This window comes from Notechis scutatus, chromosome 1, assembly GCF_049901735.1.
Source record: "Notechis scutatus isolate UNSWTSFEM ecotype Mainland chromosome 1, rNotScu1.2, whole genome shotgun sequence".
Taxonomy (NCBI): domain Eukaryota; kingdom Metazoa; phylum Chordata; class Lepidosauria; order Squamata; family Elapidae; genus Notechis; species Notechis scutatus.
Genome location: NC_142009.1, coordinates 1,181,672 through 1,455,291, shown reverse-complemented (window position 1 = coordinate 1,455,291; position 273,620 = coordinate 1,181,672). Strand labels below are relative to the sequence as shown.

The following is a 273,620-nucleotide window of genomic DNA, read 5'->3' as shown; positions in this document are numbered from 1 at the left end:
GGGAGCGGGAAGGATGGGGCCCAGCGACGAGGGAGGGCGCGGAGGGGGCAGAGCACAGCAGCCCAGGCAGTCCTCCACTTACGGCCGTCTGGAGATGCAGCGGCACTGAGGAAGGGGGCCCAGGATCGTTTTTCACACGACTCTGGCCGCCTCCCCACAGCCACAGGCCGCAAGTCAAGGACTGGCTGTAAACAAGAGAAAAGACGAGAAGGTAAAGAAGAAACAGAATGTAGGTTCACGATAGAGAAAGAAGTAAATACGCCGTAGCATCCAAGTCTTAGCAGATCCATAGCAGTGGGTGGGATTCAGAAACTTCTACTACTGGTTCCGTGGGCGTGGCTTGGTGGGCGTGGCCATGTGACGGTGGGCGTTTCTTTTTTCTTTTTTGCAGCCCCCACCCATTTTGGGGAGCTTCTTAGCCCCAGAGGAGCCTCGGGGGGGGCGTTTTTGCTCCCCCATGGCTCCTCCCTCCATTTCTGGCCTTCCTGGGCCTCTGCAAGGGGAATCTGGCACAGCTGATCTTATCTACAGCTGATTGTCCGGGGGGGAAAGAAAGACACACCTTAGGCCAGGGCTGTCCAACCTTGGCCCCTTGAAGCCTGGCGGACTTCAACTCCCAGAATTCCCCAGCCAGCTTTGCTGGCTGGGGAATTCTGGGAGTTGAAGTCCGCCAGGCTTCAAGGGGCCAAGGTTGGACAGCCCTGCCTTAGGCGAATGTCAGGCAGGCGGGGTGAGCGAGCATCGGGCAGGAGGGTGGCCGGGGGGGGCGTGCCAGCCAGAACTTACTACCGGTTCAGCGACCCACGCCCAATTCTTGCTACCGGTTTGCCCGATCCGTTGCAAACCAGCTGAATAGCACGACCGATCCATCGGCGGCTGCTCTCTCTGGAGCTCTCCTCCAGGGCCCCAGGCAGGAGAACCGTCCGGCCAGCCCAGCTCCAAGGCAAGGAGGGCCAGTTTTCTCCCTCCGGCATCTGGAACAGAGCTGAGCGCCTTGGCCATCCCCCTCCCTCCCTCTCTCTCTCTCTCCCCCCAAGGAAGAAACATTATGGGAAATTTTACGGCATCCAGGAGTCAAATTTGAGTCAGAGGCAGAAAAGGCTGCCCACAGTCACAATAGGCAAGAAGGACAGTTACGTAAATGGATAAAGCAGAATTAATTACTAAAGTATGGCACGGACTTACACGTGGACTTACAATGTGTATTAACCTTTCATCTACATTGAAAAGGCAATTGGATAGGAATGTTAGAGCGATCTATAGTCAAGTAACCATGTCTAGGCCATCTAACCATTGAAGCATGAAAAAAGTCACTGGTCTGGTGGATGCCCTCGGCTCACAGCCAGTCAAGGTGTGATCTAGTTTGACGTGGGATCCCACAGTGCCACTGGGGTGTGAGTGTGTGTGTGCGTGCTATGCCCCATTTATTAGGAATCCCAGTAGACGCCATGTGAGGTGCGAATCCTATTCAGGATGGGTAGGTAGGAAGAGGATAGGCAGGCAGGCAGGCAGGCAGGCAGGCATGGACTGACCGTTGCAGTGGGCAGCACTGCCACCCGGGTGAGATTGGGGCGTGGGGTGGAGTGGGGGCTGAGCTGGCGCATTCAGCCGTGGGAAACAGCCTCTCCCTCCTCTCCACAGGAAGCGCAGAATTCCCACGTCTACTGGGTGAGTCTCCCTGTTCTTACGGCTGCCTTGGGGGGTCGGGGTTGGGGGCGAGGGGCTGGAGAAGCTTTGCTCTGCCCCTCAGAAGGCCGAGGGACCCCCTGGCCTCTCTGACGTGGGCCCCACTCTCTCTGCCTCCCGCCCAGTGGCGCTACTGCATCCGCCTGGAAAACCTCAACAATGAAGTGGTGCAGCTCCGAGAACGGCACTGGAGGATATTCAGCCTGTCTGGCACCCTGGAGACCGTCCGTGGCCGGGGAGTGGTGGGTCGGGTGAGTAAGGGGGGAGGAGAGGTTAAAAGTTGCCCTTTGTGGAGACACCCCATCCCCCACCCCCCTTCTAAAGGCTGGGAGCAGAGAAATCTCCGTGGCCGATGTCAGCTCAGCCTCCTTGGGGTCCAGGAAGAAGCCCCCATGCGCTCTCGGCCACAGCCAGACGACCCCCTCCCTCCTTTTTTTAAATATGTTTTTATTTTATTTAAAATACATACATTCATCTTTCATTCAACAACGTGTGTCATCTGGTTACAAATGTCTTGTGCCATAACAATTAAATTTTACAACTATATTCATTATTTTAATATTAATTCTCTATTCTTATATTAGTATACAGATTATTTCTATTATTATAACATTTCTCTTTATGTATTCAGTTCTATTAACATATTTTCTGTATTCCAGTGGTCTAATAATTATTTCTAACTTTCATATTTTTCTTTAGCCATTGATAAAATAATTCCCATATCTGATAATATTCAGTTTGTTCCTTCTCTTTAATTGCAAGTGTTAATCTGTTCGTTTTTGCACAGTCTGGTGTTTTCCTTATTACGCCCTCTTCTGTCGGAATCTTTTCATTTCTCCAATTTTGTACAAATACAATTCTAGCTGCAGTTACTACATGGATAATTACAGGTGAAACTCCAATAATTAGAATATCGTGCAAAAGTTCATTTATTTCAGTAATGCAACTTAAAAGGTGACACTAATATATGAGATAACTCATTACATGCAAAGCAAGATAGTTCAAGCCATGATGTGTCATAATTGAGATGATTATGGCTTACAGCTCATGAAAACCCCAAATCCACAATCTCAGAAAATTAGAATATTGTGAAAAGGTTGGATATTCTAGGCTCAAAGTGTCCCACTCTAATCAGCTAATTAAGCCACAACACCTGCAAAGGGTTCCTTGGCCTTTAAATGGTCTCTCAGTCTGGTTCAGTAGGAATCACAATCATGGGAAAGACTACTGACCTGGCAGTTGTGCAGAAAACCATCATTGACACCCTCCATAAGGAGGGAAAGCCTCAAAAGGTAATTGCGAAAGAAGTTGGATGTTCCCAAAGTGCTGTCTCAAAGCACATTAATAGAAAGTTATGTGGAAGGGAAAAGTGTGGAAGAAAAGGGTGCACAATTCTCAGGGATGACCGCAGCCTGGAGAGGATTGTCAGGAAAAGGCCATTCAAAAGTGTTGGGGACTTTCACAAGGAGTGGACTGAGGCTGGAGTCAGTGCATCAAGAGCCACCACACACAGACGGATCCTGGACATGGGCTTCAAATGTCGTATTCCACTTGTCAAGCCGCTCCTGGACAACAAACGTCAGAAGCGTCTTACCTGGGCTAAAGAAAAACAGAACTGGCCTGTTGCTCAGTGGTCCAAAGTCCTCTTTTCTGATGAGAGCAACTTTTGCATCTCATTTGGAAACCAAGGACCCAGAGTCTGGAGGAGGAATGGAGAGGCACACACTGCAAGATGCTTGAAGTCCAGTGTGAAGTTTCCACAGTCTGTGTTGATTTGGGGAGCCATGTCATCTGCTGGTGTTGGTCCACTGTGCTTCATTAAGTCCAGGGTCAACGCAGCCGTCTACCAGGAGATTTTGGAGCACTTCATGCTTCCTTCTGCAGATGAGCTTTATGGGGATGCTGACTTCATTTTCCAGCAGGACTTGGCACCTGCCCACACTGCCAAAAGCACCAAAACCTGGTTCAGTGACCGTGGGTTTACGTGCCTGACCTGAACCCCATGGAGAATCTATGGGGCATTGCCAAGAGAAAGATGAGAGACATGAGACCGAACAATGCAGAAGAGCTGAAGGCCGCTATTGAAGCATCCTGGTCTTCCATAACACCTCAGCAGTGCTACAGGCTGACAGCTTCCATGCCATGCTGCATTCAGGCAGTAATTGCTGCAAAAGGGGCCCAAACCAAGTACTGAGTACATATGCATGCTTATACTTTTCAGAGGTCCGATATTGTTCTCTGTACAATCCTTGTTTTATTGATTGCATGTAATATTCTAATTTCCTGAGATTGTGGATTTGGGGTTTTCATGAGCTGTAAGCCATAATCATCCCAATTATGACAAATCACGGCTTGAACTATCTTGCTTTGCATGTAATGAGTCTATCTCATATATTAGTTTTACCTTTTAAGTTGCATTACTGAAATAAATGAACTTTTGTACGATATTCTAATTTTTCGAGTTTCACTTGTAACTCTTATCTTTACTTTAAGCTGCTGGTATGATCCCCGACAAAAATATTTCAGGTCTTAAATCTATGTGTTGTTGTATCATCTTTTCCAACCACGTATGTACTTTTGTCCAATATCTTTTTGCTTCTACACACAACCACCACATATGATAATATGTTCCTGATGCCTGGTGACATTTCCAGCATTTTGCTCATTTATCTTTAAACATCCTTGCTGGTGCAAAATGCCATCTATAAAACACCTGATACATGTTTTCTTTGTATGCAGTTGACATTGTTAATGTATAATTCCTCTCTCACAACTTTTGCCATTTATGTCATTCTGTAGTGTAACCAAACAATTTTTGCCCATGCAATCACTGTCTCTTTCATTTGTTCTCCTTCCATTTTAATACCCAGTAAGTAACTATAAAACTTTTTGTCTCCATTTTTGGCCACAGCCAGGCCCTGACGGGTTTTTCTCTCCGCAGGAGCCAGTCCTGTCCAAAGAGCAGCCGGCCTTCCAGTACAGCAGCCACGTCTCCTTGCAGGCATCCAGCGGGCACATGTGGTGAGCCTGGGGGAGCAGCTAGGGAGGAGGCCTCCTGGGCAGGGGGGGACCTGGTGCTCGGCTGCCTCCTGCCTCGGGGAGAGGGAAAGGCGGAGGGGAGGGAGTCTCGGGAAGCAGCTGGTGGGGGGGGCAGGCTGGGGTTCTCTTGCACCGCTCCGCTGGTTGGGAAGAGGGAGCATTAGGCCATGGGAGGGGGGACCCTTCCAGGAACGCGGCCCCCGAGGAGGACTGACCGTCGAGGCGACTGCCACTTGTTCCCGGTATGAAGCGTTGCGTCCTTCTCTCTGTGGCCGAGAACAGGGGGGCCTCGACGTACAACCATTCGTTTAGTGACCAAAGTTACAGCAGCACTGAAAAAAGTGACCTGTGACCGTTTTTCACACTTACGGCGGTTGCAGCACCCTCATGGTCATCACGTGACCAGAATTCGGTTGCATGGCAACTGACTGATGACGGTTGCCGTGTCCCTGGGGGGGGCCCCGTGGTCCTCTCTTGTGACCTTCTGGCAAGTGATGGAGGAGCCAGGATCACCTTGTGCCCATGGCAAGAACGGTCGTTAAATGGGGCAAAACTCACTCGACCGCTGTCTCCCTTAGCAGCCGAGGCGTTGGGCCCAGTTGGGGTCGTATGTGCGTCCCTCTGGCAGAGGCCTCACCTGGGCTCCTTCCCTCCCTCCCTCCCTCCCTCCCAGGGGCACCTTCCGCTTTGAGAGACCCGACGGCTCCCACTTCGATGTCCGGATCCCTCCCTTCTCCCTGGAGAGCAATAAGGATGAGAAGACGCCCCCGTCTGGCCTCCACTGGTAGAGCGGCCTTAGGAAGCCAGCCCGCCCCCCCTCCCCTCTTGGGCCCCTCTGGACAGTTTTCTCCTCCCAGGACCCCTCAAGGGCTGAGCCTTGTCCCAGGCTCCAAAAAGGGCCCCTCCCGCCCCCGTCTCCAGCCTGGACAGTGGCCGAAAGGGGCCCCTTTGGACCTCGAGGGGAGGCTGGGCTTTGGCTGCCTCTGCCTTCCCAACTTGGGGGCCCCTGGAGCCAAGCTGCCCCGGACAGAAGCCGCCAAGCTCTCCGAAGGCCTGTGGACTCTTCCAGACGTGAGGTGGGGGGCGTGTTTCTCCGTTAAATAAACCAGCCTCCCTGTTACGGCTCCATCTTCCTTGTCCCCTGTCTGTCCACCGGTGCCCCCTCCCGGGGAGACGCTTACGCCCAGGTCCTTCTGGCGCTTGAGTGGCATCGTGCCCCACTCGACCCTCTGCCTCTTGGCCAGGCCAGTTGGCACCCGGCTCCTTAGCCCCCGGCCTCCTTGCTTTCAGTCTCGCCCCCTCCTCTTAAGGTGTTGTGAATGGGGGCCAGGGGACTCTGGGGGGCGGCGGCTGCCACCCCGGGCGAAATAAAGCGCCGCTGACCCCACAAGCAGGAAGCTGACCTTTCTGAAGCAGCTGGGAGGCCAGAGGTTCCCTCCAGCCACACAGGGCGCACAGCTGGGAAGCCCGTTCCTCGGCCACCCCAGCTTCTGGGAGTCCTCACCCAGCGCGCCATGGAGAGGACCTCGGCGCTTGTAATAAAACGCGGACTTCTGAATCCCTTGGCTTCCTTTGTCTTTTGGAAAGAGGCGGTGTGTGTTGGGTATCACAGAGAGCATGACGTGCGCAGGTTGAAGTGATGCCCGAGGCGTTGGGCCCTGGCTGCTCTCTGAGCTTGGCGGTTCCCTCACAAACGTTTTGTGACTGACATCATCAGGGCCAGGTTTGTGGAGAGGAGGAGGAGGATGGTGGGGTCCTTGGTGGTTTCTTGAGCTGGATGGTTTTCTTGCAGACATTTCATTGCCTAACTAGGTAACATCATCAGCGTTCAGAGAGAATGAATTTGTGGCTTTAATTTAACAGGAAAAACAATCGTAAGGAACCGCCCAGCCAACACTGGCAGGTACCACACTGGGAACCCTTAATGGTTTGCAAGAAAGCCACCAAGCTCGGAGGGCACCAAGGACGGTTAAACTTTGAGCTTCCTTCCCTTCTATCGATACCTGGAGTAGGCAAACTCTTGGTATCCCCAGAGGCTTAGTGAGGCTTTTGGTGCCGTGGCTAGAATGCAGTACTGCAGCTACTGGGGAGTGCCTGCAATCTGGCAGTTCGAGGCTCACCAGGCTCCAGGTCGACTCAGCCTTCCATCCTTTGGAGGTGGGGAGAGTGTTGGAGGAGCAAGAGGCTGATGGCTCTGCCAACCGCTTAGAGAGGCGGGCAGCTGTGAAGCGGTATATAAATGTTAAGTGCCACTGCTCTTTTCCCCACCAGCAGCCCCTCCTCTAAGTTGTAGCCATTCTCGGCCCTTGCCCCAGCCTGGGTGCCACCTTCCCTCAGAGGAGCGCAAGACAGCAAGCGGGGCGCTTCCATTTCCTGATTGTGTTTATTTAATTTATACACCGCCCATCTTCTCGCCATCCGGAACCACTCCGTGGCTTCACCCCAATAACCGTCCCGTGGGGAAGTGGGGCTTGAGAGGGGCAGACTTGCAGGGAGCCCTCGACGTACAACAGGACACGAAGCGACTGAAAATAGTGACTTATGACCGTTTCCCCCACTTATGACCATGGCCACATGATCAAACTTCCGATGCTTGGCAAGTGACTCATATTTAGGATGGTTGCAGTGCCTGTGTATCACGTGATCCCCTTTTGCGACCTCCTGACCAGAAAAGTCCATGGGGGAAGCCAGATTTCCCTTCGCAACCATGCAGTGATTCACTTAACGACTGCAGCAAGAAAAGTCACAAAATGAGGCAAGAAACATTTTGCTTAGCAACAGAAATGTTTGGTCGTAAATCGAGTACTCCCTGTATATAGAAGCAAGGGTTAAGGGAAACCAAGAGGTCATGCAGTCCACCCCCTGCAGGCTGCAGGAGCTGCTACAATGTCAGGGCTCCAACCTGAGCGGGTTTACAACTTGTGGACTTCAACTCCCAGAATTCCTCAGCTGAGTTGAGCTGGCTGAGGAATTCTGGGAGTTGAAGTCCACAAGTAGTAAAGTCGGCCAGGTTGGAGAGCCCCGCATAACAGAATCACACATCACATCAGAGATCAAGGCTCGGCCCGGAGCTGCTGCTGCCCTCGCTTGCTCGGCCGCCCCGCTTCCCACGGCAACGATCCGCGGGTGGGGCGGCCTCGCGCCAAGCCCCGCCCCTCTGGCTGACGCATGCGCGCTGAGGCACTCGGGGCCGGTTTGTCCGCGCTCGGCTACCGTCCACCGTTTGTTTCCTTGGCGTCGGCGAGCCAAGATGGCGTCGGCGGGTCTGGAGAGGGTCCGCGTTTCGGCGGCGGAGCTCCGGCGGGGGATCTTGGCCACGGCGGAAGCGGAGGCGGCGGCGACGCACGGGAGGGGCGGCCCAGGTGAGGGCGCGGCGGGCGGGCGGATGGGTTGGTTAGTTGGTTGGCGGCTCAGAGCAGTGTGTAACGGGGGTGGGGGGCGTGGCGCGCTGGTGCCCCCTCCCTCCTCCTTGAACACCTGCGCGCGCTCCGCGCCTGCGCGCTCCTTCCCTCCTCTCGGTCTGGGCCGGACAACAGTTCCCACAATGCCTTGCCGGTCCGTTAAGGGGACCCGGGGACTTCCGCCATGGGGGGCCTCCCGGAAGTCCTCCTTTTGCCCCCACCCCTTGCGAAGAAGTCAGATGGAGGGGCGGCGACTGCCCCCCCACGCCCCCTCTGGGTCTCCTTTCTATCTGTCTAAACCTGGTTTCCCTCTCAGGTCCTGGGCTGGGGGGGGGTCCACCGTTGGCCGCTTTAAGACCCGGGGACTTCAACTCCCAGAATTCCCCATTGAAGTGGCCAAGGGTGGAAAGAAACCCCCTTCCCTGCTCTAGCTGGTCTCTTGGTACATTTGCTGTTTCTTTCTCCTTGTAATTTGTGGAGCTGGACAGCCTTGAAGTTGAAATAATAAATAGTAATATGAGCATCGAAGTATTTGGGGTGGAGGGAGGGGCTGGCCCTCTGACGAAGGGGAGCCCCCCCCCCTTCCACCTCCAGTCCCTCCTGGTTGGTGCTGATCTCCGGAATCTTTCCTGGCCTTTTGCTGAAGCTGCTTCCTGGAACTATTATTTTGAGCTGCATCTTTAGGAGACAGAGAGAGAGAGAGAGTAGAGAAAGTGTGACAATCCTCAAATAGTTGAAAAGTTGTGTGTTGTCACACATGTCCACGTACAAAATCTCCTTTTGGTACCTTCAGCATCTCATATCCTAATAATCAGTGTTGCCTTTCTGGGTACCTGTGCTCATTTAGAATAGAATGGAATAAAAGATTTGGAAGGGACCTTGGAGGTCTTCTAGTCCAGGGGTGGGCAACTATGGCCCTTTTATGAATTATGGACTTCAACTCCCAGAATTCCTGAGCAAGCCATCCCTGTTCTAGTCCAACCCTCTGCTTAAGCAGGAAACCCTACACCACTTAAGACAAATGGTGATCCAATCTCTTCTTTAAAACTTCCAGTGTTGGAGCATTCGCAACTTCTGGAGGCAAGTGGTTCCACTGGTTAATTGTTCTGTCAGGAAATTCCTCCTTAGTTCTAAGTTGCTTCTTTCCTTGATTAGTTTCCACCCGTTGCTTCTTGTCCTGCCCTCAGGTGCTTTGGAGAATAGATTGGCCCCCTCTTCTTTGTGGCAGCCCCTGAGATATTGGAAGACTGCTATCATGTCCCCCCTAGTCCTTCTTTTCATCAGAGTAGACATACCCAGTTCCAGCAACTGTTCTTTATATGTTTTTGCCTCCAGTCCCCTAATCATCTTGGTTGCTCTTCTCTGCACTCTTTCCAGAGTCTCCATATCTCAATTTCTTTGAGTTTCTTGTTGTATGCCAAGAATCAAGCCCTGTGTTGAGGTGGGATCTGAACCAAGGATACATCGAATGGAACACCTGGTTCTTTTGGTCCCAAAGGTGCTTTTGCAAGACTTTCTGGTTTATTAAAATTGCCTCTTGAAAAAGCACATTTGGGACAACCATGGCCTGGATGACTCTCCATAGACAGTTGGTTCTTATAGTTTGACTACCACACTTTGATGTACCTGGGATTGTGTCTTTATTGTACCTGAAATTCTGTTTTAAGGTAACTGGAATTGTGTATTTGATGTACCTGGGATTGACATTTTGATGTACCTGGAATTGACTCTTGATATACTTAGAATTCTATTTGCCCTTTGAGAAGCTCTTGACTCACATTCAGTTTATCAACTACAGTTTCGGCATCATTTTCACATCTAATACGTCACCACCAGGTCACATCTTATCTCTGCATTCAGAACTCTAAATCTGAATGTTACATCTTATTTTGTTAGTTTTTTGCCCAGTTATCTTGATTTTTCTAATCCTCTTGAATATTATTATTTAACCCAGTTTTGCATAATTGCTAACTGTGATCAGCAAACCTCTTACCTTTTCGTCTCGGTCACTCGTTAATGTATAAGACCCAAAGCTGAATCTTGAGGCCACCCGCTTGCTCCTCCGTCCCATTTTGGTCCAGAACCACAGGAAGACCTCTTGGAACAGGCATGGGTTTGGGGAAGGGGTTTGCAAAACTACCCCACTCACAATTTGTGGCTGTGGAAATACACCGGATGGAAGTTAAAAACTAAGCGAGTCCAAAGAGCCCCTGTAACCAAAGAGGAGGATCACCCCAGCGAGCAAACCTGCTCAGAACCACCATGGGCTCATCCGCGGTCTTGGCCCATGGCCCAGGAGGGGGGAAGAGCTAGGTGGTGACAACTAGTCCTCCACTTAATGACCACAGTTGAGCCCCAACATTTCTGTTGCTAACAAGACAGTTGTTAAGGAAGTTTTGACCCATTTTAGGACCTCTCTTGGCACGGTCATTAAGTTACTCTGTCAGCCCAGCCCAGGGCTCTTGTGGCCGAAGGAGGAAGCTGCCTTGGATATCAATGGGGTTGAAAAGGGGGGTCCTTGGTGCTCCTCTGAGCTTGGAGGTTTCCTTCCAGACGTCTCATGTGTCAAATATGTTCGCCGCCTTCAATTATTTTTAAATCTAATGTAGGATACCAATAAAATATAAATTAAATTTATACATCACCTGAATCACTGGGAGTTGGGCTGCATGTGCGCTTAAATTATTGTTAGGTTGAAGTTTTGATGCTGTGGCTCCTGACTTGGTTCCTTTGGAAAGAAAACCCCCCTCTACTCCGTTGGCTCCCTTGGACTCAGTTCAGGCAGTAAGAAGAACCTACTCAAAGCTGGAGCTGAACGTCCAGCTTGACAGCTTGCATTCCCCACCCCCCACCCCTTTCCCAGGCCTTTCCCCCTTGGACCACCAGCCCATCGGGGCACAACAGCATTCGGGTTGGGGCTTTTGGCAGCAGCTTTGAGGTTTCGGTATCTCTTTGGTGGGGTTTCGCCCCATCCGTTCTCACGCTCCTTCGTCCTTGATCGGCAGGTTTATTCCAGATTGACACCTCTGGTTCCTGTCACACACACACACACACACACACACACTGCCCTTTTCCTTCCCATGCCCACTGCCCCCTTCCCCAATCTCCCCCCCCTCCCCTGCACTTTTGGGCAGGATGCCAGGGAAGCAAGCAGACTGAAGATGGCAGGCATGGACTCCGGCTGGGTTTCGATCCGGAGCTTCTGCTCTTGTGGAAGGCTAGAGTCTTTCTGTCTTCCTGGATGCTGAGCTGGCCTCCTCCTCCTCCTCCTTGTTGACCTTCTTTTAACCCTTGGAATCTATTTTGGTTAAGCTCAGTCTTTGTGGTCTCTTTGCCCTCTCGGCTTTTCCTGTGGGGCCCTTCTGGTAATCCCCCCCCAGCCACCTCTATGCAAAACGGGTGATTTCGCTCTCTGTTTCCTGTTGGTTCCGCTCCATTTTACATCTTGTGCACCAGGCCTCCGTCTCATCCCTTCATGTGACGCTCCCTCCCGGCTGTCTAGACACAGCTCCTCTCTCTAGAAATCTCTAGAAATGGTTCCTGGTCAGGGGCCCAGAGTGCTGCGGGTGTGGTCAGCGCTTTGATCTGCCAAAGGGGTGATCGGGAGGGATCTAACCTGCCCGTGTTTTCTGGTTCATTGACAGCAGGGCTGCCCCACTTTGGCCACTGTAAGACTTGTGGACTTCAACTCCCTGGGAGTTGGACTCCCCAAGTCTTAGTTGACTATTGATTTCTGGGAGTTGAAGTCCACGAGTCTCAGCCGGATCCCAGCTCAGAGGGCTCCCTGGGTCCCTAACAACAATCTATTCGAAATATATTCCCTCGACACCGAAGGTCCTTCAAATAGAATTCTTTATTGGCCAAGTGTGGTTGGACACACAAGGAATTTGTCTTTGGTGCGTATGTACATTAAAAAAAATAAATTCCTCAAGAATCATAAGCTACAACACTTTGTGATGGTCACAGGGGACTAAATAAGCAATCAAATCATACTGGGAAGCGGGGATATTCCTAGATACGTCCTCATTATCTAGGATATTTCCTAGAGAGCTAAGCCAGGGGCCTCTCCTCTTCGGCCCATGGTTTAAAATTAATAATAGCCATAATTAGCATTGCGGGGGGATCACTCTTCCTGATTAATAGACCCTGTTGACCGAAGGGGAGGGTGGCTGGGTGGTCTTCCCAAGGCAGTGGAGACCCTGAAGCTGCCGGACAGAAGGGCTGAGTGGAGAATGAGGAGCTGCTCTCAATGAAGAAAAACAACCTTCCCCTCCTGTCGATAGCAGACACTCTAGCAGCAGCCCAGGGGTGGAGCCATCGCAGGCCATTGGGGGCTAGAAAGAGGCGGGCAGGGGGAGCCTCGTGGGCCAAGGCAGAGAGGCTGGGCAGGGGAGCCCTCATGCTGGCCGACGTTCCTGGCAAAGGCCGGGCTAGGAGCCAGAAGGGCCGAAGGAGAAGAGAGCTGACTGGAGGCCTCCTTTTCAGAGGAAGCCGAGATGGGACCCCCCCATGCAGAACTGTCCGGAGCGGAGGAACTGCCAGCCAGGGCGGGGGAGGGGCACGGGGCCGCTGGAAGGGTGGAAGTCCCAGCAAGTCCCAGAGCTGCCCCGGGGCTCCAGTCTCATCACGACGGGGGTGTGTGTGTGTGTGTGTGTGTGTGGAGTTTGGTCTTTTGTGGGAGGGTGGAGCCATGTCCGCCACAGGCCTGGACCGTGGTGGGTGTGGCTGGCAGGCATCGCTTGGGCCATCAGCTGACCCCGGGAAGGCAGCAGGGTCCCCTGGGCAGGCATTGAAGAAAGGAGGGCAAAAAAACCCCAAAGCTTCTGCCCTCTTGAGTGTCCCCTCACCCATTCCTAAGTCAGAGGGTCACTCCAGAAGGCAGGAACACGGGCACCATGATATGCCCATCTCTCTCTCTCTCTCACACACACACACACACACAAACCCCACTGTCCAAGCTGCACCGGCTCCCAGGAAGCCAGGCTGTTCCGTGGCCCTTCTGGCCCGGCCCGGTCGTCACGGGAGCCTCTGCCAGTGTTCCGATGCCAGCCCACCAGGGGCAGCTCTCCAGGGGCAGGCTGGGTCTTCTGGGCTGCAACCCACAGACTGGCCATGGCCCATGGAGCTGAGCGGTGGGAGGCCTCAGCCACGGACAGGATGCGCTCCCCAGGAGGAGGAGCAGGAGGAGGTCTGTCCTGGCTCTTGGAAGGAGCCACCGTGGGGCTCCGGGGGCTGGAGGGAGGGAGGGGGTATGCATGGCCCAAATCCAGGGGACCGGGGCTACAGAAGCCTTCCCAGATGGTCCCCATCCTTCTGAAGGGCTCAAGAGTGGGGGCTCTTCCCTTTGGGGGGCAAGCCATGCCAAAGCAGGGAAGGCCCCACAGAAAAAGCCCTCCTGCCGGGCCCCCAAATGGGGACTTTCGTGTTGAACGTTAGTGTTGATGATGTATCTGTCATTTCTTATTTAGTGTAAGCGTGGAGGGCTTTTTTAATGACAGTTTGATGTTGTTTGCTTGTTTTTTCTTTTCTTTTTTCCTTTCCAAATTTTAACAGGAGATATAAAAAAAAAAATCTGTGTAAAAAAGAGGGGCTCTCAGCAGGCCCTCCCTGGCTATACAGAATGATAGAATCTGCAATGTTGGTTACATGCGGACACACACACACACACACACACACACAGACAAAAGGTGTTTAGTGAAATGCAAAAGTGTCTTTTTATTTCTTCATAACTTTATATCTGGTTTATCTTTGATTTTCTGGCTGTTGTTTCAATTAATACGTTTACTTCTTTTTTAAAGAGCAGTTTTTTATGGTGGCATCTTTCCTGTCTTTTTGCATTCCTAAAGTCACGTCACGCCTTCAGTCCATCAGACGCTATTGGAGGTAGACCTCAATCTCTGACTGCCTCATTCAGCAACTGTTCGAAGTTACGACCGTGCTGGAGTTTTAAAAAAAAAAGATGCTTTATGAGCAGGGCTCACCTTTATGACCTTTGCAACGTTGCTCGGTCATGTGACTGCCCCTACAGCCAGCCCGCCTTGTCCTGTGCCTGTCCTGGGGGGTTTATCAGAGTGCAGGGATTGCAGGGGAAGGGGAGGGTCAGCAGTGGGGGACGGACGCCCAACGGCCCACCCAGCCCTCCTCCGTCTCCCTGCTGACTGTCGTGTGATCCCTCCCTCTCTCTCCTGGCTAGTTATCCCAGTGCCTAAGGAAAGTCCAGCCACATGGCCTCCCGTTTAGTGACAGCTTTGCTTAACGACAGAGATGCCTCTCCCAGCTTGGTTCCTCCCTCACCCCGCCTGGGGAGCCCCACTCTTCTCCCCCCACACCCACCCACCCAGGCTCCAGGGTGACCCTGCTCTCCTCCGCATCTCCTTCTGCAGAGACCATGAAGGAGCCCCGGCATCGTAAGGACAACCGGCGTCCGGACCTCGAGATCTACAAGCCGGGCCTCTCCCGCCTGAGGAGCAAGCCTGGCCCCGCGAAGCAGGAGCTTCCGAGGAAGGAGGGCCCCAAGGAGGAGGACCCGGGCCCCAGGGGAGGATGCCCTGCCCTCCCAGTCCCCTCCCGAAGACGGGGGAGGACAGCCCCCCAACGGCTTCCTGGAAGGCGGCTCCTCCTCGCAGGGCCGTGGGGGCCCCCCCTCCGAAGACTGGTGCCCTCGCATCATCCGGCGGGCCAAGAAGCCCGACCAGCAGATCTACCAGCCCGGCAAACGCCTGCAGGCCTCGCCCCGAGAGGCGGGGGCTGCCCCCCTGTTAGAGGAGGAGCTGCCCCCGAAGGAGGAGAGGGGGGCGGAGTCCGAGAAGGAGGCCGGGGGGGCCGGCAGCGGCCCCAGGAAGCCAGGTGACCAGGACGGAGGGCAGCTGAGCCAGGAAGGGGCCAAGCCAGGAAGGGGGGAGAAGGGCCGGCGGGCCGAGCGGCCCCGGAGGGCCCGTGATGAGCTGGGCCAGGGCAAGGGCAGCCCCCCCAAGCGCTACTCCCGGTCGGACAAGCGTCGGAGCCGCTACCGCACCTGCAGCACCAGCTCGGCAGGTAGCAACAATAGCACAGAGGGGCTCCATGGGGAGGCGGAGGTGAGGAGGAAGGGCCCGGACAGGCCCCGCCCACAGAAGCAGCTCTCCGCCTCCTCCACCGACTCCCTGGAAGAGGACAGGGCCGAGGAGGCCCCGGAGGCCAGGAGGGGCCCTGAGCACGGCCGGCTTGGCCGGGGCCTGGACCCCAGAGCAGCCCAGGGGGGCTTCAGGGGCTCCGCGGCCTCCCAGCCCGACTGGCGAAAGGGCGGCAGGCCCTCCGGGGCCACCGGGGAAGGGAAGCCCCAGAGCCGGGGCCGAGGCATCCTGGTGCTGCCGGCCAACACGGACCTGACCCCCAGTGGCATAGGGTCCCCCGAAGCCCCCCATGGAGGAGGGGCCCGGCTCCTCTTTGGCAGCGGCAAAGGCCCTCGTGGCTGGAGCCGGGGGGGCACGTCCCGTCGGCTCTGGGACCCCAACAACCCGGACCAGAAGCCGGCGCTGAAGAGCCACGGGGCCCAGCTGCATTTCCTGGACACGGACGATGAGGGGCCCCCCGTGCCTCGAGGGGAGCCCCGCCAGGCCCAGGCCCCCTACTACCGCTTCCAGAACTCAGACAACCCCTATTACTACGGAGGGGCCCCCTACCCTTACGCGGGGTACCCCCTGCCCTACCCGGTGGGCACCGGCAACGAGGTCTACCCTGCGGCCTATTATCCCGCCGGCTACCCCAAGCCGGCCGAGCCTTGTGGGGGCGGGGGGCCCGGCAGCCTCCCCCCTGAGCGCCTGAGCCCCGAGACGGAGCAGCAGAAGGGCCCCCAGCAGCAGCAAGAGCTGGGCAAGGCCCTGCGGGAGGCCGGGCACCTGGAGCAGCAGCTGAGCAACCTCCTGTCGCGGGACAGGCTGAGTCCGGAGGGCCTGGAGAAGATGGCCGCCCTCAGGTGGGCTGGGGGAAGCGGGCGGCTCTGCTGGGGGCACCTGTGCCGGGGCTCTCTTGCCCAAGGGAGCCGAGGGGTACTGAGGGGGGAGACCTGGCCTGGGGAGAAGAGGAAAGGGGGAGGGCTGGGCCGGGGTCCGGAGGGGATGGGGACACGGTTTCTCCGGGGGTCCCTGAGCGCCAGTGAACCTCCGTAGCCTTGGGGACGTTACATGGCCCCTCCGGGGTTTACAGGCCGGGGCGGGGGGCGGGGTGTCTGGTGTGTTGTTAGCGTTTGCAGCAGAGATTCAGAAAGCCCCCCCCCCCCCAATGACTGACTCAGCGGGATCCCTTCACTTCTCTCCATGCATCTACCGCCTCAGTCAGCGCCCGGTGCCCAGGCCGGCTCTTCCCACCTGGCCGAAAGTTGCAGGCAGAACCCCAAGCAGCCCCTCCGGCGCCTGGCCCACTTCCCGCGTCTCCTTCCGCTCCCCTTGGCTGCCGTGTCCCTGCCGGTTCATGAATATTCTGAGACGTGGGTGTCTCAGCCCCCCCCCCCCCAATCTAAATGCAGGTAGTCCTCAGCTTAAGGCCGGAATTGAACCCTGGTTCCCTGTTGCTAAGAGAGACAGTCAAGTGAGTTTTGCCCGTTTTACTGACCTGCCTAGCCACGGTTGTCCAGTGAAGCACCGCAGTTGTTGTGAGATGGTGATAAAGTGAACCCGGCTTCCCTGTTGACTCTGCTTGGCGGAAGATCAGAGGAGGGGGGGGTCCCGTGAGCCCCCAGGTCACCTGAACCCCCAGATCGGCAGCAGATTCAGAGAAACAAGCAGGGACCTGCCAAGCCAGCCAGAGTTGGATCCCGGGGAACCTCGGGGCCCTTCGAGGGTCCTGAGTTGCCGTAATTTGAAGTCGCTAACTGGAAGGTCGTAAGCTGAGGACGGCCAGCAGTCAAGAAGGGAGCTGTGGGGAGCCAGGCTTGGACTGCAGCAGCCGAGGGAAGCTGGGCCCAGTTCTGAGCCCAATGTCGTCCCCCCCCCGGCCGTGGCCTGTTTGGACCTGGGCCGGAGCGAGGGCATGGCGCTGGGTGCAGCTCCCGTTGGGCAGGCCGGCGGGCATTCGGCCAAAGGCTGCGGGTGGCCCGTTCCCCTTGGGCCCCTCCCCCTAGCCAGGCCCCCAAGCCACAAAGATGCCATAGCTTTTCAGAACCCACGGTGTACAAGAGTCCTCCACTTACGACGGTTCGTTCTGCCAAAAAGCCCTGTACCTTTGAACGGTCACTAAACGAACCATCGTGAGTGGAGGCCTATCGTCTACCCTGGATTCTTAAAACCCACCGCCCGCCCTCCCCTCCCTGTGCTCGTGGGAGGGGCGAAGGGGCTCACGGCTGCCTCTGAGGGGGCTGGCCCTGCTCCGCTTGCAGGGCGGAGATGCTGCAGCTGTACGAGCGCTGCCTGCTGACGGACATCGAGGCGGCCGACGCGCAGAGCGTGGACCAGCTGCTCTGGAAGAACGCCTTCTACCAGGTCATCGAGAAGTTCCGGCAGCTGCTGAAGGAGCCGCCGCCCTCGGGGGAGATGCGGCCCAGGCTGCTCCAGGTCCTGGACGAGGTGAGGGGCGGGGGGGGGGGCAGGGCGGAGGCTCCGTGGCCGGAAGGGGAGAGGTCAAGGGGCCCAGCCTTTTCAGTCCTGTGGACTTCGGGGCATCAAAGTCCACACGTTTTAAAGTTCTCCTGTCTCTCCTGCTCGAGTGGGGGTGGGTGGGGCTGGACTAGAAGCCCTCCCGAGGCCCTTTCCGGCCCTGTTAACCCTGGGGTTCTGCCCCGTGGCCCTGCGGCGGCTCTTCTTCCCCTCCAGGGCACCGTCTTCTTCGATGGCCTCCTGCACAAGCTGCAGGTCACCTACCAGTTCAAGCTGGAGGACTACATGGACGGCCTGGCTGTGCGCAGCAAGCCCCTGCGGAAGACGGTGAGAGGGAGGGGGTCGAGAGGGAGGGGGCGGGGGGCAGGGGGCGGTCCCGGGGAGGGGGGCACCCATGGGGGCTGCGGGGGCGGACTTTGCGGGCACCGGAAACGTTTCCCCAGGGGCTGCCCCTCCTTCCGGGTTGGGGGGTGACAGGCCCGGCCTTCCGTGAGGAAGGGTCTTCCAGCCCCCCCCAAGCTGGCTCCCTGCTCGTCCCTCCCCAGGTGAAATACGCCCTCATTAGTGCTCAGAGGAGCCTGATCTGCCAGGGCGACATCTGCAGGTACCGCGAACAAGGCAGCGACACGGCCAACTACGGCAAGGCCCGCAGGTAGGGCAGGGCTCTGGGCGGGTGGGGGGGGGGGGTCCCCAAGGGGCACAGCTAGGCTGGCCAAGGAGGGGCCGTTAAGCCGCTTCGTTCAGAACAGCGGTTAAGGGATTCGTCGTCGTAGGTCGAGGCTCCCCTGCATGTACCTGCCCAGCGTTTAAGGTCCTTGCCTGAGCTGCTGCAAGGTGGGCAAGGAGCCCCCGGCCTGCCCTCCCCTTCAGGAGAGGGAGGGACCCTCCCCCAGGAGGAAGGCTGGAAGACCCTTTGCACTTCGCTGCCCTCCCCCCCCCCCAGGGACATAACAGTTCCACAGTCCTGGAATCCGAGAGGGAGGGGGGCACAAACGCCCCCCCTGGCTTTTCCAGGCTAGCTCACCCCACCCAGGAGAGGGCAGGGAGGGGGGCAGGGGAGGGGAAGGGGCCTGGCCGGGGGCAGCCGCTCTAGGCAAGCGAGAGGCGGAGGGTCAGCCACCAGGAGCCCCCGTCCCCCTTGGCTTGACCTGTGCCAGGGGATCGGCTGGGGCGGCTGGGCAGCGTGGGGAAGGGCGGAGCTGGGGCTGGAGCCGGCCAGCCTTCTGCAAAGGAGCAGCCCTCCCGAGGCAGTGCCCGGTCCCAGCCAGGGCAAGAACCGGAGGGTGGGGCAAAGGCCTAAGGGGGTGTGTGCTGCTTGGTTCCCCTCCTGAAGGAGGGCCGTCCTGGCCAGCTGGAGGCCAAGGCTGCGGGGCAAGAAGGGGGGAGGGGGCTCAGCTTTGCCCAGGCAGCAGCCGAGGACCTCAGGGAGGGATGGGTGGCCTCAGGGTGGCTCCTGCCAGCTGCTCCCCCCCGTCTCTCTCTCCCCCAGCTGGTACCTGAAGGCCCAGCACATCGCCCCCAAGAACGGCCGGCCCTACAACCAGCTGGCTCTCCTGGCCGTCTACACGGTAAGCGGGGGGGTGGTGGAGCCAGGGCGGATGGGCCAGGGGGTGCGCGGCTCGGGTGGCTGCAGGTGGCTCAGGGGCCTCGGCCCCAGGTGCCCTTGGGACCCGGGCTGGGGGGGCTCAGGCCCCACCCTCAGGGAACGGGGAATCCTTGACTTACGACCACAGTTCAGCCCAGGATTTATTTTTGCAATAAAGTGAGCCAAGTGCTAGGCGACTTTTGCCCTCTTTCGGTGCCTTTTCGCGGCAGCGAAGCCAATCCTGCAGCTTGTTAGGTTAGTGACACGGCCACTAAGTGAATCCAGCTGCTCCGTTGACTTTGCTGGGCAGAAGGTCTCGAAAGGGGATCGTGTGATTCCCAGGGACCGTCTCAAGTGCGAGTCAGTGGCTGAGCGCCTAGATTTGGGTCGTGTGACCATGGTCGTAAGTGTGAGAAATGGTCATAAGTCCCTTTTTTTCAGGGCCATTGTAACTTGGAAGGGCCACTGATTGAAGCGGGTATAAGTCGAGGACTGCCGGTGCATCTGGGGGGGTCTGGCTGCCCCCCCTCTGACGCCCCCCCTCTCTGTCCCCCCAGAGGAGGAAACTGGACGCTGTGTATTACTACATGCGCAGCCTGGCGGCCAGCAACCCCATCCTGACGGCCAAGGAGAGCCTGACCAGCCTCTTTGAGGAGACCAAGCGCAAGGTGGGTACGGGGGCTGCTGGCCAGGCCTGCTTAGGCTCCCCCCAGGTCCTCACAGCCCCCACAGGCAGAGCAGCTGGAGCAGAAGAGCCCCGCCGAGTGCAGCCAACGAAGCAAGAAGGCGGCTTTCCGGCCCTCCGGGATGACGCCACCCGCCTGGAGCTCTGGATCCACCCCTCCCACCCGCGCTCCGGCCAGGACCACGAGGCCAGCCGGGACCCCCAGCAGGACGGCGGCCTGAGCAGCCTCAGCCCCAGCGAGGTGAGGGGGTGCGGTGCTTCACAAGGCCACCAGGGGCGCTGCTCCACTTGCTATGGGGGAAAGCCCTGGCTTTCGGCTCTGGGTTGGGGGCAGCGGGCAGGGGGCCCCGGGGGCCAGTCGGGCAGGCCTTGCCTTCTCCTACGTGGACGGCCGGATGCGGGGGGCTCCCTGGTGCCCTGGAGCCCTGAAGGCCTCGGGAAGGGAGTAAATGGCACAAGCCGCCTTTCCTGGAAGCGCCTTTAAGTTCCGGGGGGCAGTTTTGTCATCTCTGGCCGGGGGGGGGATGTCCAAGCTTGGCCTCTCGAAGGCCAGGGTACTCCCACCCCAAAATCCCCAGTCGGCCGAGGGGAAGCCCCCTGGTCTCCAAGCAGCCTGGACACCCACCCAGCCCCCCACTGTCAAAGTTTTGATTTCTGAAAAAGAAGCCAAGGCACCGAGGCCTCCCACTTCCGGAAAAGCCCCCAGGAAGTCGGGTGAGCCCTGCCCTTTGGTGGTTCAGTCTACAAACCATGGTTAATGGGGGCCCTGCGCCTCTCCCAGGGTTGTTGGGGGGGGGGGTTTGCTGCGAAGAAAGCAGAGGCACCAGCGTGGTTTTGGGGGTGGGACAACGGTGGAAGCTTCTGGGCCCCACTGGAGTCCCCTTGGTGTGGCCCCCTCCCGAGACCCGAGCGGTTGGGGCTTCTCTGTAGAGGAGCCAGGGGAGCAGCCCCCGTGGGTGTCCCTGGAAACCCTCCTGGGGCCAGAGCCAGCTGCCCCCTCCCCCCGCCCGACCCCCGGGGGCCTTCAGGACTGGGTCACCCACACCCCGGGGGAGCTGCTTTCTCTGGAGGTGAGCTGCTTCGTTTCCGGCTGCGAGGGTTGCTGGAGGAAGCGGCGGGTGCCAGGCTGCTCAAGGGGCTGGTTAGAGGCAGAAACCACAGGCCCCATTCCCACCCCGGCTGGGGGACGTGACACGGGGCACGCACTGGCCTGCCGGAGCCCCTGCTGGGAACGGAAGGGCTGTCGGGAAGCTCCCCCCCCCACCGCAAAACTCCAGCCTCTCAGGAGCCCCCTCCCCCTCCCACCCCCGGGTGACCTTTCGCTGCCCCCGCAAGGCGGGTGACGTTCCCAGGAGGGTTTCCAGGCAAGGGGGGGGGGGGGCCACGACGTGAAGGTGCCACGGTGGGAAAGGGGCCGGTTCGTTTCCCAAGGCGGCCTGGGCAAGAGGGCTCTCCCTTCCCCCGCTTTCATGAGGACTAGAAGCTTTCCCTGGCCGCCTCCTGACCCCTGGCAGCCCTCCTCGGTGGCTTTGACTGGCCTCTCCCGGCTGCGAGACTGGGGACAGGCGGGGCTCTCGTGCGGAGGGGCACCCAGGGCCCACAGGCCCCCTTCCCCTCCCCTCCCCTTGCAGAGGGCACCTCTTGCGGCCCCCTGGCAGCCAGCACTGCTTCCAGCTCCCTGAGGGGAGGGGCTTCTTGCCCTGCCCCCCTCCGGACTAGGCGCCGGGGGGCTCCTTCCCCTCCAGGGGCTCCAGCGCCCAAGCCCCCCCCTCCCCGGCCTCTGGGGCCAGCAGACCCGCCTTTCCTGCCCTGGGGCCGCCTCTGGCCAGGTGGGCGTCCAGGCCCAGAATCCCCCACTGGCTGGGGAATGGTGGGAGCTGCCCCCGTGCCCAGGGTGGGGAAGGGCTACAAGACGAGGCTCCCGGCCTCTCCCTGCCAGCCTGCTCCTGCTCCCCTGCTTGCTGCCCCTGGGGACCCCCTCGGCTTCGGCATGGGGAGGGTCTCCCAGGGGCGTCATCTGGGCGGCCCTGCTTGGCTTCGGCTGCCAGCTGCTCGCCAGCTTCCTTGAGGGGGAGCCCAGTTTTTGGGGGCTCTGGCGGAGCTCTGCCTTGCCCGTCCCCCAGAGCAGGCCTGGGCCGCAGAGAGCTTCCGCCCGGGGTCACGGCGAGGGCAGGGCTGGGGGGAGCTGGGCTGCTTTGCAGAAGTGCCCGTGGGCTGGTGCCGCTTCCTCTTGTGGGCAGCCAGGCCCGGAGGTTCCCAGCGCCGGCCCGGCAGGTGAGTCACGCAAGGGCTGAGTCATCTGCAGGGCGCTCGCCGGGGGGCGGGGGGGAGCTCTGCAGCCGGCCCCGGGGCCAGGGGGAGAGGGCAGCTATGCCCCGAGGGTTTTTTCCCCTCTTGGGGTGTTTTGTGTCCCCCCACACAGACACACGGCCCTGCTGGCTTTGAACTGCTGTCTTTGCTGGCCCAGTCTCCAGGGGGAGCGGGGGGCCTGGTGGGGGATTGGGGCCCCCAAAACGATGCTTGGGAAATGCGGCTTCAGGGGTGTGTTCCCCAAATGGCAGCTGGACCCTCTCGGGGTTTCCTGTGGGAAGGTCCCGCTCCCCATCCAAGAAGCGAAAGGGTTTCAGAGGGAATCCAGGCAGCCCAGCTGCCTTTGGGGGAAAAGCCCCTTTGGGGGCATCTGCACAGGGACGGAGCCAGGCTCAGGAAGCGAAGCCGGTTTCGGGGGTGGGGGTCACGGTGGGGGGGGGGGTTCAGCAGCAGAACTGGGACCACCAAGATCCTGCTTCTGTTCCAGCCCCCACCCTCCCTCCCGGAAGCAGGGCCCAGGTGTTTGGGGGCAGGACGGGACAGGTTGGGGGCAGTTGAGCTCCAGCGCACGTGGGGAGGTTGGGGGCTCATGGGGGGGGTTGCTTGGGGTGTTCCTGCCTGAGCAGCGGCTGCGCTTGGACTCTCAGACCGCTCAGTGTGGCCAGGAAATGGTGGGACAGAAGCGTTGAAGGAATGAAACGTCCCTGGCAAACGTTAGAATAAAGTTTAACATTATCTCAAAGGCTCCAGTTGCCTGGTGGGGGTCTTCCTTCCGGGGGAGCTCCCCCATTCCGTTGGGCCGCCAACTCTGTGGATCCGGGGCAGCCAGGGCTCCCGCCTCCTAAAAGTGGCAGCTGGGGGAGGGGGAGCACCCAGGCAAGGCAGAAGGTGCCCCCTCCCCGCTTGCCTTCCAGGGTCTGAGGGTGGGGGGGCCTCACGCACACACACGCACCCGCGATGCCCCGGCCTCTGGCCCCGCATGGCTGCAAAGGCCCCGGCCGCCAGCAGAGGGGGCCCTGGCACCACCCCCCCTCCTCCTCCTCCGGCTCCCTCCGCAGCTGTCTGGCAGGGCCCCCCAGGCCCCGGGAGGGAGGCTGGAGGCCAGGGCCCGGCCGCTCGGTTCCCATCTGCTGTACCACCCCTCGTCCCTGGCCAGGTCCTCCGGTCACCCGGGACTCTCTCTCGGCTTTTGCGCGTTTGCTCGCAGGAAGAGGGAGCAGCGGCCCTGGGTTGTTTTCCCATCTTCTTCTTCTCCGTGTTCCCCCCCCCCCCGCTCTTTTCCCATGCAGCTGAACAAAAGGTTCGTCCTCCGTTTTCTCCAGGCTCATGGGAAGCTGTTTACCAGGATTGGGTAAGGCTGCAGGATGTTTGTTTTGTTTCGCCTCCATTACGAGCCCTTCTGGAATCCAGTCCCGGGAGCAGCTGGGCTGGTGTTTGGAACGGAGGGCACAGGGTGGGATGCGAATGACCGGCCGCCTCCTCCTCCTCCTCCTCTGCGGGGTCTGGGGGGGAGCAGGGGGGTGCGGGCTCTGCCTCTCGAGCTGGCTCAGCGCTCTGCCTAGCAGCAGCAGCAGCTCCTCTGCCGGCTCAGAGCAGAACCAACCCCTTGGGTAACAGCGTAAGAGAGCCGGTGGGGACCCTGGGAGGCCTTCCAGTCCAGCCCTCGGCTCAAGCAGGAGGAGAGCCTGCGTCAGGGGAGTCCAGCCTTGGAACTGTTGTGTCCCCAAGGGGCTTTTTCCCCAAGAGGCGACGGGCCTTTCTGGGTTTCCTTTGAAGACATTTCACTTCTCATCCCAGGAGCTTCCTCAGTTCTTTAGAACCTCAGAAGTGACGAAGTCCAGTCGCCTCCTGGGGAAAAAGCCCCTTTGGGACAGCCGTGACCCAGTGATGGAGGGCCTCCGTAGACAGGAAAGGCCTGTGGACTTCCATTCCCAGAATCCCCCAGCCAGCACGGCCGGCTCATGAGTCCTGGGAGTCCACCGGTCAAAGGGGCCGTCACTCCCCAACCCCTGAAATGCACCCGGCTCCAGACTTGGTTTCCCCAGAGATAAACACAAGTACACAGTTTTCGCCCCCCTCCCTCGTGACTGAAGGCCGTTCGGGGAGAGGCCCGTGGTTGTTTTCCCAAACCAGTGCAATTCACGAAGAAGTTGGCCTTTCCCCCCCACTGATCCGCCACGGTCCCCAGGCCCCCAACGCTGCCTGTCCACGGGTGGCTGGACGTGGGGTTTCTCAGCCTGGCTTAGTGTGGAAATCCCTGCCCCTGGAGCTGCCCCAGGCGGTTCCTTTCGGATCCCGTCCCTCCAAGAGGCTGGGATCCCGAGTGAGGCTGGCTGTGTCCCCCCTCCCCCGGTCAGCCTCTGCTTCGGACGCTGGGTCTCCGGGCGAGGGCCTTCTGCTCTGGGCAGCTGCCCGGGCGGCCCCCTCCCTCACTTCGGCCCTCACCGGCAGGGTCCGAATGTCCAAGGCAGGGTGGCCGGCCAGAGAAGCGGGGCGTCCCTTGGTGGAAGCCCCCATTCCCAGCACGACTCCTCCGTCTCCACCTTGGACGGTGGTTCACTAGCCTCCCTCTCAAAGGCTCCTCGGAGGTTAAAGCTGGATGAAGCTGACATGAGCCAGGCTGCCCTCCCTCCCTCCCTCCCCCGCCTGCCTGCCTGCCTCCCCGCCTTCCCCCTCCCACCCCCCCAGGAAAGCTGAAGTCAGCCTGGTATTTTCCAGTCCTCTGGAGCAGATGTCTTGGCCTTCAAAAGAGATTTATTTTTGTCCCAGGATCAGCCGTTCTCCAAACTTCAGGTGAATCCCATCTGGCCCCAGAGGCCTCGTTTCGCTCCCTCGTGCCAGGCCAGGTCCCACCCCGCCCCTTCCCCTCGGCCGGCTCCCTTCCACCGCGGCCCGGGCCCTGCTCTGGGCTGGTTCTGCCGTGGGCAGCTCCAGGCCACTGGGTGGGCGACCGTTCCGTTAAAACAGCAGCAAGAAAAAGGGGGAACTTATGGCCGTTCTTCTCGCTTACGACCGTTGCAGCCTCCCTCATGGTCCCCTGATCCAAAGGGGCTTGGCAGCTGGCATGTGCCCACAGCGGTTGAGCCGTCCCGGGGTCAGGCGATCCCCTGAAAGCCAGCCGGGAGGCCAGATCCACTTAACAACCACGTGGCTCCCTTAACAACTGCAGAGATCCACTTAACGGCTGTGGTGACAAAGCCATAAAACAGGGCAAAATTCACTCTCTGACTGTCATAGAAATGTTTGGGCTCCGTAAGTCGAGGACTCCACGCCCTAGAGACAGTTTTTGTTTTTTAAAGGAACAAGCAAAAGCAGAATCTGGTCGGGGTCTCTGCGTGCCCACCCCGCTCTTGGGGCCAGTTGGGGCATGGGGGCACAGAGGACCCTTGTGTGGAGGGCAGCTGGGGTGGCAAAGCCCTAACCGCGGGGTCCCTGGTTGCCCTGCACCCCCCTGCCCTGCAGCTGCCCCCGCTGCCACCCCTTCTCCTCCTCCCGTGGCCCCTGGAAGGAAGACGCTCCGTGGCCAGGCCTCTGGCCTTCCGTCAGGCTGGCCGGTCCCCTCAGTCAGCGCTGCCTGTGGGGGCTGCAGGCTTCTCTCCCCCCAGACGGGCCCAAGCTTGCAGGGGGGGCGCCTGGCGAGAAAGGGAAGGGGCTCAAGCAGCCCAGCCCCCTCCTCACCTTGACCAGAATCGTTCTCTCTGTAATGGGCTGGGAACCTCGCCCCCCACCCCAAGCTTTCTTTGGAGGAGGCCAGGCTAGCTGGGCTCTGGAGGGCCCTGCCTGCCTCTCGCTCACTCGCCTGCCCTCCCGCCCTTCAGGATGGAGACCTTCCCGGCGGTGGCGGCCGAAGTCCTGGCCGCCTTCCAGGCCCTGCTGGAGCACAGCCCCCCACCCGTCGGAAGCAGCCGCCTCCTGCAGCTCATGGCCATCAACATGTTTGCCGTCCACAACTCGCAGCCCAAAGGTAGGCCTGGCTGGAGGGCGGGGAGGGGCTGCTTGGGCTTCCACCCTCATTGAGCATGGGCAGAGTTCCAGAAGAGCCCCTCCCCCCTCGGTACCTCCTTCAAGGGGGGGGTGAGACACCCCCCCCAGCGGAAACGGTTCCGGGAGTTGGGACTCCAGTCTGGAGGAAAGAAGGACCAGGGTGGGGGGGCATGGTGGCATCTTCCGATACTGGAGGGGCTGCCCCAAAGGAGGAGGGGGGGTCAAGGAGGGCAGGACAAGGAGCAACGGAGGGAAACCGACTTAGGGAGGAAGCAGCCGGGAAGTTGTGGGGGCTCCAACCCCCTTGTGGGGGTTTTAAGAACAGACCAGGCAGCCATTGGCCCGGAATGGGACAGGACGGGGGGTTGGACTAGAAGACCTCCAGGGCCCCTTCCTGCTCTCAGTCTGGAAGCGGCCCCTGCTGGCAGCAGACCCTCCATCCTGAGGAGGCAGCTCCCCGGCCAGGCCAGGGCCCCACCCGTTCCCAGAGGGCTGCCAGAGTTTGGGGGCGTCCTTGCGGCGGCGCCATCGCTCAGCGCCCACCTCTGGCTCCTCCGCAGTAGCCTTGTGTCCTGGGGGCATGTGCCAGCCCGGCCTCCCCGCCCCTTCGGAAGGAAGCGAGAGCCGCCTGGTGAAATCTGGGCAGCGGGAGCGTTGGCCTGCCGAGGGGGGGGGGAGGGGTCCCTGCCTTCCGACCACAGATGCGTGGAGAATGTTCCTTTGGGGGCTTAATTTTGGGGAAGTGGGGCGTCTCGTTCTGGTGTGCAAGCTCCAATTGAAGCCGTGCCGTTTGCGGCAGGGCATCTCGGGAGGGGGCAGGAGCCCCTCCCCACCCATCTGCACCCAATTTGTTCCAATCTGGACTCGGGGGCTTCTTTCCCCTCTCCTCCCCCCAGTGCTTTAATAACTTGCTTTATAATTGCACGAATCAAACCCATCCCGGGCAGGCTGTTCCGTTTTAGGGCCTGATTGGATTATGGTTTGTGTGAATCACGGGAAGATGATCAGTTTATGGGCCAACACCGCGGGCCTGCGTCCCCCGGATCATCCCCACTTCTTGAGTTCTCCTGCCCCCCCCAGTGAGAGCCGCGGGTCCCTTTGGGGTCCCCTGAGGCTTCCCAGGCTGAGCAAAGGGGCTGCAGGTCTTGGGGGCTCCTTAGGCACAGCCCCTCCCCCTTACCAGGTCTTGCCCAGGCGTGTCGAGACCGCAGGGGGCTTGGCCAGTCAAGGGGGCAGGGGTGCAACGCACTGCCAATGCTAAAGGCCCCCCAGGCCAGGACCTCTGGGTGGCCCCCCTCCCAAGGGCCCTTGGAGGGGCTACGTGGCCCCTCCCGATTGCAAGGCTCCCGCTGCAGCCTTCAAGGTCCCAGGACTTCCTGGACAGGACTCTTCCCCCCCCCCCTTGGAGAGGGTGCTTCGGGGGAGCCCCAGCAGGCTTGGAGGGGCCTCTGGGCGCCTGAGCCTCCAGCCTGGCACCTGTGGGGGGAGGCTCCTTTGGTGGGCTGGAGGGGGGCAGCAGGTGGCATAAAAATGGCCCCAGGCTTGACTTGGAGGTGGGGGGGGGCATCTAGGGCCACTTGACCACCTGAGGGACTTCAGCGCCCAGAATTCCTGGGCCAGCAGAGCTGAGGGATTCTGGGAGTCGGAGTCTGCAGGTGGTCAAGTGGCCGTAGATTCCCCCGAGGATTGAGGGCGTTTTAGAAGCAGTTTCACAGCGACTCTGGCGGCCTCCTCCCTTGCGAGGGAGAGGCTCCTGGCCCATGTTCCCCAGCCCGGAGGGGAGGGCAGGAGAGATCTCCCCCAGGCTGCCTGAGGAGGCCCCCCCTCGATCCTCTCCTGTGACTTGTGACCGTTTTTCACACTTACGACGGCTGCAGCCTCCCCAGGGGTCACGTGATGAAAGCTCAGGCGCTTGGCAGCTGATCCACGTATGTGACGGTCGCAGCGTCCTGGGGAGGCCACGCGATCCCCTTTGGCGACCTTCTGACCAGAAAAATCAGTGCGGGAAGCCGGCTTAACCACTGCAGCGATTCACTTAACAACGGCGGCAAGGGAGGTTGTAAAATGGGGCTGGAAGTTGAGATTCCTCAGCGCTGCGCCTGGAGGAGCCGGCCTTTGTGCCAGGCAGGCGGGGGCAGGAGGAGGAGGAAGTGAGGGGGCCTGAAGAAGGGGGCTTGGGAGCCCAGCTGGAGCCGGCCGGCCGGGCGTGGCGGTTGCCTCAACCGAAGGGGAGTCAAGGGGGGCTCCTGCTTGTTCCCTGGGCTGCTCCACCTCTGGCTGGGGGGGGGGGGCAGGAAGCAGCCTCCGAGGGTTATTCCTGCGAACCCTGCCTCTGCTCCTTCTGGGTCCTGCCCTTGAAGGCGGGGGGGGCGCTGGAAGGGACGGAGGGGCCACGCAGGCAGGGGATTTGCTCGGCTGGCCCTGGGACACCTGCGAGCATCCCCAGGGTCAGGGCATCACCACTCGGGCCTCTGGCAACTCTCTCGTGTTTGTGACGGGCGCAGCTTCCCCGGGTGGGGGGGGTCACGGGGTCCCCTGTTGTCACCTTCTGGTGACCAGCAAAGTCAGTGGGGCAAGCCAGACCGCCTAGTTCACTTAACGACTGCAGGGGTTCCCTGGCCAAGTGTGGCCAAATTCACTGAGCAACAGGAATTTTTTTTGGGGGTTTTCAATGGGGTCGTGCGTTGAGGACCACCTACCAGTTGGTCGGCTGATGACCTAAATAAACAGACGGGGGCTGTTGAGGCAGGAGGGGGCCAACCGATCTTCCCTGCAGAGGCAGCAAATTCCCGCCTTCCACTCCGGCGGGGGGGGGCTCCCACCAACCCCAAGAGTTGGGGGCTTGTGGCGCTGCCTGTGGGAGGGGCTGTCTTGGAGGCTGCTTCAGGAGGCAGCTCTGTGGCACTTCGGTTCTGGGGCTCCTCCTTGGTGGCACCAGACGGGCCGCTTCTCGGGATCCAGGGGGGCTTGTGAGGGGCCAGTCTCTCTTGTGGCAGTTACCGTGACGACAGCCGCCCCCTCCTTTTGCATCTCTTCCCCCGGAGCTTCGGCTGCTGCGGCTGCCTTGGCCAAAGGCCCCACACACACACACTTAATTTTGAGGAGCTGCCAGGACGTTGCCCTCCAGAAGCCTCACAATACCACGGAGAAAGAAAAACAAGAAATCCAAGAAGAAACCAGCATGGCTGCACAAAGATAGATCTCTCTGGGAAATTGAAAGAAAAAAAGGACAAGTACAAAAAATGGAAAGAAGGACGTACAACTAAGGCAGAATATCAGCAGAGAGCCAGAATCTGCAAAGATAAAGTCAGGATAGCAAAGGCTCAGAATGAACAAAGACTTGCAACAAAAGTCAAAGATAATAAAAAAAGTTTCTTCCAACATATAAATCACAAGAAAAAAAATCAAGGAAACAGTCGGTCCACTAAAGAGAGAAGATGGCAGGGAAGCAACAGGCAACAGAGAGAAAGCAGAACTGCTTAACTCATTCTTTGCATCCGTCTTCACGGAAAAAGAAACTATAGCTCAACCCACCAAAAACATAACTGTAAAAGACAGACCAGAAATAAAAGTTAAAATAAGCAAAAAAAAATAGTAAGAGAACACCTGTCTGATCTTGATGAAAACAAATCACCGGGGCCTGATGGATCACATCCCAGAGTTTTAAAGGGGCTGGCAGAGGTCATCTCAGAACCGCTGCACCACATCTTTCAAAAATCTTGGAGCACCGGGGAACTACCAGAGGACTGGAAAAGAGCTGATGTGGTTCCCATCTTCAAAAAAGGGGAAAAAAACAGACCCAGGAAACTATAGACCAATCAGCCTAACATCAACACCCGGGAAGATACTGGAAAAGATAATAAAAAAACAGATCTGGCAACATCTAGAAACAAGTAAAGTAATAACTAGCAGTCAGCACGGGGTTGTTAAAAACAGATCATGACAAACCAGTCTTATTTCATTCTTCAACACAGTGACCAGCAAAATACTGTGGACATAATATATTTAGATTTCAGCAAGGCATTCGATAAAGTAGACCACAACCTACTTCTTAGTAAGCTAGAAAAAAGTGGAATAGAAAGCACCACCACGAGATGGACTCAAAACTGACTGGCAAACCGTACTCAACGAGTAGTCCTTAATGGGTCTAAGTCTACCTGGAGGGAAGTAAGCAGTGGGGTGCCACAATGTTCCGTCTTAGGCCCAGGACTCTTCAATATCTTCATTAACGACTTAGATGAGGGAATAGAAGTGGAACTTACCAAATTTGCAGATGATACTAAGCTGGCAGGAATAGCTAACACCCAAGAAAATAGACTCAAGATCCAGATGGATCTTGACAGACTAGAACACTGGGCCACATCTAATAAAATGAAATTCACTGTAGAGAAAAGGAAAGTCCTCCACTTAGGCAAGAAAAACCAAAAGGACACATATAGACTGGGTGCAACTGGGCTCAATAGCAGGAACTGGGAGAGGGATCTGGGAGCCTTAGTGGACAACCAGCTAAATATGAGCAAGCTGTGTGCAGCAGCCGCCCAAAAAGCTAATGCAACCCTAAGTTGCATCAACAGAGGGATACAATCAAGATCAAGAGAGGTACTAATCCCACTCTGTAAAGGCCACACCTAGAGTCCTGCATCCAGTTTTGTTCACCACATTATAAAAAAGATGTTGAGACTCTGGAAAAAGTGCAGGGAAGAGCAACCAGGATGATGAGGGGACTGGAGGCTAAAACATACGATGAACGGTTGCAGGAACCTGGCCTGGCTAGTCTAGGGAAGAGAAGGACCAGGGGAGACATGATAATAGTCTTCCAGTATTTGAGGGGCTGCCCCAGAGAGGAGGAAGGGGTCAAGCTATTTTCTAAAGCACTTGAAGGCCAGGCAAGGAACAATGGATGGAAACTGAACAAGGAGAGATTCAACCTGGAAATAAGGGGAAACTTTCTGACAGTGAGAACAATCAACAGATGGAACAGAAGTTGCCCTCAGAGGTTGTGGGAGCTTCATCATTGGAAGCTTCCAAGAAGAGACTGGACGGCCATTGGTCAGAAATGGTGTAGAAGGGTCTCCCGCTTGGGCGGGGGGTTGGACTAGATGACCTATAAGGTCTTTTCCAACTCTGATTATCTGTTAAAGCCAAATCGCCTTCGGAGCTGAGCCGCTTTGTGGTTCCGGGGCTCCCCAGGCAGCGTTGAGTTCCAGCTGGTGGGGATGGCCTCGGGGGGGGGCTACCGAGGATGCCCCTGGGGGTCTCCGGGGTCTCAGCTGCCATCCATATCACCAGCCTCTGGCTTTGGAGGAAAGGGAGCCAGCTGGACTCTGCCAGGGGACAGGAGTTCAGCAGCCGGGCATCTTAAGAGCTGAGCAGGAGAGTCAACCCTCCCGTCGACGTCATAAAGATGAGAGGAAAGGCCCCACAAATCCCTCTGCCACGCACACAGCCCCAGGGAGGCCACCCCCCCACACACACACACCAAGGGGGCCCCTGGCTGCCCAGAGCAGACCCTGCTGAGCCTTGGGGGCCCAAACCCAGCGTCCCCTGCCAGTGTGGGGCTGGGGAAGGCCTCCTGCCGTGGCTGGCAGCCTGGCTCGGCCCACCAGGGGCGGAGGGGGACTTGGGGGTCCCAAGCCCAGACCCCAAGGGGGGAGGGGGCGGCCATGCCCCCCCCGAGCCATCACAGCCCTGAATCTCCGGGATGCTAATTCCCCTCTTCCTCCTGTCCGGAGCTGCAACGGTGCCTCCGGACAGGGGAGTGTCCTGGGGGCCCTCGAGCGTGCAGGCCAGGCTCCCCCCCGCCTCCCCCCGTGCAGAGAGCGGAAGCCTCCGCCGCGCACTCGGGCCCATCTGCATTGGCTGAGCAAGACGTATCGCAGCTGCTGCCGGCTCTGCTGTGAGTCGCTGGCAGTGCGCAGAGCTGCTGTCTGCTGGGGTTTACTGCTGTCTACATTGAAACATGGCTGGGGGTGGAAGAGTTAGTGGCACCATGCCAGCCCCAACCTTCCCCGAGACCCCCTCCGGTCCCCCCTCTTTAAAGTCACATTTCCAGGCCAGACAAAGAATTAATCTCTGGGCACTTCAGATTGCTGGCAGCCCAAAGCAGGATGTGGGATATTTTCTCTCTCTCTCTCTCCCTGTGTCTTGGCTGACTTTTTTACCTCTCGAAGAATTTGGAAGGGCCGTGAGATCCCCCCTCCCGCCCCCTCCCCGCTCGCCTTGGTGCCGCGCAGCTTTTCTGCACAACCGATCGCCCTGCTGTGGCTTCGCCCCTAATAGATTTCATATGCTGGTCCCGTTGACATCAGTATGAAAGTATTCTACATGTGATCTGGTGTGTTTCCTGCAGGAAATCTGCAAGATATTTATTAAGAACTAATAAAATAAACCTCTCCTGAGCTTTTAGGTAGTGTTCAATTGTTCGTGTCTCCCCCGTTTCCTTTTATCAGCCAGGAGTTTTGTTGTGTTGCTTCTCCCTCGTTCTCTCCCACCGGCCCCCCTCCCCATCTGCCTGCCCCCCCCCTCCCAGGGTGGACGGGGTGTGAGAGAAAAGAGCTGGGCCTGCCAGCCAGCCTGCAAGCCTGGAGGGCCTGGCTGGGCAGGAGCGAAACAGTGTGTGTGTGTGTGTGTGTGTGTGTGTGTTGGTGTGGTTGCCGGCCTTCCTACCAGCTCTGGGCCTCACTTTCTTCTGCAGCTCCCCTTCGCTTTCTTCCTTCTGGTGGCAGCTGGAGACGGTTAACACGCAAATGGAAGTTATCCTGGTCATGAACCAGAGGTGCTCTTGGCCCCCCTTTTCCCAGCATCATCCGCCAGGCACCCCTAAGCTGAGGGGGGGGGGTTCTCTTTGCCCGTGGACCTGAACTCTGGCTGGGAGAGGGGGGCAGGGGGCAGGGGTCCCGAGAGCTGAGGAGGGCGCAGGTGGGGGCCTCTCTCCCCCAGACCCCCAGGATGGCTTCCCACCCTGGGCTTTAAGCCTTGGCTGCCTTTGGGGGACCAGGCAGGGGCCCACTTGGGGTTTTCTTGGCTCCCTTTTGGGGGCAGCTGGAACGGGGCTCCCCAGCTTCAGAAGGGGGTCCACGTGTTTCCCTCCCCCTGTTTTTCTTTTCTTTTTTTAAACGAAACCCCAGCTTCTCCCCAAAGGCAGCAGGGGAAACACACAGGCATCCTGGGGCAGTTGGGGACCCCCGTTCTGGGGGCTGCCGAAAGCCAAGAGGCTGCCTGGGAGGGAGGGGGCGCCCGCCCACCCCTCTGCCCATCCTTCGGGGCGCTGGGGGCCGGCCGGGGCAGAAAGGAAGGAAGCGCTGCCTTCCAAGCCCTCTGCGCTTTCTCAGCGTGATAAGCCTCTAAACGGAGGGCTGCTCGATTGGAGTTGGCAGGGCAGCCTCATTCTTTTGTCTGCCTGTTTATTTTTCCCCCTCATCCTTCCACATGTGTGTTGCAGCCCACAGCCAAGCCCTCCGCGAGGCATGGAGCAGCACCGCAAACTCCCATCCATGGGCCCTCCCCCCCCCCCCCGTCCCACGGCCCAGGGGGAGGGGCCCCTGTTTTCCCAGGCAGCGGCCCCGCAGGAGGGCCAGGGCAGGGCCTGGGGGGGCCCCGAGCTCCCCAAGATTTCTTAGGCTCAGCCAACTAGAGTCCTGCTGGCCACGGGGTGCCACGCGGCGGAAGAGCCACGGCCCGTGTCCCCCCTCTTCCTCCCTTCGGCATGGCCGCTTTTCTGCAGCTTCTTCTGCTGGGCCCTGCTCACCACGGAAATGCCCTCTGAGCAGGAGGCGTTCTGGGGGGGGGGGGGGAGGAAACCTCGGAAGGGGCCAGCAGCCGCTCCAGGTGGCCAAAAGGAAAAGGGGTTGGGAAAGGATCCGCGCCAGGACGCCCTTTTCCTAAGAGGCCGAGCGCTCCCGGGTGGCCCTTGAGGGCCACCAGCGGTCAGTGCCAGGACCCCTCTGGGGCTCTTGGGAGAATATTCGGGCAGGTGGCCAATGCAGCATTTTATTTCCCGCAAAGGGGCCGGATGGAGGCCTCTGGCGTGGCTCCTGCCGGCCCTTGACCCCCAGGGGCGGTTTGGGGGGAGGCCTGGCCTGCTGAGCTGCCAGCAGTTGAGCCGAGACCTGGGGGATCGAGGCTGGGCCGCTTGTGCCCACCCGCTGCCCTTGGCCCCACAGGCATGCCGGCGGCCGAGGGGGAGGGAGGGGCATCCGCTGCTGCTCCGCTCCTCCTTTTCGGCCCCACCTTGGGCTTCTCTTTCTTCTCCTCGTCCATCTTTTCCGTCCCTCTCTTTCTTCGGAGCAGTTTTTAATCATGTTTTAGTTAGTTCCAGCCTTTTTCCCTCCGTGGATCCCATTGGAAAAAGCCTTTGAAAGGAAACAGTTCTACACTTCCCTTCCTTTGAAACTCTGCTGGCACCTTTTCCAGCGCAGTAAACCGTACAACATGGGCTTTGAGAGTTTCCAAACACAGACAGGCTGGCGTTCGATGGAGGGGAAAATATTTGACTCGGCCGGCCGGGCCTGGCTGCTCGGGGCGGGGGAGGAGAAGGCTCAGCGGTGCTGGTCAGGGCGAAACCGAAACCCAGCTCGGAACGGCCTCCCGGAGGTCACCGGCAGCCGCGGCCCTTCCCAGATCGCCCGGCTCCTGCCCATGTGCAGAGCGGAATGCTCCCCTGGCTCCTCAGAGGATGGGGCCCCCCTCGATGGCCGCCTTGGGACCCCTGAGCTGCACCTGGTGGCCCCAAGAACGCCTCCTTTGGCTCCGCTGGTGGCCATCCCAAATTCTGGACTGACATCCTTGGCCACTTTCAGCCTGCAGGACTTCAACTCAGCCAAGCTGGCTGGGGGATTCTGGGAGTTGTAGTCCGCCAGGCTGAAAGTGGCCAAGGCTGGAGACCCCTGCTCTGAAGGCTGGGACTTTCTCTCCCAAAGACCCCTGCTCAGAGCGCTGGTTGCCTTGCCTCACTTGAGTTCGGCCGGCCAGGAACGGTGTGGTGCCAGGCCTTGCTCCCCTCCTCTCCTGCCCCCGGGACCCTCACCCTGTCCCCCTGGGACTCACCCCCTCCCGTAGTCAGGAGAGAGCAGCGGCTGGCACAGGTGCCCCTCGTCTGTGGGAGGCAGAGCACGCCCGTCTCCTGCTGCCTTTTCCCGAGCAGCCCCCCCCCCATGCTGCACGTGGGCATAAAAGACCCCCAAAGACAACTCGGAGGCCCTGGCACCTTCCTGTCTGCGGCCGGTGCCCAAGAGCCCTCACTGCTGCGTGGATCGGATTAGCTGTCAAGGGCCTCCCGTCTCCCTTTTGGTGAACCCGGGGAGCCTGCGGAGATTGAAACCAAAAGTGAAATGCCTTCTAAGACCGATATTCAAAACAGCCCCTCGGAATGACTCTCCGCCAGCGTGCGAAGGCCACATCGGCTGCCAGAGGGCGGTGCTTTTGTGGTTCCTCTGAAGTGTCGAGAGGCCCCGACCCCCCCGGCTCAGTGCTGGGCGGGGGAGGGGTGCACAAAGCGGGGGGGGCAGGCCCCGGCTCTGCCCTCAGGTGGACTCGCCAGGTGAAAACCGCCAAATACGAAACTCGCAAGACAGGGCGAGCAGGGGGTCGTAGAAAGGAGGGGTCCTCGGTGCCCCCTGATCACCACTGGGATAACGTTCCCTAGTTGGGTCACGAAACGCCTGCAGGAAAGCCCCCATCACTCTGGTGGGAGAGTTGGAAAGGCAGGAAAGGGGCAGCTCAAGGATGTCCCACCCGGCCTCCCCCAGGTCCGAAAGGCCTCCGGGGTTGTGGCCCAGTTGGGCCTTGGCATTTTAAGAAAGGGGCTTCCTTGCCTGGGGGGGGGGCTTCCCAGCTGCACCCCAAAGCCCAGAACCAGCTGACTTGGGGCTCATTTGCAGACGGGGTCTCTGAGAGCTTCGGGGGGGCTGCAAATGGCCCCCACAGGTTGCACCCCCTCCCTCCCTGCAGCCCCCCCTCCGGTGCTCCTTTGAGGGCTTTGGTCTCTTGGCTGCTTTCCTGGGTGTTTGTGGTTTTCTCTCCAGGACTGGAGTGGCCCTGTGTTATTGACCCCTACGGTTAGTCCTGGACCTACGACCACAATTGAGCCCAAAACTTCTGTTGCTAAGCGAGACGTTCGTTAAATGAGGTTTTCCCTCATTCTGCATCCTTTCTTGTGATGGTTGTTGGGTGCGAATTCCTGCCGTTGTTAAGTTAGACTCATGGTCATTAAGTGAATCCGGCTCCCCCGCTGACTTTGCTTGTCGGATGGTTGCAAAAAGGTGACCCACGTGATCCCAGGACACGGCGACCGTCACAAAGGCGAGCCAGGTTGCCGAGGGTCTGAATGTTGACCAGGTGACCATCAGGCGACCACGGGAGCCGTATGTGTGAAAAATGGCCATAAGTCCCCCTTTTTCAGGGCCCTTCTAACTTTGGCCACTAAGTAAAGTGATGTAAGTCAAGGACCGCTGGGTAAGCCCCCCCGAAAACAAAGCAAAGGGACCCCACGACCTGGCTCTGGCCCTCCAAGGCGGCTGTGATTCGGTCAGCCGGCTGCTGCCCTTGGAAAGCCCCCCACAGGTGGCCCAGGGCGGCCTTGGCATCATCCGGGGTCCTCGCTGCTCTCCCCATCTCCCCCCTCCCCCGGTCGCGGCCTTCTGCCCGCAGCAGGGGGAAATGGCTCCTCCTCCGCATGCCTCCTGCAGCCTTTTCAGGAAATTTCTGGGAATAACATGTTCTAAAAATGGGAGCCTCCTTCCCCAGATACTTCCGGGAAAAGCCTGCGCCGCGTCCGTTGCCCAGGCAGAGCGTGCCCTCCACACCCGGGGCCAGCGTGTACGTGTGCGCGGGCAGGTCGGAGGGATGCTGGCGCCTGGCAGCCTGCGGAAGAGGAAGCCCGGGGGAGGGGTTGGGCAGCAGAGGAGGGCCCGGAGGCCAGCCAGGCCCTCCAAGGGCGCAGCAGCTCCGCCTGGGCACTCTCTCCTGCGCAGGACCTCTGCCTTTCCCGTGAGGTCAGGGGGGGCTCCTGAAACTCTGCAGCTGCTTCCTGGTGACGCCAGAGCAGAATCCAGGCCCTGCGCTGGGGGTTGTGCTCTGGGGGGGAGGGCTGGGAGAAACAGATGAAGTGTTGAGTGCCTGATGGCTTCCATGGGGAGCCCCTGCTCCCCTTGCCCCTTCCCCGGTTTTGGCAGCCTCTGCCGCCCACCCCCCACACACGCTCCCTGATCGGACCCGGGAGGGGGGAGGCCCTGCCAGAATGAGAACTGGCTGGGGAGGGGGTGGGGAGGTTAGGGGGCTTCTTGGGGCCACGCTCAGGCCAGCCCCTGGCATTGGGCCCCTGCCAGCATCCGGGCAATGCCCCCGTTTGCGGGGAGCCCAGCTGAAGGCGGGTTGCCTTAGGCACCGAGGGCGGCCATGGGCCTGGGGGGCAAAGGGGTCACACCCGGCCCAAGTCCTTGCTCTTCCCACGGCCACCCACCTCCCCTCTGTTGCTGGAAAAGGTGCAGAGAAGAGCAACTAAGATGGCTGAACGTTGGAAGGAGAACGGCTGCAGGATCCGGGTGTGGCCAGTCTAGAGAAAGCGGGGGCATGGCAGCAGCCTCCCAGTATTTGAGGGCTGGGGGTCCAAAACACCAGGAAGCAGCGCCCCAACACTGGAGGCTTCTAAGGAGAAAACGGTCTGACATGGTACGGGTCTCCTGCTTGGGGCAGGGGGTAGGGCCAGAAGACCTCTGGGGGTCCCTTCCAGCTCCCTTCTGAGGGCTTGGGCCTCAGGTCCTGCCTGGGCTCCTCTGGGCTGACGACCGGAGGCCGAGCAGCATCCACTGGGGCTGAGCCTGCAGAAGATGCTGCCGGCTGGCTGGGACTCCTCCTCCCCCTCCTCCGGCGTTGGTTCATCGGCCCCCTCCTCCACTCTGCTCGCCTGCCCACTCCCTGCAGAAGGCAAACGCCAGCCGAGAGGGGCCTGGGGCACCTGAGAGGCGAGCATTAGGGGAGCCTGATCGGTCAGCCACACTCCCCTCCAGCCTCACCTGGCAGGTCCAGGGGTGCGGGGCCAGCGGACTCCCCAGGGACCCTGAGGGCTCAGGCCGTGCCAAACGGCTCCATGGCGGGCGTCGTCTTTGCTCCCGGCTGCCTGAAGGCTGGCACCCAGGGCGCCCCCTGCTGGGCGGGGCCAACAGCGCCCCTCCCTGCCTGCCTCTTCCCGGAGCTGCTGGGCTCCGGGGCTCCTTGACAGTTACAATAACAAGGCCGGCCGGGCTCCCTTTCCCAGCAAGCGGTCGCTTGCGGCTGCTCCGCTGAAAGATGTATAGCGCTAATTAGAAACGCATAACATCCGGCCACATGGCGGCCTCCTTCTCCCAGCCGATCCGTTTCCTGAGACCCGACAACTTTGACGACAGTTGGTTTATGTTTTCCACGACTATTTTGTTCTCTGGGAAACCAGAAGCCTCTCGGAGGCTCAGGGCGGCCCAGGTAGCTTGGCAGAGCTGAGGCTGGCACCCAGCCTGGACGCTGGGCCTGGCCGGAAGTCCCAGGCCCTGGCTTGGAAAGGGCTGCCCCTGGTGCTGGGGGCCGGAAGGAAGCCCCCCCCCCCTCAGCTGCTCTGGCCCCGCAACCCTTGCCCGGCCGGGGCAGCTTTGGGAACCTGGCAGGGGCCGGCCGCTGGTCCCAGGCCCCCCTTCCCCTTCCGGGTCATCCTCTGGCCACCCTGCTGACCCTGGAAGCAGCTCCTGGTCTTCCTGAGGCAGGAGGTGCCCCCAGAGGGCAGGGGTTCAGCGGAGGAAGAGTTGGGGAGGAGAGCGGGGTCTCTTGCCAACCCAGCCACCTGGCCAATCGTAGGCCCCTGCCGTGTCCCCCAAGGTCCCTGGGAGAAGTTGGGGTGGATTGCAGCCGAGCCCCTGGGAGCGTGGCCCCTCCCCTCAAGACCAAAGGCTGCCAAACAGGCCGGGGGGGCTCCAGGCAGGAAGCCTTCCTGGTCATTAAATTCCAATGGGGATAATGCCCTTAAGGGCTGAGAAGGAGCCCCCCCCCCATAGCCCCTGGGGTGGCCGAGGCTGGGCTGGCAGGGCGGGTCAAATGGTTCCCCTTTCCATTTCCAACCCTGAGGGCTTAATTAATATGTGCTTGATAAACCTCCTACCTTGTCAACGTTTCCTTCGTTTCATGTCCAGCGGGGAAGCCCTCGGCTTGGAGCTGGGCCCCGGGGTCCGGTGTGGCTCCTGGAGGGAGGAGAAAGGGTCAGAATCTGGGCCGGGGGAGGCGGTCCAGCTTCTTGAGGGAGGGGCTTCCTCTTCCTACAGGGACAGGTCCACGTAACAGAATGAGAGTTGGCAGGGACCTTGGAGGTCCTCTAGTCCAACCCCCAAGGGCTGCCCGGTCTCTTCTTCAAAGCCTCCAGCAATGGAGCCCCCACAACCTTTCGCCGTCCTGCCTGTCGGCAAATTCCTCCTCCATTCCAGGTTGCTTCTCTCTCCTCGATGAGCCTCCATCCGTTGCTCCTGGTCCTGCCTTTGGGGGAGAGGTGGACCCCCCCCCCTCTTTTTTCTCTGGGGCAGCCCCTCAGATGTGGGAAGGCTGCTCTCGCGTCCCCCCCGGCCCCCGTTCTTCCCTCGCTTTGGCCTCCAGCCCCCGGTCCCCTTCGGAGTGACGCCCTGGGGTGGCCCCTGAACCCCCAGCTGTTCCTGCCCCTTTGCCCGTGCCTAGAGGACCTCTTGCCTTGACTGCCACAGCCTGCCCCACACGGGGCTCCCCTGGGAGTTGCACCTGGTGTGAAACGGGAGGGAGGCTGCCAGGCCGGGGGGGAGGGATGGTGTGTTCCTGGCAGTGGAACATCTGTCCCAGTTGCAGCTGCCAGCCCCCTCAGCGCCCCAGGAGGGATCAGGGTGGCAGGGCCTTGCGGGGAGGGGGCGCTCCCTGGGCAGCTGAGGGCTGGCAGCCCCCCCTCCCCGCTCCTCTGCACAGCTTCTCGCTTGTGTCTCCTGCCTAGAGTGCCTGTCGGAGGACTGCCGCTCGGTCATCCAGGAGCAGGCCTGCGCCCTGGGCCTCGCCATGTTCGCCACTCTGGTCAAGCGCTGCACTCGCCTCCTGCAGGACGTCTCCCTAGGTAAGGCGGGGGAGACTTGGGGCTCCTTCGACCCTCAGGCTGCGGACCTGGCCCTTTTTTCCGGGGGGGGATGCCCGCCCAGCCCTGGTCCCAAGCAGGGGGTGCGCGGGGCAGCCGTGGGGAGGAGCCCACCCCAGCAGGCGGGCCCGGGCCGGCCTCTAGCAGGCTCCTTCCGGCTCCCCTCCCCAGGAGCCTCTTCAGGGCCCCAGGACAGAGCCCCCCCTTGAGTGGGGCCGGGGTTGAGGGCCGGCCTGGCGCTTGGGCACCATAGGGCAGCCCCTCAGCCCCAGGCAGACTTTGCCGCCTTCCTCTGACTTGCCCTGCTCGAGGTCCACCTGAACGGGGCGGCCTGGGGTGACCGGCATGGCAGGCCCGGCTTCCCGGGTCCATTTTGCCCTTTTGCCCAGCCTGAGCCTCGTCCCCTCCCCCGCCCTGTTCGAGGGCTCCTGTTTGTCCAAAAACCAGCCCCGTCTCCAACGTTACCACAGCACCTCCAGGCCACGGTTGGTGGGCTGCGGCTCGCTTGGGTCCGCGATAGGAACAGCCCTGGGATGGGCTGCCGGCTCGATTCAGTGCAGGCCGAAAGCGTTTGCATTGCGCCTCCGGCGGGCCTAGGAGGAGCCTGCGAGGAAGCGGCCCCCCACCCATGTTCCCCAGCCCGGACGGGTGGCTCCCCCAGAGTGCCTGCGGACAGACAGCCCCAGCGTGCCCAGGGACCCCTGGGCAGAGAGGCCTCACCCCCCCCCCCTCCTCTTTCTGGGCCTGGCGCCTGCAAGGCCGGTGGGGGGGTGGAGAGTTTGCGGGGAGGGCTTGGTTGGTGCTTCTCTCCAGCCCTGCACCCCTGGGTGGGGGGAGCCCAGGACCCTCAGCACCCTCCGCACCGCACCCCACACGGGGCTCACTGCTCAGTCAGGGGCCTGGCCTGCTCAGGGCTCTGGATTGCAGCGTTCACAGACACACACACACACCCCAATGTGAAGGGAGTCCAGTTGGCTTGCTTGCTGATATGCGCGTTGTATGTCTTGGGCTGCCCCAATCTGCATGAATCTGGGCAGAACAGAACATAAAACCTGTAAAAAACAAAGGACCCAGGTAGTCCCCGGCTTACAACGGTTCCTTTAGCGGCCATTCGAAGTGACCTCTACCCTGGAAAGGGCCGTTTCCCACCCCTCCCGAGGCTGCGGGGTCCCTGCGTTGAGCCTCCTCTAAACCCGGAGGGCGCCTGGCAGCTGGCAGGTCGTAAAAAGGGGGCACAGCTCCCTCCACCACCACGGTCTCGCTCAGCCACAGAAATCTGGGTCCGAGGCTGGTCATAAGTCCGGGACTGCCTGCATGGCACCCCAAAAGAAGCCCTACCTGCCCCCCCCATCTCTTCTCACCCAGGCAGGTTGAGGGGCCCATTTCCCAGGTGGGGGAGAGGAGGGGAAACAGGAACCTCAGGTGGGCTTGTTGGGGGGGCGGAGCTTCCTGGGGGGGCCCCGGTGACCCCTTGTGCTGCGCGAGGCCCCCACTCTGACCTGCCCCCCTCCTTCCCGGCAGCGGCTCAAGGCCAGGGGGACCCCGAGGACGATGACATCAAGGTCTCCGCCTTCCCGCCGGACCTGAAGGAGCTGCTGCCCAGCATCAAGGTCTGGTCGGATTGGATGCTGGGGCACCCGGAGACCTGGAACCCCCCGCCCAGCGCCCTGGAGCTGCCCCCGCCGTACGTCGGGTGCCTCACACACAGACCAACCCCCCGTGCGTGTCCAGTGGGTGGAGGGGGGGCGCGAGGCCGGAGGGTCCAGTGTGGGGGGTTCAGCTGGACCAGCGAGGGGATTCTAGGCACGGCACCCCCAGCCCTTCCCCGGGCGGAGGAGGAGGAGGGGGGGCGGGCTGGGTTGCCTCGCGAGGCTCTGGGGCAGAAGCCCCCCCCCCATTCCTCCTGGCCCCCGGGGGCTCCCCTGGGGGAAGGCGGGGGGGGGGCTCCAGCGTGGAAGGGAGGTCTGTCCGGCCCCCTCCCCCCTTTCCCTCTTTCTGCCTTTGGCTCTTTTTTCTTCCCTGGAGCTCTCACACAGGAAGTGCCCCCCCTTTGGGGGAGGGGGGCAGACGGGGGTCTGTTTTCTGTTGGCTGGCTGGCTGGCTGGGAAGGAGGCAGGGAGGGGAGGGGCAGAGGACGGGGGGGCAGGTGTGGCAGTGCCCACAGGCCTTCCTGGTCCTCTTCGCAGGGGGCCAGCACAGCCGCCTCCCTCCCAGGTCAGGGGGCCTCCTCACAACGCCCCCTCCCCCCAGCCTCCCTTGCAGTGCCCTCTCTGATGGGTGGGTGGGTTCCTCTCCCCCCCAGCTTTAGAGTGGCAGGACCCCCCCTCCTCCCCGGCTCTTCTTCCTGGGCTGACCATCCCCACTGCTGCCCCCTGTCGGAGAAGGCCCACGGGGGAGGGAGGGCTGGGGGCTCTCGGGCGAGGGGCAGGAACTACCCCCCCCCACGGCCGGCCCAGCACAGCCCCTGGTGCAGGGCGCTTGCCCCATCTCCCCATCACCCCCCCCGGCTGGCAGTGGGTTCCCAGGGAGCCAGCAGGGCTCGGAGGCGGCCCAGCAGCTGCAGCAGTTGGTTTATTGCTTTCAGCTGGTACTTGAACCCGGGTCTCGCGCGCTGGAGCCCAGCCCAGCCTTAATCCCCGGAGCTCTCTCTGCAGCTGTATGACACTCGGCTGACCCTGCATGAGGATAGGAAAGGGGAGGCCGTGCCAAGCCAGCGTCTCTTTTTCATTGGGAGCCTGGCGGGCTGCCCGTGACCAGGGTTACATAATGGGAAACATAGCCGCTGCGGCAGAGCCCTCCCCGCCCTGGAAGCCTCTCCCTCATTGGCCCCCGCCCGGAGATGGCGGCCTTCCGCTCCCCCCTGCACCGCCGGGAGGAAGGCAGGCAGGCGGTGGCACTGCTGGACGCCAGGTGTGGGGCTCGAGGGAAGCAGGCCCCTCCCAGGGCAGCCCCCAAAGGCAGCCCCTCCCCTTGCCCCCCTGCACCCTCCGGGCTTCTCCTGGCGCTGGAGACCAGCTGCGTGTGCTGGCACAGAGCAGGGAAGACGAGCTGCCCGACGGCCCTGTCCTGCCCGGTCCATCCACCCCCAGCCAAGAACCGGGGCTTCTCCGCTCCAGGGCCAGGGGGCACCGAGGCCTTGCCAGCCGGTGCCCACGGCTTGCCCAGGAAGGTCAAGGGGAGGGTGGGGGGCTCCTTTGCCAGGCCTGGTCTGTCCACGGCAGGGGTGGCCCTGCCACCCTCGGGGCACCAGCAGGCTGGGCATGCCTGCCAGGAGCCCGCCCCTCCCCACCCCCACCCCTCTCAGGAGGGGCAGCCTCAGGGCAGGAGGCATTTTATGCCCCCCCGCGCTGCTGCTTCCTGGCTGAGGAAGAGCGAGAGGAAAAGTGGTTGGAAAGCGGGAGGGGGGGTCCATAGACCATCACCCGAGGAGGGTCTTTCGGCAGGAGCCTGGCCTGTGCTTGGCAAGGCCAGGTGGGTCCCGGGAGGAGGCAGCCTGCGGGCTCTTGTGCCCGGCTGGTCCCATCAGCCCCCCAGACAGAAGGGGGTGGGAAGTTCACTCTCAGTTTAACCCTGGCGGTTTTCAGCCACGTGTCCCTCCTCCTCCTCCTCCTCCTCTTCCTCTGCCTTCCTCCCCACAGTCGCCCCCCACTTGGCCTGGCCGGCCAGCAGTTTGGGCAGGGGTCCCAGCGCTGCCCCCCTTTGGGTGTGCAGATGGAGTGTTAGGCTTTGATTTATGGCCACCGACCCGGGCCCCCTCCCCAGGCCCTGGTGAAGCATGCAAGATGTTTCGTTTCAGCCCGATGCTCCCCCCAACACACACACACACACACACACACACACACACACACACACACACAGAGGTTTACTCCATCCAAGGAACGAGTGCAGATTCTCCTCCTGGAGCAGCTTTTGGGGAGGGGGCGGCTGGCTGGAAGCCTGTCCCAGAGAAGGCTAGCCCAAAGTCAGCCTCCTTTTCCTGCCCCCGCTTCAGCCCCTCCCCACTTTCACGGGGCTGCTGGAGGATTCGGGCCCCGAGTGTCGTCCCCTCCCCCGGCCTTTGTCAGCCACACACCCCAGCGCCCCCCCGTCCTGGCACTGGGGCAGCCCCACGCTTCTGCAACCTTGGGCAAGGGACCCCCTCCCCCACCCTAGAAATGTCCACAGGGTCTTTCTCCACCCAGCCCCTCTGAGGTTGCCTCAGCCTCCCCCAGTCCCCCCGTCAGAAAAGCGGGAGGAGCCGCCCCTCTTGTGCCCAGGGCTTTGACCGAGGGTCCCGCAAAGGCTCCATTGCAGTGCTGGAGGGGGCAGAGAAGGGGGCACGTGCCCTGGCATCCCCCCCACATGCTGGTGTTTGGGCCGCATTCCTTGTGCACCAGAGGGTCCTCCCTCCCTCCCCTCCCTCCCTCGGGGCCACCCCTTCCTTTGCAGTGCTGCCCCCCCTTGTCCAGCTGCTGTCCGGCCGTCCTGAGTCAGAGGCCTTTGCTGGGCTGGAAGCCTCTCCTCCAAGTCGGAGCGGTTCAGCCCGGCCATCCGCCTGCCGGACGGTCGGTCAGTCGGTCGGCCTCCCAGGCCCTCTTTTCCTCCTTTGCCCCTAATTCGGCCTCGGAGCAGGCCCCCAAAAGGACGGAAGAACGCTGGTTCTCTCTCCCTCTCTCTCTCTGGGGTGGGTGATGAGGACTAGAGAGTTACCCTGTCAGGGGTTTGTCTGGGCCGAGCGGGGGGCAGCCCTGAGAGCGGGGTGGGGGGGGGGGGTCTTGCTCCCCCGGCCGCGGCTGAGCCCCCTCTTCCCCCCCCCCCCAGGGCCCGGGTGGACGTGTGGGCGGCCCTGGCCGACTTCTGCAACATCCTGACCACGGTGAACCAGTCGGAGGTGCCGCTCTACAAGGACCCTGACGAGGAGGACCTGGCCCAGCTGGGCCTGGAGGAGGACCGGCTGCTCTCGGGCTTCGTCCCCCTGCTGGTCGCCCCCCAGGAGCCCTGCTACGTGGAGAAGGCCTCGGACAAGGTCAGGCCGGGGGCAGCGGGCCCCTCCTCCTCCCCCTTCTTGGGAAGCATTTTTGTGTGTGTGCGCGGAAGACGATGAAGTCACGGCGAGGAGGCTGTTCAGGGAAAACGTCGACCTTTTAGCCGCTGACATCCACCTCTGTGTCATGGAACCCCCCCCCCCGCTTCCTTCTGCCGCTGCTGCCGCTGCGCGTGTGGGGGGGGCAGGGGGGGCCGCTGGCATGCCGCGCCTCCGGTCATTTCCTCCCTTGTTTAGAGAGCCCAGCCTGCCTTGGCAGCCCCCTCGCTCCAAATGGCCGGCCTCCGTCCCCCCCCCCCACCTCCCGGAGGGGGCCAGCGTGGAGATCCTCTGGGCTGCCCCCCCACCTGCCCCCCCACCCCCCTTGGCCTGCCCCACCCAGGTGGCTCTGTGTGCAGCGGCTGGCGGGTCCCTTCCGTGCAGCCGGGGGTCCTGGAATTTGAAAGGGGGGCAAGGGATGGAGAGAGAGCACCCTCTTCCGAACTCGGCCCCTGGGCTGGGCAAGGCAGGGGCTCCCTGTGCAATTCCCGCTGGGTCAGCACCAAGGGGGCTCCGAAGGGAGGGGCTGGAGCAGAGAGCAGGCGCAGTGAAGCAATCAATCTCAGGTGATTTCCCCGTAAGTCTGGTCCGGGGCTGTTGGAGGGTCGGGGGCTCTGTGAAAAGAGCAAAGCCCCCGTGCCTCCCCTGTAATTGATGTCCGTTGGGGCTGGGCGCTGCCAGCTTGTCTTGGCTGGGCTCCAGCGTGCTGTAATTTGGGAGCCAGGTGTGAAGCGACGTCTGTTCCGTCTTGTTGCGAGGAGCCGGCGGGGGGTTGGGGGAGAAGCCGCCACTGGGGAGGGGGGGCGGAGGGGGCCCTGAAGCCTCCAGGAAGGAAGCAGCTGCGCAGGTAGACGGGGAAGGAAGCCGGGTCTCTCCTGCACAGGTGGGATGACGGCACGGGGAGCCTTCCTGCCAGGGGGCACCACAGCCAGCCGGGCCAGCACCTGCACCAGAACGGGGGGCTCGCCAGAGAAGGCGGGGCTCCAGGGAGGGCCAGGGGCCTGACTCCCAGGTCCGAGGGTCCTCGCCCTCCTTTGGAGGGAGGCTTCGAGGGGAGGAGCCCCAGGACCAAGACCCCCCCACTTCTCCCTGCTGGCTCGAGGGCCTGTCCTGGGGGGAGGGGGCTCGGATGCTCCTTTCGGTCGGCCCAAAGAGGCCTTTGTGGAACAGGCAGGCAGGCAGGCAGGGGGTCTTGGCGTGGGGGAAGGCAGCCCAGCTCCAGCTCCTGCAGAGACCCCCGGGGTGGGCACCGTGCAGGACGCCCATCCCCTGCGGCCCCCTTAATCCGGCCCTGGGGGCCTCCCTCGTCCCCTGGAGGCCAGCGGGGAAACCCTCCTCTAAGGAGACCAAGGTCCCCCTCAGGCCCCCCAGGATGGACGACCTCAGGCAGAAAGACCCCCACCCCACTCCGGACAGGGTCCCTCCGCCTGTTTTCTCTCTGGCCCCTTTGAATATCAGGGTCCTCCCGTCCCCCAACCCTCGTGAGACCCACACACTCTCTCTCTCTCTCTCTCTCTCTCTCTCTCTCTCTCTCTTTGGGCAGTTTGTGCAGTGCCCGGTCTCAGCCAAACGTCAGAAGTGGAGGTGTGGCAGGGGCGCCATGCCGCTTCAGTGCATCCAGCCACCCAGTGGAAAATGTGGCCGCCCCCCAAAACCAGGCGATGAAGGAGCCTGGGCCCCTGGTGACAGGCAGCCCAAGGGCTCCGTCCTGGGAGGGGCCTCTCCTGGCCGCCCTGTGGGGGCAGCGGTGGTGCCCCCTGGCAGGAAGGTGGTGGCTTTTCTGGCAGATGTTTTATTACCCAGCTAGGTAACGTCATCAGGGCTAGAAGGGAGGGGATGAGGTTTGAGGGAGGCAAAAGATTGCGGGGCCCTCGGCCCTCTCTGAGCCTCGTGGTTTTCTTGGGGACATCTCATGACCCAGCTAGGTAACGTCATCAGGGCTAACGTCACCCTGGAACTCATGGACTGAGCTAGCTTGGGTCAGGAGGCGCCTGCAAGAAAGCCACCAGGCTCAGAGGCCCTCACGGACTCCGTGCTCCTCCTCCTCCTCCTCTTTGCCAAGCCCCCTCCCTTCGGGCCCTGATGAGGCCACCTAGCTGGGGAATGAAACGCCTGCAAGGAAGCGGCTCAGCCCAGAGAGCACCCAGGACCCCCTGCCCCCCCGAATCCTCTTTTCCGTTCCCGGGCTGCGTTTTGATTCCTCGGCCCGGCCAAGAGTGCCAAGACCCGGGGGGGGGGCTCGTCTTTCTGTGTAGCAGGCATGGGAAGGGGAGGGCGTCCCTCCCCTCCTTGGGCCCCTGGCTGGGGTTTGGCCTGCTGTGAAGTGACCGGAGGGGGAGCTGGTGCGGCCTCAGCTCACCTGCCCCTTTGCTGCCCGGCCCTCCTTGCCTCCCTCCCTTGCGGTCAAGGTTGGCCCAACCTGAGCAAGGAGCGCAGGAGGAGGAGGAGGAGGAGGAAGGTGGGGGGAGGAGCGCCTGACGGAAGCTGCAGAGGGGGGGGGCCCTCCCCCTCCCTCTCTGAGTGGAGTCCCTGGGGGTCCCAGGCCGCTTCTTGGCCACCCTGGGCTGAGGGGGCAGCCGCAGGTCGCCCTGGGAAGCCCCGGCCACTGATGCCCGTCCATCCTTGGGGCCCTGAGGAGCTCCTGCCTCCCCCCCATCTCCCCCCCGGCCCACTTCCCTTGCATCCCCCTCCTCTCTCCGCAGCGTCTGGGGAGGCTCTGGAGGGCGTCCAGGTGTCACGGCTGGCGGGGGTGCCCTGCCAGGGAGGGAGGGGGGGGGGGAGCTGCTGGAGGGGCTGGCCACGTTTCAAGTAAACCAGGCGTGACCCAGAGCCCCCCCGTTCAAGTGGGGGGGCCCAAGCGCTCCATCCTCCGCTTGACAGCCTCGCTGGGCGGAATGAAATTTATCTCCCCTTAATTGCCTCCCATCCCAAGAGGCGGCGGCTGCTGCTCCTGCTGCCGGCCGTGAGATAATTACCCCAAATTAAAAGAATATGTGGCTCCGTGTTGCACCTCCGGGGGGCAGGGCCAGAGGTTCCCCCCCAAAAAAAAGTCAGCCCTCGCAAGCCCCCCGGCCCCTAAGCTGCCTGTCCGTCTCTGGGGCTGAGAGTTGGGCACAGACCCACCACGGAAGGAGCAGGGTGGGGGGGGAGGGGCCCCACAGGAAGACCCTGGCATTGGAAGGGGCCCGGGAGGTCCTCTAGTCCAGCCCCCTGCTCAAGCTCTGGCCTGCTTGGGGAGCTGCAGGGGGAGGAGGGCCCGGAGGGGGCCAAGAGCCCTGATGGCTGGCAGTGCAGGGAGTCCTCCACTTACGGCCACAACTGAGCCCAGCACTGACGTTGCTCCGTGAGAAACTCGCTAGGTGAGTTTTGCCCCATTTTACGACTCTCCTTGCCACGTTCGTTAAGTGAATCAGCGCAGTCACTAAATTGGTAGAACGGTTGTTAAGTGAATCCGGCTTCCCGGGGACCCCCCTGGGCTGCCCCCCATCCCCTTCGCCCCCTCCGAGCTTCTTTGCTGCCCTGGTGTTGATTCCGGCGGTTATCAGGGCAGTCCGGGCAGTCCTCCACTTACGACCGGTCGTTCGGTGGTCATTCCAAGTCGCAACGGCACGGAGGACAGGACCGCTTTTCACACTTAACGACCGTCGCAGCATCCCCACGGGATCAACCTCCGGACGCCTGGCAACCGCTTCATGTTTATGACGGTTTCAGTGTCCCGAGGTCACGTGGTCCCTGTTAGCGACCTTCTGCTCTCTCAACCGCTGTGCGACTAATACCACTGCAGCGATTCACTTAACAACACTGGCAAGGCAGGTCGTAAAATGGGGCAAAGCTCACTCAGCAACCGTCTCACTTAGCAGCATAAATTTTGGGCTCAGTTGCAAGTCGAGGACTGGGGTCATTGGTGTCCGTGAGGCCCCAGGGGCTGCCCTCCTCTGCAAGCCGCCCCCCCCCCGACCAACCCCCAACCCCTCGGTGGCCCTTTGCCCAGGGCAGGTTGGGAGGGCCACCCCCATCTGTCCATCCACCAGTGCGAATGGAGCTGGAAGGGGCCCTGGAGGTCCTCTAGTCCAGCCCCCTGCTCAGGCAGCAGGCCCCACCCCATTCCAGACCGACCTCCAGCGATGGGGCCCCCGCAGCCTCTGGGGGCAACTTCTGTTCCACTGGAAATTCATTCCAGGTTGTCCCCTCCCTCCTGGGTGAGTCCTCGGGGGCTTTGGGGAACAGTGGACCCCTCCCCCCTTCTCTGGGGCAGCCCTCCGAGGCGGGACGACTGCGATCCTTTGGGGGCTGCCTGGGCAGCCTTGAGGCCTTCCCGGCCGGTTGGGGGCCTCGTTGATGTGTTGTCCTGGGGTCTCGTGGGGGCCCCAAGACATGGAGAAGAAGGAGGGGAAACCGAGCCTGCCCGAGGGGGCCTTCCCTGTGTGGTGGAAGAGGGGCCAGGCCGAGCCAGGGGCATCTGGGCCTGGTGGGGCTCCGGGGGCTTCCCTTTGGCCCGGCCCAAGGCCCCTGGGCACCAGTCGATGGCCGGGAGGGAGAGCCTTTAAGGAGGGACTGTGGGCAGCCCCGGACTGGGAGGGAACAGGGTCTCCTGCTTGAGCCGGGGCGGGGGGGCAGACTAGAGGACCTCCAGGCTCCCTTCCCTTTCGGACTGCAGCTCAGCCCTTTGCCCCAACCGCTGCCCTGAGCTCCTGGCCGCCACGGCAGGCATTTGCATTCACGGAGAGGGGAGGGGAGGGAGGGGGGCCAGGAGCAGAGTTGGCGCAAAGCAGGGAAACTCTGCCTCTCCCGGGAAAGGGGGCGGCTGGAGAAAGCCCCCCGCTGGCACTGAAGCCGCCGCAGCCGGCAGGAGGAGAAGCCTCGTCTGGAAGGGCTCCTGCCTGCTGGCCACGGGCAGCGGAATAAAATCCCCCCACCCTCCCCTACATCTGGCCAGCTGCAGCCCCTCCCCTGCCCCGCCCCCCCTCCTGCTCCTCCGCTCGCTCGGAAAGGCTGAGCTAATCCTGATCAAGACCATAGATTGGGGGCTGGGACACCCCGGGTGGAGGGTGGGGGGCTCTCTCCAACTGGGGCTGCCCGGGCAGGGTGGAGCCTGAAAGGTGGGAGGGGCCTCGGGAGCAGAGGGAGCCCTCAGCCCCCTCCTGAACTCCCCAGCTGGGCCGCTCCCCGTTCCTCCCCCAGCCCCTGGGCCTGCACAGAGTGCGCCTCCTCCTCCGGTCCCAGCAGCAGCCCCGGGGCCTGCGCCAAGAGCCAGTCAGGCCCCGTGCCTTGGGCAGGGCGGGCTCTGGGCCTGCTGGACAGCAAGGGGGGCTGCCAGGGCTGGCTCCCACGGAGCTGCACTCCTCCTCCTCCTCTCTCTTCCTCTCTCTCTCCCTTTTCTCCTCCTCTTTGTCTTCTTCTTCTTCTTCTTCCTGGAAGAGACCAGCTGGAGGAGGCAGACACTAACTGGGCTGGGGGGTTGGAAGGAGGTGCCGCCATGGCCAGATTAGGAAATGCCCGCCAGGCTTTTGCGCCGGAGCCTCCTGGCAGGAAGCGGAAGAGGCTGCCCCTCCGGCCCTCCGGTTCTGCTCCTCTCTGGCCCCGGGAGCCTTCGGCCCCCTTGCTCTGCCCAGGGCAGAAGCCCCATGCGGGGGGGCCCTGCAAGCCTTTGATGTGCCCCCCCGGCATTCCTGGGTCAGGGCTCGGCCTGGCATCCTCCGGGCACCCCCAGCGTCCCTCCCTCAGAAGGGCCGGCGGCTGCAGTGGCCCAGGGACGTCCCCTCCCGCCGACAGGGGCTCCCCCCGTGCAGGGTTGGGGTGTCAAGGGGACCGCTGCCCCTCACCGAGGCGGGAGGCCGGGCCCTCGGGGGACAGAGGCCCTCCCGGCCCGTCTCAGGAGGGGGCAGCCGGGAAAGGGAGGCTGGGCCGGTGGGGAAGAGGCAGAGAGCCAGGGCTGGGGCGGCAAACCCCGTGCGGATGGACGGAGGGGGCGTCCAAGCGCCTCCCTGGGGGTCTCTGTCCTGCCCTCCCACCCACCCCCACAAACGCCCCTCCCCCAATGGACTCTTTGGACTCTTGCAGGTCTCTGATTTCATCTCACACACACACACACAAACACACAAACACCAGCGGCAACAGGAAACGTGTCGCGTAAAAATAGCTCCCCTGCGCCCAGCCTTGCGAGGCAGGCCAGCCCCTGCGGGGGGGAGGGGTGTTTGTGTGCACAACTCACAGGCACAATGGCTGCCTCTTGGGGAGGGGGAGCCTCCTCGCTTCCTGCAGGGGCCGCCCAGGTCAGGGTCTCCCACCTGGGCCCCTTAAAGACGGGGGGCGGACTTCAACTCCCAGAATTCCTCAGCCAGCAAAGCCAGCAGTCTTCAAGGGGCCCAGGTGGGGTCAGCCCCTCCTCCTTGACACCCCCCAGCTGGCAGGGTCAGAGCTCCGCCCAGGCCTTCCCTGCCCACCCCAGAACGGAGCCCCTGGCCCCTGGGATGGAGGGGCAGCCCCCAGGCAGGCAGGGGGGGCTCTGGGCCTCCCCCTTGGTTCCGGCTGACCGGCAGGCTCTGCTGCTGCCCCTTGGCCTGGAGGGGCCCAGCCTCGCCTACGGGGGTGGGGGGTGGAAGGGGTCAGGGCCTGGGCCATCTGGGGGCCGCCTGGTGGGCCTTGCGAGTGGGGGCTTCCAGGATGGAGGCTGGCATCCCGGAGCCCAGTGTCCCCTTGGGCCCTTCCTAGATGGACGTTTCAGAACAGGCGGGGGGCTAGTACATGACTTACGACAATTTGTTTAGTGACCATTCACTATCTCAGCAGCGGTGGGGAGGGGCGACCTAGGCCTGTCGGCTGATGACCGTGGCTGCCTCCCCCTGGCCACAGGACCCTCGGCCTCTGGGCAACTGGCTCGTCTTTATGACGGCCGCGTGGCCCCTTTCACGACTCTCTCTGACAAGCGGGGGTGATCCACACTCGCTTAACGACCAAGGGACTGACTGAAGAGCTGCAATGGCACGGAAGGCCTGAGGGGGCTTCAGGGTGCTGCAGGGAATGGGGTGGGGCTCCCCTCTGCTCTGCTTTCGGGGCTTCCTTCCGTGCTCCTTGGTGCCCCCAGGACCAGAAGGTCCTGGAGAGGAAAGGACGGGGGAGTGAGGGTCTCGCTGTCCCATGCAGGCTCCTCCTCCTGGGGGAGAATAGGTGGGACCCCTACTGCTTGCCGCCCCCCATAGACAGCCCCTCCGCGCAGGGCGAGGATTATTGGGGTCCCTTGGGGGTCTCTGCGTTGTCATCCAAGCTTTGCAGGGTCTTTCCCAGTCCCAGGGCTCCACTCTTGAGGGGGGCTCCCTGCCCTGGGGGCTTCCCGGGCCTCTGGGCTGGCCAGGGAGGAGTGTAGTGGTCCCCGGGGGAAGCTCAGGGGTCTGTTGGGGGTGTCTACAGCAGTTTTGAGGTGCTCTAACTGGGGTGGGTGGGATTTCTGTCCCTCGTCTCCCTTCCTTTCTCCTTTCCCTCTCTTCTGTGTCCTGCCTTCTCCTCTCCTCTCTCTCCTTCCTTCCTTCCTTTTCCTTCCTTCCTTCTCCTTCCTCCTCCCCTCTTCCTTGCCCCGCTGCCCCCTCCCTCCCCCTCCTCCGCAGGTCATTGCGGCCGACTGCAAGCGTGTGACGGTGCTGAAGTATTTCCTGGAAGCCCTCTGTGGCCAGGAGGAGCCCTTGCTGGCATTCAAGGGTGGAAAATACGTGTCCGTGGCCCCCGGCCCAGACGCCATGGGAAAGGAAGCGGCCGCCAGCCAGCAGGGAAAACAACTGGAGGATCAGGTAGTGGGCAGGAAGGGGGAGGTTGGCCCGGCCTGCGTGCCCCCCCACCCCACTCTTTGTAACGGGGGAGGGGGCTCTGCGTGGCGTCCCCCCGAGTGAGGGCCGGTGCCCTTTCCTGCCAGTCCCACCCAAACGCTCCTCTTGGGAGCTGCGATGAGTTCCAGATGCGCTCTGCAAATAGAGGAGCTGGGGGGGGCTGGGGGAAAGAGTTTTAATAATGTGCAGCTCAGGCCCAGCGGGGGGCAGGCGGGGGTTCGGGTTCAGGCTCAGGATCAGTTTGGGGGGAGCCTTGGAGCAGGGCTGCCCGGCCACCTCCAGCACAGGAAGAGGGAGGGGGCGGTTGGGGGGCTCGCCTCCCCCCACTCGCCCCCTCGCCTCCCTCACATCCTGATGTGATTAAGGAATCTCAAATAAGCCTCTTGTTTTTCTGCCCGGCTTGTTCCTGTAGCCTGGGGTTTTCGGGTTGGCAGGCCCCGCGTGAGAGGGGGGGGGAGGGGAGGAGGAGGAGGAGGAAGGCTCTGCCACCCCCCTCTCCCCCGGCCCCCTGCCAGCCAGCTGCACGCTGCAAGGCCCGGCTGGCCTTTGGGAGGGGGGGGTCGTGCAGGGGCCTGGGGTCCGGTCTGGAGGCCTGAGGTCCCTGCCCCGTGCGACCACACCCCCACAAGCCCCCACGCAGCCTCAGCTGGTGCCCCTCCCTTGGTTGGGGAGGCTGGGCGGGGGATCCGTTCCCTGGTGTTGTGCTTGGTTGCCATGGCGCCCTCCCTTCCTTTTCTCCCCCCCCACCCGCCTGCTGGAAGGAGGACGATGTCCAGGTGGAGGCCTTGCCGGACGACTCGGAGGAGGCTGAGGGCAGCGGGGACGAGCTGGACATCCGGGAGCTGCGGGCCAAGAAGCAGGTGCTGGCCAGGAAGGTGGCCGAGCAGCAGCGCCGGCAGGACAAGATCCAGGTCGGTGCAGCCCTGGCGGCTCAGGGCACAGCCCCCCACCTTAGAAAGAGGGGGCAGTCCTGCCCCCCCAGCCCAGTGATGCTGGGACCGGGCTTGAGCCCCCTGCCCACGCGTGGCCCTCGGGTGGCGCCCAGGGGGCTCCTGGCAAAGGCCGGCCAGCCGGCAGAGGGAGGTGTCCTCCGGAGCATCTCTGGGTGGGCTCCCGGCCGGCCCCCCCCTGCCCTCCCCCTCCGCTGTGCCCAGGGCCCTCCGGCCTCCTGCCATGACTCTTCCTTCCCCAGCCTTGAACCCCAGCCCAACACATCTGTCTAGCCATATGCGCGCAAACTCTGCCGTCTGTGCCGAAGCGCTTGTGAAGGGGGGCCGCCAAAGGCCCGGCTGGGAGAGCCTGCACATGTGTCCCCGCCGGCTGTTGGCTGTGGGCCCAGAAGCCCCCACCCCCACCCTCGGCTCCCCAGGCCCACCCTTGCAGGACTCGGGGGCAAGTGGCAGGGGAGAGAGCCTGGGCGAGCGGGAGTGGGGCCCGTGGCCCCGATGCCGCGAGGGCCCGGGCGGCGGCTGGGCCTGGGGGCCAGTGGCGCAAACAGTCCCCCTCCCCCTGCCCTTTGCCCCCTCAGCTCCTCTGGCCCTGGGCTGACCAGGGGAGGACAGTCAGTGGGACGCAGGGCCCAGGGGGAGGGGAGGACCCCGCAGCCCCCAGGCACCGCCCTGGTCCCAGCGGCTGCCTGCCTGGAGGTGGGGAGGGGGCCTTTCTGGAGCCCAGGCCCCCGCCCCCTCCCAGCCCTGCTCTTCTTTCCTGGGCAGCCAGCGGGCGGCCCCTCCCCAGGGAGCTCCAGCAGCAGCAGCAGCGGGGCGGGGGCGGGGGCGGGGGAGGCTGCCTGCTGGGGGCTAAATTAGCCGTCCGTCCATCTGTTGGTCCGGGCCCTCCTTCCGCGAGGGAAACAATGAGCCAGCGCCCGCACACCTGCCAGCAGCGGAAGGGCACCCCCGCCCAGCAGCTCCGCCACACTGAGTCCTCCTGGGCAGCGGACATGGCGGCTGCCCCCAGGGAAGAGGAAGGCGTCAGCCGCCGCCCCCCGCTTGCCCTGCAGCTCCTGGCCCTGGGGGTCCGGGGAGGGGGCTCCTCCTGCCCTTGCCCACACACACACGCGCACACACACGCACACACACACACAGCCTTCCCAGCCTCTGCCGGCTTCCTTGCGGTGGGTGGGGGGTCAGTCTTGGCCGCGGCCCACGGCTGCTCCTCCTCCTCCTCCTCCTCCTCCTCCTCCTCCTCGCATCCTGTCGTCCTGTCTTTGGCCAGCCCAGGGGAGCCGATCGGACGTGACAGCCGGCACAGAGCGGCTTCTGCGCCTGGAGCCTGGCAGTCGGGCCAAGAGCCTCCGAAGGGCACGGCGGTCACAACCCCCCTGTGTGGCGGAAGGGAGCCCTGAGGTCCTCCAGCCCACCCCCTTGGCCAGGGCAGAAATAGCCCAGAGGAATGGCTGGTCTCTGGCTTAGTCGTGGTTTAATATGCCATCTGGTTTAATGGTTCTGTAGGCTGCCTGATCATGGTTTGAGCAGGGGGGTCAGACTAGAAGACCTCCAAGGTCTCTTCCAACTCTCTCACTTTGTTACATGCATTCCGCGATATGGCATCATAGGCCATTTAATTAAACCTCTGGTTTAATCATGGTTTAATGAGCCAGGTGGGAGCAGCCTGGACCTTTCCTTGCAACCCCCGGCCCACAGGGACAGCCGGGGGGGGGGGTTTCAGGCAGCCCCTCCTCCGCTGCCGGTGGGGGTCTCTAAGCAGTGACAGAGCCGGCCGGGGGATGAAGGAGCCGGCCGTCTGGTCTGCCTTCCACGCCATGACGGGGGGGGGGTGGAGGAATCCTCATCTCCCAGCCCAACTCAGAGTGAGCGTAGCCCCCTCAAAGCACAGTCATTGAATCCTAAGGCTGGAAGGGACTTTAGAGGTCCTCTAGTCCAACCCCAGAGGCCTTATATCAGGCGTGTCCGAGCTTTTAATACTCTATGCTGCCTGGGGAATTCTGGGAGCTGAAGTCCAAGATGGGGCAGCCCTGCTTTATATCGCCCCCCCCCCCTCCCCCATCGTTCCCTGGCCCTGAAAGCCTCCAGGGGGTTGAGGAGGGAGGGGCAGGTGGGTTTTCCCCTCCCGTTCTGGAGCACCACAGCTCCCATCAGGCCCTGCCGCCGAGGGTTGCCCAGCCTCCTTGCCTGCTCCTCGGGTGGCTCACGGGCCCCTCCTCCCCCCAGGCGGTGCTGAAGGACCAGGCCCAGGTGAGGCAGATGGAGCTGGAGATCCGGCCCGTCTTCCTCGTCCCGGACACCAACGGCTTCATCGACCACCTGGGCAGCCTCGCCAAGCTGCTGGAGTGCAGGCAGTTCATCCTGGTGGTGCCCCTGATTGGTGAGTTTGGGGAGGGATGGACCCCCAAGGGGTGGATGCCAAGAGCCCCCAACCCCCACCCCACCCCGTTTCCCACAGTCCTCCAGGCCAGAATCCCTGCCGGGGGGGGGGGGCTTTCCTTTCCAAGATTCTGGGGCACCTTCGCCAACTCTTCACCCACCTGGCTGGATGGGTTGGGGCTGCCCTCCAGCTGCCCCCCCTCAGTCCTGCCCTCCCTGGACTTCTCCCCCAGCCGCCCTGGGTGCCCCCCTCAGCTCCAGCCTCCCCGGCCTCTGGCAGGGAGGAAGAAAGAAAATGGGGGGCGGGATTAGCCTGCAGAACCAGCTGCCAAGTGGCCCTGCGGCCTCCCCACTGCCCCCCCACTGCACCCAGCGTCATTTCCCCGGGCTCCAGGAGCACAGCCGACGGAGGAGGAGGCTGAGCGCAGTGCGGGAACCGTCCAGTGGGGACGGCCGAGCCAGGCGGGCACACACACCCCCAGTCCAGCCGCCGGCTTGGCTCTCCCTCCTCTCCTTATAAAGATGCAGCACAGCAGAGCTGGCTCCTGCCAGGGGTAAACACTCGGCGGGCAGCAGATAACAGCCGCTGGGTGGTCTGTGGGGGGGACGGGACGTAGGACATTGGGCACCCTCCTCCTCCTCCTCCTCCTCCTCCAGGAGGACCTGGGCTCCGGCCATCTGCCCGGCAGCCAGGCAGCTCCGTCTGTGGGGAGGCCTGGCCTGGGGAGGGGGCTGCTGACCCAGGTTCCTTCTGTGGCAGCCCCTCCTGCCCCCCTCGCAGGGGGCAGGATCCGTGCTTGCTCCCCCAAACTGGGGGGGCTTTGCCCCGTTGGGTCGGGGCAACCAAGAGTTAAAGGCTGCTCCGGCCGCTGCCGCCCGCCCACCAGGGCCGGTTTCCCTGGCTCCTTCCCCGCTCTGCCTCCCTCCCTCCCTCCCTCCCGCTCCTCCGCGTCCCCTGAACCCGACCCCGCTGGCTGGCTGGCTGGCGGAGGAGAAGCCGGGCTGGGCAGGAGCGCAAACAAGCCGCTCCTTTGAAGGCTGTTTGGCTTGGATGCGGCCGCGGGACGGATCTCGGGTGGCGCTGCAGCTCCTCCCGCTCGTCCCTCTGGCCGGTCATCCGCAGGCCCCGTTTGATCTGCCCGGCACAAGCAGGCCCTGCAAACCCCCCACCTGCAGGGAATGCTGGAGCTGGGCGGGGGGGGGGGCACGGCCCTGTGGAAGCCCTCCCAGGAGGGCAGCATCCCTGCTCCCCCCAGGGACGCTGAGGGTCTCGCTGGATCTCACCTCTTAGCCGTCTTGGCTGGCGGCCCAGAAGGACCAGCGGGCTGCCCCCAAAGGGGGCGGGGCCACAGCCTCCCTGGTGGTGGGCTGGGCAGGCTCACTTCGCCCCTTGCTTTGTCCCACCCTCTGGGGGCCCCCAACACGCCCCCTCCCTTCCCCAAATGCCAGCCTTGTCCCGTCTCCTCCTCGCTGCAGCAGGAAGCCAAGGCCAGTAGCCCCCCACTTGCCCCCTCCAGGATGGCCAGCTTTGCTCCGCCCCCTTCCCCCGTCTTAGGCCGGGCGGGACTTGAGGCCCGAATGCAAATCCTGCCCGCTCTCTTCCCTCCTGGCAGTCATCAACGAGCTGGACGGGCTGGCCAAGGGCCCCGAGTCCGAGCACCGGGCCGGGGCTACAGCCGCCTGCTGCAGGACCGGGCCCGCAAGGCGGTGGACTTCCTGGAGTCCTGCTTCGAGAGGCGCGACAGCTACATCCGGGCCCTGACCAGCCGGGCAACGAGCTGGAGTCCGTCTCCTTCCGCAGCGAGGACATTTCCCGCCAGCAGGTACCCGGCCAGAGGGGGGCGGGGGGGGGCTGAGGACCATACCCACCCACACCCACCCACCCAAACGCCTGCCTTGAGTCGCAGGACGCCCGGAGTGAAAGGGGGCCCGAGGGGGCTTGCTCTGGGCACAGGGGCTCCGGGCTGAACCCCGGGCAGCCCTCCATTGACATGATGGCAGGGACTTATGTCCATGTCTCATACTTACGACCATTCCACTATCCCCATTATCCCCTGATCAAAATTCGGAGGCTTGGCCCCTGGCCTGTATTTACGAAGGTCGCAGTGACCTTCTGATGAGCAGAGTCCACGGGAGGGCCGTTCCGCTTAATGACCAGGTTACTCACTGAAGAACCGTGACAAGAAAGGTGGCAGAATGGAGCATGACTCACTTGAGGGCCGTGGGGGTGCAGTGGTTAGAGTGCCGTATTGCAGGCTGAATCTGCCCACTCGACTCAGCCTTCCATCCTTCCAAAGTCCGTAAAATGAGGACCCGGATTGTTGGGGGGGCCAAGAGGCCAGCTCAGGGGGGGATGCAGAGCCCTGTGAAGCGGCCTAGAAGCCTTGGGGGCTCTTGTTGTTAACAGCTGTCTTGCTCAGTGACAGAAATCCAGGGCTTGATTGTGGTCATAAGTCAAGGACTCCTGTAACGTTAAATGTTTGACACGGAAGGCAGGGGAATGATCACAGGTGCAGACAGCACCAAAGATGGAGGCTAACCGGCTCCTCGGAGATTCGGGGGCTTTTATTTTGATGGCAGCGAATGGGGGATCCTCCCCTGCAGAAAAGCCAATGGGGGCGTCTCCCTCCCGGAAGGAGCCCAAGGCATCCCCGGCTGCAGAGGCTCCTCCCCCTGAGGGGCTCAGGCCCCGTCCTGGGAATCCCCAGCAGGAATGGGAGGAGGACCCAGAGGGAGGCGTGGGGAAGGGGGGGCAGGGGGAGGCCAGCAGGGGCCCCAGAGCAGAATTCTCCCAAATGGAGCCCAAGACCAGGACTGCCCATGGGGTGCCCCCCGGGAGAGTTTTGGCCCCTCCTGGCACTTCCCGTCTCCCGCGGGTTCACCCTTGCCCTGGGAGAAGGACGGGGGCGAGGCAGGGCTGGGCAGCCTTTCCCCCTGGGGGCAGCTTCGGCCTTTGAGGCCGCCTCCCTCCAGCGGGCCGGTCCCAGGCCAGGGCTCAGCCCCTCCTCCTCCTCCTCCTCCTCCTTCCCAGGGAAACAACGATGACCTGATCCTCTCCTGCTGCCTCCACTACTGCAACGACAGGGCCAAGGACTTCATGCCAGCCAAGAAAGGTGAGGGGCCAGGAAGAGCATGCAGTCGGGCCCACTTTGAAGGGAGGCAAACATTGGGGGAGCCAGTGCGAGCGGGGGGCGGGCCTGGGTGCCCCGACACCCTCCGTTCCCCAGGAGCACGCGGGGGTCCCTCCTGCCGGCTGCTCCGGAGCCGTTTCCAGGGGGCAGCGGGGGCCGCAGCTGCTCAGCCTGGCCCCAGGCCCGTCGTCGGGCCAAATCCTGAGCAGCTTAACTTGTCAGCTTGACGGAGAAGGCGTTTTGCAGTGTTTACGCCTGGCTGGGACGGGATCGGGGATCAGGGGATTATGGCGGATGGGGCCTGACAACCTGACAGCCTCTGGTTTCTAACAACCCGCCTCCCTCCCGGCTGGCCCAGGGGACGCCGACGGCTGAGCCCCCGGGAAGGTTGGGGCGGGGGGGGCGGGGGGGATCCTGGCCCGGGCCGGGGGAGGCCCCGCTGACCCCTGTCCTCCTTTGCAGAGGACCCCATCCGCCTGCTCCGGGAGGTGGTGCTGCTGACGGACGACCGGAACCTGCGGGTGAAGGCCTTGACGCGCAACGTGCCCGTGAGGGACATCCCCACGTTCCTGCGGTGGGCCCAGGAGGGCTGAGCCTCGGGACGCCCCCCCCCCTCACGGGAAGCCGTGCGTTTCGTTGCCAACATGGAGGGTGGCCTCAGGGCGTGGCCCGTGCCAGGGCTGTTGTGCTGCCGCCCCCATCGCCCTTCCAGGAGACCCCCAGCACAATAAACGCAGCCTCTTCAACTCCACCTGGAATGGCCATGCTGTGGGGGCACGCACACACGCGAGGAGGAGGAGGAGGGGAGGAGGAGGAGCCGATGGGCAGGCGGCCCCTGTGGGGAGGCGAGGGGGGCGGTGGGGGCCCTCTAATGACCCCGGCTCAGGTGAAGCAGCCCCAGCCAGGTGGGGTCCCTGTGGGGCAGGTGAGGAAGGGCAGCCCCCGAGGGTCTGTCTCGGGTTTTCAGCCCCTCCCCATCCTTGCCCCCTTCTGGTCCCCTCCCTCTGTGCCACGGACTAAACCGGGCCGGCCCAGCACCCCTGCCGAGAGCCACCCGGAGGTTGGGGGAAGGGGGCCTGGAGCAGAGCCAAGGGGCCCGGGGCCCAGCGGGAGGGTTGGGGCCCCCTGGGGCTCCGAAAGTTCTTGCGTGGGCCGGGAGAGCCCCTCCCCACCCAGAGCCCTTCCCCATGGGAAGATTTTCCTGCCGTTGGGGGGGCAGCGGAGTGCCCCGTGGGGCCGTGGGGCGGGATTGCTGTGGGGCAGAGGAGCCCAACTGCCCCCCCTTGGGAGGGGACTGCCCGCAGTGGGCAAGGAGTGCGTGCCCCTCCCTGGGCTCGGAGAGGGGGTGTCTCTTCCTTCCGCCCCTCGCCCCCCGTGCAGCTTCTGCCTCTGCCTGAGTGGCGTGGACGGAGGGCCTGCGCCCACTTTTGTTCCGTTGTTTTCTTAATAAAGTTTTAGTAGAAATCTTACTCTTTCCTGCTGCTTCCTTTGGGGCTGGGAGGGAGGGGGGGCCACGAGAGCGGAAGGGGGGAGGGAATTCCAGGAGACCCTTTGAGGGGGACAAGAGCCCCTCTGCAGCCAGCGCCCCCCGAATGCCCTAAGTTGTCCTAGGCTGCGTTTGGACCGTTCACCCAACCCGGAGAACCAGGAAACGCAATGGAGCAGCCCCCGTTTCTGGGGGACCCCCAGCCTGCAGAGCCCCAGCCAAGCCGGCCGGCCATCGGATGAGATCAGTCAAGGAAGCCCTTGGGAGGTTGCCCTGGCCTGGGCAGCCGTGGTGCTCAGGGCCTGCGCCGCGTGCAGGGAGCAAACGAACATGCCACACGCATCAAAGGGGAGCCTGGACGGAATAGCCGCTCGGCCGTTGCAGGTGGCCGAGGCTGGGCTCTCCAGCCACCCAGGGAAGGCGGGGGGATTTCCTCTGAGCAGCCGAGCCAGCATGAGGGTCCGTGGGGAGAGCTGACCCCTTCCCATTTCCTGTGTCACCTGCGCTGCCCCCCAGCACTTTCTGGCATTGAAAGGGCAGCCCCCCGCTTTGCATCCGGCTTCACTTCTGTCAGCCCCCCATGCAAAAGGAAGGGGAGGGGGTCGCAGGGCCAGTGACCCCGCTTTCCTGAGGCCCCCATTTCTGGGCCTTGCTTCTCCATCCATTCTGCAGCAGCACCCAGAAATTCAGGCTCCCCCCCCACCCGAATGAAGCAGAGGCCTGGATGATGGCAGCAGTGTTAGAAAAAACTTTATTGCTTTGGTTTGTTCTGGGACGCTTAAATGTTATTTGGTTTTGGTCTCGAATACAAAAAAAAGGGAAGCCGCATCCCCCCAGGGCCACAGAAGGCGGGAAGGCTGCCCCTCGGGGGCTTAGCTTCCTCGGGGTGGGGTCTCCCCTCCTGGGGAGGGACTCCTGCTGGGTCCTCTCAGGGCTGGAGGGAGAGGCAGCTGGCTCAGATGAAGACACAGCCCAAGGGGGGCGCGGGGGGGCAGGCAGGGGGTGTGCAAAGACAGAGCAGTTTCACATTTTTCCGTGGGGGCGGGGCGGGGGGGGCAGGCAGAGGGGCAGCTGGGGGACTGGCCTAGAGCCCCCTACCCTCACGAGTGCAGCAGGGGAACGGGGGGCAGGTAGCTAGCACCAGAGGGCCCAGGGCTGGGGCAGGAAGCGGACAAATAGGTGGCCTTTTGTCTTTGTCAAAGGGGCTCCTGGGTGCCCCGTCCTGAAAGCAAGTCGGGGGTCTTCACGGGAGGGGCAGGAGCTGCATTGGGAGCCCAGAGGAGGGGCTGGGCGGAGGCTGGGCGGACAGGGGCCCTCCACTTTGGTCCCTTTGACCCACAATCCTGGGGGCGGAGGGGAGAGGGACGCCCTCTCCTTTTCACATTGCAATACAAGGTTGAGGAAACCCCACCCCCCACCCCCACCCCTCCCAAGCCCGGACCAGCAGTTCTTCAACCAGCTGCTCCAGGCCTTCCCTCCCAGCGGCAAGGACCATCCAAGCGGCCGACTGGGGTCTGGATCTGATGTCTGTCAGGGGTCTGCACCGTCTCCCCCACACACACACACACACACCTCCCGGGGGCCTGAGGCCGGGCAGGGCTCTTCTGCCATTGGACAGGCGTATCGATGGGCGCCGTTTGGGGCTCCCCTGCCTCTGCCTTGGCCTCTCGGGCTTTCTGGGGGCGGAGGGCAATGCCGGGGATGCGTGAGGCTCCCTCCGGCCCAGAAAGGCAGGAAAGGCCACAAAGACGCCTCCCGCCCTCGAAGCTTCGCCCCGGAATTCCCCAGGGGTGTCGTGGTTGCGAGTATTTTCTGCCTCCGGAGCGGGGAGGGGACACCTGTTCAGGAGGCGTTTTGTGAGGGTCTCGCCAAGAGCCCGGCCTGACACACCTCTCCATCCCTCCCCGAGGCAGAAGGGGGCTGTGATTCAGAACCCCCAGTGGGCTGCAAGTTCCGAACCCCACCTAGGCAACCTGACAGCCTAAGTGGGGCGGGGGGGCAGGCTTGTCCCTCGCCAGCTACCTCTGCTGCTGGGCCCTCTCCAGGCTGGGGCGAGGGCAGCCGGCTCAGTCCGGACTTCCCTGTCCCTACAAACGGTGGCTCTTGAACCCGGATCTCTGCTCCCACCGAGCCCCCTTGGGCGGCCATTTGAGGTAGGGACGAGCTGGCTAGGCTGGGCCAGGGGAGGGCCCGGGGCAGCCGCAAGAGGTGTGAAGGGCAGCGCGAAAGCTCAGCGGAAGAGCCGGGCGCTCTGGTGCCGGGGCGAGTCGCTCCCCGGCCAAAAAGGGCGCCTCCCGGGCCCGGGAGAGGCGCGTCAGGGGGCGAGAAGCGGCCAATGGTCCGAGCGTGGTGGTCGTTGTGCAGGTGGTGCGTGGCGGCCACCACGGCGCCCTGGGCCAAGACCTCGGCCGTTTTGTCGGGGCTGAGCCCGAGGTAGAGGCTCTCCAGGGCGGCCTTGGGGTCGCCGGCGGCGGCGGCGGCGGCGGCGGCGGCGGCCAAGAAGTGCGAGGTGTGCTGGAAGAGCTCCTTGTCCGCGGGCGGCTGCTGCGCCAACCGCGCCATGGCCAGCACCCCTCGGGAAGTCCAGCTTCAGCTTCCCGTCGGGGCCGGCGGCGGCGGCGGCTGCGGCGGCGGCGGCGTGCATCTTCATGTGGCTGAGCAGGTTGCGCTGCTGGGCGAATTTCCGCCGCACACCTGGCACTCGTAGGGCTTCTCGCCCGAGTGGATGCGCATGTGCTCGGTCAGGCGGTACTGGCGGGTGAAGCGCATCCCGCAGGCGTCGCAGGCGAAGGGCTTCAGGCCCAGGTGGCTGCGCATGTGGCGGGTCATGGTGCCGCGCTGCGTGAACTTCTTCCCGCAGATGGAGCAGGGGTAGGGCCGCGTCAGCCAGTGCGTCTTCTCGTGCTGGCGCAGCGTGGCCGGGTCCTTGTAGGCCTTGTCGCAGGAGGCGCAGCGGTAGGGGCGCAGCAGGTCGCAGCCGGGCGGGCCCCCGCGGGCGGCGGGGCGGCGGGGGCGCGGGCAGAGGGGCGCCTTGTCCAGGTAGGGCGAGCCTTGGACGGCCGCCCCGCCGCCGCCGCCGCCGCCGCCTCGGCCGCCTCCTTGCGGTAGAGCTCGTCCTCCTCGTTGTGGGCCTCCACATGCGCGTTCAGCTGCTCGGAGGACGGGAAGCCCTTCCCGCAGGGGATGCACACGTAGAGGTTGTCGCCCCCGAAGCTCTCGGGCTCGTAGCCCAGGTAGCGCTCCAGGCTGCCCCCGCGGGAGAAGGGCCGCCGCTGCTGCAGCCCGTTTCCTCGCTGGTGCTCTTGTCCGGCTCCAGGTCCTCCGCCTCCCCGTCGGGCTCCGCGCTCTCCAAGTAGTGGCGCGGGGCCGGCTGCGGCGGCCCGGGCGGCGACGAGGCCTGCGGCTCCAGTTCTCGCTCGCCGCCGCCGCCGCCCAGCTCCCGTCGGGGGCCGCCATCGTCGTCCTCCTCCTCCTCTTCCTCCTCATCCAGGACGTAACCGGCCACCAGCGGCTCGTGCTTCATCCAGCGGTACAGGAATTCGGGCGCCATTTCGACGCGAGCGCTCGGCTCAGTCCCGGGGCTGCTGTCGCCACTGCCGCGGTGATGCAGGTGGGGGAAGGCGGCCTGGAGAGGGGCCGTGGAGCCCGGGTCCCCGAAGGGCTCGTGGGGAGGCAGCAAGGCCGGGTTCTCGGGCCGGGGCGGCAGGACGCCCTCGCGGCTCTCCACCGCTGCTCGAAGGCGGCTCTCGGACTGGGGCTGCGGGGGCAGCTGTGGGGAGGGTCCGTTCGGGCTCTTCTTGGAGAGGTCCAGGCCGCAGAGAGAGGGGCACAGCACGTGTGGGTGGGCGGCGGCGGCGTACAGCTCCCCGCAGTGGGTGCTGAGCGGATTGCTCGGCTCCACCGGCCGCGGCGGAGCCCCGAAGCAACTCTGGATAACCGGCGTGGCTGCGCGGAGGCCCCTGGCCAGCTTTCCGAAGGGCGCGGAGGCCGAATAGCTGCCGCCGCCGCCGCCGCCGCCGCCGCCACGCAGCTGGTAGTATTTGCCGGAACGCTTCAGCTTCCTCTTGCACAGAGCCACCAGGTCCGGGATCTGCAGGTAGCTGGCGGCGGCCAGGATGGCCCCCAAGGCGGGCTCGGCGTTTGCGCCGCCAGCCGGCTCAGCCTCGCCCTCGGCGCCGGGGCCCAGGCGGCCGGTGTAGATGAAGTCGAGGACGGCGCGGAAGACGGCCGGGCTGACCATCTCCTGGTCCAGGTTGATGAGGTTGTCGTGCACCACCAGGGCCTTGAGGTAGGCGCTGCTGGCCGCCAGCACGTTCTTGTGCGCGCGGAAGAGCGCGTTCTGCACCACCAGGATCACGTCGCAGAGGAAGCCCTTGGTGCGCTGCGCGTTGAGCTGGAGCAGCAGCTGCCGGGAGTGGCCCGTCGCCTCCGAGGCATCCAACATCGCTGCGCCTGCGGGGGTGGAGGAGAGAGAGCACAGCGGGCCTTAGCTGGACTGGCCGCGCTTGCCCGCCACGCGGAGGCCCGGGAAGCGGGCGCCTCTCCTGCTTTCCTCCGCCTGGTCTTGCCCGCCGGCTCCCCTTATAGAGGGGCTTTCCTTCTTAGGCGGAGGAGGGAGGAGGCGGAGGAGGGGGCTCAGTCCCGGTGGGTCCCGGATCACAGCCTCGCACGCCCTCCTCCGGGTGGGGCTTCACACCTGACGGGGCAGCCTCGGTACAATTTCCTCGCATCGCCTCCCCCGCCCCCCTCCGCCAGAGGGACAGATCTACGGGCGTGGACCCCCTGCGCTTCCGAGCCGCTTCTCTGCCCGTCGCCCTCCGGAGGCCAGGAAAGCCAGGCCGCCGTTAGCCTCCCGGGCCTTGATCTTACCGCGAGTGGCCGGATTTGGGGAGGGGGGAGGCGGTTTCAGGGCTGCAGGCCTGAACGGAGAAGAACGGGCCAGCCGTGGCTCGGCCTGCTTAGGGAACCGCCCTGCGGCCCGAGCCGGCGGTTGGGCGACACATTTCGTTCACCCCTTTGGCCGTTCTTCTCCAGAGCCCCCGCCCCGGTCCCTGGTCCGGCACGCCTAACCGACTCGTCTCCGACTTGCTCCTGCTTGCCGGCATCCCTGTCCAGCGGAGGGATCCCCGGGTAAGGGCGGCTGGGCTGGCGGGAGAAGGCCGCCCAAACCCCCAAAGCCGCCCTGAAATCTGGCAGGAGCAGCCCCGCCGCCACCGCCTGTCAAAAGCTTCGCGGGGCGGGCAGTGGGGGCTGAAGGACTCGGGTGTCGGCGCTGCTGCCGCCTCGGCCGGGCGAGGACGCCAAAGGCAGGGCGGGCGGATGAAGGAGCCACGGCCGCAGCAGGCCCTTCCCCGAGCAAAAGGGCGCCGGGCTCCACCGGGGCTCGGGCCAAGGGGGGAAGCCGGAGAGGGTCCCGCCGCGACAGCCACTTCCCCAAAAGGAGCCGCCGCTCGGGGACTGGCCGAAGCCTCGGGCTGCGCGGCTCCTTTCCTTCTGCTGACTTCGGAACCGCCCCGAGGAGCCCGGCCGGCCGGCTGCTTCCTGCCCGCCCGAGCCAGCTTGGGGAGCGGGCGAGAAGCGCGATGTCCGCAGGCTCCGGGCTCTGCCCGCCCGCCCCGGTCCCGGCTTACCTGGAAGCCCCGTCGGATCGGCCAGGCAGGCGAGGTCCGCGTGGACACGCATGGCTCTCCCCGGCTGCCACGGCGGCGGCGGCGGCGGCGGCTCCTCTGTGCCCCTCGCAGCGCCTCAGGCCGCTTGCTGGAGGCTGCGCCGGCTGGTCCCCATGTGCCGGGAGCGCCGCGGCGGCGGAAAAGGTAAAGGCCGGGCCGCGAACTCCGCCTGACCCCGGGCTGAACTCGGGCGTGTTAAAGGAGCCGCCGCGGCTTCCTCCGCCTCCGAGCCAGCCAGCCAGCGAGCGCCGAGCTAGCAGTCGAGCGGGCGGGCGGGCAGCGGGGCTGGAAGTGAGCGGCTGGAGGAGGAGCCACCGGCGGGGTCCCGGAGGAGCAGCCCCGGGGAGGAGACCGCGCCGCGACCCCTCCCGGCGAAGGGGGCAGGCAGGGGAAGGCTGGGCCCCCGAGCGCAGGGCGGGGCCAGCGCGGCGCGCCCATCGGAGCAGGACTGCCCGCGCTCTGCCGGGAGCCCAGACCGCCCCGTCCAGGGCACCGGTAGAGCGCGGGAGAGTCGGCTGGGACGGCGCCGGAGGGAGCCGGGGCGCTCGGCGACCAGGTGGGTCTCCGGGACAGGTCGGAGAGGGCGAAGCTGGCGCTGGGCGGTCTGCTTTTCCCTCCGGCCGAGCTTCCTCTGCCAGGGCTTTCCTTCGGGCCCCGGTGGTCTTGACTCGTCCCGCGGCCTCCGTCCAAGAAATTCGCTCCCCGCCCACCCCCAGGGACCCCCAATTCCTGCCCGTGCGGCGACCCCTGGCGGCCGCGACGTGGCTCGGCGGCTCGGGCGGAAAATCTTGCTCCGGGACGCTTCGGAGGCCCCGCTGCAGCGCTCAGGCTCCGGGGCGGGAGGGGGAATAAAAGAGGGGGGAGGCATAATCCCCCCACCCAAATATGATGGTCTTGATTCGGGACTGTTTCCCCGTGGTCGGGCCGGGCGATTCCGACGTTCCCGGCCTTATCCGTGTCGGCGGAGAGAGCGCAGCGCAGGCTCGGAGCAGAAAAGGGCCCAGGTGGCTCCCGAGTCGCGCCCCAGACCCACCTGGGCAAACTACCGAAGCCCTCCGCCGCCCCCACACCCTGGCCGAGGCAGGGCGGCTTCGTCTGACAGGCTGAAGGGGCTTCAGGCACGGCCAGGGGGACACAGTCCGCCCAAAGTGCCCCGCCGGCCCATCCTGTCCGCCCCCCCCCGGACGGTTTCAAAGACGAAGGGGGGGACGGACGGAAAGGTGAAAACGGCTCTCGCCCGGCTTTTGTCCCACTTTAAGGGCCCCTTTCCAGACAGTTTACCTCTCTGTCCGCGCAGGCGAGGAACGCAAATTTGTTCGGGCCGAAAAATGTAAATGGGGGGGGGCAGGGGCTGCGGGGGCTCCTTCCAGTCCAAAGGCCTCACCCATGTCTGTAGGGAAACCCCCCCCCGCGCCCTTCTCTGGGCCAAAGTCCCGGGGAAGGAGAAAGGGCCCCTCTTGTTTTGAGGCCCCAAATATCCCAGCAGGGCCAGGAACGCGGGCGAAGCGCCCCTCGCTTTCACGCCTTTGCGGGAACATCAAAAAGGAAAGAAAGAAAAAGAGACACTTTGGGGCGAGATCATGAAGAAGCCGATTAACGAAAGGGAGGCGATTTCTCGGGAGGCAAAAGGCTGACTTCCCAGGGGGTGGGGGGGCTTGCAGCCTGGATCTCGGGGTCGCGGAGGGAGGGCGGAAAGGGAAGGTTGCTTTCGCTTTCGCTTTCTCCGCGCGGGCAGGGCCGCCGCCTCCCCCTCCCTCTTCCGGATCGTGCTCGCTAGTGGGGCCTTTAACCGGTAGAGCCGCTTCGGGTTCCCCCCGCGCCCCCCCCCCCCCGCCCGAGAAGGCCGTCGGTGAGACTGAAAACGCGAATCTCCCCGCTGCGTTTTTCTTCGTTGAAGCTTCCGAGTTAGAGGCAGGAACATTTTTTAAAAAATAAACAAACATAACTCCTGATTTTCTGGTACGGAGAATTTTTTTCTTCATCACTTCAACCTGGAAAAACCTTTTTAAAAGATACCCACTAGCTGCGCTCACTAACAACCGAGAGAGAAAAATTAAAATCCGAAAAGTGGGATAATCTGATTCAACCGAGAACGAATCTCGTTCCGGACTTCATTGCTGGGTAACGGAGAAAAACCGTTTCGTGGCCTGTGTCGTTGATTCCCTTCCTTCGGGCCTTCCAAATATTTTCGAATATAGTTATCTTTTTAAAAGGTATGAAGTTGAGGGACTTTTGTGTCTCGCCTTTAGATCCGATACAAACAAGCTTATTTGGAGGAGCCTTTAAGGGGCCGCCATAACAATTCAAGTCCAACCAGACAGTAAACAAGTTTCTAGAACGAAATGAAGAATCGCAGATGCTCTTCCAAAATGTCTTCGGGTTCGAGGAGGGGGCGGCGGTTCTAAAATAAATTTTCGGGGCTGGTTCGACTCCTGCAAACCTCTGGCTGCCCCGCCGTTCACATTCCTTGACAACTGAAAGGTTTACTACGACTCCAAAGGCGGCTCCGATCGCTTGTAACGCGAATCGAACCCTTGTGGCGGTCCAGCCCTTCCCAGCCAGCCACCCTTCAGACCCGCTGGACCAGACTTTCCCCCGCCCCATCCACACACACGCGCAAACACGCCTCAGTTCCACTCTCCCACAAGTAAATACTTCGCTAAATAATTAAGGAGGCAGGATCAGTTGTGGGGTCCCTCTTGGCCCGCTTCGCCCCGACGTCCGTTGTCGTTTAGGCGGGACTAAGAGAGCTCCGGTTCCGTTCGGCGGGAATGTCCCCAGCGGAAGGGACCTGGCTGGGCAACGGCCGTTTCTCGAAGAAGCTCCGGAGAGGCGCTTCGGTTCTCCCACGCCGGGCCGAGGACTGCGAGCAGCGGGCCGGGGCTGAGGTTTTGGCTAGAGCCTTCCTCCAAGGGGGACTCGGTTATAAGGCCCCGACGCCCAGAATGTGGCCGGGGTTCGGGGAGCTTCCCCCGCTTCTAACCTGCTCGGGACCCGCCCCACCGCTCCGGGTCGCTCCCTCGGATGGGCTCGGCGGACAGCGCCCCCGAACTTCATGGGGCGCAGAAGCTCCCACTCGGGGCCAGTGGAGGCCTCTGCGCCTCTCTTCGCTCAGCCCCCCAGGAACCGCCAAGGATGGGGGTTACTGGTGTCCCTCACCCCGAAACTTCCCGTCCTCCCCCCAGAACCGGTTTTTCCGGGCCCCGCGGGCCTCCCCGTCCCGGTGAGAAAGTAGGCGCTGTGCGTGGGGAGGTCGGGAGGCTGAGGACGGGCAGAGGAAGCTGCGGTGCGTGGCGGGGGCCGGGGCGGAGCAGGGGGGGCTTAGCCCCGCGGTTCTCGTTTCCCTTTTCCCACAGCTTCTTGCATGGAGGCAGCAGCGCTTGGGGACCGAAGGCCGCCGCTGAGCGCACATGCCAGGCAGCAAAGGGCACCGACCCCGCCTTTCCCGGGAATGCGGCAGAGGGGCCACCTGGGAGGGCCTCCTGCTCGTCTGAACTCTTCCAGCACCTTGATGTCGCCCCCCCCCCAAGCAAAACCCAGGAAAGGAGGTGGGAGGGGGGTTAAGGCCCAAAGCTGGAAACGGGGAGAGGTGAGTTCTAGTCCCGCCTGAGGCCCTGAATCCAGCTGGGGATGATGGGCCAATCCTTCTGTCCCAGCCCAGCAAGGCACAGCATCCCCCCCCCCCAAACTCTGCCTAGCAAATTGCAAGGAGGTGTCTAGGCGCCTCCCCCCAACACACACACACACACACACACACATCCCAAAACAAGGCAAGAGTTAAGGCCGAGCCACGGGGCTCTCTCAGCCGGGGGACCCCTCGAGGCAGCCATGGAGTCCAGCTCAGGCCTGCTGTAGAGCCCTGGGCCACCCCAAGTGGGGGCTGGAGGGGGGAGGGCTGCAAGAGAAAGCTCCTTGGGGCGCCTCTGCTCTTCTGGTGCCCTGGGGGGGGGAGAGTCCCTCCCAGCGGCTGGGACACCTGCCGGCCTTTCCAGGTGATCTGCAACTGTCACGTGCCCCCAAGGGTCTCTCTGCATTGCTCCACCCGCCTTTCTTGAGCCCCACCCCCCACTTCACCAGATGGGAGACCAGCCCCCCACCCCCAGGCTGTGGGGCTTCAGCTGCCTCCATGTGGACTGGGCTACGCGGCCCTGGAGACCCCTGGCTTCTTGCAAGCTGCCCACCCAGAGGTGCCAGCAGCCCTTAGCTGTTCTGCCTTCCCGGGGTCTCCTGAGGATGGGGGGTGTCTGGTTGGCCAAGAACTTGGGGCCGTCTGTGTCTCAGGTGGGGTACTGAGCACAGGAGGCTCCAGGGGAGGAGTACAACTTTGGGGGAGAGCCCCCCACTTCCTCCCCCCAGGGTCGCCAGGGGTGCAGCTCAGAAACCTTTAAAAGAGAGAGAGGGGAAACCTGCTGGCTCCTCCCTTCATCCTGGCAGAGTCCCCCACATGAAACCACAACTGAGCCCGGCATTTCTGTTGCCAAGTGAGACAGTTGTTCAGTTTATTTTGCCTCACTTTATGACCTTTCTTGCCACTGTTCTTAAGTGAATCACTGCAGTTGTTAAGTGAATCTGGCTCCCCCCAGGACTTTGCTCGCCAGAGAAGGCAGCCCAAAGGGCCAGGGGGGCCCAGGCAACCACCATGAAGGATGAACCAGTTGCCAGGGGTCCAAATTTTGACCTCTGACCTCTGAGATGCCGCAACAGTTGTGTGCAAACTGACCATCAGTCGCTTTTTAGTGCCCCTGTAACTCTGAATGGCCACTAAACCCAAGGACGGCCTGTAGCTCTTCTTCAGCCGGACAGCACTGGGGACCCAGAGGGGACCCCAATCTCGCCCTGTTCCCTCCTCAGTGGGCGAATGTGTGTGTGTGAGAGAGAGAGTTTGTGTTTGAACACCTATTCACAAGGCTTGGAAAGAAAGGCTGGGATTTGTGATTTATTTTTTATTATTTTTTTGCTTTTTAACTTTCCATCCGATTGACGCTTATTTTTCCCATCCTGCAAAAAAAAAAAAAGGAAAAAAGGAAAAAGAGGGAGGAGGGGTTGTGGGTGCCTGGTTTGTTTTGGGCAACGCAAGTTGTGGATTGTCAATATAATGTTGTCATCACTGAAGACATTATTGGAAACGGAGGGACTTTGGGGTCTCTGGATTCAGGGGACAAAAGGGGTGGGGGGTGTTTTTCTTCCCTTTCCAGAGAGACCCAGGCTGCCCCCCCTCCCACACTCAGGATTCTTCCCAAAACCTTGGCCCCTTTAAGACCTGTGGACTTCAACCCCCAGAATTCCCCAGCCAGCTCTGGGCCCTGAAGTCCTCAGGCCTTAAAAAGGGGCCCAGATTGATCTAAATGAAAGGAAACATTGCAAAAGAGTCCCCATTATTGGGGGGGGGGTGTACAGAGGAAAACCTTTCACCCCAAGAGACCAAAGAAGGCCTTCCTGATCAGCTACAGCCCCTTTGGTTGGGCATCCAGCTTCCTTATTGGAAGCTTCAACCAAGCTTCTTCCTTAGGAGCAGTCTACCTTGGAATACCAGCGCCTGCCTCTCAGCCTTGTCCACCCCGGTGGTGGGGAAACAGAGGCGGGTCTTACTGAATATTGTGCAGGTTTCATTTCTCCCATTTAGAGGAAAGCCTCCAGGAGTCTGCCCCCTCCCCCGCTGGAGTGCCTCAGTTTCCCCTGGACCCAATGGCAGCTGGGGAGCATGGGGCCAGGGGTCCTTGGCCTGGGAGAAACATGGAAGGGCTTCCTTGTAGGTCCGGGAGAGGGAATGGGGTGGGGGGAAGAAGCAGGACACAGGTGGTCCTCTTGACCGGAGCAACGGGTGGCAATTCCTCCAGGAGAGGAGCAACCTGGAAGGAAGGAGAAACTTCCTGACAGGGAGGCCAATTAACCAGGGGAACTGCTGGCCACCAGAGGTTGTGGGGCCTTTCAAGAAGAGACAGCCATTGGTCTGAAAGGGTCTAGGGCAGAGGCCTCCACTCTTGGCCACTTTTGGTGGACTTCAACTCCCAGAATTCTCCAGCCAGCCGAGGAAGTCCATCGGTCTTCAAGAGGCCAAGAGCGAGCAGGGGTTGGACTAGAAGACCTCCAAGTCCCTCCCAAGTGTGATTCAGATCAGGCAGAGGCCCAGAGAGAGAGAGAGAGACAAAGATGGTTGCACAGCCAAGGCACCTGGGCATCAGGTACCCCGAAATTCAGCCTCTCCAGAGCGGCCCCCCTCCGGTCCAGTTGACAGAAAGAGGCAGCAGGCAAGTCGTGCCCCCCCCCGCCCCAGGCGGCCGTTTTAAAGGCAGCCGAGACACGAAGTGCTGGGGAGGGGGCGAGCAGGGCTCAGCCCCACCCCACCCTCCTTTGGAAATGGATTCTGCCCTCCCTCCGCCTTGTCTTCGGCTAATTGTTGGAAACAATCCTTGGAAGGTCTGGCAGCGGCTGTTGTAAGGAATGGCTCCCCGAGGGCCCCCGTGCAGGTAATTTATTGGCCTGGTATGTATAAATCACCCCCCCAACCCCTGCAACGTGGAGACAGCTGCCTCCCCGAGGCTCTGTGGAGCCCCCGACTGACATCTCAGGTTGCCCTGCTCGGGAGGGGAGGGGAGGGAGAGGCGCCCCCAGCAGGTTTCCTGCCCGCTGCCAGATGCCTTCCTGGGGGGCAGGCGGGGCACGGAGAAACCCCAAGGCCGCAGGGTCGAGGGTCACTGGAGAAGAGCCCCATCCAGGGGGAAGGTGGGCTGGGCAGAGGCTGGTGGGGTGGAGCCCAGACCGGGGATGCCAAGGGCAGGTCACACTCCAGCCCTCCGGGCTCCCCGTTCGCCTCCTCCAAGGCCAGGCCTGGGGCACACGGCGCCCCCCCTAAAGCTCCTCCCCCACCAGCATTCCCTTCCCCGGGCAAAGGGCGACTTCTGTGCAGCCCTTCAAGGGGACCCCAGATTGCTGCAGAGTGTGGACCCTTCCGCCCCCCCCCCCCGTTTCCCAGCCGGCTCTGGGACATCCGCATCAGCACATGCCAAGGGGGGGGGGGGCGGACGGAGCCTTTATGAGAGCGCGGAGCCAACGGCGTGCTAATAAATAAGGGGGCGGGGGTCTCGAGCGAAGCTTCGCCCCGGGAGTGAGGCTCGCTGTGGGAAGGGCACGGGGAGGGCACGGTTTCCGTGATGAGTTCAGCACATTGGAGCGCTCCGTGGTGGGGCTCCTGCGCCCGTCCCCTCCCTCCCATTAATCACAGATGCTGGGAGCCTCTGCCGCTCCGCCAGCTGTGGCTTGGGCGCATGCTCCGACGCCGGCCCGGACAGCCTCCTTGGACAGGATACAAGCCCCGATTTCCGAACTTTCCCCCAAAGCCCCCCGCACCTGGCTTCCATTAAGAGGGCCTTGGCCGCCCGCACCGACCCGCTCTCCGCGCGCAGCCAGGCTGGAGCCCCCCCTCCCCCCCCGCCCGCCCGGGCAAGGCGCTGCGCCGCTTCCTGCCGGCTGCCCTGCTGCCTCGCCTCTGTGTGTGTGTGTGTGTGTGTGTGTGTCCCTTCGGGGGAGGGGGCAGCTTTTGCCTGGGAGACGCCAAGGGCTGCTGCCCGGAGGGAGGGGGGCGGCCGGCGGTGGCTAGGAGAACTCTGCAGACCCCCGAGCCCTTCATTCCGGGAGGGCGGGGTGGAGGAGGAGGAGGAGGCCTGGCTTCCTGGTGTGTGAACGTCTCCCCCCCCCTCCTCTCTCTATCACACCTCCAGATGCCTCCCTCCTCCCCGCCCCCGCCTCACATCATCCTTGCACAGCTGGCCCTGGATCAGAAGGTGGCCGAGGAGGGTCTTTTGCAGGCCCCCAGAAAGTAACCCCCCCCCCCCAAGCCTTTCGCCTTATTTCTCTATCTGTCTATCTAGCCTGCTTGGGAGGCTCTGCCTGTGGGGAGGGGCGCATTCCCTGCCGCGGCGTCACAGGCTGATGTTCTCCAGGGAGAGGCCCATCTCCGGCGCTTGGCTCGCACCCACCGCCCTGACAGGCCTTGGCAAGGGGGATCGGAACAGGCGCGCAGGAGGGGCCGGGCGCAGCCAGGCAGATGCATCCGGAGGTCAGAGGGACCTTGCAGGACAGGAGGGCCAGCCAGGGAATCCAGGGCCACTGGCCGGGAGGGGCTCCCAGGGGAAGCCTCGGGGACTGGGGCAGCGTCCAGGCACATTCCAAGGCCACTGGCCTCCACGGCCCTGGGAGCTGGCAGAGGAGGCAGGAAGGCAGGCAGGGAGGGAGGGAGGGAGGGAGGGAGGGAGGGCTTCCCAGCAGGTTTTCAGCCTTTTGTGCTCCGCCTCCCTTAAACCATCATTCATGTTCCTCTGTTGGCTTCCGGACTCAGCCAAGAGAGTCCGGGGGTCTCCTCTGCCCACAAAGAGCTTAGTGGACGGGCCAGTAGGGAGGAGGGATTGACCTTAGCAGCAGGCCAGCCGGTCCCAGGGGAATCCCCCTTTTGGGCCAGATGACTTGCCCAAGCAGAATCGGCCAATGTGGGGCTTGACCCACAGAGTTTCCCCTTACTCGTTTCCTTTTGTTGGCTGGTCAGATGTGACCCTTGGGCCTCCTGGCAGCAGAGGGTCTGGGGGAGCCTTCTCTGCTTGGGCCCTCAAAGCAAGGGACACGGTTTCTCTCCTTAGACTTAGAATAACTTTATGGTCACTTCGAATGTCCACTAATCGGCATACAGTAGAATGAAACTTGGTTGCATGCAGCTCTCAAAGGGTCACCACCTCCAGTATACACTACACGAACATGACAAAATAAATAAATACAAAATGATGCATATACCCACATATATGACACGGAGAAACACCAGAGTCTAGTTTGGATGTGCATATGTGCATGAGGGAGGAAACGAATCTTGTGAGTTGACCAGACGGATGGTCCAGGGAGCAAAGCGGCTACAGAATGGAAGTCCTGCTAGAAACACTTCGAAACTCCCCCCCCCCCGAGGGGAGCAACAGAAACATGAAGTGGGTGTGTAGGGTCTCTAACAGTGCTTTGAGCTCTGAGCACATAACGCTTATAAGCGGTATCCTGAATGACAGGATGCGAGCTTCCTATCATCTTCTCCACTGTCCTCACCACTCTCTGTAGGGACTTTCTATCTGAGGCACTGCAGCCACCAAACCAAACAGGGATGCAGTTTGTTAAAATGGTCTGAATTGTGCCTCTGTCAAAAGTGGCCAGGACAGGAGGAGAAAGAGGTGCTGTCCTCATGCGACGCAGGAAATGCAGGTGCTGGTTTGCACGCTTCCCTACGGACAACGTGTGGAGAGACCAGATTGTCCGTTATCTGCACCCCCAGATCCCTCCTATCACCAGCCGCCTCTACAGCTGCATTCTTGATACTGAGTGGAGGTTACTTGCTCTTTTTAACACCTACGAGGATTTCCTTTGTATTATTAACGTTTAGAATCAGGTTGCTTTTATTGCACTAGTCCACTAGAGCAGGGGTCCCCAACCACCGGTCCCCGGACCGGGACCGGTCTGTGGATCATTTTTTACCAGGCCGCAAAGCTTGGGCGCCGCCATCTTGTTTAGACGGCGCTTCCGGGTTTTTGGTTGCTTCCGGGTTTTCAGTTGGAAAGCGGCGTTTGGGTGCTCGCGCCTTAGTTTCGTCGAAGTGGGGGGGGCGCGGCTTCAAACGAAGAGCCGTCCCGATGGCGGTGGAGTCTCGCGTTACTCAGGTACCGTTCCGTGGAAGAATAAATAATCGTGAAACCGGTCCCTGGTTCAAAAAAGGTTGGGGGCCACTGCACGAGAGCCTCCCCTTCTTCTTCCCTATAAGCACCTTCATCCTGGTGATAGTTGAGCACCAGGACACCTGTGGAAGAGAAGATTGGGAGAAGCTCAGGTTGGACTGGGGGGTCCTTGGTGCCCTCTGAGCCTGGTGGTTTTCCTGCAGGTGTTTCATGACCCAACTAGGGAACATCATCAGTGCTAGAAGGGAGGGGGCTGCAGAGAGGAGGAGGACTGTGAGGTCCTTGGTGTTCTCTGAGCTTCCTTATTTTCTTGTAGATGTTTCACTACCCAACTAGGAACGTCAACAATGCTAGGGTTATAATACAATACTTAGCACTGATGATGTTACTTAGCTGGGTCATAAAATGTTCTGAAAGAAAACAACCAGAGACCATCAAGGACCCCACAATTGCCGCTCTCCTCCTCCTCCTCCTCCTCCTCCTCCTCCTCCTCCTCCTCCTCCTCCTCCTCCTCCTCCTCCTCCTCCTCCCTGCAAACATCATTTCCTTGTAGCCCTGATGATGTTTCCTAGTTGGGTCATGAAACATCTGCAAGAAAATCACCCAGCTCAGAGAGCACCAAGCCCCCTCCCCCCCCTGAGGATACAAGTCAGCGCAAGACATTTTTGGGTGGCAGCCTTACTGGGTGCATGGGGACAGAGAGAAGGAAGAAGAAGTGGGCCAAATGTAGGCCCAGCCTTTCATGAGAAATGGGAAAATACTATTTGTATGCTCAGGGGCAGTCTGCTATTCCTTTTCTTCTAGATTTCAAGCCAGGCTATCTAGTAGTTAACTAAAAACTGATGGAAAACACAATGAAACTCTTTCTTTTTTTTTTAAACCAGACTGCCCCCCCCCCCAGCTGGTCCAGTGCTGGTGCATCTTTTCAAGGCATCTACAGGGGGACCAGAAGTGAGGCTACAAAAGGGGGCCTGGCAGGGGCTTGAAAGTGAGCCCTGAGCCAGCCGTGTGCGGCAGCAGCCCAAAAGGCCAATGCAATCCTAGGCTGCATCAGTAAAGGGATGCACCGAGAGCAGGTGAAGTTTTAATACTGCTTTATGACTGCACTTAGCGTGATAGAAAAAAAGGCGCTGGGACTTTAGTAAGAGTGCAGGCAAGAGCCCTCTGACATGGGGGAGGCCCCCTTCAGGGGGGTGGCCTTGAAGACCTCCAAGGTCCCTTCGGACAGTTGGACTTTCGTTGTTTTTCTTTGAAGGCGTTTCGCTTCCCATCCAAGACGCTTCTTCAGCTCTGACTGGGTGGTGGAGAAGGGGAGGATTTTGACTCCTGGATAAATCCTGTATTTAGACTTCCCTTCCCTGCCATCCAGTCGGAGCTGAAGAAGCTTCTTGGATGAGAAGCGAAACGCCTTCAAAGAAAAACAAAGTGCAGTTGTCTCTTGAAAAAGCACCTTTGGGACAACCAGGATGGAGGACGGAGAAGCTCCGTGGAAGAGGCGAGAAGTCCAGCTTCCAGGCTGCGGGTACGAAAGTCCGGACAGCCACCAGATGGGAGCAGAATGAACCAGAAAGCTCCCACTTTGCTGCCTTCGGGGGACGGTGCCGATTTTGGCCCCCACTTTTCCGTCTGGGAAAGGCCAAGGAAGAAAAGAGGGACGAGCGAGGGCTCGCCGCTCCGCCCGCAATGCCCGTTGCTGCCACCAGGGGGCAGCACAGGCCGCCGATGCAGCCCTGCGCCCGCGGGCCCCCTTCCTGCCTCGGGCGACCAGGACCAGGCGCGGCGTTTCGGGTCCAGCGCCCGGAGGGCTTCGGGCAGCCTCGCGTGTCCGGGAAGGAGCGCGGTGGCGGCGGCGGCGGCTGTGCCGGAGAGAGGGGAGGGGAGGCGAGGCGGCGCTGCCCCGTCCCATTTGCAAAAGCGGCGGGGAGGGTAGGCCAGGTGCGGGGGTTTATTCCGAGTTTGGCTGCCAGCTGCGCCCCCGCGCCCGGACCTCCTTCCCGGCGAGTTACGGCCCTCCAAGGCTCCTGAGCGTCCAGGCCCAGCTGTTGCCCACCACCCCAGCCAGGGGGGCTCGGGGGAGTCCTGGGCAGGAGAACTGGAGCTCCGCTCTTTGCGGAGGAGGCGGCTTCCTGAAGGCCAATTCCGGGCAAAGAGGTCCTGCGGAATCCAAACCCTGAGACTTATTTTACCTCCCGGGGTGGGTGGGGGCTCGGTGGAAATGAAAAGCAGCTAAAATGAGCATGGCCATCTGGGGAATTCTGGGAGTTGAAGTCCCCAGGTGTTCAAATCGCCGAGGTTGAACACTCCTGGTTTAACAAGAGCATTTGAAGGTATATTCTGCCTCCGTGCGTTTTTGCAGTCCTCTCTCTAAGCACTTTACCAAGTCAGCCTCTTGGCCCCCAACAATCTGGACTGTCCTGGGAAGGATAGAAGGCTGAGTCAACCTTGAGCCGGTCAGGATCGAACCCCTGGCTGTGGGCAGAATTAGCTTGCAACACTGCATTTTAATCACGGCGCCATCATGGTTTAAAACATCATCACCTAATATTTAAGGTGCATGTAAGCATAATAGTGCCACCCATTGCCTTGATGGTGCCAGAGCCCAGGCCCAAAGGCCCCCTGAAATAGCCAGGTCTCTCTGGGATCATCCCTCCTCGCCTCAGAAGGTGCGATTCTGCAGAAGGGCAGTGTGGCCCCCCCTGGCCCTCCTCCCCTCAAACCTCCAGGCTGGCCGGTGCCGTTTCTGCTCTGTTCAAAGAGAGGCCCAGTTGAGAAGCAAGGAGGCATTTCAATCCGGGGAAGAGCTCTGCCTCCAGAGGCTGTGGAAGTGTTCAAGACAGGGCTGCCCTTTGACTCCATGGAATGAGGTCTCCTGCCTTGGGGGGAGGCGATGGACTAGAAGACTTCAAAGGTCTCTTCCCACCCTGTTACTCTCTATGGTGTTTTCTGGCAGGGCAGGAATCCAGGGCACAAGCTCACCTGGGAGCCCATTGCACACTTAAGTGTGTGAGCCATTAGGTGGAGACAGAGCAGGCTGAATGGTGAAGGAGGCCCTAGGATGGTGGTTGAGCGGAGACAAGGGATGAGGACTGAACTGCAAGACCAACATCGGAAAGCAGTGAATGGGCGGAGGAGAAGAGGAAGGCAGAGGAACTGCGGTCGGTCGGGTGGCGGCTGATCAGAGCCCCAGACACGCGCACAGAGAGAGATGGCAGTTTAAGGGGACAAGAGCAGATGTGCTGTCCAGACAGTTTAGAGCTAATGGGATTTGGGACAGTTAGTTGGGAATTGTGAGCTGTCCCCTTAAGGGAATGCATCATGGTAACTGTAGTTAAGGTATCCTGGGAAATGTAGTCCATGTCATGTGGTCACATCTGTAACCCTGATTGGTCACCGAATTGACCCTTGTTGAGTTGGGGGAGGCTCCCTCACTCTGGCCTGAATCCTTTACCATGCAGCCGCTTGGGGATGAGAGTTTATTATCTTTCTACACCACAATTCAGATATGCAAAGGATTGGACACTAAGAAGGACCTCGTCATAAATGTGAGTTGATAAGGATGCCTGATGAACCAATAAAAAAGACTTTGTGTGGATGCTTTGTGGAGTTACTCTGTCTGCTTTATGCCATCCAGACGTTAATAAGCAGAACAGCAAAGGTGAATATGGGTGGAAGCGAAGAGAGCGCCATTCCCTGAGGAATAACGGAGCCGGCCAGGAGCCTCCAACCTTGGCCACTTTAAGACTTGGGGACTTCAATTCCCAAAGCTGGGGCCGAGGCTGAAGACCCCCCCGGTTTGCTGGCTGAGGAATTCTGGGAGTTGAAGTCCACAAGTCTGAAAGGGGCCAAGGTGGGACTGTTGAACTGAGGCGATGCACAAACTTCAAAAACAAAAACTCCCCACGTTTCATCACACAGCGTCTCAAGCACACACACCCCCAAGACTCCAACTTAACAGTCTCTCTATTCCCCCCCCCACACCCCGCATGGGCAGACTCTCGTCTTTTCCCCCCGCAGACCTTCCTTCCTTCTACCTTCCCTGCATGCTTTGACATCCTCCGCCCATTCCCCTCCGAGGGGGGCCTGCCATTGTATGGCGCTCTTCCTGAAGACCTTGAGACCTCCATGGCCCAGACCCCAATTCCGTGTCCTTGGCAGAGCCAACCTCTCTGTGGCATCACTCAACTGTGGCTCCAACGTTCTCTGCAAACCAGTCGGATTCTCCGCCCGTGACGTGGCCTCACCTTCCCCTCCCACCACCAAGTGAATGTCCTTGATATTTGTGGGTAAGCGCCTGCCTTCCATTGAAGGTCGGTGCACTGCAAAGCACCTCCGGGACACAAACTCTTTCAACGCCTCCCCCAGGATGGGGCTACAGGGCATTGCCTGGCGAAACGACTAGACCAGAAGACACTTTCTCTCTCTCCTGAACAGCTCAGTCTCACGGCGCTGCCTAATGTCTGTAGCCGTCTTCCCTATCCTTCTTATTATCTTCTTTACTCCCTCCTCTTATTGGTATTATTGTTGTTGTTGTTGTTATTCTGTTCCTTTGCATATACACCGAGTGTTTGTGTTCCGGAGACAAATTCCTGGTGAGTATAATCGCACTTGGCGCAAATAAACGCTTCTGTTCTGTCTTATATTCTCTTCTATTTCTATTTCTTCTCTTCTGCTCTCCTCTCTTCTTTCTCTTCTATATTCTGTCCTATCCTGTTCAACATACGTTACGCAACCATGGAGACCACCAGGCTCTTGTCTAGCTCAGCATTGAACCATTTCATATTCTCACCCAACGATTTATCATTGACAACAATATCAACAGGCAGCTTTCAATGCCATCTTCACACAAAACACTCCTTCGTCTAAGCCTAGTCATGGGATGGAATTCATTCTCCAACTCAAGGCATGCACAGTAAACCTCAACATTCGCCCATTTCCCTCTCACCTGCTAAGGGTCCCCCCTTCCCTCAAAGGGGGAAGGGAAACAAGCTGACCAGTGGTGGGATTCAAATATTGTTGCCACCAGTTTGGTGGGCGGGGCTTGGTGGGCACGCTTTGCGTACACATGCGTGCCGAACGCGCACTTTGCACAGGCACAGAGGCATTCTAACTCGCCTCCTGCAAGCCTGCATGATTCCGATTGCTTCAGCAGCTGCCGCCTGGCCTCCTTCTCTGCCGCGCAAAGCAGCTGCGCTTCGAGTTCAGCGCATAAAGGTGAGTACGGGAGCCCGGGTGGCCCCAACAGCGGAACGGTGGAGGGAACCGGTTCAGTCGCCGCTGCTCATCACTCCTACCAGCTCGTCAGAACCGGGCCGATCCCGTCGAATACCACCCCTGAAGCTGACCCGGTTGCTCCCCTTCCGGTCTTCCTGTGGGGGAGAAGAGCCGGGTTCCCTGTTCTCAGCCCAAAGGCCAGTGGGGCTCCTCAGTGCTCTCTCGGCTGGGCGGCTTCCCGGCAGGCGTTTCATTACCCAATTAAGTAACATTATCAGGGCAAGGGAGGGTGGGGTTTGCTCCCTGTTTATGCAGGGCAAACTACTATATATAAACAAGGGAGCATATCCCACTCTCTTTCAGCACTGACGATGTTCCCTAGCTGGATCATGAAATGTTTGCAAGAAAACAACCAACCTCAGAGAACACCCCACAGGTCTCCTCCTGTGCTGTCCTGACAGTTTAATGGGATTTGGGATAGTTAGGAATTGAGAGCTGTCCCCTTAAGGGAATACATGGTAAATGTAGTTAAGGTATCCTGGGAAATGTAGTCCATGTCATGTGGCCACATCTGTAACCCTGATTGGTCACTGAATTGACCCTTGTTGGGTTGGGGGAGGCTCCCTCACTCTGGCCTGAACACACAGCCTCGTGGTAGCAGCTCTACCCCCTGATTCTACTACTATGGGATGAAAGAGAGAACCATCTTTCTACACCACAATTCAGATATGCAAAGGATTGGACATTAAGAAGAACCTCGTCCTAAATGTGAGTTGATAAGGATGCCTGATGAACCAATAAAAAAGACTTTGTATGGATGCTTTGTGGAGTTACTCTGTCTGCTTTATGCCATCCAGACATTAATAAGCAGAACACCTCCTCTTCCTCCTCTGTTTCAACTCCTTCCCTCAAAACGACGCTATAGAGCACCGCACATTAGAACAACTAGACACAAGCACAGTTTTCCCCCCAACACCATCCCTCTGCTAAGCAAATAATTCCCTCAACGCTGTCCAAGTATTTACAAAGTCTGCACTACTATCACTATTAACTTTCTCATCCCTCCTTATGGCCCATCCCCTCCCACTTGGGACTGCATGACTGTAACTTTGTCGCTTGTATCCTTATGATTTATATGGACTGTATCTTGGTATGATTTGATGGCTTATTGTACCCTGTGACTATTAATTAAGTGTTGTACTTGGTGATTCTTAACTTTTGACGAATGTATCTTTTCTCTTATGTACACTTGAGAGTTTATGTACTAAAGACAAATCGCTTGTGTGTCCAATCACACACTTGGCCAATAAAGAATTCTATCTATTCTGTTCTTGTTCTTTCCAGTTCTAAGGGGCAGTGCTCACCTCCGTTGCAAAGTCGAAGAGCCAGCGCTGTCCGAAGATGTCTTCATGGTCATGTGGCCAGCATGACTAAATGCAGAAGGCACACAGAACACGGTTACCTTCCCACCAAAGGGGTCCCTATTTTTCACATGCTTTCGAACTGCTAGGTTGACAGAAGCTGGGACAAGGAACGGGAGCTCACTCCGTGATGCGGCGCTGGGGATTCAAACTGCCAAACTGATTGACAAGCTCAGCATCTCAGCCACCGAGCCACCCCGTCCTTTGCATTGAACTAGCCATAGCCAGTTCCTGCAACCTTTCTTCCTCCTCCTCTTTGTGGCTCTTCTCTGCTCCCTTGATGGCAAGGCTGCATTAACAGAGTCTTGTGAGTCTGAGAGGACAAAGGCCCAGCCTCCACTTTTCACCCGTGACCCATCAGGGTCCCTAGGTCTCTTCCTCTGATCGTGGAGCGCCTGGGGCGCCTGCCCCTCTTCCCGGGGGTTTTCCTAGGCAGCCGCGTCTCCCCTTCCCTTCCCTCGGGGCCAGGCGTGCATTGCCTGGGAGGCTGTCGGGGGACACGGAGAGGAGACCGGCTGCCTCTCCGTGCCATCGTTCCTCTGAAGTTTGGCGACTCCTCTCATGTCTCCCCTCGGCCGCCTCGTCTGCAAGTCGTTTGTCACAGAAGGCAACAAAAACGGGGCTTTATTGACACAACTGCCGTGTTCAGCGCACGAAGCTAGGAGGACGGAGGAGAGGAGAGAGGCAGGAGCTTCCATAGGAGTCTGACCGGAGAGCAGGAAATTCTACTGCTCTGATTTGCTCGCAGATTCTACAGGAAAAACTGGCTAAGGATAGCTGGGTTATTGTTAAGGAAAACCACATTTTCCAGCAGCACTGAGGGGGGGGGGGGGGGGGGGGGGGGGGGGGGGGGGGGGGGGGGGGGGGGGGGGGGGGGGGGGGGGGGGGGGGGGGGGGGGGGGGGGGGGGGGGGGGGGGGGGGGGGGGGGGGGGGGGGGGGGGGGGTTTCTGGGGGGGGGGGGGGGGGGGGGGGGGGGTTTTTTTTTTAAAATAATAGCCTGGTCTCAAGTTAAGAAAAAACAACGGAGTAACAGAGCTGGAAGGGACCCTGTAGGTCCTCTGGTCCAGCCCCCTGCTCAAGCAGGAGACCCTAGACCATTCCAGACCAGTGGCTCTCCAGCCTCCAGTGAGGGAGCCCCCCACAACTTCTGGTGGCAAAACTGTTCCACTGGTTCATGGTTCTCCCCATCAGGAGAGGGTTGGAGGAACCCTGATCTGAAAATGGGGCTTCCACCCAACAACCAGAACTGGCTTGTCCCAAAGGGGGTCAGCCCACCCCACTTACCCTGGCAGAAGGGCCAAGCTCTGGGTCCTATCAGCCAGGCTGGCGAGGTCCAGGCAAAGGGCCTGTCTTGCCCTGGCTCTCACCCTTGGGAATATCGTGCCCCTCAGGGTGAAAGCTAGCCTCGGCTCTCAGTCTTCTAAAGGAGCCTCAAAACCTGGCTTGGCCAAGGTAGGTGGCTAGTAGACTGATACAAGGTCTCACCTCCACCTCGTCTATGCATCGTCCCTCATTCTCTCTTCTCAAGGGAGCTGCGTCTTTGAATTTGGAGTCCAAAGTACGACTAGAGTCTGGCCATTCCAGAGGGACTTTTTTCTATCTGATTCTTAGGCATCTTAGAGAATTGTTTACAGAATTACAGAACAGAACTGAGATGGAGGGGACCTTGGAGGTCTTCTAGTCCATCCCCCTGCTCAAGCAGGAGACCCCAGACCATCCCAGACTGTGCTGTCAAGACAGTTTAGAGTTAATGGGATTTGGGATAGTTAGTTAGGAATTGTGAGCTGTCCCCTTAAGGGAATGCATCATGGTAAATGTAGTTAAAGGTATCCCGGGAAATGTAGTCCATGTCACGTGGTCACATCTGTAATCCCGATTGATCACTAGTTTGACCCTTGATGGGTTGGGGGAGTTTTCCTCATTCTTGCCTGAACTCACTAACTCATGGCAGCTTCTTTCTATCGCTACGAGGTGGGTTAGGAGATAACCATCTTTTACTACAAGGCAGATATACAAAGGATTGATCATTAAAGAAGAACTTTGTCACAAACGTGAGTTATGAGGATACCTGATGAACCAATAAATGTAATTTGTTATGGACGTCTTGTTGAGTTATCTATCTGCATCTGTGCAGCTTCAAATCCACCTCTGTGCAGAAGGCAGAAAAGTAAAAGATGTAGTCCTGAAACCCATCTGTATAAAGATTGTTAATTTGGATTTGTGATAAAGCAAAGTAATATTGAAGCCAGGAGTGAATATGCAATGTTAATCTAAACCTGCATGTATCATCGTCTCTCTCTCTCTCTCTGTGAGCATTGGAATTTTTTACATGCTGGTTGGATGGTGGGAGGGGTTGGAATTCGCCCACATGCTACAAACAAAGAGAACCAGTAACCCACCCACCCCCCTCTTCTTTGCTCAATTTGTCTTCCTGCTATCTCAAAGACTCCATTTGCATAACAAGGAAAGATATTTCCCAGCTCTCAAAGGAAAACCAAACCTCTGTCTTTAAACCTTGTACAAATGCAGCAAGAGACTTTCAAACATCCTATTCTCTGTCTTAATCTGCGTCTTCCCATTGTTGGCCAAAGTAACCTTACATCCTGTTTGGAATTGAAGGAAGGGGCCAGCTATTCCCCATCTATGTCTTTCTCCAGTTACAAACCCTTTCCAAACGCAATGGAAAGCTTGAGAAATCTTGCATGTATTGCTAAAAGGAAAGGCTTTGCGTTTCTTATGCTCTCGGCTGCTTTGAAGAGGCAATAAAGGAGGCCTCTCCAGCTATTTTCCAACCACTCTGGCCAGTTTATTGGGGGGCATAAATCATTACTGAAGGACCGTCTTCAAAGCAACAGAGAACATTCCTCCCCCCAAGTCACAAGGCTGATTCAAGCAAGCTAGTTGAACAAAATAATTCAAGGAGCAATTTCTTTTGTTTAAAAGCCTAACATTTCTTCATCTCCTCCTCTCTTTACTAAAAGATTAAAAGCATAACACAGCCACAGTGCATGCAACTTACTGAAGTATTTTTCCTAATTAATTTTTCCCTTCCAGTGAAATTGGCTGACACTCAACTATTAGCTTACAGCACCATCTGAAGTAGGTAATAAATTCCTTTGGGCAATCAGCAAACTTCATAGCCAGGAGGCTCACCCCACTAAAGAGAGAAATCAGACTCAAGTAAAGCAGCCTACACCTCCATCTGGTGGTCAAGAAGAATTTTACACTGAAGTTAAAGAATTCTTACAATTTTTTTTCCTTTTTTCAAGAGTGGGCAAGGAAGTGCCCCCCTTTTTTTCTCTTCAGCTCACTGCTACATCTCGGGCTCAAAGAAAAATCTCCCTGAAACTATTGCAGACAATTCAATCAACTTAATTCAAAGGTCCCAAGAGTAACTGTAACCTAACATAGGCGTAGCAACAGCGTCTTCCTGACCCTCTGCTGCCACCTTGTGAAGCAAGCGACAATTATAGGCATATGTCTGCGTTCAACCCTCTAGTCTTCAGGCTTCGCGACTCAGCCTCTAGTGCCCCCTTCTGTTGCAAGCTCACAACGCACCCTAGAAGCAGCCATACTGTGTGCTGTGCTAGCATCGACCAGACTCTGCAGTTTCACCTACGTGCTCAAGTATTAAATCCAGCAGCAATTCTACTTTCTGCTACCTGCTTGCAGCGCACCCTAGTACAAAAAAGGGAATTGCACGGAAAACCACTAAATTTTTCCAACGTCACCTTTTGCCAATTTGAAACACGGCAACTGCCTCAGCCATGACAGATGTCTCTGATGTACCAGCAGACCCAAATCCTCCACCCACCCTTGTCATAAACGTGGAACCTGGTTCCCCACAACCGCCTTTAGATGTCCAACCCTCTGGAGAAGCCGCGATACCTCAGAAGGCCTACGACCTCAGACGGCATAGGAAGCTTACCTCACTCGCTTCAGAGAGGATTGGGAAAGGCAGTATCTCCGTCATGCATGGACAGAACTGTTCAAGATCTGTGACAGCCCCAAAAGCAAGTTGCCCCTCAAGAGCCTCTTCCAGATGCAGAAGGAGTTAGAGGAGCACCTCACACGGTGGAGAGACAGTGAAAATAAGCTTAAATACATACAGTCGAACCTGGAAGGCCCAGAGTTCCAGGAACACATTTATTGCTTCGAGGAGGAGAATAAAGAATGCGAAGACAGCGTTCGGGAAGGCAGAAACTCCCTCCAGACCGTGATCTTCAGTGCGCTTCAAAAGGAACAAGGGGTGAGGGAGAAGTCCACATCCGACAGAGGTCTTCAATCACAAGCAGCTTCTTCCCACCACTCAAAGAAAGCCTCCTCCCTCCATCCCAAATTGGCTAGATCGCAGGCAGTTTCCAGTGTCTCACGCCCATTCTCTGCTGCCGGCTCTCACCATCCTTCCAGAGCATCCTCCCATCATAGTGGCGCATCTAAGGCCTCCAAAGCAGCAAGTTACGCCAAACAGGCTGCAGAAACTGAAGTAGAAGCCGCAGTAGCAGATGCAGAGCTACGCGCCACAGAGGAGGTAACACGGCAGAAGGTGGCAATAGTGGCTGTTAGGGATACACCCTAGCAGAATTTGCACGGCAGTCAGGCAGGCAGGCAAATATGTGAGATAAACGTTTTTGTAGCTTACACTCAGTAAAACAGACACACTGTGCTAGTTAAATAGTTTATTCCAGTAAGAGTTTTATCATAGTCAAACAGTCCATATATCATTCACTAGTTCAGTCCGTTCGGGGATTATTCAGTTGCAAAGTCCAGTGTCGAAAAAGGGGTTAGTAAACTTACAAATATCAGTCCAGTAATATATCTCCTCGCAGTAGAGATATAAAGAAGTCAAACCTCCTTTCTTCCTTCGACGTTCAGGAGCAGGGAATACGCAGTTAGCAAACCATCAATCCAGCAATCCAGCAGGTTCTCTTGCTCCCTCTTATGGGGTTTTACAACCGCACCCAAAATTACATGCTTTGCAGTTTAAAGTGACACACACTTAAACTTACTATCATAGTTTATATATATTCTTCTTCTTCTTCTTCTTTTCTTCAGCGTTTGTCTCGCGCTCTGGCGAGGTCCGCTAATGTCCTTGAGTATTGCTTCCACGCCTCTCTGTCTGCCACGTATGTCGGGTCTGCCTTGCGATCTCTAGGTCGGCCTTGATCGTATCCATCCAGCGTTGCTTAGGTCTACCACGCGGTCTCGCTCCTCCGACAGTCACCTTCATCGCAGATTTGATGATGGATTCTTCCTTGGCACGACTCACATGGCCGAACCATCGACCGGACTGCCTCATGACCGTGGGGATGGGCACGACGTTGAACCGTCACGCACTTCTTCGTTCCTGACGCGATCGAGTAGGGTGAGCCTACCGACCATCGGAGCATTCGCATCTCCATTGTCTGGAGTCTGCTTTCGACTTCTTTGGTCGTCGGCCAGCACTCTGCGCCGTATATGGCCACGGGCGCACCACAGAGTTATAGATTTCGCCTTCAGGCGCATCGCATCTTCTTGTCACAGAGGACACCCGTGATGGACTTCCATTTGCCCCATGCTGCGTTGATCCTGGCTGCCACCTCAGTTTGTAGTAAGCCTTCTTCCCAAGAGTAGTTCCCAGGTACTTGAAGGTGGAGGCGCGCGGTAGCTCCTGCCCGCTCACGTGGATGGAGCCTGTCGTTTCGTTGTCAGTGGTCAGGTATTCGGACTTCTTTAGGTTCAACCGAGCCCGAACTGCTCGAGGCGGTCGTGCCACTGTTGGACTAGGTGCTCGAGTTCAGCCTTGCACAGGTTGGCCAGGAACACATCATCGGGTGAGCAGCGTCCATGGGGCGGGCGTGTACAGGTCATGTGTAATTGTGTCCATCACCAGAATGAACAGCAGTGGTGAGAGAGCAGAGCCCTGGTGTACGCCGACGGTGATATTGAACTCCTCTGATATCCCAGCTGCCGCTTTTACATGGCTTTTGTGACATCTGTATAGGATTGGGCCCATTACGAGCAGCTCGGGCACGCCGTGATCTCGCAGTGCGTACCAGATGAGATCGTGCGGGACTCGATCGAAGGCCTTTTCCAAGTCCAAGAAGGCGGTGTGGAGCGGATTTTCTTCTCTCTGTGAGCCTCCATCAGCATCCGCACACCGAAAATGGCGTCGGTGGTGCCGCAGTTCTTGATGAATCCGGCCTGGTTGACGCTGATGTCGACGATGTCCTGAATGCGCTTATCGAGGACGCGTCAAGATCTTCATAGTGTGTGACAGTAACCTGACCGGTCTGTAGTTGGAGCAGTCCGCTGGGCTGCCCTTTCCCTTCCAGATCGAACAGTGGTGCTGCGGTACCAGTTGTGTGGCACTTTTCCCGTGGAGACGATGTTGTTGAACAGCTCGCACAGCCACAATGCCGAGCCCGGTAGTGCCTTTTTCCAGAAGTCGGCAGGGATGTCGTCTGGTCCTGTTGCCTTACCGTTTTCATGGCCTTGATGGCATCGGTGACCTCGCTGGCGTGAATGCCTAGTTTATAGTTTATATATATTATTTTACCCAAACTACGTTAGGTAACCTTGTTATTCCTAACAGCGGCTCAACAGGCTGAAATAGCCAAAGCCCAGGCCAGACAACAGGTGGAAATGGCCAAAGCGCAGGCCAAATTGGAGTTGGCCGAATGGCAAAGAGACTCAGCAACAAAGACGGCACAGGCCGCAACATGGCGAAAGATGGCCGACAACACCTACCTCCAATTCAACCTCGAAGAGTTGGGAGAAAAGAGCCCAGATACACGGGTCAAAGCCTACGTGAATGAGCAGCACTTGCTTCGAAACGAGCAGCTGGAACCGCCTCAGTTGCCTACCAGTCTCTCACAACCAGGGAAGCACAGGGATGAATCTCAACCACAGACTCTACATGTCAGTTACGCTACTGATGCACGACCTAAAATACGAGATTCACTTCCCACCAACAGCAAACCTTTCCCAAATGATGTTGTACGTACTAAGGTCTGAGATTTTCTTCCCAGCACCAGCAACCCTACCGCAATGTCTCACGCCCTGCTGGCTGAGCAATGTAGCCCACCAGTGCCTACAATGACTTCTACATGAGTCGACACGCCATCATCGACAACTGCCACACTCAATCCACAGGCAGCAGCGTTCCGGCCACAACCTCAATACCAATCCGGCTCCCAGGCACCACAAGGTAACCATGCCCAGCCTACAAATCAGTGTGACGCTCGACCATCATCCCCAGTATGGGAGAATGACATCCTCCGTATGTACTGTGAGGAAGACTACAACCCGTCGTTGACTTACAACCCAAACCCACCCTACGAGAATCCAGGGGGAGAACCCTCTACGTCAATACCTCCCCCCAACTCAGCAAATGCTGAAAATTACTGGAGAAACTTGGCTGTACAGAGTGGAAAGCTAAATTTGCACACCAACAGAGTTCGCAGATTCTCTGACAAGCCAGGCGGCGAGTATCTAGTATGGAAGAAACTTTTCCTGAGCTCTGTTCAGGCGGCACGCATGAACCTTGATGAAATAATCGGACACTTGATAGCATGGTTAGGGCCACAGTCTGCCGACATACCTAGGGTACTTTTGGCATCCCACTTAGATGACCCGGCCGCTGCCCTATGGTTATCGTGGAAAAGGCTCGACGAACTGTATGGCACTTCCGAGGACGTAGAAACAACACTCCTGGATAGCCTCAACAGTTTTCCTAAAATTCCTGTTGACCAGCCTCGCCGAATCACAGACCTTGCTAACATACTTGTCCAGGCACAACAGGATCCCAACTTACCGGGACTCGCCTGTCTTGATCACGTTGACATGCAGAACAAAGTTGTCTGAAAACTTCTGCAGGTGCTACTTGAAAAGTGGCTCCAGTTGACTGACACCTTCATGGCCAAGGGTCGCCACCGCTTTATACCCTTCACACTTCTTGAATAATTCATGGCCCACCAGGAGACAGTGTGCAACAGACACTGGGCTCGTGGACTCAGAGCTGTTAGTCCTCCTAATGACAGAAGATACAACAGCAGCCACATATTGCCCTCAGGCCCTAGGCACACTACCAGGGAAAGACCTTTCATGGTTGTCCATAACACTGAGATCGACTCCTCATCCACACACAGTTGGGGAGAGAACTCATCAGATACAACCCAATTTAGATCTCCGAACACAAGGAGAACACAGTTTTGTCCTATGCACAACACTCATCACTCTCTGAATAGCTGCACTGGGTTTGCAGTGAAATCACTGACCCGACGAAAAGAGTTGCTAAGGGAGTACCAATACTGCTACAAGTGTTGCAAATCCAAACACCCGTCCACGTACTGCACAGCCAAGGTGCAATGCAACTTATGCCATAGTGACCAGCACCCGACCGTGCTGCATCCAGACTCCAAGCCGCCACTGCAGATATCTCCTAACCCTCCTTCGGACAAGGAGCCTCAACGTAACACAGAAGCATGCAGGGCTCCTCGGCAGACTGCCAAACCGCAACCACAATCAAGGCTGAGCGTCAACTGCACAGCACTGTGTGCCGACTCACCATGCCCCCGTTCGTGACTTCCCAACTGTTTAGCCAAAGTGTACCCTGAAGGACGCCCTGAAGATGCGGTGAAAATGTACGTGCGGATAGACACTCAAAGCACCTGCACCCTGGCCAGACCCGCATTCTTCGACCTCTTTTGAGGTGCAACAGGACAAATTTCCCTTTACTGTATCAACGTGCCATGGACCAAGAAGCACGGCGGGGAGGAGAGCTACTGGACTCTGCATAGAGTCATTGGATGGAAGTTCCCAGTTCCCACTACCTTATTTGAATGCAATGGGATACCGAATGACCGCAGTCAGATTGCAACACCTGAGGTCATAAGTAGCATGCCTCACCTACAGCACCTGGCTCATCACTTTCCCGCTCTAGATCCAGAGGTTGAGATCCTACTCTTGCTGGGAAATAATGCCCCACGCGCCTTTCTCTTCTCCGAGTCAGTCGGCGGCCCTCTAGACGGTCCAGTGGCCATCAATTCTCCACTAGGATGGGGGATCGTAGGAAATGTCAGTGACGCTGAGATGCAGGCAGGCTCCAACCCAGGCAAACGCCTTAGCACCATCCATTCCAACTGCCTTTCGACGCCCTTTAACACCATCGAAAACAAGAATGACGTTCCAGCCTAAAAGGCCGCCGGCGATCAGTGCACTTTCGCTAGGACACCCTAAACGGCTGCCAACAACCACCAGACGTCCACTAAGACGCTCTACACGGGCATATGCCTCCACAACACTCTTTCCAGCAGCTTCCTGACACCCTTTGACACTGTGGAAGCAAGAGTACCGTTCCAACCCTAAAAGGCTGCCAGGTGACCAGCAGACATGCACCTGGAGGCCGAACTTGAAGATTGAACCTCAAGCTTTGCATGCTTTGCTTTGTTGATGCTTTATTAATGTTTCCTGTTTTTCTTAGTTACATAGTTATCTGCTATGCATAGTATTACTGTCTACTGCTTATCTTAGTTTATAGTTAATTTTTTTTCTCTTCCTTTAATAGTGGAATTTCCAATTCCAGGCAGGGAATTGGAATTCCAGTCTATGGGAATTGGATAGTTACTTAGGAATTATGAGCTGTCCCCTTAAGGGAATGCATCATGGTAAATGTAGTTAAGGTATCCTGGGAAATGTAGTCCATGTCATGTGGCCACATCTGTAATCCTGATTGGTCACTGAACTGACCCTTTGTTGGGATGGTGGGAGGTCCCTTCGCTCTCTTGCCTGAACTCAGCTTCCTTCTAGCATATCTACTATGATGGGGTGAAATATGGGATAGAAAGATCACTATCATTTTACCCTACGATTTCAACGATGCAAAGAATTGGACATTAGATGCATCTCGACATAACTGTGAGTTACCTTGAGGATACCTAATATAATCCAATAAAAGAAACTTTGTATGGAAGAGTTTGTAGAGTTATCTATCTGTCTTTATATTCAGCAAGTGAATCAGAAGACAGAATACAGACCAATGGCTGTCCAGTCTCTTCTTAAAAGCCTCCAGTGTTAAAGCATCCACAACTTCTGTAGTCTAATTGTTCCACTGGTCCTCACAGTTAGGAAATTTGTCCTTAGTTCCACGTTGCTTCTCTCCTTGATTAGTTTCTGTTAAGCCTGGATTCCCAACGGGTGTTAAGGAAAACAAACTAAACAGAACGTGCAGCGAAGTCAGATAGGAAGACAGGTAAATGCGTGAGATAAGTTTTCTAGTTAACACGCAGTAAAAATACGCTTGTGCTATCAAAAATATATTTTATTCCATTTAAGAATTATAGCATAGTCAAATGTAACGGTCCATTAGTCATATATCAATTTCAGTCAAGTCTTGTAGAGGATACTCTATTTGCAAAGTCCGTGTTGAATAGCCAATGTCAGTACACTTACAATAAATCAGTCCAATCTTTATCTTCTCTCCGTTGAGAAAAATCAACACTCCTTTTTCTCTCCACGTTCCAGCAAGAGCGCAGTCATCAATCCATCCAGTAATTAGGGATCTTCAAGCCAGAGAGAGCGAGCTGCAATTGCCTCGCTTCTTATATAGTGCTTTTACAACCACTCCCTTAATTACATTCTTGCAGTTAAAGTTACACACACTTTAACTAACAAACCATGATACCATATTTATTATTTTTACCCAAACCAGTTAGGGTAAATAATGTTATCCCTAACAGTTTCCATCCGTTGCTTCTTGTCCTGCCGCCTTCAGGGGCTTTGGAGAAGAGCTTGACCCCACCCCCCCTTCTTTGGGACCGCCTGACAAATATTGGAAGACCCATATCATGTCTCCCCTGGTCCTTCTCTTCACTAGACAAGACTGCAACCGTTCTCTGCATCTTTTAGCCCCCAGTCCCCTAATCATCTCTGTTGCTGTTTGCAAAAGAACCAGTACTGAAGCATCCTGACCCTGAACAACCCTTCACCATTCAAGCAGACACCAGTGACGTGGGAGCTGTGGGAGCCGTGTTACTCCAAAAAAAGGACCAGGGAAGCCTACAGCCCTGCGCCTACACCTCCCGCAAGCTCACGAACACAGAGAGACAATGGGCTGCATGGGAAAAAGAGGCTTTCACAGTGAGATGGGCACTGCTACCTGGCGCCATCTGCTGGAAGGGGGGCAGAGGCCATTCGAAGTCTGGACCGACCATAAAAACCTGAAAGCCCTGAGGACCCCGCACAAACTATCACCCAAACAAGTTTGATGAGCTCAACACTTCAACCGATTCGACTTCGTGCTAAAACACATCGGGTGGTGGGGGGGAGAGGAACTTTCTGGCTGACGCCCTCTCCCGCATGCCCCAGTACAAATACGACTTCAGTAACAACAGAGGGTTCAATGTCTGGAATCCTCTACCTGACTCTGTGGTTTCTTCCCCAAACCCCAAAAACTTTAACCTTAGACTGTCTACGATTGACCTCACCCCTTTCCTAAGAGGCCTGTAGGGGGCGTGCATAAGCGCACCAACTGTGCCTACCCTCCCTGTCCTATTGTTTCTTTTATTTTTCTTATATGTATCCATGTATTCATAACTATGTTTTTACTTATACCTATTATCTTGTAAGCAATTGACAAACCAAATAAAATAATAATAATAATAAATAAATAAATGCAAAAGGGAGGTGGTTGTAAATGCCATCATCCCACCCCCCACCCAAATAGCTGCCCAAGTAACCACCAGACGACAACGCCGTGATCAGCAAGACCGACCTGCAGACGACCTAACTACGAAACTCAAAACCAAACTGCTAGCAGATCCCTGGTTCCAGGACAATCAACACATCTTGACAAAAAGAGACAACCTGGCATGGAAGAGGACAAAACTCTACGTCCTGAAATCCCTATGCACCCTCGTTCTTCAGAGGAGCCACAACACCAAAACGGCCACTTTGGGTTCTTAAAAACTTTACACTTGGCTCAGAGGCAATTCTGGTGGCCTGGCATAAAGAAAGATGTAGACCGTTGTGTGAAGAGTTGCACTATCTGCGCCGTGATGACAAAATGACCAGGAAAATCCCCTGGACTGCTACAAATGGTAGCAGAGCCGACGAGGCCATGGGAGGAGATTGCAATGGACTTCATAGTGGAGCTGTCAAATGGTGATATGGACTCTAATAGACTGATTTTCCAAACAGGTGCATATTTCATACCTTGCTGCGGACGACCCTCCGCCCACCAGTTAGCCAAACTGTTCCTGAAGCACATCTACCGCCTGCATGGGGCACCATGGGGCACCATCGGAGACAGAGGGGTCCAATTCACAGCCAAATTTTGGAGGGAGTTCCTGCGGTCTATTGGGTCATCCCAGGTCTTCGCTCGGCCTTTCATCCAATGGGGGAGGGCAGAGAGATGGAATGCCACGGTAGAGCAGGATCGGAGGTGCTACGTGAATTATCTGCAGTCCAATTGGGCGGACCTCCTGCCTTTCATGGAGGTCGCGGACAATAATGCTGTTCACAGGAGCACGGGACTAACCCCCTTCAAGGTAGTGGACAGCGTGGACTTCGTCCCAATGCCTGAGTTTCCAAGGGAACCTCCCCGCCCCCTCAGTCAGCCTGACCGTTTGGATGTCAGTGCTGAAAGCAACTTGGTAGAATGGCAAAAAGGCACTGGCAAAAGCGGCACAGACCGGTAAGAGACAGGCAGACAAACACCGAGCCCCGCAATGACCATTCCAGTTGGGGGGGAAGGTCTGTCTCTCCACCAAATATCTGAGGTTAAGACTCCCTAGGGAGAAATCGGGGCCAAAGTTCATGGGACCAATCCCCACAGTAAAGATCACCAACCCAGTCACAATGCAATTGAAGTTGCCCCAATTGTTAGGAAAAATACACCCAGTATTCCATAGTAGCCTCTTAAAACCCGTGGTCGGATCAACGCCGAGGCCCCTATCTCATGAGCACCCAGATCCCGTGGTCATCGGAGGCCAAATCCACTATGAGGTGCAACAAATCCTCAATTCGAGGTGGCACAGGAGACAACTCCAACATTTAATCAAATGGAAGGGCTGCCCCTTATCAGAGGCGTTATGGGTAAAGAGTAGGGATGTCCAAGCCGATCCCCTTATAGCAAAGGTTCCATGCAGAAAATCCAACCAAACCTGGGGGGGGGGTGTTTCGTGAGCATAAGCTTCCATATCTGCAGTCAATTTGATTTTGTGTGTGTTGTACAGGTCACCTTCAAGAAGTGAGGGGAGCCGAATGTCAACTCATAAAACATTTTGTATACGTGTTATAGTTGACAACAGAAAGAAGGGGGGGGGGGGAGTTTCAAAGAGCAGGCAGCAGTGTGGAATCGAAAGTACATTCCATTCATATTTTCTTCAGAGACCGATTAGAGGATTGAAGCTTCGGCCACACAAAAATGTAATTGGAGAGCATGATTGATGACTCTTGGCTGTGGATGTTTTTTGTTGGATGATATACCCAGAGGCGTGGGGGGAAGCAGGATCAAGGGTGACAGTGAATAAGGTATCTCAGAGTTGGCTATGCCCAGGTTATAATGCCGGAGGTAGAATGTTAACTCCAAATAAATCCTCTTTAGTTTTGAGAGTGTGACTCAAGGCTCATGATTTAATTGGAGTAACTGCCGGAACCCTGACAACCGCTATCATGCCTCCCCTCCTCTTCACTAGACTAGACTGCTTCCGTTCTCCCTATCTTCTAGCCTCCAGTCCCCTAATCATCTCTGTCGTTCTTCTCTGCACTCTTCCCAGAGTCTCTACTGATATTGTGGCGACCGTATTAGGGCAGACTGATACGTGCGGAGCTGGTTCACCCTGTAGGACCATCCTTCTTCTTTGTGGTCCCCCTGGTTCTGGCTTGCAGCCAAGGGCTCAATTGCAGGCCCTTCCAGTGCGCCGTTGCTGCTACCTTGTCATGTCATGTTGCTTGTAGCCAGTTATCTAGGCAGGGCCCCCCACTCCGCCTCCAGCTCCTTTGCAGAGCCAGCATTGCCTGCCTGCTGCTGCCTTCTCAGGTCATTGCCTTGCATGCGTTTCCTTCAGAAGGGCCAGTCAGGGATGGTCCTGTGCAGCCAGAATGAGTCCGTCTGCCTCTTTCTCCCACTTTCCTGCCCTTCACCATTGGCAGGTTTTGCCGCTTTGCTTGCTAGCCTTTCCACCCCCACCCCCACCCCCCAAATATACTGGCCATGTAAATACTTTGCCTGTCTAGGGTTGGACTAGATGACCTACAAGGTCACTTCCAACTCTGTTCATCTGTTAATCTGAGAAGCCTTGTCTCTTCCGGTCTTGTGTTGATTTGGTCTTTCTTATAGGCCACTTCAGCCTCTCTGGGCTTCAGCCGGCAGAGCAGCTCCTCTTCTTCGGTGTCCTTCAGGTATTCTTCCACTGCCCCCACACACACACACCTCTTTTTTTTTGCCTTTTTTCAGCTGCTGGTGTAATGGTTACATTCCACACCCACCTGTTTTCCTAGGTAGATACGGGCTGCCAACGTCGTTGTGAGGATGAAGGGCATGACTCATTGTCATTATTTTTCTGCTGTTTTAGTTCTGCTTCAGTCCAGTCCACTGTTCCATCTGTACAGCTAATAACTGGAATTGCCCAGCGTTAATTGCCATGATGGCATTTCAGAGTAACAGAATAACAGAGTTGGAAGGGACCTTGGAGGTCTTCTAGTCCAATCCCCTCCTCAGACAGGATACCCTACACCACTTGAAACAAATGGCTGTCCAATCTCTCCTTGAAAACTTCCAGTGTTGGAGCATTGACAACTTCTGGAGGGAAGTCGTTCCACGGATGAATTGTTCTGTCTAGAAACTTCTCCTTAGTTCTAGGTTGAATCTCTCCTTGATTAGTTTCCATCCATTGTTCCTTGTCCGGCCTTCTGGTGCTTTGGAGAAGAGCTTGACTGCCTCTTCTCTGGGGCAGCCCCTCGAATACTGGAAGGCTGCTCTCCTGCCTCCCCTGGTCCTTCTTTTCCTCAGACTAGACATTCCCAATTCCAGCAACTGTTCTTCGTATGTTTTTAGCCTCCAGTCCCCTCATCCTCATGGTTGTTCTTCTCTGCCCTCTTTCCAGTGTCTCAACCTCTTTGTTTACCTCCTGGTGACCCAAACTGGATGCAACAAGAGGCAAGGATGGTTCTGGAGAAGGTGAGTGAACCCCACAGGGTCTAGAGGCGGAGTTTCCTCCACTGAGTTTGGATTTTCAGATCTTCTCCACTCTTATCGTGCCTTCCCTTCTAACCTTCCTCTTGGCTTCAGGGTGCTGGAGGGATGCCCAAGGCCTTGTAGTGGCCCTCATCGGCCAGGCCCTTGATAGCATTTCCAGGAGGCATCTGGATTCCTTCCGTTTTCACTGGATGGTCCAGTCTGAATTCCCTTGCAACGTGTTGGCTGTATGTACAGTAGTAAGTGGACAGGGCTTAGCAGCTGTTCTGTTTCAGGGTCTGTTTTTCCATATACGGGTAGTCCTCAACTTACAGCAGTTCAGTGTGTCAGCTTTGAAATTCAGCTGACAAATTTTATTGGAAGGGGGTTGGAGGAGTTGAAAAGTTCAAGGTTATTCCGTATGTCCTATTAAGAAATTCCAGTTGCAGTTAATTGGTTCTCATGATTTATGAAGGGTAGAATTGGGAGGAGAGAAGGGAGGAGAGAAAGTGGGCGAAAATAATTTCACTTTGGGAAATTGCCTTAGACATACCAGATCTGTTTCTAAATAAATCAATTGGAGAGAAAATGTCTCGGAGTGATTGATATCATGGATACTTTCTGGATGCCTTACACAGTGACCATTCAAGGTTACGACATCACTGACTTATGACCATTTTTCACACTTATGACTATTGGAACCTCCCCATTGTCACGTGATTAACATTTGGATCCTGGCAACTGGTTCATATTTATGACGGTCGCCGAATCCCAGGGTCGCCCAATCCCTTTTTATGACCTTCCGACCAGCAGAGTCAATGGGGAAGCCAGATCCACTTAACAACATGTAACCCTCTCAGATTCGGGTTTTCCCAGAGGTACCAGGATGACTCCCTTTGTACATGCTCACCTGGATGCCTTCTTACCTTGTTCCTGAGGGTTGAATGAAATGGGGAGTTGCATTGGGACGGTGACACCTGTTACATATTTAACAACTGCAGTCACTTAACAAGGTCATAAAATGGGGCAAAATTCACTGAACAGCTGTTTCACTTAGCAACAGAAATGCTGGGCTCAGTTGTGCTCCTAAGTTGGCAATTACCTGTCCGTCCCAATGGCCCCCGTAAAGGAAGCGGGGTAGCCTGGCAGGGGTTTCAGACATTTGGTAGCCATGGCCTGACTCATCCGGGAGCAGAATTGGTGGGATAAGGAGCAGTGGGGGAGGGGTTCCCTCAGGCAACCCCCCTCCCAAGCCACGGAGGGCTTTAAAGGTGGCAGCAGCACCTGGGATGGCACCTGGACACTCCCTAGCAGCCAGTGCAGCTCACGAGGGAGCGGTGCTACGTGGACTGAATAGCCGACACCATTTACTCTCCGTGCAGCCACCAAATGCTCTTCAAGGGCAATCCCATGCAGAGACATGGCAGTAGTCCAGACAGGAGGTCAGAAGGTCACAGGGCCTCCCAGTCCAGGAACGGGCGCACCCACCTGAAGGGGTGCCAAGGCCCTTCCAGCCACAGCTGCCACCTGGAGCCAGGAGTCCAGGAGGAGCCCCCCCAGATGGCCCCCTGGGTCTATGGGAGCCCCCCCTCCAAGAGCAAGGATGGGAGGTCCCTGCACTCAAAGCCCGTGGAGGAGTTGGACATCCCCTGGGAAGCCCTGCGGGCTGGAGGCTGAAACATAGGAAGAAGAATGGTTGCAGGAATGGGGGGCGCCTAGAAGGACGGGGGGATGGACGGACATGGAAGCAGCCACCCAACGCCTCGGGGGTTGCCACAAAGAAGAAGAGGGGGGGGTCAAGCCCCTGAAGGCAGGACAAGAAGCCAAGGATGGAAACTGGTCAAGGAAAGAAACAACGTAGAACGGAGGAGAAATTTTCCAACCGAGACAACAATGAGCCAGTGGAACAACTCGCCTCCAGAAGCTGTGGGGGCTTCATCCCTGGAGGTTTTCCAGAAGAGCCAGGACAAGTATTTGTCTGGAATGCTCTCTAGGGGCTCCTGATTGAGCAGGGGGCTGGACTAGAAGACCTCCCAGGTCCCTCCCAGCTCTGCCTGGGCTGGAGATGAAAAGATGGGCCTCACCTGCCTCCTGGGGACCCCTCCCCCTCCCCAGTGTCCTCATGGAGAGGCTACGCAGGGGAAGAGAGCCCCAAGGAGGGGTCTGGACTGGGCCCCTCCCCTCCTCTGAACCTCCCCCGGAAAGAGCCCCAGGGGAAGGAGAAGAACAGCACAGCTTGGGCTGCCCAGCCCCCACGCCCAGGCTGGCCAGAAGGGTGGCCTGCGTCCTCATTTACTACCCAAGTCCCTCGGGGTGTGTTTCTTCACCTCTCAGCATAACAGAATTGGAAGGGACCTTGGAGGTCTTCTAGTCCAACCCTCTGCTCCAGCAGGAGATCCCAACCTTGGAACTTTAAGACTTGTGGACTTCAACTTGCAGAGTTCTCCAGCCAGCTATGCTCTGCGGACTGGGGGGATTCTGGGAGTGGAAGTCCACAAAAAGTTCCCACGGTTGGACCCCTTAACCTCCTCTCCTTCCAGTCGAAGGGCTGTCCGATCTCTTCTTAAGGCGCCCCAGGGAAGGAGCCCCCTCCACGTCTTGGTGCCTTCTAGGACGCAGAGAGAGCGATAATACCTGCTGCCTCTTTGCCTTTTGCTCGGCCATTTTTTTCGCCTCAAGAGTGAACCCACCGTTTCTGTCTCCTTTTTGGCTGTTTTCATATGTGAAGAAGCTTTCCTTGCCAAATTTTCCCTCTTATTATTCTAGCCCTGATTCATTTTCGGTCTTTGCCTTCCTCCTTTTACTAATGGCAGCAGATGGCAAAAAGCAGACTTGCAGCAAGGAGAAAGCAGAACTGCTTAATTCCTTGCCCCAAAGGTGCTTTTTTCAAGAGGCAACTGGATGTTCTGTTTTTTTTCTTTATTTTTTATAACTCCTTCTGCTTTTACGCAAAAGGAAGAAACAGCCCAACCTATGAAAAGCAGCATTGAGGGGGATAGAACAGGTCTAAGAGTCAAAATATGGAGGAATGAGTAGGAAAATATCTATCCCCTTTGGAGGAGGACGATTCACCTACTCCAGATGGTTTGCATCTCAAGGTTGTGAAGGAGCCGGCAGACGTAATCTCAGAGCCACTGAATTAATCTTCAGAGCTGCTGTAACACGGGGAAATGACCAGACGACTGGAAAAGAGCTGATGTGGTAACAATCTAGAAGCGGGGGTGGGGTGGGGGTGGGAATGGATCCGAGAAATTATAGGACAATCAGGTTGACATCAATACCTGGGAAAATCCTGGAAAAGATGATCAAATGGAGGATTTGTGAGCACTTCGAAATAAACAAGGTGGTTACTAGAAGCCAGCATAGGTTGTTAAAAACAGATCACGTCAGACAAACGTTATTTCATTCATTGATAAAGTGACTAAATTAGAGGACCGGTGAAATGCTGTGGACAAGATTTTCCGTAAGGCCTTCGACAAAGTAGACCACAACCTACTTATTGCTAAGGTAGAAAACTGTAGGGTCCGCAATTGGCTGGCCAACCACACGGATCACGTCGTCTTCAATGGAGGTGCATCCATATGGAGAGAAGCCCACAGCGGGGTGTCCCAAGGTTCTGCCTTGGACCCAACACTAGTTGAAACAATTTGGATGAGAGGATAGAAGAAGAACCCATCAAATGTGCAGATAAGCTGGTGGGGGGATTGCTAACATTTTGGAAGATAGGCTCAACATCCAGAAGCTTTGCCCCCAGGAATTCTGGGAGTTGAAGTCCACCAGTCTCAAAGTGGCCCAGGTGGGAGACCCCTGCACCAGATCCTCCTCCTGGGGCAAGAGCTGGAGTCCCAAGCAGGAGCTGTTTCTTCTGGGTTCCCCCAGGGAGACTTTGCACTCGGTTTCTCCAGCCGTTGATGGCCCAACTGCCGCCTCCACGGAGCCCCTGTTCCCCCTTGCCCTGCCGGTGGCTGGGGGGGGGGAGGAAGGGGGAGCAGCTTTCCCTCTCCCACCCACCCTGGTCCCCCTACCAGGTAGAGAAAACGTACCCCAAAACATCCCCAGAGCCGTGAATGACACCCCCCCATCCTCATTCAATGCAGAACAGTAGCCAGACAAATGGGGGGGGGGTGTTGCTATATTGCCTGGAAGGGAGGGATCCTGCCACTCGATCTTTTCAAGGCAGTTGATATTTATATTAACTCTCTTTTAATGTTGAAATGTTCCTGCCCAGAGTCTCCTCAAGGCTGGCATGAATTCAACCAGGTTGGTTTTTAAAATCATTTATTTATTTGATTTCTATAGCCACCCATCTCAGCAAACAGCTCTGGGCAGCTCACAATATTATAATTAAAACCTTAAGAACATTTTAATTCAATAGCACAGAACTTCACAGCCCCCTCTAAGCGGTTTACAGATTCAGCCTCTTGCCCCCCCACCCCCAACAGAAGGAGGGAAGGCTGAGTCAACCTGGAGCTGGTCGGGATGGAACTGCTGGCAGTGGGCAGAGTCAGCCTGTGACACTGTATTGGAACAACTGCACCACCACAGCTTCTTTCCTCCCTCCCTCCCCCCCTCCCTCCTTCCTTCCCTCCCTCCCTCCCTCCTTCCTTCCCTCCCTCCCTCCTTCCTTCCTTCCTTCCTTCCTTCCCAAGCAATAGCACTTAGACTTATATACCTCTTCACAGCCCTCTCTAAGCAGTTGACAGAGTCAGCCTCTTGCTCCCAACCATCTGGGTCCTCCTTTTACCCACCTCGGAAGAAGGGAAGGCTGAGTCAACCTGGAGCCTGGTGGAACTGTTGGCAGTGGGCAGAGTCAGCCTGCAATCCTGCATTCTGACCACTGCATCAATATGGCTCTTATAAATAAACCAGTAAAAACCATTACAACAATAAAAATATTAAAATGTCTAATATCCTTGTTTATTGTGTATGCTAAATAAATAATAATAAAATTAACAAAAGAATGGAGACCGTGTGCCCAGAGGTGGTTGTGGCTGCCATGGTGTGATAACAACACTGCCTGCTATTTATCTTGACTTGTTTTTGCCATAAAACCTATGGATCGCCTGCATTTGCCTCAACAGTAGAACGGGCAGCATAACAGTTTAACATTTTCCCCCTTACTTTCTGTAAGAAAATGACATTATTTAATCGGCCAATCAATCAATCAATCAAGAAGTGAGGGGAGCCGAATGTCAACTCATAAAACATTTTCTATACACATTTTATAGTTGGCAACAGAAAGAAGGGGGGGAGTTTCAAAGAGCAGGCAGCAGTGTGGAATCGAAAGTACATCCCATTCATATTTTCTTCAGAGACCGATTAGAGCAGTGGTGGCTCAGGGTGTTGGGTGGAAAGATTCCCAAAAGCTGTTTTGTGTAGCGGGGGGGGGGGCTTAAGGGGGCCAGACGCGCGGCCAGCTTGGCCCGGAAAGGTTGGGATTGGATGAGGACTGAAGCTTCTACCGCACAAAAATCTAATTGGAGAGCATGATTGACTCTTGGCTACGGACATGTTTCGTTGGAGAATATGAATTATGATACTCCCAGAGGGGTGGTGGGGGAAGCAGGGTCAAGGGTGATAGTGAATTACATGTCTCAGAGTTGGCTACGCCCAGATCATGCCAACATGTTGACTTCCAATAAATGGAAATTTTGGGAGTGTGGCTTGAGACTCATGATTTATTTGGGGTAACTGCTGGAATCCTGACACAGTATAAAGCTGTAAGGGAGCTTGGAGGTCTTCTAGTCCATCTCCTTGTTCAAGCAGGAGACCCCTCTACCATTTCAGTCAATGGCTGTCCAGTCTCTTCTCGAAAACCTCCAGTGTTGAAGCATCCACGTCTGGTGGCCAGCAGTTCCACTGGTTAATTGTCCTCCCTGTTAGAACGTTTCTCCTCAATTCCAGGTTGCTTCTCTCCTTGGTCAGTTTCCATCCGTTGCTTCTTGTCCTGCCCTCAGGGGCTTTGGAGAATAGGTGGAGCCCCTCCTCTTCTTTGGGGCAGCCCCTCAGATACTAGACTGCTCCTATCGTGTCCCTCAGTCCTTCTTTTCGTTACAGACATGCCCAATTCCTCCACTGAAACAGGTGAGGCCCATGTCAACCATTTCCTGGGGGGCTCTGGGCCTTTGGCTCCTAGCAGAGAGACTTTCGCACTTGCCTCTGATTCCATGACACTGAACACCAGGAGGAGGGCATCGGTTTTAAGGGACTTGGGCCCCAATCCAAATGCAGCAGGGCTCCCCAAACTTGGCCACTGTAAGGCTGGTGGACTTCAACAGCAGAGCTGGCTGGAGAATTCTGGGAGCCGAAGTCCACCAGTCTTGGAAAGGCCCAGTTTGGGGACCTCTGAAATCCAGCAGTGAGAAAGAAAGAGAAGAGCTGAGCCTGAAGGCAATTTGCAGGGGAGATCTGGCAGAGGAAGACGGGGCTACGGTCCATTGTCCAAGATTAAACCCCAAGATTCCGTTTTGTGGGGTGGCTACACTGCACTTTTTGGGGGGGAGGGGGGTGGCAGATTATTCTGTCTCCTTGTGGTCTAAGAGGGGGACTTTTATTCTGTCGCCAGGCGCTGCAGGAAGAGGGCTGTGGGGAGAGCAGCAGCCCCCAGCCCTTCTGTATGGGCCGGTGGGGCCTTTAAGCCAGCCGTGCTTCAGCCGAGAAGCCACGTTGACTGAGGCATTCTGGGAGTTGAAGTCCACAAGTCTTAAAGTTGGAGCCCCCTGCTTTAAATCACCAGGGCAGATCCACCTTTCTCCTTGGGCCAAGGAAGGGGAGGGCCCTAACGAAGACCCACCCCGCTTTAGCTGCCTGGGGGCCGGTGTGGGCCTGTGTTCTCTCCCCAGCCCAAGACCAGGGTCCCTCGTGCCTCGGAGGTCTCCCCCGCTGCACCAGCGGAAGCCAAAGGAAACGGCCCATCTTGCTCGAAGCCCCGCCAGCCTTCCTCTTGGGGGGGGCAGGAATAAAACGCCGCTCAGCAACCCGAAGAGAAGCCCCTCTGACTTGGGAATGCGCCCCCTCCTTCCTCCAGTTGCAGCTGCAAAACCGCGGGAAGGGACGCACTGGGGAGGCGGGCGGATCGCCTAAACTGGGGTCCTTAGTGGTTGGGGGAGGGGAGGCCAGGAAAGCCCCCAGATGGCAGAGGTTGGCAACAACCCCGTGAGTAGGGAGGGAGGTCCGCGGCGGGGGGGCTCTGACTCTTTGCAAGAAAGGCATTCTGCCCATGCTCCGGAAACCCTGTCCCCCCCGCCCTGCGCGCTCTTAAAATCGAAGCCGCTTTCAATAATGCGGGGCGAAGGGAGCATCGGGGCCGCGCGTGGGCAGGACGGAGGGGGCCAGCAAAGCCGATTCCCCCCCACCGCCTTTTTCTCGCAGGCCCTCCTTCCCCTGCCCCCTCCCGGCAGTTCCGCCGCAGGGAAAGGCGGATTCCGGGGGCTCAGAGCGCGGGGGGCTGGCATCACCCGGGAGGGGCCGGCAGCGACACTCCGCAGACTCCTGGCGCAGCCGCCTCCATCCGCGGTCGCCATGGCGACAGTGCGGATGCTTTTCCAGGACAGCGAGTGAGGTCAGGGGGAGGGGAGGCAGCCTCCAACGCAAACAAGCTGGGGGGGGGGGGGGCGAGGCCCAGCGCGCCTTCCAGGCCCCTCTCGAAGCGGGCGCAGACGGGACGCGCTCCTGTCCTCCCAGCCTCAGGCCGCGGCTCCAGGAGTTTGGTGGGAGGTCATTTCCCCGCCTGCCCCCGAGAGAGGAAAGCGGGTCTCTTCGGCGCTTCTCAAGGGCGCCGCCGCCCCCGAGTGGAGCAGCCGAGCGGGGGCCCCGGGCCCTGCGGTCTCCTGCCCCGCCGGAGGCTCCGTCCCAGGCAGGACCAGCGCAGCCCGGAAGCCCAAAGGCCATTCCAGAACCTCCCCGTTAGGGGGCGCGGAATTCGGCCTGCAAAGCCCTCCAAGAAGAGGAGGCGGGCCTCTCCCTGGGACGGGCTCGGATCGCTCGGATCCCCCGGCCGCCTCTCCTGAGCAGAATCCGGCCCAGGTCCCGGGGGGCGCTTCTCCGGGCTGGCGAGTCCAGCGCCCTTTGGCCACCGCAGCGCCGGCTCGCCATTCATTGCGGCAGAAGCGGGGGAGGCGCAGGAGCGCGGGCAGCCGGAAGAAAAGGCCGGTCTCTGGGCCGCCGGCGGATATCCCCCTCGTCCCCTTCCCCTCCTTCTCCCCCTCCTCTCGCGGGGGGGCAGGCTGGGCTCCCGGGGCTTAGGAGGAGAGTCCCCTCTGCCCTGGACGCCTGCAGAAGTGCGACAGGTAGGACTGGCTCGCCAAAGGCCACTCGGGGCGGAAGGTGCCTCCGAGGCCATCTAGTCCGACCCGCCGAAGTCCCTAAACCCTAGAAGTCCTGCAGGAAGCCCGGACACCCTCCGCCCCCCACCCTGTTTCTGCTTGTGCTGGATGGAGGATTGCTTTGACCCCGCCGGAGGCAGAAACTCGGGGAGGCGGGGCGGAGAAGGGAGGGCTCGGCTGTCGGTTCCGGTGCATTTGCGTAACTGCTGAACGCGGTTCAGGCTTCCTCCTACTGAATATAATTAGCGATGGCCTGAAGCACGGGACCGCAGCCGCTGGGACTCCCGGGGCCATCTAGTCCGACCCGCGGCTCGGGGGTGGGGGCTCGCGTGGCTTCAGGCGCGCAGAAGATCGCTCCCCTCCTGCCTCCCGGACAAGACTGTCCAGCCGTTGAAGCAAGCTCTGCACTTGATCGCCTCCCCCTCTCCCCCCATCTGAACAAAGGCGCTCGGGCTGCCCTTTCCCTCCGCGAGTTGCTCGGAGCGCTCCCCTCGCTTGCTTGCTTTTCTCTGCGGAATAATGGACCCTCCAGCCGCCCACACTGCGCGCCTGTCGAAGCACTTCACGTCCCCGCAGGAAAAGACACCCCACCGCACTGCAGTGCAGGAGCTCGGGCGCCCTGCCCCAGAGCTCGCTCGCTCGCAGGCATGGGAGGGGGACGCTCAACTCTTGTCCGGACGGGAGGCGGCCCCCAGGCCCCCAGGCGCTTGGCCGAGAAAGCGCTCGGCCGAAGTTGGAAGGCTAGGGGCGTCCCTGGAGGCTGCAGTAGGGTCTGGGGGGGGGGGAGGCAATCCCATGCCGCCGGTGCTCGGTCTTCGGGAAGTTTCGGAAGAGAGTGGGCTGTACAGCGGTTGTCGAAAGTAGCTGGTTGGCAGCCCCAAGAAGCAAAGGGCGGGATCGCCGCATCGGCCAACAGCAGGAGCGCAAAACGGTCGGTTCCGTTTCGGCTTAACGTTGCTGTGTAAACCGGCCAATTCCGAACCGACTTAAGAAACCGAGACTCGGCCGATGGATAACCCCGGGTCACGTGATTGTACACTCTAACCTGGGGTGGTTTCCTGCAACGAGGCCTGTCGGGTGGGCTTCGACCCCGCTTGATTTCACTTGCACGTTTGCCTGCTTTCAGGCCAAGTGGCAATAAAACATCACATCATTGATAAATAAATGCACGTAACACATTTGTTGGGCTGGATTTGGTCTGTTATAAAACGCCACGTTTTAGCTAAGGTGGAATATAAGTCTGTCGGTTAACATAAACACAGGTAAATAAACCCAGTCCGGTAAATGTCACACCGCAACACCTGCTTAAATGGGGGACGAGAGGGCCGGGAGAGCGAGGAGGGGCCGACGCTGCCCACCGAGGGAGGCTGACATGGGATGGGGGGCAGAACTGCGTCGGGCAGGGCTCTGGGTTGCAGGGCTGGAGGGCGGTGGGCAACAACTACCCAGCAGAGAGGCAAGATACCACTGTGCCCGCTGCCCAGGGCCTCTTGGGCACAAGATCTGGGATGAGCGGCAGGACTTGGGGTCCTGCGATACAGCAGTGGCCTCTCTGGGCCACACAGCCTGGTTGTTGGCCTTAGCAACGTTCAGCCCCTGGGAGGCTTTAGCTGAGGCCCAAAGAGGTGAAGCCCCCTCAGGCTGCCGCCCCAAGAGATTGCTCATGCGGGGGAGAGGAGAGAGAGAGAGAGAGAGAGAGAGAGAGAGGGGAGAGAGGGGGGAGAGGAGAGGGAGAGAGAGAGAGAGAGAGAGAGAGAGAGAGAGAAATATGTCACAAGGGATTGGGACGAAGGAGCTTTAATTCCACAGAGCAGGGAATGGCCTTTTTTCTAGTGAATTGCTCACCCACGACCCTGCCCGACTGCCTCCCTCAGCTGGCTTCCAGGTGGTTCATCGGGTACCCGAAGGTCCTTAGTTCGGCCCAGACAGGAGCATCCCAGGTTACCGTCCCCTCGCTGGAAGGAGGGAGTTGATTCAGATGGAATTTTCCACAGTGCCTCAGAAGAGGGATCGGCAGCTGGTTTCCCAAATAGAGGATGCTCCCTGCACTCTCTCCCTCTCCTTCTCTCCTCTTCATTAATTTAAATTCTAGTTGCCGGTTTCCAGCAGGGGGAAACTTACTAAAATCTGGGAACTATTAGAATTCTTAGCAGGGTCAACATATTTTTTTTTGGGGGGTGTTTGCCCTTCCTTGATTTTCACTTCTTTGGGATATCAGTTCCTGGGCAAACTTCTCAGCCACGAGAGGGCTGGAGCAAAGCCCCTTCTTCACAAGAGAGGCCTGCGCCCCGAAATGTGCTCCCCGGAGCCTCTGCGCTGGAGAGGCACATTTACTGCAATTGGTAAATCAATGACAAGCTTAGTCCTGAAGGAGCCACCAGCAGGCTGGTGACACCCGATTTTTGCAAGCAAGTGCCAAACCAGACACACCGGACAATAAACAACACCCCCATCCCGCCCCCCATCTGAATGACTGAAAGAGTCGCTGGGCAGCTCTGGGGGAGCCACGAGGGGTGGAGGCAGCCAAGGTGGAGCCAGAACTGGAGCTGCCCTGGGAGATGCACCCCGCCTGGAGGGAGAGGAAGGGGGGGGGCGTCCTGGCGGAGGGTGCCCTGCAGAGCTGGGGCTGAGAGGGCGGAGGTGAGGTTGTGAAGGGGGAGCCGGAAGGAGCTGATGGGGGTCTGTCTGTCGTGGGGCAGGGTCGCCTCTTTCATGCCCCTCAGACCTGCATCCAGCAGGAAACTCAGCAGGGGGAGGCGGGGACCGAAGGGCCGAGGAGGAGGGGAGCCTGGGAGGGTCTCCACCTGCCCGCTGCCTCCTTGGAAGGTGGAAGGGAGAAGAGGGTGAGTGGGGGCGAGTGGCTGGGCCTCTCTCTTCTCCCTTCCCCCCCTCCCCCTCCCCCTGCTGCCTCCTTCTTTCTTCTTCCCTTCCCTCCTTCCCTCCTCCTCCTTCCCCACTCGGTTGCTTAATGCAGACCCTCCACCTGTGCACGTGTGACTGATGCCCTCCCAAGGGTGGGCCTGAAGGTGGAGTCAGCTGAGGACCCAGGGGAGGGGGAGGGGGCTGTTGCTGTCAGCAAGAGGGAGGCACCTGCACAGGTGGCAAGAGGCCAGCAGGTAAAGAAGAGGGAATCAGGACACATGGGGGGTGGGGAGCTGTCCACCCAAGGAAGTGCTGATGCCCTCCGGCCAGGCCGGGTCCTCCGTCTGCTCCCTCCCCTCGCGGCTGGATGTGCGACCCTCTCTGGGAACCAGCCAAGCTCCAAGGACTCACTTTGGGGGCGGGGAGGAGCTCCGTAGTAACAGCAGCAACACACCGCAAGTTGTTTTACTCTTCCTAATAGGAAAAAAAGTATTTGAAGTGTTCGTGACTGCCTAAACTTGGGCACAGGAAGCAGCAAGGTGCTTTTGCCCCGCCATCCGCCCAGCCCCGCGTCGAGAAGGGTCCGAGGCATCCCAAATGCCCTGCTCACCTTCCCTGGTTTGCAGGTGGCTTGACTGACAGTTGTCACCTGGAGAAAGTCCCAAGGAAAGCCGTGTTGAGCTAAGCAGTGGACGTTGCCTGGCCTCCCTCGAGAGACCCAGAGATGGGGGGGGAGAGGCTGGTCTCACCCTCTGTTGCTAAAAACGGCCCCTCCCCACGGCATATTTGAGAAATGAATCCAGACTTTGGAAAGGAGAATCAAGTTGAAGGTGCCCCTCCCCTCCTTTAGCAGGAGCCGTTTCTCTTTAGGGTCCCCAGGGCTGATTCCCCCCCCACGTGCAGCCAGGAAAGGAGGACTGGTAGAGGGAAACTATGTTGGCGCCACTGGGCATCACTTCCTCTCCATCCTTTGCGGGACTTGGCTGAATCCCAGCCAAGAATGTCCTCCAAAGTGGCCAGGGGGCATGGCGGAGCTCTCCCAGGCGGGACCCCCACCCCGCAGCCCCTTCCAGTGCTCCCCCACCCCCCGCTGGTTGCTTCCTTAGCCGACCGGCTGGCCGGCCACCCCCAATATTCCCTCTCGCTGCCCCTCCCGCCCGCCGGTTATAAATAGCTGCCTCTGCCCGTTCCCTAAATTTCCCGCTGACGTCGCGCCCACGTCATTGCGTAGGCTGATGCTTTTCTGTGAATGAGCCGCGAGATCCCCGTTACTACGAGCCGGGCTCTATAAAAACCTCGACGGCGCCAGAAGTAGCTCCGCAGCCCAGCCGCGGCCGAAGGACGGCGCCGCTCCTCTGCCGGGCAGGGCGCGCTGCCCGCGGGACGACGGGAGGGAGAGACGTCGGCGAGGAGCGCAGCCCGAAGACCGGCGGGGGGCGACCGCCGTCCGGGCAGGTAAGAACTGCGCTGGGGCCCCCCAACCCCCGGGCCGCCTGGACCCCGCCTCCCGGTCCCTTGGCAGCGGGGCCCGCTCTCTTGCCCCCAGCTCCGCGCCGCCTGCCTTCCGACGGAGCGCCACCTCCGAGCCCTCCGGCTCGCCGTCCCAGGCGGAGTGGGGCCCGTCGCCCCTCTCGGCCCAGCGGGAGCCAACCCGGACCCCATTGGCTGCCAGGGCGAGCACGAGGGCCCGGAGAGCAGCCCGCCAGGCGCGGGGCAGCGGCTCCGGCTCCCCTTTCCCTGAAGGGTCCCGCGCGTGGGGCTGATCTCCGAGCAGGGTGAGACCCTTTGGGAGCTCAAACGGGCAGACGGGGGCCGGAGAGGGGGAGGGCGGCGCTTTCCCCGCGGTCAAAAGCCTATTGGAGTCTGGTAGCAACAAACAGGCGGGGGCTTCCTTTAGACATGGTCACGCCTCCCTAACCCAGAGAGAGCCCAGGACGGGGGGCACTGGGAGATCCTCCTTCTTGGCGCCCCTCCTCCCTCCTGCGGATCCGCCCTTCTGCTGCTACCTGTTGCCGGGCGTCCACCGGCCGTCCCTGCCTCTTTCAGTGCCGCGCGGGTGGGGGGACTCCTCTTTCTCCGCCCTCAACCTACCTGAGAGGCGGCGGTGGCGGCATAGCAGCGTTTGCTACGGAGACACTCGAAGCACGAGAGGCGGCCGGAAGCCGGGGACTGGGGGCGCCAGCCGCCCGCCCGTCCTGCCCCCTCCCTGGGCCCGCGAGGCCAAGCTTTGGCCTCTGTCTCCGCCCAGGGTGGGCCGGCAGTGCCCTCAAATGCAGGGCTGCCAGGGCGGAGAGAGGAAAAGGCCCCATCCGTTCGGGGGCTGTGCGTGGGAGGGGGCTTTCAGTCTAGGGAAGGGGCTCGCTCTCTTGCCGCCTTCAGGAGCGCGCCCAGACCGTCCTCCCCTCCGGAAGTGACACTCGGAGTGTGGTCGTGAATCGGGGTTTGTCAAGCTCCTCCCCTCCAAGCACCCCCGGACCCTCCAGGCTGGGCGTCCAGCTGTGGAGGGCCCCGTGGACAGGCGAGCGGCCGGTGGGGTCCGGACCGCTTCGAGTCTAGGCGCGGAACAAGCCAGAAGCGAGGATTAGCCGCGACCCTGAGAAGGAGAAACGAGCGTGTTTACGTTGAACGGCGCGACAGCCGCGGAGACCGGGCGGGGCGGTTGTTGGGGTCTTTGCCCAGGAAGTAATACGGCGCCCCCGGCTCCACCTGGGCGGGAAAGGAAAGTGGGCCGGGGGTGCTCAGTCCGAAGACGCCCGAAGCGCCCCCGGCCAGCTCGTCAGGACCTTGGCTCTAGACTGCTTACTGCTACAGGTGTGAGAGGCACAGTAACAGTCTACAGTCATGGCCACTGACGGCTGGCAGCGGCAACGGGGCTTTCTCCAGCAGCCGTTTGGGGGGGGGGGACAGCGCTCCCCACCGCCGCAAGGAAGCGCCGAGGCTGGGGTCAAGTCACGTGACTCGGCCTCGGTATTCCTGGCTGAGAAATGGAACTTCGTTGCTTTCCCAAGTTCTTCAGCCCGGCACTTCATTGGATCATTAAACTCCCCACCTCTCTCCCCAGCTAACCTCGACCTTGGTAGGGCTGGTGTTGATCTGTCAGCCTCAGTGTTCCTCGCCTTTAAAATGGGAGGATAAGCGGACCGCGGCGTTTCCTTGCTCTGAGCCTGGTGCAGCTTTCTCTGCTGTTTGTATCTGGCAGCTTCAAACGCTCCCGCTGGCGAAGGCTGCTGAGCTGAGGAAGCCTGAGCAGGGGGTTGGACTAGAAGACCTCCAAGGTCCTTTCCAGCTCTCTGATTCTGTTAAGAAAGCCAAGCAGAGCCTCGCAGCTCCCTCGCGGTGCTTCTGTTTGGCCAAGAGTGAAAGGAGTCCATTTTAAAGTGAGACTGGGGAGGGGGAGGGGCAGGAGGATCGAGGTCTCTGTCTGCAGTCCTGGCAGGAAATTGCCGCCTTTGACGGGGAGGGCAGGGCACTGGGTGAGGGGGGCAGTGGGGGGACACGGGGCCCTGCAGCGTTGGAGGCCTCCTCTTTAGGGGGGCAGTCACAGGGGGCCTTATCAATCCACGAGCAAGATGGCCCCCAGGGGGCAGCCCCAGAGGCTCTGTGGTCATCCCAGAAAGGAAACGGGGGCCAAGAGGAGAACCCCCAAAGGGGCTGAGGGGTCCTGGAAGGAGGGAGATCCGGGGGAGAGGACCCCCCCGCACCCCAAACGTCCCATAGCCCTTGGGAAGGAAAGGAAGGAAAGAAAACCAGGAGGCCAGCTCTTCATTGCAGAAGGCAAAATCTAAAGGTATCAAAGGCAGAGGCACCCCCACTTTTGTTACTTGGGGGGGGACACAAGCAAGGTGTGTCTTTCAAAGGCAAGATGGGAGGCGGAGATTGGAAGAAACTGGGAGAATCTGGGAGAACCTCTAGTTATCCTGAATGAGAAGATCAGCTGAGGTCTGCCTCCTATGGAGGGAGTAAAGCAATAAACACTGGTCAGGTTTTTAAACTGTCCAGTGTTTTTTTAAACATTTCTAATACAGGGAGTCCTTAACCTTAGTGACCATTCAAAGTTACAATGGCACTGAAAAAGGCCACACGGCTGGTTTTCACACTTATGACCATTGTGCCATCCCCGTGGTCACATGATCCCAATGCGGCTCCTATTTATGATGGTCCCGTGATCCCCTTTTGCGGCCCCCTTGATAAGCGGAATTGGTGTGGAAGCCGGGTTCACTTAACGACCTTTGGGACTGACTTAACAAGGGCAGGGATTCACATAACAACTGGGGAAAGAAAGGTCCTAAAATCAGTCAAAACCCACTTAACAATTATCTTGCTTAGCAACAGAAGTTTTGGGCTCGGTTGTGAGTTCAGGGTTACCTGTATTGTCCATCCCCCTCAGTGACAATGGACACAACAGACGGGGCTGTGCATCAACCAGAGGCCTTCAGTGGTTTGCAAGAATCTAAAACAGAGGTTCCCCAAACTTGGCCACTTTAAGACTTGTGGACTTCAACTCCCAGAATTCCTCAGCCAGATATTCTATGCTGCCAGTTCTGCTGGCTGAGGAATTCTGGGAGTTGAAGTCCACAAGTCTTAAAGTGGCCAAGTTTGGGGCCCCCGGCTGTAGAAGGTCCCTGAGGCCAAAGTGTTGGAGGCTCTTGGAGTCCCAGGGAAACTGGAAAGAGGCCGCTCAGCCCACCTGGGCCCTCTCTGGGGAGGGAGGGGTGGCTGGAGGGGAGCAACAGTTGTCCTGGTTTTCCGAGAGGGAGGAAAGGATGGTCTCTGGAGGCCCTCAATCTCATGCCCCAGAGGTGCTTCTTCCAAAAGACAACTGGACTTTCTAGGAAAACATTTCACTTCTAAGACCTGGAGAAGCTTCTGGGATGAGAAACAAAATGTTTTCAAGGAAAAAAAGCCAAGAGGATCCATGTTGCCTTTTGGGGGGAGGGGAAATCACCTTTGGGACAACTATAAATTGGAGGGCTGAGTCTCCATAGACATCATTCTGGTGGATGTCAAGGAAGACTCCATAACAGTAGAAAACAATGATTAAAGAGCAATCAAGGCAGTGGTGGGATTCAAAATTTTTTTTACTACCAGTTCTGTGGGTGTGGCTTGGTGGGCGTGGCTTGGGAGTGGCAGGGGAAGGATATTGTAAAATCCCCCTCCCCACCCCACTGACCTGCTTTCCAGCTCTGTTCTCCTGTGCAGGGCAATGAAAGGAGACCCAGCCGATCAGCTGGGACTCAATGGGAGGCGGAGAAGAGACGGGGTTGGTGGGGCCAGTCACAGGTGGGATTCCAAACTACTCCAAATTTCCACTACCGGTTCTCCAGAAGTGGTCAGAACCGGCTGAATCCCACCTCTGAATCAATGTAGAAGCCCCTTTGAAGGAAAGCAGGGATTACTAGTGTGGATTTGACAAGAAGGAAGTTTGCCAGATTATCCTTCATCTCTTGTTTGTCTGCATTCTCTGGCAAGAACCAGGACTACAATCCAAGAAATACAGGAATCTAATTAATTAGAAAGATTTATTAGGAAAATATGAAGGTGGCAATGCTGGCGTTCTTAGAAACATTTTTTTTCTTTTCAAACCTCTACAGAGGGGGAAATTAAAGCATTTGGAGATTGGTTCTTTTTCTTGTACTGTTTGATGCCTGGATCTCTGGAAGATGAACCAGCCTAGACTTGTAGATAATTTGGAAATACTAACCAATTTATTAATCAGCTCTCAAAGTATTTTTGATCAGCCAGTTTCCTCAATAGGCAGTGGAGGTGCTGCCAATGTAATATGTCTTCATTTCTGCAAAGCTTAGTTTCAAATTACAATTGGCAATCTCACAGAATAATAGAATAACAGAGTTGGAAGGGACCTTGGAGGTCTTCTAGTCAAATCTCCTTCCGAGGTTGGTTTGGATGGTTGAGATTCAAGAGATTCGCACTGGGTCTGCCTTGCAAAGACCTTCAGAATTGCTCATCCATGATTCCTGCTCAAAACAGAGGGAGCTGTCTCAAGGTTCAGCCACGCTGGCGTTCTCCTGCTTCAACATCATCACCTGGATTAAAAGACGAGGGAATACTTTTCAGATTTTCAAATAACGTGGCATTGTCTGGGATAAATCATATGCTAGAAGGAAGGATTAGGATTACAAACCATCTTGATCCATTAAGCCTGAAATTTAATGCATGATTCTCTATTTAGAAAAAATAAATCAAATGAAGATACCCAGATTGCTAATAAATAGTAATAACAACGGCAGATCCAGTGTGGGTCGGTCCTTTGGACCGGAAGTTTTGCCTCCCGAGCTTTCTGAGTGGTGCTAGAGCCCCTCCTCCGGAGGGGGTTTCTGTGACAGACTCCCTCAAGATGGGGGGTGGGCTCCAGCATTGAGCCAGAAAGCTTGGGAGGGGACCGACCCACACTGGATCCTGCAACATTATCTTGGGAGACGTAGGTTCACCTTCATTCGCGAGTAGTAAAAACCATTATAAATGAAAATAGATTGGGGCTTTAGCTAACTACCAATGGATTGTAAGCCAGTAGGCCAATATGGCTATAAAAAAGGCTAAATTTAAGCTTAGCCTCCACCTGCAGAAGTACAATTTCCAAACCCCAGGTGAGGTGATCCCCTTTCTTTTGCTTTGGCTGGGCCCACCAAGCCCTGGATCTCCTGTTGGCCCCAGAGAATTTGGAACCGCTTCAGAGGAGAGGAATGAGATAATTAGAGGACGAGAAAGGAAACTCTCTGAGACAGCTGGGAATGTTTAGACTCTTAAGGCAAGTCAGCCGGGGATCGAGGCCCCCCACCCTGCAAGGGGAAGACGCAGGGAATCACGGCTCTGAGTTATGGGACAGCCGATCTGTCGAGGGGAAACAGTTCCGAGAACCGAGTTGAGCCCCCCGATAGCGGCAGGAGGGCTTCCTTCGATAGAGGGGTTCACATGGAGGTTGGAATCCCCTTTGCTGGGAAGCTTTTCATGTACTGAGAAGAGAGCTCGACTTGATGACCTCAAGGGAACCTCCCAACTCAAGGATTCCAGAGTAGAATTTCCTCCTAAAACCAGGAGAAGGAAGATTAATCTCAGGCCCCCAACAGCGAAACAATGAAGCCGGATTCCCAGGAATGCCGTTGAATGGATTTAAAGCCAGGAGACGAGATGCAGAATCTCGGGACCAAATACAGGCAGTCCTTGATTTATATCAGTTCGTTTAGTGACCATTTAAACTTACAACACAATGAAAAGAATGACTTAGGGTAATTTTTCACACTTATGGCCATTGCGGCCTCCCTGTGGTTACCTGATCAAAATTCAGGCACTTGGCAACCGGCCTCTACTTATGACGGTCGCAATGTCCCAGGGTCATGTGATCCCCTTTTGTAACCTTCTGATCAGAAAACTCAGCGGGAAAGGCAGGTTCACTTAACAGCCATGTTACTAACTTAACAACTTACCAATTGCAGTGATTCACTTAACAACGGTGGTAAGAAAAGTCATCAATGGGGCAAAACTCACTTAACAAATGTCTTGCTTAGCCACAGAAATGTGTGGTGGTGTCCAAACTCTGCCTGTAAGCGAAACTCCTTTAAGGTGCTCCTCATTAAACCCTCTGCACCTGCTCCCCACTTGCTGAACTGAAGGGCTCACAAACTAAGATTGAAATGTCCACCTGCTTTTGGCTTGCTCAGCTTTTAAATATTCCCTTTTCTCTCTCGGCCTCTGAGAATTCCTTGTGATAGTTCCACAAGGGGATGTTGTGCATCTTAGGGGGAAGAAAGCGCTCGTCATCCAGAATCCAAAAGGAAATGACAAGAAGAAGAAGAAAAAAGAGAGAGAGAGAGAGAAAGCCAGGCTCTTTGGGAAGACCCTTCTCTTATTATCCAATTCTCTTTCGAAAGGACCCTCTGGATGTTCCTCCAAGGGACTGTGGGTCCTTCAGAGACTGAGAGGCGTGGTCTGAAACAGTAGAAGGTTTCCGGCTTCAGCAGGGGGCTGGACTAGAAGACCTCCAAGGTCCCTTCCAACTCTGTCATTCTGTTAGGATCCGCATTGCCACTGGCCAGGTGCCGGGTGGCTGGGAGGACAGCGGGCCTGGCACGCTGTCCGTGGTGCTGAAGTCCAGCCTTGAACGAAGCCCAACATCTGATCTCTTGCATTGCTGGACTTCCCTTAAAATAGGAGTGTCCAACCTTGGCTAACCTATGGATTTCAACTCCCAGCCTCCCCCAGTCTGAGGAATGGAAGCTACCAAGGTTGGATACCCCTGCCTTGGAGGTCCCTTCCTAAATACACCCCTGTAGAACCAGGCGCTTCCTAGTGACGCAACAGAAACACTGAAAAGTCGGTTGCTTTCTGTTCCCAGAAGTCCACCAGGAGCCATGTTGAGAAATCGCGGTGGGTTGTGATGTTCTCGGCTCAGAGGAGTTCCTGAGTTTGCTTTCTTGGTGACAATGTGGTTGGGATTGGTAGAAGCAGCCCAGTTATAAGGCAGACAGAAGGTAGCCGGGACAGGTGTCCCTGTCTAGGCTATTAGCACTATTAGCCAAAGGGGGGGGGGACATTTGCTGCATGGGGGGAAGGCCCAGGAGGAAAGGATCCCTGTCAGGAAGGAGAAACTGGACTCGTTCACCAGATCACCTTCCAGTGATCTCTTCCTGGTTCCCACTTCAAGCCGAGGGCCCCCGGCTGACCCACAGAAGTGAGGGTCCTAAATGGGATGCCAGAGAAAGAGGGAGAAGGCCTTCATTCCTTATTAAATGTATATGCCACCCATCTCAACAAGAAGAGGGCTCTGCCCCCATTTTCTGGATCTGCCTGGATGAAATGATTCGGTGGCTCTGTCCAAAGGATGGGACATTTCCCGTTGGGGAACTGACACAATCTTTTCGGGGAGGGCTGGGAAGAGCCAGAGAAAAGATCCGGGGTCCTTGGATTCCCAGCAGGGCTGGTCTCCCTGGTCTTCGCTCGTAGCAAGCAAGGGCTGAGTTTTCAGGATGCCGCTCACCACCATGCCAGCTCATCCTGCGTCGCCAGGGCAACCGTGGCTTTAGATTGTTACTGTGTGGATGTGGGCTGGTAACAGTCTACAGCCATGGTTGCCCGGACTGGACGCCACAGCATCGGCGAAGGTGGAGAGCGGGAGAATGTGTGGGGCTGCCTGGAAAGGGGCCGAGGCGACTCCCACCTCAGTCCCCGGAGCGTTCCCCGGTGCTGGGCCTGCGAAGCGCCTCAGGTGCTGGGCCTGTTAGAAGGGAGGCGGCCCTCGTCCCCCCTCGCTTCCCTAGGGGGAGATGGAGCCAAGGGGGGCCGGGGAGCCGTTCTGCTCGCGTTGCTTCACCCTCCGAGGGGGAGGACCGCCTCCCTCAAAAGGCAGCCGAAGAGCTTGAGAGGCAGACCGGCCGGGCTGCAACCTTCCGCTCTCAAGTCTTTTGATGCTTTGTGGTCTTTAGGGTTGGGCAGCATTCAGAAAACCTTATTGGCTCATTGGGCGCCAAACAGGCCTGCGGATCCATTGAACTCTCCACCGAGGACTGGGGAAAGGGCTGCGGGTGAATTGCTGGGTACCAGGAAGCAAGAGGACGGGCACCGCGCTTCCATCCCTGGCGTGGGGTGGGGTGGGGGGGGCAAGGAGTGACTCACCATTCAGGCAAATGCCGAGCCAACCCTGTGCACGAATAAAGACCCGGGTTTGCCCCACAACTCCTCTGGTTAAAGAGGTCAGATGGAGGAAGGCCTCTCCGCGCTGAGTAGAAAAGGGCGCATCTGTGTGTGTGCGTGTGCCCCTGTCTCCCTCCCCCTCTCTCTCTCTCACACACACACACTGCTCTGCCTTCTCGGCTATTCCCCTCTACTTACAGGGCCGGAGGGGCAGCAGAGCCACAGGGACCCTCTGAATGGGGCTGCAGCGCCGCTTCTGGAATAGAGGCTGCCCCCCATCAGTGATGGTGAGCTCTCTCACAGGTTCTCGTTCCTGCCAGCAAGTCCCACGGCTCTGCAGTCACCTGGTGCAACATCCCTGCGTCCAGCAGCCTCCCGCAGACACAAAGAAGGCAGGGGAGGGAGCTTCCCCCCAGGATGGGCTCAGCGCAGTTTCAACTCCTCCGAAAAGAAACCTTCTGGGCAACCCCCCTTCCTCTGAGGCCTCCGGATCTCCTGCATTGGGCTGGAGCTCCACCTGCAGCCCCCACTTCTCGTCCTTAACCCGCCAGAACGATTTCCAAGCGGATGGTCAGAAGGGATCCCAGCTGCTCCCTCGGAGCAAAAAGGCCCTTGAAACTGAGCGCGAGAGAAAGTGGCTGAGCCCGGCACTGGCGGTGCCTTCTAACTTCTCCACGGTCCCCGCTCTTCTCCCCACCCCCAAGCCGTCCTTTGGACTTTGAGTAATACCCCCCCGTCTCTGTTGGTTGGATACGATGCACCACGAAACCTGCCACTTTTCAAGGGCAGCCAGGGTGGGTCAAGTGCCCCCGATGAAAACTGGCACTCAGACGCTGGGAGTTGCTAGAAGGATCCCGACCCCAATAAAGTGGGGGGGGGTCTGTTGAGAAGGCAGCCGCTAGGCCTGTTCCCTCCAGCTGGGTCTGCCAGGCCTCGGGGCAGCGGGGAGGCGAAGCTCTCAGCGAAGCAACAAAAGTGATCTTGTAACCCCAAAACACAAAGGCAGAAGAGACTGGCCTTGTCCCGGAGCCTTTCGCTGCTTGGGAAAGAACCATCTGTGCTGACACACTCAGGGGGCCTTCTCTCTCTGTTTCTCACACACACACACACACACACACACACAAAGAGCAGTAGAGGGGGACCAGGACTGGGCCGACTGAGAAGGGAAGGAAATAACAGCAGTGCTGTCTCCATCCAGTTTTAAGGCCTCCCTTCCTTCCAGGTGCAACAGGTAACAAAGGTAAAGGTGGGGTGAGGTATCCAAGACCACCATGGCTCCGAAAGTGTCACGCACCACACTTCTTGCTCACCAAGCCTGGGGCAAGAGGAACTGGCACTCTGGCACTGTGGAATGCCACAGGTGAGCTTCCTTCAGGGCAGGGAAGGGCTGGGATGCCAGCGGTGGGAAAAGTTTAGCTTACTTTATTGTCCTTGCACCTCATACAACGGAATCAAACACCATCTTCAGTGCACATCATGACCATGAAAATAAACACAAACACACTCTTCACACTCCACACATTGAACTGAAAACCCCCAACACTGCACCAACACTGCACAATACAGTAGAATTCAAAAGAACCCTCCGATAGAAGCTGTTTTTCAGCCTATTTGTGCTTGTTTTTATTCTCCTGTACCGTCTGCCAGATGGTAATAGTTCAAAAAAAGGGGGTGCCCAGGATGAGATGGATCTTTGAGGATGTTTTGAACTTTCTCAAGGCAGCGGGAGCTATGAAGCTCTTCCAAAGAGGGGAGAGGGCAACCCAGGATCCTCTGAGGGGCAATGACATTAACCCTCAGGAGTGACATCCTATCTGCCTCTGTGCAACTGGCAAACCCTACACAGGTGTGCAGGAAGTTAAGATACTCTCTCTGGTGCAGCGGTAGAAGGTCCCCAGCAGTTTCTCATTCAGTTGTTGGTTTCTGAGAAGCCTCAGGTAGTATAATCTCTGCTGGGCCCTTTTGACCAGGGTTGCAATGTGGGCACCCCAGGTCAGGTCCTCTTTTAGGGTAACACCCAGAAACTTAAAACTGGCCTCTTGCTCCACTCGGTCTCCATGGATAAGCAAGGGCTGGAGGTCTGATCTGTCCCTTCTACAGTCCACTATCAGCTCCTTGGTCTTGTTGGTGTTGAGGACCAAGTTATTGTCTACACACTTTGTCCATAACAAAGAACATTTATTAGTTCATCAGGTGTCCTCATATTTGTGATGAAGTTCTTCTTTAATGACCAATCCCTTTGTATATCTGCCTTGTAGTAAAAGAAGGTTATCTCCTAACCCATCTCGTAGCGATAGAAAGAAGCTGCCATGAGTAAGAGAGTTCAGACAAAGAATGAGGAAAACCTCCCCCAACCCCTCGAGGGTCAATTTAGTGACCAATCAGGATTACAGACACGAACTACATTTCCCAGGATACCTTTAACTACATTTACCATGATGCATTCCCTTAAGTGGACAGCTCATAATTCCTAAGTAACTATCCAATTCCCATAGACTGGCTGGGACAGCACAGCAGTCATGCACATAAAAGAGTATAGAGTAAGGGACTCAACACGCAACCTTGTGGTGTACCAGTGTTAAGAATAAGGGCTGAAGAGGTATGATTACCTAATTGGACCCTCTGTGAGTGGCCAGACAGGAAATCCATAATCCAAAGGCCGATTAAATAACAAAGTCCAAGGTCCAGAAGTTTAGACACTAGTCTTATGTGGAAAAATTGTGTTAAACGCAGAACTAAAATCCACAAAAAGCACAAAAGGGGTCAGGCTGGGTGAGGGCGGGGTGCTTTGGGGACCCCCCAATCACCGCCTCACAAACATGGTTGTGCACAGAAGCCTCCACGACGGATTTCGCGCTCTGAGCTCCGCAATGTGGCCCTCTGCGGGGCTGCCTGAAAGCAGGACGTCCCGTTCCCCGGGCAGGAAGAGCCTCAGCAGTCAGAAGCCGCCCAGGTGAGCCTGCAGCCTCGGAGATCCGCCCCCCCCGTCCTGGCCGCTCGCCGTGAACAACCCAGCCAAGGTGGACGGAGCTGACCCCGCCTCCGCCTCTACCTGCGCGCTCCAAGGCTCCAGGTGTGGCCGCAGCCCCGCCACTTGTACCTCAGCCGAACGTCGGGTTCGTTCGCTGTCGCATCCCCGCCGCTCTGCGGGCATCCACCCCCGCCCCGGTGTCTCCCCGGCCTTTCGGCCGCTTGAGTAGAGCAGCCCATCCCGGGATCCAGCCGCAACCGCCGCCTTAGCCGGAAATGGAGCTCCGGCAGAGCGAGTGCTGCGCTCAGAGGAGCCGAGCGCCCCGCCAGGAAGCTGCTGCTCCTCCTCCTCACCGCCCCCGAACCCCAGGAGGCCCCTTTCCACTCGCAGGTCCAGCGATAGGCGCCAAACGAGGCCCCGCTTCGCCGCTGCTCCTCTGCTCAGAAGCGCCAAGGACTCGGCCCCCTTCCGCTTGGACTGACAAGGGGGCCTGGGCTCCTTGGGGGCAACTGACCAGGGAAGGAGCCTCCAATCTACGGCAGCTGCTCCTCCAACACGGCAGGGCCCGGGGCTGACCCGTCTGTGGGGCAGGGAGTTCATTGGGTGCCCAGGGTCAGGCAAGGGCTGCAGGAGAGGCTGGAGCCCTGCCTGAGGACGACCCCGGCATTGCCTGGCAGGCTCCCAAGGCTCAGACTGGTGGGCCCCTTTGGGGTGCTTGAACGGAGCCCCTCTGGCTCTGGCAGGCCAAAGGTCTCACCACCAACCCACAGGCCGGTGTGTGTGTGTGTGTGTTGGGGAACCAAAGACCTCGGGCACTTTAAGACATGTGGGCTTCAACTCCCAGCATTCCTCGGGCAGCCATGCTGCTAAGGGAGGCAAACTGCTGCTGCTGCCATTATTGAGCAGGTCCAGGAAGGAGGTGCCATCCAGCCTACCCACCTTGTCCCTCAGGGGACATCCGAAGCCAGAGGTCTCGGCTGTGCACAGCCCCCTTCCTCCCCTGAAGCTCCCCTACCTCAGGGAGGACCAAAACCCATCCACCACTGCTTCTCTAAGCCTGGATGCCTGTCCTACAGGTGGAAAAATACAGAAATGGGGAGCAGCACTGCCCTCTTGTGGTGAAAGAAAGTTTACACACGCTCACTTCCAGAAGGATTCCATCGCCTTTTGCTTCAACATCTACAGTTCGTTTTCACAACTGCACAAGCCCAGCCAGGGGTTGAACCTGCAGAGTGACTGATCAGGAGCCGTCATCCCCACCCCAGGAATTCTCTGGATTTGCACCCTCAGGCCGGCCAACCTTTCTGCCTCCGCACAAGAGTTTTGGAGTATTTTTGCTGCTAATCCCCTCCCTCGCCTTAAATCCAGGGGACAGGAGCTGGCCTGCTAGACCTCCAAAAAGCAAGAGTTCTAAAAATGCAGCCACTCCCCAGTGTTGCCTTCTGGTGTGAGCTTGCAGTGTGTGGGACGGAAAAATTTGCCTCCTTCCCTCAGGAGTGGCATGTAGCAGGCACAAATGACAAATTACACTTTATTTAAAAGCTTTAAGGAAAAGACCAGCCCAGAATCACAGGCAGCATCTTTCAAAAGAATCTCCCCTAAATTTTACAAAAAAATGAGACTGAGAGGCAGGCTGTGCAAAGAGATACACCTTGTTTTGGTTGGAGGTACCAAGAGGGAAGGGGTTCTCGACTCTTGACAAATGTCTCTTTTCTTTTATGTACACTGACAGCATTTGCACCAAGACAAATTCCTTGTGTGTCCAATCACACTTGGCCAATGAAGAATTCTATTCTATTCCATTCAGAGGCAGAAAAAGAAGGCCTCGCCAAATGGATCAAGTGCCAGGAACATGAAATGAGTCAACAATCACAGGTACAAAATCTTCATTTAATTATCCCTATTCAACTTTACTAAAATAAAGCTCACAATCCTAATCAATCAATTAGAATACAGCTAGAAGGCACCTTGGAGGTCTTCTAGTCCAGCCCTCTGCTCAAGCAGGAGACCTCATACCATTCCAGACAGATGCTGTCCAGTCTCTTCTTAAAACCCTCCAGTGATGGATCCCCCACAATGTCTGACCGCAAAAGCTGCAACAGCAATTCCTGGAATCAAAGGCCCTTTTTCCTCACTCACTGTCACTTTGACTTGATCTAAACTTTGAGGGGACGGAAAAAAACCCCTGGGCTCCAGACCCCTCTGCCTCCCTCCTTCCTCTCTCAGGATCGGACCAGAGCAAGGAGGAAGGTCCTTCAGGGCCCTGATTCGGACGGCAGCAGAGCCGGCAATCCTCTCCTCTTGCAGCCTTTGGAGTGGGGCAGAGTGGGGCTGCCTCCTCTTCCTCCCGAGACAACAAGCGGCAGGTTCCACATCCCAGGACAGCCGCTTCCGTTTTAAGTCCTCCCTTCAGTCCGAGCCTGGACTCTCTCCCTGAGCCGAGATGGAAAGCGGATCTGCAACCTGGGTGCCTGGCAAGTCCCGACCATGTGACCAGCCACGCCTGGCAGGACCAGCCTGAAACACGGAGAGGCTTCCGGGCCTCCAAACTTCAGCGGCTCCGACGGCCTTCTACCCCCGAAAGCCCCTTAATCGTAGCACCGCAACCTCCAGGCAGGGACCGTCATGGAGCGCTTGGGGGAGAGCCCCGGTCGGTGTCTCGCGGGTCTCCGGGACGGGCCTTTCCTCCTCCTGCAGCCGCCGCCGCCTGACCCGAGGCTGGACCTTCGCCGCAGCCCCGCAGGGAAGCCGCCGAGCGCGAGTCCGAGGCGCGGGGGCAGCCGGCGGCGATCGGGGCGGCCCGAGCTCGTCCTCCGCGGAGCCCTCGAAGCGGCGCAGGAAGCCCAGGTAGGCGGCCCTCTGCGCGGCGGCGGCGGGGACGAAATGGCCGCCGGCGTGGGCCAGCAGGGCGGGCTGTGCGAAGCGCTCGGCCAGCGCCCGGCTCTCCGCCGCCGGGATGACGCGGTCGGCCTCGCCATAGACATGCAGGCTGGGCACCCGCAGCGCCGCCGCCGCCGCCTCGGCCACGGGGAAGCCGGCCACCAGCAGGGCGAAGCGGAAGGGGAAGCGCCCGTCCCCGCGCTCCCGCAGCGCGCACAGCAGCCCGGCCAGCGCCGCGCCCTGGCTGAAGCCCAGCAGGCCGTCCACGGGGCCCAGCGCCGCCAGCGCCGCCGCCACCGCCCGCAGCGCCTCCCCGGCTCCGGCCCGGCCTCCGACTCCGGCCACCACCCCCGCGGCCCGGCGCCGCCCTCGCGTTCCGGCTCCCCCTCGGCCGGCGGCAGGCGGTGCGGCGCGTCTAGGTAGAGGAGCTGGGCGCGGCCTCGCAGGGCCTTCCGCAGGGCGCCGGTCCGGGCGCGGAACCGCTCGGCGTTCTGCCCGTAGCCGTGGAGACAGAGAAGCCGCAGCTCCCGGCCGCGCGGCGGAGGCGCCGCCGCCATCTCCTTCCGGGTCGCGCGACGGAAGTCCGCAGCGACCTTCCGCCCGGCGGCTCAGCCAATTGGAGGGCGGGAGCGTCTCCCCGGCAACCGCGGAAGGAGACGCGCGCCCAATCCGAGTCTCTTCTCTGGAGGGACGTCGGCTGCGGAGGGCGCGCATGCGCGACTCGCCCCACCCGCTCAGCCGCATGTCCCTTCCGCAACCTGACGCCCCCGGTCCCGTATTGCAGCCCTACTCTGGTTCCCGATAGGCGAGCCGGCTGGGGATGATGGGCGTGGAGGTCGTCGTTGGGGAAGGTCCTGCGGTGCCGCGCGAGACCCCGCGGGGCGATGCTTAACGGGAGGCGGGCAGCTGCGGCTCCAGGGCGCCCTCCCTCCCAGCTCTGCAAAGGCACCCGCCCCGTGGAGCCCACCAGCCCGAAGAACGGGGGCGCGATCCCAAGGGCAAAACAGAAGAGACCTCGCCGCCCGCCCCCTTATCCGCTGCGAGAGGCAGGAGACTGCAGCGAACAGCAAACCCTCCGCCCTCCTTTGCAAGCCGCCTTCATGCTGCCGCGAGTCCCGAGGGCTCCCCCAATTGCAGCCAGCGAGCGTTTGGAGGCAACGCATCCAAGGCCCGAGCAAGGCGTCCCCGACCTCTCCTGTCCCCCCCAGCCGGAGCAGGCGAGGGAAAGGGGGAAGAGGCTGCAGCCTGCTGTCCTGCACTGCAACTGGGCTTGGTGGAGCTGGCTTCGTTGTGGTGGCTCCGCTTTGGTGCCTCTGTTGGCTCCTGGTGGTGGCCTGGACGGGTCCCTGCAGTTCTCTTGGCAAGGTTCCCAAAACTGGCTGGCCATTGCCTCCTTCCTAGGGCTGCGAGAAAGTGACCGGCCCAAGGTCACCCAGAGGGCTCCAGGCTGAGAATCTTCAGCAGACTGCAGAGGAACTCCTTAGCCCTCATCACCTCAACACCGACAACTGGATTAACCCGGGTGTGTTGGGATCAAAGTGGAGTGAGCCCTTTGGTGGCCTTCCCACAGCCCCAACCCCCGCCCCCAATCTAGTTAATGGGAAAAGACTGTCTAGGCACAACAAAACAAAACAAAAAACAACTCCTCCATCTCAAACTCTCCCTGGATGGCAAAGGGAGCCTTCTCGGCAGGCTGAGAAAAGAAAGGGCCTGGGACACTGGAGAAGGGAAACCTCCCTCAGCTCTTGTGCTTTCAAAACTTAGTTTTTTTGCTCCAGAAAGCAGCCTTGGCAAACAGCATCTGCTACTGGCTCAGAGTTCGTTCCCTGCTGTGGCCAGAGAAATTCTGAGAAACTGAGAAATTCCCAGGTTATCATTCCCAAGTTACCTTAAATCCCTAACAATGCATCACCTCAGTTTTGATTTGATAGCAATGACGACAAGTCTTATTCAGGCACGTCAAGAATAGCTATGACACATTTTGGCTTAGGTGCCACAGTGCTTTACAGCCCACTCTGAGCAGCTTACAATGTCAGCATTATCTGGGTCCTCATTTTACTGACCTTGGAAGGATGGAAGGCTGAATCCACCTTGAGCCTATCTGGATCGAACTCCTGGCTGTGGGCAGAGTTGGCCTGCAATGCTGCCTTCTAACCACTCCGAGCCATAAAACCGCAGAGCAGAAGGCAGGAATGTTTTGACCAAGGATGTCTCCCAACTGGCATCACAGATATGAGGATTTCTTGCACTCCCAGACACCATCTGATTGTGGGGCCCTACTCTCTCCCCCACCTCCAAGACATATCTGCTTAATGCTGGCAGGCCTTCCTCGCCTCACAGCTTCAGGTGCCTGTGCTTAGTCAATAGTGCTATTAGCCGAAATATTCCGTTTCAGTGTCTCTGGCAAAGCCCCAGTTTTTTTCAATAATTACTCCAGCAAAGGCACTTCTGATTCTCCAGCTGCTGAACCCCAACAGTCAGTGGTTACAGGAAGGCCTGAAGGCAAAACCAGGCCTCCCAAAGAGCTGGCACTGGAACGCAGCGCCCTCCTCTCCGGAGTTCGGGAACGGTGCTTCTTCCCGCCGGAGGGTGGGGTGGGAGGGGGGAAATCACCCCAAAGTGTCTGTGCCCCAAAGTTGGCCCCTATTGCTGTTGCGGCTCCTCCACACACTGCCTGGGACCAGTTGGAGTTCCCGACAGGGCCGCCTCCTCCGTCTCCTGCTGGCAGGAGCAGCTCTTCGGGGCTTCTTTCCCAGGTGGGAGCATGGACCTGGCCAGGTTCACCTGGAAAGCAGGAAAGCACAAGACAAGGGTGGATTAACACTGGCACCACACCCCGTCATCACCCGAGGGGGCCTTCCAAGAGCTTTTGTGACTGATCAATCTGGGCCAGAGGTTTGGCAGCCCCTCTGCGTATCAGGCCAGAGGTGCTCAGGCAAAGAAGCCAGGGGCCAGCCAGTAAGATCCACTGCCCGTCCACTCCAGGTCACCAGTGCCAAGGGGCCTGGGGGCACAACACTAGGGAAAGCCCCCTGCCCCCGCCCCACTGGCTAAACCAACAGCCCCAGAGGGTGGCTGCGATCTCTCTCTTCGTTCTTGCCTTCCGTTCTCGGCAGAAGAGCTGTGGCCACAACCCAGGGCCGGATGAAGGCAACGCCTTCTCTGCTGGGCAAGCCAGCCCAGGCTCCAGGCAAGGAGCCCCCTCTCGAAGGCCGCCTTGAGTAAGATCCCTGGGCAGGGAGGAGGGGCACAGGTAAACTGCCCTGAGCAAAGGAAGAGCCCCCGATTTGGGGCAGAATAACCCAGGCGGATTCTGAATCGGGAGAAAAATTTTGTGTGGTATAAACTCAAGGCTCACCTGCCCAGACAGCTGGCAAGTGAGGCAATTCACCAAGAGTGCCAGGCAGATGCCCCAGTTGCATTTCCCCTCCCACCCAGCCTCAGTGGGGAAAACAGCTGCCAGTCAATGCCGTGAGCAGACAGACCGGCATATTGCTGAAGCTCTTCTTAGACACCATCTGAACAAACTTTCACAAAACGCGCCTCAGTCTCCTAGAAGAGGCGCTAAAAGTACCCAGCATCACCCAGGGAGATGCACGCTAGGCAGGCCTGTCCAAGCAGCCCTACAGGGAGGCTGCAGGGTCAGCAAGGGGTTGCAAGAACCTGAGCAATCTCCCCCCACCTTGCTGTAGCCCACTCCCACCCCATGGCTACAGTCCCCTGGCAGGCAAAGCTCAGGGCCCAACAACACCCCACTGGACGGTGCCCTGAGCTGAAATAGACTGGCAGCATCTGCCAATCTTGCCCCAGCTCCCTAATGGCGAAATGAGAGGGGAGGTATGTCCACCTTGGCAATTTTAAGACCTGTGGACTTCACTTCCCACAATTCCCCAGCCAACCCTGCTTTCTTCCTTTTCTTTCTTCTTTTTCTTTTCTTTCTTTCCTTCCTTCCTTCTTTTACTTTCGCTCTCTGCTTCTATTATTTCTTTTATAGATAACATGGTCACATAGATAAATGGAACACTTTCTTCACCATAAATCCTATGAACGTTATTTTATTCAATTAAAAATATTTGCCTTATTTCTCCTTAGCCCCCACATTTCTTCTGGGCAAAGCTAGATAATTTCCCACACGCTGTCAAAACAACACAATCGTCATCAGCAACATCATCCCAAACTGAGTGTGATACGCTGTTTAAGGGGCACCACCTCACGTGCTTTTGCGTGTAACATATATTTCAGTGGACCATTCAGAAACCAATCAATAATTTTCCCCCCAAACTCCCCTGCTGGCTGGGGAATTCTAGGAGTTGGAGTCCACAAGTCTTCAAGTTGCCACGGCTGGGTGTCCCTGGGCTAAATTCTGGAACAGCTTCAGCAAATGCCATGGCCTGCAGCAGCCAGAAGTAGCCAGTGGAATACAGGAAGTGCTACTGGCCCAAAGGTTACAACCCATAGAAAATACGGCCCGGTGAGCCTCCATATTGTGATGCACACATCTGGGACAACCGAGTGGCAGAAGCGGCTTCTCTCCTCTTGAAGCTCCGGTCCTGGCATTGCCCCAGAAGGGCACCAAGCAGGGCGCATAGAGAGAGCCCGTCCAAGGTTCACCACTGCAGGTGCCCACTGCAGAGGCCGGGTACCTGGGCTCTCTGGAGTCAAAAAAGGGCCACACGGGCCCGGCCAGTGATGGAGGGAGCAGGGCTGTGCCAAGAGGTTGATGCAGGCAGGATGTGGGCTGGCAGCGAGCGCGGCTGTTGGACTGAGCAGCTCCACGGGGATTACAGGCTAGGCCACGAGGGCTGGGCCTCTACAACAGTGTTTCTCAATTCCAGCAACTTTTAAGATGTGTGAACTTCAACTCCCAGGATTCCTTGGGCCAGATGGCAGCTGAGGAATGCTAGGAATTGAAGTCCACACAACTTAGAGCTGCTACAGGAATGGGGTGGGGGGATGGTTGAGACAGATAGTTGAGACATACGGCTTCAGTGAGCCGGTGAGGCACCTCAGTAGTGAGGACTCAGCCCTTCCACCTGCATTGAGGAGACCAAGGCCGCTCTTTTGAAGACAGCAAAGTCCACCTTCTGGACCGAGCGGACCGCTGGTTTGAAAGAGGGGCTCAAAGAGGCCACCTGGGTCCAAACTGAACACCTCAAGAGGGGGAGGGAGGGATACAACCTCATCTACAGGATACAACACCATCCCTTCAACAGAACCTTCTGGGATGAGAAGCGAAACACCTTCAAAGAAAAAGCAGGAAGCCCAGTTGCCTCCGGAAAAAGCACCTTTGGGACCACCAGGGCCTGGAGGACTGAGAACACGACAGACCCTCCTCCCAGCAGCTCCAAGAAGGCTCCACGCCCATTTGCACCACTCAGGGTGACCCTGAGGACACAGGTAAACCTCCAGGTGGCCTCTAAAAAGGATGCAAATGACCAGCTGTCTGCAAGGGGTATAAATCCTTCCCCACCACCCAATCAGAGCTGAAGAAGCTTCTTGGATGAGAAGCGAAATGTCTTCTAAGAAAAGGGGGAAAAAACACCCTTGGGACAATCTGTTGTGAGGTTAGCAGGACACGGGGGTTGGCCCTCAGTCTCCCGCTGGGGGAGCCAGGGCCCATTGGAGGAGCTGCCCACCTAGTTGCCATTAGGTCATTCATGCAATTGGGGTACCTACAGCTCAGCCCACCTTGTGAGGGGACTGCCTGGACTGATCAATTATTTTCTGAAATATTTTCCCTCTGTACAACATGAAATAAAGGGAGACATGTCCAAGATATAACACCTGGTTCAGACGGCAATGTCTCATACATAATTTAAAAAATTACCTCTCTTGACTGTTATTTTAAAAGTTTAGAAGCCAGCAGCTCTGGCTTCCAAATAACTGCATTATTATTGTTTTTCATTTCTTTTTTCCATGTACCCAAAAAGAATTGGGCAAAGGAAAGTTGGCATGTTATTGTCATTCAATTATGGAATGAAAAGTGCAGTGGAAGTTAAATCCCCCCCCCTCCCTTAACGTTTTGGATGGCGGAAGCCCCTCCCCTTTGGAGCGGGAGGTGGGTGCCCTTACTGGCCCCAAGGTCATCTTCAGCCTGTTAACCAGGCCAATGCTATCCCTGGGGGGCATAAAGGGGACCATGTCCATAGGAGGCCAGTGTCCCCTGAACCAGATCTTCTTTTTTGGGGGGGGCAGTTCTGGGCTCCCCAATTCAGAACAGACAGTGATACACTGGAGCAGACGGAGAGAAGGGCTACTAAGAGCGCAGAGGATCTGGGAACCAAGAGTTACAGGATCTAGCTATGTTCAGTCTGCAGAAGATATTGGGGGCGTTCCTGACCCAGAGGTCAAGAGGTGCTTCCGGCTGACAAGATGTTAGCCCATGGAACAGCCTGCCACAAGACGCGGGCACTTCTCCTTTGCAGGGATGAGATGGTCCTCTTCCTCATTGACCCTTTGAACTCCAGGGTGTGTCTGTGTGCCCAGGTGGGCCACGCCCATTCTCCAAAGGGGTGCCAGACCGGGGGCTTACCTCTTTGGTCCTGCCCCCCTTCTGGGGCCGGTGGCTGGGGTGGTTCACGGTCCACGGACCCAGAGACAGACCGGCGTAGAAGTCCATGGGGTAGATCTCCTGCCATTGGATCTGCTGCAGAGCCACCGCAGCCTGGGGGTGGGGGGTGGGGGGTGGGAATAAGAGGGCAGGTTGGAGCAGCCAGGGCCCTGTCCTCGGCCTCCCCCCTGGGGGCCATAAGAGGCTGGTTGTCTGTCCCCCTCCCCCACATAAAGATCACCTGGCCACCAGCGCCCAGCCCTTGGGTGGGAGGGGTCCCTTTCCGACTCCCCCTCCAGCCCCCCTTTACCTCATAGGGCGTCAGCAGCGGCTTCTCAAAGGCCGCCCCCAGTCGATGGAGAGGCGGGGACACGCCACCTGCACCCAGCTGGGTGGAGGAAGAAAAGGGGAGGGATGCACAGCTCGTTCTTTCACCGGGTCCAGTCCCCCTCCCCCCAGGGCAGAAGGGAAGTGGGAAGGACCCAGGGAACCAAGGCCATCTCACTCCAGCCCCTCCCTAACACCCCACCCCACGCCCACCCCCGGGCAGCCAGAAGGCAACGGGGTCCACGGACCAGCATGCTGGGGAAGGGCCTTCCAGGACTCACGCCGACATCTGGAAACAGCTGGAGTTTGCTGGGGAAGATCTCGGAGAGGAGGAGCCGGGTGTAGGGACGCCCTGCCGCCTGCAGGCTCGACTCCAGGTGCTGCTGCCAAAAAGGGGAGGGGGCTCACGCTGGCTCCACTTGCCAGATCCTTGGTCAGCATTCCCCAAGCAGGAGGTGGGAGAGCAGGAGGGGCGGGGACCCCCCCGGCTCATCCGCAGCTGCGCTTCCTGCACGGAGCTCCCAGGGCCTCCCCAAAGCCCAAACTGCGCTGGCAGCCTCTCAGGGGTCTTCCAGGGCAGGAGCCCGATTCGGGTGCCCCCCGCGCGCAGGGCACAGGCAGCGGCCAAGGCGAGGGCCTCCTGGGCTGCCAGGTGTGGCCAGAGGAAGAACCCACCTGCAGGATGGCCGGAGAGCCCTGCCGGCCCAGGGTGCCCAGGATGAGGCCCCACTTGCGGGCACCGGCCGCTTGGCGGATGGCTGCCTTGCGCGACTCCTGCATGCGCTGGTGGGCGTAGAACTCCTGGGAGAAGGCCTTGCTGTAGGGGTCGTACCTAGGGGGGGAGGAGCACCAGGAGGGGGCCCTGAGTGGCCCTGCGGACGCCCCTCGGCAGGCAGGGTGACCCGATCCCCTTGGGCCACCTTCTGATGAGCCAGGGAAACCAGATTCGCTTAATGACGTCTTAGTAACTGCAGTGATTCGTTTAACAACTGCAGCAAGGAAGGTCATAAAGTGGGGCAAAATTCACTGAACAGACATTTTGGGTTCAATTGTGGCCATAAACGGAGGGACCCCCGCAGCTCCCTGGGCCGAAGGTCACCCTTAAGGTCATCACGGCCAACCCTTCCCTCAGGCCAGGAATCCACCTGTGGGCCTCGGCCACTGCTGGGCAGCCGACCCTGGCTGGAAGCCGCCTGAAGCAGAGGGACCCCTCCAGGCACTGGCCCTGGGGCCAAAGGGGCTTCGGCGGAGGAACCCGCCTTCTGGTACGTTCCACTTCCTGCATCCACATTCACAATTGAATGAAAAGGAGGACTAGGGGCCACATGAGAGCAGCATTCCGATATCTCAGGGGCTGCCCCAAAGAAGAGGGGAGTCAAACCGTTCTCCAAAGCATCATTGTGAGCCATGGAGGCACAATGGGTAGAGTGCAGTACTGCAGGCTGCTTCTGCTGCCTGCCGGCTGCCTGCAATTTGCTAGTTCGAATCCCACCAGGCTCCAGGTTGACTCAGCCTTCCCTCCTTCCGAGGTGGGTCAAATGAGGACCCAGATGGTTGGGGGCCAGAGGCTGACTCTGTAAACCGCTTAGAGGGGGCTGTGAAGCACTGGGAATAGAAGCCTAGAAGGCTAAGGGCTATATGGCTACGGCTACCTGCGGGAAGGACAAGAAGCAACGGATGGAAACTCATGAAGGAGAGAACCAGCCTGGAACTAAGGAGTCTTCCTGACGGCGAGAACTATTCATAGTGGAAGAACTTCCCTCCAGAAGCTGTGAATGCTCCAACACTGGAGGTTTTTACAGAAGAGCGAGAGGCCACTTGTCTGAAAGGGTCCAGGGTGTCCTGCCTGAGCAGAGGGTTGGCTAGAGGACCTCCAAGCTCCCCTCCCACTCTGTGATTCAATTCTATTCCATCAGATCCAGGGGTCTGAAGGAGGCCCTCCAAGCCGCCTCAGTGGTTCATCCCCACCACCCTTCACTGAACTGGCTCCTAACTGAACCCGTCTTTGATGGCGGTGCCCAAGCTGGACACAGGGCACCCTGGCCCAACCAGGGCAATCCACAACTCCATGCCCAGGTCGCTCAAACTCTCTGTGGCACCTTCCTTGAAGGCACGTCCTGGGCGTTTTCTGAGTTCCCAGGCCTCCCCCATCCTAGGAGTAACACAGCCAGGCCCTGCTTAGCTTTAGAGCAGGGGTCTCCAACGTTGGCCAGCCGAAGACCTGTGGACTTCAACACCCAGACATGGCTGGGGAATTCTGGGAGTTGGTCCACAGGTCTTCAGGTGGCCCACGTTGGACATCCCTGCTGGGGAGCCATGGACGGCCACGAGCTGCAAAAGCTGGGAATGAGGAATGGAGTGCCTATAACAGGGGTGGGCAAACTACAGCCCGCGGGCCACATCCGGCCCGTTGGTCTGTCCAATCCAGCCCACCCCTGAAAAAAAATCGCTGGGCGTGGCGTATTGCCCTGCGCCACGTGGCCCCCAAAGCTGCAAAACAGTGCGGAGCGCTCTTGGGGTAGGAAAGAAAAGAAGAACTTTGCAAAGGCCTCGGCTGGGAGTTCGAAATCACCTTCGAGTGCGACCTCTCCGAAGGTGAGTCCCCGCCCGATCCCCCTTTTTTTCCGGGGCTTCAGGCTTAAACTTTGCAAAGGCAAAGTTTGCAGGCGGGAGCGTCTTCCGGCCGAGGAGCGGGAAGGGTTCCGCCCGGCGGGCGGGCGGGCTGCTTGGAGCGGGCTGCTTGGAGCCACCTAAAGCTAGGCCGCTGCTGGTGGAGCCTTGCCCTGCCTTGGTGCCCCGTTTCCCGGCTCGGCGGTCCTGCTCGGGCGGCACTTTAAAAGCCTGCTCCCAGCACCTGAGCAACTTCCCAGCCACTTGCGGCTTCCTTTTTCCTCGCGGGCGCCGCTCCTGGCCCAGAGCCGCGGCGGCGAGGGGAAGCCCGGCAGGCGGGCGGGCTGCTTGGAGGAGGCGACCCAGCGGTGCTCCGGCAGCAGCAACAGGCAGTTCCGCCCGGCTCCGCTCAGGTGTCCGGCTGGGGCTGTCAGGAGTTGCTACCGCCAGCGCAGCTCGCGCGCTCCAGTCCCGCGTTGCCTTGGGAAGGAAAAGGCAAAACCAGGAGCCGCTGAGCCTGAGCCTCCAGTGCCGCTGCTGCCGTTGCAAAGCACCGCCGCAGCTCTTCCTTTTTGCCTTTCCCTTCCTGAGGCAATGCGGGACTGGAGCCACGCGGAGCCGCGCCGGCGGTAGCAACTCCTGACTCAGGGGCCTCCGAGGGAGGGGAAGGAGGAGAAGAGGGGGGAGGGGGCGATTCCCAAAAAATCTTGTGCTGACCCGGCCCGTCTGTCAAATTTTAAAAGTCAATGCGGCCCCTGAGCCAAAAAGTTTGCCCACCCCTGGCCTATAATCATAAGAGCTGGGCTTCCGGTTTGAGCTTCTTCAGCGACAAACCAAAATCTGCGATCGTGCGGTTTCAATCTGTGCTCACCGCTGGAGTGCCCCGAGCCGGCTGGTTTCGGGGCTAAGCCACCCCGTAGAGGTGGTGAAGAGGGGGGAGACTGCCAGCAGGGTCGAGGAGAGCCTCATCTTTCCTCCTCAGCTGGCCATTACTCCCTTTCCTGAAGGCGGTTGCAGCGGTGGTCAGAAATGGCCACCTCAAAGAAGAACTTGCCCGGAAAAGAATGTGCAGGAGGAAGATAAGAAGAGAAAGTTATGGCTGACCGGGTCGAACTGAAAAAGCAACAATATAAGGTACCCTGGAATTTGAATTATAAAGAACAACATTGTTCCCAAAGAAGACCTTGAAGCGGCGAATGAGAGAGGGAAGGGAAAGGATTTGGGTTTTTTTCTTTTCTTCCCTATATTGACAACTAAGAGATTTAAGCAAGAAACCGGCAGAAACCCACTTTGACATTAACAGGTATTTAAGCTGAAAATAAAATGTCAAAGGGATAATAAAGATTTCTGGATTCTCAAAAACTTTTAAAATAAGGAAAAAAACAAAAGGGTGGGATCTGGAAAAATGAAGGAGATCACCTGGAAGTGAAAGGAATTAACTGTGAAACTTTAACAAGATTCCTAAAAGATATATTTTAACTGAAACTTTGTAACAAGATAAGAGAACCCCAGGAAGAGAAAGTGGAAAAAAGAAGCAAGAAGAAACAGCTTTGGATTATTTGGATTACTTGGTGATTTTTTTGATTTTGGGCTATCGGATCTAAAGAACTAAAATTAATCGGGTGGTTGTTTAAAAGTTTTTAAAATGGTATCACTCTTGGAAGAATTGAGAATGCAACTTAAAAAAACAGAAAGAAGATGCACAAGAAGGAAGAGGTTCTTTTGGCTTCGTATTTCAATTTTTAGAAACTTCTGAACAATGAGAAACAAGAAGAAATGCCTGTAGAACAAGAAGAGCGGGACAAAGAAGAAGCCATCTTCAATGACCAAGTATTTCTATGTGGGGAAAAGAAAGGAAAGGGGGGAAAGGGAGTGAAAAATTTAAGATTTGAAAAAAATAATCCCAAAAAAGAATAGTTTGAAAAGTAATTACAACATTAGGAAGAAACAGAAGAGAGGATGACAGAAGAGAGAATCAGAATTAGAGAGAGAAGGGGTCAAAAAGGGAAGGGAGAAGAAGAAGGGGAAGAGGGAAAGGAAAAGAAATTAAGGACAGAAACAGGACATAGAGTAACAGGGAAAATGTACAAGGATTAAGGGTATAAGCCTATTTAGAAAACACAGAGATAATGGGTGAAAACTTAATTGAAAGGGGGATTCTGCAAGGGTACATAAGATAGTATTGTTATATTAGAAATAGAAATGAACTTTGAAGATATGAAACAAGTGTGATTAAAATGATAGATAAAATACTCATTGTAATGTAATGGAATGTTTAATAAATAAATGAAATAAAGAGAATGAGAGAATGAAATTAGGAAAGGAGGGGAATATTTTAATTATTATAAATGTGTTATAAAAATTTAAGTGAAGAGGAATATGAAAGAAACATAAAAAATTATGGAAATAAGTGTTCCTAGAAGTATGATACCCTATTGAAAAGAAATGTTAAAGATGTCAAAGATTATAACTAACATTAATGATAGAGCTGAATTGCAATAGAATAAGTATTTTATTTATTATTGTTATATATATATTTTCTCTTTAAGAACTTAGTGCATATTTTAAGAATGTACCAAGCAGAATTCGACTGGAAGTTATGTGTTATATTGAAATGTTATAATTGTAAAGGCATAAATTGAAGTTTAAATAAGAGTTGAATGGATAAAAATTAAAAGATACAAAGGTGTCATACTCCAATTAGTAACTACAGGGAAAAATTTTGTTTAACGAGAAAAGAAAATATAAAATTGAAACAGGACAGACAAAAGTATAAATATAATGACTATAAAGATATATATAAATTGAATTTAGAAAGGAATGAGATAATTAAAAGTAAGACTGAGAAAACTAAGGGAAGGGAAAAATTATTGAGAAAATGTTAAAATAGTAATAAGATATGAAATAGAACACAAAGATGAATATGAAATTGAATTTGTGTCTGTATGGAGAAGTGAAAACCCGGGACCAAGCTATTCTCAAAAAAAGAAATTTTACTTGTATCATGTTTCGTGAAAACCCGAATAAAATTTTTATTAAAAAAAAATCGTAACAGCTGGACGGTGGCATTTGGACCACCGGGACAAAAGCCCAAACTAGAGCCTCTGCCAACTTCTGCTGGACAGAAACTATTTTTGCGCTCATGCAGTTTAAAACTGCCTATATATTCTTTGCAGTTACATTAGACCGATAACCCATATTCAGCGTGTAATTAACTATTTCAAAAATAATACAATAGCTCTCTCTCTCTCTCGCTCTCTGTTTTGCGTCAGCCCCAAGCCTGATAAGCAGTTCTCCCATTTTTTTTTCCCGCCCAAGTCACGAAAAAAGATGCTGAGAAAGCCGGAGCCGTCGAGCGCCTCTGGCTAGGAATGTCCCTCTGTACAAAGGCATCGTCACCTGCTCCCATCCGGCCCTAACTGGGTCACTCCCCCCCTCCCTGGCTTTTAAAGTGGGGCGGGCAGGCTTCGGTCTTAGGACGCGAGAACGACAGAACCGGAGGGGCTCAGGGCGTGGCCCCCCCCCACTCTCGGCCCCCGCCACTTCCAGGCGCTTGGGCCAGGGGTGTGAAAGGCCCAGGGCCGGCAGGGTCACCCTGGAAACAGCAAAGGAGCAGCCCGCGGTGCCCCTGCCAGCCCCATTTCAGGCACGGTGGGGGGGGGGCTTTAATGGGCCCCCTGCAAAAACAGCCTCCTGGGTCTTGGCCAAAATAATGCTGAGACGCAGGGCAGGAACGGGAAGCTCGTCTCCCAGCCCTGCGGATCTTGGCAGGGGCGCTTCCAGAGTCTGCCCACTAGCCCCGAGCGAAGGCCACCAAGCGCCCCGCCTTGTCCTCTCTCCAACTGGCACGGGACCCATAGGCAGAGCCAGCAGGACCTTCCCCAACAGGAGGCGGGCTCTCCTGCCGCTCTGCGCGGGGCATCCGGTTTGGGAAACGGTGGGCCCAACGGAGGGGGGAGGCCTCTCGGTCTGATTCTGCCTCCGGGCTAAGTGGCCAGGAACGACCGGAGGAAAAGGCCTCGGACAAAGAAGAGACCCCCAACCATTCCAGACCAATGGCTGTCCAGTCTCTTCTCCAAAGCCTCCCGGGATGAAGCAGCCACAACCTCTGGAGGGAAGCCGTTCCTCTGTCAGTTGCAGGTTGCTTCTCTCCTTCTTTCCATCCGCTGCTTCTTCTCCTGCCTGACCCCCTCAAGTGCTCCAAGACTGCCACCCTGCCACCCCCGGCCCTCCTTTGCACTAGACTAGCCGCACCCAGGGTGCTGGAAGGCCCTCCCGGCCTGAAAAGGCCACCACTCCTGGCGCAGATCCAGAGTTGCTTTGGGGCAGCTGCACCGATTGGACAAATAATAAACATGGCACAAGTGGGCTTTGGGGGGGTTCAACAGGGGAAGCCCCTGGGCACTGTGGGGGAGGGGGGGAGACATTTGCCAGGGAGGGAGGGGAAGGCCTCAGGAAGGAGGACAACTCACTCCCTGAATTCTCTGCCCAGAAGAGCAACAACTGCGGGCTAAATGGACCCTCCAGAGCCCAAGGCAGTGCATCTGTCACGGCCACCAGTCCTCAAGGAACAAGCAGGGGCAGGAGGGCTCTGGGCTCCTGGGGGAAGCAGCCGCCTGCTTTGGGGAGAGACCCGGCTGGGTCAGACTTGGCTCCCCACTGAAGTCCCCGGCCTTCCCCCACCCCACCCCACCCCGGCTGGCCTCAGACTCCCTTAGCCCCCGCCCCCACCTTCCCCTCTGCCTGGGGGGTGGGGTTGGGGGCGCCAGGGGGCAGCCCAGGCCCCCTCCTCCCCCGGCCACCAGGTACCTGTAGGCAGGGACATCAGGGTTGGCGATCATGATGGACTCCAGGTGGAAACGCCCGTCTCCCAGGTAGCTGCAATGGAAAGGAGGGAGGGTCAGCAAAATATGGGGAGGGGGGAGGCGAAGGAATCCCTGGGAAGACTGGCAAAGGGCAGGGAGGGGGTGGGGGTGTCATGAACCGTTTGCCAACCCAGCCGTTGAAAAGCACATGCAAGTAGCAGGAGGCACAGCGACAACCCCTTTAGCGACCATCCAAAGGGACTTCGGTTTTTCAGGCTGACGGCCGTGGCCGCACCCCCCTGGTCACAGGATCAAAATCCAGGCGCTTGGCAACTGACTCGTATTTACGACGGCTGCGGTGACCCAGGGAGATGCGATCCCCTTTGGCGACCTTCTGACCAGCCAAGCCAGTGGGGAAGCCGTTGAACTGCTGTAATCCCCTTCGCCACTGCGGCAAGAAAGGTCATAAAATGGGGCAAAACCCACATAAGAACTGTCTTGCTTAGCAACAGAAGTTTTGGGCTCAATTGGGGTCGCAGGTTGAGGACCACCTGTAGATAAATAGGCACCTCTTTGGTGGGAAGGCAACGGCCTTAATAACAGATCGAGTGGGAAGGGACCTTGTAGGACATCTAGTCCAACCCCACCCACCCCCGCCCAAGCGAGAGACCCTACACCGTTTCTGACCGAGGGCATCCCAGTCTCTTCTGGGAAGCCTCCAGGGATGAAGCTCCCACATCCTTCTCTTCCACGGGTTGATTGTTCTCACCATCAGAAAGTTTCTCCTTATTAACAGGTTAAGCCTTCCATGCACCTTGGCTCCCATCTCGCCGGCCACCTGACCAGGGAGCCCCCTTCGAACCACCCTGGCTCCCTCTGCTAAGAAAGGGGGATCAGCGGCGCCCCCTAGAGTCGGGCATGGCCAGTCGGGGGGGGGAAGCTTTTTTTTAAATGGCCTGTTTGCACCCCCAATCCTGAAGCCTCCTGGGGCATCCGGGTTTTCTCCCAAATCAAGGCTCTGTGGTGCTCACATCCAGCCAGTGAAGCCCCCTCCTCAAACCTGCCCTCTGGCTGCATGCCAGGTGCCCCCTCCCAAGGAAACGCTCTGCACCTGACCCTGCTTGGCCTTGCCGAGACCACCCAGGCCCAGCCAGCCATCTACACCGGGCCCTGCTCAACTCCCGCTTAAGATGCGAGGTCCCTTTTCGAAATGGGGATCTGGCAAAGCTTTTGTTTGCTTTCAGAGATCTCTAATTCACTCAGAAACCCCCCCCCCCGCTTTGTGGGGGGTGGGCGGAGGTAGGTAAACTCAGGAAGGTGAATGAAGATACGGGGCCTCCCTTTGCCTCGTTAATGGGGAACTGCAATGAGCAAACGCACTGCTTTAATAATAAAAAAGCGATCATAAACTGGAAAATAAGATACAGCAGCTATTTATCCAGTTATTTCTAGGGCAGCTGACAGACAGCCGGATGCTGAAGAGGCTAATTTCAACAGACACAGAAAGAAAGAAACATGTATTTTTTCTTTCTACATCACGGGTGTCCAATGTTGGCCCCTTTAAGACCTGTGGACTTCGATTCCCAGAATTCCCCAGCCAGCACAGCTTCTGGGGTTCAAAATTCTGGGAGTCCACAGGCCCTAAAGTGGCCATCATTGGACCCTCCTGCTCTACATCAAACACCCAACGTCTGAAGCAAAGATGAGAATAGTTGTGAGAATAGTATTTTATTCTTACTATATATATATATGTATATAATATGTACAGGTGAAACTCCGATAATTAGAATATCGTGCAAAAGTTCATTTATTTCAGTAATGCAACTTAAAAGGTGACCCTAACATATGAGATAGACTCATTACATGCAAAGCAAGATAGTTCAAGCCGAGATGATTATGGCTTACAGCTCATGAAAATCCCAAATCCACAATCTCAGAAAATTAGAATATTGTGAAAAGGTTGGATATTCTAGGCTCAAAGTGTCCCACTCTAATCAGCTAATTAAGCCATAACACCTGCAAAGGGTTCCTTGGCCTTTAAACGGTCTCTCAGTCTGGTTCAGTAGGAATCACAATCATGGGAAAGACTACTGACCTGGCAGTTGTGCAGAAAACCATCATTGACACCCTCCATAAGGAGGGAAAGCTTCAAAAGCTAATTGCAAAAGAAGTTGGATGTTCCCAAAGTGCTGTCTCAAAGCACATTAATTGAAAGTTATGTGGAAGGGAAAAGTGTGGAAGAAAAAGGTGCACAAGCAGCAGGGATGACCGCAGCCTGGAGAGGATTGTCAGGAAAAGGCCATTCAAAAGTGTTGGGGACTTTCACAAGGAGTGGACTGAGGCTAGAGTCACTGCATCAAGAGCCACCACACACAGACGGATCCTGGACATGGGCTTCCAATGTCGTATTCCACTTGTCAAGCCGCTCCTGGACAACAAACAACGTCAGAAGAGTCTTACCTGGGCTAAAGGAAAACAGACCTGGCCTGTTGCTCAGTGGTCCAAAGTCCTCTTTTCTGATGAGAGCAACTTTTGCATCTCATTTGGAAACCAAGGACCCAGAGTCTGGAGGAGGAATGGAGAGGCACACACTGCAAGATGCTTGAAGTCCAGTGTGAACTTTCCACAGTCTGTGTTGATTTGGGGAGCCATGTCATCTGCTGGTGTTGGTCCACTGTGCTTCATTAAGTCCAGGGTCAACGTCTACCAAGAGATTTTGGAGCACTTCATACTTCCTTCCGCAGACGAGCTTTAAGGGGATGCTGACTTCATTTTTTAGCAGGACTTGGCACCTGCCCACACTGCCAAAAGCACGAAAACCTGGTTCAATGACCATGGGATTACTGTGCTTGATTGGCCAGAAAATGCGCCTGACCTGAACCCCATAGAGGATCTATGGGGCATTGCCAAGAGGAAGATGCGAGACATGAGACCGAACAATGCAGAAGAGCTGAAGGCCGCTATCGAAGCATCCTGGTCTTCCATAACACCTCAGCAGTGCCACAGGCTGACAGCTTCCATGCCATGCTGCATTCAGGCAGTAATTGCTGCAAAAGGGGCCCAAACCAAGTACTGAGTACATATGTATGCTTATACTTTTCAGAGGTCCGATATTGTTCTATGTACAATTTTATTGATTGGATGTAATATTCTAATTTCCTGAGATCGTGGATTTGGGGTTTTCATGAGCTGTAAGCCATAATCATCCCAATTATGACAAATCACGGCTTGAACTATCTTGCTTTGCATGTAATGAGTTTATCTCATATATTAGTTTTACCTTTTAAGTTGCATTACTGAAATAAATGAATTTTTGCACGATATTCTAATTTTTCGAGTTTCACCTGTATATGTATACGTATATATATGTGTGTGTTTTGTATAGTTTTATCATTTGTAAACTGCCTAGGGTTACCCCGCAGTAAGATGGGTGGGCAATAAATTAAAAAAAAAACATAAAAAAAATAAACCGCAGGAAACCCGTGCAAAGGGAGATTGCCTGGTGGGACCGATGGCTGCCGACCTGCCAGGTGGAGAGGACAGCTGCCCCACCCACCCACCCAAGAAACCCCCTCCAGGCCATCTAAGGAAGGGAAAGGGCAGCCGGGCAGCCACCTGGGGTGCTGGGGAGCCAGGAAGGGCTCGGCTGGCTGCTCTGCGTGAGGAAGTGAGCAGTGGGAATTAAGGGGGCTTCTAAAAGAGCCCCTGGAGACAGAACTGGGGGTGGGGGGTGTCAGCAGAAGACTAGGCTGCCTGTGGCTCAGTTGCATTTGCTTCGGCTGGGGGGGGCTGATCATCTGCTCTGACCTGGACTGAGTGCCCAGCAGCTCCGCTGCAGCCATCCCGCCTCTCTCCAAAAGGGCATTCAATGCGGCTGGTTCCAGTTTATTTTATTTACAACTGTATTCGATTATTTTATCTCGTGTTTCTTATTTTTATAAATAACTCAAGATGGTGAACAGATATAAAGTTCCTTCCTCCACCTCCTATTGTCCAGAGAACAATAACCCTGTGAGGTGGGTTGGGCCGAGAGGGACTGAAGGAGGGAGGAAGGAGAACAACGGAAAGGAAGGAAGGAAGGAAGGAAGGAAGGAAGGAAGGAAGGAAGGAAGGAAGGAAGGAAGGAAGGAAGGAAGGAAGGAAGGAAGGAAGGAAGGAAGGAAGGAGAGAAAAGGAGGAGGGAAGGGGGAGAAAGAAGGAGATGAAGGAGGGAAGAAGGAAGAAAAGAAGGATGTCAGGGAGAAAGGAAGGAAGGAAGGAAGGAAGGAAGGAAGGAAGGAAGGAAGGAAGGAAGGAAGGAAGGAAGGAAGGAAGGAAGGAAGGAAAGGGGAGAAAAGGAGGAGGGAAGGGGGAGAAAGGAGGAGATGAAGGAGGGAAAAAGGAAGAAAAGATGTCAGGGAGAAAGGAAGCCCACCAATGCCAACCAACTGCATGAAGAGGAAGGCAAATGTTTATCTGTCTTATCAGAAATCTTGCTATAGTTGCCCTTTTTTCCGCCGTCAGGGCTGGGCTCTTGACCCTGGGATTCTGGCACGGGGAAAGGAAGGTAATGGCTGGACAGGCCCATGGCCCCTCGGCCCCTCTAGCCCCAGATGGAAGATGAGAAGGACAGCACCGAACACTCCCAGCTATTGTTCATAAGGACCAGAAATCCCAGCCCTACAAATTAATAATTTACAGCTGAGCCTTCGGACGGTTTTCTAGCCAAATTTTACACCCAAGCCAGGGGAGGCTTCTAATCCAGGGGTCTCCCACCAGCTGGCTGAGGAATTCTGGGAGTTGAAGTCCACAGGTCGTAAAGTTGCCAAGGTGGGGGACCCCCTGCGATCTACACTCTAAGTTGGAAGGTAGGTAAAATTTATGAGATATACATTCAGTGCCTTTAATTCGTGCTAATAAGCGATCCGGAGTACAATTATCCTTCGCGTTGGTGCAGTCTCCCCAATTTTTCGGCGCCATCCTTTATTCAAACACAGAGGATCAAAAGAGACAAATTGGAAGAAAGTGCCCCGGGAGAAGCCCTTCAATGTCATTACCCACTCAATTTAATGAGAACGTTTAACGATCCTTTGCTTATTGATGCAAATGTGGGGAAAGCTGGAGAAAGGGAACGTTTTCCAAACGGAGGCACCTTATGTCTGGGCCTTCTTATTAAGGAAAGACCTGCTAGCTCTCCAGTCCCGAGGGCCCCCGGTGTGTGTGTGTGTGTGTGTGTGTGTGTGTGTGTGTCCGTCCCTCCCTTGGATGCCAGCCTGTCAGCAAAACCACCAGCGGCTACTCACACGATGGCGTCCGTCTCCTGGGCCAGCCGGGGGGACGTGCAGCCCAGCAGCTCCCCTGGGGAGAGGGGCTTGCACTGGGGGGTCCAGATGTGGTAGTCGGGCTGGAGTTCCCGGGAGGCAGCCTGCGGAAGGAGGAGGAGGAGGAGGCTGTGAAGTGGACCCAGGCCTCCTGTTTCTCACCCAGCACCCTGCCAAGGGGAGGGCTTCTCTGGCAGACTCCCCTGGATCTGGCCCCGGAGGGCCCCCCCTTGCTCATTCCTGAACCCCAGGCAGCGACAGGCCTTCGGGGGTGGGGGGGCTCTTGCCAGCCTCTGAAAGGCTCCCCGTTGGCCCCCGAGCACCCAGAAGGCCTGGGGTGGGGCTGGCACCGCCTCACCCTCTGTTGGAGGGAGGGAGGGTGGGGGGGGCCTCCCCTGGCCTTCACAGGGGCCCATGAGCCCAGTTAGGGGACAGTGGACGTTGCCAGAAAAGCACCAGGTAACACAAGCCAGCGCTGCCCCCTCCCTGCTCAGTCACGTTAGGCGCACGCACGCACACACACACACACAGAGACATACCAAGGGGGCCACTCATGAACGGAACGCTCCCCCGATGGGAGGCTTCCCCTGTCCAGGGAGCGAAAATGGGTCTAGAGGACCTCCTGACCTTCCTGGGCTCCCAGTGGGAGGCAAAGGCAGACCCACAGCCATACAAACGGCCCCCCACCCCCTCAGACTGGTGGGCTCAGTTCCACCCACCTGCAGCGCAGACACGAACTGGACGGTGCTAACCAGCGCCAGCTTAGCCCCGGCCGGGAAGTTGAAGCGGAGGGTCTGGATGAGGTGGGCCGTGTCGATCTTGATGTCCACAAACACGTAGAGCATCTTCAGGCCCCGCGTGGAGTCGATGGGAACTGCAGGGACAGGGGAGGCCTTGAGGGGGCGCTGGAGACGGAGGCCCCGCCAAGAGCGGCAGGCAGCGGCGTTTCCGCTTCATGCCAGCCGATCAGTGTGTGTCCAAACACTTCATCCGATCCTCCATTCCTCCTTCTATTCTATTCTAGCGGCGCATTAGATCGTCCTCAACCTATGACCACCATGGAGCCTTAGCAAATTTCTGTTGCTAAGTGAGACACTTGTTCACTGAGCATTCCCGCCTTTTACAAACTTTCTTGCAATAACTGTTGCTAAGTGAATCACGGCAGTTGCTTAGTAACACGGTCGTTAAGTGGATCTGGCTTCCCCGTTGCCTTTGCTTGTCAGACAGTTGCAAAAGGAGATCACGTGACCCCCTGGGATGCTGCGACCGTCATAAGTGTGAAAAACATGTCACTTTTTTCAGTGCTGTTGGAACTTTGAAGGGTCACTAAACAAACCCTTGTACGTCAGTCTATTTGCATACAAGGGTCGGAAAGGGCCTTGGGAGATCTTCTAGTCCACCCCCTGGTCAAGCAGGGGACCTCAGCCTGCAGTGTTGGAGCCTCCACAACTCCTGGAGGCAAAATATTCCACCGGTTGACTGTCAGGACGTTCCTCCTGGGCTCCAGGTTGCGCCTCTCCTGGGCCAAGAGTTTCCTTTGCTGTTTCCTGCCCTGCCCTCCGGGGCTTTGGGGAATAGGGGCCCCCCCTCCTGCTGTGGGGCAGCCTCCGGAGTAGGGAGCCCTGCCATCAGGTCACCCTGCTTTTCACCCAGCTGGACGCATTCCCAGCCCTCCTTCCTACGGCTGAGCCTCCGAGTCCCCTGATCATCCTGGCGGTTCTTCCCTGCACCGGAGCGAAGGCTGTGCCCCCCCCACCCAGGGTTCAAGCCCTGGGGGCTCCAGAGGAGGCAGGCGGGAACCCCTCCCTACCGACCCCCCCTCTCGCCCTCACTCTCTGGGGCCTTCAGAGTCCAAAGACGGAGGAGGAAATGGAAATCGGGGGCAGTTTAATTCTTAGGCTGAAGGAGGCAGCTCAAAAGGTGGAAGGAAGAAACCAGCCGCCCCCTTGCCTTTCGGTGGCCGAGTCCAGGTAATCCCCACCCTCCTTCCTCCAAACCGAAATGGCTGCCCCCCACGTGAATGAATGAGCCAGGCAGCTTAAGTGACTCTGCACCCCCTCTCCCCCGCTGGGCTGGGTGAAAGTGGGGCAGGAGAGCTGGGGGTCCCCCGTCAACGGAAGCCCCGTCATGGGCTCAGCATCCAGGGCAAAGTCCCCCCCGGGCTCCTTCCACCAATGCACCCCCAGGAAGTCCTCGGCTTGTGGCCACCATTGAGCCCAAAATGTCTGTTGCTGACGTTGGTTCAGTGAATTTTGCCCCAATTCACATCCTTTCTTGCCACGGTCATTAAGTGGTCACAAGTATGAAACACGGTCATATGTCTTTTCCAGTGCCATCGTGACTTCAAACGGTCACTAAATGAACTGTGGTAAGAATGTCTGAACTTGGGCTTGGACCCCAGCCAAGAAGGAAACTGTCAGCTCCAGGGGCTCCTTGACTTGTGACCCTCAGCTTAAAAACAATGCCAAGTTACAGCGGCCCCGAGAAAAGGGACTTGTGGCCAGTCCTCACAGCTAGGACCACTGCAGCATTTACCTGGCCCCCTGATCAAAATCGCCTGTTGGGGAAGCCGGGTTTGCTTAACGACCATGTGACTCATTAACGACCGGAGTCCCAGGCTGAGACAGGCGGCTCCCTCGCAAGGCAGGACTCTGAGACTCAAATGAATTTAAAGAAGGGTGCGACTCACTTAACTACCGCCTCACTTAATGACAGTTCTGGTCCCAGCTGTGATCCTAACTCTGTATGTCCTAAAAGGGCTTCTGCCCTCCAGGTTGGGGGAGCTGAGAGGCAGGGGGAACCATGTGTCCGTCCCCCCCGACAGACAGACAGGAGGGGTCTGGAGGGGCCACCCTGCAAGACGCCCCCTCCCTCCCGCCTGCTTTTCATGGGCTGGGACCCTGGGGGGCTCACCCAGAGACCGGGGGGCAACAGAGGGTCTCCGGGACATCCAGCTGGGTGGAGAGGCTGGGGGAGACCCTGGGGGTTCAGCTTTCTGCATCCCTGAGTATGAAGGTCAGCCCCCCTCGGACTCCTGGCTCCCGGTGCCAGCCTGACCCCAAGGGGGAGCGGAGGGCCGGGCACCCCGCCTGCAACCACCACCAGAAGTGGAGCATGGGCCCCGTTCATCCCCTCCCCAACCGTCTTGGAGGGGGGGGGGAAGTTCGCAAATGGGCTCGACGGAAGCAGAGGGACCCCTCCCCGCAACGTCCCTGCAGTGCTGGTGCACCGGAGCCTCTGCCCAGAGGTGGACGTCACGCGTGGCGTGGTGAGCGGAGGCTCCCTGGCCTATCACTGGTGGGGGGGAGGCTCTTCGGCAGTAATGCGGGGCTTAAAGAGGGCGCTCCACCTGACACACACACACACACACACACAGAGTCAGCGAGCTGGAGGATGAAGCGGCAGCATGCATACACACACACACACACACACACACACGCATAGGGCACGATGGTGCAAAGGGGTGTCAGGAAAGAGGCCGCCAGAGCACACCTGGTGGGGCTGCCCCTTGACCCCTCCCCAATTCAGCATGTCTTCTCCCAACCCCCCACTCAGCGAAGGGGGATGGTAACCCAGGAGGAACTGCTCACACAGCCCAGCCCCCTTCAACACTGACAGCCCCCCCTCCCCCAATTCCCTGTGATTTTGAGCCAATTCCATCCTGGGTGGACTTCAAAGTTAGCAGCATCTGGGACAGCAGCAGTTTCCATGGCAACCGAATCTGGAGTACTGCTCCGCCTAGGGAGCCTGCAGGCGGCTGCCCCTGCCCCCCCCCCCTCCCCTCCGCAGCCAGCCAGCCAGCCAAGCGCCAGACATGCGAAGGCTCTGGGAGGATCCAGCCCTCGGCCCCCTTCCCATCGCCAGGGCCGGGCAGAAGCCCTCCCAGGGGCAGGGGGCAAAGGGCAGGGGGCGATTCTGGGGCCCGGAGCCTTCCTGGCTCCCTCCGCTGGGATCCGGCCCCTCCCTGCCCCCAAAGGCCCACTCTGCCCCCTGGGTACTGGAAACCTTTCCCTCTCCCCCCGACGGGCCAGCCAGAGAGCCCAGAAGGGGAGGGGGCCCTGGAGGGAGCCCACCGCCCTTTGCCCACGGCCAGGCAGGCTGTGGGCAAGGGCGGCTGCTTCTCCCCTCCCCTCCCCTCCCCTCCCCTCGAGAAGCCACCAAGCCCCACCTACGTACTCAGGCAGCTGTGGCCGTAGTGGACGAGGAAGTCCGCCCCCAGGGCGCGTGCGGTGAAGTCGTCCACGCAGCAGGCCCCGTAGGTCACGTCGCCCATCACCACGGCCGGCCCCAGTGAACCTGCAGGGGGAAGAGGCAGGGTGCACCCCCGTCCCCCGGCTCAGCCTCCCCCCTCCCCATGACCCCCTTGGCAGCCCTGGAGCGGCGGCTGGGAGAAGGCACACTGGGAGGGGGACGGGAAGGAGGGCGGTGGGGTCCTCGGTGGCCCCCAAGCCTGGCTGGCAGGGCAGTTCTGGGAGTGGAAGTCCGCAGGTGTCCAAGGGAAGGGAAGGGCAGCATCCCAGCCGGAGGAGGGGACAGCGGTTTGCTCCCCAGCAACCCAGCCAATTCCAGGTTGAGAAAAAGAAACCTCCTCCTCCCCAGGCCTTTTGGCCCCCAAGAGAGAAAGGCCGGCGCCCCATGAGCCCCTGAGAAAGCAAAGGCCAGGAAGGGAGAGTGGGGGGGAGCAGAAGGGCCGAGGCTCCGCTGGGAGTGGGGGGTGGGGGCTGAGGAGCCCTGGGCTGCTGCCGCTGCTGCTTCACTTCTGATAAAAGGATCCGGATCATCAGCCCCCTTTGAAGTCGGGGCATGAAAGAGGCCCCTTGCTGGGCAGCTGGCTCCAGAGGCAGCCCCCCTCCAGACACCCCGGTCAGCCCGTGAGCAGGCAGAGCTGAAGGGCTGCATTGCAACCCATAAGCCAGGAGGCTGGGGAGGAGGAGCCCCCAAAAAGCCCATCTATGATCCCCCCATCTCACCTCTCAACGATGTCAGCAAGGGTGCAAGCAAACATCAGGAGCCCCTCCGGCATCTGCAGGGCGACTGCAAGGAAGGGGGCAGAGGAGGAGGCTCATCGGGGTCTCGGAGCAGCTGCTCCCCAGGAGTTGGGGCTCCTTTCCCCCAGCAGGGCTCCACCCCACCCCACCCACCCGGGACTCAAGCCTGCCGCCAAGCCCCCTTTCCCACTTCTGCCAAGAGGGGCCTCTGGAAGTTGGCAGAAGCTGCACTCCTCCGACATGGCGAATGAAGGGGGACCCTCCCTGGCCGGGGATTCTGGGTGCCGCAGTCCCACCGAGAGCGTCAGGTGTGGGGCAGGAGAGGCTGCAGCTCAGGGACAGAGGCCAAAGGGGGGGGGGCTAGTTCTGGAGAGATCTGCAGGGTGAGCTGGCCCCAGGGGAGCGAAGCTGGGCGACAGGATGACGTCCGGCTCTGCCCCAGGCAAGATTCAGCAGGCAGGCCACAGAAGCTCTGCCAGGCGTGCCCAGATCCCTGGCACAGCCCCGAATCCAGCTGACCACTCCGGCCTCTGGTCCTTTCTGGACGGCGGAGAGGTCAGGAAGAGGGCAAAGCTGCTGCCCTGCCAGTCACCCCCAGATGGGCACACAGAGGCAGGGAGCCCGCCTGGGGTTGCCATCTCCCGCAGGCCCCTCCTGCTGCCCACCTCAAGAAGCCCCCTGGCATCATACGTGGCGGAGGCTGCCTGGGCAAGGGCTCTCCTTGGCACGTGGGGCAGCAGCCGGAGCTTATCCCCACCCCTGGGGGGGGCGGCCACTTCCCCCCCCCACAAAAGCAGCCGTCCACGGAGGGATACGGTGGCCCTCAGCGCCCACCCCCTCCTGGGCAAAGGAAAGCGGGCCTGGGGGTCTCCCAGATGCCCTCCCCCACCCCAAGGCACTCACCCCTCCTGGCCTGGGCCTGACGGACCCTCCACACCGTTTTGTAGACCTCAAAGTTGTAGTTGCGAGGGAGGCGTCCCACAGCGTCCTGCAGCTCCGGATCAGAGAGGATCTCCTGGGGGACGTGGTGGGCCACTCGGCGGGGGCTCGCCTGGCTGCAGGGGGCGGAAGTGAGGCCAGGGGCCACGGGAGGGGGAACCCGAGCCCACCCACCGCCTCCCTCCCTCCCTCCCTCCCTCCCTTCATTCAGAGTGCCGCCATTCCTTGGCACGGAGAGAAGCCGGGCAGATGGCCGGAGGCCCCCCTGGCCATCAGGTTTCGACGCTCAGCCCCAAGAGCAGCCACGCTGCTCAGGCCAATGAACGAGATGCCTCTGGAAGCCCCGCAGGCCACGAGGAGGGCCAGGCCCGCCTTTCCCGGCTGCCTCCGGCTGCCGATAACCGATAAAGCCATCCGGCTGGAGGGCCCCAAGGCTCCCTGAGGCAGCTGCCTCTGCCAAGGCCTCTGTGCTCCCCACAAACACAAGGCCGGATTACGGGAGGGGGAGGGGGGGCTTCCTATCTCAGCCCAACTCTGCCCATGGCCTGGAGTTCGATCCTGACCGGCTCCAGGTTGGCTCAGCTCTTCTGTCCTTCTGAGGCGGGTAAGATGAGGACCCCGATGGTTGGGGGCAAGAGGCTGGCTGCGTGAAGTGCTCAGAGAGGCCGCGAAGCACCGTCAAGCGGTCTCTAAGTCCCAAGGGCTACGGCCACTGCAGGCCTCCTAGCCCAGTGATGGGGAGCCTATGACGTGCGTGTGACGGGTGAGACGCCAGGCCAGAGCAGAATCGGGAGAGCCTCGGTCTCTTGTGGCTCAGGGCCGAAACGAGGGGTCCTTGGGGGGGCCGCTCCCATCCAGGTGGCTCCCAGCTGAGGGATGCCAATCGCTCTGGCAACGCGGGGAATGGCGCGGCCTGGAAGGGGCCTTCGGGCTGGGCTCCTCCCTGCGGCAGAGGAAGCGGATGGTGCCCAGGGCCGAAGCGGAAGGCAGCAGAGGGTCTCCCCCCACAAAGGACGATGCCCTCGCCCTCCCAGGGCTGCCTTTCCCCTCCATCCAGAGGGCAGCAGGGAGGATCGGGGGGGAGGGGTCTGAGGGGAGGGAAAGGCAGGTGGCCACAGCCAGCAGGAGCTGAAACCCCTTTCAAGAGGGATGTTGGCACCGCCACCTACGGTGCCAGGAGGGCCAGTGGGCCTGGGTCTTCCAAGCGGAGCCCCCAGCCCCTTCCTCCTTGGAACGGGTGCGTCGGCGTTCTGTGAGTCAGCAACGCAGCAGCCTGAGGGAGGATGCCAGTTGGGACAGAAGGGTCTCCGGGGTGAGGGAGGGAGGGAGAGAAGAAATTGGGGGGGGGGGTGTTGCTGTGTGGCAAAATGCTCCAGAGGCAGCAGGCTCCAGAGGAACAGGGCAAGCAGAGACTGGCGGACGACCGACAGGGAGAGAATGGCGAACCCAAACTCCGAGCAAGCTGCCCGGGCAAAGCTGCAGGGGGCAGGGCGGGGCCCATTCACCCACCTGGCCCAGCCGTGGGAACCGCCATTCCCTTTGGGAACGAGAGGGGGCGAAGGGCGGGAATTAGCCAAGGAAAGGAAAACCGCTGCCCGAAAGCCTCTGACTTTGCTTGTCAGAAGGTCCCAAAAGGGGATCGCATGGCCCTGGGACCCTGCGGCCATCGGAAGTAGGAGTCAAGCACCTGAATCAGTTGCCAAGTGCCCGAATTTGGGTCACGTGACCGTGGGGGATGCTACGAAGGCTGTAAGTATGAAAATAGGGTCACAAGCCACTTTTTTCAGTGCCGGTGTCACTTTGAACGGCCACTAAATGAACTGTTGTAAGTCGAGGATTACCTGCAATTTGAGTCAGGAATTATGTGCTGGTCATTAAGCATCGAGCAGCCAATCAAATGTTACGACATTTTTGCAGGAGTTATTAGCAAAGCCCTCTGGTTGTTAACCAACCTTCCCTGCCATTAAGTGAAGCCACTGAAACCAGCAAAAGAAGGGGGTGGACTGGGGTCTGCAACCGGCCACAGCTGCAAAGGGCCCAGAATGTGGTCACCTGACCTGAAGTCCCCAAACTCTGGAGTCCACTGTAACTTCAGTCGCTAAGCGATCAGTCGTAAGTCAAGGGCTGCTTGTACAGGTCTCACAACAGTTCAAAGTTACAACGGCACTGAAAAAAGTGACTTCTTATGGCCATTATTCACCCTTACGACCCCCTGGTCACACCATCAAACTTCAGAGGAATGGCAACTGACTCACATTTATGACGGCTGCAGTGTCCTGGGGTAAATGCAATCCCCTTTTGCGGCCTTCTGACAAGCAAAGTCAACGGGGAAGCCAGATTCACTTAACAACCACGTTACTCATTGAACAACTGCAGGGATTCACATAGCAACTGTGGCAAGAATGGCTGTCACACGGGGCAAAAGTCACTTCACCGCTGTCTGGCTTTGCAATGGAAATGTTGAACTCAGTTGTGGTCGTAAGTCGAGGACTCCCTGTGTAGAGAAACTGGATTCCATCAGGTGATGGCAGGCGGAAGGTGGGTGGGGAATTGTCCATCCTAATTATTTAGAATTTAATCATAAGAATAAGGGGTGCCGCCTTCATGGGGTGGGGGGCTTAGCTGCTCCTGCCAGCAGGCCCAACCCTGTCAGAGAGATCTCGGCCGAGGAGCAGGAGGACTGAGGGCACCCAACAAACAACCCAGGCCATGAATCACGGTGAAACACAACCGAAACCACCCATAGGGAAGCCACCCATAGGGTTCTGATGCTCTTGCAGGAATTAATTAGGATGTATGCGCTCCCCCCTCCTCTCAGTGACTCAGGGTGGTTTACAAACAAGGCTGGTTTGGGGCCTGGATGTCTGAATAAGAAGAGGAGGAAGAATACAGGCTAGGAATCTGGGTGACCAATGGAACAGAAGTTGCCTTCAGAAATTCTGGGAGCTTCATCACTGGAGGCTTTCAAGAAGAGATTGGACGGCCATCGGTCAAAAATGGGGTAGGGTCTCCCGCTTGGGTGGGGGGGGTTGGACTAGATGACCTCCAAGGTCCCTTCCAACCTCTGTTAATCTGTTATTCTGTTATTCAGAAGTTGTGGGAGCTTCATCCCTGGAGGATTTCAAGAAGAGATTGGACGGCCATCTGTCAGAAATGGTGTAGAGTTTCCCGCTTGGGCGGGGTGGTGGTGGTGGTGGACTAGATGACCTCCAAGGTCCCTTCCAACCCTGATTATCTGTTATCTGTTAACTGTGGAATCCTGGGAGTTGAAGTCCAGGGGCCTCAAAGTTCCCGGATTGGACGCCCTTGAATAGGGTCTTCCTACTCGAGCAGGAGGCTGGACTAGACGACCTCCAAGGTCCCTTCCAACCCTGTTATACTTGGGCTTCCTTTTTGGGGGCGGGGGATAAAGCCCGTGGCGTCTCTCTCTGCCAAAGGGAGCCCCCGCGGCCTCGCCCGCGACCACCGCCCCAAAACCTCCGACCACCCGGGGAAGAGAGGCGGAGGCCCCCCAGCCCGCCCCCGGCCCAGCCACCCTGGGCGCCCCTGCTCCCCTTCCGGCCGCGGAGCCCCCGCCCGCTCACCTGCCGCCAGGGCCGGGGGCCGCCGCCCCCGCCGCCCGCCTCCTGCTCCGCCGCCGCCGCCGCCGCCGCCATGGCTGCTGCTGCCGCGCCCACGTGGAGCCGCCGAGGCAGCGCCAGCCGAGCGCCCATCCAGCGAGCGGGAAGCCAGGCCGGCCGGAGGAGCGCCGAGCCGCCGATGGAGCGGAGGCCGAGGGCTCCTGAGCGCGCGCAGAGCGCCCTCGCGGCCGCCGGTGGGGAAGGGTCGAGGGTCGCCGCCCCCCCGAGCGCCCCCGCCGCGGCTGGGGGACTACAGCTCCCATCATCCCCACCCCCGGGCCGTCCACGGAGGGTGAAGTTGGGCGGGCGGCCCCCCTTCCCCGGGGCTTTGGCTGCGCTTCCTCCCTCGCCCCGGCGACCGGCTTTGGGGAGGGGAGCCTGGCGACCCCGCGGCCAGCCGGCCTCGCCCCGGGGGCTGCCCACGGGGGGCGGGGGGTCTCCTTGAGGGGCGAGGCTGGGCCAATCCTGGCGGCGGGCAGAGGGGTCTTCTGGGCCGGCTCATTCCGCGGAGAAGCGCCCCTTCGCTGGGGATCCCAAAGGCTGGAGGGGATCTGCGCGCCAGCCCCCTTCACACACACCCGTGGATCCCCCCGTGCGAGACCCTCTTTCCCGAGAAGCAGACCCCCCCGCCGCCTGCAGTTCTGGACATCGGAACTTCTGGAATCATAGGCTGGAAGGGGCCTTCGAGGTCCTCTAGTCCAAGCCCCCCCCAGGGTCCCTGAGGTCTGGCTAGGAAACGGCCTGGCTCCTTCGCTCCTCTCCAGCACCTGAGCAGGTGTGAACCTAGCTGGGTCTTGGCTGGGGAGCGGAGAAACCTCTCCTGGGGGTCCCGGCAGAGCTCTGCCCAAAGGCAGCCGGGCTGGGCCTCCTCTGGAGACGACGCCTGGGGGTTGGGGGGGTTATTTTGCTCTTGGATTGGTTACGTTTTATGTAACTGATTTGATTTGGGTGCTTCCCAATTCCAGGCCAACTCTGGGCAGCTCATTACGGACTAAAATACAATATGTGTTCGGGAAGAAATGAAAAACAAGCTCAAGAAGGGAACAAATTTTAAAAAAATAGAGAACAAAATGGTAAATCCAGCCAAAACAGCATCCCTCCCCACCCCACCCCAGATTCCGGCAGCGTCCAATTGCTTGGGATTTTGGGAAGCCTTGAAGACCTGGCTGTGTTCCGGGGCTGGGGGTTAAAATGGGGCTGGGGGGCTTCATTGGTTGAGCCCCTGTTGTACTGGTTTTCCCCGCTAAATATACAGTCTGTGCCTTACTGGCTATCCTGGTGGATTTAATTGCTTACTTTTTTATGGGTTTTGTAACTGCCCCAGAGTCTTCTGGAAAAGACAGTCGTATCGAACGACATGCACCAACGCAGCCTTTACAAAGGTGTCAGCCCCGCTGCCCCAAAACCTGGGAGGAGAGCCAGGCCGTCCGGGCCCTCCAGAGGGCCACTGGATGGGAGCGGTGTCTGGAGTCCTAGGGGAGCCTCGCTCCAGAGGGCAGTGACAGGACAGGGGCGCGTCCAGCTGTTTAAGGGGATCGGCCCTCTCAGCTTCAATCCGCAGGCAGACTCCATGGGACACAGGGGTCCCTCCGTTAATCGGGCCCTGCGCCATGCAGTTGGCAGCTGGGCACCTGGATGGCATATAAAGTTAGCAATATTTTTTTGGGGGAGGGTGTCTGACTTTTTGTGCTGGGGAGGTGAGGCACATTCGCTGGCACTGCATTTCACATCCTGAGGGCTCAGAAATCTCACCTGGGGTGAAGCTGGGAGATTGCAAATCAGGCAGGCTCCGCAAAAGCCCAGAATTCCCGGGTGTTTCCTGGAGTGTCAGGCCAAAGGCCCTTTAGATGCCGCTGGAGGGCTTGAGGACACCCCTGACCTTGGCTGCCTTTCCCAGCCCCCCTGCTTGGCTACACTAGAGCCACCTGCTCCCCCCTGCCAATAGGAGACTGGGAGCCAGGGCACCCCCAAGGGCTGCCAGGGGGAATCGAATTGCCAATACAGCGTGGCAAGCCTGGCACGTCCGCAGGGGGAGGAGGAGGAGGAGGAGGGGTCCTCCCAGCCGGAGAAAGCATTTGCTCCTGAGCCTCTGGAGACAGAGAGGCGCACAGAATTGGGGCCGGGAAGAGCAAAGGGCACCCAGGATTTCTGTAGGAGCCCCAGGAATAAGCAGAGCCCCCACAGCTGATGGCTGCTTCTCCCCTTCATGCAGGGGTGGGGGGTGGGAGAGGGGATACAAGGCCCATCCCTCCACCCCAGTTTCCCCCGCAGTCTCCTCAGAGCCAGCCTGTAGTTCAGGGGATTTACCTGCTGCTGCCTCACCTGTTTATCCAGGTGGAACTTGGACTGCAGAAGGGTGATCTTTCCGTCCCTTCCTCTCTCTCTCTCTTTCTCTTCCTTGTTATGCTTTTCTCTCCTTTGGACGATTCACCTGCCTACCGCACCCCCACCCCCACCCAAAGGGGGCAGCCTCCATACATCTCCCCTCTTGGCCTCCCTGAAATAGGGCTGCCCAGTGGTCCCCCCCCACTCTGGGCCTGCCTGCCAGAGAGCAGCCTCTTTGTGCCCCCTGCCCCCTTGGGGGCTTCAGGCCATGCTCCCTGCACCTCCTAAGACCCCCTCCCTGTGGGCCTGCCTCCAGTCACAGGCTAACCAGACCCCGCTCCCCCTCCCTGGCTGAGTGATAGTCGCTGCTCAGCCCCCTCCCTGCTCCTCTTACTCAGCACTTGAGTAATTCACAACACCTCTCTGGGGGCCGGCCAGTCCGTGGGTTTGGCTCCGCTTGCCGCTCCCACTCACCACGGCTGTCCTCCCCCTCCTGGAGGAGTCTGGGGGAGGGTGAGAGAGGGGAGCCATGTGGGTACCTTATTTGACCCTGGCCAAGGAACCCCCCAGGCTGCCTGATTCCCCCCCAGCCAAGACCACCGACATGGCAGGGGTTGAACCCGGGGCTTCCTGCAGGCCCATGAAGCCCATGGCTTAGTCTGGGGCCAAAGGACCCCTTCCCCAGCAGGCCCGGTGGCACGGGGGTCTCCACCGCAAGAGGGGAGGGTCTCCTGGGTGAAGAATCCAGCATTGGCTGGGCTCACTGAACCGCCAGGTCTGCTGAGTGCGCCCCACCCATGCCTGCCTCCCCCACAGAAAGAGCAGCTCTGGCCTGGCCTCCCTGGGTGGCCTTGGTCAGTGGGGGGAGGGCCAGAACAGCCCCCTTCCTCCAAGGAGAACAACACAAAAACAACACAGTCTGTGCTCTGCAAGTTGCAATCTGTTGGCCCCAACCTCAACGCACAACAGAAGGGCTCCTTCGTCATGTACCCACAGAAGCTGTGGGGGGAGGGAGGGGGCAGCCAGCCAGCCGCGTCCCTCTCCAAAGGCCGTCCTTCTGCCTTGGCCAGGGGGAAAGGGGGCAGCAGGCCAAGGACGGCCAGGTCCCTGGGGCCCCCAGACACGGTCTGGGGTGGCCCTCTGATTTCCTTGGCTAAACTTTTGGCGCTGGGCCCCCAGGGAAGACGGGGCCCTCCCGTTGGGCAGAAGCTTTGGGGTAGAAAAGGCAAGGGGAGGGAGGAGGCACCCCCAAACCCCTTGAGGAAAGACGGGGGTCTGGACGGCGCTCGGGGAAGCCGGCCTCCCCCTTACCCAGAGGGAGATGAAACAGCCGCCAGCAAAGTGCAGCAAGGAAGTCCCAAGGGTCAAGGTCACAGCCCTCCCCAGGACCGGTCCGGCCATTCCAGTCTCTGGTCAGTTGCGGCCTGTCCCATCCAGACCCTCTGCCAGGCCCCAGTGGGTCACAGCAAGAAAGTGGAGGTACACAGTCTGTGCGTCCCCCCGCATGGGAAAAAACCTCCGAAATGGTTCCTGCCCTGGGGCTGCCCCCTTTAGGTGGCCTCAGCCTGTGGATGCACAGCCAGGCTTGGACCAGGGAGTCCGCGGTCTTTCCGCTGCTTCCTGGCGGGAAGCTTCAACCCCGGAGGGGAGGCCAAAGCAGGAGGGGGGGGGGGCTTTGGGGAGAAAATGCCCTTCGAAAGGGCTCCCTGGTGCTGCTAAGTGCTGGTGCCCTCTACGTGGCAGGTGTCGTGGCCCAGCCCACGCAGGCCACAGCATCCAGCTGGCCAAGGGGCCGCCTGGCCCTGTTGAGAGGGGATTCTGGGCTTCCAAGGCCTGCTCAGCGCTGCCCTCCCTGCCCCCCAAAGCAGCTGCAGGACGAAACCCCTGTGCCTCCCCCACCGGCACCCCAAGGGGCAAGGAGCTCTTGGGTGAATCCTGGCTGCATTCTCACCTTTCTCGGTTCCTGAAGGGATCCGAGTTGGGTGCCCAGGGAACCTCAACACCTTGTAGGGGGTCTCTGGACCTCTCAGCCTGGAGGGGAGAAAGGGAGCCAGCCAAGCCCCCAAAGCAGCCTCCGGGGCGGGGGGAGCTGGGCGGGGTCCTGTGAATGCAGCCACGAAGGTCCCCTTCCAGCTTTTTCCCATTCAGATGGAGGGTGGGGGAGTGTCCCTGGTTGACTCCCTCCTTCCAGGGCCCCCAGGTGCAGTGTCCTTGACAGGCCCAGCCCAAGCTGGGGGAGTGGGGGTGACCGGCAGCGGGGGGAGGAAGTCCCCAAGCAGGAAGGGTTTGGGAGGGAGGCCTTGGTTATAACGCCTTGCGTTCCTTCCCCTTGAATTCTCTTCCCAAGCCAGCCCCCCACTTCCCAGCCTGAACAGTGCAAGGCTGGAGATGAGGGGAGCAAAGGCTGGAAAAAGTGGGGAGGGGCTGCAGGTGGGAAAGGGAGGAGACTGGTGCTTACAACCCCCCCCCCACTGCCCTCTGCTGCAGAGAGCAGCCCAGGTTGGTTGTGCAGCCCGGATGGAGGCTAGAGGAGAAGCAGGCGTTGCCTAGACCCTCCTGAGATGGTCCTGCTGCACCAGGTGGCCTGTGGAACTTCAGACACTGGAGATGGAGCCCCCAGGCCAGAAGTTGCAGGGAGTGGGGGGAGAAAGCCAAGGCCCCAGGCCAGAACTAAGCCACTTTGATCAACTGGAGCAAGGATCCCACATCCCATTGGGACCCCGTCCTTGGCAGGTGTGTGCTGGGCTTAAAGCTCACGGACTGTCAGGGCACCCGTACACCCATCACCAAGAGGCACCGGGTCACTTCCAACAGCCCCGGGCGGCAAGGTGGACCTGGGGTCTCCATAGCGGAGGTCAGAATGAGAGAGGGGACAGCCAGCGCTCGGGGGTCTCTGGGCGCCCCTCCTGCCCCTGACCTCCCCCCACCCAATGGCAGCGCGCGAGGCGGCCGCGTGACGGCAGCGGCGAAAGGTGTGGCGGAGGGAGCGGTCCGACGGCTCAGGTTGGTTTCCATAGCAATAAGAAGGGAGAGGGTCTCGCCGCCGCGTTGCCATGCCGACCGGGGCTGTCAATCAAAGCTTTCGCCTCGCCGTTCTCGTCCCGCACCCACCCCAATATTCTCCAAGGGAAAGGCGGGGACCCCCTCGTCCCCTCCCGCCTTCCCACGGACGGCGCTCCCTGGCAGGCAGCCGGGTCAACCTCCGCCGCCGCCGCCGCCGACCCCTGGCCGCCAGCGCCGCGTCCGGAGCGGCACTCCGCCAAGGCCGCTCTTGCGCCGGGCTCGGCCCGCGGGAGCTCCGGGGAGGGAGGGGCGCCGCGCGGCTCGCTCCGAAAGACTTTCATAAATTTTCGATGGGCAGCAGGGGAGGCGGGCGAGGAGGCGGAGGCGAAGCGGCGGAGGCGGCGCGCTGCTGTTGCGAGGGAGGGGAGGCCGAGCTCAGCCCAGCCCTGCCCAGCCCAGCCCTGCCCAGCCGCCGCCGCCGCCGCCGCTGCTGCTGCGGGGAGAGGCGAGCCGAGGGCCGGGGCGCGGGAAGACGCCCTTCGCCGAGGGGGCAGCCGGGAGGCAGCGCCAGCCGCCCGAGGGGGCGGATTCCCCCAAAAGCGCCGCCGAGCGAAGCCGGCAGCCAGCAGCCAGGCGCTGAGCGAAGTGGAGCCGGGAAGCCGCTGCGAAATGCCGCTGCCCGGAGCGCCGCCGACCCGCGGCCGGATTAGCAGCAGCCCCGCCGCCGCCGCCGCCGCCCCTGCTCTGAGCACTGCGCCGGGACCGGCCGCGGCGCCGCTGCGCTCCAGGATGCTGCGCGAAGGTGAGTCCGCCGAGCCGCGCCGGGCGGGGGGCGCCGGCTGGCCGCGGCTGGCAAACTTCGCGAGGGGCTGCCGGCGCGGGGGCGGCGGGCGAGACCGGCCCGGGAAACTTTCCGGGCCTGGCGAGGGGGCTGGCGGGCGCCGCGGCCTGTTTTCCTGGCGGTGCCGGAGCGCCCGCGTCTTCCAGGGCCCTGAGCCTCGGCTCCGGCGGCGGCGGGAGGAAGGCCCCGGCCTCCGTCCTGCCGCCCCACGGAAAGCGGCGGGGCACGTGAGGCAATTCCCGGGGGTCGGGCGGAGCGGCGCCTCCTGCACGGGGGCTGGAGCGGAACTGCAGTCGCTCCCGGAGGGAGGGGGAGGCCGGTCCAGCCTTGAGAGTCCGGAGCGCGGAATTAGAACTGCCGGCCGGCGCTTCCCTGCCGCGGCGCGACTTGCGCTGGTGCTGCGGGGCGCGGGGGCGGCGGCGGCGGCGGCGGCGAGTCCTCCTCCCGCGCGCTTCCTCCTGCTCGGCCCGTTGCCTGCTCCCGGGGCCCTGAGCTGGGGAGCTGCTGGGGGCCCGGGGGATCCGGCGCTGCGCATCGCCCCAAAGGGCTTCGGACCCAGCTTCTCCGGCGGGAGTGGACCGAGGGCGACGCCCGCCCGCGATCTCGGCAGCCGCTCGAGCCGCTGTTCATCGGGAGGGCAGCCCCAGACCGGGTCCCGGGGGGGTCCTTCTCGGAGGCCAGGCGCGGGCCTGGAGGGCTAGCGGAGGGGCCGGCGGGGCGGGCGGAGGGGCGGGGGCGGGCGGGCGGGCGGGCGAGGGGTTTCCGGGGCTCTTTGACTCTCCTGGGCTTTGAGGAGGGGGTGAAACGGGGCCGGCGTGGATGTGCGCGAGCGCCGCGACTCTTTGTGCGTCTGAAGAAAAGGCGGCGGGGCGGACGGAGAATCGCGCGGGGCGTTCGGGCTGCGGCCGTGGGGGGACCGAAAGGCATCTCCGGGGGCCGTGGAGGGCGGGGGTTCAGCTCAGATCGCTTCGGCTTTTCTCGTCGCCACAACCGGCCGGGGGTCTCGGGAGCAGCCGCCCGGCAGGTCTCCTCTCTTCAGGCGCTCAGAGCTTCGGCCGGCCGAAGCAGCAGCAGCAGCAGCCGGAAGGGCTGAAGAGAAGCGAAGGCGAGGAGGGAAGGCAGGTAGGGCGAAGTTTCCGGGCACCCCGTCTCCCCTCAGGGAATGGCCCCCAGGGCGTGGGCAGGAGGGCGGCGAGCGAGGCTCTTCGGAAAGTCTTGGGGCTGCCCTGCCGGTCCCAGCAGCCTTGGAGAACTTGAGCGATGAGAACAGTACTAATAATAGTCATAGAAACAAAGCTGCTCACGGCTTCCATCGCACCCCAGTGACTGACCCAGGCTGGCCCGGTCCCTGGACGGATGTCCCAGAACCGGGGGTGGGAAAAGGGTGCGGCTGATGGGAGGCTGAAAGCCAGCCCCCCCCGCCCCCGCCCAGAAGCCTGGGATGGTTTGGCCCAAAAGATCCAGAGGGGCCGTAGCTGCCTAATGGGGGGCGCCCGAGTTTGAGGCCCCTGACAAGGAGAGGGTGCCCTGCAGGGCAGCTTGGTGTCCTGGGGGCCCCTATCGCCCAGCGATTTCGTGGTTTTAAAAAACCCTGGACAAAAGCCCCGAGGTGGATCCAGGGGCTGCTAGGCTGGAGGCCTCCCTCCTGGGTGCCAGCCCCCAGCCCCACATCCCAGCTGCTCAGGGAAAGGGCTGGGTTGGGGCTTCCTGGGGGGCTGCCTCCCCCTCCCCCACCCGAATTCCTGCCCCCCTGTGCCTGCTACGGTGGGTGAGGCGTGAGAGGTGGGGCAGAGGAGTCCAACATTTGGGGGGAACTGCGGGAGAAGAAAACCCTGGAGCTGAAGGCCTCCCTGCAGACAAAGCCACAATAAATCACAGGCCGCCTGGAGCTTTGTGGGAAAGGGTGAGGGAATAAATATTTAGATTAGGAGGCAAAAGCAGAATATAAGAGGGAAGGATTGAGAAAAACAATCAGGAGAGGAGCCTGGGCTGTGTCCCCCCCCCCCTGGATCTGGCTTCCGCAAGATCCCCTCTGCTCTACACCCCCACCCCCAAAGAAGCCCCAGCGCCAGGTGGGCCGGGCCGAAGGAAAGGGCCTTAAAGGCTGGGGGAGGCTTGGGGGGAGGCCAGATCCTGGGGTTCTCCTGTGGAGCAGCGGGAGGGGCGCTTGTCCCAGCTGTAAAGTGGGAGCCTCAGTGGGAAGGGAGGGTGGGAAAGGCAGGCAGGCAGGGGGTGGACAGCAGCCCTGCTGGAGAGTGGAGGCTCTTGTGCTGGACACAGCAGGGCAAGAGCGACCCCCCCCCACAGATTCATGCTTAGTTCAGGCTAATTCCGCTCTTGGTTCAAATGGCCGGGAGGGCAAAGAGCATCGGCAAAGGGGGGAATTGCCAAAGGGCATACAGGCTCTGGGGGTTCAGGGACTTTGGAACCAGCTGAAGATCGTCTTCCAAAGGAGGAGCGGGTGGGGGTATCACACCGATGGGAGGACCAGTTATGTTTGAAGGCCACGGTGGGGGTGGGGAGAGAAGGAAGGGACCCCTCCTGGCCTAGGCTGGCCTCCCCCTGAGCAGCGCCTAGAGGGCGGGGCCTCTGAGGAGGATTCCACGGCCCCTTTGGCCCAGCGGGGGTGGGCAGAGGGGGTCCTGTTCGAGGAACCTTTCCCCTCCCCCTCAAACTCACAGCCGATTCAGCTCCGTCAAAAGGGGCTCCGCCTGGGGGCGTTTTGTAAACAGGGAGCGATGGGCGCCGCGACACACCCCCTCCCGGCCTGCTGTGCGTTACTTTTGGACATGTGGCTTTTATCTCGGGTTTGGCCCCCTTTGAACTGGGTTGCAATCGCGCCCCCGTGCAAGCACCGCTATTTATTGGGTGCCCACTTGCACCCGGATCCAAGCAAGGTTCGGAGGCCCGAGTCGCTCGTCCCCTTAGCCCAGACTGACTGCCCGGGGCAGCCGCCAGGCGCCCCTTCTGTCCGCGGCGTCAGCGAGGGGCGGCTGGGCGGAGGCGCCGCTTGGGGGGCGCCGCTTCCGAGCGATCTCGCCGCGGTGAGAGGCGGGCGGGGAAGCGGCGGCGGCGGCGGCGGCGCTCCCGGAGAGGGAAGGTGGTTCAAGGTCAAAGTTGCTCTGCTCCCGCCGGACCCGAGCAGAGCCTCTTCGCCGCCTGCCCGGCCTTCTCCGCGGGGCTGTTTTCCTGGGCGGCCTGGCCGAGGCGGGCGCAGGGACGCTTCTTAGCGTCGGAAGCCGCCAGGGCTGTCCAGCTCGGCCCCGGACTTGGGCCTCCCTCCGCGGGAACGCGGCCGAAAGCGGGGCTGGCGGCTGCGGAAGCCGCTGCTCTGCTGCCTGGTGGCAAGCGGACAACGGACGGGAGGCGCCCCCCGTGTGTCCCGGGAGCCCTTTAGTCCGCCGGGCTGGTCGTGAGCTCCTTTCCCGGGCTGGGGTCGGCGGTAGCGCGGCTCCTGTGCTCAGAGGCGGAGCTGGGCTGGACCGCCGGCCTCTCCCTGGGGCTGGGGTGGGGGAAGGGGCGCTCGAGAACCCCGGGCACCATCGCTCGGCGCCCCTCCTCGGAGCAGCCCCGGGGCCTTGGGAGGCGGGGAACGGCCCCTGAGAGAAGCCGAAAGAGCCGATCCCAGGCTGGATGGATGGAGTGGGGTGGCTGGACGGCCGGGTGCAAAGAGGTTAGCGGGGAGGGCGGGAAAGGCGCCGGACCGACCGGCTGGAGCTGCTGCAAATGACGCTCCGAACCGGGCGCACAGCCTGGCCTCTGCAGCCGAGGAGAAGGGCCTGGAAGCGGAGGCGGCCCAGTGAGAACCAGATTGGCTGGAGGGGAAGAGGAAAGAGGCCTGGTGGGGCCAGGAGATGGGCCAGCCCCCCACCCCACCCGGGGTGCAGGGAAGAGGCTCCCCCTGGAGGGAGAGAAGGTTAGGGGGCCTAGAAGAGTCACACGGGTACCTGAAGGCTCTTCCTATCCAGGCAAAGCTCAGAGATTTCAAGCCCAGGCTAAATAAACCTCCCCTTGGAAGGAGAGAAAGTGGGCCGCGAGGCTGGTTCCCGACCCAAGCCCTGTGCAAAGGGGGGCAGAGAGCAGGGCCCCCACAATCTCTTGCTGCCCCCCTGCCAGGAGAGGCTCTCCTTCCCCACCAGGCCCCAGGGCCGGCCACCCACAGAGCCTCTGCCCTTGTTTTCGGTGCAGCACTGCCGGCTTCCCGAGAGACCAGGCTCCCTGGGCCCAGAGCAGGGGGGGGGGGCTGGAGGCTGTGTGCCGGAAGGCGTGTCTCACGCAGGATGCCTCCTCCTCTCCCCCTGCTTGCTGCCACTCCAACAGGGCTGATCCGTACAGCCTGGGCCTCAGGCCTTTGGTTTGCACGGATGGACATCCCTGGGGCTGGGGGGGAGGGGGCTTCTCCTTTGCAGCCACAGCTGTGCCTGCCAGTCTCTGGGTCACTTCTGCAGTTCTTCCTGTGGGCCTCTGTTGATTGCAAAAAAGATGCCAGAAAAAAGTGCAAGGAAGAGAAACTAAGATGATTGAAGGCATGGAAATTAAAACATATGAAGAAGGATTGCAGGAACTGGGTAGGTCTAGTTTGATGAAAAGAAGGACAAGGGGTGACATGATAGCAATCTTCCAATATCATCTATTCTCCAAAGCCCCTGAGGGCAGGACAAGGGGCAATGGATGGAAACTAATCAACAAGAGAAGCAGGGGTGGGATTCAAATTTTTTAACAACCAGTTCTGTGGATGTGGCTTAGGTGGTGGGCATGGCTTGGTGGTCATGTTATTGGCTGGTCGTGGCCAACTCAATATCACTCACACTGAGGCACGCATCTCCTTGCCTGGCCTCTCATGACTGTGGGGATTCTGCAACAGTCGTAAGTATGAAAAACGGTCATAAGTCACTTTTTTCCAGTGCCATTGTAACTTTGAATGGTCACTCCACACAAGCAAAGTACCAGCAAAGGAGGGGGAAAAAACTCCAGAGAGGTTCCTGAGACAGGAAGTCTGTCCTGCCAAGAATGTAATAAGGGTTAACGGAGAGGCAGTTTCTGTAAGCAACCCCAGAATGTTTCCTTCCTGCCTTCCTTGCAGGATTAGCCCAGGAATTTCTTCTGACAACCGGTTCTCCGAACTGCTTAGAAGGTTAACAGCCGGTTCTAGCGAATAGGTGCGCCCTGGGAGAGTCCCACCCCTGGAGAGAAGCAACCTGGAATTAAGCAGAAACTTCCTGACAGGGAGGACAATGAAGCAGCTTGCCCCCAGACGTTGTGGGTGTGCTCCATCCCTGGAGGTCTTTAACGGCAGAGGGTCTCCTGCTTGGGCATCAATAGTTCTCACTGTCAGGAATTCCTCCTCAATTCCAGGTTGCTTCTCTCCTTGCTTACTTTCCATCCTTGGCTTCTTGTCCTGCCCTCAGGGGCTTTGGAAAATAAGTCGACCCGTCCCCTTTCTTGTGGAGGCCCCTCAACCACTGGGAGGCTGCTCTCCTGTCCCCCCCGTCCTTCTTTTCTCTAGACTGGCCAAACCCAAATCCTGCAGCCGTTCTTCATAGTCTCCAGGCCTTTGATCCTCTTAGCTGCTCTTCTCTGCACTTTTTCCAAAGCCTCGACGTTTCTTTCTGTGAAGTGGTGACCAAAACTGGATGCCGTATTGCAGGTGTGCAGGAGGGGCGTTGGGACAGCCATGATAGCACCATTGACTTCCACGGTGGGAGTGATGTCATTTCTGACTGGGGTTGTTCTTAAGTGTTGGGAAGCGGGGTGATGACTGACCGCTCCATTAGCTGTCCCCTCCCAACCTTTCCCCAATGAAGGGCCATCGCCACAGTGATTCCATTGCAGAGCGCCCCCCCCTGCAGGGAGGGCCTCCCCTCTGCCTTCCCAACCCCCAAAGTCCACTGGCCCCGCTTTGTGTAGTGACTGCAATAAACGGAGGTGGTGTGGCTGGTGCAATTTGGGGACGGTTTCCCCAGGGTGACGTCTTAGCTAGTTTTTCTGTCTCTATCATTGTTCTCAACCATCTTCAACAGGTGACTATTGCTCATCCGGCCATGAAGAGCTTATAAATGGATCAAACCACCAGCCCTCCCCTGTCTGGCGCAGGGACGGGCTCAGGCAGGGCAGGGGCCCCTGTCTTCCTTTGGGCCTCCTGCAACTCAGTCCGGCCTCCTGAGCATTCCTGACGAAACCTGGGAGGGGTTCTTGGCCCACTTCGGTCTGCCTTGACCAGCTGGCCTCAGGCTTCCACTGGGGAGGGGCTTTCGCTTCCCACACAGGTCCTGGCTGCCATGGGACATTCCTGAATGGGGCCTTCTCCCTCCCAGGTCCCAGCTCAGAGGTTGGAGGGCTGAGCCTCTGCCCTTCCCGTCCTCTGGGCTGAGCCTGGCCGGCAAGGAGGTGGGCATCCAAAGGCAGCCGTGATGGGCAGTCTGTCCTGGGCAGGCACCACAGCGGTGGCCTTTTGCTGGCTGTCAATGGACACAGCCCACCTCTTCCCTCCACTCACGCAGCCGAGAGGCAGCGAGGGCAGGGGGCAAAGGCAGGTTAGCCCATGGGCAGCCTCCAGGCAGACCAAGGCAACCCAGAGGGACGGCGCAGCCACAGGAGGAAAGAGGAAGGGTCTTTCCGGCCTGAGAGGCTGAAGCGGCCACGGAGGGAAGCTCCATGGGGCCCAGGGGAGGCTTCTGGGGGGTGGCATGAGATTTACCTGAGTTCAGGGCCCACCTTCAACTGGGTTCCTGGGCATCTTGGAGTAACAAGAACTGTCAACCCTCCAACTGCCCACAAACAGCCAGGGGGAATTGGGGGGGGCAGGTATTCCCTGGCTGCCCAGCCGGGCTCTCGGTCCTGGTGGCTGATCCAGCCCTGGGGGCGGAGGGGAGTTTGTCTCCTTAGTTCTTCGCAGAGAAAGGCTGCCACGCCAAGCACTTCAAGCAACGGCTTTCTCAACAGTGATTTGAAGTTTTCCCCAGCAAGAGCCGATGCCATTAGATGCCACAGCCAGCAAACTGGGATTTATGTGTTAATTTGGGGAGTGTTTAATGTCATCAGGACATAGCAATGGTTGTGTTATTATTATTTTTGAGATTTAGCTTGGTTTAGCGTAATTTCGGTGTAGAATCTATCTTTGAATAAAGATGAGGGGAGGAAGCCCATGTATGCAAAGAGCCAGCATAATATTTTGCTGTGCGAGGCTCATTATAGAAAACAGAAGCCTTGTTTTAGGAAGAATTGCAGTCGGCGGAGGGGGGGGGGCTGTGGGAGGCCGCGAGGCTGTCCCGAGGAGAAGCCCCTCCTTGGCTCCAGGCAAAGCTCCGGGTCTGGGCTCCTCAGAAGGAAGTGGCCGCCTCCCCTGGCCCTGTGGGGTGCTGCTGGGAGGGAGCCCTGCATTGGTGGTCCTGACCCATCACCCCTGGGTGGAGCAGCACAGCTCTTAGTTGCCCTTTGGGCCAAGAAGAGGCCAGGATGGCGTTGGGGTTGGCATGGCAGCCCTGCTTGGCCGAGCTTGGGGGCCGCGTGTGTGTGTGTGTGTGTGTGTGTGGTCAGGACTCCTCATCCTCCCCCTCCCAGGTGGTCAGAAAAGTGCCTGCCTGCCTGCCTGTGGTGTCCTTGAGGGACTGGCCGGCCCTTTGGATCAGGTGGGGAGCTTCAGAGGGCTGGCAGGGGGTGGCCAGCGGCCCCTCCCTCCTCCTGCTAAGTAGCTCGGCCCATTCTAGGCTCCACACATGACCCCCAGACCAGACCAAGCCAGCCGAGCTCAGGCCACTTCCCAGCCAGACCCTGGGCCATAGGAGCAGAGAGATTCTTGGGCTTTGGGGCCCCTGTAGGGAAGGGTCTTTGGGGTGCAGCTGGGAGGGCCTGTGCCCCCGGTGCCCTCCTTGCCAGCATCCCAGGAGCCCTGGCACACATGGGATGGGCCATTAGGCCTGGCCCACCAGCTGCCTCGCCTCTTGGTTGGGAAGGGCTTGCCTGCGTACCCCTGTCTCTTTCCTCAGGGCCCCCTTTCCCTTTTCTGACCCAAAGGGGCAGCTGCCATGCGCAGGAGGGCAAACCACGCCAATTCCAGGGGAGCAGCAGCCCATCTCCTTTCCCTTTGAGGGGAGCATGGTGCCAGTGGGGGCAGCGCCCAAAGGTTGGCCCAGGGTCTGCACTCAGCTGGTTCCGGCTCCCCCCAGCAAGAGGTCCCATTCCTGCTGCAGTTCTGCCCCCTTAGATGGGGCCACCGCCCTGCAAATCGGGGGAGGCCTTGGGGGCTCCTGCTGTACCTGTTCTCTGGGGGCCCCTGGCTCCCCCGCCACAGTCAGCTTGGAAGCCAAGGGGTCAAGGCAGGGCTCTGGGGTGCTTCTGCACAGCTGTGCCCTGGGGGCCCTTTACAGGCCAGAACCCCAGCAGGCTCCCCCCACCTCCACGCACACCCAGGCACGCAAGGTCGACAGAAATTGGGGCCAAATGTCCAGGCTGAGTCTCCCCCAGGAAGGGGCTTGCCTGCTCCCCCTTTCTGAACCCTCCTAGAAGGGGGAGGAATCTGCCCCCTCCCCTCTGCTTCCCCCCTCGGCTGCCTGTCATCCTGCTGCAGTTCTCCTCTGATCACCCAGGGCCTCTCCCCCCCAGTGAAGAGAATCCTTTAAGCCCCAGGATTAAACCTGAAAGTGACTCTCTGGCAGAGATGGCAGCCCCTCCCTCCCTCCCTCCCTCCCTTCCATCCTCCCTTTCTTCCTCCTTCCCTCCCTTCCTTCCTCCCTTCCTCCCTCCTTCCTTCCTTCCTTCCTTCCTCCCTTCCCTCCCTTCCTTCCTCCCTTCCTCCCTCCCTCCTTTCTTCCTTCCTTGCTTCCTTCCTTCCTCCCCCTCCCTTCCTTCCTTCCTTCCTCCCTTCCATCCTCCCTTTCTTCCTCCTCCTCCTCCCTCCCTTCTTCCATCCATCCTTCCTTCCTTCCTTCCTCCCTTCCTTCCTCCCTCCCTTCCTCCCCCCTCCCCTCCCTCCCTCCCTCCCTCCCTCCCTTCCCTTCCTTCCTTCCTTCCTCCCTCCTTCCATCCCTTCCTTCCTCCCTCCCTTCCTCCTCCATCCTTCCTTCCTCCCTCCCTTCCTCCCTTCCTTCCTTCCTTCCTTCCTCCCTCCCTCCCTCCCCTCCCTCCCTCCCTCCCTCCTTCCTTCCTTCCCTCCCTCCCTTCCTCCCTCTCCCTCCCTCCCCTCCCTCCTTCCATCCTTCCTTCCTCCCTCCCTTCCATCCTTCCTCCTCTCCCTTCCTCTCTCCCTTCCTCCCTTCCTTCCTTCCTTCCTCCCTCCCTCCCTCCCTCCCTCCCTCCTCCTTCCTTCCTTCCTCCCTCCCTTCCTCCCTCCCTCCCTCCCTCCTTCCATCCTTCCTTCCTCCCTCCCTTCCTTCTGGAAGCTGCCTTCCATGGATGGAGGGGCCAGCCCAGCCAGGAACACAGCCGACCCGCCCCTTGTGACAGAGAGCCCCACCCTCGTGGGCCTGCTGGATCAGGGGTGGGGGTGGCGGTGAGGCAGAGACTGCTGCCCCACCCTCAGCACAGTCCCTGCACAGGCTGGTGAAGAAAGTGTGTGTGTGTGTGTGTGTGTAAACATCCCCATTGAGAAGGAAGATGGCTGCGGAGAGTGGGGGGGGCCTTGGCGTGCCAGCGGTTGCCGAAGAGCCTCGCCAGGGTCTCGGGGGTCAGAGCACATCCTGCAAAGCGGCTCTTAAAACAGGGTTGGTCGAGCCAAGGCTTTCTTGGGGGGGCTTCTGTGGAAGGCTAATGGCTGCCCTGGACAGGTGGCCCCTCTGGAGAAGCCGGACCCCGGCAGGCTGGGGGGCCTCAGGCCCTGGGGGCCTGATTTGCAAGAGATTCAGGCCATCCCCCCACCCCCCACCGGCTGTTTGGATCCATTTGCCTGGCGTGGTTTCCAGGGCTGCTTTTACGCTTAAATGTTTGATGAAGGCGCCTCCTCCTCCTCCAAAGCAGCCCTGAGCTCGTGGGGCCATTTGGCCCAGGACCAGCTGATGAATAACACGGCCGAGTGGGGGGCACGGGGGGGCTCCTGCCTTTGGCGAGGGGCAGATGGGCCAAGCGCCTGGGGGCCGGGCCAAGGCCGAGGTCCAGCTCTGGCCCTGGGCTGCTGCTGCCCAGATCCTTGGCCTGGCTCGCCCATGTCCAGCCTGCAGCCCGGCCTGCTCGCCTGTGTCCTGGCCAGACCTTTAGGGGTCACCAGATGACCCAGATTGTCCGATGTCCAGCCTGCAGCCAAGGGACCCCTGCGGCCTCCTGATGCTTGTGGTCCCCGGTGTGTTGTCCCCTTCCCCGGCCTGGCCCATCGGAGGCTGGAGGAGCACCTGCAGATGTCCGGGACGGGGTGGCGGGTGGGAGAGTTTTCTGCCCAGGCTGCCACCCTGCGGAGCAGATGCTCCCCACGGGGGTCTCAGGACCCCGGCAGCTGCTGGCCTTCCTGCCTGGAGGGGCCTTCAGGAGTTGACCACAGAGGCCTCCCGCAGGGCTCACCCCCCGTCTGCCGTCTCCTCCCGGTGGCCTCCGCAGACGGATGGTGAGGCTTCCATCTTGCCCTTGGCAGAAAGGCCCCTTTGGTTCTCTGCCGTGCCAACTGCAGAACGGGCCCCTGACTGCCCCCCTCAGGGGTTGGGGTCTCCCAGGAAAGCCAGAGGTAGCTGAGGGGGCTGCGGAGGGTGGAGGGCGAGGGGAGCAGGTGGGGTTCCAGAGCCTGCCCTGCCACAAGGGTGGCCTCACCCTCCATGCTGCTCCTGCGAAGGCAGGCAGAGCTCCTCCTGCTGCCATGCCTGTGGGCACCTCGGACCTTGCAAGAACCAGGGCCTTCAGGGCAAGGGCCTTTCCGGGCTGATGCCTCTCCCGTTGGGCACCTAGGACCCCTCTGGCTGGGCCTTATCGGCTGCCCCGTTTGGCAAAGTGGGGCTGCCTGCACCCACCAGGCCACCTTCTCCCCCCAAAACCCATCGTTTGGCACGAAAGGTTTGCCCATCGCAGGCTGCCGGGTCTGGGGATGCACTTGACCTGACCAAGGTGGGCTGGCTTGTGCTGCCTTGCTGGGAGGCCCTTATTCAGCCCCTGGAGGCTGCAGAGACTAGCTTGGTTTTCCTGGGTGCCCTTGGACTCCGCTGGTGCCCCAGTCGGCAAAAGTAGGAAGAATTGAAGTCCTGCTGCTCGCTGGAGAGTCTCTGAGCTGGGTGGTTTTCTTGCAGACGTCACACGGCCCAGCTAGGGAACGTCATCAGTGCGAGGGAGGCTGGGGTTTGCTTGCCCTGCCCTGCCAAAGGAGACCTACAGCTTCTGCAGAGGCTTTCAGCCGGCAGAGAGCAGTCCAAGGTGGCCGAGCTGGGCTGGGGGCTGATGCAATGGAGCACCTTACCCCCCACTGGCAATCTGATAGAATGGGATCCATGCTGGGCCTGCGGGATGCAGGGACCCCCCCCAACAGCTCCCCGATTGGGCACCCAGCGGCAGAGACTGACAGGAGCCTGCTCCTCTGCACCCCTGGGCTGCAGGCTGAAAGACAGGGGTGGAGCTGCCCCTCCCGCCCCCAGGGCAGGCCAGGCAGAGGGAAGCAAAGCGTAGCCCGGCTGTGCAGAACCCCCTCCCTGCAGGGGCAGATGCAACACACACACACACACACAGACACACACACAAACCCGCCACTTGGCCTCTCTTCTTGCTGGCAGCTCCTCTCACCTCTGATCGATAGAGCGGGGAAGCAGCACATCAAAACAAGGTGAATATTTCATGGGATCCAGGGAGAGCTTCTCCCCCCCCCCCGCCCACCTGCCTCCCCCTCCCACCTGCAGCCGCAGCAGCTGCTCCTCAAGGAGGTTGATCCGTCAGGGCCCAGCTTTGCTCCTCTGCTGCCTGCTTGCCTGCAGCCCCCTCCCCAACTCTCCCATGGATCCAGCCAGCCTCCCCTGCCTCTGGTCCCACCGTCAGCTCTAGGCAGGCTCCGGCCCCTGACCCTTGGCCCCTCCTGGCAGCCCCCCATCCCAGAGCAGCTTGGCCACCAGAGCAGCTGCCCCAGTGTCCAGATGTGGGGAGGGGGCACTGTGCACACACACCCCAGACCAAGGGGCCTGCTTCCTGGACAGAGTCCCCTCCCAGACCTCCCCCTCCCCCGCACCTTCCTCAGCCTGGGTCTCCAGAAGGTGGGACTGCAGCTCCAGGCTGGCTGAGGATAATGGGACCTGTTCTTTCAGCAAAGGTGGGGGACCGGGTGGCCCTGAGGATGCCTGGCAGCTGTGAGGACAGAAGAGGCTGCTTCACTGCCCTCCTCCTCCTCCTCCTCCTCGGTGGCCAGGCTCTTCCAGGGCTGGCCATCTTAACCATCTCCCTAAGTGTGTGTGTGAGGGGGTGTGTGTTCTTTGCCCCATGGCTTGGAGGGATGGGAGCAAGCGGCAGAGCCCAGATTTGGGGGGGCAAAGTCAGGATGGCCCCCGTGCCAAGGAAGCTGCCACAGCTGGGGGGGCAGCTCCTCCAAGGGAGTGAGGCCCCCCATCCCTCAGCCAAGCGGCTCAGAGGAGCAGTCGGGGAGGGGCCCAGGGAGTCCTTGGCTCTCTGCAGCCCAGGAAGGGCCCCTCCGGCCTGCAGCCGTGGCAGGAGCCAATCCAAGGGCCCTCTGCAGCCCAAGAGCCCCCCCGGCTCAGCCCCCTGCCCCTTATTCCCGGGGTCAGCCCTGGGGTCTGCCTGCCAAGGGAGCGCTTGCCTCCAGGGGAGGGGGCAAGGCGTGTGTGGGGGTGCACCCTGAGCCAGAGGGGTCTCTGGTGGCTTGAGTGGCAGGAGGAGGGCACCAGGGCGGCCAGCTGGCTTTGTAGGAGGAGGAGGAGGGAGGGCGGCTGTTGACATGTTTTTGAAGCAATTTCTGATCTGATATCTTCACTAGATTGAGGTTGTAACCAGGTTTATTGTTTAAGCCTGCTGGGATTTCACTGGGAGCGTCTGCTGTTTACCCAGAGCCATTTCATTGGAGAAAACAGCAAACAGACCTGCATTTCAATCTGGTTTTACCTCCTGCCTCCCTTTGGCAGCCCTTGTGAAATATGGGCTGGATGAGGCCGCAGGCTGATTAATGGGCCAAAGCTCTGCAGGGCGGAGGGGCCAGGAGGGGCCAGGAGGCGCAGCCCACGGCCCACTGGGGGAGATACGGGGGTCTACCAGGGGGAGCCGCAGGAGAGGAGGGGAGGCTGGCAGAGGTAGTTGGGGGGGGGAGAACAGGGGCTGGGCAGCAGACAGAATGAAAGGGATCTCAGAGGTCATCCAGTCTGTCCCTGGTCTAGTGTAGGCATGCAGAATCCCAGAGAGCATCCACCCTGGGGAAACGCCTGGTCCAGCTGCACAGAAATTAGGGCTGCCCATCACCACAGCCTATGCCAAGGCTCAGGGAGCCCTTCCCACCAGGCCTTTGGCCACCTTCTTGGCTGGAGATGCCCAGTTCCCCCCCTCCCCCACTGATGCCACAAGGGTGCTTCTTCTGCCACCTTCCAAAGGTCTGTTCTCTCTCTCTCTTTCTGGCATTTAGATGGCACTTAGCGCCCCCCCCCCAAAAAAAAATCTGACAGTGAAGCAAATATAAAATAGGGAGAATTAAAAGGGGGGAGGTTAATCCAAAGGCCACCAGCCCAGGGCTGCCACTGTTCTGCCCCAGCCTTAGCAGGAGCGAGAAACCGACTCCTTGTCAGGGAAAGCCCCTCTTGATTTCCCTCTTGTGAATTTAGGGCGTTCACCCTCCGAAAAGCCCAGGCAAGGGTCCTCCAAGGAGTTAACTGCGGTACAGACCTCATCGGTTCCTTGCAATAATAAGTTCTGTGGCATGAACCACAAGGAGCAAACTCTCCAGAAAGACGAACTCTTGTCTCCTACGACAGCCGTTCCCCTTTCCTTCTATTTATTCCGGGGGTGGGTGGGTGGTAGTATTCAGGGTCCATGTGTCCTTTGCTTCCTGAGTCGACCCCTTGTCCTCCATTATTCCCCTCTCCAAACAGCTCTGCGCATACGTGCGTCTGGAACAGGCCCCAGCTGTTCCTCCTCCCCACTCATCTCAGCCTCCAAAGGCAGCTGCCTCTGGGAAATGTCAGACGGCCCTGGCTCTGTCTCTGCCTCCCACGCAGAGGACCCATCAGAGACGCCAGGACTGGCCCAAGGGTTCCTCCCCAACCTCCTCATCCTCAGATTTTGCCCTGTGGCCGGTCAGTGTGGACAAAAGGCTGCGGGACAGTGCCCAGCACATGACGGACAAACTCCAGGTTTAAAAGGTTTCACCATCATCGTCACTGTCATCATCCTCACAGCAAGAATAATATAGAATTATGTACAAAAATAATGTATGTATTAAATTTATCTGGCCCCGCAAGCGCGACTCAGGGTGATAAAAATATAATAAAATGGTGTAGGGTCTCCCGCTTGGGCGGGGGATTGGACTAGATGACCTACAAGGTCCCTTCCAATTCTGATTGTCTGTTATCTGTTAGTAAATAAAGACAAGAATCGCAGCAAAGCAAGGTAGATATTTGCAACTCGTGAAACTTGCTTATCATGTAGAACTCTCGGCTACAAGATATTAACCAATTACATTAGGCTTGTCAACAATGGGCAATGCAGCCAACAATTCTTTGTGCAACTGCAGTACAGGGGTGGGATCCGACCGGTGTAACTACTGGTTTGGTGATTTTACATTTTGCGCAGGAAATAAAGGTCAGGTAAAAGCCCGGGCGGGCGGGCTGGCCAAAACAGCAGCAGACATAGAGCCGGTTCTGTGTATGCTCTCTGTTTGCTGCTTTTCAGAGCACAGAACCAGTAGAATCCCACCTCTGGAAAGACCCCCCTCTGACATGCCTCTGCATGGGTGTGTGTGGTTTGTGTGTGTTTGTACACCCAAACTTTTCCCCATTGAATAAGAGGAAAGTTTCAGACTGTCAGCAGTTTAATAAAAGGACCCCCCCAAGCACCCTCCCCCCCAAAAAACAGCTGCTCGGCTTGGGAACTCCTGCACTGGATGCAGTCCCCAGCCTGGTCCTGTGGCCCCCTCCTTCTTGAGCCCCCCACCCCCCGCAGGTGAGCCAGAGCGGAGGAGGCCAGAGAGGGGTCTGTAGGGGCTGCCCTGCCCCCTGCCATCTGGCCAGGGCTCCCGTACAGATAATCTCTGCCAGGCAAATGATGCCATGGTGTGTCTGGTGCATCTATCACACCTGCGCTGTGACAAGGTAATTTTTATCTGGGCTGTTTATTCCTCTGAAGGAGCTACTTGTAAATTCTGGGAAGAATCCCTCCCTCTGCATGTGACAGAACCAGCACAGGGCCATTAATCCGGCTTCTGAGGAGGTGGGGAGGCAGACCCAGCACAGCAAGGGAGAAGACTGGACAGCACTCACCCCACCGAGACCCCTTCCCTCCTGGCCAAAGCTGGGCCAGATTGTGACACACACACACACACACACACACACACACACACACACAGGTCAGCCAAGCCAAGGCGTCTGCAAAGGGGGGTGGGGGCTCCACTGTGTTTGTGGGTTGGGGCCCACATTCCCCCAGGAAGCGCCAGGGAGGAGGAGCTCCTGCTGGCAGCCATGGGGCACTCGCAGCCTGGGAAGACCGAGGGCAGCAGGGGGGCAGCACGGGCAGCCAGCTAATTTAGGAGTTGCCCAGGATCAAGGCCACCAGTAGGGGCTGGAGCTATTGTGGGCACAGGAGAAGCCCCTCCCACCCCAGCTTGCAGATCTTCCCCAGAACTGCAGCTCCACCTCCCCCAAGCCCTGTCCCAGCACTGGTGCCCCATCCCCAGGCGGCCAGGGGTGCCAAGGGGCCACAACCCCACCTGTAGGACGGAAGCGAGGGCCGCTGCGCTCGGTGCCTCCCAAGCCCAGCAGCTCAGGGGACCAGGGGAGCTTCCCACCACCCTGCCCTCACTCGCACGAGGGTCGCCGTCTCTCTTCCGCAAAGGCTGTGTGTGTGTGTCTTCACTTGGGAGGCCCCGGCTAGGGCGCACCGCACCAGCGACCCATTGTAAATCCCCCGTGTCGTCCCCACCCCCCCCGCCTCTATTTCAGTGCCGGGCGAACCGGCCGCTGGGCAGAAGCGGAGGGGTCCCGGAGTCAGCTTGCAGCCGCCGCCACACCCGGGCCTGGCTTGGGCAGCAGAAGTTGTTTTCCAAGCTGCAAACGGGTTTTTTGTGCAAAACATCAACAAGAGGCAAACGGCTCCCGCTGCTTTCGGTCTGCCGCTAATTCAGCGAGTTGGAAGGCGGGAAGAGAAGCCGGGGGCTGCCCTGCCGGCCGGCGCCTTCCTTTGGCAAAGCAGCAGCGGCGGCAGCAGCAGCAGCAGGCGGCCCAGGCCGGACCCCGGGCACGACCGGCAGCGGCTGCTCTGCCCGCGGCCCCCGCCGGCCAAGGGAGCGGCGTCTGCTGGCCTTTCTCGGGCTCGGGCGCTGCGGAAAGCCTCCGTCCTTTCCCAAAAGGCCCCGGAGCGAGCGAGGCCCGGCGGGTTTGGAAACGGCTGGCAGGCCGCTCTCTGCAGGGACGCCTCCCTCACGCAGGAGCGCAGAGGATGCGGAGCCCGAATGGCGCTTTGGGGCCGGACGCTGTTTTGCTTTCCCCGCGGTCTCCTTGGTGGGCTTGGAAGGTTGCGCTCGCTCCGGAACGAGCCTCTTTCGCTCCAACAACACACCCCGCCCCCCCGCCGCAAAGGTGGAGCTGCCGGGCACGAGGAGGGGAGAGAAGGGGGCATCCAAATGCCTGCTGGTTTCAGAGGACCAAGGGGGGGCCGGAATGGAGTCGGGCGAGGGGGGCGGTCCTGGCTGGACGGCGCGTGCTCTTCGAGGAAAGAGCGGGAGGGGAAGGCAGCTAGGGAGGGGGCGGCTGAAGGGGCCCAGCTGGATCTTCCACCCCCGCGGGCCACCCAGGCCTTCACTGCGTCCCTCCCCCCACCGGGCTTGAGGTGCTAAGGAGCCCGGACTGCATTGCTGGACTTTGGATGGATGGCTCTACGTTCCGCCTCCCCCCCCCCCTCCTCCTGGGGCAGTTTCTGAAAGGAGGGGGGGGCGGCTGCCCACCATCCCAACTTCTGGCAAGTGACTCCTGTGCCCGCCTTGGTGAGGCCCTGCAGAAAATGTTTCCCCAGGAATGGATCCTGCCTGTGCTGGGAAGCTGCAGGGGCCCCGAGCGTGGCCCCAAGAGAAAAGGGGGGGCAAGGTGGGCCCTGGATTGGCAGCTGCTGCTTCCCATTCAGTGACCCCCTCCAGGCTCCTTTGTGGGGCACCAGGGTGGCTGTGCCCAGGGTTCAAAGGCACACAGGACACCTGCTGAGCCCTCCCCCTCCCATGTTCTTGGTTGGTCCGCAGTTTTAGCCGCTTTCCTGACTCCGCCAAGGCTTTCTGGGGGCCCCTTGGCTGAAAGTGAATGGGTCAGGCTAGATTGCCCTGGGGCTCCGTGGGGCCCTCCAGTGGGGGCCCCAGTTGGGTCAGCCGACAGCCTGGGGCTATGTGGCATAAAAATAAGATCCTGGATTAATGTTGAATGGGTGGGGGGCATTTATGTCGTGTCCCCCCCCCTTTTAACCATTCCAGGCATGCCAGAGCGTTTGTGGTGCTCCGTCTTTGCTTAAAAAGCGAGGCGATTCCCTTTCCACAGGATTCCTTCCTGGAAGAGCATATGATACCTGAGCCTTAGGATCTCAAGCAGAAGAATATTTTACCTAAGAGGGTTTATTGTTTGGCTACTAGACTTTCCTGGTTTAATCCTGAATACTCGCCCGAGAGAAAGTCTGTCTATGTGATCGACAGCAACTGGAGATCACCCAGTCGGTCAATCAATCCTGGTGCCCAGCTGGCCAGTTTGACTGGGCCAGGGTAGTGCCCAGGCCCACCAGCCTCAGGGCAAAGAGGCTCGGCCATCCACTGCCTGGGCAGCCCAAGGGGTGCAGGACAGGCTGGATCCCGAAGAGCTGGGCAAACATCTGCGGATTTCATCTGCTGCTGCTTACTCCCGCCCCCCCACGCACCCCCCTAAAGATGGAGAGCAACTGCTGCTTCAAGATCTTGATGCCCAAAGATGCCAGCCACCAGATGCCAGCTGGAAGGTGGTGTCTGCTCCTCTGCCCCCTCCCCTTACCCGCCCCCTGCAGAGGGCTGGGCCTTTGCAGCAGGGCAGCTCCTCTCAATGGTTTCCCAAGGGAAGGAGCCCTTCCCTCCCTCCCTCCCTCCCTCCTGGGCCTTCCCGGTAGGACCTGGGCTGAGCTGGTTACACTAAGCACCAACCCCGGATGCCAGGAGAAGGAGGCAGGCCATCCACCCCCGAGTTTCTAGGCCAGTGCAGGTAGCCGCAGTGGGGCCTGGGCCAGGCTGCCTTTCCAGGAAGATGGGGAGTCCTGGGCCTGAAGCAGACCCCGAGGAGGAAGGCCGGCAGAGCAGGGAGGGGCAGCCTGGCTAGTCAAAGCAGAGCTGGACCCAGCAGGCTGAGCCCTGGGGGATCCCAGGGAAGGAGGCCTGGATAACGGAGCCCTGGAGCCTCTCCCCCAGTGCAGCCCTGCCCAGACACTTCAGGCAGCCCTTCAGGGGAGCCTGTGGCCGGAGCCCCCGGGGCCTGGGGGCAGCAGCAAGTGGCGGTGGCTTTGCAGCGCCATAGGGGACCTTGTCCTGGGAGTTGAGAAGGGGCTTCTCGTTGCTGTGGGCCTCAACCGGCTTGAGGCCAGAGCAGGCTTGAGGGGCAGGTTGGAAGGTGGCCTTGGGGAGACCCTCAGACCCACTGGCAGGTGTGTGAGGGGGGGAATCCTACTCAGGTTCCTCTGTTTGTACAGATTTCCCAGGCTGGGATTGTTCAGCCTTCCGTTCCCCCCCCCCCCCCACTTCCCTCTTTATTTCCTTCCCTCCTTCTTTCCTTCCTTCCCTCCCTCTATAATGAACAGAATTTGTGGAGTTTTTCTTAAGTTTGAAGCACCGCCATAAGAATTCTAAAGGCTGTGGGTGGCACCGCTCTGCACTGCTACTCCAGGCTGTTCCCAGGGGCCGTTCTGGGAGCCCCAGTTCTTCCCAGGGCCCCTATGGGGGTTGTGTCTGCCCACCGCAGGAGATGCAGCCCACGTGGCCTGCTTTGGGTCCTTCCATCTAAGGGGCCCCAGGAGGCTGGCCTTCTGGGCCGCAGCTCCCTCTCCTTCCCCCAGACAGCCTGGCCTTTGAAACACCCATTTTCCCCCTGGGGATTGAGCCCTGGGGGGGGGTGTCTTTTGGAGCTTTTGACGGGGCCCCAGACCAGTGGGGTGGGGCTGGGTGTTGGCTATACAACCATTGAGGGAGGGGGCAGCCATACAAATGAAATCAGATCAGATCAGATCACTCAGTCAAGGATAGAAACAGATCAACATTTTTAATCAGAGCTGCACTGGTTTTCAAACTTTTAATTGCTTCCTTTGCTTTCTGTTATTTCATTATTTGCTTTCTTATAATTTTTACAGTGTTTTAATGGATGTTGTAAATGAATGAAAACTCTTGAATTTTTTATAGCATTTTTATTTATTTTCTTAAATAATACTCATTAGAAACAAGCACAACTAGCAACTCAAACTGATTGCGTATGTAATAAAATAAGTAATACAAATTAACAAATTAGATATGAAAAAAGACAGACAGTAAAAGTGGGGGAAAGAAGGAAATTCTACTTTAATCTACTTCCTTACAATACCAAAAGTCTTGTGTTGGCATTACTACGGCTTTTCATTTCATTTTTGACCTTGGCCCCCCTGGCATCATCCTCGGGTGTCCAACCTTGGCAACTTTAGCACCTGTGGACTTCAACTCCCAGAATTCCCCAGGCAGCACAGCTGGCTGAGCAAAGAGGGGAGAGGCCTCCCGGTGTGCTGCTCTACAAGGAACCAAAGTGGGGCTGCAGTGAGGCTGGGCCTGAAGGAGCAAGGGAGCGTGCTGCTGTTGTGCCAGCTTCCCTGCCCGTTTGCTTGAGGTCTTCTTAGTTGGCAGTGGAGCCCCCTAGGCGGACAGTCTGGGCACTTCAATCTGCCATCCTGGGGGCAGCTGCAGGGGTTGTGTTGGGAGTTCGTGGCCATCGGACAGCCGTGGGCCTGAGCCAGGGTATGGGGGCTTTGACCTGGAGTGCCAGGGCCACACCTGGGGCTTGGCTTTGGTCTCGGATGATGAGGGGGAGATGTCGGCATCTGTGAACGAAGCACTACCTGGTGACCCTGGAGCTGCTCCTCTGGAGCTCCCCCCCCAGCAGAGAGCAAGGCTATTGACTGACCTCCTCCCAGGCCCCTAATGGACCATTGAGACCTGGCTCTTGCCCAAGGCCCTTCCTGGGCCCAATTCCGCCCCTCCCCCGCAGCCTCTTTCTCTCCCAGGTTGCCCCCTGGCCTCCGCTGCCCCTTGGCAGCAGCTGCTCCCGGGCAGTTTTGCTGTGGGACTCAAAGGGTGCCTTGCTAAACCCTCCCCAGTCCTACCTCCCCCCAGGCTGACCTGGCCCTGCTGCTGCCGCCCACCCATCCACAAGGGAAGAGGGCCCCTGCCTCCCCCTTCCCTTCGCCCTTCAGGGACGGCAGAGCCACCTGCTCCCAGGGCCGAGGCTAATGGAGCGTCTCTGGGGCGCTGACTCCATTATGTGTGAATCAGACTGTCTGAAGGGGGCCAATCGATCGGCTGCCTGGACTCTGGCTGGCCTGCCTGGGTGATTGGATTAAAGGCGGCTAATGGGCCTGCTGCGGCTGGCTGGGGCTGGGCTGAGGGGGGGGGCTGCCAGGGCCAGTGGGCAGGCTGCACTCGCGTCGGCCACAGGCAGGCGGGGGGGCAGTGGGGGAGCTGACAGGGTCTCTCTGTTGCCTGGGGGGGGGCTGGGGGCTTCTTGGACGCAGAGCGGCCGATCCGGGCACCATCCAGGCAGGAGGCGGAAAGTGGCAAAGGGGTCCCTGCAGCTTGGCCGGGGGACCAGGGGGTGCCCTGTGTGTGTGCCAGGTTTCCAACAGATGGCATGGCTTGCCCCCTTGTTTCCCAGGAGGAGGGGGTTGCAAGGGGGAAGCTCAATCTGGTAGAACATAGATATTTTTATTTTATTTTATTTTATTTATTTATTCAATTCATTTGCCACCCGAGCAACTTTGGGCAGTTGGGCTGGGACCAGGTTGCTCAGGGTTTGCCAGGCAGTGGGTGGGTGGGCTGGTTCTGTTGTGAAGCCAAGATGCTTTCCCAGAAGGGGCCAAATCACCATCCTGGATCTGGTGCTGCACCCACAGCCCTTGCACCAGCGGCCCTGCTGGGGAGGCTTCATGGCCTCACTGCCCCCTTCTGACCTTCTTGGGCAAGGTGGCCCTGGGTGGGTGGGGGGCGGGGTGGCCTGGAGGTCAGAAGAGAAAGGCCGCTCTTCTCCCGCTCTTTTGTGAGGAGGACCAGGAAGGCCCGACTGGGTTGGGGGGTTCTCACCTCAGGACAAACTTTTCTCCTTGTGCAGGACGGCTCCTCCTAGCCCTTTCCCAGTCTGGCCAGGACGGAGGTTTCTCCCTGATCCAAGCAGTGTCTTGTGCGCATGGGGTGTGGGGAGGGGGGGGGGAGGGAGGGGGGGGGGAGGGAAGCAAAGGTGTCAGCCCAGATGGAGCCCCAGGAAGGCTGCCCTGGGCAGCGAGAGGTTTGGCTTGGCCCAGCTGGCTCCCCACGTCGCCTGCGTATTGGGGCCCAACCTGGGAATAGGGCAGAGGGTGCAGAAGGCAGAACCTGCCAGGATGGGGAGCTCCTGCTCCCCCGAACACGGAGGGTGGGGTGTCGGCTGTTGCTGCCTCTCCTCTTCCTGGGCCACCCCATCTTTTCCGGCCCCACTCCCCCCAGCAGTCTCTTCAGGAGGGGGCGGGGTCCCATGGCAGGTGCCGTGGTCTCACAGTTCTTCCACCTGGCACATGGACAGCTGGCCCGAGGGAAGAGAGGGGCACCACCTAAGAGCAGGCAGGCCACGCCACTAAGTGGCAGCCCAGAGAAAGTGCCCGGTGATGGCACTGGCCAGAGGCCTCGATCCCAAGCTTCTTTCCTGGAAGAGGAGAGCCTGGCACAGTCAAGGGCATTCTGGTGCCCCTGGCAGTGCCAAGAAGGGCCTCCCGCACATGAGCCTGGTCTTGGAAGGTTCTTGAGGCTTCCTGCCCAGAAGCCCTGGGTCCCCTTTGGCCATTCAGACGCCTTTGGGTGCCCCTGCAGGGAACGAGGGCAGCACCAGGTCCTCCCTGGCAGAGAGGTAGACTGCCACTGGCCCTGGGGGCTCTCACACGCCGGCTGCCCACGAAGACGAGGCCAGAAGGAAACGCTCCGGCCGGAGCTTCCGGGATGCCGCCGCCGCCGCCGCCTCTGTCCAGCGCAGCCTTCGGGACTAGCAGCGGGGCCGGGAGAGCTTCTTGCACGCCGAGCCCCTCGGGCCGTTGGACCCGCGGGCCTGTGGCTGCTGCCACGCGAGAAGCGGCCCAAAGCCAGCGTCGCCTGGCGCGGCCTCCCCCGCTCCGCAGCAGCCCCTCGGATGCCGGCTTAAGGCCGGTTTTGCATAAATGAGCCGCCGCAAAGCGCCTGCAAAGCGCCGAGCACAAAGCAGCCAGGCGCGCTTCAAGGGAAGAGCCGGGAAGCTGCAGATGTTGCGCTGGGGATCCAGGCTATCAGCGGCCATCAGGCGGGGAGCGAGCCGCCGCCGCCCCCCAAGCTCCAGGCGGCTCTGCTTGGCCTCCAGCCGCCGCCGCCGCCTGGGTGGGCTGCAAAGGCCTCCGGCGAGGCGCTTCAAAGGCCGCGGCGCCCGCCTGATGGACCCGCCTTGGTTTCCCCGCCCGCCTTTCCTTCAGCTGGAGCTCAGCAGCGGCGGGAATCCAAACGGCGCGCAGCACAAGGATTGGGGCAGAAGGAGAGCGAGCCCCGCTCGCGCCCAGGGACGAAACTGGCTTCTTCTGCCGCCTCAGGGTTTGGCCGCAGGCTCGGGGCGCCTTGCTTGCTCCTGGGCCAAGCAGCCCCCGGCACTCCTACCGAGGCCCCCTTGCGCGGCCCCCAGTGCGGGGAGGGATTCGGGGGGGAGAGGCCACCACAGCAACCCTCCCACCCACCCCCCGTGAAGTTGGGCCTTGGGAACTTCTTTGCCAGGCGGGCTGCAGCTGTGAAGGAGCCTCTCCGGGCTGGGAGGGGCTTTGGGGCAGGGGGAGCAAGTCGCAGGGGTACATTCAAGGCTGGGGAGGGGAGCCGAAAGGGGCAGAGCAGAAATCCCCTCACCAGAGGTTGTGGTCCCATATTGGGGGAGGGGGCAGGAACGCTCCCACGGAGGCGATGGGTCCCAGCCAGCCCCACTGCTCCTTGGAGGGTGGGCAGGAGACGCGGAAGATGCCAGGGGCCAGCCCAGCTTTTGAGCGACAGTAGGCCCTTCCCTCCCAAAGGTGGGGGGGGGGGACAGAAGGAGGGTGCCTCTTCACTCTGATGACTGCTTGGTTTTGAGGCGGCAGCAGCCCCCCCCCCCCAGGGCTGTGCAGGGAAAGGGCGTCCCACAGCTGAAATGCAACTCAGGCCAGGTGGCCGAGCCCAGGGCCTTATGCCCTGCGGGGGTGGAGGGGCTTTAAGGGCATTTGCACTGTGCCCACGTTGCACCTCCCCCCCCCTCAGCTGCTCCCCGGGACAGAGGAGCCTGGGAGGCTCTGGCCCTGGGCTCTTTCCTGAGGCACCTGCATAGGTGAACCTCGGCACGGAACCAGGTTGCCTGCCTTTGCCCGCCGAGGCCGGTCCCTCCTGGCCGCTGCTCTCTCAGGAGAGGCAGGTTGCCGCTCGCTCGTTTCTGCCAGGGCCTCTCCTGCAGTGAGAGGCCACCTGCCTTGGCAGGTAAACAAGGTGGCAAAGAGTCGGGAGCAGCAGCAGCAGCAGCAGCAGCACCTCGCATTCGCAGAGCCACCATGGCAACCGGGGATCTGCTCCAAGTCATCCCTGCCTGGCACCTGTTTGTCTCAGGGCAGTTGTGATGCCATCAGGGAGCAGAGGGCATTGCTGTCAGTGCCAGGGGCCAATTGTTCAGCTTTTGGGCTGGCTGCTGCTTCTCCCTTCAGAGGGTCACTCCAGGTGGGCCTGTGGGGGCCCTGGGAGAAGCCTTGTCAGTGCCTGGAATGGCCACTCCCTTGCAGCCTCTCCCTGGGCATCGGACCAAAGGGTCCCCTGGTTTTCCAAGACCTCCATCAGGTGAAAGTCCAGCTGCCCAGCGGAGACCCTGGGGGGGATGAAGTGCCCATTGGATTGTGCTGCCTTTCTGCTGCTGCTGCTGCTGTGTTGGTTGGCCCCTTTCCTGGCTGAGGGCGGAGGAGTCCCAGGGCCACAGGCAGGACCAGGGCCCAGCGTGTCCCCGGTATCTGGCAGGCAGAGGTGCCTGAATTTGCGCGCCTGGAGAGTGATGGAGCGGGGTGATCCGGGTGGGGTGGCTTTGAGGAAGTGGGCAGGATCCTCTGGACTATAACCTGGCCGCCTTTAGAGACCCCCACTCACTCCTGCCTTGTGGAGGTGGCTCGGGAGTGGGGCCTGGGGGGCTCCGTGCAGCAGTGGCCGCTTGGCTGAAGTGGGGGGGGCATTTTTGCCTGACGTGTAGCGGTGCATGGCCTCCTCCAGAAGCCATTGCTCGACCCAAATAATCCTGGAGAATTGGGTCCCTTCCCCACTTTCCTTTCCCAGGGAAGCCGTCGAGAAGGGGAGGTATCCCTTTGGTCCAGAAAGAGAAGCCCAACCCCAAGTACTGACTGGGCCTCGATTGCAAGGTGGCATTAACAGAATTTTTGCAAGACGGGGGGTATTTCCCTCTCCCCTCCCCTCCCCTCGTTCTCTGGGAGGGTCCCTTCCGAAGGGCTTCCCTGAGAAATGCAGATGGTCCAGCCCTGGGCTCTTCCTCCTGCCTCCCAAGGCCATTCCCACAAATCCGGACCGGAAGCCAGGCTGCCCTTCAAAAGAGCCCCGAAGAAACGGCCTCTTGGCCCTTGGGCTCCTCTGGGCTGCAGGTCAGGGGGTAGTTTGGCACGCTGGTTGGTGACCTTTGGCAGAGCTGCGGTTGGGGGGTGCAACTTGTGGCTCTTTCATTCTCTCTGGGCCTTCAAGACCCTCATCCGTGTAGTTTCTGAGCGACCAGTGGGGGTCATGAGGGGGGGCACAAGGGCTCCCCTCTTTTCTCTGTGGCCGGATCCGGCTGGCGTTGGCAGAGGGGGACTCCGGGGGCCCTGAAGTGGGAGGGCCATGGGGTGAGGTCATCACCCCCCAGAAATTCAGGGGACCTGGTTTAAAGGGGGCCTTAAAGCCAGGCTCCCCCCCCCCTCCGGTAAATGGGGTGAGAGGCCCCTTGTACAACGGCGGTTCTTCTGCTCCTTTTGGGATGGTTGTTATTTTCAATTTGTGGTGTGTTTAATGCCGCCCAGAGTCATCGTGCAATTGGGCAGCCTTACAAAAGAGACAAGCAGATAAAACGGGGCTGCCAAAGCCCAGCTGGCAGGTTCACGCTGCCCCTACTGTGCCACCCCACACCCAGGGCAACCCCTTGTAGGCATCCATGGTCCCCTTGCTGGGCCTCCTTTTGCCCTGGTGGCTCAGGTGGGGGCCACAACCCTGGCCAGCCAAGCAACTCGGCAGGCTGGTCCCCCCACCGGCCAAATCCAAGAGGAGTCCCTGGGAGGGCCAGCCAGGGACTTTGTGGGCCCAGCACTGGTCAAGAGGCTGGTGGCCAGTGCTTCCTCTTGAGGCAGAGAATGCCAGCCTCCCTCCCCCCTCAAGGAAGGCTCAGAAGGTCAAGACCCTGAGCAGCTTCTGCTTTGCCCAGGCTGGCTCCTTCCCTCTCCCCTCCATCGCCCTCCCTCTCCCTGAAGGCGCAGCAGCTGCCCCCTATGTTGGCTCTGGTCTTGGGGGCCTGAGAGACCCCCACCCAGGGCGCATCTGACCGGGAGATCCCGTTGTGTGAGCCCAAGCCGTTGGGCTGCAGTGACCAGGCCAGGTCCGGACACCCGAATGGCTCCCAGCCTCCCTCCTCAGCGTCCCCCGACCAGAGAGCTCATTCCTTGGAGGGGGAGGATTCTGGAAGACCCCCACCCACCCTGGTTCCTCCGCAGCCACACAAGGCCACCCTGTTGCCCAGGCCAGGAGGGGCCGGGGAAAGGAGGAGGAATCAGGAATCGGAGGCTGGGATGAGCCAGCCCCTCCCCCTCCCCTCCCCTCCCCGCCAGGCCCTGGGTGTGGCACCTGGAGCGGATCCCCTGGCACTCATTCGTCTGGCTTAGGGAAAGGGCCCTGGGGAGCCCCTGGGCTGGGCGGCCTGCAAGATTCAGCCTGTCCAGTATTGATTTTACCTATTATTACACTTCAGATTTATGGCCGGCTTTAAAATTGCCATAAGTGGTGAGCTGAGAGGGGGGGAGCAGGGGGGCTCCCCTGTGTCCTTGACAATGGCCTCCCATCCCCGCCCGCTTGCTGAGGGGGGCTGGACCCTTCACTCCCCCCACCAGGCAAGAAATGCTGTCCGCATTCTCTTTCCTGCAGCCCCTCCCTCACCGAATGCTGTCGGGGGGGGGATGGGCAGGCCGACCTCCCCCTTCACCTCCTCCTTTAGAGGTATGAATTTGGTGCCCAGCACAGCCGAGACAGACACCTGGCGGGTAACGGTCGGTCCTTCAGAGCTGCAACCAAAAGGAGGCATTGAAATTGAAACATCCGCAGCAGCAGCGGAAATAAAGCCACGGGCCAAATCCGAACTCCAGTAGTCAGGACCCATAAAACCAGGTCCTTGGGATGCCCGTCATTCACCCTGATGGCTCCCCAAAGGCCAAACCTCCAGGGAGTCCGGAGGTCAGTTTGGGCTGGAGCCAGGCCCTGCCTGCCCCTCCGTGCCAAGCTCCTGGAGCCTTTCTGGGCAACCACCAGGGTGGGTAGGAAGCGGGAGCAGCAGGTCCCGAAGGGCTTGGCCTTCTTCTGGAAAGGAGCCACGGAGCCCATCGTCCCCTGATCTGGATCGGAGGGCTGAGCAGAGACCCTCCCCAGGCCTCCCGAGGGGCTCCCAGTGGTGCCACTTGGCCGGCTGGCCTCCACTCACCCCCACCTGCCCGTGCCCAGAGCAAGCGGGCACCCTCCCCTGGTCACGAGGGGGGGGCAGCAGCCCAAGCTGGCAAGGGGAGCCCCTCCCCTTCCGACCAAGGTCTGTGGGTTCCCGGTGGGCTTTGGGGGGGGGCAGGGCAAGGGGCAAAGGGGAGCATCCTGCCCTCTGCAGTGAAGGCCAGGGCTGCCCGGGGCCACCCACCCTGGGAGGTCAGAAGGGCTATTAAGCCACAGCTTGCCTGGCCAAATTGGGCAAAGACCAAATTGCCTCATGATTTTTATGCTCCAGGCTGGCCGGGCGATTAAGGGAGGATGGGGAGCATCTGTCACTCCATCAGAAAGCCTAATTCCAAACAGCTGGCCTGCTGGTTCTGGGAGGGGCCCACCCTGCATGGCCAGGCTGGCTGTGTGGCCCCTCCCCCCTCCCGCTCCGCCAGCCCCTGGCCTCAAAGCAGGGCAGGAAAGCCCACTCAGGCCGCGAGGATGGGGGGAAGGGGGAGGAGCTGCCTGGCTTGCCTTCCTGAGGAATTGGGGGGGGGTCTGCCTTCCAGCTACCCCAGGCGACCTTTGGATTCCTTATTCCCAAACTTTTATCCCAACCACTTCCAGTCAACGCCTCCACGGGAGTTTAAGCAGGTTGAACCCACACAGAGAAAAACGTGGTGAAACAACATGGGTGTGTGTGTGTGTGTGTGTGTGTGTGTGTGTGTGTTTTCGGCTGGAAGGGTTGGCTTGGCCCTGTTGGTGCCCCCCCCCAGCCCAAGCCCCTCCTCCGCAGACAGGGGCCCTCTAGTTCCCCGGTGGCCCCCTTGACTTCATTTCCTGCCCCTTCATCCTCTGTCTGGAACTGCATGGGAAGGGCTGTGAAAGGGGTACCTCGAGGGCATCCCAACCTCTCGCTCTCTGCGCCCTTTGACCTGGAGCCATCGAGGGAGAACTGGGGGGCACAGCCCCGTGGGTTCCTCCCGGGAAAGGCTGCCTTGCCGGGGCCGGGCGAGTGAAGCGGCGAGAAAGACGCGGAGGGCAGTAAACGAGGCGCCGGGCCCGCGGAGATGCCTCCCGGGCGGAGGGCAGGACGCGTGTCCACGGCCGGGTCGACGGGGCTCCCAGCAGGCTCAACCCGGGAAGCTCCGAGGCTGCCCGGGAAGTGGTCCCAGCGGCGGAACAGCGAGTCCGGCCAGGCGGGAGCCGCTTGGCCGGGGCTACTCGGCGCCCACCTGGAGAGGCCCTGGGGAGCCGCTTCTTTTCAGCCGGCGGCCGGGCGAGGCGACCTCCGAAGCGCCCGGGAGGCCGTGTCCGCCTTCGCTCGACCCGGGTCCCGCGGTGCTGCTGCGCTGCCCACCTGAGCCGGGGCTCGGCTAAAAGGCGGAGGTGCCGCGGGGAGCCCAGCCTGGCGGTGCGGAGCCTGCAGGGTTAAGGGGGAAAAAAGGGAATTCGCGTGAAACGTACGCAGCCCAAAGCAAACATACCCCCCAAATATTTAGACAATTCTGCTCTGCACCGTGTGGGGACCAAGCAGCCACAGCGCCTGGCATTCTGGACATTGTAGTCCCAGCCTTGGGGTCAAGAGGGGAAACCTGGGGGCTTCCTTATCAGTCCGCTCCACACTTGCCTTCCCACCCCAGATAATCAAGGGGGGGTGCTGAACTTAGGGAGTAGCAGAAGAGGTCGGGGGCGTCCCCCTCCCCCCAGCTCACTTGTGCTCCCAGCATAAGTGAATATTTAATGGGGAGATTAAAACCCAAATGGCAATTAAAGGTCTTTTGCAGTCGGATGCTATAGCAACCTTGGTGCCACTTGGCAAAGGGCATTAATATTTCAGAGAATAAATAATAGATGGGGAGGGGGCCTGGCTGGCCTTGATCCTGCTCTTCTGCAGAATTCGGGGCTAGGATGGCTGAGAGGCCGTCTGGGAGGGCGGCAGCTGGTGCGGAACCGAGGGAAGAGTGGGGGTCTCCCTGGGGGGGCACCAGGGCTGGCCAATGGGCAAGGGAGGACCTCACTCCTGCTCTGAGGGGGAGGACCCTGCCCAGGAGACCAAGAGAGCAGGGGGCGGGGCTAGTACAAGTGATGGCCTGGGGGAAACACACACACACACACACACACACACACACACACGGAGGAAGTGACCCCCTGAGAGGGCTACCTTGATCCAACCTGGGAGGTGGCCTGGCTGGCTTTAGGGCACAGGAGTGGCCCATGGCCCTGGGGCAAGGGGCAGCCCAGGACAGTCAGGGGGCCAGCAGGGTCCGAGGGTGGCAGATGGGGGGGTGTCTGTCCACATGTCCCCCTGGGCTCCGCTCACTCTCTGGCCCTTCTCTCCTCCTTGCAGGGCGATACCTGGAGCTCTGCCTCTTCCTGCTCGGCTTGGCGGTCCCGGCCTTTGAGGGCTGCCCCAGCGACTGCGTCTGCTACCCATCGCCCATGACGGTCAGCTGCCAGTCGCACAACTTCCTGGCCATCCCGGAGGGGATCCCGGCGGAGAGCGAGCGCATCTTCCTGCAGAACAACCAGATCTCGCTGCTGCTGCGCGGCCACTTCAGCGCCTCCATCGTCACCCTCTGGATCTACTCCAACAACCTGACCTTCATCGACCCCAAGGCCTTCCGTGGCTTCAGCCGCCTGGAGGAGCTGGACCTGGGCGACAACCGGCACCTGCGGGAGCTGGCGGCTGAGACCTTCCAGGGGCTGCTCCACCTCCACGCGCTGCACCTGTACAAGTGCGGCCTGAGTGCCCTGCCGAGCGGGCTCTTCCGGGGCCTGCACAACCTGCAGTACCTCTACCTGCAGGACAACCACCTGGGCTACCTGCAGGAGGACCTCTTCGTGGACCTGGTCAACCTGAGCCACCTGTTCCTGCACGGCAACAAGCTCCGGAGCCTCCAGCCGGACACCTTCCGGGGCCTGGTCAGCCTGGACCGGCTGCTGCTGCACCAGAACCAGCTGCAGAGCGTCCACCGGCTGGCCTTCCACGACCTGCGCCAGCTGACGCTGCTCTTCCTCTTCAACAACAGCCTGGCCGAGCTGCAGGGGGAGGCCCTGGCGCCCCTGGCCGCCCTGGAGTACCTGCGCCTGAATGGGAACCCCTGGAGCTGCGGCTGCCGGGCGCGCTCGCTCTGGGACTGGCTGCGGCGCTTCCGGGGCTCCAGCTCCTCCGTCCCCTGCCAGGGCCCCCAGCCCTTCCACAGCCGGGACCTGAAGGAGCTGCCGGCCGACACCTTCCGGGGCTGCTCGGCCTCCGAGTCCCTGCACCAGACCCACGGGCCCCAGCTGCCCCCAGGGACCACCCGCCCCTCCTCTCTCCCTCCACGGAACAGGAGGAGGGCACAGCGGGGGGCCACGGCACCCAGTCTGGGCAGCACCCTGGATCCCGCAAGAGCCTGAAGAACTGCACCAAGAGCCGCAACCGGAGCAGCCGACCAGCCTCCCGGGGCCCCTGGAAGAGCGCCGAGGAGGCGCAGGACCTGAAGCACCAGCCCGACCTGGGCCGGCTACCCAAGCCGAAGGGCAAGTGCCCCGGGCCCCGTGCTGCCCCCAGTGGGGTCCAGCAGGCTGCGGGAGGGGGCCGGAGCTAGGGGGCCGGGCCACGCTGACCCTCCATGCTGCTGTCCTGGTCTGGACCCTGGCCTGGGGGGCGATCTTCCGCTGACCGGGACCGCCTACGCTGACCCTCCGCTCTTGAGCACCAAGGAATACTCTTCCCCCCCCCCGGGAGGGCTCGGCCGTGTGGGGCAGCCTCTGCCACCTGCCTGCCCCCCAGCCCAGTTGGAGGCTGTCCAGGGCAAACCAGGCGTGGGATTGCTCAGTCGGGACTGCCCTGCGCCCTGGGTGTGAGTGGCGTGGCGTGGGGGTTAGGAGCCATGCCAGCAGCCCCCCGCACCGGCGCCCAGCTCAGCTCCCAAAGAAAGGAAGGCACGACTGTCCCTGCCCCTCCCCAGCCGGCCTGAAGGGGCCCATCCTAAGCAGGGCTGCAGACTCTGCCCCTCCTTGCCCGTTCTCGGCCTGTGGAGACCAAGCGAGGCCCTGCAGACCCCAGAGGAGACCCGCGGCCCCAGCCTCCCCTCCCCCAACCAGCTGGAAGGAACGCCAGCTGCTCGTTCAGCTCCAGTAGGCCCGCATTGGACCCTGGCTCAGGATGCCTCTGCTTCGCCCCTGGCAGGGAAGCCCAGCCGCCCCCCTGGCCGGCCCCTCCCAGCCCCCAGAAAGCCAGGCCGGCTGGCTGGGCAGAGGGGGGCCTGGGCAAACTCTCCAGCAAAAGGCGTCTCCGTTCTTTTGTAACCTCCAAGTGTCCACGCATAAAGTAAAGCCGCTGCACAGGTTCCCGGCCTCCTTGGCCACGCGTGTCTGGCGTGATGCGTCCGGATGGCAGGGATGAAGGTGGGGCTCAGGACAGACGGAAATGGGAGCGGGTTGTGGGGGGGAGGACGGCTTCAGTGCCCGGCACTTCCTTCGGCTAAGGTGCTTCTGGCTCCCTGTACAAAGGAGCGCTTGACCCTCCCTTGGGGACAAAAGTCAGGGCGGGGAGGAAGCGGAGGGTCCAGCTCCTGCAGGGGGTGGTCGGGGGGGGTCTGCCTGAGAGTGGCTGGAAGCCATTAGGAATGCTGGTCTGGGGGCTATTCTTGGTTGGTGAATAAGGGGGAGGGGCAGCAGGAAAAGGGACCCCCTTCCTGCACTCCTGAGAAGTGCGGGGGGCTCTCCCCCTTGCAGCAGCTTCAGCCCATCTGTTTCCACACAGGGTGGGGACAAAGAGAGAGGGAGGGAGGGAGGGAGGGGCAACATCGTACAGGTGGGCCGGCCAGCCACCGAACTGAAACACAGGAAACGTAGCAGGAAGAGAGCAGAGAAAAACAGTCCCAGACTGGAAGCCCCCACCCCCACCCCCACCAGGAGCAGAGTGAGCAAGGGGAGGGGCCGACCCACTGGGCTTGGGGGCCCTGCGGCTGCGGCAGGCTCTTTCCCTGACCCGTCTGGAAGTGGGGCAGGCAGGGAGGGCGAGCTCTGGCTGGGGTCCGTTTGTGGGGCTTCGGCTTCAGGGGAGCATGTCATGGAGTGGGGGTCCCTGAGGTGGGTGGGTTCACATGCCAGGGGGGCCTCAGAGGAGGAGGGGGGCCTCAGAGCGTTGGAGGGGGCTCTCCCTTCCTCTTCAGTGGGTTTGCAGCAGGGCAGTGGCCCCCTTGGGCCTCCTCCCTTGGCTTGAGGCCCCTCCAGTCTCTGGGCCCACCTTGGTAGGCAAGCTGGGGGGCTGCTCCCCCAGCCCCAGGCATCGTCCGCTGGTCCCTGTGAGGAGCCCGGCAGCACCAGAGGCTGACCGGCCTTGTCCCCAGGGCGGCCCAGCAGCCGAGCTCCTCAGAGGGAGCCGTGGTGAGCCGAGGGGCCTCTGCTGGGCTCTCCCCGTCTCGGGAACATGAGAACCAATTTATGCCCCGGCCGGAGAGCGGGAACTGCCCCATCAATGCAACCACAGAGGCTGAAAGATGTTCCTCCCCATGAAGGAAAACAAGCCTCTAGTCCTCATCCATCCAAATACAGATACAGTGTTTATGATGGAAAATGCTGACCCTTAAGCCAGAATATACTTTGGATTTGATCTGTGATAGACTATCGGTGAGCCCCTCCGTCAATAAGCCATGGCTTAATGTAGCCATTAGCAAGAACCGACTGCGCCTCGGGCCAGGTGGGCATTTTCCCTTGAAGCACAGCAGGGGGCAAGGCGGCACGTTTGCATGGGAAGGTGAGAGGCAGGACCTGCAGGGGAGGGGAGCACAACAGCTGGAAGCAGGTGAGCCAGTCATCCTCACCAGCTCACGGGGGGGATTCAGAAGCCCACCTGGACCCCAGGAGGCCTTGTCCAGGGAGCGGCCAGAGTGGGTCCTGCCCGGAGCAGCCTGAATGGGGGAGGGCCCAGCAGGAAGGGCCCAGCTTGACTGGCAGCAGGAGCCGGGGTGTGGAGGAAGGGTAAAATCATGGCTTCAGGTGAAGGTGGTCCTGAGGCGAAGGGGGCCAGAATAGCTCTGAAGAAGAGGGAGGGCAGGGGGGGCTCCTCTAGACTGGGACATTGGGTGGGCTGCTCTTCCCGGATGGCAGGAGGAGCTTTGTTGGGGGGCCAGGAGGGCTGGCTGGGGTCTGATGGGGTTAGGCCAAAAGGGGAGCCCAGGGGCCTTGGCCATGTTCAGAAGACTCTGCGTGGGGGAGCAGGAGGGAGTGGTGGGTCTGCCAGTCTCCGTTTTGTTTATTTAGGTTGATTTTTTCTACCGCAAATGCCTGGTCTGCTGTGAGGAATCAATCTTTGTCAATGAGTGAAAAAGGCCGTGTTGAGGCGGGGGCTCATCAGGCCCCCTCTTTCCATGGGAGGGGAGAGTGAGTGGAATTGGTCAAAACAACCACCACAGCAACCCCTCTGCTGACCTGGGAGGCCTTCCATGCCCCACTGCCCAACGCTGCCTTTGTGAGTCCCACCTGAACTCAGCATTGTGAGCCTTTGGTCTGCGGAGACGTGGGGATGTTTGCAGGGGTGGGATTCTACCAGTTCGGCCCGGTTCTGTAGAACCGGTAGTGCGGCAATCTTCTGGTCTCTGGCAAAGCACGCACTCACCAGTTGTTATGCCGGTGGGATCCCCCCCATGCTCAGCTGTGGAAAGGGTGCCAGACCCAGGACCTGGGGAGGGGAGCCAGAGGGAGCTTGGAAGCAGGGGGGGGGAGGAAGGGAGGCTTTGCTCTCTTCCTCCTGCAAAATCGCTATGGGCTCCCTCTAGGTTTGGGTGCTGCTGAACTGTGGCTGGTTCAGAGCAGTTAGATGGACTTCCAGCTCATGGTGGCTTCTTCCAGGATCATAGGTTTAGAGGAGGAGGCTTCATTTAGACCAGGAATTCCCCAGGCAGCCATGAGAGTTAAAATCCAGGTCAAGAAATATGGGACAAGGTGGTCCTTCTGGGCCCTTCCAACTCTATCATTCATGACTGGCTGAGGAATCGTGGGAATTGAAGTCCGCCAGGCTTAAAGTCGCTAAGGTTGGAGACCCCTGCCTTAGAGGATCCAGCCGGGACCTCCTGCCTGGTGGGCTTCACCCCCTGGCTCTGCTCCCACCCTCTGGGGCAACCCACAGCCCTTGAGATGGGCGTCTCCCCTGGGTCTCTGCAGGCTAAAGGTACCCAGCTCCTTGGGGGGGTGGGGCTGTTCTCTGGATTCTCCTCTTAATGCAGCTCCAAATACTTTTGGCCTTTTCAGCAGCTTCGTCCCATTGCTGGCTCTGATTAGGACTCCCGGATCTGTTTGGCCACCCAGGTTGCCTTCATCCTAGGATTCTCAGGTCTTCCTGCCAGGCGCGGGGAGTTTTCCCCTCCCGCTCTCGGCCCAGAGAAAGCATTGCCAAGGGGGGCTTTTTAAACAATGACAGAGAAGTGGGAAAGCCCCCCCCCCCCACGCATGCATTGTCAAAGAAAAGAAAGAGTGAATAAAAAGAAAAGCTGCTCAGTGAATGTGAGGTGAATAAAAGGGAGACTAAAAAAAGCAAACCTTTTCCAGGGCTTTGGATCGCCCCAAAAGGGTTCAGCGCAAGGGGGACCCATGTATTCATACAGGCGCTGTGCTCCTGGGCTGCTTGTGTTTCGGCCCCTCTACACCTCTGTCTCGCTGCCTTGGAGGACAGGCATTGCCCATAGAGGACGGTTTGTGTTACACAACTAGCCTGGCGCTGACAATTTGGTCCCCGGTTCTTCTGGTAAAGCACCTGCTCTCCTCCGGATGTTTCCGGCGGCCCCCAAGCAGTCGTTGGTTTATTCCAAACACTTATCTAGTGGCCCAACACTGGGCAGCTCCCAATCAAAAGGACAGAAGTCGTATTAAAACCATAAAAATAAACACATTAAAAACAAAAATGGCAGCAAGTCATACTTCGGATTTCCAGTCATCTCATCTCATCCCAGTGCTTGGAGGGAAAGCCGGGTCTTCAGAACTTGATGGAAGGCCTGGGGGGGGGGGGGAGGTCTGCCCAGCTTCAGGGCTCAGAGTGTTCCAGGGTGGCAGGTAAAGGGCAGGCTTGCTAGCTGCCACCAGAGGGCAATAGTTAGGGGAAGGAACTAGGTGTGTGTGCCCCCTCCCCCTGCCTGACGGCAGATGTCCTTGGGGAAGGGGTCCCACAGACAACCTGGCCCTGGGCCCTGCCAGGCCTTGACCTTGAATTGCACCTGGAAAGAAACCAGAAGGCTGTTACAGCAGCAAACCTCTCCCCCTCCCCCCGCGGGGGCTCAGCTGCCCCCTCCTCAAAACTCTGCCTTGCTTCAGGACCCTCCAGTCCTGCCCAGAGAGCAGGAAGGCTGTAGGCCCCAGGCCTTCTGGCTGGGTACCTCCCTGCGCCCAATGGGGAAGGGGACAGGGAGGCCATGAGTGGGCCTGGTCCCAGTTGGTCTTCTGGGACTCCAATTGCCACCTGGAGGCGGCTGGTCGCCTGGTCTGTAGCCCCTCCCGCTCTTGACCCTGGGTGGGTGGGAGGGAAGTTAGGGACGCCCAGTCAAGGGAGGGAGGGGGGGCGTTCTGCCCAAGCAGGTGGCTCCTGTGGGGCTGCAGGTGCTCTGGATCCAATAAAGCTGTGGGGTCCTCGGTGCTACCTGAGTTTGGTTGTTTTCTTGCAAACATTTCTTTACCAAACTGGGCAACATCATCAGTGCTCTGGCTCCTTCACCGCAGGGCTGCCTCCTCCTCTTTGGGCCTGGCGAGGCCTGAGCCACAGGACAGCCGGCCGCCATTTGTCCCGCAGCGCTCCAGGTTGACTCCAGCCATTGGTTGCCGCCGCTTCCCTGGGCCAAGCATCAGCAGAGGGCACGATGAGGCCCCGTGGGTGGGACTGTCTGGGGAGGGTGGGGGGTGGGGTATAATTTGGGGCAGCATCCCTCATTCTGGAGTTAAACAGGCCGGGGGCCCATTTCCAGACTGAGGGGGCTGGGGAAGTGGGCAGCCCAGCTGGGCCTCGGCTTGTGCCCGGCGCAACCCACAGAGCGGGGCCCCAGATAGTCGGGGTGCACCCAGAAGAACCGCAGGATCCGACCTCGGCCGGGCTCCCACTGGAAGCTTCCATGGCTCAGTGCCAAGGCTGGTGGACCTGAGTCCCTGGATCAAGGCCCCAGCCGCCCGCCAGGCGCCTTTCCCGGCTCAGAGAGTGGGGAGCCTCGGGCGTGGTGGGCTGCAATGGGGCCCAGAGGCAGGGGGTGGGAGCCCATGGCGGCCCCCGACCCTCCCAGCGCCGCCTTCCCCTTCGGCGCCCCTGGTGGGCTTGCAGTCTCGGCCGCGTCCCCGTCCCCCCCCCTTTCATCTCCTGCCTTCCCGGGGCTGCTTATCATTTTAATAGGATGCCGTAAAATAGGCCAGGACGCCACGCGCAGAAAATGGATCCATTTTATTGGGGAAATATGGGCTGCATCTTTTGGGGGAGGCCTCAGGGAGGCGGATGCGCCCATTAGCCGCCCCGGCGGGCGAGGACCGGGACTCCCACCCACCCCGCCCGCCCACCCAGGCACTCGGCCCCGCTCCGGACGCCTCCCGCGGGGGCGAGGGGAGGGCGGCGCGCCCGGGAAGCTCCTCCGCCCTCGGCCCCTCCCGCGGTCACCGGCCCACTCGGGGGGGGGGTGAAGCCGCGGCTGAGGCGAAGGGGCCGCCGGCCAGGGCGGAGGCTCGACGGCCTCGTGCGGTCCCCGCGGCGCCTCCCTGCGCTCCAGCCCCGCTCCTGGAACGAGGCCGGACGGGCTCCGGGGCTGCTGCGGCTGGGGGGGGAGGAGGCCGGGGCCTGCGGGGGGCCCGAGTGGCCGTGGAAGCGGCGTCCGGCCTGCAATTGGCAGCCCGCGTGTCCCCGCCGCTCCTTCTCCCCGGGCGGAGTCGGGGCCGAGCCTCGGGGGCCTCGGTCGCTGCGGAAGTTTCCGCCGTCGCCATGGCAGCTCGCCCGCCCCGCCCAGGGCACTCTGGCTCGGGGCAGCCCGGGCAAAGCGAGGCCTCTCCGGGGAGGAACGCCGCTCCCCTCGCGGGAGCCGCCCGAGCAGCGGTGGGGAAGCGGCCACCCTCCGCCCGGCCTCCCCCTTCGGGGCAGCAGGAGGGCTCCTGTCGTTGCCCCCTCGGCCGGCCCCCTTCTCCGGCTGGCTGCCCCCGCCGCCCCAGCCAAGAAAGGGGCTGAGCCCGGGGCCCCAAGGAGCCCCCGGCGCTCCCCGAAAGGCCCTGGGAGCAGGGCAGCACCCCCCGCTTGCAAAGGAGGCAGCCGGGTTGGGCAGCGAGCCAGGCGCCTGCCGGTCAATACGGTTCCTCCTGCAAGCTCCTTTCCTGGAGTGTATTAATTACATTGTCGATATCTGCCTGTTTCATTAGTGTCTTAAATGCACGGATCGATAATGTATTATCCAGAGTCCGAAACGGGGGACCGGGAGCTGCAGGGCGGCTTTAGCCCGGGGATGGGGACCTGGGGCCTTCGGGGAGGGCAGAGGGCCCTGACCCCTCCGCCCCCAGGGCCTCCTTGCTGGCCATGGAAGCGCCCCCGTGGGAAACAGGGCCTCCCCAGAGAGGGGGCTCCCGGTGTCCGAAGAGGGCTGGGGATTCTGCGAGGCCCCCAATGCGGATCCCAGCGGGAAGAAAATGGCTGCGGATGCTTTCAGGCCAATTGGCGCCTGTGCCTACGTGAGAGAGAAAAAAACCACCACAGGGCCCCAGGCTGCCTCCCCTCCCCCACCTTGAGGCAGCTCTCCCCCACGGGGTCAGTCTTGGAAGCCCCCCGTTTCTGGCCACCCCTTTTTTACCAGGGTCAGAGGGACTCTTTGCCAGGCGAGCCGAGCCCAGGAGCCAGCCCAGGGCACACCGGGCAGGGCAAGGGCCGTCCAGAGAAGCCCCTCCCCACCTAGAGCACCAGGAAACGCAGCCCCATCTCGCCCCCGCCAGCCTGGGCTGAGCCGCCCCCAAGTGAGAATCCATTATGGAAACTAATGAATTGCTTTCCAGTAATGAGAAACTACTGGCGTTGGCATAAAAGAACTCGGAAAACGCCCAAAATTAAACACTCTTTATTAAGAAAGGAAAGAAAGGGGGCACCTGCAGCTCACGTCCCAATTTGTTTCAGTCAGGAAAAATACAGAAATTTTCTCTGCATAAAAATACCAAAGGGGGGAAAAAAGGAGGGAAGAGACTGCAGTGAGCAGCCCAAAAAAGTGGCATTAACGGAGGTGAAGAACTGAAGGCCGCCTGGGTTGCCCCATCCCAGGGGGGCCTGGCCAGGAAGTCCGCAGAGCAACAGGGGAGGGGAGGGGACCCGACCTCCAGCTCTGCTCCGTGGGGCTCAGCCGAGCCGGGCGGCATTCCTGCGGATGTTCAGGATCAGCCTCTGGCAGTATTCCTTGTGGTTGATGGGCTTCACCTCCACGGCCGTGGCCTTCAGGCGCGACTCGTCCTGGCAGAGAGAAGAGGCAACTCAGCAGTCACTGCTACCCCATGGGCTTTGGAGTCCCGGGCATTCAAGAGCACGGACCCTCGTGCTGAGAAGCAGGAAGGTCCAGCAGCCTGGGCCCCATCATAGCAACCCCCCGACACGGACACGCAAAGCCAGCCGCTCAGCCGCCCCACCTGTCCCGGGACCCTGATGGCCTGCAGCCCACAGGTGTCTCCACTGCCCACAGCACAAGAGGTTCTGGTCCGGTCTCTGCTCTGGACAGACCACCCCCCTTGAGCCCAGAAACCCAGAAGCCCCACAGCTCACCCCACTGCAGTCCCTGGGGATGCCCCAAAGCCCTGGCCTGGAGCAGGGGAGCCCTGGAGGATCCAGACCCGTCTGGGGAACCCCCTCCCCACCGCCCGGAATGCCACAGGCGCCCCTGGCGCTTTAAGCCGCAGGGGGCTGTTTTCCCAAGCAAGTCACAGCTGCACAAGGAGGCAGAGGCCCCTCCAGCCCAGCCCCACCCAGGACGGTGACCCCCCCCCCCCAGTTCTCTTACATTGAACGTCTCCAGCTTGACTCGGATCCGGAATTCGTGGGAGGTGAAGTTGGCGCTCTGGATGACCTCGTCGAAGGCGTGCTCGTTCTGGGCAGGAGAGAGCGAAGGCCCCCCCCGTCAGCTCTTCTAGCTGGCCGCAGCCTTCCATGCCCTCAGGATGGAGCGCTCTGGCTCCCACGGGCATCGCAGGGAGGGCAGCTCCCCCTTTGGCTTGTCATGGCTCAGCCCCACCCCCCACAATGGGCAGGGAGGAAGCAGACCCCCGCCTTGGTCTGAGAAGGAGGCCCCTTCCTTCTGGGAAAGAGCATTTTGTGCAAGGGGAGAGGCTGCCAGGGTCCCAACTGTGCCAGCTGCTGGCAAACGCCTCAAGTGAGGGAGGAGCCCAGGGGGCAAATGTCCTCCTGGTGCCAGGGGGGCCCAAGCAAGGCCAGGAAGAGTCCGCAAACTGCCAGAAAGAAAGGGAGACTGTGGCCCAGAACCCCCTGGGGCCCACGAAGGAAGCCGCCCACGGGAGCAGCTGGCAACACGGGGGGGCTTGGGAGGGTCGGCACAGCTGGGCCTCCAGGGGGCCTCCCTGGCGGAGGGCTGCAGGCCAACCCCCGTCCGCTCACCTTCTCCTTCAGCTCCCCCAGGTGGGCCGCGTTCTGCCCCAGGATGGCCTCCGCGGACTCCTGGAAGCAGGTCACCCACTGGTTGTCCTGGAAGTCCGCAATGTTGGCCTGCGGGAGGAAGGAGAGAAGTCCAGCCCTCGGAGCCAGACGCCCACGCAGGGCCTCCTGCCCAGAGCGCCCTCCCCCTCTGCGCCCAGTCGCCGCCTCCTCCTCCTCCTCCTCCTCCGGAGACCCAGGCAGGGACGCAAGCAGTGGCTCCTGCCGGTGGGGGCCCCAAAGAGGAGGAGGGGGCTGCAGGCCACGCCCCTCCCTTGGCTGCCCACGGGGGCTTCTCTGACCAGGTCCTGAGGGTCCCGGCTGCTGGTCAGCAAGAGGGCAGCAAGAGGGCAGGAGCAGCCAGTCCAGGGAGGAAAGGGAAGCCAAGGAGGCCCCCCACCCCTCCCGTGCCTTCCGGCCTCAGCCTGGGAGAGAGTCCAGGGGAGGACCTCCCCCTTCTTCCCCAGCCAAGGGTCCCTTGGGGTGGAGATGGGGCCCACCCACCCGCCCACCTTTGGGGGTGCGACCTCCTGGCCCTCATCTGGGAGGCTGGGCAAAGGGCTGCCAGAAGGCTGAGAAGCGGCTGCCCAGAGCTCAGCCAGAAGGGGCGCCCAGGACTCTCCCTGGGGGAGGGAGGGAGGGAGGATGCCACAGCCCTGGCACCCAGCATCTGGACCCGATTTGGGGGGCGCAAGGCAGGACAAACCGGCTCCCTCTGCAACCAGGACCCCACATGGGGGCAGACCCCCTCAAGCTGGCCAATCCGATCTTGCTGCTTCTCAATGAGCTCTTTGTGTTTTGGGGGAAAACTTCTTAAATTGGGGTCCCCTGAACCGGGCTTCTCTCCCTCCCCAGAAGCCCCACTTCTGTCCAGGGGAGCCCGAGAGCAGCTTTTCTGCAGCCCCGTCACATGCCAGGCTCGGTCAGTGGGCAGCCCCCCCCCAAGCAGTCTCTGTGTCTTCCCTGGGGGGACCCACAGAAGGGGGGGGGTGGACTCATTCCCAGTCGCCAGATTAACCCTACAAGGCAGCATGACCTCGGCCGGTGGAACAAACTGCCACTTGATGGGGAATTCTCCTTGGGAGACAGACTTGGCCACCTGCTCAAGGTGCTCCAGGGCTGGACCAGATGACCTCTGGGTTCCTTCCCACGACCCCAAGGCCTTTTTTGCAAGTGCCACTACAAAGCCAGGCGCCCCGTTTGATTTGGGGGTCTGCCAAGTGAGGGACTTTGACCCCTGGGTTGCTCTCACCCGGGGCCTCTGGCCTGCCTGGGATGGGGGCTCCTCGCAGGCTCCCCCATGGGGTGGGGGGCTGTCGCACCTCAAGACTGAACCCCCGGGACCCCCTCCCCGGGAAAGGCCTTCCGGGGCCCCAGGCTCACCGACAGGATCATGCGGTACTTGAAGTTGGGGAACTCCCGGTCGCACTTCTCGCAGCGGAAGAGGCCGTTCTGCTCGTCGATCACCTTCTTGTTGCAGTCCTGGGTGGGGCAGGCCTGGTACATGCAGTTCTCCTTGCGCAGGTACACCACCGTGCCCACGCAGCTGAAGTAGTCGGCCTGCAAGGGCAGCCCGGGGGTGAGGGGGGAAGGGGCTGCGCCTGGCCCTCCACCCGCCACGCCCTGCCCAGGAGGAGGCCACGTGCTGCCAGCCACCCCGTAGCACAAAGAACCACAAAACGCAGCCAGTCCTCCACTTACAGCCAGAGTTACAGGGGCAGCGTAAAAAGGGGCTCGTGGCCAGTCTTCCTGCCTACGGTCGCAAAGCGGCCAGCAGTTAGGACAGTCGGGGGGGCCCATCTGGGTCACGGGATGCCCTTGGCGGCCTTCCCGGCAGAATAGAACAGAATGACAGTCGGAGGGGACCCCTGAGGTCTTCTAGACCAGCCCCCTGCTTATTAGGCAGGGAGCCCTGGACCATTTGAATGAAGGAAGCTGGATTTGATGAACAGCCCCGCGATTCCCTTAACAACGGTGGCAAAAAATAAATGGGGCAAAACTCAGTTAACAACCGCTCCCCTTAGCAACAGAACTGCTGGCTCCCTCGTGGCCATAAGTTGACGCCTAAGTCCGGGTGGATCTTCTCTCCAACTTATTGTAAGGCATCGAGAACAGACTGGATGAGCAAACAGACAGCGCAGGGGACACCCCATCCTTGCCCCGGGGGGCCCTGGGCTGGGGGGTATGGGGGTCCTCCCCTCCCTTCTCACCTTGTCTCCTTGGCCCAGGTTCTCTGACTTGGCCTCTTGCAGGGTCTTCCAGTTGGTGTTGCTCCCCCCTGCTGCCGGCCCCCCCCGCCCCGAAGAGATGGACACGGACTCCAGGTGCTGCCCCTCTGAGTCAAACCTGAGAGGAGGGGAGGGGCTTTTACCTCCAGACGCCGCCGCAGGAGGGGCTTCTGCCAAGGAGCCCCACGGATGAGTCCCCCCAAGAGCCTGGCAGGATCGGCTCCCATTAGGCCCCCGTTTTATAACTCTTCCCCGGCCTGGCTCTGCACTGCGGCCGCTCCCCGGAGGGAAGGCAGGGGGACCTGGGAAGAACCAGCCTGGCCCAAGCCAGGAGGAGCCGGCCCTCCAATTGGCCCCCTGACCCACCCGGGGTCTCCGTAGCAGGAAGAGGCCAGCAGCTCAGCCCCGGCTGGAAGGAGCTGCTGGTGGGGGGGGCACACAGAGGGTCCCCAGGGGCCTTCAGCCCAGCTGGGGGGATGAGGAGGGAGAAGCGCCTGCTTGGGTGGGAGCGGGCCAGGCGGGAGGGAAAGGCTGCTCCTGCTCCTCTCCGGAAGGGCCCCTGGCGCTCCTTCCACCCGCACCCCTGGCATCACCCGGGGGGTCCCTTCAGTGCAGAGGAACAAGGGGGAGGGGCTCTGCTTCCAGAACCCTCTTTAAGCTGCCCCCAACCCAAGTGGGAAGAATGAAGCCCGTGATGCCAGCCTGGCTGCCCCCCCATGCCAAGGGAGGCTGCCTGCAGCTGGAGGGGAGAGGCCTGGCCCCTCCCAGGTTGCCTTCCAGCTCCTTCCTCCAGCCCCCTTTGCCCTCCCTGGGCTCTGTGCCAGGACCTATTGGGGGGGGGGAGGCTGGATCCGGCCACGGACAGAGAAGGCGGAGCAAACTCACCAGCCCCGCAGCTTGAAGGCCTGCGGGCAATCGGGGTTCACCAGGAGGGTGCTGGAGGAAACCACGGAGAGACTCCGCCCGCCAAAGTCTGAGACTCGGGCCCCCCGGATGGCCACCACCGGCTGCCGAGAGCCATCGAACTTCTCCGCCTGCAAAGCAGCATGGACCGAGGTAAGGGGGGGGGGGGCTCAGGCCGGGAAACAGGGACGCCCTTAAAGGGCCAAGAAGAGCTCTGGATGTCAAGCCCCCCTTCCCAGTCTTCCTCCTTCCTTCCCTGCAGAGACCGGGCCCTCCTCCCTCCCTCGGGACGGGAGCCTCTAAGCCCAGCCTGGGCGGGAAGCGGCGCCCGGCTGCCCCCTACTTACGTCCACGCCCCAGAGAGTCACCGTCACGGTCTTGCCCGACGTGTCCATCAGGTGCAGCTCCCTCTTGGAGACCTCCCGGTTGGAAGACTTGATGGTGACCTTCTGCGTGTCCTCGTAGCTCTTGCAGACCCCAATCACGTCTGGGGAAACAAGAGGCCAGGCTGGAGGGGCCGACCTCCTGGAGCCCCTCCCCAAGGAAGACACCGTCCTCTGCCCTCCTCAGCCGAAAAGGAGGGCGGCTCCGCTGGCCAGAGGGGAGGCCAGGGGACGCAGTGGGGGGTGGGGAGGGCCCTCGAAGGCCCCTGGGCGCCTGGTCCCTGAGGGGAGCTCCCTGGGGCAGCAGAGCTCCCTGGGGGCCCACCTGCCGCCGCGGCTGTTAACGGGGCCGCGCAGCCTCCCTGCAGCCCCCCAGGGCAAAGGCCGGCAGGGCCTCTGAGAGGGCGGATGGCCCCGTTGGGCCCTGTGCCCACGGGGCCCGGCCAGTGAGCGAGAGGCCCTGCCTGCTCTGGCTCACCCACGAGGGAGTCCTTGCTGGCGCTTTCCAAGTTCCCGATGGCCACGAAGTCAAACTGCACCGAGGGCAGGTGCTCGGCGTCCTCGCAGGGAACGACGGACGTCTCGTTGGAGAAGGTGATCTCGTAGTCGTTCTTCACGGAGGAGTACTGCTTGTTGGCCGTCTTCAGGTTGCCCTTGGAGAAGTAGTAGACCTGGGCGCAGAGGAGGGGGGGCAGGCTGAGCGAGGACCAGCTGTGGGCGGCTCAGGCGGAGCTTCCCCCTTGGCCCCCACGGAGAGAGCCTGCTGCTCTGCTGAGCCAGGCACGGACGGATGGACACGGACACGGACACGGACACACACACACACACACACACACACACACGGGGTACCTTGTTCAACTCCAGGAGAGGGAAAAACTTGTCCACCTGGTCATTGAAGGCCGTTGCTCGGATCTCCCCCTGGGGAAGGGAAAGAGCCGGCATGCAGGAGGCAGCTCAGGAAGGGCTTCCGGGCAGGGAGGCCGCTCATCCCAGCGGGAGCCTCTCCCCCCTCCCCCCGTCCCGACTGGGGCGCCTGCCTGTGGGGATCTACTCCAAAGAGAAGCGTGTGGGCAGCCTGGGCTGCTGAGGTCCCTGGGAGAACCACTGGCCCACGCCAGGAGTGGAAGGGATGCCACATTGCCCAGGGAGCCGTGGCTGTGCCGTGGGCCGTTCCCACACGCTAGCCAAGAACCTCAAAGTCAAAGGGAGAAAATGAAAACACTATCAAGGGGAGGATCCATTCTTGCCCCCAAATTCAAGGCAACCGAAGCCCCCCAGGAGGCTCTGCCCGCCTGCCAGGCGCACCTGCCTCCCTCCCGCCCCAGGACTCGGGACAGCATCCCCACCGGGTGTTGTGACAAGCCCTCCTGAAGCGGCAATTAAAAGCAGAGCTCAAGTGCTGCCACCAGCTAGGATGTTGATGCGGGAGGAGGATGAAAACGGCAATAAAGGCCATCAGTCAAAGCCCCGCCGGTGGCAGCGGCGGAGGAAGGGAAGGAGCCCCCGAGCAGAAAGACGTGCCGGGAATGCGGAATCTCCCCTTGCCCGGCCTGCCCCACCACCCTTGCCCGGCCTGGAGCTCCTGCCCGCCCCCTGCTCCCCATACAAACCGGCAGGGAAGCAGCTTCCCTCCCCTCCCCCGAGGCGCCCAAAGACCTCCCCTTCCCCAGCTCTGGGCCAATCCCGCTCGGCCAAGCCACCTGGACGGCAGGGGAAGTGGTGGGTGGGCGAGCACCACGCAAGGGCACACCTCCCCATTTGCCTGGGCAGCGGGTGAGCATGGCCACCACTCCTGCAAATGGAGCTGCTGCCAGCGGGATGGAGCCAAAGAAGTCGGAGGAGGCCGAGTCTTTCTCGCTGTGAGGGGGAAGCAGGAGGGCAGCTGCGCCAGCTGGGAGCACGTCAGCCCAAGCCCCCAGCCCCTCCTCCTGGGCCCCATTCAAAGCCTCTGCCCAGGCGACAAGCCGAGGCCCCGGGGAGGAGGGAACGGCAGCTGGTCCGGCCCACAGCCCGCGATTCTCCGCGTTCCCAGAGTGGCCGCCGGGGCCTTTCCAAAGGGGTCAGCCGGGCGAGCCCTGCACTTACGCTCTCGTCCACCATCTCTATGGAGAAGAGCTTCCCTTCGCCCCGGGAGTTGCTCCAGGTGCGGATCTGGCCCTTCTGGGTCACCCGGGCACAAATGGTCCACCTGGAAAGACAGTGGATGGAGGGAGCTGATCCGGGCCCTGCCAGCGGCTCTTCTGGGAGGCCAGACCCCAAGACTCCACCCCGGGAAATGCACCCTGGAGCCAGCCCAGAGGGACCCCAGCCGGCCCTTATCCTCCGCAGGGGCTTTGGGGCAACCCGGGTGCTTGTGTGTTTTATGGGTGACCCCATTTGGTAGTTGGAACTCTTGTATTTCTGGGTTGACTTGATTACCATCGGCCACGATTCCCTGTGTTTGTTGACTTGTCCCCTTCCGCTCCCCAGAGGGGAGGCCCAGAGCCCCAAGGGGCATGGTGGGGGCACTGGCTCCGCCCCACCAGGGAGGAAGACGGGCTCCCGTTCCTCACTCCCGCCCCCTCCCCCGTTTGATCCCCACTGCTGCACCTCGGCCTTCTGGGCAGACGCCCCGCCCCTGGGGAGCTCCAGACAGGCCACAACTCAAAGCCTCAAAGGCAGCTATGCCACCGGCTGGCCAGCCCCTTTGCCACACAACAGCAACCCCCCCGCAGGGCATTGTCCCACCACCCCTCCCAGGCCCCGGGAAGGAAGGGGGCGGTGGGAGGGTCAGCGCCGGGCAGCCTTCCACTTACTTGGACTGGTAAGGGTTCAAGCTGGCGATGGGCACCACTTTGACCTGAGAGCCGCCCGGAGTGCTCAGGACGCCGGAGCTCCCTGCGTTCCCAGCCATTTGGAAGGGCCGGCGTAAGCCTTCGCCAGAGACTCTGCGGTGAAACAACGAGGTTGCCCACGTCATCGCTGGGCCCTGGAGCCCCGGGGCTGCCCAAGGACCGGCTCCTGGGGGAAGGGCAGAGAGCCCGGACTGGCGTGCGCTTCGGGTGAGGAGTCCTCCTGGGGCCAGCAACGCCACAGCCCCCGAGGAGAGCCAAGGCTGCCCCCGCGTGCAAGGGGCCGGGAAGGAAGGCGCCCTCAGGGAACAGGCCTCCGTTTCTGGCCTAGGCCCTTCCCTGCTCCCCAAGGGAACCGTCCCCCACCCCCTCGCCTGCAAAGGCCTCGGGCCCTCTGGGGAACCTCGCCTGTCCCTACACAGAGGCCACAAAATGGCTGGTTCCTTCTCCACAGCCTCCCCGTGAGGAAAGGAAGGTGGGAAGGAGGGAGGGGCCTCCCTGCAAAGCATGAAGCTGTGGTTCCCTGCCAAGGCCGGGCAGGTTCTACCCCTTGAGCAGCAATTAACCTCCCCGCCTGCGATAATCACCTGCCAGACCTGGAGATGACTGGATCCCTCCCTACTAATTAAGCTCTGCTGTGACCTGACAGGGCTGAAAAACAATTTCCTCCCTTTCGGTCCCTGCCGGCTTCCCTCTCCAGCTGGGCACCCCCTTGCTAACAGGGAGAGCCCAACCAGAGGCCCCCAACCTCGGGGCCAATCAAGGCCGCGGAAGCAGCTCCTGCCCCCAAAGTCCTCCGGCTGCCTGGGGGCTTCCTTTGGGGTCCCAGAGACCGAAACGGAGGCCCGTTTCCCTGGGGCAGCAGGATTCTGCCCCCCCGAGGGCAGCCCTTCCAGGGGGCTCCCTGCCTGCCACAGCCACTCATTTCACGGGGGCCAGAAAAGAGGCTGCAGCCGGATGTCCCGCCCTGGGTTTGCAGAGGAGCAGAGCTGGAGGAGAAGCAACCCACGGCCTCCCCTGAGGGGCTCTTCCGCCGCCCCTTACCTGCGTCTGGAGCGCCACTCGGGAGTCCTGCTGGCTTGCTCTGGAAAGGGTTCGCTGTTGGGCCGGGGGCCGGGGGCTGCTTCCCTGCTTGCCCAGTTCCTGTTGGGGAGGAGGAGACATCTGTGGGGCGGGAGTGGCCCCCACTGCATCTCAATCCAGCCCCCCGCTGCCCTCCCTGCCCCCTCAAAGCAAAGGGGGCATCAACTCGGCCGAAACAAGGAGGGGGTGAGCCAGTGTCCCGGTGGGGGGAGGAAACCTGTGCCCCCCACTCGGGAGAGTTAAGGGCCTGCAGATGGATGGGGAGGAAAATCGGCTGCCTGCCCCACGGGATCCTCTGGGGCGGGAAACCGGAGTGGCTCTTCTTAACCAACGGTGGCCCAGGAAAGCCATCCTCGCTCACGTTGAGTCTGCAGCAGAGAGACTCCCAGGCAGCCCCGGGGGAGCCGAACCCAGGGCCGCTGGGCCTCCTTTGGCTGAAGGGAGGGAGTGGATTTTAAGACTGGGACGAACAGGTGAAGCGAAGGGAAGAACCTCCAAACCGCGAAGCTGATGGGGCGGGGGCGGGGGGGGCTTCGTTTTCTCAATTGTGGCCCATTCAGCAAGAGGAGCTTCTTTGAAGTATTCAACACCCGCCCCCCACCCCCAGAAAAGCAGAATGACGCCGCGGAGACCGTCTGGGGGCCGTAGGGACTGAGGCAGACGCCTCTCTTAGGGGTGGGGTGGGGTGATTGTCCGCTGGCTGGACCAGGGAAATCACAGAGCTGATGCCGCTGCCCACCTGGCCCCTTGACCTGCACCCCAGCCTCTTTGCCGGCCTCTCCGTGTCTCCAGCCGCAGCCATGATGGCCGAGGCTAGCAAGCACTGCCCGGAGAAGGTGGGCCGCCGCTGCAACTTTGGGCAACTGGGATAGCAGAGGGCAGGGCCGGCCCTTGACCCAAGAGCTGGGGCGGAAGGGGGAGCCCCGCTCAGGCCCCACCCAAGCACGCCGGCCTCCCCATCCTCCATCAGCTGCTGGAGCTTCTCTCTCCCGTCACGTGGCCTGCTCCCCCCCCAGAAGGAGAATCGGTTGGTTGAGCCCAAGCCACCCCCCCCCCACCCACCCCGTTTCCCGGGCAGACGGCTGGAGCTGCTCTGAGCACCAGGCAGGAGCCCCCAGGGGAGCCAAGCCTTGTGGGAAACCCAGACTGCTCCCCCGCTTCCCCCGGACAATCAGGAAGAGCCGGTGTGCGGCCCCCTGAAGGCTTGTGTTCCCCCGCCAGGGCCTCGTCCTGTGCCCCCGAATGCGCCTCCCGCCCTTGCAGGCCTCAAGGCGCCTAAGAAAAACCCGAAGCCGGCAGATTCGTTGCTGCTCAAACAGGAGCCGGTGCGGCGCTGAAGGTGCCAGGCGGTGTAAGGGGAGCCTCTTTCTGCAGCCGGCCCTTCTTGCTGGCGCTGTGCCCGTCCCCCCTCTGGGGGCCCGAGTGGGAAGCCTCTCCCAGGGGCCCCACCGGTCAGCCTTCCTTAGACGCCCCCATCCCGCCCGCTGTGTGTATTTGTACCCAGCCCGGGAGATCCGCACAAACAGCTCTGGGCCCCGTCAGAGACAGTGGCCCTGTGTGTCCCTCTTGCCAGGAGGGCGGGGGGAATGGATCCCCGCGGATCCCACTTTTCTGAAATGCAAATGGGGGTGGCACCTTCAGAGCATTTGCCGGCTCAGAGCGGATCAGCTCAATTGGCAGGTAAGGCATCGTCAAAGGGAGGCCTCGGTACCGGCCCTTTCAGAACCAAAGTAGTTAACTCGGAGGAGGAGGAGGAAGAAAGCGCCCTTTGGGAAAGGGGGAATTAATGCCTTAGCGCCACAGAGTCCACTGAGCTGCTGGGGGGGGGGTTCCACCTCCGGTTTCCAGGCCGGGGCCGGGGGGAGCAGCAGGCTCCGCTTAGTGCCGTCTCTGCCAGCCTGAGCGGGGAGAATCGCAGCACAAACCCCTCGCCTCCCTGGGGAATGGGAGAAAGGGGGATGGGGGGAGTTGTGCCCCGAGGCCGAGGCCTCCACTGGGGTCAGTGAGCCCCCTGCTGGCTTCTGGGAGGCAGGAAGAGCGCTCCGTTCTCTGCCCCTTTGGCAGCTGGACCCGAACTCGGCGCAGGCAAACCGGAGAGCTGAATAAAGCAACGCAGCAGGAGAGCCCCGCTCCGCTCCCCCAAGTGGGGGTCCAGCAGCCCTGCGATTCCAGGTACAGCCTGTTTTACCCTGGGGGAGGGGCGCCTTCCCTCTTCCAGGCCGCTCCGTTTCAGGGAACAGCTGGCAGGGGGGCGCCAGAGAGTTAAAAGAAATGGGGGCCAAAACGCCTTCCCCAATAGCTCCTGGGAAGGGCTGGAGGCAGCCCTTGGGGATTGGGGGGGTGACATCAGGGAAGGGTTGAGGCAGGCGCCCCTCCCTCGGCAAAGAGACCCTCAGAAACCCAGAGCACCAGATCGCTTCACCCCCAGGCAATAATGCTCATCTATCCCCATGGCTCCCCCTCCTCCCCTCCGTGGCCCAGCCCCAAATCATGTCGGTCCCTCCCCTGCTGTTCCGAGCCCCTGAATGCCACCTGCAGCTGCTCCTGCTGGGCTTTGTGATTCCATGCTGACCCCACCCCCCACCGGCCACTGAATACGCTCTGATGAGGTTCACCCAAGAGCATCAACAGAAAAGACAGGAGCAGCAGCAGCAGGAAAGCGGCCGCGATTAAGCCAGGTCGAAAGGCAAGGCCAGAGGGCAGCTGCCAAGGGGCCCGCTGGGGAAAGGGCTTTACCTTCAGTGTAGGGCACCGGATTTCCAATCTTGGCAGGGACGGCATGGCCCGGCTGCAGAACCTCCATTTCCATCAGGACCACCACTCGCCTGCAAAGGCAAAGACGAGTCGGCTGCCGGAGACCCTGGGCCGCCCTCTCGCCCACCAGGAGAACCGTAACCCACCCTCCGCTCGGATTCTCCCCATTGGCTGGAAACGGTCTCCTCCGCCTGCTCTCCAAAGCCCGGACTGCGGCTTCTTTGCCTCCTTTGTTTCACTAATAAAAGCGACCCCTCTCCTGATCGACACCCAAAAGGGAGCCCGGACGGAGCAACGGCTGAAGCGGGCCGAGCTCCCGGCCAAGGAAGGCCTGCAGCCAAGCTTCTCTACCCTCCCCACGGCGCTTTCCAGGCCGGGCACAAGGCCAGGGGGGGCGCAGGGCCCAGAACGGCCAGCCCACCGAAAGGCACCGAAGGTGTGACCAGGAGGGACCCCGGACACATCCGGGCAGGGCCAGCAGGCAGGTGGGCCACCCAGCAAGAGTAGGGCGGGGGATTTGGCATGGGGAAATGCTCAGCCCCTCCACACCAAGGAGCCCAGCCCGCTCCCCGCTGCGAGGGAGCTGCCTGCAGTGATCTTTGCTGCCCCTGAAGCGCAGAGCCCAGTCTCCAGCCGAGCGTCTTTCCCCAGCAGTTTGTACAAGGCGGTGAGGATACTGGGCTCCCCGTTTCCTTTTGCTAACGTCTCAAGCGAGGCATTTTTGGGGTGGCGTTTTCATGGTGCTGCCCACTACGATTCCTTTCCTGGCCAGCTCCTGCCCACCCGGATCCCCTTCAAATCTAAGCTGGGATGATGGTGCTTAGGGTTGCGCTTGGGGGCCCCGGGCTCTCTGAGCTCGGTTGTTTCCTTGCAGACGTTTCACCCCCAACTCGGGAACCTCATCAGCCCCCCAAGCTCAGAGCGCCCGGGGGCCCTGCACGAGGCGGCCTCTTCCCTGCTGCTGCTGCTGCTGCCCTGGGTCCAGGCGTCTTGCCGGTCCCTCATACGACCCAAGTTGGTCTGAAGCCCAGTTTGCAGCCGGCTTGTGAAGAGCTGCAGCCGAGTGCCTGAGCTCCAGCCCAACCCTGTTTCTTTCAGGCCTTCCCACCTACAGGAGGGGCCAGACGGGAGTTCTTGGGGAGCTTTAGGGGCAAAATTCCTGGCAATCCTGGCTTGTTATTCTGCGATAACACAAGGCAGCCTCTCCTCGAACGCAGGGGAGAGGCCCACCCGCCCTCCTCGCTCTTTTCACACCCTGTGTGTCAGGAACGATTGCGTGGGCAGAGAAAAAAATAAGGGCGTTTGTCACCTTACAAAAGTATCGGAAGAGCCTGAGGAAAAGGGGAGCCATTCCCGGCCCCCACAGGCACTCTCGGGGGGAACCAGCGGCTCTTCCTCCCTCCCAGAATCAGCTGTTACCTTCCATCCTTCAGAGTGTTCACAATGAAGCGGTTAATCTGGCAAATGGCATTGGCGGTCAAGCTCTGGTCGTCCACCAGAGGGTTCAGCTGTGTGGCTAGCATAAAAGCTGCGAACGAATGGAAGACAGGCAGATGTCAGGACATCAACAGCCAGAGGTTTAAAACTGCTCACCCGGCAGAGAGAAGTTTAAAAGCTTGGCTGCGTTAGCAGACGGGGCCGAAGCGCAAATCAGCATTTGATTTTGCAAGCCGTATTCGATCATACAATTCATGGCACTGCTGCACGGTCTCAATCATCAGAAAGGCCATTTTTTTTAATCAAGTGGCATCGTACTGAAGTCCCTCTATACATTGAACACCTCCCCTCCCCTGAGCCCCCTCAGAAGCAGCCCCAGAACAAGAAGGGGTCCCGGGGAGCAGTGGGCTGCGCTGTGCCAGGGGCCTCGGGGTGCCAACTGGGCCGCCCTGTGGAACAGGCCCTGGCCTCTGGCTGAGGCTGCTCTTCCTGTGGCCCCACGAGGCCTCCTCAGTTCACTCCTGCAGCAGCAGCTCCCACAGGGCCTCCACCTTAGCCCACCTGTCCAAGGTGCTTTGCGAAAACTTCTTCATGAGTTTACAAACTTTAGGAAAAGTTTTGTGCTTTGAACCTCAGAGCTTCCTCGAGTCCTCAGCCGAGTGGGAAGGTGGAGTCGGAGTGCAAGGAACAGGCTGAACCGGAGATCTTCCCCAGGAATACGGTCAGGCCATCCCCCTCCCAAGGCTGCTATTCCCCCCCCCAGCCCCTGAAGGCCCCCCGAGTGCTTACAGGAAAGGGTGTTGACGCCATCGCTCATCAGCATCCGGTAGCGAGGGGGCCCGTTTCCCGTAGAGATGGGGCGGATGGTCTGGGGGGGAAACACAGCCGGCTCAGCCAGCGAACAGCCCGGCTGCCTCTTCCCAAGCCCAGGCAGCCCTTTCGTGGCAGGGAAGGCGCCGCCTCGGCCCCCCTCTGGCTGCCTCCCAGTCCTCGGCTTATGACCACAAAATTGCCGTTGCTAAGCGAGACTGTAGTTAAGTGAGCTTTGTCTCATTTTACGACCTTTGTTGCCGGGGCTGTTAAGTGAATCACTGCAGTTGTTTAGTTACACGGTTAAGTGAACCTGGCTTCCCCAGGGTCGCAAAAAGGGCACTGAAACCGTCGTTAAGTACGGGCCAAATATTGATCCCGTGACCGTGGGGACGCCGCTAGGGCCGTGAAGTGGGAAAAGCGGCCGCGAGCCCCTTCTTCCGTGTTGCTGCGACGTCGAGCGGTCCCTACCCGAGCGGCCGTAAGTCGAGGACCGCCCCTGAGCCCCCGAGAGGCTTGGGTGCAAGGCCTGGCCGGAGGGGAAGGGGGCCTCCTGGGGAGGGGAGGGGGGGGCGAGACCCCCAAGGCTACTCACGATCAGCTGCAGCACCGGCCTCTCCACCGGCTCCGCCTGCAGCAGCATGGCCTGTGGGGGGCGGAGAGGGAGGGAGAGTCAGCGGGGAGGGGGAAGCGCCCGGGAGCCCCCTCCCTCCCCCCACCGGGACGGGCTCGCTCACCTCGATGGAGCCCTCGCTCAGCCTCCGCGCCGCCGCCATCCCGCCGCGACTCCTCCCCTCCCGGTCGGCTTCCCGCGCGCGTCTCAGCCGCGTCCCGCCTTCCTCGCCCCGCCCCCGGCGCCACGTGCCCCCGCCGGCGCTCCCGATTGGTCGAGCGGGCGACCCGCGCCCCGACTCTTCCCCTCGCGCGGGACATGCCGGGAGGATGGAGCTGCTGCCTGTCGAGGAATGGCGGGTGCGGGCGGGGCGCCTCTGGGGGTCTCTGGGGGCGCCGCGGAGGGAGGAGCTAAGCCGCGCACGGTCGCCCCGGGAGACGCTCCGCCTGGCCGCGCCCCCTCCTCCGGTGAGCCCCGCCCCCTCCGCCTCCCCCCGGCGGCCCCCTTTTCCCCGCCCTGACTCTCCGACGCTCCCCCCCCCCCGCAGGAGCCCCGAGGAGGAGACCTTCCTGCGCCGCCTGACCCGCCGCCTCTCGGTGCGGAAGGAGCCCCGGCTGGCCGAGCCCTGCAGGCAGGAGGGGAACCGGCGGTTCCGGGCGGGGCAGCACCGGGCGGCCGCCGCGCTCTACTCCAGGGTGAGCGGAGAGTCCGGGAGGGGGGGAGAGCCCGGTTCGCTCAACGGCAGTGGCGGAGACATTGGGGTGGCTCACTTAACGACCGCCTCGCTTGGCGAGTGGAAATTCTGGTCCCCGTTGGGGCCCATAGGGGGAACCCGTCAGGTGTGGGCCTCGACTTACAACAGCTCCCTTAGTGACCGTTGGGAGTTACCCTGAGAAACAGGTGCCTGAGGGCCGCTTTCCACCCCCGTCGCTGCGTCCCCCTGCGGGCTTGGCCACTGACTGCGACTTGTGACGGTCGCAGAGGTCCAGGGTCGTTTGAACCCCTTTGGGGACCTTCTTCTCATAATCAAAGTGGGGGGGAACCAGGTTCCCTTAACGAGGACCAAGCGGGAAAATTCCTTTCGCAGCAGAAATGCTGGGCTCCGTGGTGGTCGTAAGTCGGGGACTCCCTGGGCCAGGCCCCTGCAGCCGCTTCCTGCTGCTCTGTGAAGTGGAACCCCCCCCAGCGGCCCTCTGCTTCCTGGGCCCTCCGGAGCACCTGACGGCAAACGTTTGGAGGGCCTGCCTGGGCCCAAGCCCCGTGCAGCCTCCACCCTCCAGGCACGAATCTTGCTCTAGACGCCCCCCCTTGCTCCACGTCTGGATCAACCCAAATGAAGGAGGGATCCTGACCTCCACCACTCTTGTAGGGAGGGGGTGGGGGTGTCATTGTGGGTCAGGCCCCAAGAATCAAGGAAGATACCCATTGTAACTCCTGCGCAGTTTCCTTTGTTGTTCCTCACCCGTAGACAGAATCTTGCCCGACCGAAGCCACTGCCCTGGTCCCTGGGTCTTGGTCGTTCATTGGTTCTGGGAGGCACAATAAGCATCCAACCAATCTTTCCCATCAGGAATAACATAGTGACTCACAAGTCAACCGACACCGACAAATTCTAGTTTGTGCATTGAATACCAAACAAACGATGAGTAATGGGACAAGTGGTCACGTCATAATGCTTTGAGCCTCAATTTCAATGGCTTTTGAAGCACCTGGGTACCAAGGCCCCACTGCACTTCCATCGCAGTGAATACCCTCGGAGAATCGCGAGGGAGCAGCTGCCTTAACTCTCTCCCGCCAGACTAAGTTTGCTTTCTTTTGGCCTTCCGGAATTTATGGATTTATTTCTTCAGTGCAGGGTTTCCCAACAGTGGCAAAATGGAAGATGGGTGGATTCCCAGAATTCCCCAGACAACATTCGGGGAGTTGAAGTCCCCCCCCCATCTTCAACTTGCCATTATGCCTTTAACGTAGCCGCTGCCCCTCTTGACCTGGGGCACTTCTGGCTGGCTCACAACAGGAAAACAGGAAAAAATGATAAAAAAGTGAAGCTAACAATAGCAAAGCGATGGGACAATAAAAAAACAACAACGCGAGCGCAATCCTATGGATCAAAAGGTGGCCAGAGGGGGGAGCGGGAAGCGCAGGGGGGAGGAATGCAGCCCCTCCCCCTGGGAATCCAGGCTGGGCGCGGTCTGAGCCGCCTCTGCCTTTGGCTCTTGCAGGCCTTGTCCCACACGGAGGCTGGCAGCCCAGAAATGGCCATCTGCTACGCCAATCGCTCCGCGGCCCTTTTCCACCTGGGCCACTTTGAGGTGAGTGGAATAAGCGGCTTTTGCTCGTGAGTTCCCAGCGCTTCCCTCCTAGAAGCCGAGGGGGTCCCCCTGCCCGCGAAAGGCGCCCTATTCTTTCTCTGCCTGATGGCTGCAGAAAGGAGCATTTTCAAGGAAGGCCAGCTGCCACGTCAGGCTGGCCCTTGGCAACCAGTATCCGGGGCCAGGAACTGGGGGGACGCCGGGGGGGCTGCTCAGAGGGACTGTTCACTCGGAGTCTCCCAGAAGAGCTCCAGGGTCAGCCGGCCGGGAACAGAGCGCAGCTGCTTTGCCAAACCTGCCAGGCTTGCCTGAAGGGACCGTCTTGCTTGCATTTGATTGGACTGGGGGGAGGACTTGCACTTGGGGGATTTGGGCGCCCGGTCTCCCTTCCGGCTATGCCCAACTCCAGAGCCTCCCCAGAAGCCTTCCTGGCTCTGCAGACTGGCGGGGGTTGCGAGAAGGGTGGGCAAGCGTGTGTGTGCTCGCCCAAGGGGGATACGCGGGGGCGGTCTGGCTCTGAGGAGCTCATGGCCCAGTTGTGAGAGCCTGGAGTGCTGCCACCGTCACGGCATTTGATCACGTGGCCACGGGGTATCGCAACAGCTGTGCGGGCGCTGATTGTAAGTCCCTTTTTTTGGTGCCAGTGTGAGTTTGAACGGTCGCTAAACAAGTGGTTTTAAGCCGAGGACTTGCCCATAAGTGGGGATAAGGAGGCGATGCCCAGCAGACCTCGTGCCAAGCCACCCAGCCCTTGCCTTGCCCGCCGTCCGTCGCTCCCTCCAAGGGGAGGGTCAGGGCTGGAGGAGGAAACCGTTCTCGGGCAGGCATCCCACCCACCCCCGCATGGCCGGCCAAGGGAGCCTCTGGAAACGGCACCCCTGACTTCCTCCTCTCTGCAGGTCTGCCTGGAGGACATCGGACGGGCGCAGCAGGTGGGCAGCTGCCCGGAGAAGCTGCTGCCCAAGATCCAGCTGCGCAGGGCCGAGTGCCTGCTCTCTTTGGGCCGGCTGCAGGAAGCGGCAGGCGCCCTCTGCAGCGTGCGGGAGCGCCTCTCTGCGGATCAGAGGCTGGAGGCTGCCCGTCACCGGGTGCTGCTGGGCCGGCTGGATGAGCTGCGGGGCGGAGCCGGTGAGGAGAGCGGGGCCTCCCTTCGCCCGCCTCCTGCGCCCGGCCAGCCTCCACCAGACCCGGAGCCCTGGGAGGAGAGCGGCCGCGTCTCTGGCGCCTCGGTGGCCGTCAGCCTGGGCTTTTCCGGCTGCAAAGGGCGCCACTTGGTTGCTGCCAAGGATCTTCCTCCTGGGAAGCTACTGGTGAGGGAAGCGGCCTTCGCCAGCGTCCTCTGTCCCGGGCAGAGCCTCCTGCTGGAAGGGACCGCCCAGGCCCTGCAGGACGGACAGCCAGCCAACCCCGACCTCCACTGCCACCACTGTCTGTGCCCGCTGCTGGCCTCCGTGCCCTGCCGAGGGTGCAGCTACAGCAGGTACTGCAGCCCCGCCTGTGCCCAGCTGGCGTGGAGTGGCTATCACTGGGCGGAATGTGCCCTGGGGGGGCTGCTGCTGGCGCTGGGCGTCTTCTGCCACCTGGCCTTTCGGACGGTGCTGGTGGCCGGCTTCGCCCAGGTGGAGGCCTCGGTCGCCCAGTCGCAGGAGGGGGGCACCTGGCCCGTTCCTGGCTGTGAGGCCGACGGACGGTACAGCGGCTCCTACCGGGCCATCTTCAGCCTTCTGCCGCACACGGAGCAGCACAGCCCGGCTTCAGGTTCCTCTGTGGGCTGAGCGTGGCAGCCTTGTGCAGGGCGCTGGAGGACGCCGGCCTGGAAGCCTGGATGGCAGGGGGCCCCCCGAAGTCAGAGGCGGCCCCCAATGCGCTGGAGGTCTTGGGGGAGGCCATGCTGCGCCACGTCCTGCAGCTGCAGTGCAACGGCCAGGCGGTGACCACCCTGCGTCCGTCAGGTCAGTGGAGGCGGCCTTGTGGGGGGGGGCGGGTTCCACTGGGCCCCTCGGCCTTCAGTTTTGCTCTTTTCTTCCCAGGACCCGAAGATGGGCTGGTGGCCGGCAGTGGGCAGGTGCGCCTGGCCACGGGCTTCTTCCCAGCCCTCAGCCTTCTGAACCACTCCTGCGACCCCAACACCAGCGTGGCTTTCAACGGCTGCACGGTGGAGGTCAGGGCCCTGCGCTCCATTCCCCTCGGGCACGAGCTGCTCCACTGCTACGGTGAGTGGGTGCCGGCCCTGCAGGCCTCCCGAGGCCCCGTTGGTGGGGAAGCTCTTCCGTTCCCACTTTCTCTTGGGGGGTTGACCCAGGGAGGGGCTGGTCCGAGGCTTTCATGAAGCTCTTGGCTCATTCAGCCGTTTGTAACTGAATCTGGGCAGCCGTCCGCTCGCCTGCGTGGGGCTCTGGGCAGCGTACATGATGGAAGCACAAGCTTAACATCCGTTGGAAGCCAGCGAGAAACCATTTCGAAGCCAGTAATAGCAATAACAATATAACAACAATAATAATAATAGAAGAAAAAGAAGAAGAAAGAAGGGGAGTGTGAGGTCTCTACAGTTAGACGCAGCACAGCCATTTTTACAGGTTCCCCACTTCCAGGGGACCCCCAGTCCTGTGGGCAGAAGCAGCGGGGGCCCAGAGGGCCGGCAGGGTTGTTGCAGCCAAGTGGGGCTCCTTGGCTGAGGAAACGCCCCCACAATGCCTCTTCCTGACAGCGCTGCCCGGGGAAGTCGAGGTCATTGGGCAGAGGCAGACCCTCGGATGGCCAGATCCCGTGGGTCCCAGGTGGGGCTTCCAAGGCCCTAAGCAGCCCCCTGAGAGGGACCTGGCAGGAAACCCAGCCGAGGAATGGCGTGGGCAGGTCTTGGGGCCCTGGGAGCGCCAGCTGTCTCCAAGGGCAGCCCCGGAGCAGCCTGTTGGGGAGGTGACCAGGCCACGGGGGCCCGAGAGGAGAGCCAGCCTTCTCACCATCTAGGAGCAACCTGGGTCAGGTGGAAACGCCCCCCCCCTCCGTTCGCCTTCCCTCTTCCTCCCCACTGGAGAGGTTTTGCAACGGCACCTGGAAACCTGGAAGGGCGGGGGGTGTTCTTCCTCAAAGGTTTTTGGGGACCCCGGGAACATCACACTGCGGCAACTGGGAATCTGATCTTGGGGCACCAAAAGTGACATCCCGGCTGTGGTTTTACAATTCTGGAATTGGAGCGACGGTTGTCTATCGTGCCAGCATTCTCCGGATGTGCGTTGGCCGCCCTCCGCTCTGCCTCCCTGGCTGAAATTGGGCCCCAGTTGGTGATGATTGCCGCCTCCCGTCCGTCCCCGGGGTTATAACGCTGCAGAGCGGTTCTCCTACCTGGCCAGTTGATAGGATTTCTTTCTGGGGGCAGATCATGATTATTTTTAAGGATCGGGAGCCCAGGTAAACGCCTGTGGAGGAGCCAACTGCGGGCCTGATACTGGATTAATATTCCTGGCAGGAATATTCCCTGGTTTTATTGATTAACATCTAGGAAAAATAGGAAATTAAATTAGGAAAATTGACACGGCTGCCCAGTACACCCATTTGCGGTGACTCTTGGCAGTTTACAGCGACAACACAAACCCCAATAACCCCCCATCTACACACACACACGCACACCCCAGCGACAACAACCAGGGCAGCCGCTTGGTGTCCCAGGCCCACCGGCAGAACCCCCACCTTCAGGGCTTTTGGGAAAGCTCCCTGCCCCCTTGCAGGCTGACCGCTCCCCTCTTGCCTCTGTCCCCCCCTTTCCGCAGGGCCCCACAGGTGCCGGATGGGGGCTGCCGAGAGGCGCAGGCAGCTCCTGGCTCAGTACTTCTTTGAGTGCCACTGTCAGGCCTGCTTGGAGGAGCTGCAGCCCAGCGGTGCCCCCTCTGCCCCCGAGGCCGGCCTCTTCCGCTGCCCAGCCTGCCAGAGGCCTATGCAGGTGAGAATGCCCACCCCGCGGGCCCAGGCGTGTTGGGTGGGTGCCAGCCACAGAGCGCCCGTCCGCCTGGCCGTGGGCAGCGCTTGGCCAGGGAGCCGGCCGGCCTTCCCCCCAACGTGTTCCTGCTCTTCCTAGGGGAGAGGCACCCTCCGCTGCTCAGGGGGGACCTGCAGCTCCCTGGTCCCCGAGGAGGACTTCCACCGCCGGCTGCTTCGTCTTCAGGGCTTGGCCCAATCAGCCGAGGAGCTCCTGGAGCGTAGGAAGCTGGGTGAGAGCCCCACCGACCCCCGCACGCATGCACGCACGGCCCGTGTCCTGGTGCCCCCTCTGGACAGGCGGGAAAGGCTCGCAGGAGAATGGGGCGTCATTGCAACGTGACGTGTTTGTTTATTTGTGTCTCACTTTATAAGGTACTGGAGGCAGCAAACCCACCAAATCCTCCCTCCTTCCCTAAGCTGCCCCAGCACAACAACCCTGTGAGGTTGGTTGGGCTAAGCGACCCGCTGGCTTCCCTGCCTGAGGTGAACTGTGGGGCCTCGGTGCTCTCTGAGCCGGGTGGTTTCCTTGCAGACGCTTCAAACCGGGTAACACCTCCAGTGCTCTGATGTCGTTCCCTAGTTGGGTCATGAAACGTCTCCAGGGCACCTGCCAAGCCTCAGAGACCACCCGGGCCCCCCCACTCCCCCCACTGCCAGCCAAGGCGGACAGGAGCGCCCGGCTTCGGACTCTCTCGCCTGGGGCCGTCACCACCAGCCTGTCACAAGTCAACAGAGAACAGATCATCAGAGTTGGAAGGGACCTTGGAGGTCATCCAGTCCAACCCACCCCCCGCCCAAGCAGGAGACCCTACACCATTTCTGACCAATGGCCGTCCAGTCTCTTCTTGGAAGTCTCAAGGGATGAAGCTCCCACAACCTCCGAGGGCAACTTCTGTTCCATGGGTGGATTGTTCTCCCTGTCAGAAAGTTTCTCCTTATTTCCAGGCTGAATCTCTCCTTGTTCGGTTTCCACCCATTCTTCCTTGTCTGGCCTTCGGGTGCCTTGGAAAATAACTTGACCCCCCTCTCTGGGGCAGCCCCTCCAATACTGGAAGGCTGCTCTCCTGTCTCCCCTGGTCCTTCTCTTCACCAGACTAGCCAGGCCCCGTTCCTGCAACCGTCCATCGTATGTTTCAGCCTCCAGTCCCCTCATCCTCCTGGTTGCTCTTCTCTGCACTTTTTCTAGAGCCTCAACATCTTTTCTATAGTGTGGTGACCAAAACCGGATGCAGGACTTCTAGGTGTGGCCTTACTAAGGCTTTACAGAGGGGTATTAGTGCCTCCCTTGATCTGGATTGTATTCCTCTGTTAATACAATTTAGGATTGGATTGGCTTTTTTGGCTGCTGCTGCCGCACACGGCTGGCTCCTATTTAGCTGGTTGTCCACTAAGACTCCAAGATCCCCCTTCCAGTTCCTGCTATTGAGCCTGGTTGCACCCAGTGTCCTTTTGGTTTTTCCGGCCTAAGTGGAGGACTTTCTTTTTCTCTACAGTGAATTTCATTGTGTTAGATAGGGCCCAGGGTTTGAGTCTGTCAAGATCCCTCTGGACCCCCTTCGCCCCACGTGAATGACTGGCGTGAGCAAACGATGGGGCTGCAGTGGATCAGTTCCAGGCTGCCTGAGGCCAAACGCAGGGCTCCCTCCTGGGGGCGGTGGGGGTTTCAGAGCCTTTATGGCACAAGGAATCCCGGGGGAGAACATCGAATGGCTGCCTGGATTTGCAGCCCAGACCTGCAACTTTCGCCCCAGCTCCCCTTGCACCGGGACCAGCCCTTGCAAGGGGAGGAGGGGAGGAAACAGGGACTCGAGGGGGAGAGGCTGGGGGGAGGGGTTGCCTGTCTCTCACACTAACTGGAGGGGTCCTTTGCCCCCCTCCCGAGTCCCTCCCTCTGGACTGGAAACGGGCATAGTGAAGAGGTCCCAAGTCAAGTTCAAACAAGCATCGACCGACTGCTGCGTTGGCTGCCTCCAGAGCATGGACAGAGTGCCTGACTCCCAGGGTAACAGATTGGCCACCTTAAACCATCGGGGCTGTGGGGCGGCTTCGGACAGCTCAAGTGGGGCTTCCCACCAGGCCCAGCAGAGGCAGCCTTGCCCTGGGAATGGCCCCTGCCAGGCGGGTGCCCGGGGTGCTCCGTGGCCCCTCCTCTCCAGGCAGCCCCAGATCGGATTCTTCCCGGGAGGAGCCCTGTGCCCTGCCCGCCCACCTCCCTGCCTGGGGTCTTCGCAGCTCTAGAGGGCCGGCCCAGGAGAGCTTCCACCTTCCACACCAGCCCCCTGGGAAGGCCGGCTGCCAGCAGGAGGGGGGGCAGAAGAGGAGAGAGAGAGAGAGAGAGACGCACACACAGAGACACCCACCCTGGGCTGATGTCATAGAAGGGCCTGAAGGACGGATGGGGAAGGGCTTTCTTTTGACTCGAGGCACTTGGCCCTCGGCCCCTCCGTCTGCCCTGCGGAGGCTGGGCGGGGAGCCCTTCCCACTGGCCGCCTCTTGGGGTGGCCGCTGGCCAAGGCAGCCCCTCAGGCTCTGCTTCCCTTCTGAATGGCAGGTCAGGCCCTGGAGCTGCTGCAGAAATGCCGGCTGGATGCCGAGAGCTTCCTGTCTCCAGCGCACCTGAGGATGGGCGAGATCGAGGACCGCCTGGCCCGGGTGCAGGCGGCATCAGGTACGAGGCTGGCCCCCTCCGCCCCTGCCTGAGTCCCCCGGGAGTCCTCCTTGCCTTGCCACCACAGTTGGGGCGAGAGTTTTGGTGGCCAAGCGAGGCGGCTGCCCAAATGGGCCGCCAGATTTTACGACCCTTTTTTGTCCTTTTTTGGATGCTAAGCAGGACATTTAACACTCATGCAGTCATTAAGCGAATCCTGCTTGCCCCATTAACTTGCTTGTGGGTAGCCAATTTAGGAAGGGGGCCAACAGCTTGGCTCAGAGCCTCCCTCCATCCCTCCCTTCGGCCCCCAGGCAGGTGGCAGGAAGCAGCCGGGCACCTGCGCAGGAGCATCCAGGCCGTGGAGGCCCATTTTGGGCCCGCCAGCATCGAAGCCGGCCAGGAACTCTTCAAACTGGCCCAGGTCCTCTTCAACGGGTGAGCACGCTGACCCCTCCCCAGCCTTTGGGGAGGGCCCCCTCCCGGTTGGGCTCTGGCAGGGGGGGCGGGGGCTATGGGGGCAGATGTGTATTTGGGAAGAGAAGTCACTTGGTGGGGCCCTGGCCGTTTCTCCCTCCCCTCCCCTCCCCTCCCGCCTTCCAGGGCTGGGCTGGGCCGGCTCTGCTCTTCCCAGGGACACCCCACTGTGGCAGGCAGGCAGGAGGGAGGGAATGGATGGGTCTGTTTACCTTGCAAAGGGGGCCTCGGCTGTCTCAGGATTGCGTCCCTTCCCAGCCCCCCACTCTCCCCCTCCCTTCAGAGTCCCCCCAAAGTGTGTAACCAGCCCCGCCCGGGAGGGGCAGCCCTGGCCGAGGCCTGCTGGTTCCTGCCCTGGGGTTCTTTGGGTGTGTGTGTGGGGGAGCTCCGGGGCTTTGGCTGGCCGGTTAACCTTTTTCCCCTCTGCCAGGCGCTTGGCCCCCGAAGCCCTGCGGGCCACCCAGAGGGCGGAGGCGGTTCTGTGGGTGCACCTGGGCACAGAGAGCCCTCAGCTGCAGGAGCTGCGGGAGATGAGGGCCTGCCTGGAGGGGCTGCTCCGGAACCTCCCCGCAGAGGACACCCCAAAGGGCCTGCTGTGAGGAAGGGGCTTGGAAACACCCCCCCTGCCCGCCCTCTAAGAGGCCAACGCAAGACACCCCGGACCGAGGAGCGCAGGGCGGGGGCCGAGACTGTCTGCCGGACCCACGGCCCCTCCGCCCACGCAGCCTTGCCAGGATGCCAGCCCTGGAGCTCTGCCAGCCTCGCCCTTCTCCCCCTGCTCTCCCTCCCTCCCTCCAAGCCCCCCACCTGCTCTGCCATCGGCTGAGGTGGGAGAGGCGCCTTCAGGCAGAAGCTCTTTTATTGGACCATGGAATCAAAACCAGCTGCGGGACACAATCAAGGACCCCCAACCGCCCCTTTGCCTGGGGGCCCCTGGGGGACACTCTAGGCCTGCTGGGGGTCCAGGACCTTCCCGATGAAGAGGAGGCTGCCGGTGTCGTCGTCATAGACCACGAAGAGGAAGGGCCTGTCCAGGGTGTAGACGATGGGGAAGTTCAGCCGAGCGGCCTCCGGCTCCGAAGGGAACACGGGGCTGGCCCCGTCTTCCCCCAGCTCCAGGGCCACCTTGTGATGCGCGTGGGACAGCCGGAGGGCCTTGGCGGAGATCCTGCCCAGGTTTGGTGTGGAGAAGAGCGCCTGGAGCCCTGCAGGCCAGGAAGGGACGTTACTTCCCGGCTGCCTCTGCCGCCTCCTGGCCTGGAGGCCAAGTGACCGTCCCGGCCGCGACCAGCAGAGAGCCTCAGTTCAGCCCCTCCCGTTCCCCCAGCTCTCAACCGTTGCCCTGGCTCCTGTGGCCAAGAGCAGCCATCCAGGGACCCCCTTCGTCCCGGGAAGGTCTGAAACCCCCGGCCAAAGGACCCCGAGGGGCACGTACGCATTTCCTGAAGCGCCTCCACCAGCCTCGTCTCGGCCACCAGCCTCAGGCGCGGCACGCTCAGCGCGGCCTGGACGGTCTTGAGCTGCTTGTCGATGTCGTGGACAAACTCGGCGGTCAGGCTCTCCTCGATGAGGGTGAAGTTCCGGGTGAGGGTCTCCGGCAGGAAGAACATGATGCTGACTCCTCCGGCCAGGGGCAGCTGGCCGATCTGCAACGTCCGGGGTGGAGGTGGAGTGGGCGGGGGAGAAGCCGGCTTGGCCCTCCTGGGGGGGGGAGTTGGCGCCCTCGCATAGGCAGGCTCCCCACGGAGGGAGGGAGGGAGGGGCTGTGCTGCAGGGGCTGGACCCCTCCAGGAGTCATGGGGGCTGCCCCAAATACAGCTGTCTGCTGGGGAAGGAGGCCCCCCATCCCAGGGGGCTGTGGGGAGAGGGAAGGGGGCCAGTGAAGCCCCGGGCAGCCGTGTTTCCCCAGTCGGGGCCCCCTCCTGGCCTCTGACCTTGCAGCCGAGTTCGGAGTCGAAGCCGTACTTCAGGATGGCTCTGGGGGCCGACATCATGGGCACCCTCGTGCTCCGGCCTTCCTCCAGGTGGAAGTCCTGAGGCCTGGTCAGCTTGGGGTCAAACCTGGTGGCCCACTGCCCTGTGGCCGGAGGGGAAGGAACAACCAAGTGGGGGGGGCGCTCTCCCTCCAGGCGGCCACCCCTCCTTCCCCTCCCCCGGCGGGTCAGGGTACCTTTGAAGGAGGCGGCCCCCAGCAGGAGGATGCTGAGCCCGGCCGGGATCTCCCCAGGAACTGCACGACCTTCCCGCCCGTCCGCTGCTGCGCCCACTGGTTGATCTCCTGCAGATCCACCTGGGCGTTTCCGCTGAGCACCCGGGGCCGGAAGCCGTAGGATTTCTCCAGCTCCTTCACGAAGGCCATTCGCATTCGCAGCTCTGAACGGGGAGAGAGCCCCCGGCTGAGCCCCCGGGCCCCGGCTCTTCTGCCCCCCCAGCTCTCCCCCTCCCCCGGGGCCAGGGAGCTTTACTTCTCTCCATCACCAGGCGGGAGGCGCTCTTGAGGCCCTTGCGGGGCTGCCCAGGCTGCCCAGGAGCCCCCTGTAGGTGCTGTGTAGGTTGGCCTTGTCCAGCGTGTCGTAGAAAAGGGCCCGCGAGATCACGTCTTCGGCCCGCTCCGCCGCACCTGCCAGCCAGGGAGAGAGGAGAGAGGGAGGGGCAGACTGTTAGGGTCCCCTCGGGGGACGATCCTGGCCCCGAGTGGCCCCAGAGGGGAGCTCACCCAGCGAGAGGCCGGAGAGGGCCGTGGCGACGCTGAAGGGGGAGAGCAGGACGTTGGCCGAGGGGGCCTGGCTGGACTGCTGGCGGAAGAGGGCGTAGCCAAAGTTCGAGACGGCGGCAGCCAGTTTGTTGACGGGGCTCCTGTAGAAGGGGTCCTCCTCCTCCTCCTCCTGCTGCTGCTGCTGCCCAGCTTCCCTCGAAGGGTCCTTGGAGACAGGGAGGGGGACTCGCTTAGGGTGGGGGTCCCGTTGCAGCAGTCCCGGAGGCTTCCCTGCTGCGGAGAAAGTGCACCCTGCGCGGGCAGCCCACCCCCTGGGTGGAATGGCAGGGGTGGGGGCCTCCCATCTGAAGGCCCCCATCCATCGTGCTCCCCAGCCGCTCCCAGCCTGAACCGAAAGACCCCGGCTGACCTGGGGGCTGCTTGCAGGGCTTCCTTCTTGGCTGTGGGAAAAGGCGACCAAGGCAGCCAGTCCCAGGAGGACCATCAGGGGTTTCATGGTGGGACCTGTGGGGGGGAAGGAGGAGGGACAGACAGACAGACAGACAGAGTGACTGCGAGGGAAGATGGGTGGCCAGAAAATACTCCGGTCTGAGGCCCCTGCCTGGCCGGAGGGTCTCAGCCCTCTAGGCCACCCTTGTCCCAGAGGGGCTTTTCCGGAAGGTGGCTGGACTTTTGGGGGTTTTATTCCCCTTGAAAGCATTTTGTTTCTCATCCAAGAAGCATCTTCTGTTCTCCCTCAGTTTGTGGGACGAGAAGTGATTGTGAAGACAAACCCCCCAGAAAGCCCCGCTGCCTTTTGGGGAAAGCCCCTTTGGGTCGGGTTCTGCCCTTTTCCCAGCGGCCCCACAGCCCCTCCTGGCGCTTCCACGCTTCCCCTCTTCAGAAGGGAAGCGGCACGGCTGGCAGAGTGGCTCCCCCAGGCCTCTCGAAGGCCACCGAACGAACGCAGGCCTGGCGGGTATAGCTGGATGCTTTTTGTCACATTCGGGAAGCGCCCCTTCCTTCCGCCCAGAGCCTCCGGAGTGCAGAGCTGCCTCTTGGGCTGGAGGTGGGTTTTCAAGGGCTCCGATTTATCTCTTTGATCTTCATGCCGTTAAGTTGTAAATAAATATTTGAACTTAGTGGAACGATACTCAGTTTTGTTTCAGTGATTCAGCAGGTCAACTCAAATGTTTTTATAGTGACATTTTACCTTATTTGTGCTTTACGTTTGTTAATTGCCTCTATGCTATTTCTGTCACCTGCCTCAAGCAGTGTTTCTCCCCCTTAAGCATCAAGTAACCAAATAAATCAACAGCAGGAGCTTTTAGTCTCGCCAGCTTTTCTCGATGTAGGGAGATGAATTGTGACCCTCAGCTCTGAGTGCAGCGGAGGAGGAGGATGAAGCCTTTCGCTGAATTCCCAAAAATCCTCTGCCTTCTCAGAACTGCCTAAAGGTCCACTTTCCCCATCCTGAAATCTGGACACGGCACACGGACCCAGTCAAAAAAGCCACCGTGCGTGGAGAACATGGGACATTTCCATGTGTTCAATTGGGGGGGGGGGGGCGGCTTCATTATACCTTTGCCAGACTGGAGGTCCTATTTAAGACTTGCCCAGGAGAGCGTGAGCAGCCGTGCCTTGAGGCCTCCCCCCCCCCCTTGTCGACCAGCCTTAGGCAAGGGGCCTAATTGGTCTCTGGCTTCCAGGCTGCTTCCCAGAGGCCAGGCAGGGTTGGGGGGATGCAGAGACCCCCGTTTCCTGCCAGAGGCTTTTCTGGACAAGGGAGCAGGTTGGCCGGTTTCTGGCTCACATCTGGCCGCTGCTTGGAGAGGAGGAGCTGGGACCAGGCCTCCTCGTGTCCAAAGGGTGAACCGTAACCTCAGCCACAGGCTGGCGCCACCAGAGCTATGTGGAAATCTCCAGAAGGCTGCAATTACGAGAGAAGCCGTCCCAGGGCAGCCCATCTGCACAAACTGCCAATTAACTCGGGTGCTGCCTCTCCTGACAACAGCAGAAGGAGCCGCCGAGGCCCAAAATACGCCCTTGTGGCAGATCTGGTTGATCCGTGGCGGCTTCTCTCTCTCAGGGCAGGGAAGGCAGGCCTGGAACCCTGGCTGGGTCCTTCTTGCCATCCCCAGGCCAGAGTTTCCAGATTTTTCCTCTGGAGTCCCACTGGATTCAAGTGAGCCTCAACATCTGGGTTCAATTAGCCCAGATCTGGGCGTCAGCAGGCAGCGCAAGGGAAGCAAGCGCGCCTCGGCTGTTCCTCCACCCTGCCTCTCGAGAAGAAAGCCTTTCTGGGGTCTGCCACAAAGAAGAGGGGTCACCCTATTCTCCAAAGCATCTTGAGGGCAGAACAAGAGGAAACGGAGGAGGAATTTCCTAAGAGTGAGGACAATTGACCAGTGGAACAGCTTTCCTCTAGAGGTTGTGGATGCTGCATCCCTGGAGGTTTTCCAGAAGAGATTGGACAGCCATCTGTCTGGAATGGTATTAGGGTCTCTTGCTTGAGCAGGGGGTTGGACTAGAAGACCTCCAAGGTCCCTTTTAGCTTTGTTAATCTGTTAAAAGACCAGGGGACCCTGAAGTGTTTGGCCAGGGCGAAAGCTGCCAAGGGAGGCAGAGGGGTTGGAAGCCAGTCTCTTCCCCAAGGGGGGCTGCAGAGCGGAGGCAACCTCCCCGGGCCCGGTATGCCGGCTGGGCACAAGAGGGTTTGCCCAGGCACGTGGCAGAGATGGGCTGGCTGCGCACCAGCCTGGCTTCGAGGGCCTGAGGCTTCGATGGCTCCTTGCCTCCCCTTCGCCTCCCCCGGCGTTCCTTCCTGCCAGCTCTTCCTCTCTCTTCCTCTCTCTCACCTGCGCATGCATGGACTCTGGCCTGAGGGAGGCAGAATCACGCCTTACCTTCACCAGCCGCTCGCTCTCCAGCCGGCCCGCAGGGCGGTGTGCGCAGGGCAGGGGGAGCCTGGCGTTTATAACAGGCACAGGGACGGCAAAAGGCTTCAAGTTACAGCTTTGTGGGGTCCCTCTTAAAGCAGCCGCCTCCTCTTTCCAAGCCGGCCCTCCGTCAGCCAAGCGGGAAGGTTCCTCAGAATCCAAAGGGGTGTCGGGCAGCCGGATCTTCCTCCGTCCAAATAGTTTCAATTGGAACATGGCCAGTTTAAAGAAGTTGGAACTAGGCCTTGGGCCGTTCCAGTCAGGGTTGGGTTTGCACAAACGCTAAACTTGGTTACTGAAGAAGTCGGCTTCTGAGCTGACCCTGCAGCTCGAGGGCTGGGGAAGAAGGGAAGGTGCTGGGGGGGCAGTTCCGTCTCTGAGGGGCTTTCTGCATGGGAGACCCAGCCGAGGATGTCAGAGCCAAGTCAGGACATGGGATGCCACCAAAGCTGCCAGGCGGGGCAGTCGAGGGTGGGCCTGTGGGTGCAAGAGGTGCCACCCAGGAGGTGTGGGGTGAAGGCCGATGGCTCCGGGGCCCTGAGAGAGGAGGGTCGGCTCCCTGGGGGCCTCTGGAGAGGCACGTTTGCCCCAACCCCCCCACATCCGAGGGAGCCTGCAGGCCCTTTCCAACGGGGGGCACAGATGCAACTATTTCCCCATGGAAAATGGCCTCCAGGACTGACGGCATCTTGGAGACCAGCCCCTGCAGTGGAGCTACTGGCAAGCAGGGAGTCCTCGACTTAACAACAGTTCATTTAGTGACCGTTTAAAGTCACAACGGGATTGAAAAAGGAATTGTGGCTGTTTCCCACACTTAGGACCGTGGCAGCATCCTGAAGATCAGGGGAACCAAATTCAGGGGTCGGCCCCTGGCCTCCACTGACTACCGCGGCAGTGTCCTGGGGGTTGGGGGAGGGGTATCGCGTGATCATCTTTTGGACAAGCCAAGTCTACGAGGAAGCCAGATCCGCTTAACCACCATGGTAACAGCTTCATTCACTTCACAACTGTGGCAAGAAAGGTCATAAAACGGGGCAAAACGGACTTAAACATTTCACTCAACCACAGCAACTGCCTTGGGCTCAATTGGGACGGCAGGCTGACGACTCCCCGCATTTCCTTTGGCGGGGGGAAGCCTCCGAGGGGATTAACCTCCGCTGCCTCGCCTGCTGGCGTCTTGAAGGAAAGGTGGTTCCCTCTGGAGGGAGGACATGGCCAGGTCAGTTGGAGAGCCCAGGAGGGTCTCCAAGGACGGCCAGAAGCAGCCACAAAGCCTCTCTGGGCCCTGGGAGAGAGGGACAGTGGGGGGGTCTTTCTCTCCCAACCTCCACTTATCCAGACCTTTCTCTGGAGACGAGGCAACGCGGGTGACCCCCACGTTGGGAAGCTATTCCAGGCCCCCTCTTTCGGGGACCTTTGCGGAAATGGGGCCCTCCTCTCCAAGGAGGGGAGACTGCAGGCCAGCCATAAACCCCCCAATCCAACATCTCAGGGCACAGCCAGCTGCGCCACGGCCTCACTTGACCCACCTGTTAAGGTCACAGCCCTGTCCTGGCCTTCGGGCTGCTGTCCCCCCACATGGCTGCCTTCCTCCCCACCCTCCCCACCGTGTCAACTCTGAAGCTGGCCTAACCGGCCATCTTGGAGGCTTCTGCGTGGCCAGACTGGAGCTGAGGGATAGGGAGGGGGCAATAGAGATAGGCAGGGCTTTGTAGCCAAAACAAAATCATTTCTCCTGGGAACCAAGGACAATCCCAGAGGTGGCTGAAGAGAGGAGTGAAGTTTCCAAGCAACCGGACAGCACCTTGATTGGACATTGTGACTGTTTGGGAAAGGGGGAAAACTTACTTTTAAATAGGTGAGTCGGTTTTCACCAGTCTGTGCCAATACGATATATCCAATAAACCTGTTGAGGAACCTACTTGCCTGGGAGTTTTGTTTGGGTGTATTACAAAAGGAAGAGTTCTGAACTGGGCCAAAGGACTATCACTCCCAGCACCTTTTTTCTAGAGCAGAGCTGGCTGGGGAATTCTGGGAGTTGAAGTCCACAATGCTTGAAGTTGGCCAAGGTTGGACACCCTGGTCTGGACGCTGGACCAAGGGCCCGACTGCAGGCGGCTCTTCTGCCTGTGGAGGTGGGAGGTTCCCTTCCTCAGTTCCTCTCAATCGCCGCCTGAGCTGCTGCTCCCCACCGGATCTTCTGGCAGCAACTAAGCGGATTTGCCAGACCACCATGCAGGGCCTCCTGGGCTGGAAGACCTCCGGTCCCTTCCAGCCCCTTGTCATCCTGGCTCTCGGACCCTGTGGAGACCGGAGTCTCTGCCCACCGCCTCCTTCCGCTGACTGCAGGCAATCCTCCATTTGCAACCGTTCGCTTAGTGACCGTTACAATGGCACAGAAGGCAGTGACCAATGGCCATTTTCCGTGTGGTCACTGGATCAAAATTCAGGTGCTTGGCAACTGACTCGTGTTTATGACGGCTGCAGTGTCCCAGGGTGATGGGATCCGGCAAAGTCAGTGGGAAAGCTACTGATCCACTTAAGAACCGTGTGGCTAAATTAACAAGTGCGGAGATTCGCTTAACAACAGTGGTAAGAAAAGTCATAAAATGGGGCAAAACTCCCTTTACTCTCGCCTAGCAATGGAAATGTTGGGCTCAGTTGTTGTAAGTCAAGGACTGCCTGTTTCTACCCATCCCCCCGCTTCGCCCGCCTGGCCCTGCGGAAGGGAAGGAAGGAGACGGAGGCACCCTGAGAATCATTGCAGGTTTATTTTTGCCTTGTTTCCCTTACAATCGTCCCCGCTGAGCCTTCCTCTCTTCGTCTCCGCCTGAGCTGTGAGCGATGGCGCATCTCACCTGCTCTGACCGTTTGACCAGAATGAAGAGAAAGGACAATTTGGAATCAGATTGTGATCCGGGAGGCTCTTAGGACGGCCCGGTTCATGGTCCACGTTGCCACCCTGGCCTTTTGGAGGCAGGGGCGTCTGAAACAAAGGCAGGTGGCAGGGAGGGCGGGGGCTTCCGAGGAGGGTAGACTGAGGGGGCTTGGGCAGAGAGGGGTTTGCTCTGATGAAATGGGGTGAGGCATCCCTCCAGCCGGGTGCCAAGGAAACCACTGGGCGGGGGGGCAAGGGAAATCAATGGGGGGCAGGCCAGGCCAGATGGGGAGCCCAGGCATCGGGCAAGCTGAGGTGTCGGATTCCACTCCAGGACCCAATGATGGCCGAGGGAGCCCCCCTCAGTTTCAAGATTGGGATAGATCCAGCCCCTTCCGGAGTCCCCAGCTGGGAGGGTGATGCGCTTTGGGGTCTTCTGGAAGGCCGGACTGTCTGGGAATTGGGGGGGCAGCTCTGTGGCCCTTCAGGGACCGACAGGCAGGATTTCCTTCTCACTGAGGGGGTCCTGGCCCGTCTTCTCCCGGGGAGCCCCGGGGCTGGGATTCGGACGGTGCCCAGGAAGAGGGGGATGCCCATCACGTCTTCCGTGATCATGAAGAGGAAGGGCCGGTCGAGGGAGAAAGCCGAGATCGAGCGCGAGGCGATCACGCTGGTGGCTGCTGCCGCCTGCACTCCGGCCTCAGCCAGCTCCAGGGTGGCTCGGTGCTGGATGCTGGAGACCACCAGGGGCCCCTCGGCGATGTGGTGGAGGTCTGGGGCAGAAAAGAGATCCCCGAGGCCTGGAGGGAAGAGAGGAAGCCACAACTGAAGAGCCGGCAGACGCTTTCCCGTGGCTGGGGGTGGGTGGGGGGTTGCCCCTCGGGCTCTGCTGCGGGGCTGGGCAGCCTGTCGGGAGAGGCCCCCCTGCCTCTTGCAGCCTCTCCAGGCTGGAGGTGCTCGGAGGGACCCCAATGGGGCTTCCCCCGCAGAGCCTACCTGCTCATGGGCTTCTTTTGGACAGAGGGCTTGGCGCGAGGGGGAGGGGGAGGAAAAAGCTCTGGGTGAAGGCCAAATAGAAACCTCTGCTCAACAGCCACAGCAGGAAGAAGCTCCGGTGTGTGTGTGTGTGTGTGTGTGTGTGTGTGTGGCAGGCCTCCCGCCCCCTGCCTGGGCGTCTCTCACCTAGCCGAGTTAAGGCCCCGTTGAGGTCCACATAGTCCTCCAAGTGCAGCTTCGGCACCTTCACCTTGGTGGGCGTCTCCAGGGGGAAGGCCTTGTCCAGGTCGAGCTGGAGGACCTCGGAGAGAACCTGGGAGAAGTTCTTCTGCAGGTGGAGGGCCGGGACAATGGCCACGAAGGAGGTGTTGCCTTTAAAGGGGAACCTGGCAACCTGGAGGAAAGAGCGGAGGAGGGTCCGAGAAGGGCAGGACCCTCCACTGTGAGGCTGGCACAATCACGGGGGCCTGTGGGGAGGGGCTCTTCCTCTCTCGCAGGAGCCCCCCCACCACCACCGCCTCCAGGCAGGGCAAGTAAGTGCAAAAGCCCCCGTGTCGTGGCTGCCATTCTCCTGAGCTACAGAGGGCAAGCGACAGCCTGACACCAGTTAACGGGGGAAACCCCTGGGAAGCAGCAGCCATCTCACGGTCACCCCAAACCATTTCCCAACACTGAACTGGAGCCCTGACTGACCACCAGGGGATTGGCCAGGTGAACGGTATCTTTGGCACCTGTAAAGGTCAGATCCAGCTTTGCTTCTTCTGTAACCGCTTTGGCTTCACAGTAAAGTCTATTTCTGGCTAATCCTTGGGGCAGGGGACAGGGGGCTCCCCTCCCCTCCTCGCCCGCCCACCCCACCCTCTACCTCGACCTCCCAGGACGCCGTGCTGAACCAGCTGAGGGGGAAGTCCCATTCCTTCATCATCTCCACGGAGACCGCAGATCCCTCGTCCAGATGGAACAGGCTGAGTTCCGTCAGCAGTGGGTTGAACTTGGTCCTCCAGAGCCCTGGTCCACAACAGAAAGGGCATCAGGGGGCAAAAGGCCGGCCATCTTCTCGCCCTCAGAGCCGAAGGTCTCCAGATTCCGGCCCTGCTTGGAAGGAACCCAGATGGCCCATGGTGGCTTCCCAAACCGCCAGCCAGGAAGGAGACTCACCTCGGAAGAAGACGGCGTTGAGAAGGACCAGCACGGTGTTGGGAGGCAGCTCGGTGAGCATGGTGGAGATCTGCCCATGGGTGGCTTCTTCCACCCACCTGTTGATGGCCTCCAGGTCAGCCTGGCTGTTCCCGGAAAGGAGGGCGGGCTTTGTTCCGTAGAACCTCTGGGACGCCTCCAGGAACTTCTCCTTGATGGGGACGCCTGGGATGGAGGCGGCACGGGAGTCAGGCCCAGAAAGGGGAGGGGGGCTGTCTCACCACACAACCCCAACTCCTGGCTGCGAGGCCCGGCCCCCTGGCCCCGAGTGGTGGTGGTAGGGGCTGTTGTGCTGGAGTAGCCTTTGTTTGTGTCTAATAAACTTCACCTATGCAGCCACATGTCCAATAATTTTGCTCTTTCAGCAGGAAAAAATACTTTTCAAAAGAGAAGGACGAAGGTGGCTTCTCCCAAGAACGGCCTTCCGGGGAGATCCTGGCCACGTCCTCCACGGAAGGAGAGCAACCCGTCATTTGGATACCCGGATTGTAGCCTGAACCTGACGGTGAAACTGAGCGGTTTAAAGCCTTCAACCTCTAGAGGAGAAGGTGGGGTGGCTGGTCCCCCGAGGAGGGAGAACCATCCCGTGGCCTTCTTAGCAGGCTTAGGTGGCCCTTTTGGTCTCAATTTGAATTAAGTCACTGCACACGAGCCATGGAAACGGCCCAGCAGATGAAGTGCCATTTCTTGCCAAAAGCCTGAAGGGTCCCAATGCCAGCCGAGGCGGCCTGGCACCAAAAGAGGCCTCTGGACCTCCATCTGCTGGCACCCTGGGCAGGTGAAGGGCAAAGGGGGATGGGCGTGCCTTGGGCCACCTTGTCAAGGTCCAGTGGCACAACCCCCCCCCCCCGCTCTCCTCCTGGGGCAAAGATTGCAAGGGAAAGGACGGTGGCAGCCCCTCCCCCTCTCCTCTGGAGGGAGGGGGACGCCCAGAGGCAGGAATGGCTACTGCCCACCTCTTGCCCACAGGGAGGGCTCACCTTTCTCCAGGAAGAGGCGGCCGGCTATGCTGAGGGCCGTCTGGTGGAGGTGCTGGGTGACCCGCCGCAGCGCCTGGTGCAGGCAGGGCACCGAGTCCATGTGCAGGGCCTCCAGGAGCTGCTTCTGGGTCTGGTTGGCGGCCCCTGAAACGAGCCAGGCTCACTTTGGGCCAGGGAAGTCCCGGCTGGAGGAGTCGGGGGCAGCCCTTAGGAGCCCTCCCCAGGGGAGCTCCTTGGACCGGAGGGGCTGGCAGTCTCTGGGCAGTGGGGCTGGGCTGCAGGGCATCTCCCCCCGTTCATTCCTGGGGAGTCTCCCACGGATCAAGGCCTTTCGATCTCCTTTCGGTCCAGCAGGGCCATCTCTGCCCTAGTGGCCAGAACAAATGGGGCAGCTGGGAGCAGCGGGGGGGGGGGAGGCCAGCTGCCCCTCTGCAGGATGCTCTTCCTTGGGGGGGTCAGCCTACCCCCTCCCAGAAGCGTCTTCCCTGGGCAGTGTTACCTAGAGCCAGGTGGGCAAGGGCCAGGCTGATGCTAAGGGGTGAGAAGAGGGTGTTGCCCCTGCCGTCCTCCGCTTCCATCTCCCGCAGGAGGTCCACCCCCAGGGCCCTCATAGCCGAGGCGATCTGGCCCACGCTTCCAGAAAGGTCCCGGTCCCGGCAGCCTTCCTCCTCCTCCTCCTCGAGAGAATTGGGGAGCCCCCCTGGCCCCCTCTGGCCATCCCCTTTGTCTGGAAAGTGGGGAGGCAACTTTGTGGGGTCCTGAAGGGCCTCCTGGGACGCGGGTTCTCCAGACGGGATCTCCACCGGCTGGACCTGCAAGAGAAGAATGTCCTGCCAGGAGCCCTGGGTTCAAGGCAGGCTCCTTTGGCAGGCTGCTGCTCCGTGCCCTGGAAAGCCCCAACCGCCTGTTTCCAGACGGAGCCCGGAGGTCAGGCAGTCAGACTTGGTTGCTTTCTGGCAGACATTTCATTGCCCAGCTAGGTAGTCTCATCAGTGCTGGGAGGGAGGGAGGGCGGTTTGCTCTGTGTTGTTCTAGAAGTGTTGACGTTGGGGGTTGGGTTCTTGGCATTGGTACCAAGTTCAGTTCGCAGCTCCCTGACTGGGGAATTGTTTACTTCTGGATTGCTGGTCTGTTATTAATGCTTGTGCTAATCTTGGCTCCCCTGGGTGGGCAGGTCCCCTCCCCAGCGATCAACACCCTTCAAGGGGAAGGGGACCCATCTGGAACAGCCCTCTGGACAGCCGGCCTCAAAGGAGATACACCAACGGATCCTGGCCCGTGGAGGGACTCAGGCCAGATTATCCAGAATCGAGCTGGAAGGGACCCTGGAGGTCTTCTAGTCCAACCCCTTGCTCAAGCAGCAGGCCCTCTACCATTTCAGACAAACGGTTGTCCAATTTCTTCTTTAAAGCTTCCAGGGATGGAGCCCCCACAACTCCTGGTGGCCAGCAGTTCCCCTGGTTAATTGTCCTCCCTGTCCTCCTTCATTCCGGGTTGCTCCTCTCCTTGGTCAGTTTCCATCCGTTGCTTCTCTGCCTTCAGGGGCTTTGGAGAAGAGCTTGACCCCCCCTCCTCTTCTCTGGGGCAGCCCCTCAGATACTGGGATCCAACTACCGTGGGCCCCCTCCTCCTCCTTTTCTCCAGACTCCCACCACCATTCCTTCCTTTGCTTTTGTCTCTGGGCCTTTCGGCATCCTAGCTGCTCTGCTTTGATCCCAGCTCTAGCCCAGCCTGCTTCCAAGACCCTCTGCCGCTGCCCTGGACTGGCAGCCGCAGACTCTGGGAACTGCCTGCCCAGCCGAAGGAGGGAGGGAGGACGTCCAGGGCCTGTGCTTGGCCTACAAAAGGGACCCCCCCCCGCCGCCGTTTCCTCTCCCAGCTGCCCTTCGCACACCGCTTGGGCCGGTGCCCCCACGGGCTGCTCTTCTGGAGTTTCACCTTTGCCCCCAGCGCTGGCACATTCCCCTGCGCCAGGCCTACTTCTCCCTGCCTCTGCCCCAAGTGGGCCTCCCCGCTCTGGGGGCCCTGCGAGACCCTCCCACAGCCCTGCCCGCCAAGGCCCTCGGTGCTGAACTGTCGGGCTTTGCCCCCTCGCTGACCTCCGTGCGTCCTTGCAGGTTGGGAAAGCAGGATTTGAACCTGCTTCATCGGCTACACACACACAGGCACCCAGACGACCTGAGCGGCCTCCCTCCTTACCAGCAGGCTGTTCCTCTGGGCACCTTCATCGCAGCCCACATCCTGAACAAAAGTGGCCTGAAAGAAAAGCCCTCGGTCAGCCTCTTGCCCCCTGCTGCTCTGGCTCGCCCTCTGCAGGGGTGGCATCCAAAAACGGGCTGCGGAGGCTGGCGGAGCCACTTTCGGGGGAGACTCATGGGGGGCACACCAACGGTGTAAGTGGAACAACGCCGCCCATGTCCCCCTCGGCCACCAGCCTGACCACGGCAGCCTGTGGGAGGGAGACCACGGCTCTCTCAGCTACTAGCCATAGAGGCCTTCTTTCCAGGAGGGGCCAGGATTCGATCCCAGACCTGGGCAGGGGTGGCTGCCCCCCCCACAGGAGGATCCTCAGGGGAAGCGAGTGGCAACTCACCTGCTCTTGGCTGGCACACGCAGCAGGCAGGCAGGAGGCCAGCAGCGCCCAGAGCAGCAGAGCCATCAGGAAGCGCGGGGGGCGGGGGCGCGGGGGGCTGCGGGAGGGAAGAGGCTGCGCTGACCTGGGGCGCTTCGGGGGCCAAACTGGGGTGCCTGCTTCCCCCTTCGCCTGCAGGGCCCCGGCACCAAGTGGCACTGGCTGCAAGTAGCCTGGCTCCTCGTTGGCCCTGGAGGGGAAGTGCCGCATTTCCTGGGGGGGAGGGGAGTGCCAGCCTCCCCCACCCAGATCCGTCACCAGGACACAGGAGTGGCCTCCACACCGCCAAAAAGGGCAGAATTCCTCTCCCCCCACCCCTGCCCCCACCCCAGCCTGCCCCCTACTTGGTCTCCTTCCGTGAGCAGCTTTTCCCCACGGCTCCGCCGCTGTCCCTCTGGAAGGGGCCCCAGCCTGAGCAGGAACTTCTTCCCACCCCCGCAGACAAATATTGACTCTCGGTATCCAGTTAAACATTTGTTCAGAATCATCTCAGGTCCAGGGAGCAAGGCGACCCCCCGGCCCCTCCCCTTTGCCGGGGGGGCAGGCCTCAGCCCTGGGCCCTAGAGGAAGCACCCCCCAGCCCCCACCTGTTCCTCATGAGGGTTTAGCCCCTCCTGAGCCCCTCTGAGCAGGGGGAGAAAACACACCTCCCCCAATAGCCCCGCCTCCCCTCCTCCCTCCCCAGGCGGCAACTGCACAAGCCCCGCCTCCCCTCCCCTCCCAGGGCAGGTGAGCCAGCCAGGGGCTGCAGCTGCCCAGGATCCCCTCTGGGGCACTCAGGCCGCATCTGCCCCCAGCAACAGACAGGAGCTCCTTGGCTAGTTCATGAGCTGCGGGGGGGCAGGAAGGCAGCGGAAGACCCCCCAAGCTTTGCCAAAAGAGGGCGATGGTGGTGGTGGGCTTCCGCGGAGGCCATTGAGAAGGCAGGATCGGGCCCACCCAGGAGTGAACCTCCCTTGATTAGCCAGCCGCTCCAACCCCCGGGGAGGGGAGGGGAGGGCAGAAGCCCCCCCACAACTCCCCCCTTGGACTCTCGTGTCCAGCAAGGAGGGAGGGGACCCTCCTGCTGGGGGGCGTGACCCACTTCCACACCCAGGAAGTCCTTGGCTTACAGGAATCGGGAGCAGAATTTCCACCGCTAAGCAAGGCAGCTGATAAGTGGCTCCTGCCCTATTTTACGACCTTTTTGCCAGGTTGTTAAGCGAACCACAGCAGTTGCTAAATGAATCGTGCAGGTGTGAAGCAGATCCAGGCTCACCGCTGACGTCGCAAAGCGAGTGGCCATGGGAGCCCCGGACGCTGCGGCTGCTGCCAACGCCAACCGACGGAGTGACCAAACTCTGCCCTGGGACCCCTCAGTCCCCGGCCAGGCTGGCCTCCCCCACGGCAGACCCCGGGCGGCCCCTCCCCCACAGGGGCTCTGGAGGCTGAAGGGCAGCGGAGGGAGGGCCGGCACTCAGCCAGGCCAGGCCAGGCCAGCGTAGCCTCAAATCCGGTTCCCAGTGGGGGGGCACGTCAGCCCTCCTTGGCCGCCCTTTCCGGCTTCTGCCTCACCCTTGCCGATGGGGGGAGGGGGGGGGTGAAAAGGTGGGGGCAGAAAGGCGGCAGCTCTGCCGTTTCTCTGCTCCCCCTTGCTCAGCAAGAAGTCATGGAGCGTCCCAGCTTCTCCGGAGGTTTATTCCTTGCAAATCGTTCAATCAACACTGAGAACACCCCCAGCCCCCCCAGTTGCAGGGAACAAAGTGCTGGGCTGGGCTCTCTCAAGGTGTGTGTGGGGGGGAACTAAATGCATTTCTAGCACACCTTCAGGGTGGGGCGACCCCCCTACAGACCGAAAGATTCAGTGTGCAGCCAAGGCGTTTCTGGGGAGGAAGATCAGGGGTTGGAAGGGGGGGCAGGGGGGGGGCTTCCAGCTCTCGTCCAACCATGGGAGGCGTTGGGTGGGGCAAGCACTCCTCCCTGCCCAGAAGCCCCTCCCCCAAAGGGCAAATCAGGGGTGGAGGGAGAAGCCCAGCGGGAGAGTCCTGTCCGACCCCGCAAAGGCCGTGGGATCGGCCGCTCTTCCCTCTCTCCAGCTGGCCCCCGACTTAGGGGAGAAGGGCACGGCCCCCTTTCATCTCTGCCAGTCTCCAGGGAGCATCAGGCACATACGGTGATGGAGGATGCTGGGGTGGCTTGGGCCGCCCTGCAGCAGCACTACGGGGGGTGTCCCAGACCTTCCGGTCCCCCCAGGGCTGTTGGGGGCATCCACAACTGTCCCCCTCCGCTTCAGGTGCAGGGGCTACGCCAGCAGCCGGACAGTGCCGTTGTCCGAACCCAGCAGCAGGTGGCACTTGGTGGGAAGGAGGGCCAAGCTGGTGAGGGTCCCCCGGAAGTTCTCGGAGCTCAGCTTGGTGGGGCCGGTTGTGGAGGGACCCTGGAAGGCGTAGACGCTGATTCTGTTGGCCACCGTGCCGGCCACCACCTTGTGGCCACAGAGGTCGAAGGTGTGGACGGGCTCCGAGGTCGATTTGTACACCTGCAGGGGCTTCGGCTCCAGGTCTTTCCAGACGGTCAGCGAGTGGTCAGAGGAGGAGCTGACCAGCACGTTGCCCTCTGTGGCCTACCCGGGAGAGGGAAGCAGCCCGTGAGCACCGACCCAGCGGTGGGAGGGCCCGGGAGAGGGGCCACAGCCCTTCTTTGCCCCTCTCCAGGATGGAAGGTGAGGCCGGGGGCTGCTAGCGGGCAATGCCCACCCCCAACCGGCCAGTGCTGAGACCAGAGGGGGCTGCAGGCTCCGTGGGGCCCCTGCTCTTCCGCCTGTGGAGCCAACCCCACCGGTCAGTCCAGGGGAGGTGCCAGCCCCTTGGCCAAGCGATGCCAGGGCGAAGGGGGTGACCGGCACAGGAGCCAGGACCAGGACAGGGCCTGGGAGGGCCTAGGTCCAGCCGCTCACCTTGACCTGCAGGATGTCTCCCTCGTGGGCTGACCAAGCTTTCTGGATCAGGCCTGTTCGGGTGTCCAGAAGGACCATGAAGCCAGAGGAGAAGCCGGCTGCCACGCTGCGCCCGCTAGGACTGACAGCCAGGCAGCGGATGAGCCCGGCGTTAGGCCCGCTGGCCAGCCGGAATTCCTGCTGCAGAGCCGAGAGGGGAGAGAGATGTGGTGGGTCACCCCGCCATGAAGACCCTCCCCAGCCCAGGAAAAGAAGAGCAAGACGGGGGGGCCTCCAGTATTCCCAAGCGCTACCTGCCAGCCGGGCTTCCGGTGGTCGATGAAGCGGAGCACCGAGTCTGCGCTGGCGATGCTGACGCTGCCGTAGGGGGCCGGCATGGGGCAGAGGGCGGTGATGGGTGCCTTGGAGTCCAGCGCTTGAAGCTGCGCAGCCCGCTGCCTGCAGAAGAGGCCGGCTGAGGGAGGGGGCGGCCCAGGCCTTGGGGGAGGGGCCCTAAGCCCACTCCCCAATGCCCCGGCCCTCATCAAAGAGGGGCTGTGGGGCAGGCGCAGGGAGAAGGGCCTCCGATTCCCCCCCAAAGCGCCTTTCTGCAAGAATGAAAAGCCCCGGGGGAGAGTCCTGCAGGCCTGAGAGCCCCTTTGGCCGTGCAGCTGGCAGGGCCCCCTGCCAACCCCCTTTCCTGAGCGGGCCTCCCGGCCAGGGCGTCCAGAGGGGGCTGCTTTCCTCCAGCTCAGGAAGGAAGGGGCCCCGCCGTTCAGAGGAGTCAACCCAACCAGGGCACCAGTTTCGGGCCCCAAGAGGGGGGGCAGACCCCGCAGCCTGGAGCCTCAGGAAGACTCTCTGCCAGGGACGGGCCAGGAGGGTCACAGAAAGAAGCCCCTCCCCCCCAGGCCCTGGGCCAAGCACCGCGGGCTCTGTCCAGGCCATCTGCCTACCCGTGGGGGCGTCCCAGATGTGGATGGTGCCGTCGCAGCTGACCACGTGCTGCGGGGCCTCCAGCAGGCCGACATAGAAGACGGACTTCTTGTGCCGGTCGTAGGTCAGCCGGGGTTTGGCCTCGTGGCTACCGTCCCCCCGGTTGTAGAGGGGCCACAGGCGCACGGTCTTGTCCTTGCTGCCGCTCAGGAAGAAGTCCTCCCCGCCCAGGGGGGCCAGGCACTTGATGGCGCCCCCGTGGCCCACAAAGCTCTGCAGCTTGATCTGGTGGAAGTGGAAGGGGGCCTCGTGCTGGCCAACCCCGATCTCGTACTGCCAGTAAGCCAGCCAGTTGCCCAGGAGGAGACGGGCACTGGGCCGCAGCTCCTGCTTCAGCGTATCCTCTTCCTGGCCCCCCAGCTTGGGGCAGAGGCCCCCCCCGCCCCCGCCCGGGAGTTCCTGCTGGGCTTCGGAATTCACCTGGATCCGGTTGCCCACCAGCACCCCCCCGAAGGTGCCCGATCGCGGGTCCTCGGGCAGGGCGGAGGAGGGCTCGGCTCCCAGCGCCTCCTGCTCCGAGGGGGCCCGGCCTGGTCCAGTGACCACCTGCCTTTCAGACGAGGGACTGGCCTGCTCCAGGTGAAGGCTGGCCAGCTGCCTGACCGCTGCGTGGTTCAGCACAATCGTGTGAAAGGCGTCGCCTGCCGGGAGGGGAGAAAACAGCTGAGAAAGGGGAGTCCTGCTCCCAGGAGCCCCAAATGGGGAGAGGGTAATTATCGCAAAAAGCCCCGAGAAGATTCCTGCAGACCAACTGACAGGAACGCCCAGCCTCCTTCTCTTGCGGGGCACGGGAGGGATGAGGAGCAGGAACGGGAGGGGGGTCTCACCCAGCAGAGAGGAGAAGGGCGCAAAGGCAGCGTAGGCCATTTCTGGGCCGAACACTTTCTGGAACTCCAGAAGAGCCGAGGGGTCCAGAGACGGCGGCTGGCCCTGCAGAAAGGCAGAAAGAAGCGGCTGGCCACTCGCCCATCTCAGACCAGGGGCCCTGGGGGAGAAGTTCAAGGGCGCCCCCAGCTCATTCCAGGGGCAGCTGCTGTCCAGCCACGCCACCCAGACTGGACAGCTGCAGGAGCCCCTCCGACCCCCCTAGCAGAATCCCAGAGGCACATCGAAAGAAGGTCCGGCTGGGCACTGAGCATCCCTGCCCCCCAGCCGTGGCCTCCCCCATCCAGGACCCTCCCCTCCCCAGGGGACTCACGGACTCCAAAGGCGGCAAGGAGAAGCTCTCGAAGAAGCCCCGGAGGGTGTTGCGCAGGTGTTGCTGCGCCATCTCGGGTCCGATCCGTGAACAAACCAGAACCATCAGGCGGATGGTTTTCAGGCACAAGACGACGCGGCCCTGGACCCCACTGGGGAAACTGGAGGGAAGAGACACTCGGCACCCGCTTCTTTGCCCAGCAGGCCTCCCCGGTGCCCCCTTAGCTGCCACCCAGCCGCCCCTCCGAGGGGACCCCTTGCTGCGCAGTCGCTGAAGGGAGACGCCGAGGTTGTTCTGGCCGCAGCCCCCTGCCCCCCTCCCGGCCAGGCACACCTGAGGATGGGCGAGGTGAGGAAGCCCAGAAGGGGAAGCAGGACCTCCTGGCTGATCCTGGGCAGGATGTCCATCAGGGTGCTGTCCGACAGGTGGACCACAATCTTTTGGCCGAGGGTCACAGCTGCCAAGAGCCCAGCTTCCTTGCGGCTGTTCAGCCGGCTGGCTGCCGTCCCACCACCAGGAGCAACCTGGAGAGGGAGGGAAAGGAAGGCCCCCCCACCTGACCCGAGGGCTGCGGGGGAGGCGCCACAACAGCCTCTCCAACCATGGCCCAGGCGTGTCCCTGGTGAGGATGCTGACGGTTTGGGGAGGGGGCTGTGGTCCAGCCCATGGCAGCCCCCCCCTCTTCTCCAGGAACGGATTCCCAGAGGCAAAGCCAGGGGTCAGAAAGGGGGAGGGGGCTCCACAGACTGCACAGGCCAACACCTTATATCCCTTCCCAGGTGGTGGGACGTGAGGAGCTCTCTCCGGACAGGCCAATGGGCAAGTCAAGTGGGGCTGGGGGGAGCTGAATGGCCAGTGGGGGGCAGAACGGTCAGTGTGGGGGGACGTTCCAAACAGGCCCACTTGTGACTCAGATGATGGCAGGGAAGAGTTACTGGCCGAAAATGAAGGCGACACGAAATGGGAGGAGGGGAGGAGCTGGTATTCTGCATGCGTTAAGTGATGGGTTTTTGGGAAAAATATTGGACCTGGTGGGGAGTGGCTGCTTGACCCTTCCAGAGCCTCCCCCTCGCTGTGCCCCTTTCAGTTGGAGGACCCAGAAACAGGAAGAGGGTCTCTGGTGGGGGGCAGACGCTCGGGTGAGACTGGCCCAGGAAGTGGGCCCTCCCACACTGGAGGGGGCATCCCGCTTCTGCCTCTGATGGAAGAGCCAAAATAAAATTGAGGAACCGCCTGAGGGAAGCGAAAGCAGAATGGCCGGCCCGCACAGCATGCGGGGGGCGCTCAGCCCCTGGCCTGCAGGAGCCCTTCAGCAGGTCAGAGGCTGCTGCGCAGGGAAACCCGGCTTGGCTAAGGGCAGCCCACCGTCCTTCGGCTTGGAAGCAGGAACCCTCCAAGAAACGCTGCCTGCTCAGCCAGCCGCCTGACCTCCACATCCGGGTCTCTCCTCGCAGCCCAGGCACCAAACCCGGCTGGGTGGGATTTTTAACCAAAGGGAAGGGGGCTAAGGACCTCCCACTCGTGCAGAAGTCCTGCCAACACTGCCTGGGTATCCGGGTGGGGGCAATGGGAGTTAAGAGGTAGACGCCAGGGCAGAAGACTGACCAGGTAGCTGATGTAGGGCAGGTAGAGGTAGGTGAGGACTGGCTCCCCGTAGAGGTGTGCTATGTGGACCAGGCAGGTGAGCACTGGCTCGGAGACTACATCGCCTGCCACAGGCCGCCTCTGCTCCAGGTTCCTGGCGCTGGGAGGGCCAGCCTCTTCGGCCCCAGCCACAAACTGCTGCCTGCTTGCCCCTGGGGGGGGGGAGCAAGAGTGTTACCCAGGAGATGGGAGGGACGCATCCCCAGCCTTGCCAGCTGTACCGCATTGCCACCCCCGCCCACCAGAGAGGCCTACCCAGATAGCAGGAGGCCAGCAGCCGGAGGAGGTTCCTGGCGACGTAGCGGCAGGCGGTGGTGGGGCCCAGCTTGGCCGACAGCCACCGCACCATCTTGCAAGCCGTGTCTGCAAAGAGGGCAGGTGAGCCACAGCTCCACCAAAGCTCACAGCCACCCTCCCACGCCCGTCCCTGGGACACGCCAGGACAGGCAGAGCCTCGTGCTGTCATGCTGGGGCCTTGGGGCACCCCCACCCCACGGATCCCACCTCCTGGATCCGGACCCCCACCGGGTGGGGCACTTATGCTCTTCAAGCCAGCCGAGGGGGAGCCCCGAGCTGCTCCATAGATCAATGCGCACGCAGCCAGCTCAAACAGCCCCCACCAGAATTCTTCACAGGACGCACGTGGGCTGCGTTGAGCGAGCAACTCACCTAGCAGGATCCTCTGCTCTTTGTCCACATCCTGGTCCAGCAGAACTCGCTGGCTTTCCCCAGCCTCTGTCTGCCCAACTTCCTCAGCCAGAGTGGGCTCCGCAGAGTGGCCAGCAGCCCCTGAGAGGACCGGCTCTTCGGCAGCCAAAGCAGCCTCCTTGCGGCCCTCTTCTCCGTCCTCCTCTTCCTCTTCCTCCTCCTCCTCCTCCTCCTCCTCCTCGCTGTGCTTTGGGTCCTGGCTGCCGCCCAGGCACTGGAGGCCGGTGGCTTTCTCCTGAGGGTCCTCCCCCAGCAGCCCCTCCCCGGCACCCCCCTTGTCGTTCAGCTGGCCTAGGCTAAGGGCCTCGGCCAGGTAGAGGCCGTTGGGAAGCTCCTCGCTCTCCGGCGGGTAGGCCTGGTCATGCAGGCTGATGCCGGACATGTAGCTCACCAGCTCCAGCCCGGCGTCCCCCTTGGGCTCCTCCCCAAAGGACCGAGAGGCCGGGCTGCTCCTGCCGCTCTCCTCACCGTCCTCCTCCGCTGTGTTCAGCAGCAAGGCCTTGCTCTCCTCCCGGAAGGAGCCCTCCGCGCCCCCCAGCACCTGCAGGATGTGAGGCAGCAGGTGGGTGAGGAAGGGCTGCAGCCCCAGCCGGGCCATCAGCTGGGCCACGAAGGAGTCTGTGTAGAGGTAGAAGCGGCCGGAGAGGCCCCGGGGGCTCTCGTAGGCCCCGACCAGGAGCTTGAGCAGGTACTTGTTGGTGTTCTTGGGGCCCAGGGCTCTGGCGATGGGCTCAAAGAGGTACCAGGCGGCGTGGACAGCCGTCCTCTGCTCGGACAGCAGGGCCAGGACGAAGGGCAGCAGGATCTCCAGGCCTTCAGGAGTGATGCCGCTCAGCACCCCGTCCAGCTGCTGCCACAGCTGGAAGACCAGCTCCCGGCCCTGCCCCTCGTCCCCAGCCTCCTGGGAGAGACAGGTCAGGATGAACCTGTGCAGGGCAGGGAAGTACGCCGGGAAGGGCAGGACCCCGCTGTAGGGGCTCAGCAGCTGCGACGGGCATGGTGGAGGCAGGCCTTGCCAGACAGGCTTGTAGGCGAACAGCTGGGGGCCCCTGCTGCCCTCCTCCTCCTCCTCCTCCTCCTCCTCCTCTGCTCGGAGAAGCTGGGGGTCCGGAACCGTCAGCTGCAGCAACACCTCCAGCAGATGTGAAGCGGTGGGGGCACCTCCTTGGGGTGGAGCCAGCAGAGCCTCCGGACAGCCTGAAAGCGCTCCCGCAGTGAGGCCATCGGCTTGGAGGTGCGCAGCTTGGGGGCGAAGAGGATCTCACCCACTAGCACCCCCAGCACCTGCATGTCCCTCTGGAAAAGGTCCGAGAGAGCCACCGGGAGTCGCAAGGGGGGCTGCTCCAACCGCCCCACCGCCCCGTGCGCGGCCTTCAGCAGGAAAACGTCCAGTTTCTCCAGCTCCTCCAAGGCCTGAAGCAGCTTGTGGCCCTCTGGCAGGACCAGCTTCTGCTCCGCCCCTTCTCCCTGGAGGAGTGGGGCAGTGGCCTTGGTCCTCCAGCCGAGAGGCCAGCCGTCCAAAGGTAAGCTGGGAGCCTGGGCGGGGGGGTCAGGCAGCTCCGAGCCTCTGCCAGGCACCGGGCCAGATTCCAGGGCCTCTGCTCCCTGCTCTACCTCCTCTTCCATCCTCAGCCCAAACCTGCTTTCGCAGGTGGCTGCACTGATGACCGGCCCACCAGCCGCCTGGCCCCACTTGGGGATCTCCAGCACTTGGGTCTCCTGGACGGTGGGGATGAAGGGCCGGGTGGAGAGCGGGGCCTCCGCAGGCAGGAGGGCGGCCCCCACCAGCCTCCTGGGGTGGGGCTGATCGAAGAGCTGCACAACTCCGTAGCTGGTGAGGTGGGTGTGGTTGTCCACCAGGTGCAGGCAGACGTTCTTCTCCTTGACCGCCTCCTTCCCCAGCAGCTTGTAGCCAAAGGTGAGGTCAATCCAGTGGTGCAGGTCCCGAGAGACCTCCGGGCTCTCCAGCAGGGCCCGGTGGGCGGCAACGAACTCTTCGCAGGAGCCATACCAGGGCGGCACCTCCAGATCCGGCATGTCGGGATGGATGGACTTGAAGATGGTGGGGTCCAAGTAGAACTCGGGATGCACTCATCAGGGGTCCAGGCCTGCATGCGCTCCAGGTTGGCCGGGTACTCGTTGGGCTCCCACTGGGACCGGACGTGGGCGCATAGCACCGCCTTGGGGGTCCGCCGGGCCGTGTAGACATAATAGGTGATATCGGAGAGGACGTCCGAGATGTGATGAGGCACATGGGGCTGCTCCCCACTCAGGCCACTTCCCCCCACCACAAAGGCCTGCTTGGTCATCTCGTAGGTGAAGTCCAGCTGCTTGTCTCCCTTGTTTAGGCGGAACTTGGACTTCCGCAGGTCCCGGAACTGGCCTCCTCGGGTTGTGAAGTCCATCACCCAAGGGAGCACCGGGTGATAGTTGGGGTCCTTCGGGCGCCGCCCCGCCAGGCGGTTCAGGTGCATGAGGTAGTCCAAGTTGCTGAGGCGGCCATGCACCCAGTCCAGCACCAGATCCCCCAGGTCTGGCAAGGCCCCTGCCCCTTCTGTAGCAGCGGGGCCCCTGGGCCCCTGGCCCTCTGAAGACCCTTGCTCTGGAGTGCTGGAGGCTGCTGCCACGGCTCCTCCCTCCCTGGCCTCCTCTCTCCCCAGCTGCTCGTACCCTTGAAGTGGGACCCTGAGCCAGGCACACAGTTTCTCGTCCACAGCCACGTCCTCCAGCGAGAAGATGCCACATGCCAGGCCCGCCTCGTGGCAGGCCCGCATGGCCAGCAAGACCTGGAAGAGGATGAACAGCAGTTTGGCGTGGCTGTTCATCAGCTTGGCGGGGCTGAAGGTGATGAGGTCACGCAGGGAGTACTGGACGTAGGGGAAGACCAGGTAGAGCATGTCCGAGGACTCCAACAGGGCGTCTGCCTGCAGGACGCTGGAGGAGCATGAGGGCCCGTGGCCAGCGGTGTCCTCCCCTTTAGCAGGAGAGGAGCCGGAGGGGGTCCTCCCCACAGGGACCAGTGGGCAGCAGTAGAGTTTCTGCAGGGCTGCCCGGAGCCCCTCCAGGGCCCGGACAGAGGCTGGAGCCGGGGCTGGGTAGTAGCGCTGGACGTATGAGCGGTGGGCTTGGTTCCATAGATTCCGACAGTTCTGGGAAGCCACTCTGAGCATGAACTCGTGAAGGGTCTCTGGAGCCCCTGTGGGCTCTTTCTGCGCATCGGCACTTGCGGTCAGCTGGTAGTGCAGCCAAAGTTTCTGCAGTCCATGGATTTCCACTCGGGTCCAGCCCGTGGGCAGCTTTTGAACCGAGTGCTGGAGACAGGCATGGACCTCCATCTCACTGAGGCCTTCGGGCTGTGGGCACAGAACAGGCAGCACCCCCCGCTCCTTGAGGCTCGCCAGCCATTTTAGGGGCACGAGAGCAACAACGTGGGAGCCCCTGAGCAGCAGCTGACTGCGGGGGACGCCCAGATCTTTCTCCACCTGCTCCAGGAGGGGATCCATTCTGGCGATGGCAGCTCCTCACCACTCCCTGCAGGCAGAAAGACCCCCGAGTCACACCAACCCCAGGAAGCAGAAGGAGCGCCAGTTTTCCCTCCCCCCATTGTGGTTGGCAGTGGCAGCTTGGCAGCCCCTCCCCCGGAGCCAAGCCACCGGCTCCCCCTCCTCAGGATTGGTGGCCCTGCACTTGGCCTCCTCTGGGCCGTCCCCACCAGAACTCTGCAAGGGGGCCGCCTCTGGCCCGCATCGTGGCGGTCTCCGCTCCCGCCTCCTCCCGCGCTCAGCCGCCTCCAAACCTGCAGTCCCGGGAACCCCGTCCTTCAGCTCGGGCCCCGCCGAAACCGGCTCCGGCTAGCGGAAGGCGCGTCCGGCTGGGCCGCGGACTCTCCGGAGCGCACGAGCCGAAGGCGCCGTCCGGACAGCGGCGGCTCCCGGCACAGCTCAGCGGGCCAGGGAAGCGGGGCGAGCGCGGGCGGCCTGCAGCGGTCGGGCCGGGGAGGGCGGGCGCGGAGGGAGAGGGCGCGGGCTTCCTTTCCCGCCGGAGCCGGGGCTCACCCAGAGCGCGCAGCAGCCCCGCCTCCCGCCAGCCGGGATCAGCTGATGCGCCCGTCACGTGGCGCCGCTTCTCGGGAAAGACACAAAGTCCACGTGGCTGCCGCGTCGGGGCTCAACCCTCCCCACCCCCGGCCGCTTGGAGGGTTTCTCCGAGGAGACGCTGGACGGGGGAAGCGGGCGGAGGCCGGGCTCGCCTGGAGCGTCTTCCCCGCCGCCTGGAGTCACGCGCCGCCTTTTCGGGGAGCCCAGGCCGGCGGGGAGGCTGGTGCGTCCCGGGACCGCGGTCCCAGCGCCTCATCGGGTCCTCCCCGTCCTGGGCGCTCGACGGCTCCAAGCGGCCGGCTGTGGCGACAGGCGCGGGGTGCAGCATGGGGCGCCTGCCGCGGGCGCGGTCCTTGCCGGGGGAGGCTGAGCCGGGAAGAGTGCGGGGAGGGGCGCGTTTCCCTTTGTTCGGCTTCTAGAGCGGTGGCTGACTGAGAGGCGCCCGGTGCAGCCCCCTCGGGAAGGAGAGTCAGTCACCGGGCAGCCAGAACCCGGCAGGAGGAGGACCGCGGGGGCTGACCGGCGTCGCCTCTGGGGATCTCCGATCCGGCCCTTCCGCGCCCACTTTGCAGGAAAGCTCGTTGGGCGGCCAGAGAGCTCGTTGGGCCGCTGCTATTCGAGCCGCTAATTTGGAGGGGGAAATAGCACGGCCGCTCGCTTGATTTGAGAGCACCGCCGACGGGGTTAGGTTCAGCATGGCTGGGCAGGGGCCACGCGGGGGGGGGGTTTGCGGGGCAGATTTCCCGGAAGAAGGCCGCCGCCCTGGCCTTCCTGAGGAGCCTGCCCGAACGCCCCTCCCTCTACGCGCGCACACAGGCGGGCGCGCAGAATGCGCAGCTTCGCAGGGAAACGGGAGGGGCGGCTGGGAGAAAGAGCCGCGCGTGGCGGGTCCGCTTTGACAGGCCTTCCACAGTGGGGCGAGCGCGCCGCTGCCTGCGGAGGGTCCCTGCGAGGCGCCCTAGCAGAGAAGCCTGCCTCTGCGTTTCGGGAGCGAGGGGTGGCTGGACTCAGCCAAGGCTCCGGGTGGCCTTTCCCTGGAGGTGGCGCCGCCCCTTTTGGGCCAGAGGGCTGGCTGGAAGAGGCTTGCAGGTGCCCAGACGCTGCCTCGGGGTCCCGCTGCCTGCCTGCCGTAACCTCCTCCGATCCTTCCCTAGCTCCTCCCCAGGGCTTCGGAAGTGAAAGGCCCTCCTATGATTCATTCGTCAAACGTCTATGGCCCTGGTCAGCTTGGCCATTGGGAGCTGCAGTGATGGGGAGATGGGCAGGGCAGCGCTGGGCGGGGGCAGCAGCTCAGCCTGGAAATTGGGCTGCACTGCCTCCCGTGACTCACCCAGGAATGTCTGGAGGAGAGGGGATTTGCTGCTGGCCAAGGACAGGGCTTTGCCTGGCCAGCGGGCCTCCCTGACACAGACATAACCCCCCCAGCCGCTGCAACTGCCTTTGCCCGCCCACCCCAATTTGGAAGGCACTGTGGGGGGAGGGAGGGGGAGCGGGAAGAAGCTGTTCCAACTTGGAAAGGGCCTCCTCCTCCCCGGACTGGTCAGATTGGCTGCCCAGGGCTTTGGCCAGCTGAACGCCATCTCCAACCTCTATGGCAAAACCCTGGGGCCCAACTGGCATCTGCCCACCTACTCGGAGGGAGGTGGCAAGTAGGTGGCATTCTCCTGCCCTGGCTCAGCTTGGAGTCCGGAGAGAGCGGGAGAGGTGGGCAAGAAGGGTACCGAAGTCAGCCTGCCCTTTCCCAGAGCACTTGGCCTCAGCCCCAGAACTGCATGGGCAGGGCTCAGGCCCAATGGGGAGGAAGGCTGGTGGACCCATGGCCAACCTTGGCTTCTGCTATGGGAAGGTGGGTGGGTGGGTGGGTGGCCAGACATCGCTCTGGGCCCAGAGCCTTTGGCCTCAACAAGCACCAGCTGGGAAAGGCAGCTGTCCCGGGGCTCCTGCCCAGCCTCCCTCGCCTCGTCGTATTCCTCCAGATGGGATGTCCACTGCCCTGGGTGGCGCCCCCTGTCCCGCTGGCATTTCAGAGAGCCTTGAAGACCCGCCAGGCCTCCTTTGGCAAGCGTGATCCAATATGGGTTTTCTCTGGTTGTCTGATTTGTGCCATCTTTTTTTGCTTCTTCATTGGGTTATTTTATTGCTCTGGGTGTTTTCATCTGTGAACGGCAGAGATGCTGGGCCTCAGGCCATATAAGAAATAATATTTCAGTTTGGAGTCTCATAAATGCAATGGGTCAATGCTACTCAAATCTCAGCCACTTTAAGATGTGTGGACTTCAACTCCCAGAATTTCCCACCAGTGTAGAGGTGGCTGGGGAATTCCGGGAGTTGAAGTCCACACACCTTAAAAGTGGCCAAGGTTGAGAAACCTGGAGTAGGTGGCACATCTATGACTTCCCATCTTTTGAATATTAATGAGGGCTGAAAGTTGGGAGCACCCCAGAGTTTGGTATAAGAGGGTCGGCTATATCAACGTTACAAATAAAACGCATTTGTTTTCTTGCAACTCTTTTCTGTGTCAGATCAACACATCAAGATCGTTTTCATAAGTGACCCAGATACTCTGTGTGGCACTGCTGTGGCCCCAGGTTTTGTGACTCAACAGAAAAGCATTGCATTTGTTTCCTTGCACACAATCCTGCTACTTTCACCCAGATCTTTTCTTCGTTTCCTGCCCCCACTCTCCTTCCAGGGAAGCTGCCACCCATCCCGGGTTGTTCATGGGATTTGTTTATTTATATTTTGTATTTCTTCACCGCCCAGCTCCCTTGGGGATTACTCCACCTCTCCATTAATGAACTGGCGGAATGGAAGGTTCCTCGGAGGTCCCCTTCCAACCCCAGGACTCGGCAGTCTGGGGTTGTCGGTTTGTTGCGACCATGCCACTCGCCTGTCCTTACGGTCCAATGGACGGGCATATTCTCTGCGTGCGCTCTGCGGAGGCCCAGATGAGCCGTGCCAGGACAGCTCCAGAGTCCGCCACGGGCGTTAAGCGAGGCGAACCCCGCTGCTCCGCTCCAACCGGACGCCGCCCAGCTCCTTCGTCCACCCGGTCGGGGCAGGCGGGGCGCGAGGGAGGGCAAGACGCTCCTTTCCGTCACGAGTGGCGCCCAACCAGCCGCCCGTGGCTGATTCTTGTCCGGAGGGGAGGGGGCACTCGGCGCGCGGGATCGGGCGCAAGAGCGGCGCTGGCCCTTTAAGCAATCTGCGCAGTCATCGTCCGCACCGCTAGGATTGCCAAGTCACCGGGTTCAACTCAGTTCTCTCGGCCACGCCCCTCGGGGGCCCTGATTGGCCTGCGGCCGAGGACAGCTCCACTTCCGATTGGGTCCCGCACTTTGCAACTACTTCTCGGAATCTTCCTACGTCACCGAAGTGGAATTCTTAAAGCTGCAGTGCGCGCGAAGGGGAGTGGCGCGGGGGCGCCCGGGACCTTTCCTGGCGCGCGCAATGGGGGGCCGGCGCCTGACCCGCTTGACTTTCTGGGCCGCGCCGTGCGACTCGGGGGGCCCCGGCAGCGCCCCGCGGGTGAGGAGGCGTCTACGAGAATCAGGGGGGATCTCGCCCCTTTAAGGCCCCTCCCGGATGGAAGAAAATGCCAACTCACAGTGACGCTGGGCATGACGGGAGGGCGCAAGGCGGGGACGAAACTACATTTCCCGGCAGTCTCCTCCACGCCGTGCCAAGGAAAGGAAAGGGCTCCCCGCCGCGGGTCGGGCCGGCGGCTCTTGCCAAGGCCCCGCCCGGAGGCCGGCACGTCAATCGCCGCGGCCGCATTCGCGCATTGGCTGCTTTCGCGCGGCGGGGCTGGACGGAACCGCCTCCGCCTCGACCCATTGGCCGGTCTGCCCGCCAATCCGAGGGCGGAGCGGCCGGGCGGCGATTGGGTGGCAGGCGAGGCGGCCAGCTGATCAGAGGCAGCAGCGGCAGCCGGGGAGCGAGCGTGGCGGCGGCGCTGGCGGACCGAACGACCGGCCGTCCCGGCAGAGCCGCCTCCTCCTCCTCCGGCAGGGGCCGGCGGGTGGCGGCAGCTGGGCAGCCCGGGGCCACGGCGGGGCGCCGAGGGGTGGCGCCCTCGGCCGGGTCACCTTCCGCCTCTCCCGGCGGCCGACGCCGCTGAGCCCCCTGCCCGACCGGGGCGCCGGGGAGGGCGGGGCGCTCGGGGAGACCCGCGGGGCTCCCGCTTGCAGCCCGGCCGGGGCGCGGGGTCGGCGGCCCGGCCCGTCCTCCGAGGGAAAGCAGCGCGCCGCCCGCCGCCACGAAGAAACTTGCGGCCGCACCGGGCCGGGGACTTGGCAGCCGCCGTCCGCCGCGCCTGTCGGTGGCCGCGGCCGGGACGCCCCTGCTGCTGATTCATGCCTGCTCGCGGCCGGCGGCGGGCGGGGCGGGGCGGGGCGCCCGCCCGTCCTTGGGCCGAAGTTCAGCGGCGCCGGAGGGGCCGTGAGGCGGCTGGAATGCGGAGCATCCGGAGCAGGCGCGCGGGGAATGCGCGTCGGGGTTGGCGGGGCTCCCCTCCCCGTTGCCCGCCGCCGCCGCCGCCGGACGGGGCTGCGATGACTCACGCGATGGCCGGCGCCTGGGGCGGAAGCGGCGCTGGGGTTCCTGCCGGGTGGGGCGGCGAGACCGGCCCTGGCCTCCGCTCTAACGGCGCCCCTCTCTTCTGGCCCCTTCCCCAGCCTGGCGCTCCGGCCCCCTTGGCTACCCGCAGCAGTTCTTCAGTGGCACGCTTTACGTCCCCTCCAGCAACTAAAGCTGCCAGTTGAAGAACTGTTGGCCGTAGCTGCACACGCCCAGGGCCCGCCGGCCGGCCGGCCTGCGGATGGATGGATGGATACAGCCCCCGGCCGGCAGTTGGACCAGGTCCCTGACAGGTAAGGCGGCCTGCTGGCCTGTCCTTCTCCGGAGCCCCTGGGAACTTCCAGGCCTCTCCTGCCGCCCAAGACGGGCCTCCTTGGACAGCTGCAAATGGTCGGCAGCGGCTGCTTTGCCCAAGACCTGCCCCGCCCAGTCGGGCCTTGGCCTGCTGCCTCAGACGGTGGTTTCCCTGCAGGCCGGTCCCAGCTGGGCTCTGTGGACCCATATGGGGGGGCCTGGCTGGCTGCTCTCCTCCTTCCCCTCTCTGTTGCTGGGCTGAACCTGCCCCCCCAGGGGCCCCGTCTGGAGCAGGGGTGGTGGGACCCTCAGAGCCCCTTGCCCTCATGGCAGCAGCAGCAGCTGGGGCTGGAGCTGCTTCCTCTTGCTGACTGGAAGTGCGGGTTGGCCGGCAGATCCCTGGCTGCACCCACGTGCTCAGTCTGATTCCCAGCAAGAGGCAGGTTTTGCGCTGTGGGGCTGAGTGGAAAGGGGGGTGGTGATCCTGTTTCCCCATCTGCCCAGCAGTGGGGGGGGGGGCGGACCAAGGTGCAGGCCTGCGAGCTGCATTGTGGGGAGAGAGAAGCGACCCTGGCCCACCTGAGTCGCTCTGTCCCCAGACAACCTTTGGGGGGGGGGAAGCAGAGGATAGGCTTCCCTGACATTGAGTTGGTGCCCTCCAGCCCTGCAGAGCGATGCCAGGATGGCCACTCCCTCTGCCGGCTGAGCATGGAACTGCTGGGCTGTGGAAGCTGGTGGTCCAAGGGAGAACTCCGAGAGGGCTGCAGCAGTTGCGGGGTTCTGGCTCTGCCTGGGATTTGCGGGGAGGGTCCCTGCTTCCTTCCTTCTAAGCCGGGAAGGAACGTAGCCTTCATAACCTTCCCTCCCACCCCGTTGGGGGCTCTGCTGCTCCTGGTCCATCCTGCCCCCAATTCGCCCTGCAGCGGGACTCCCTCCTCCCCAGGAGCACAGCCCTAAATAACCGAAGCCCCCAGAGGTGACCTCGTCCTCAACGCTTCCAGTCTCTTCCTGGACAGAGAGAGGACTGGAGAAGGGCCTCTTCCAGAGGGGAAGGAGTCGGAGGCCACCTTGAGTGGGCCATGGGTCTGAACCCCCCGCCTTGAAGATGTATGGACTTCAACGTGGCTGGCTGGGAGGTTCTGGGAGTGAAAGTCCACCGGCCTGAAGGGTTCCGGGTTGGGAGGCGCTGCCATACCGCCTGGAGGCCGGAGCAAAGCCAAAAGCCTGCTGGTGGTCAATGGGCCCCAGCTGCAGTTTCAGAAGAAAGGGGCCAAAGTCGCCATTCTCTTGTCCTCAGTTTATTTCAGCGTGACCCCCAAGCAGCGAGGCAGGCTATTGGGGTGGGTGGGGGGCTCTCTCTTCGGCAGCTCCTTCCCCTCCATCGGGGACCTGCAAAGAGGCCGCTTGGCTCAGAGCCCCCGCCGAGGAAGAGCTCAGGGGCTGGCGACTGGGGATGGGGAGGGGTGCAGAGCACCCCAAAGGGGGTGACAGGGGCAGTTGCTTCCTCCCCAACCTCCCCCATCATGCTGACTGAAGACTGAAGCCGGGTTCCCCCTCTGCCCCCCTGGGCACAACTGTGGCAAACAGGTGGAGGGAGGTCACCATCTTCCCAGTAGGAAGGAGGATTCAAATGGGAGACGTCCAGCTCCCTCCAAGATCCCTTGCGTAGAGCCTGCTTATCTCCTGAACCTGAAAGCCAGGTAGGTGGTTTGCCTCTCTGGGTCCTGCTCACCTGAGGTAGAAAAGGAGGAACCTCTCCTGAGCCAGTTCACCTTTCGGCATCACCGTCTCCGTCTGCCCGGCCCGTAGCCTGAGAAAGAGCGGGGAGAGGTCCAGCTCCAGAAGGCCACCCTGACCGATGAGCTTGCACCTTGTACATCTCACTGGCCTATCCAGACGATCCCCCCCCCACCTGCCCTCCAGGCTGTACCTGCGTAGTGGATGCTCTTCGACTGCGGCTTGGCCCAGAAGGCACCGTGTGGAGCGGCTTCTGCCTGTGCAACATGTTCAGGGCTGCCACATGTCCTGGGCAGGAAAGAGACAGGCCGTCTGCCCCCCTTGCGGGACGAGGACGCTGGCTGTCCCTAGCGCTCAGGAGGCCGGGGGGCGGGGTCAGGGACCCAGCGGGGCCCATGCAGAAGGGCTGGCAGGTGGGTGTAGCCCTGGGCTCAGCCGAGTCCCCTGTGCCACACATGGGGGAACCAGCCCACACTCCCTCTGGGCGGCAGGGGCCAAAGGGCTCCCGGCTGTCCCCCGCTCTCCTGCACAGGTTGCCCTCGAGAGGGTCGGGGCAGGCTGAGTGCCCCGCTTGGACAATCCCCCCCTCCCCAGGAGCTTCGTCCAGCCCCTCCGGGGGTGGCTCTGAGCCAAGCGGCCTCTTTGCAGGTCCCCGATGGAGGGGAAGGAGCTGCCGAAGAGAGAGCCCCCCCACCCACCCCAATAGCCTGCCTCGCTGCTTGGGGGTCACGCTGAAATAAACTGAGGACAAGAGAATGGCGACTTTGGCCCCTTTCTGGCCAGGAGGCACCCAGGGCTTCTCCTGGGGCTGGTTCAGGGCCAGCCAGACCCAGCTCCTCCTCTGCCGCCCTTTCCACCCTGGGGTGGGGTTGGCTCCTGCCAGTTGTGCGCCCCGGCCCACAGCCAAGATCCAGCTGGAAAGGGGGCGGGTACCGTGGGCTTGGCGATCTGCCAGTGGTAGATGGAGGTGGACTTCCCACCAGACAGAGCTACGGGGAAGGAGGCCACGTCCCCAGCAGCCAAGACGGACGGCGCTGGTCTTCCTGAACTGGAAGGGAGCAGAGAGACTGTCAGCGTGTGGAGGGGGTCCCTCAGGGTGCCCCCGCTTACCAGGTCCACCAGGACGGCACCACCTCGGTCAAGCCTGACGGAGCTCCCCTGGAGGAAGCGGGTGTTTGGAGTGACGCCTGTGGAGCCGAAGCAGAGCCTCCTGTCAGGGCAGGGCAGTTTCACCACGGGGGGCAGGCCCCACTCCCCAAGGACATGGGGGCATCCTTGCTAACAAGGCAGCTGCAAGAAAAACCCTGATCCTCCAGATGTGGCCAGCTGCAGCCCCTCTGGGTGCCCCAGAGGCAGGAGCAGAGCCCCCAGCCTTTGCTGCTCCCCCTGGAGGCCAGACGAGGAAATGCTGGCCCTGTTCCATCCTGGTCACAGGCCATTGGAAATCTGGAAGCGGCTCCTCCTGCCTTGTGCCCGTCCTCCCCTTCCCCCTCCCCTCTGCTTTCCCCCGCCTCTTTTAGTGTGAAAATGGTGCCAAAGCGCCGCCTACTCACCGATGCCCACCACCACCAAGTCTGCAGGGAGAACAGAACCGTTGCTAAGAAGGACGCTGGTCACCTGGGAGGGAATGAGAGGCGGAGATGCAGCAGCCCCCCTCCCCTGCTCGAACTCTGGGCAGCTTCCATACCTGCCCGTCTTGTCCCTGCATCTGGGCCACCTCTGTCTTCACGTGGAAACGAACTCCCTGGGGGGCTTGGAGCATCTGGGAGGGAGGGAAGAAAGAGGAAGGAAGGCATGGTTCTTGCTGCATCCAGTCATGTCCCCTCCGGGGCTGCCCGGAGAAGCCCCGCTCGTTTGCAGGTGAGGGGAGACCTAGAAGGGGCCGTGCTCAGCCTTGGAAGCGCTGGAGCCAAATGGGGGCTTGTGCCCAGCAAAGAAAGAGAAATGTTTGCGTTGTTCCGGCACGCTTTCTGTGAGGGCTACAATAAAGGAAAGTGAGCTACGGATGGTTTTCCAGCAAAACATCCAAGATTTGCTGCCTAAACTCAGCTACAAGGATCGGCCTGTGTGGAGGTGCCCCTGCCCCCCCCCCACCGGAGAGCAGCCCTCGTCACTGTTGGATTGCTTGCCCTTCCCTACCTGCATGGCCACGGTGCCCACCTGACCCCCCCAGGGTCAGCAGGTAAGGCAGCTCTTCTCTCTCCACCACCTGGAGCTGGGCTGCTTTTGCTGACGAGGCTGGCTGCTTCCTCCATCCCTGCAGGGAAGGAAAGCCGGGAGCTGAGAGGAGGCTGGCATGAAAAGTCGGGAGGGAGGGTCCTGGGGCTGGGGGAGGGATGGGTAGCCCCCACCCCTTCCAGTTCATAGCTACGGGTGCAGATGAATCCCATGCCAATGAAAGAGGCCCCTACAATCACTACGGGCCTGCCCAGGGCCAAGGCCAGGATCCGGTTGGCATCTTAAGGGGTGAGGAGCATGCAGCTGTTCTCTGGAGCTTCCGAGGGGTGGCCAGAGAAGAGAGAAGTCCCTCAGACCCTCGCCTGGTACCCTCAGTGAGACCTGGGTTGACCTCTGCTTCCCCCGGGCCAAAACTTCAGGTGGCATCATTTACCTGCTGCTGTGGCGATCAGCAGGTTGCTATACGCCTGAGATGCCCCATCCCGGAAGTGGGCCGTTTTGCCTGCAGGATCCAGAGAGACCACCTGCAGACAGATGAAAGCTATGCTGGATTCCCAGGGGTTGGGCAGGTGCCCAGGTGAAACCCTCTCCCCCCGTCCAGGCTGGCCCCAAGCCAGCATCAGACTCGAAGCAGGCCTGGCTGGTCCAGCACTGGGACCCGTTCCTCCCGCTCAGGGGTCTGTGCTGGCCCGTGCCCGGGGGCTGCTGAGCTGACCCGAGGTCCATGAGTGGGGAGGGGCAGGATCTTCCCAAAGGTTGGTTTCCTCCCCAGTGCAGGAGTGAGCCTTTCACGGTGGAGTGGTTTCCTCCACTGAGCTTCCGGACCCTGCAGGCCGAGACGGCCGCTTGCCGGGGGACCAAGCACCGAGGGGAGGTCAGGTCGTGCCAACCCCACACACACCCCCCCTCGCTCTGCTTCCAGACTTCAATGTCGTGGGCATCCAAGAACCTCTGACTTCGGAGATAGAGGTTCTCCGCTGGGGCCCCCAAGTCCTAGAAGGCGGAGGAGAAGCAGGACCTGGGAGTTGGGGGTGTCTCAATGCCCAGGCCTAGGGGCCCTTTCAGCAGTCGGGAGCATCCAGGGGGAGAGGAGGGGAATTCAAAGCCTCCCCTCCCCACCCCTCTGCAGGGCTGCTCTGGAGGCTTGTGAGGGGAGGGGTCCCCCTCCTGGACCTCCTGCCGCTTTCTTGGGCCGGCCCCCTCCTCTCCCGAGGCTGCTTTCAAAGCCCTGAGGCTCATGCCTAACCCCCAGAGTAGAATGGCGGGGGTGGTGTCCCCTTCCCCTTCTGAGCAGCAGCCACCGCCTTGCCCCCCCCCCTCTCACGCACACTGCTCAACCCACTGCCCCTCCCACGTGCCAAGGTCAGCCCCTCCCCCGCCCAAACCTGGGTCAGCTTTGTCCTGTCGTGGGGAAGGTGGTTCTCCCAGGTGGCCATGATGATCCTGCCAGGGAAGCCCTCTTGCCGAAGGGTTTCTGCGCAGGTCAGGGCTGCCGGGCCTGGCGGGGGTGGGGGGAGAGGAAGAGGTGCAGTCCGGCTTTGCCTGTCCCTGGATCTCGGCCTGGCTCTGCCCCCCCCCCCACCCCTGACTAAGGCTCACCGGCTCCCAGCAGCAGAACCGTCTGGGGATCCAGCTGGCACTCTTGGGCCATGGGCTTCACTCTGCGGCTGCTCTCCAGATCCTGTCAGGGAGGGAAGCAGGGCTGGGCGTGGTGGGGGGAAGATGCCCTGCAGGCCGCTATGTGTCAGGTGCAGGGACCACCTACCTTCATCCTGGCTGAAATATGCACCTGCCCCTCCTGCACGGTTACCTGCCACAACAGGGAAGGATTTGCCCTGAGAGGCTGTGCCAGACTGGCAGGGAGCCTTGCCCCTCCCTTGGCAGTCTGGAAGCAGCTCTTTTGCCCAACGGCCCTTCTGAGACCTCCCCACCTCCAAGCAGTGACCCCCCTTTCAGCAGGAGCCCAAGAGGGTCCTCCCTGCTGCCCAGGACAGGAAGGCAGAGGGTCTCCACGCCCCCCACCCCCGCCAAGCTGCCTTGCTGATCCCTGAGCTGGCCAGTCCTGGCCCTCCCCGTGACAAAGCCCCTCCCACAAGGGTGGGATTGGCTCCAGCACCCTCGTTCTGTAAGCGCTTTGCCCACCAGCTTGGCCAAGGAGTGCTTGAACTGGAAAGCAGCTGTGCCCACAGCCAGTTGGTCTAGAGGTTAAAGCATCAGGTTAGAAAACTGGAGTCCAGGAGTTCTAGTCCTGCCTTAGGCATGAAAGCCGGCTGGGTGGCTTTGGGCCAGTCCCTCTCTTGGGCCAGCCCACCTCACAAGGTTGTTGCGGTGGGGAAAATAGGAGGGAGGAGCACTGGGTATGTTTTCTACCTTGGGTTATTTGTAAAAATAATAAAGGTGGGATATCAAATAAAATCTGCTCTTGAGTTATTATAAAGGTGGGATATCGATAAATAAAGTCTGCCTGCATCCTGGCCACCCCAGCAAGGTCGTCTTATTCTGCCCAGGATGCAGAGCGGGTGCCAGCTGGGACTGCCGTGCCAAAGGGATGAAAGGAAAGCAGTGGGGTGGCCCCACAGGGTGGGAAGAGGGGCAAACTCAGCCTGTTGCACCCGGCCGGGATGGCCTACAAGCCCAGTGGGCCTAGGCCTGTGGGCCGCACTCCAGAGGGCAGGCGGCTTTGGCAGGAGCTGCACTGCTGCTCAGATCCTAATAGATCAGCAGTGGACAATCTGGGGGCTCCTTCCCCACCGTCAGGGGCTCCAGAAGCCTCTATTGCCCCCAATTAAAAGAGACTTGGAGAGGCTGCTGTAGAAGACGCCCCCTGCCCCGCAAGGCAGTGGATGGAAGCCTCTGGCAGCTGGGACCATACATTCCCCTTGGGGGGGCGGGGCGGGGGAGGCAGAGTTGAAGCTTACTTGGAAAACAGGCAGACAGTCCAGGGTGGGATATTCCTCAATGTCACCTGTCTCGGTGCAGAAGCAGGCACCATGCCAGGGGCAGCGCAACCGGCCCTTTGCCAAGTAGCCTGAAACCCAGAAAAAGAGACCCACGAGAGAGGCAGGGCCCGCTGAGAAACCGGAGCACATGAGGCCCCTGGAGGCAGCTGCGGGCACCAGCCCTTGGCAGCAAGGGGCAGAGGGCCTCAGCGGGTGCCAGAGGGGCAGGGCGGAAAGGGAGCAGCCCCACACCAGGAGCAGAGCCTGGATCCAGGACACCCGAAAGCCGGGCCTTGGCTCAGTATGGCAAGGGACCCACCAGACCCCTCCCTTGTTCCCAGCCTGGAGGAGGCTGCATGCAGGTGGTGATGGGGGAGGGCTCACCTTTGCAGAGGGCGGCTCCGGCATGTGGGCATCGGCCGCCCAGCGCTCGGATGTTCAGGCCTTCCCTCGCCAGCAGCACCGGGTATCCAGCCCCCTCGACTTCCCGCATCCTGCACCAAGGAGGTGCAGAAGAGCCTTGGCTCAAGGAGCCCGTGCTAGGCTAGGAGGCGCCCACCCCCCACCCACCCCCGCCGGATTGGAATTGGAGGAAGTGCTGGTGATAACAGCAGAGTCCCCCTGCCCCTGGTTGGAAGCCTCTCCCCCCCCTCCCCCCCAGCTTCCCTGTGAAAGCAAGAAAGGGCCCTCTTGGGAATGGGCCAAAGGACACCCATTTCACACATGGCTAGGAAACAGCGGTCCTCCCCCCCACCTTAACCAAGAGGAAGCCCTGGCTGAGACCCCCGCCCTCCTCCCACAAGGCCCAGCAGGGCTGCCTTGGGAGCTCAGAGGTTGCAGAAGAGACGCCACAGTTCTGGGGCTGGCCCAGATCATCCATTCAGAAACCATTGTCAGCTGCTCCACGGGGTGGGAGGGAGGGAGGGAAGCCCCCTTTGAGCTCCCAAGGGAGGCTCTGAAGGACAACCAGGCCCTGGTCAAGGGCCAGACAGCCTTGCCGGCATTCAGTGGCCTCTTGAGGTGACGGGCTGAGCCCAGCCGGCCTCGGGACTGACGGAGGCCTTGGCTGCGGTCCCAGGAGCATAGCCCTTTTTTCCTTCGGAAGCCCCACCAGCCAGACCCACCCAGGAAGCAGGAAGGGCAGGTCCCAGGGCAGGGCAAGAGTGTGCCCTAAGGGCAGCCTGGGCCTCTCTCTGACCCGGGAAAGGCTGCCCTCAACTGGCCAGGAGGCTGGGCTCAGCTCCTGCACAAGAGGGGACCCAAGCAGAGGGGTCAGCCCTGTTCTGACCTCAGAGATGCTGACTCACTCTCCGTCATGGAGCTCGTCTTCATGGCAGGTATGCTGGGTGACCATCCTTCTTCTGGGCTGAGACTGGAAAGAGAGGGGGCAGGAGGAGGAGATTGGGGTGGCCCTCTAACACCCGCCTCCCTTCCCTGCCTTGGAAGGACTGCAGAGGCTCTGGCCAAGGAGGGGTTCCTCAGGAAACCCAGCCACTCTTTCTGCCCCTGGGGCTGGCACCCAAAGGCTGAGAAGCAGCTGCTGGGCACTGGGGCAGCTGCCAAGCGCTCCTCCGCTGGGAACCTCCTTGGCTGCCAAGGGAGGACCTGGGCTTTGCTTGGGGCAGCTGCAGGAGCTGCCTTTGCAAGCGCAGCAACTGAGACCGAGAGTTCATGCCCAGCTGTGCCACCTGGGCAACCCTGCTTCCTGGGTAGGTTGGTGGGTCTGGCTGGTGGGGCTTCTGAAGGAAAAAGGGGCTATGCTCCTGGGACCGCAGCCAAGGCCTCCGTCAGTCCTGAGGCCGGCTGGGCTCAGCCCATCACCTCAAGAGGCAACTGAATGAATGCCTGCAAGGCTGCCTGACCCTTGACGAGGGCCAGGCAAAATCTTTCAGCCACACACTGCCAGAGGCGCGTGCACACACACACACACACACACACACACGTCATTGCTTGAATCTCTATCATGCTCACTCCCCTGCCCTGCCCCCACTTTGAGAAATGAGGGAAGAGTTTGGGGGTCTGGCTTGTCTTTTGGTGTCCCCCCCACCCCCACCTTCTCCAGGGATGAGAGAGAAGGACTGGCCCACGTCTGGCTTCCCGAGAGCAGAATTCACGGCCTCCTGGCTCTCTGTGGTGATGAGACGATCTCAACAGATGCCTTATGGGAAACCTGAACTGAAATCAAACTGAAATGCAAAGCGAATAGACTCAAATGTGTTTGGAGTCTCCCCCACCCCGCGAAAGTGCTCCTGGCCCTGGGAAAAGGTGCGCGTCCTTCTGTAAAGTAGCCTCATTTTTCCCAGCCCCGCCCAAGTCGCCAGCCTCTCCCCTCTGGTTGCCTCTTTACTGGCTACAACCCGCGACGTCCCCCGGCCCCGCGGGGAAGAATTATCCACTTCACTTCAAGCAAACGCAAGAAGATCCGGACCACCCTCCCTAAGCCTGATGCGCCCTCCCGTGATTCCCAGCCAGACAAGTTTTCCAGGCTGGGAATTCGGGGGTGGGCAATTTATGTTATGTTATGTTACAGTGCAACCGAGCTGGGGGGGGTGACGCCTTTGCGAGTCCAGGATCTGGCAGGACGGAGCCGAAGGAGGGTTGCTGCTTTCTCTTGCCAAAGGCAGGGCGGGTGAGGGGGGGGGTGACTTGGTGGGCCCACCTAGGGCGGCCCCTCGTGCAGGGTTAATGGCTGCCCCAGTGGTTGGACGGAGCCCCGAACGGAAGCGAAAGCGGGCGGGACAGAGCAGAAAGCAAGGCGGAAAGCGATCCCGCTCCGTGCTGTGTCCCCTTTCCCCAAAGGCCGCGAGAATCAGGCAACGAGCCTTCCGGGACTGGACCCCACAGCCTTTCAGCTGACCGTTTCTCACAGGGTGGTCGCCAAGTAGGTTGGGGGAAATTCGCCCCTTGGAGCCCAAGGAAGAATGAGATAAAAGCCCGGCGCCAAGTCACGACCTCCGGGGAGGGGGCTTTCAGCCTCGAAAGCCGGGGGCTTCTGCTTCGGCGTCCTGGCCCGCCCGGCGTCCGCCCCCCAGCCAAGGCTGACCTGTGCGCCGGCAGCCAAGACTCCCCGCCCCCGTAGCCAGCCCCTGGCCCCCTCCTCAGAGCAGCCGCCCCCAGGAGCCCAGACTCACCGGGGCTTGGCGGTGCTGCCATCAGATACAGAGCGGCGGCGTCTCGGAAGAAAAAAGACTGGACGGGAGGCGCCTGCCAAGCGGCCCGGCCATTCATCGCCCATCCAACCTGGCGCCGCCTCCGAACTTGCCCGAAGTGGGCGGCCTGCATTTCTTTAGGCATTTATAAGCCGCCCGACTCCGTAGGCGAGAATCCTGGTGATTCGCAGCCGAGGGGGGGCAGCGCTGGGGTTCTCCCCACCCCGCGAACCAGAAATTGCAGGGGCTGCACCGCAGAAACAGGCGAGGAGAGGACCTGGCGCTGCGCTCGAGCGAAGCTCGGAGGATCTCCGTCCGGGCCCCGCCACCTGTTTCGGGGGGCCAGGCCCCTTCGGGCAGCGCTTCCCCCTTTTCTGGGCTTCTGCGCTGGCCAGATTCGCACGAGCCTCCGAGCGGGGAAGAGCAACCAGGACTGAGGCCAACAAGTGAAGCTCTCCCGGATTCCAAGCGGCAGCCGAAAGGCGTCGGGCGGCCGCGCGGGCTGGGGCGGCGCTCACGGCCCGGCGCTCCCCGGAGAGCACGGGGGGGTGGGGGCAACACCCGCTTGCTCTGGGGTGAGTCGCCGCCTGCAGTCCCGGGCCCCCTTTTGGGTAGAGCTCCCGCTAAGTAGGCGGATTCCCAGCCGCGCAAAGCGTTTCTCCTCCTGGAATCCCGAAAGTGGCGCTTCCAGCAGAGGCGGTCCCGTCCCCTGCAGGCTCCGGTGTCTTCGCGCCCCGAAGGCCACCCGCCTATCCCGCAGGTCCGGCACTGCCCGCCCCGCAACGTCACGAGGGTTGGCAAGCGGCGGTGCCTAAGGCCGGGTCGGGCTTTCGGAAGGGCCGCTGAAGTCCAGGCCGCCGCCCCCGCCCTCCGTGACTTCGCGGTTGCCGGAGCTCCTCAGGCGGCGCTGCGGGAGGGGCTGGGCGGCCTCCCGGGGGACCAGGGCCGAGCCGGGCTCTCTGTCCGAGCAGGGAGGCGTCGCCTTGGAGACGGGGCGGCCGCAGAGCCAACGGCGGCCGCCGCCAGGGGACGGTTTGTCTGCCGTCACAGCCCGCGGCTCCCCCGCTCCGTGGTTGCCCCTTTCCCGCCCGGCCCTCCGCGCTCTTGGCTCTCGGCTGCCCTCGAGCTTGCTGCGCTTCGCCCGGGCGACGGCGAGTGGCGGGGCCGGGGCTCAGGCAGCCCCGCGATGGACTTGCTGCTGCTGCCGGGAGGCTCGGGGGGCGCCTTTTGGCTGCTCAACACCGTCCTGGAGCGCCTGGTGCCGCCGCCCTCCCGGAGCCGCCTTTCCGATGGAAGTGGCGCAACATTTGGACTTCGCTTGCCCACAGCCTGCTGAGCGGCTCCTGGGCCCTCCTCGGGTGGGTGGGTGGGGGTCGAGGTCTGGGCGGGCAGACGGAAACGCGCCGGGCGAGCCCTTACCGAGCCCCCTTTGCCCGCCCGCAGGTTCTACTTCTACCCCGCGATGGGCGAGGATCTCATCGACCAGTTCTCGCCCTCCGCGCACTGCCTCCTGGGGATCTCCATCGGTAAGTGCTCTCCTGTCCCAGACCCTTCCCCGACCAGCCGCCCCCCCGCCCGGGAAGAGCAGGGCAGGGCGGGAAGCAAGAAAGGGGAGCGCCGCTGCCGCCGTTTAGCTTCGGGCTGCTTGAAAGGGCTCCTGCGATGCAGGGATAGAACTAAAGCTGGGAAGCGCCCGGGACTCTGTGGCAAGTCGCACCCCTCTTTTCTCCCGCTGGATGGGGGGGGGGGGTGTCAGCCCAGCTGCCTGTTGCCTGCCCTGGAGAGCAGCCTCCTCCACGTTTCTGTGCTGGCATCTGGCTGAGGGAACTGGTGCCAGGCGAGCCCCTCGCCGTTCCCTTCCTTGCATGTGACCACTGGGGCACACAATCGCTCTATTTTCCTGCTCCGTGGCAGCCGCTGCTGCCTGGAGGGCCCCTTCCCCTTCCCCCGGGAGTCTCCCCTTCGTTCCTCTGGGCTCCCTAACGCCCCACCCAAAGAAAAGCGGCAAAGAAACGGCCGAAAAGGATCGTCGTTCCGTAAAGTCTACTCCTTCAGGCGGGTTGGACGGCAGTTCCCAGGAGTTCTAGATAACACCTGGAGGGGCAGGTGGGGAAAGACTCCTCCAGAACAGCAGGTAGGGGGTGCGGGTGCGGCTAAGCCACCAATTGCTCTTCCCGGTTGGAGGCTGGATCTGGGTCTGGTTGAGTGAGGAGGGATAGCCAGAGCGGTGACTTCAGTCTGCCGCCCCTGTCTCTGGTGTTGCACACGAATTCCCAGGGAGTCAGTCCCAACTGTCGCTCAGCCTCTGCTGGCCCCCAGATGCTGAAGGCGGTGATCTCTCTCTCTCTCTCTCTCTCACACACACACACACACACACACACACACCAATCAGCTGAGCCAGACATGGCTCAAGAGTGCTGGCAGTAGTGGGGTGGGTGGGCGGACATGTGGGTGGGTGGGAAGAGGCCCCCTGAAGAGCCCGGTTTTCCTGCTGTTCAAAGCAGAGGCGATTCATCCCAGGAGGTTTGCTGAGAGCCTCTTTTGCTGTTTAAAAGTTTTCCGTGCAGCCTTTCCCACACCTCCCTTTCGTTAGCCCAGTGACAACACCGTTGCGTTCTTTAAGCCGGTAAAATGACCACCTACGAATGGACATTTCTAGCAGTAAAGCCAGAATCTGCCTCTGGCATGTCCAGTCCAACAAGTTGTTGGGGGCCTGATGCTGGGTTGGTGGCTGCTTGTGTATATTTGGTTTCTAATTAAACTTTCCTGGCTTTTGTTGGAACCAGGTGGAATAAAACTTCATTAAGGTGATGTTTCAAAATGTTTACAAACTGACAAATGTATTTGTGCTAATGCAAACTTGTCTAGCTTCAAGTTAAAATTTGCATGTCTTTAACTGTTACAAAAGGTATTTGAATCCCTATAGGATTATGTTTGGGGTTAGGATTAAGTTAATCGCTCTGAGGCTGCTAAGTTTAAAAACAGGTGGTTATTTTTCCGTTCCAAGGAATGATTTAAAACTGCATAGAAACAAAACCTTTTAGAAAAGGGGGGAAATGCAGGCTGTTGCTACATTTGAGGGGCTTCTTTTCCTGAATTCAAGGTGATGATTTTACAACTCCACAAAAATTAAGCATCATTAGGCTATTCTTTCACAATGCACCAAATAGGATTGGCTTCTAGGGCTCGTGAATCTGCTGCAGGTTGATGGGACGTCTCTTCTTCCACAGGGTATTTTGTGCAGGACTTCTTGGACATGATATGTAACCAGAAGCTTCAGAAATGTTGGGAGCTGCTCTTCCATCACTTTGTGGTGAGTTGCTGATGTGGCTCACGTAGCTGTTCCGGGCAAGGGCGAGTTTTGGAGGAGCAGCCAAGCTCTGAGGGGGCAGGATGCCTGTGGCCAGGTGAGCTGGCCGAGAGGCCTCTTCTGGCTTGGCCTGGGCTCCTCCGGGGGGGCAGGAGAGGGATTTGTCCTCTTCGCTGAACAAGGAGGAGCATGGGACTCATGGCCCTAGCAAGGGTGACCCTGTAGGGGTCTCCAACACCCCTGGCCCTGACCTGGTCTGCTAGCCCAAAGGGCAAGAGGCCAAGCCCTTGCCAGGCCACGGGGGTCCAGGCTGAGTTTCAGCTGCCAAGGGGCCTTCTGACCAGGCAGGCTGGGCTATAGCAAGGAGGACGGAATCGCCTTCCTCTTGCTATAGTTCATGTGGGCTGGGGTGTCAACCCTCGGTCTCTGTTCAGGAGAGGGGACATGAAGGCCGAAGGGCCTCTGAGCCTGTGGAGGGGGTGCCTTCATGGCACCTGGCCAAGGGCCACCTGGGACTCCTCCAGGAAGGGAGCCTCAGGAGGGAGAAGCCATCTCTCTCCTGATCTCTGGGGTGACCACATCAGAATTAACTTTAGCAGAGGCTGACATTGGCTTCCAGCTGAAGCAGCTGACCTCCTTGCAACCCGCCTTAAGCCCATCTTGCAAGGGGGGGGAGGGGGAACGGCCTAATTCTGCAGGAGCTGTTCAAGGAGAGTCCAGTCCTAAGCAAAGGATGCTTTGAATGGACTCCCGTCAACGGAGGGCTTGCCTGCCCCCTCCTGCAAGTAGCTGCCTCTCGGGGCGGGGCTAAGAGGTGGGGGTGCATGGGGGAACCGGGGGTGCTTTCCATCAGTTACAGAAATTGGACAGAGGTCTCGGCCGAAGAGGAGGTGGGGTGGGGGAGGGGGTGGGGGGGAGGGGCCGTGGACATGAAGCCTTGACTGCAGCCTCATCTGTCCGCCATGGAGCCCGTTTCCTGAGGCCTGTGGGGGCAGAACAGAAGCCTGGGGCCTGGCCTGGTCCGTGGATCAGGCCGTGATCTGCCCCTCGGAACAGCTGGGGGGGCAGGCGGTGCCAGCAGGAGCCCCCCAAGAGCTGCCGGCTGCTTTTGGCGGGGATGAGCAAGAGCAGGAGGCGGCTCCTGCCTGCTGCAGCTGGATTCCTGCCACTTGCGTGGGGAGGGGGGTCAAGGGCAGGACGCACCGGGGAAGAGCCGGCTCAGCCTTGCTCTCTTCCAGGTGATTGTTTGTTTTGGCTTTGCCTTCCTGGTTCGTCGCTTTGTGGGTTTCGCTATGGTGGCTCTGCTCGTAGAGATCAACTCCATCTTCCTACACCTGCGGACGATCCTGAGGATGGCTGGCTTGGTCAACACTGCCTCCTTCCGCCTTGCCAGCCTCGTCAACCTTGGTACCTACCTGGTGTTCCGTATCCTGATCTTGGCCTGGATGAGCCGCTGGCTGGCCCTAAACGGGGAGAACGTCCCGGCGGTCCCCTATGCCATGGGCACAGTGGGCATGGCCATCATGCTGCCCATCAACGTTGTCCTCTTCTACCGCCTGCTACGCAGCGACTTCCTCCCGTCCCACAAGTAGCAGCCCCCTGCCAGCACCAGGGGAAGGGAGAGCGGCCAAGCAGGCAGAGGGAGGGGGGTTTCCCCAGCTTCTCGGGAGCCCCCCTGCTGCCGAGCGATGCAGAGACGGGAGCAGGGTCAGCCTTTCCGGAGAGCCCCGTGGAACAGGGTCATGGTGCTGTTTGGCGGGAAGGCTGGGAGCAATGATCAGACGGCATGGTGGGCTTCGCTTTGCCTTCCGGGAGGGAGGGGGCTTATTGAAATGACTTCGCCTGGTGCCTCTGTGTCCTGATGTTTCCTTCTGGTATGTTTAGCTGAGCAAGGTGAGCCTCCTGGGAACAGGTGCTCTTAGCCTCACCCCTTCCCTTCCATCCCTGTCCCGTGGCAATACCTGAGACGCTGCCAGGACGTGGAAGGGCATGGCAGAGAGACGGTCTCCCCTGCCCCTCCCTGACGCCCATGGCAGAGGCTCTCTGGAGAAGAGCACCTCCTAAGGAGCCTCCCCGGGAGCTGCTACCCTTCAGTTTGGCCAGGTTTTGATTGCCAATGCTCTGTAGGTAGATTTCACCAGCGCTGGTACAAAAGGGACCCAAACAGACCCGGGCCTTGGGAGTCAGCATGAAAAAGCAGCACACAGCTCACGGCCTCTGGGGTTTTGCTGGAGGTTATCACGTCACGCTGCAATTCCTCCTCTCTTCCCTCCCGAGAGTTACAAGCAGCCCCTGCAGCCCCCCCACTTCCCCCTGAGCCAAGGAAAGCAGCATCCCAGGGCTATTCAGGCAGGTTCGCTGCTGTCAGCCTCTGCTCTTCCTTCTGGCTTCCCCAATGGAGCCAGGGGCTAAATTCCCGGGCCCGTCCCTGGAACTGCCGCCCTGATGCCAAGTGCCAGTGCCTTTCGCCCACTAAGTGCCGAGTAATTATCTCTAAACCTGAGATTACAAAAGTTATGTGGTTTGTTTTCTTTGTGTAACAAGATGTTACTAGATGTGTGTGCACAATAATAAAGAAACTTTAGTGAACGCTAATTTTTTGGCCCTGCTTGGCAGGCAGGCAGAGCCGCTGAGGTTTGCAGAGGGGAAGTCTTTGATCCCAAAAGCCAGGAGTCAGAAGGCAAAGCGGCTGCCCAGGGTGGGAACCTTATGGAGTTTGCACCATCCATACGAACAGAAGGGGCGATGTGCACGGATGATACAGCTCCCAAAGGAGAGGTGGCAGATGTCCCCAGATGGACATTAGTATGTTCTGCCAGGAGAAAACCAAACCTCCCCCAACACTGGCAGGGCCAGCTGCCATATATACACAGTGATCAGACCCCACACTCATTCATGCGGATGATGTTATGTCTGCAAGCAACACTTGAACTCAAAGGCACCAAGAGTTCAACACCTGAGCTACAAATAGTTTCCTTTATTGGCCGGATACTTTTTACAATGAAACTGTTGGTAGTTTTCTGGCTGACGGAATGGCTGTCCAGCAGGGGTGGGATCCAACAGGGTAAACTACCAGTTCGGTGATTTACAACGTGCTTCCCTGCACGCTGCTGGCGCGAGCCTGTAAATCGTCATCAGCACACTGTGTGCAGAGAAGCAGCCTTTGAACAAGCCCTTTTTTCCTGCTTTTTTAACTGCAGCTGTGCCTCACATGGCAGCTGAAGTTGAAAAAATCAGGCAATAAAGGTCAGGTAAGAGCCCAGGTGGGCAAAACCAGTTCCATGTCTGCTGCTCTTCAGAGCTACCGGTTCTACAGAGGTGCTGGAGAGAACAGGTAGAAACCCACCCCTGCTGTCCAGTCTCTTCTTAACAGCTCTAGTGATGAAGCATCCACTTCTGAAAGCAAGCTATTCCACTGGTTTCATTGTTAGGAAGTTTCTCGATTCAGGTTGCTTCTCTCCTTAATTAGTTTCAGTCCATTGTTTGTCCTGCCCTCTGGTGCTCTGAAGAATTTGACCCCCCCTTCTTCTTTGTGGCAGCCCTTCAAATACTGGAATACTGCTACCATGTCACCCATAATTCTCCTTTTCTTTAGACTAGCCAAACCCAAATTCTGCAGCCATTCTTCATATGTTTTCATCTCCAGGCCTTTGGTCATCTTAGTTGCTCTTCTCTGAACTTTTCCCAAAGTCTCAATCCTTTTTTGTAGTGGTGACCAAAATTGGTTGCAGTATTCCAGGAGTGACCTTACTAATGCTTTTATAAAGCAACACTGATGCTTCACGTGATTTTCTCTATGTTGAATTTCATTTTGTTAGACGAAACCCAGTGTTCAAGTCTGTTGAGATCCATCTGGATCCTGAGCCTATCATCTTCTAGGGTGTTGGCTATTCCTGCCAGCTTAGTGTCATCTGCAAATTTGATGAGTTCCCCTTCTATTCCCTCATCTGTTAATTAATCTGTAGTTATGAAAATCTTTGAAAGGCTTGTGCTGCCCCACCTGAAAATCATCACTGATCCACTGTTAGATCCCATGCAGTTTGTATCCCAAGCAAATAGATCAACAGATGATGCTGTTAATATGGCTCTGCATTACATCCTACAACACCTTGAATCTCCAAATACCTATGCAAGAGTCCTCTTTATAGACTTTAGTTCAGCATTCAATACCATCATTCCAGACATTCTTCTAACTAAACTAAACCAGCTAGCGGTAGCTGAACATACTTTTAAGTGGATCATAAGCTTCCTAACAGACAGGAAGCAGCAGGTGAAGCTAGGCAGAATCACATCTGATACCTGTATAATCAGCACAGCCCCCCCCCCCCCAAGGCTGTGTGCTTTCTCCACTTCTCTTCTCCCTATATACCAATGACTGCATCTCAAATGATCCATCTGTTAAAACATTGAAGTTTGCTGATGACACAACAGTGATTGGCCTCATTCGAGACGATGAATCCGCATACAGACAGGAGGTTATACAACTTGCCTCGTGGTGTAATCAGAACAATCTGGAACTGAAAACACTCAAAACCGTAGAAATGGTGGTAGACTTTAGAAGAAACCCTCCCATGCTACCACCTCTTACAATACTAGACAACACTGTATCAACAGTAGAGATCTTCAAATTTCTAGGTTCTACTATATCACATGACCTAAAATGGACACCTAACATCAAAAACGTCATCAAAAAAGCACAACAAAGAATGTTCTTTCTGCGCCAACTCAGAAAGCTCAAACTGCCCAAGGAGCTGCTGATCCAGTTCTACAGAGGAATTGAGTATCATCATGGTGTAGGGTCTCCCGCTTGGCCAGGGGGTTGGACTAGATGACCTACAAGGTCCCTTCCAACTCTGATTATCTGTTATCTGCACCTCTGTAACTGTCTGGTTTAGTTCCGCAACCCAACAGGACAGACACAGACTTCAGAGGATAATTAGGACTGCAGAAAAAACAATTGCTACCAATCTGCCTTCCATCAAGGACCTATATCCTGCACGAGTCAAAAGAGGGCTGTGAAAATATTTACAGACCCTCACATCCCAGACATAAACTCTTTCAACCCCTCAAAACGACGCTATAGAGCCCTGCACACCAGAAAAACTAGACACAAGGACATTTTCCCCCCCGAAAGCCATCACTCTGCTAAACAAATAATTCCCTCAACACTGTCCAACTATTTACAAGGTCTGCATTACTATTACTGTTAATCTTCTCATCATTCTATTGCCCATCCCCTCCCACTTGTGACTGTATGACTATGTCGCTTGTATCCTTACGATTTATATTGTTTCCTAGTATGATTTGATTGCTTATTGTACCCTATGACTATTAATTAAGTGTTGTACCTGATGATTCTTGACTCTTGACGAATGTATCTTTTCTTTTATGTACGTCAGGAGCATTTACACCAAGACAAATTCCTTGTATGTCCAATCCCACTTGGCCAATAAATAATTCTATTCTATTCTATTCTTCATTCCAATATCTATTCTATTCTATATCCCGTCCCATTGCATTCTATTTAAATTGTATTCCTATATTCTTCTATTCTATTCTGTTGTACCCTAATGACTATTATTAAGTGTTGTACCAGATGATTCTTGACGAATGTATCTTTTCTTTTATGTACACTGAGAGCATTTGCACCAAAGACAAATGCCTTGTGTGTCCAATCACACTTGGCCAATGAAGAACTATTCTATTCTAATGGAGATATGGAAGAGTCCTGGGGCTAAGACAGAACCTTGTGGCATCCCACTGCTCCCTTCCCTCCACGTGGACACAGTAGCGTTAGGGACTACTCGTTGAGTAGTGGCTGGCCAGCCAGCTACGGAATCCACCTGCGGGTGATGCTGTCTGTCCCACATTTCTCTACCTTACCAAGAAGTAGGTTGGGGTCTCCTTCGCGGGATGCCTTGCTGAAGGCTTAAGCAGGCTTAACGTCCACAGCATTTCGCTGGCCTTCTAACTGAGCCGCTTTGTCAAAGGACCCCCAAAGGGGCTTTTTCTTTGGAGACGTTTCGCTTCTCCTCCAAGAAGCTTCTTCAGCTCTGACTGGAGGGTGGGGAACGGAGGGGCCGAAACAGCTTCTTCGAGAAGTGAAACCTCTCCAAAGAAAAAAGCTGCCTCCTGAAAAAGCACCTTCGGGACAGCCGTGACATGGAGGACGGGAGGATCCCCACCGGCTTCGAGTGCCGGCGCCCCGCTGCTAGGACGCCGCTCGTGGGAAGCCCGTTAGAAGCGGCGACGGCAGGAACGGAGGCCCCGGACGGTCCCGCGCGAGGAGCCCGGGCCGAAAGAGAGGGGGTGGGAGGGCTAACGGATCCACGGACCTGCCCCACGCAACCGACACCGGAAGAGCTCCAATCATTTCCGAGGCGAATAGAGAAAAACCGTCCTTCGGAGCCGGCGCCGATTGGTCAGTAATGGCCCCACCTTCGCATCCGGTTCCGGAGGCCTGCGCCTGCGTACTCTCGGCGGGGATCGTGCAAAGCGGTGCTCGTCGCCGCCATTAGCGGAGTTGTGCGCGGAGGAGCGGAGGGAGCCCCTGGTCTGAGCCGGCGGGGCCCGGAGCCCTCGCGAGGGGAAGGCAGGTGCGAGACTTCCCTTCCCTCTCTCGGCCAGGCCCGGCCTCCCCCCGTCCACTCTGCCGGGGTGTGTGAGCGCCCGCAGGCTGGAAGGGCCGCCTCCACTCCGCCTGCTCCGTGCGGGGCCCCGGGATAGACCCCGGCCCCGCCTCCCCCTTCCCTTCGACGCCCCGCCAGGACGCCGCTGGTTTGTGGGCTGACCCCGTGGCCAGGCCGCCCCGACCGCCTCGGCTTCCCGTGCAGCCGAAGACCCGCCTGGCCCGTTTCCCTCGGGGGACCAGGCGCCCCGCGGAGCGGCGTCTGGAGGCGGCCTGTTCAGGGGGCGGCAAGTGAGAAGGACCCCCCCCGCCGCCGCCCTAGTGAGTCCTTGGGGCGCGCCGGCAGGAGGGCTGGCCCTGAAAGCCGCAACCCCCGCCCCGCCTGCTCTTGGCAAGGCGGCCGCTACTTCGGCCGCCCCGGAGAGGCCACTTATTCGGCCCAGTCGCCCTCCCGCTGCCTGGGAGATGCTCCTCGGAGCCTGGGTGGTCTCTCGTGGAGTCCTCCCTCCT

The 273,620-nt window shown here is 60.3% G+C and overlaps 12 protein-coding genes and 2 pseudogenes across 13 annotated transcripts in view; 5 read left to right on the top strand and 9 right to left on the bottom strand.

Moving 5' to 3' along the window:
• Nucleotides 1–6,285, top strand: part of POLDIP2 (DNA polymerase delta interacting protein 2) — a 17,809-nt gene extending 11,524 nt beyond the window's left edge. The window contains 4 exon segments of the mRNA XM_087955624.1: nt 1,642–1,668; nt 1,812–1,937; nt 4,628–4,707; nt 5,399–6,285. Of these exon segments, the coding sequence (XP_087811750.1) occupies nt 1,642–1,668; nt 1,812–1,937; nt 4,628–4,707; nt 5,399–5,513 (348 nt within the window). The 3' untranslated portion in view covers nt 5,514–6,285.
• A 1,655-nt stretch (nt 6,286–7,940) lies between these two features.
• On the top strand, nt 7,941–60,445 carry SMG6 (SMG6 nonsense mediated mRNA decay factor). Its single transcript, XM_087955609.1, is given in 23 exon segments — nt 7,941–8,087; nt 14,510–14,666; nt 14,668–16,080; nt 17,479–17,665; nt 17,912–18,022; nt 18,241–18,347; nt 19,185–19,263; nt 19,838–19,948; nt 20,013–20,082; nt 20,085–20,206; nt 23,565–23,626; nt 26,094–26,239; nt 40,229–40,345; nt 41,885–42,047; nt 45,164–45,368; nt 53,027–53,206; nt 54,004–54,153; nt 56,416–56,569; nt 58,182–58,232; nt 58,235–58,333; nt 58,336–58,391; nt 59,600–59,681; nt 60,162–60,445. Coding segments are annotated over 23 exon segments (4,065 nt in total). The 5' UTR covers nt 7,941–7,975; the 3' UTR covers nt 60,293–60,445.
• Nucleotides 60,446–61,922: 1,477 nt separating this feature from the next.
• HIC1 (HIC ZBTB transcriptional repressor 1) lies at nt 61,923–67,197 on the bottom strand. The gene is given in 6 exon segments (XM_026690287.2): nt 61,923–63,760; nt 63,762–63,867; nt 63,870–64,248; nt 64,251–64,441; nt 64,444–65,637; nt 66,816–67,197. Coding segments are annotated over 6 exon segments (2,655 nt in total). The 5' UTR covers nt 66,868–67,197; the 3' UTR covers nt 61,923–63,027.
• Nucleotides 67,198–124,013: 56,816 nt separating this feature from the next.
• On the bottom strand, nt 124,014–125,597 carry OVCA2 (OVCA2 serine hydrolase domain containing). Its single transcript, XM_026690288.2, is given in 3 exon segments — nt 124,014–124,922; nt 124,925–125,336; nt 125,339–125,597. Coding segments are annotated over 3 exon segments (810 nt in total). The 5' UTR covers nt 125,582–125,597; the 3' UTR covers nt 124,014–124,767.
• Nucleotides 125,598–126,926: 1,329 nt separating this feature from the next.
• DPH1 (diphthamide biosynthesis 1) lies at nt 126,927–154,444 on the bottom strand. The gene is given in 13 exon segments (XM_087955391.1): nt 126,927–127,808; nt 131,557–131,688; nt 131,885–131,962; nt 132,150–132,284; nt 132,577–132,733; nt 139,321–139,389; nt 144,599–144,720; nt 145,336–145,490; nt 148,793–148,899; nt 148,901–148,912; nt 149,587–149,650; nt 150,508–150,659; nt 154,128–154,444. Coding segments are annotated over 13 exon segments (1,626 nt in total). The 5' UTR covers nt 154,430–154,444; the 3' UTR covers nt 126,927–127,667.
• A 5,513-nt stretch (nt 154,445–159,957) lies between these two features.
• RTN4RL1 (reticulon 4 receptor like 1) lies at nt 159,958–191,070 on the top strand. The gene is given in 3 exon segments (XM_087955604.1): nt 159,958–160,293; nt 189,702–190,634; nt 190,637–191,070. Coding segments are annotated over 3 exon segments (1,374 nt in total). The 5' UTR covers nt 159,958–160,160; the 3' UTR covers nt 190,945–191,070.
• Nucleotides 191,071–198,383: 7,313 nt separating this feature from the next.
• RPA1 (replication protein A1) lies at nt 198,384–213,244 on the bottom strand. The gene is given in 18 exon segments (XM_087955511.1): nt 198,384–198,782; nt 199,324–199,410; nt 199,935–200,042; nt 201,354–201,530; nt 202,181–202,316; nt 203,084–203,232; nt 203,449–203,588; nt 203,963–204,155; nt 204,334–204,402; nt 205,570–205,672; nt 206,280–206,376; nt 206,379–206,411; nt 207,360–207,458; nt 210,135–210,223; nt 211,572–211,680; nt 212,379–212,457; nt 212,995–213,045; nt 213,137–213,244. Coding segments are annotated over 18 exon segments (1,869 nt in total). The 5' UTR covers nt 213,176–213,244; the 3' UTR covers nt 198,384–198,671.
• A 61-nt stretch (nt 213,245–213,305) lies between these two features.
• SMYD4 (SET and MYND domain containing 4) lies at nt 213,306–226,441 on the top strand. The gene is given in 11 exon segments (XM_087955505.1): nt 213,306–213,371; nt 213,560–213,707; nt 215,235–215,324; nt 216,224–217,073; nt 217,076–217,276; nt 217,355–217,537; nt 219,092–219,261; nt 219,397–219,529; nt 221,851–221,967; nt 222,261–222,384; nt 222,854–226,441. Coding segments are annotated over 11 exon segments (2,226 nt in total). The 5' UTR covers nt 213,306–213,330; the 3' UTR covers nt 223,023–226,441.
• On the bottom strand, nt 223,265–228,069 carry SERPINF1 (serpin family F member 1). The gene is given in 10 exon segments (XM_087955544.1): nt 223,265–223,628; nt 223,859–224,069; nt 224,358–224,500; nt 224,594–224,647; nt 224,650–224,796; nt 224,889–224,933; nt 224,936–225,043; nt 225,140–225,344; nt 225,549–225,643; nt 228,025–228,069. Coding segments are annotated over 9 exon segments (1,260 nt in total). The 5' UTR covers nt 225,636–225,643; nt 228,025–228,069; the 3' UTR covers nt 223,265–223,368.
• A 2,740-nt stretch (nt 228,070–230,809) lies between these two features.
• Nucleotides 230,810–237,143, bottom strand: SERPINF2 (serpin family F member 2). Its single transcript, XM_087955536.1, has 9 exons — nt 237,085–237,143; nt 236,702–236,930; nt 236,308–236,364; nt 234,608–234,920; nt 234,109–234,252; nt 233,090–233,293; nt 232,797–232,939; nt 232,118–232,325; nt 230,810–231,735 (listed from the first exon to the last, which is right to left on the bottom strand). Exons 2-9 carry the CDS (start codon nt 236,765–236,767, stop codon nt 231,197–231,199), a joined length of 1,674 nt encoding a protein of 557 aa, XP_087811662.1. The 5' UTR covers nt 236,768–236,930; nt 237,085–237,143; the 3' UTR covers nt 230,810–231,196.
• A 1,261-nt stretch (nt 237,144–238,404) lies between these two features.
• Nucleotides 238,405–245,179, bottom strand: LOC113426557 (WD repeat-containing protein 81). The gene is made up of 10 exons (XM_087955594.1): nt 244,162–245,179; nt 243,748–243,855; nt 243,454–243,644; nt 242,182–242,372; nt 241,849–242,008; nt 241,478–241,580; nt 240,600–241,291; nt 239,969–240,109; nt 239,676–239,855; nt 238,405–239,342 (listed from the first exon to the last, which is right to left on the bottom strand). The coding sequence occupies exons 1-10, from the start codon at nt 244,796–244,798 to the stop codon at nt 239,022–239,024; spliced, it is 2,724 nt and encodes a 907-aa protein (XP_087811720.1). The 5' UTR covers nt 244,799–245,179; the 3' UTR covers nt 238,405–239,021.
• A 137-nt stretch (nt 245,180–245,316) lies between these two features.
• LOC148132647 (WD repeat-containing protein 81 pseudogene) lies at nt 245,317–247,703 on the bottom strand (annotated as a pseudogene).
• Nucleotides 247,704–254,793: 7,090 nt separating this feature from the next.
• LOC113426569 (apoptosis-inducing factor 3-like) lies at nt 254,794–260,633 on the bottom strand (annotated as a pseudogene). Its single transcript, XR_015747468.1, has 15 exons — nt 260,408–260,633; nt 260,003–260,112; nt 258,850–258,894; nt 258,684–258,765; nt 258,470–258,582; nt 257,982–258,077; nt 257,476–257,608; nt 257,299–257,394; nt 257,046–257,163; nt 256,594–256,668; nt 256,460–256,523; nt 256,017–256,093; nt 255,736–255,954; nt 255,068–255,430; nt 254,794–254,963 (listed from the first exon to the last, which is right to left on the bottom strand). The product of XR_015747468.1 is annotated as an apoptosis-inducing factor 3-like (transcript).
• A 3,621-nt stretch (nt 260,634–264,254) lies between these two features.
• Nucleotides 264,255–269,071, top strand: TLCD2 (TLC domain containing 2). Its single transcript, XM_087955581.1, is given in 5 exon segments — nt 264,255–264,455; nt 264,458–264,530; nt 264,616–264,698; nt 266,403–266,485; nt 267,721–269,071. Coding segments are annotated over 5 exon segments (690 nt in total). The 5' UTR covers nt 264,255–264,358; the 3' UTR covers nt 268,075–269,071.
• The last annotated feature ends 4,549 nt before the right edge of the window (nt 269,072–273,620 follow it).

Coding starts and splice junctions, on each gene's coding strand:
- SERPINF2 (XM_087955536.1), bottom strand. CDS start 236,767: ATGGCTCTGCTGCTCTGGGCGCTGCTGGCCTCCTGCCTGCCTGCTGCG. Junction 234,253..234,607: donor CCTTGCCCACCTGGCTCTAG/GTAACACTGCCC, acceptor GGCTCGTTTCAG/GGGCCGCCAACCAGACCCAG. Junction 231,736..232,117: donor CGGGGCCTTAACTCGGCTAG/GTGAGAGACGCC, acceptor TCTTCCCTCCAG/GCCTCGGGGATCTCTTTTCT.
- LOC113426557 (XM_087955594.1), bottom strand. CDS start 244,798: ATGGCCCGGCTGGGGCTGCAGCCCTTCCTCACCCACCTGCTGCCTCAC. Junction 242,009..242,181: donor CTCACCTCGCCCATCCTCAG/GTGTGCCTGGCC, acceptor TCTTCCCTCCAG/TTTCCCCAGTGGGGTCCAGG. Junction 241,581..241,848: donor CCTTGCCGCCTTTGGAGTCC/GTGAGTCCCCTG, acceptor GCCTTTCTGCAG/GGCCAGCCGCCGTCTCTGGA.